This window comes from Cuculus canorus, chromosome 1 (assembly GCF_017976375.1).
Source record: "Cuculus canorus isolate bCucCan1 chromosome 1, bCucCan1.pri, whole genome shotgun sequence".
Taxonomy (NCBI): Eukaryota; Metazoa; Chordata; class Aves; order Cuculiformes; family Cuculidae; genus Cuculus; species Cuculus canorus.
This window is the reverse complement of record NC_071401.1, coordinates 3,389,722-3,678,079: the sequence shown is the minus strand read 5'-3', so window position 1 is coordinate 3,678,079 and position 288,358 is coordinate 3,389,722. Positions and strand designations below refer to the sequence as shown.

General features: G+C 39.7%; 3 protein-coding genes across 4 annotated transcripts in view; 2 read left to right on the top strand and 1 right to left on the bottom strand.

Annotated features, from left to right (window-relative positions):
- Nucleotides 1-62,428: 62,428 nt before the first annotated feature.
- On the bottom strand, nt 62,429-232,464 carry DYNC2H1 (dynein cytoplasmic 2 heavy chain 1). Its single transcript, XM_054088995.1, has 89 exons — nt 232,176-232,464; nt 230,927-231,097; nt 229,724-229,859; nt 229,052-229,170; nt 228,345-228,489; nt 226,756-226,988; nt 226,360-226,494; nt 226,149-226,262; nt 225,839-225,950; nt 225,538-225,662; nt 224,108-224,283; nt 222,068-222,263; nt 220,631-220,726; nt 218,695-218,847; nt 218,486-218,584; nt 216,342-216,481; nt 216,021-216,249; nt 213,941-214,068; nt 212,629-212,744; nt 211,132-211,259; nt 209,446-209,595; nt 208,093-208,298; nt 206,638-206,793; nt 206,434-206,548; nt 205,879-206,049; nt 205,316-205,698; nt 204,446-204,578; nt 204,234-204,351; nt 203,934-204,046; nt 203,717-203,836; nt 201,945-202,095; nt 198,940-199,142; nt 198,268-198,450; nt 196,819-197,001; nt 196,437-196,660; nt 195,567-195,682; nt 194,714-194,913; nt 193,760-194,024; nt 193,213-193,420; nt 192,264-192,393; nt 190,720-190,875; nt 188,076-188,335; nt 187,177-187,423; nt 186,019-186,170; nt 185,346-185,490; nt 183,324-183,426; nt 181,672-181,839; nt 179,991-180,115; nt 178,463-178,711; nt 176,876-176,984; nt 175,816-175,929; nt 174,849-174,991; nt 172,769-172,850; nt 170,449-170,603; nt 168,238-168,375; nt 164,113-164,226; nt 161,896-162,056; nt 161,605-161,728; nt 160,172-160,293; nt 159,410-159,496; nt 157,920-158,046; nt 155,085-155,226; nt 154,480-154,589; nt 153,428-153,526; nt 151,399-151,522; nt 148,086-148,249; nt 146,089-146,208; nt 143,589-143,723; nt 142,174-142,317; nt 141,092-141,181; nt 137,879-137,944; nt 135,751-135,801; nt 134,044-134,121; nt 132,265-132,396; nt 130,294-130,366; nt 126,855-127,015; nt 121,817-121,942; nt 116,890-117,000; nt 115,408-115,563; nt 114,540-114,615; nt 112,489-112,700; nt 109,825-109,929; nt 93,927-94,043; nt 85,913-86,122; nt 82,983-83,072; nt 72,805-72,914; nt 72,381-72,462; nt 70,416-70,532; nt 62,429-63,011 (listed from the first exon to the last, which is right to left on the bottom strand). The coding sequence occupies exons 1-89, from the start codon at nt 232,359-232,361 to the stop codon at nt 62,853-62,855; spliced, it is 12,906 nt and encodes a 4,301-aa protein (XP_053944970.1). The 5' UTR covers nt 232,362-232,464; the 3' UTR covers nt 62,429-62,852.
- Nucleotides 232,465-233,239: 775 nt separating this feature from the next.
- Nucleotides 233,240-251,057, top strand: DCUN1D5 (defective in cullin neddylation 1 domain containing 5). 2 transcript variants are annotated; one of them, XM_054083377.1, is made up of 9 exons: nt 233,240-233,369; nt 234,275-234,383; nt 235,264-235,355; nt 238,395-238,465; nt 238,852-238,943; nt 245,472-245,580; nt 245,669-245,773; nt 246,613-246,715; nt 247,421-251,057. In XM_054083377.1, the coding sequence occupies exons 2-9, from the start codon at nt 234,337-234,339 to the stop codon at nt 247,474-247,476; spliced, it is 675 nt and encodes a 224-aa protein (XP_053939352.1). In that variant the 5' UTR covers nt 233,240-233,369; nt 234,275-234,336; the 3' UTR covers nt 247,477-251,057. The 2 variants fall into 2 exon arrangements, with proteins under 2 accessions (XP_053939352.1, XP_053939343.1); XM_054083368.1 differs by lacking the exon at nt 234,275-234,383 and having other exon boundaries at nt 233,246-233,369.
- A 33,456-nt stretch (nt 251,058-284,513) lies between these two features.
- LOC104064702 (collagenase 3) overlaps nt 284,514-288,358 on the top strand; it is an 8,160-nt gene continuing 4,315 nt past the window's right edge. Inside the window, exons 1-6 of the mRNA XM_009567061.2 lie at nt 284,514-284,674; nt 284,774-285,015; nt 286,197-286,345; nt 286,438-286,563; nt 287,414-287,575; nt 288,186-288,303. Of these exons, the coding sequence (XP_009565356.2) occupies nt 284,552-284,674; nt 284,774-285,015; nt 286,197-286,345; nt 286,438-286,563; nt 287,414-287,575; nt 288,186-288,303 (920 nt within the window). The 5' untranslated portion in view covers nt 284,514-284,551. The remainder of the gene's footprint in view (nt 284,675-284,773; nt 285,016-286,196; nt 286,346-286,437; nt 286,564-287,413; nt 287,576-288,185; nt 288,304-288,358) is intronic.

Genomic DNA, 288,358 nt, shown 5'->3' with positions numbered 1-288,358 from the left:
ACAGAAGTATTTAATGATGCAGGCTATTTCTATCCTGTTCCCAGAGGGTAATAACTTTTAATTATGTCATTTCCTATATTGAAATATTTTAAGTAGTACAACTGTGGGTACACTCACCTTGAAATGCAGCCTGGTCTTCTCTCACAGCTTGAGCAGGACTATCATGGTAGTCGTGCAGCATGACACCCATAATGTATATAAGGTTGGAGTACCGCAGAATGTACTCTAAATATGTGTATTTGAAGTCCTGATAGTACATAAAAGTATATGGAGAAGACTGGCCTAGTTATTTTGAACACTATTTGTACTTGCAAGAGGTGCTATAAAAATTTACTGCCTCTAAAATCACAATGTCCATACAGAAAAAGCCGTCCCACCCGATACGGCGACTTTGAGACAGGCCAGTAGTGTGCATGAGAGGAGGCTGTTGGGGTACAACAACCCTAAGCAGGGCTACAGACTAGGGAAAGAGTGGCTAGAAAGCTGCCTGGAGGAGAAGGATCTGAGGGTGTTAGTTGACAGCCAACTGAACATGAGCCAGCAGTGTGCCCAGGGGGCCAAGAAGGCCAATGGCATCTTGGCTTGTATCAGAAATGGAGTGACCAGCAGGTCCAGGGAGGTGATTCTCCCTCTGTATTCGGCACTGGTGAGACCGCACCTTGAGTACTGTGTTCAGTTCTGGACCCCTCACCACAAGAAGGATGTTGAGGCTCTGGAGCGTGTCCAGAGAAGAGCAACGAAGCTGGTGAAGGAGCTGGAGAACAAGTCTTATGAGGAGCAGCTGAGGGAACTGGGGTTGTTTAGCCTGGAGCAAAGGAAGCTGAGGGGAGCACTTATTGCTCTTACTCAGAGGAGGGAGCTGACCTCTTCTCCCAAGTGATAGGTGATAGGATGAGGGGGAATGGCCTCAAGCTGCACCAGGGAAGGTTCAGATTGGATATCAGAAAAAAAATTATCACCAAAAGGGTCATTTGGCACTGGCAGAGGCTGCCCAGGAAGGTGGTTGAGTCACCATCCCTGAAGGTATTTAAAAGATGGGTAGATGAGGTGCTCAGGGACATGGTTTAGTGGCAAGTAGGAATGGTTGGACTCCATGATCCAAGAGGTCTTTTCCAACCTGGTGATTCTATGATTCTATGAATATAACAGGACAAATACCTAATTACTCTTACCCTAGCACATTCTCTCACTTCCATCAGACTCCAGTCTGGGGACTTCCTGAGACAAAGATTTCCTCTACTCCTTTGTGCCTCAGAGCAGTGAAGGGATCCACTTTTTTCATTCCTGTGGAGACTTTCAATTGAGTCCCAATTGCTTGCTGTTCTTTTTATGCCATTTATATTTTTGTGCATTCACACCAGTGGCCTCTTTTATAAACCAAAGATACCTTGCCAATTCGATCACTTTTTTTTAGCCATGATATTTTAAAGTCATTGCCACCCTTCTCTGATTAGCTTGCATTTTAATGTGTGGGGCATAATTATGCTTTTGATAATCTTCAGGTCAGCCCACTATGCTAAGGATGTCCACAACTGAGAAAACAATTGCCCCCATATCTCACAAACATGGCTTCTAGGCAGAAATTTACAGAGCCTGATATAAGAAAAACAGAAAGAAGTCCTTAATTTCATTCTTGCTAAATCCTTCCCTCCTCAGAAGACCTACCTAAAATTCTCAATTATGTCAAGTCCTTGACCCTTCCACTCATCCGAGATGTTGCAATATTGAAAATTTTTCACCTAATAGTCAGAATTGCCAAAACTATAAGGCCTAGGGAACAATCTTCTAAGATCAGCAGCGTGAGCAAAAGGCACTGCTGCAAGCTCTGCCTGGTGTCAGTTCTGCCAAGTAGTGCAGCATCCTGCTGGCAAGGTGCATTCTCTGTTTGTAAGCAGAGGTCAGTACTAATTTGTTGAATTTCAAAGACTCAATGCTATTTCTCTTCTTGTCAAAATGTACGTTTTTGTGCTTGTTCAGTCTACTCATATCTTAGATTATGTAAATAATGGGCAAATCTTGAAGTCCTCAGTTCGTGCAATTACCTTGATCCATTGTCCCATCCATGTGTCATGTCTCTGGAAAAAGAGACACCCTGGGCAAGTGTGACAGCATCCAATTCCCAAGGGCTCAGAAAATGGCAACAGTTTAAATAAATATAGCAACAGTGGTGACAATGCAATCTATTCCTACAGTGAATATAATTTAACATCCATGTTCAGGCACTTCCTGTTATCCATCAATTACTGGATCAGCAAGAAATAACATATTCAGACAGAGCCACATGGGAAATTGCACTGCAGACAGCAGTTATGGTTGTTTAAGGACTAGACGAGTTAGGTGGGTAAAAACTCAAAGGAAAGCAAAGAATTTCTGTTTGAAAAATCTCAGATTTCAGTCTTTTGCAGTGAGGACTAAATGATTAAAATTGAAACAAAATCATTGATGCATCGCAGTCAGGATTTCCACAGCATACTACAAGGGCGTGTAGTGGTAGGATGAGGGGAAATGGCTATAAATTGGAGACATTAGGAAGAAATTCTTCACAATCAGAGTGGTGAGACATTGGAACAGGCTTTCCAGTGAAGTTGTGGCTGTCCCAACCCTGGAGGTGTTCAAAGCCAAGTCGAATGGGGCCTTGGGCAACCTGATCCAGTGGGACGTGTCCTTGCCCATGCAAGGGGTTTGGAACTAGATGATCTTTAAGGTCCCTTCCAACCCAAACTATTCTATGATTCTATGAGTCTATGATTCTATGATATGCCTGGCAGCTGAATAGCAACAGGAAGCAGAAAGATCAGCTGGATCTGCTTTTTCAATGCCAATGTCGGGCTCTTATCGACAAACCTTTCAATGAAGCACACAACACTGAGTCATTGATAGCAAAGTGATGGGATTCCAGTCATTTCCTTTTTGCAGCTCTCCCTCGAGTGCTTTCTGATATTGTTTTGTCCTGTCATATTTTTTTTTAATTTTTTAATCACTTACTTTATCCAATTCCTTCAGAATCCTATTGTAGGAGAAGAACAAATACTCATTTCAACCATAGCCTTAAACAGAAAATAGTGCAATTCTGCAGTGTATTTAGCAACATTCACTAGCTGATGTGCTTGGCTGGATAAAGTTCCCAGTGGGAACTCGTAAGAGCTTTATTGAGCAGATTTCTTCTTCTCATTCAACATAAAGGTGAAAACATTAAGAGAAAAATCAGAGAGAACCAACATAAATGCAAGAAAGCAAAACTAAGAGACAATTATCAAACTCCCTTTAAATAACATGACTGTTACTGCAGCTAGAAGAGGAAGACATGAAGGGTTCTTGCTGCTCAGGTTACATAATCTAATACCTAGAGAAACTGGCATTATATCCGGACATCAAACGTCCTGCTGGCTCCTATGCAATCTTCAAGTGTGCTAACAATGATGTTATTGTCGAAGAAGTCAAAGAATGGCTACAAGACCCTACTTTCTAAAATACAACCTTCTCTGCCAGACCGCACATAACTGCAACTTTGACTTGTGGAATTTAATTTTGGCCTAATTTGTAACAAACTACAGTTTCAAATGAAGTCCTGCACTTATTTTGCTAATAACAATGCAGAACAGAGTCCTTCTCACCCTGAGGCAAACAAATAGCAGAGAGAAAAAGAGAGGAAATGGAAATGTTAAACCAAAATTCAAATAATAAGCAACAAAAGGGACATCCTTGGCCCCCAGCACATTCTCTGTCCTGTTTCTGCTGCTCATTACAAAAAACTAGTTACAAAACTTCTTACAAAATTTCTTATGGGTGTTTTAAAATAGGGGTTCTTAGGTAAGTTAAAGCAACCACTGTCAAACCTCCTTACATTAAAATAATAAAAATATTTTTATTACTTACAATTTAAATCTATTTTTACCTTTCTCAATCCTATTGATTATTTGGATTTCTGACTCTTTTCTCTAGTATGACTATTTTTCACAAGTTACTCACTTTTCTATTTCCTTCACTAATGTTTAGTTCTCTGTTTTCACTTGAGTTTTAAGAGCCATGCAGTCTATCAGCTCCTGGCTGTACATAGCAGCAAAAAAACTTAGTTAGACTCCCACAGTTCAAGCCAGGAAATGTCTTCTGTGCTTTTAGATCCTATTTGCATATTAGTGATGTTGCTATATATGTGGTTTGGTTTGTTATAGCTGTGTTTTTCTTTGCAGATATGAAATGAATGCTCAGAACTTCCCATGGTTTACCAGGTCTGAGGAATCCACTAATCCATCTTAATCACAAAGGGTATGCACAGAGCACACCACAGAGAAAGGACCTGGGGACCCTGACAATAACACTCTGTAGGGTACCTTCCCTAAGGGGATATAGGATGGCTTCAGTTACCAAAACTCCAACAGCTGCATGAGTATTCAAGATAATGCCCTGTATTATTTAATATCTTCATCAATGATATAGACAGCAAGCTTGAGTGCACTCTCAGCAAGTTTGTAGATGACGCCAACCTGAGTGGTGCAGCTGCCACACCAGGAGGACGGGATGTCATCCAAAGGGATCTGGACAAGCTGGAGAAGTGGACCTGTGAGAACCTTGTGAGGTTCAACAAGGCCAAGTGTAAGGTCCTACACCTGGGTAGGGGACATCCCCAATTTCAGTATAGGATGGGGGACAATGTGATTGAGAGTAGCCCTGCGGAGAAGGATGTGGGGGTGCTGATTGATGAGAAGCTTGACATGAGCCGGCAATGTGTGCTTACAGCCCTGAAGGCCAACTGTATCATGGGCTGCATCAAAAGAAGTGTGGCCAGCAGGGTGAGGGAGGAGATTCTGCCCCTCCATTCCTCTCTTGTGAGACCTCATCTGGAGTATTGTGTCCAGTTCTGGAATCCTCAATGTAAGAGGGAGATGGAACTGTCGGAACGGGTCCAAAGGTGGGCTACAAAGATGATCAGAGGGCTGGAGCACCTTCCCTATGAGGACAGGCTGAGAGGGTTGGGGTTGTTCAGCCTGGAGAAGAGAAGGCTCTGAGGAGACTGTATAGTGACTTTCTAGTCCCTGAAGGAAGCCAACAAGAAAGCTGGGGAGAGATTGTTTACAAAGGCTTATGGTGATAGGACTAGGGGCAATAGGTATAAACTGGAGAGGGATAGATTTAGACTAGACATAAGGAGGAATTTCTTCACCATGAGAGTGATGAGGCACTGGCACAGGTTGCCCAGGGAAGTTGTGGCTGCCCCATCCCTGGAGGTGTTCAAGGCCAGGTTGGATGGAGCCTTGAGCAGCCTGATCTAGTGGGAGGTGTCCCTGCCCATGGCAGAGGGGTTGGAACTGGATGATCTTTATGGTCCCTTCCAACTGTAACTATTCTATGATTCTATGATTCTATGATTCTATGATTCTATGATTCTATGATTCTATGATTCTATGACTGTTTAACCACAGCATACTTCTGCAATATTTAGTGGTGCTAAATAGTGAAAAAAGTGAGTAGAACATGTTTGAACTTTTTAAACCTGCTCACTTTGAAGTACACACTGGAATTACTTGTTCTAACCACGGACCGCCCTGTTACTCAGCAGACTCTATGTCTAACGCATCACTCCCTTCATGCACAACCCACATGGTAACAGCACCAGACAACAGCCACTCTGTTGTGGGCATGAAAATTTGAGACAAAGACAGACTTACTTGTTAAGAAAAATGAGTGTATCTTTCCTTCTGCTCCCAAATAGCAACTGAATGATTGGGATGGCTTGGGGGACTCCAGGGTACATGTTGTGAAGTGCAGACTTCAGCCTCTGAAACATCCAAACTCAATTACTGAGGGCTTTTTCCAGTCCATTTAGACCCACACAATAACCAGAGCGGAACAGATTCTGGCATAGAATCTCTGTAAGCAGTTTCTTACCTGAGCAGATCCAAAACTTGTTTGGAATTGTGCCCAAGACCCAAATGGCTTAAGCCACAATGCTGTAGGTGCTGATAATTGGTACCTGTGACTGAGAGCTCTGGTTTTCTGGACTGGGTTTCAGTTACGTTTTCATTTTTACTGTTCTGACACAGTCTCAGATGAATGGAAATACTTTAGCTTTGACCTACTCTCAAATAAGAAAGCATCCTCCAGAGTCTGGCAAGAAAATAAAGGACGATGACAGGCTTGAAGGCCATCAAAAGAAGGATGCAAAAGAGCTAGTTTGGGATTCCTGTCTCTGGGGAATCACAGCTAACCCAGCATTCCTTCATCATTAATTTTATTTTCTCAGCACTGAATTCTGCTACGGTTCATAAAAGAAAGGAAAGAGATGGAGAGTGTTTCTAGAATGAAACCCAGAATGGCTCCCATGCTGTCAGTTCAAGAGGGAACCTAAGAATCTTGTCTTGCTCAGGAAGAAGAAGGTATTTTTAGGATCTTAAGTAGGGAAGTATATGAAGGAGACAAGAATAGAAGGTAGGAAAGAAAGGACTTCAGCACAGACTGATCATGAGCAATTGTCTGTGGGAAACCTAGCAGCATATGTCTTTCTGGCCAAGGTCTGGAGGTCAAATCCACAGGGATACCCCATTGCACATGTTGGATATTCCATTGTACGTGTCTCAAAATGATTAATGATAAGAACATAAACCAGCAAATCTAAAATGTCTAAGCAGGTATATATGTGCCAGGAGGAAGAATCCCAAACCCTTCAATTGTTCTGCATGTATATATTTCAACTATTTCTATAATTGTAAATTAAATAATGTCAGAGAAGTCTACAGGCCTTGACAGTTGATAATTCACGCTATGGAATTGTATTACAGCACAGAGAACGTTTTTGTCTAGGTTGACTAGTGCTCTCCCAAAGAATTTGTAAGTGCAATTCAGGTGTTAGCACAGGCCAAGGACCATTCTCTCCAGGCAATTTAGATGTCCTCGTGGTGTAGGAAGGTATGAAATGTCATAAATCTACATGCAAGCTATTCCACAACATTTGGCCCTAGCGTCAAAGAATACCAGGCAAACTGCTTTGTCAGTGTAAATGTATCTTTTTTGTTCCTTTTTTCAGGTCTCTGCCTTACCTTGAGCCCACAGGTGAGCTCACACAGTTTATGAAGTCTGTTTGGTGTTCGCCTTTCCAAAAGAAAAGATTTGAAGATTTCTTCATCATTTCACATTCCTGTTTCTTATCCTCACGAGGCATTTGCCTTTTGAATTATTTCTTTTCTAATTATGTTATTTGTATATAAACCAAGTGCTCTTGTTCCCATGGTATAATAAAATATGACAATCCTTCCCCTAAATATAATGCATATTAATCAAGTTGTATTCTTCAAAGTCAGATAGAGGCATGAGCTAAAACTGCCTCGGGCAACTCTGGTTAAGAACTGAATACATACATTTGATTTTTTTTTCCAGTAATGGTGTTTTTTGGAAATAAAGAAAGCAGAACTGCCTGTTGCCATCCTGAAGATAGCCCCAGTGTTCTTTGCTTGCTGGGGGTGAGGGTGTGAAGAGATAGATGAAGCAGGCAGGAGAGTAAGACCCTGGTAACAATGATGTGAGCACAAAAACTCTCCTTGTTCCAGTACAAAGACCAGGATTTCACCTTTGGTATTGTGTGCACCAGGAGTGCCCCAGCCTCAAACACTGATGCTCTGATAGTTCAGAATCCCAGGTGCCATCAGTACAAGAATGGATCTGCTTGTGGAAATGATGTAGATGAGAGTAAATTAGAAACTCTCTTCTTTAAAGTCCACATTTTGGATAATTTGCCATGAGCTTTTACTTATGCTCCGCTTCCTGCTTCCCTAACCTCTCTTTTCTCACTCCACACTTAAATTGAGTGGTAACTTCTTGCATAACTACTTGCATGACTCTTTTTTTTTTTTCCTGGACCCTGGTCTGTTTTTCCCCTGAAAAGACACTTTAAAGTGAAGGTAATTTCATTACCAATTCTAAATGCTCCTGATCATCTGTTTTACCACAGAGTGCTAAGCACAAAGTGTGATCAACATGAAAGCCCAAACTCTAGTACTCAGTGAGTTAAAGTTTTATTCAACTTATCACAACAAAAATGTGACAAATTATTTGTAGTGATTAACAAGTTAACAATTAACAGCTTTAAAGACACTGTGTCTAATCATTGCTAGAAGAGAATAAGTATAGCAATTAAGAAAGATACATCACCAATTGCTCTGTCATGACCATCCAGAACCACAGTCACTGCAGTAGTCCATTTTGCAGTGAAGATTTGGAGACCCTCTCCTGGTAAATGGGCGGTCTTAGGCAGTGCATCTATTCATAGGTGGGGTCTCCAAAGATCTCTGCAAAGGGTCCAGGTTTTATACCATTAAATAAGGGATCTGAACAGGCTGGACCACTGGGCTGAGACCAATGGCATGAGGTTCAACAAGGCCAAGTGCTGGGTCCTGCACTTGGGGCAAAACAACCCTATGCAGTGCTACAGACTAGGAGAAGTCTGGCTAGAAAGATGTCTAGAGAAGAAGGTCCTGGGGGTATTGGTTGACAGCCAACTGAACATGAGCCAGCAGTGTGCCCAGGTGGCCAAGAAGGCCAATGGCATCTTGGCTTGTATCAGAAATGGCATGACCAGCAGGTCCAGGGAGGTGATTCTCCCTCTGTATTCGGCACTGGTGAGACTGCACCTTGAGTACTGTGTTCAGTTCTGGGCCCCTCACCACAAGAAGGATGTTGAGGCTTTGGAGCGTGTCCGGAGAAAAGCAACGAAGCTGTTGAGGGGGCTGGAGAACAAGTCTTACAAGGAGCAGCTGAGAGAGCTGGGATTGTTTAGCCTGGAGAAGAGGAGGCTGAGGGGAGACTTATTGGTCTCTACAACTACCTGAAAGGAGGTTGTGGAGAGGAGGGAGCTGATCCCTTCTCCCAAGTGACAAAGGCCAGGAGAAGAGGGAATGGCTGTATGCTCTGCCAGGGGAGGTTCAGACTGGACATCAGGAAAAAATTTTTCACGGAAAGAGTCATTGGGCACTGGAAGAGGCTGCCCAGAGAGGTGGTTGAGTCACCTTCCCTGGAGGTGTTTAAAGGACAGGTGGATGAGGTGCTAAGGGGCATGGTTTAGGGATTGTTAGGCATGGTTGGACTCGATGACAGACTGATCATGAGCATTGTCTGTGGGAAACCTAGCAGCATATGTCTTTCTGGCCAAGGTCTGGAGGTCAAATCTACAGGGATACCCCATTGCACATGTTGGATATTCCATTGTACGTGTCTCAAAATGATTAATGATAAGAACATAAACCAGCAAATCTAAAATGTCTAAGCAGGTATATATGTGCCAGGAGGAAGAATCCCAAACCGTTCAATTGTTCTGCTTTCCGAACTAGTGATTCTATGATTCTATAAACAACTTACATTATTCTAAAAATGAGGAGTCTCTGGTCTCAGCTGATCATTGCCCCCTTCTCCCGGAGTGTGACCAAGGCCCCAGCAGAGGCAATAAGGAGGCAGCTGGACATCTCTTATGTTCAAACCAAGGGGTCTGTTGAAGTGCAGCATCCCTGCACAGCTCCTCTCCTATCACACAACACTCATGCTTGTGTTGATTGGTCAGCCAGGGTGTTGATGGTCTTTCCCTCATCCTGTGTAAGCTGGAGAAGCTACAATTATGGTGGCACAGCCCAATTCTACTGATTATGCCCACTAGCATACATTATCTCACACTGTCTGTGTTAAGAATAACACAGCACAATTCTACTGATAATAGCAATGTGAGAAGTTACAGATTAAACAGTACACATAGCAATGCAAGACGAATCATCCATGCATCACCTATATTGTTTTAGGCCTGTCAATCAGGCCCTGTCACTTCACCTTCTCTCAGATGGGTGTAGAAAAAAGTATCTCAGTAGGTAAAAATCTGTCTCAGATCAAAATTCTCGCCCAAGCAAAGCCAGTGACAAAATCTATCACATTCAATCAGATACATTGCTCTATTCTGCACTTTAAACACATGTTAAATGGAAATTTAACTATACCTTTTTGCACTGTTACAATCCACTATTTATTTTGTCTGAACTATTTAGCTTCCCTTGCCACGTCAAGGTGCTGTTTGTTCAATTTAATCACCTACAGGCAAGTGACTCCAATGTGTTCCTCTTTGATGGTGCAAGTGTTGTTAATTGAGTGTAGACGATTAAAACACAAAGCAGGTTGCTGTGGGGGCTGGAAAACTCAGGGCAATATGTGAATCCTGGGGCTGATGAGCATCTTTAAATTTCTGAGGAATCAATGCAAGTTGAAAGGCATGGCTATGGTCAGAAAGTGGGTCGATACTCCTGGGTCACACTCGTGGAGGATGGCAAGGAGACATCCTTCATGTCCCCCCATCTTTTCCCCATAAAACCCTTTTCAGGGAGTGAAGAGATAGTGTTGTTTTCCTCAGAATGTTTGCCGTTATCGGCATACTCCTGAATTTCTCAGTTTTATCAGGTTACAAGTCATTACCATGTGTCACATCACCTGGAGTGCCATTATGCAAATTTGTGTACGACTTGAATGCTCTGCTTAGACAAATATTTATCATCCTTTAAAGCTTCTCTTGGAAGAAAATATTCTGTTCTCCCTTATCAGTTTGCATCTACCATGATTTAGCAGAATCCAGAGCTGAAGGGAAGGACGGTGGAAGAAATTTCTGGTGCCTGGAGAGAAATTCCTTTTAGAAGTCTATAAGAATAAGACAAAGGGGAAAATCATAAGTAACTACCACATGAAAATAAACATAGTTTAATAGTCCACCTTGTTCAGAAAGAATTTAACTATCTTCTCCCACCTTCCATTTTGTGTATTGTAGGGTTACTCCTGAGCCTAATCAAGAGGGTCTGGCAATCACTCTAGAAATGTTATTACAGAGAAGACTTCCATCAAGGTTGCTGCAATATTTGCTCCATCCAATAAATCTGAGGTGCCCCTACCAGTTTATGAACTCTCTCAGTGAATATTGATAGCCTGACTATGATCAGATGACTGGAACAGCTCTGCTATGAGGACAGGCTGAAAGAGTTTGGGTTGTTCAGCCTGGAGAAGAGAAGGCTCCAAGAAGATCTTATAGCGACATTCCAGTACCTGAAGAGGGTGCACAAGAAAGCTGCAGAGGGACTTTTCATAGAGACATGTAGTGATTAGATGAGGGGGAACGGCTAAAAATTGAGGAGAGGGAGATTTAGACTACACATTACAAAGAAATTCTTTACTATGAGGGTGGTGAGGAACTGGCACAGGTTGCCCAGGGAAGTTGTGGCTGCCCCATCCCTGGAGGTGTTCAAGGCCAGGTCGGATGGGGCCTTGGAAGGCTTGATCTAGTCAGAGGTGTCCCTGCCCATGGCAGGTGGATTGGAACTGGATGACCTTTACGGTCTCTTCCAACACAAACCGTTCTACGATTCTATGATTCTATGATTCTATGAATAATATACTAAAAAGTCCCTAAAAATAACAAGCAATAAAGATATGGTCCTAATCAAGTCTTCTTTGGGGTTTATGAGATTTATCTGCCTAAAGTGAACGATGACTAGCAATGATACTTCTGCCCCCAAACCATGCAGCTACTACACAGCTACCATCTTTAGGTTTCTGGAGCTCAACTTATTTAGAGATCCAGGCAAGCCACACATGGACAAATGCAATCCTGCTCTTGTTTTTGGTGGAAAGAGAAGAAGCAAAGAGAGAGAGTTGTCTTTTATTAAAACTTTGGGTTTACAAATTTTGCTTAAGATCCAGGCACGACTTGGAAGTGCAGTCATTTATAAATTCCTAGTCCTGGCATGGTCAGGCTGAGGAGGAGGCTGCACAGGGAGATGGCAGAGATGGCAGATAAGGCTATACCTGTTTGGCATGCCCCATCCATACATGGTGCTTGTGGGGTCTGCAGAGGGCGTCAGCAAAACACTCCATACTGCAGTGATGAGCTGCTACATCTGGAAATGGAGTCTTGAAAACATATCTGCTGATTGGGCAGAGAAGTACCAAAGGTCGATGAATGAAACAAACATTCACCACCTAGTTCCCTGAGCTAGAATATATTTCACCCATCCAGAAAAAAAACAAATTGCTGTGGGTGTTACCTACTGATGTTCTTGCTGGTCTCAGATCTCACAGAGTCTTAGAAGAAGGCAGCAGAGCACCATCACATCAGTTTAGAACTACCCCTCCCCTTGTCATTGGAGGATCTCACTCACATTCTGGAGCTTAAATCCCATCTTTGTTTACCTGCATGGACTCAATGTAAGTCAGGATAACAGACTTTCTTTTCTGCCTGCTTGCTTGCTCTTTCCTACACTGCACTGCCAAAGATATATGGTGCCTTCCCAAAGACAACATAAAACAGCTTCTAATTAATGCAGGATCAGCAGCCAAGAAAAAGTAGATTTTTCTGAATTATAACAAGGAACTAGCTTAATTTTATATAAGTCTGGTTGATCTGGTATAGACATAGGTAGATAAACCAGGGAAGGATATTTTATGTCTTAAGAAGGGAGCTTAAAATCACTTCCAGAGGCTATTGAGCTCGATTCTGTCAGCTGATCGCCAATTCCATCAGATATACGAAGACACACATACTTAGATAGCAGTCTGAGATGCCTTGAGTCTTTGGTCTAAAGGGTAGTGGTGATGAAATCTTTGCTAAGTAGACATTAGTAAAATAATGATTTGTTCGTTTTCTTACCTATTTTTCCTTAATTGTTCTCTTTGTCATGAGAAATTTACAACTCAAGTTGAACCAGAACACAGTACTATGCTGTTAATGGCTCACATAAATCAGGTAAATTAGGTATTTTTACCATTTTTTCTTCTTGAAAGCTTTAAGATCAATTTGTGCTGTCTGCCCAGTTGGAAGAAAAATGTTTGTGTCTTTGTGTGTGCAGCAACTGTTGTATTAACGCAGCTGTTTCTTAACATGATTTTCCTAAAACCACCACATTCAGCTGCTACAGAGCCATCTGACTCCACTTCCTTTTAGTGCTGGGATATGCTCAAAGCTACGGACTATTAGAAGAACTCCAAAACACTATCATTCTCTTAAGTCTCTAACTCCAGTCTCTAAGGAAATACTGAACAAGACATTCAAACATAGCAAATCATTCTTACTTCCTTTTGAAGGTGCCTTATTTCAGAAAACTTAAAAAGACCTTACTTTTCAGAGCAAAGATGCTGACCTCGCTATCATCTTGGACGCTGAGTTCCATTGTGGTTAGTTGCTAGGTGATCTGATTACAATCATACAAAGTAAATCCATATTTTGTTTCAAACTAGTGAATCAAGAACCGAACCCTGATTAGGGAACAACAAGAACAACATTTATTTTGCAATGAAATTTAGCTGTTCCACCTTTGTTAAACCAAGTCCTCCTCTGTGTTTTTTACTTCATGTACTTCATGTACTTCAACTTTAAAGCCTAATTGGTAAGCTATGTGCTGAGGAAGTATGTGTCCTTCTCTACTGCCTCCCACACCAGAAGTAGAGAGCGTGTAGTGATTTTCGGGTAAGTACTGTTGACTTCCACAAGTCCATAATGTGTGCAACACCTGAGCCCAGGCTTCTCTGTTATCACAAACTACCTGGTCCAGCCCATAACTAACATATATGTGTAGTATGGATCATCAGGGCATAGGATACTGGTGCATCATGAGAATGTATTTGCACTTGTGGGAGCAGTCTGAGTGTTCCTTCATCCAACAAACCCTGTCATGTAGATTTTCCCACTAATTTTTTCAGAGCATGTAACATTTTTCCTTTAGTAAACACTTCTGAAAGATCCAAACAATGTCAAAAGGATTTGACCAACAATGAGGAAGCCAGCAGAATCTTCCACTTTGCAGTAAAGACAATAGTGGTGTTTTCAAACACTGTTCACAGGGTCCATGTTCACTATGAGGGAGCTAGACTTCAGCCAACTGAATAACATTCCCTGCAGCCGAAGAGAAAACGTTCATGCTGAGGAGTCCCACCAGCCAGATTCATTGATAGGCTCTCCTTCCCCAGTATAAACTGCATGAATCACAGATTAATCATAGAATCATAGAGTCATAGAATCATAGAATCGTAGAATAGTTACAGTTGGAAGAGACCTTAAAGATCATCCAGTTCCAACCCCCTCGCCATGGGCAGGGACATCCCACTAAATCAGGCTGCCCAAGGCCCCATCCAACGTGGCCTTGAAGACCTCCAGGGATGGGGCATCCACAACCTCCCTGGGCAACATGTTCCAGTGCCTCACCACTCTCATGGTGAAGAAATTCTTCCTGATATCTAGTCTAAATCTACCCCTCTCCAGTTTATACCCATTCTCCCTCGTCCTGTCCCCACAAGCCTTTACGAATAGCCCCTCTCCAGCTTTCCTGTAGGCTCCCTTCAGATACTAGAAGGTCTCTATAAGATTTCCTCTGAGCCTTCTCTTCTCCAGGCTGAACAACCCCAACTCGCTCAGCCTGTCCTCATAGGGAAGGTGCTCCAGCCTTCCCATCATCTTTGTGGCCCTCCTCTGGACCCGTTCCAACAGCTTCATACTCTTTTTACATTGAGGATTCCAGAACTGGACACAGTATTCCAGATGAGTTCTCACAAGAGAGGAATAGAGGGGCAGAATCACTCCCCTCACCCTGCTGCTCATGCTTCTTTTGATGCAGCCCAGAATACGGTTGGCCTTCTGGGCTGCGAATGCACATTGCTGGCCCATGTCAAGCTTCTCATCAATCAACACCCGTAAGTCCTTCTCTGCAGGGCAGCTCTCAAGCACGTCATCCCCTATCGTGTACTGAAATTATTGAATTATTTCAAACCTTCTACTGAATTATTTCAAACCTTCATTTGACTCTAGACAATATTATCTTTTGATATTCTTTTGGGGTTTTTTAATGAAAATACGTATTTTCATTTCAAAATTAACAGAATAAATATTGTCTTTGACTCATAATCAGATTCATGCGATGAGACTTCATTGTGAATGGGTTCCTTTTTCCTTTTATTGTGTCCATGTTTGCATTTTTACATTTAGCAGAATGCCAGTGGTCATTTCTATTGGGACTAGATTACATAGCACAGACTTAATAACTAGTTTTCCATTAATCTAAATTCCTTGTTTCATTCCACCTTCTAACTTCATTTCTTCTGAATAATTTCTCTTGTTCACATGAGCAAAAACTGATGTAAAGACCACAGCATCTTTACAAGACTATGGAGAACATATTGCTGGATGGGATGCACTCAAGTCTATTGAGGGAGCTCGTGGAGGTTCTCACCAAATCTCTTTCCATCATCTAGAAGCAGTCCTGGCTGACTGGGAAAGTTCTACTTCACTGGAGGTTGGCAAATGTTGCATCTGTTTACAAGAAGGGCTTGAGGGATGATCCAGAGTACTACAGGCCTGTCAGGCTGACCTCGGTGCCAGAGAAGGTCATAGGGATCATCTTGATTGCTATAACACAGCATACACAGGACAATCAGGTGATCAGACCCAGTCAACATAGGTTTATGAAAGGCAAGTCCTGCCAAACTAACCTGATCTCCTTCTATGACAAGGTTATGCAGTGACTGGATGAGGGAAAAGCCTGTGCATTCAACGTACCTGGACTTTAGTGAAGCCTTTGACACTGTTTCTCACAGAGTTCTGCTTGAGTAACTGCCTCCCATTGGCCTGGACAGCTGTATCCTCTGCTAGGCTAAAGACTGGTTGGATGGTCAGGCCCAGAGAGTGGTGGTAAATGGAGATAAATCCAGCTGGTGGCAAGTCACGGGTGGTCCCCAGGGCTTAGTGTCTGGGCTGGTTCTGTTCAATATCTTTATTGATGATCTGGATGAAAGGACTGAGTGTATCTTCAATAAGTTTGTGGATGATACTAAGCTGGGTGTGTCAATCTGGTTGAGAGTACAAAGGCTCTACAGAGGGGTCTGAACAGGCTGGAACAATGAACTGAGACCAGTGGTGCAAGGTTCAACAAGGCCATGCGCCAGATGCTGCACCTGGGATGCAGCAACCCTATGCAGTGCTACAGACTTGGGGAAGAGTGGTTGGAAAACCGGCTGGCAGAGAAGGACCTGGGGGTGCTGGTTGACGGCCGACTGAATATGAGCCAGCAGTGTGTTCAAGTGGCCAAGAAGGCCAATGGCCAATGTGTCCCTAAGTGTCACAGCTGGAAATTTTTTAACTACCTACAAATTTTTTAACCACTTCCCTGGGTGGTCTGTTCCAATCCTTGACAACGTTTAAGTGAAGTAATATTTACTAATATCTAGCTTAATCCTTCCCTGGCACAACTTGAGGCCATTTCCTCTCATCCTGTTATTTGTTATTTGGAAGAAGAGACCAACACCCACCTCACCACATCCTCCTTTCAGGTAGTTGTAGGAAGCAACTGTCTCCCATCAGTCTCCTTTTCACCAGAATAACAGCCCCAGTTCCATCAGATGCTCCTCACGGGACTTGTGCTCACGATCCATCACCAGCTTTGTTGCCCTTCTTTGCACACACTCCAGGACCTCAACATCCTTCTTGTAAGGAGGAGTCCAAAACTGAACACAGGATTCGAGATGCAGCCTCATCTGCTCAAAATAAAGATGCACGATCACTTCCCTACTCCTGCTGGCTGCACTCTTTCTAATACAAGCCAGGATGCTGCTGGTCTTTTTGGCCACGTGGGCACACTGCTGGCTTATTGTACAGAACCCAGGAAAGATATTAGCACTGGAGATGGCTCAGAGAAATAAGATTTTCATTGTTTAAGAAATGGCAGCATTTTGAAATGAATTTCTGCCCTGAATTAAATTGTTTATAAATAAGGTTAAAATCTATGGAAAGAAGAATGCCTCTTTTAAAAATGGGAAATGCCTAAAGTGAAAATGCTGACATTTTCAATACAAGGTAGCTCATTTGCTGAAAGAAGATAAGTTTGAACCTGGCAAATAGATGGTGTGTTCTTGTGACCTACTAATTTTTGAAATGTTGGCTTCAATTTTTCCCTGATTTCAACATCAGCTTTTCTTTTAAAACAAAGGAAATCAAGACTTGATCAGAGAAATTATTGATCTACCTTACAAAATCATGTTTTCTGAAGAGAATTGGACTGTGTCAGGAGCTTCAAGAAGCCTTGACCACAGCAAGGGTCATATGCTCAGAGTGTAAATGCATGCCTCCACAAAGATGGACTCTACCCTTTCCTGGTGAATCCATATAATATCTTTGATTCTTAGAAAAACAGGCTCTAGCTTCCGTTGTGTCAGGCTCCCAGCAGGCTCTCTTCACCTCACTGCAGCAGATTTATTGCTTGTATTAAGCTCTGCTGCTCTGCAGTATGTATGCAATTGCAAAGTTAATTCTGGCTACTGAGATACTACTGCAGCCCCAATTTAAGCATGGGAAATACAGCTGGAATTGGAAATGCTTCTGAAACCACAGTGAACTCCTGAAGTGTGCCTACTGTTTCTGTAAATTACATCTGCCTGGGAGATGTAACACTATATGCTTTGGGATTTGTTTTATTTGGCTTTTTGTTTGTGTAAGGCTAAGACCATAAGCAAAATAAAACCTAAGTAACTGTAAAGTTCTACTGTGAAATAAAAAGCAAAGGAGAAACGTTTCTTTCTCTTAGTCTCCAGGTAGATGATTATAGCAATCAAGAAAATTATTTTCCTAACTTCTTGATTATTCTTTGGAGAAAGCTAGCAAACACAGATTCTCCAAGATAAAAGAAAGAAAGCCCCTTCCCTCTAAATCCAAAAGCTATACGAAGAACCTGGGTAACTATTCTACAATTCTATGATTCTATGATTTGAATTCTCTTCATGCCCCTCAATAGTTACCTTCTTCCTATTTGCACAAGATACCCACTCACCAATAGCATGATGTGAATATTTTTCAGATGTCATCCTTCACCCTGCGTCGTCGCGCTGCTGAAGCATCTTGACTGTGGCACTGGATGCAGAACACGGAGTGATTTGATTAGTTTCCCTTTGAAAAACCTGACATGGGCAACAGTTTTTATATTATCTCATAACGTGAAAACAAAATGAAAGCCTGAAATTAATAGGCTATGGAGAATTGCATCAGCTGCATGAGAGACAGGCTGGCATTGCAGTGTGCTATTTTTAACCTTCGGATTCTGGAAGCATAAGAGCATACTGACCACTTACTGCGGGGCTAACATAAGGAAGAAATTCTTCATAGTGAGGGTGGTGAGGCACTGGCACAGGTTGCCCAAGGAAGTTGTGGCTGCCCCATCCCTGGAAGTGTTGAAGGCCAGGTTGGATGGAGCCTTGAGCAGCCTGGTCTACTGGGAGGTGTCCCTGACCATTGCAGGGGGGTTGGAACTAGTTAGTCTTTAAGGTCCCTTTCAACTCAAACCATTCTATGATTCTGTGATTCTATGATTATTTTCAGGCTGGTCAACAAGGCTCACCGTGTTTCGGTACAATAGTTTATAATATATCAAAAGCCTAAGTTGCATGAATGGATTGGTGAACAAGGAAATAGGTGGGAATAGCCTGGAGTCCTGTGGCAAGACAGCAAAAGTGCTAAGTATATATCTGTTTTCTTCCTCTAGACTGACCAGCTGTTCTCCTGAGTAATGTTAGCTCCAAGATACAATATGGCTGAAATGCACATCCCAGAAGTGACAGAGGAACACGTGGCTTTTTTCAAATGCAGTGTCTCAGCAGAAAGTGATAGAGGTTTGTCAAAAGGCATGAGAAGGCACAACACCATAGAGGAGATTATATTGGTTATTGTCAATATGGTCCCAAGCCTATAAAGTGCTTCTCATCACTGAACAGGCACCACGTTGTGAAGCTAGAAGAACGAGAAAAACAACAGAGCCATCTTAGTCCCACAGAAATAATTCAATGTCATGATATACATACGATGGGTCTTGGAGGGGTGAGTGCAGTATGAAAAGTATCATTAACAAAACAGAACTAATTTAAGTTGTACTTAAAATTTAGGTTACATCAATAAGAGAGAGCATGTCAAAGATCACTGATGAAGCATATCACTTTATACAAGACCACTGCAAAAGTACATCAGTGTACCTTTGGCACAAATTACAAGGTGGATCCCATGAAATAAGTCCCTTGCCAATGTTGAGCACCAAAGTTAGTAAAGACTATTCATTCCTTCTTTATATTGCTTACATTTTCAGAACAAATCCATCTTTCTAGGGAATGTGCTGCTAAATTTATCAATTGAAGTTTTCTCATTCAACCTCCTGACATGATAAACAAGGTTTATTGGCTTGAAAATCATTTTAAGGAAAAACAAAACACTTAGCTTATACATTCCTCGACAGCAGGAGCCTCATATTGACAATCGACATCACAAGATCTTAAACCCACAGAATAGCACAATCTGAAAAAGAAGCCTGGAAGTCATCTGGTCCATCCTTCCTGTACAAAGCAGGGCTAACTCCAACACAGATTAGATTGCCTGTGGTCTTAGCCAGATAAGGTCTGAGTACCTCCACGGATGGAATTTCACAGCCTCTATGCCTTGTGCAAGTGCTTTACCACTATTACTGTAAAGATTTTTCTTTTTCCTTGATGTAATTCATCTGTTTTGCCTACCGTCTTTTATAGAGTCCCTCCACAAATAGTTGCAGGCAGCTTTTTCTTCAGGTTAAACAGTCCTAGCTCTCACAGCCTCTCCCCATGTGTAAGATGCTCCGGCCCCTTCATCATCTTCATGGCTGATCACGGGACTTGCTCCAGTATGCCACAGTCTCTCTTGTACCGGGGAGCCCAACACTGGACACAGCACCTCAGCTCTGTCTCATCAGGGCTGAGCAAAGGAGGAGGATGGCCTCTCTCAACCTGCTAGCAATGCTTTTGCCGATACAGCTTAGTATGTGGGAGCTGCCAGGGCACATTGCTGACTCCTGTTCTGTTTGTCCTCCCTCAAGTCCTCTGCAGAACTCTTTCCTACCTTGTCATCCTCAGCCTTTGCTGGTACATGGGCTTGTTCCTCCTCAGGGGTAGGACTTGGCATTTGTTCTTGCTGAGCTTCATAAAGTTTCTTTTGGTTCATTTCTCCAGCCTCTCCAGGTCCATCTGAATGGCAAACCTGCCTTTCAGCCTATCAACCACGTATTTACACTCACTCCCAGAAAAAAACCCAGTGTGAGATCAGGTCTTCAGGAAAAAAACAAAGCAAACAAACAACCCCACCACACATCTCCTGAGAAGACATTCCTGGGAAAAAAGTCTCTGTATGAAAGGGATACATCCAGAAATAACCCAATGTGAACAATGCTTCAAATCCAATGTCATCACCTGAAGATGACCTCAAGAAACTTCAACAGTCACCACTAGCAAAGAACGGGAAGATGTGCTGAAATACCACTCAGCACTGAGCACTGCCTTTGATGGTGTCATTCCCTGGTCTTCCAAGCATCAATTTTGCTGGGACAGGGAGCAGCTTCACCCATATGTGTACCCTGTGTCCCCTCCTTGCTGCCTCTGCTGTTTCTTAGTACTTCTATGCTAAGATACCCCTGCAGGCTCAACGTAAAAGACAGCTATTTCTATACGTCCAGAACAGCTGTAATTTGTGAATATTGATTTCTCTCTCATTTCATCTGTCTTTTCCTAAGATGTATCTGAGCAAATTCACTTTCCTGAGAAACTGCTATCAGCCATTCAGCATTTAAAGTGGTAGCTTTTAGGTGACAATCGATGTATTTTTCCAAATGAATTCAACAATCAAGATAATATAAAAAGAAAGTAATTTTTACTTACAGTACATTTTGTAGGCAAGGCAGGGGGTAGACATTAGAAATACCGAAGAGCATGAAGGTTAACACTATCTGATTTTGTACTGCTGGCAGAATATTTGTACTGAGGGGGGAAAAATGAACATTTCTCAGCAAAACCATACTGTGACTGTGATTCAATGAAACCAGGAAAGTCATGGAACAGGGAGATAGTGCTGGTTTAATCTATGACTAGCAGAGACTGATTTCCATTGAGAGTAAAGGCAGGAAAAATGCTAATGTAATTACTTTCCTTTGGAACAATACAGTTTAAGTGAAATAGCGTCTCTTTATTTTTTGTAGCAGTTTTGTGCACAACATTTAATAATGCAGAAAGGCAAAATATTTTGATGGTAGGAATATGCAGATTTTATTTTATGACACAAGAGAAACTCCTGCATAATGCAGAAACCTTTTTTTAATTTACTGTATTTCTGAAAGTAAGGTCTGACCACATGCAAAATAGGATTTTCTTGCCCTTTGCAATTTAAACACTGACTCGTGTAAGATATGTTATAATTCTGAAGCTCTTAATGATGTGCCCATCTCCTACAGAAGACACAGATTTATAAGAAGGACATATATTGTAGGCAGCAACAGCTTTAAAACCACGTCCCTGGGCAGCCTCTTCCAGGGCCCGGTGACCCTCTCTGTGAAAATATTTTTTCTGATGTCCAGCCTGAACCTTCCCTGGTGGAGCCTGAGGCCATTCCCTCTTGTCCTGTCCCCTGACACTTGGGAGAAGAGGCCAGCTCCCTCTTCTCTACAGCATCCTCTCAGGTAGTTGAAGAAAGCAATAAGGTCTCCCCTCAGCCTCCTCTTCTCTAGGCTAAACAACCCCAGATCTCTCAGCTGCTCCTCATAAGACTTGTTCTCCAGCCCCTTCAACAGCTTCGTTGCTCTTCTCTGGACACACTCCAGAGCCTCAACATCCTTCTTGTGGTGAGGGGCCCAAAACTGAACACAGTACTCAAGGTGCGGTCTCACCAGTGCTGAGTACAGAGGGAGAATCACCTCCCTGGATCTGCGGGTCACACCGTTTCTGATCCAAGCCAAGATGCCATTGGCCTTCTTGGCCCCCTGTGCACACTGCTGGCTCATGTTCAGTCGGCTGTCGACCAACACCCCCAGGTCCTTCTCCTCCAGGCAGCTTTCTAGCTGCTCTTCCCCCAGTCTGTAGCGCTGCATAGGGTTGTTGTGCCCCAAGTGCAGGACCCGGCATTCGGCCTTGTTAAACCTCATGCCATTGGTCTCAGCCCAGCATTCCAGCCTGTTCAGGTCCCTTTGCAGAGCCTCCCTACCCTCCAGCAGATCCACGCTTCCACCCAGCTTAGTGTCAACTGCAAACTTGCTAAGGGTACATTTAATGTTCAACAAACTCAAATGTTTTTTTTTTTCTGTGGAGGACTAAATTTCTTATCTTTGTTCAGTCAGTATGATTTGCTGAATAGCACAGGCCTCAGTTCACAACCTAAAATTGACTTACACACCATGGTTTTTTACACACCAAAATGAAAACTATCCTGGATTTCCACTGATGTGCTCACTTAAAAGACTCAGGGCTCCTTAGGAAAAAGAACTGACAAAATATCAAAATTAGGGAATTTGTTGAGCTTTGGTGCTCCATGGCAATGATATGATTGTAGCAGGTAAGTGATTGTGCCCATGTACTTGGCACCGGTGAGGCTTCATCTAGAATCCTGTGTTCAGTTTTGGGTCCCTCACTACAAGAAGGATATTGAGGGGCTGCAGCGTGTCCAGAGGAGGGCAACAAAGCTGGTGAAGGGGCTGGAAAACAAGCTATATGAGAAGCCTCTGAGGGAGCTGGGGTTGTTCAGCGTAGAGAAAAGGAGGCTGGGGGGAGACCTTATCAGTGTTTACAACCGTCTGAAAGGAGGTTGTAGCAAGGTAGGCGCTGGTCTCTTCTCCCAAGTGACAGGCAACAGGATAAGAAGAAATGGCCTCAAGTTGCATCAGGGCAGGTTCAGATTAGGCAACAAGAAAAATTTCTTCTCTGAAAGGGTTCTCATAGCGTGCAGAGTCTGCCCAGGGAGGTGGTCGATTCCCCAACTCTGGAGGTATTTGAAAGAGAGATAGATGAAGTATTGAGGGATATAATTTAGTAGTGGACAGGTATAGTTGGACTCAATGATCTCAAAGGTCTTTTTCAACCTAGGGATTCTATGATTCTAAGTACTGAAGCTTCCAGGGCCACCTGGCTCCATATCTCACCCCCATTTTTAGGCCTTTCAAAATTTTCAAGTATTTTCTCAGCAATGGCACTGCCCACTTTAGATGTAGCCTTCAACAATATAAAAATTTCAAGCTCCCACGCAGCCCTCCAAAGTGAAACAGGAATCCTAGTCATGGTTTCAACAATAACAAAAGCCAAAGTGAAATCAATTGTTCTTTGGAGCCCGCAATTTTCTACGTTTACAGTTTTGAGCAAACAAGATGAATGCACATGGGAATGTGAACAGACAAAACCAAATCATTTACATCCGAAAACTTCTTTTCAGCAGAAAAAATTCAAAGCACAGGTATTTTATCTTGGTGAGATCTTCATGAAAACAAACAGCGTAAGTCATCTGTAATTCTGCTGGGCTTGCAAGAAAATATTAACTGACTTTTCTAGGAGAGAACAGTTTTCTGGTACTAATAAGTTTCATGCAATCTGTTGACGTAGAAGGATGACACTTTACAAATTTAAGCATCTATAGTCACATGCTTTTTTCTTCCAACACAGCGAGAACAATGCCATGCTGCACATCAAAGGCTCATTTGCATGTACTGCCTCATTATTTTACACCTGCTGAGGCCTCCAAGGTTTTGCTTACAGTATGAAAGAAAGATTCAGTCCTTGAATCAGCTTTTACTAGAGGTCTGTAAAAAGAAGTATTCTCAGGCATATATTTTTTAGAAATAAAGGGAAAAGTGTACCGCGTGATCTGCCTCAGATAAAGGCAGATGAAGGTCTTAGTTAAATTTTCAAAGTGTTGATGGCAAGAAACTTATAGGAAAACACCTTTTTGTTTAAAACACTGTATGACATAGATTAAATAATGAAATACATGTTCTGTCAATCTTCCTCCTTGGTAAATTGTTCTAATTCTCAAAACAATGTTTTGTTCAAAAATAGTATTAATATAAGATTTCCAGGCCAATCAACCTTCAAACAATGTAACTGCATCAGTTAGTCTTGTAAGATGGAGTGAATCAGAAAAGCTAAGGCAACTCTTCTGTAGCAGGCTGCTATTTAAACAATTCATATCAAGTCATGCAAGTTCAGTCTGGTAGTGGTTCCTTATGGATCAACACTCAGAGCTAAATAATGCAACTGATTGATTTACGTGGAGTTATTGAGCAGGCTCAGGAGGTGAAGAAGCAGACGCATTGAGGGTCAAGTAAGAGGAAGACTGCAGCTAAGAATTGGAGAAGAGAAGGCTCCGAGGAGATCTTATAGGAATCTTCCAGTATCTGAAAGTGGCCTCCAAGAAAGGTGGGGAAGGACTGTTTACAAAGCCTTGTAGTGACTGGACCAGGGATATAAACTGGAGAGGGACAGATTTAGACTAGACATAAGGAAGAAATTCTACACCATAAGAGCGGTGAGACACTGGCACCTGTTGCCTAGAGAAGCTGAGGATGCCCCATCAGTGTAGGTGTTGAAGGCCATGCTGGGTGGGGCCTTGGGCAGCCTGATCCAGTGGGAGGTGTCCCTGCCCATTGCAGGGGGTTGGAATTAGACAATCTTTAAGGTCCCTTCCAACCCAAACTATTCTATGATTCTATAATTCTAATTAGGGAAGCACCTAACCACACAAAATTCAGGACTTGGCAAGGAGTCCTCAACTTAGACTTGCATTCTTATGAACTTTGTCTTGTGACTGCAAAATACAGTGAATACAGAGTTAGGCTCTTTCTCAAAAAGGTGAGTGGGCAGCACCAAGGGTAGATGTGGTGGAGGCACAGAAAGAGGACAGGCAGTGTCTTACAAAGGTCAGCAGCTGGGCTGGAGGCAGGGGCTTCCAAGCTTGCAGGGAGAGAAAGGTGATGGAGAGGGGAACAGTGGAGTACCTGCCCTGGAGACGTTTGCATGGCAGACACCCTCACACAGAAAATACTGTATTTCTAGGATCAATGGCCTTGTGTGATCCTTGAAGAAAAGCAACTGAGTTGTGTTCCTTCTCCCTTTCCTTTAAATTTTCAATGCTTTCTATATATTTCCTCTGACTGGTCTCCTCCCTGGAGAAAAAGAGTTCACTTCCCACACAAAAGCTTTTTAAAACACAAATGACTTCTCAATACAAAATAGAGGCCACAGACATGCTTCTCCAAGGCTTAACCCCTTGGAGCAAAAGGGACTGGTGTTTACCTCCCACACAAAGCTTTTCCTTGATTGATGCTTTCAATACTTCTGAGACTGTAAGGCTTATAGCATTTTTTAAGGTAAAACCCAATATTGTATTATAAAAGAAGGAAGTATTACCCACTCAAAAATGATGGCTTTAAATGTATTTAGGTTATTGCACTTTTCATTTACCAAAGTTCAAATTTTAGAAGTGGTATTTGACCATTTACATATTTTCTTGTACAACAAAATTCCTTCGCCACTCTATTTTTTCTTGTTGTAGGCAATTTGGAAAGAATGAAGTCATTAGCAGACCTGAATTCTGATTTTCTATGATACAAATAAGCACTTGAGTAAGATGCAAACATTTTAAGAATAATTAAAAAATACAATTATACTCCAAAGCTAACAGAAAGGAAATCAGAAGGAAGCATCCACAGCTTCTCAATTTAATCTGAAGCATCCACAGCTTCTCAATTTAATCTAACACCAAGCAGGAGGTAGGACTACAGACTGTCTGCTTTACCTTTTTACTTGCATGATTTGTGATTCTATAGTTACAGAAAAACAAACATGGCTTGAATATTGTCACAGAGTAATCTACAGGCTAAGATGATGGATGCATTGGCCAGGGGCAATTCGCAGCACACAAAGTGGTGGCTCACCACTGATACAATTTGCTGTTCCACTGCTTTTCTTAGTAGTTCATCTTTTCTAGCTGTATTCTGTCACATTCCTGCTACATTTGATGACGAACAGTCCAATCTGCCAGCAGTTTAGAAAACTCCTCTGGGTGATCATTGGGAACACAGGTCAGCTATGAAGTACATGTTCAAGCCAGCGTATCTCACTCAGATACTGTGTTCTGCTCAGCACATAGGACAGCCTCAGCCACTAGTGACAAGTCTCAGTTTTTGGCTATGCAAGATGATTTCTTCCTTCTGATGACCCCTGGGTAGTCTCCCTTTACAATGCCATGGCAAGCATCACCAGAATACACTTGGGCTGAAGTGTGATCTTACACATGGTGGGTCCATACATGCTCATTTTTCTGTTTTACATTGTGGAGGTCAGGCTTAAATCTCATCGGTGCAGTGTTTAGGAAGAGAAGCTGAGGAAGGCTTCACTGTGGTTTGCTTAGTGCAGATCTGATGCCCTGATGCACTAAAGAGTGCTGAAGCTTGAGCATCCTCTGGCAGGAGCCCTGGAGTTCTCCTACCCCTGCTCTGGGACATAGGAAAGCAGTGCGGGTAGTCTAGGCTTATGAAGATATTCAGCGACAGATTTAAATGACAGTGTAAGAATGAACAGGAATCCAAGTGACTCCTCACATGTTGTTCCTGTGATTTGCTTCCAGGGTGGTCCCTGCTTTTGGGGCTTGTGTCTGCACCACTATCAAATGCAGACCAACTGCACCATCCTGCAGCGCATCTGAGAGATGCTCAACTCGTCACACACAACACTGTATTGCAAGCCTGTGATGCTGTGAAAACCATTTCGCCATACATTTTACTTGATCAGGGAAGTTTCTCACATGAACAGTCCTTATTCCGAGTCAGGCAGCACAGTTTGAGGCTATGTTTGAACCTCTTTGTATGATGCCAACTGCTTGTGCCCCAAGATGGCCATGAGAGTCCCAGCCACTGTGAGTTCCTCCTTTCTCAAGCAGTAATTATGGATACATTTCACCTCTTTCGAGGCTCTTTGAGTCTTGTAATGTAGAATGCTTTTGGAGTTCATAGTACATTATGAAACAATGAGAAGACAGACTGTGTGGTAACGTGCCGTGTTTGTTACCCCTATAACATAGCAAGTGAGTGAAATGCAAACAGTGCTTGAAAGCGTGTGGAAAGGAAATAATTTCTGGAAGAGTCTTCAAGAATTACTCTAAGCCAAGGCATCAGGACGCAGCACAGTCCCATCCATATTGCCGGGTGGAGAAGACTATGCACATGTAGCTACCTTCCAGTACCTGAAGGAGGCCTCCAAGAAGGCTGGGGAGAGACTGTTTACAAAGGCTTGTAGTGATAGGATGAGGGGCAATTGGTATTAACTGGAGAGGGGCAGATTTAGACTAGACATAAGGGGGAATTTCTTCACCATGAGAGTGGTGAGGCACCCAGGTTGCCCAGGGAAATTGTGGCTGCCCCATCCCTAGAGGTGTTCAAGGCCAGGTTGGATGGGATTTAAGCAGCCTGATCTAGTGGGAGGTGTCCCTGCCCATGGCAGGGTGGTTGGAACTGGGTGATCTTTATGGTCCCTTCTAACCCAAACTATTCTATGATTCTATGTCCAAATACCAAATCACCCACAGTTTTTACCTACTTCTTTCTTTCATTTTCAAAGAAATTTCTGGGGGTAATACAGCATGCAGGTCATGGCCAATCAGGAAAAAAAAATCCTGACATGAGCTGAGGCGCAGTGCAATCCAAAAGTGTAAATTATTGCAATACAAATTTTACATTGAATTAAATAACTCACTTTGAAATTATGGAATATCTTTCTGAACATGAACTGTGACAAGACTGATGATCATTATGACTGTTTCAAGCATGATCAGGTTTCCTGGTTTCTGTCTTGCTGCTCAGACCAGCTCTCACGTGAAGAATCCTGACTCGTGCCCCAACCTGTGACTAACTAGACATAGATTATTTATTATAAAGCAGTAAATGCGAATTCCACAAAAATTCTAGGAGACCGTGGGCAATAGTCGATCCCCTCCTCCTCCCGTTTCCTCAGATGAAGCGTTAGTCTAAAGAGAAACAAATCTGCAAAATTACTCCTGGAGGAATTTAATTTCCCTCTTCACTAGTTTTACTTGTATTAATTAAAAGCAAATTCTCAGTCACATCTTTTTTGGCTGGGAAAAAAATATCTTAGCATACAAACCTTTCTGAATAAAATATCCTTTCTACTTTGAATAAGTTCCTCCTCCAAGAACTCCAGTTAAATCATCTAGCTATGCATATTTAATAAGGCCATCATATTAGTAAATAAGCATCAGTCAAAAATCTAAAAGCCAGAGTAAATATTGTTTTGTTTAGCTCATCATGAGTTTAGTGAGTTTCATACATATTCCAAGGAAATTTGATCATTCCTCCTGAAATTTGACCGCATGTGAATACTTAAGTGTAAGTGTATGCGCTGCCCCTTGTCTTAAAGGCACCTTTGAATTGCATTTTGATTTTTAATTGCAGAGCTTGACAATGTCATGGGGCACCTGGGACAGATGTCCTTCCTCCTGGTCACTCTCAAGAGTCATAACAGGGAAAGAGAGGATATTGCAGGGAATTCAGACCTGTAAGGGAAATCAGTGCAGGATTACAATAAATCCCAATTTTTGTGTTCTTTTCTGGGTTCTTCTTTCATGAGGAATTCTGTTTAATGAGAGAAATATGGCCATTTTAACATGATCTCCTCTTAAAACAAACACTGCTATAACCCAGGCAGGGTCAGCCAAATTATTTTCTACTAAAAAGTAGGTTTTACTAAATTTGACAGTAGGAGAATACATTTGTGTAATCGCAAATTGAATCTCTTCTTCTCAAACAGAACACAATACCCAAGAAGGAAAAAGCTGAAAAATTTATACAGTTTGTTCAGACTTTGCTAAACAGTTGCGAGCGTTACAGAAGAACTTAGTGGCAAGTGTGGAAATCACTTTTCATTGCAGGGCTTTCTTAATGCAAATCATGACCACTGGCATCTTTTCGGAAGCAAACTGGAAACTGATCAGAAAGTATACACCCCGGAGAAGCTTATTGAGCTTCTTATCATTAATATGGTCACAATGATTTTTTTCAGCTCATCTTTCTACCACAATAATATAATTTCACATATCTTGGCTCATGATGCAGCCGGGTTCATTGCCCTGGCTAGATTACCATTCTTAAACCTCTCCCATGTTGACAAAAATCAGTAGCTTTCATGTGTCCTTTCACTTCTATTTGTCTACTGCTGTAACAGTTAAATTTCCGCAATTGGTAACATGTCTTCCAACCTTTTACTGGAGACCCTTCTGGTCATCTGACTCTGGTGGGAAGCATCATGGGTTTAGTCCTCTTTGCTCCCTCCAGGGTTACTTCTTGGGCATTAAGAAGGGTTTTTATAAACTCAGTTCAGAGTTGTATGTTCAAGGTGTCAATGTCCTGAGCAGAGGGGACACTACTACATATTCCTGCAGAGAAGGACTTGGGGGTGGTCTTCGATAAGCTCGACACGAGCTGGCAATGTGCGCTCACAGCCCAGAAGGCCAACGGTATCCTGGGCTGCATCAAAAGAAGTGTGGCCAGCAGGTCGAGGGAGGGGATTCTGCCCCTCTATTCCTCTTTTGTGAGACCTCATCTGGAGAATTGTGTCCAGTTCTGGAATCCTCAACATAAGAAGGATATGGAGCTGTTGGAATGGGTCCAGAGGAGGGTCATGAAGATGATGCGAGGGCTGGAGCACCTCTGCTATGAGGACAGGCTGAAAGAGCTGGGGTTGTTCAGCCTGGAGAAGAGAAGGCTCCGAGGAGACCTTAGAGCGACCTTCTAGTACCTGAAGGGGTCCACCAAGAAAGCTGGTGAGGGACTTTTTACAATGGCTTGTAGTGATAGGATTAGGGCCGCTGTGTATAAACTGGAGAGGGGCAGATTTAGACTGGACATAAGGAGGAATTTCTTCACATTGAAGGTGGTGAGACACTGGCACAGGTTGCCCAGGGCCGTTGTGGCTGCCCCAAACCTGGAGGTGTTCAAGAACAGGTTGGATGGGGCTCTGGGCCGCCTGATATAGTGAGACACTTCCCTGCCCTTGGCAGGGTGGTTAGAACTAGGTGATCTTCAAAGTCGCTTCCAACCCGAACTATTCTATGATTCTATAATATTTTGTAGGAAGAAATTGCTCTCGGATTCTGTGGATTTGCAAATCCTGCTAAACAACTGTTACCATAAACTCGACATGGATGCTGAACTTTTATTATGGCAGAATGTTCAAGTCATAGAAAAGCTGCCTTTGTAGTTAAATAGCTGGGATGCTAGTTAAAGACGTGTCTTACTGTGAATGCCTTTCTTCCCTCCAAGACAATACTGCCAGATCCTTTGAATATTTATTATCCAATAAGTAAGTTATTATCATAAAATATTGTGAATACTATTGATGGAAGAAAATTAAATCTTTTTGATCGTATAATCAAGAGTTCAGTACAGCAAAAATAATTTAATAATTATGAATTGTCAGAAGAGATAATGTACATTATATCCATTCTCCAGCAGATACAGATCACAAAGGTCATCAGATTGAAATTCTCTTGTGTATATAATACACCAGAACTGCAGTAGTCTCTGAGACGAGTACAGCTGAATAATCCAAGCTGACATCTGTCTGGGTGCACTATCTGAACTCGTTCCTTAAATTCCTAGATGCTGGTCAAAGACGTTTATTCACATCTGCGAGCTCTGAATGAACAATTCCCTCACAAGACAGGTGTCCATTAGCAAAACGGCATGCCTCATTTGGCCTTAAGCACGGGTGTCAGCTAATAAAAGCATATGAACATGTGTTATGCATACATGCCGCAAGGCATAATCCTCTTTGCTGCATGCTGAAATATTTCTTATTGCCCTGATTATTGCGAGTGCTGGGAAGTATTTCAGCATGGACAATTATGTCCATAACATCTGTGTCCAGGCTGCAAACAAGCAGATATTGCAAAGTACTACTCACAAACATCCGTTCAGAGATTATTCAGTTCTTGCTGTCTATTGACAATACCAGCCATATAAAGACAATTCATTGACACGTTAATTTCCAGCCAGCTGTCGCGGTAGCTGCTTCTGGTCCCTGGCACTGAGCTAGGACCAATAAATGGCACAAACAGAGGCAGATGCCCCTTCCTGGTGCAAAGCTATAGTCCAGGAAAGAGAAATTGTTTCTCTGCTCAACTTTCTGAAGCAAATAACGAATGGAGCATGTATTCAGTAAACCATCAAGTAAGTTTCAGCATTTGTGTCCAATTTCTTTCCCAATGCCATAAAAAGAGATGTGCAAACACCTTCTAAGGTGCTATCTGATAGGAAAGATACTTTTCATTTTGAATCTTTCATGTGACAGTATGTTTCACCAAGGAGATCTTAGAAATTTAAATTACTTAAGAGAAGGAGAGAAGACATGCCAGTGCTAGGAAGCTTTCTGAGAGCTTGTACAAATGTGACTCTTCAGCAGATGTTTCACTTAGGCAATTGCTTTCTATCTCCCAAAGAAGAGTTCTTCTACCTCAGAAAGGCTCCAGTAGTGGACATCAAATTCAGCTGTATCTCTTCAATACAGCTAACAGTGATTAACATGTCAAAGCTGATATCCTCATTGTATCTGAAAGCAAACTGTCTCAAAGCAGCAACCGCAGAGTTCCTGCTAGATGAGTTTTCCATTACAAAGCAAGGAACTCTTGTTTATCTAAAGTGAGATAAACAAATATTATCTTCTCACCTGGTCAAACTAACAAGCTTATGGGAGTGTCTATCTTAGATATTTCGATACCAAAGAATTACTATTACTATAAGACATAAGCTCAGTAAGAAAAGCATAAGAGAGCATTCTTCCTGTCATTAAGTTGGTTTCTGCATCTGACAGCCCATGTTAACAGCCTCTGCCTCTTGGCTGTTAGATTTTCTAGCAATGACTTTCAAGCTTTCTCCAAATATGTCCTCAAATTACTAAGGTCCCCTTAACTCGTCATGAACACTCTGCGGCATTGACTTCTCACAAGCTCTCCATAGGTGAATGACTACAGAAAATAAATATATTGGCCATGCCTATTCAGTGTTTATTATGATATAATTTCACAACTTCATCATGTTCTTTATCTGTGTGCAACACTGTTGCGCATTACACTTTGGTCTTACACAAAGATTGCGATTTTATTCTGGCTTTGTGTACAGCACTTAGCAAAATGGTAAATGAACTCGCAAAGTCTTGCCAGATGAAGAACCGATAGCAGGGTGCTGCAGCTTGTATGGCTGTTGGAGACTCAAAGAGGCTACTGTTGACCAGTTCCTCCACTAGGGCTTGAAAACCATGTAGAGGTTGTTTCACAGGGCAGTGTTCTTGAGCATCTCGAAGACCTCATTCCTTCTGCTGTCTCAGCTGCAGTATTTTCCTCATTAGCTTAGTGTGCCTGTTATTTCACTCATTCTTCATTGCCATTTTGGTTTTCTGATCTCTGGCTTGGCTTCCAGCCATCTTTTTACCCTGCTGTGTGGGTCACTGCCTATTCTGATGCTCTGATCTCAGCCTACAATTTGGGAAAAGTTATTTGCTTTCACTTAGTAAGAGAGGAAGGGGAACATTTGAGAGGAGATCACAAGTCAGTATTCATAGATATGAGAACTAGCCATTAGCTTGGGAGCAGAGGCCACTCTGGTCATGATGACAACAGGGTGGTCACTGAAGGAGAGGAAGTGCCAAGAGGTGCTCTCAGGAAGCTCCTCTGTCTGCAGCCAAAATGTGCACAGGGGAGTGAGTTGTGGTGCCTGGACCAGACAAGGAGCTGGTGACTCTGGTCTCCCATGTCCTCACCAGCATTGAGGGCAGAGCCAAGCAAGGTCACCCAGACAGGTGGAGAGCCTATTGCACAAAAACTGCAGAACAGGCTCTCTCTTTCCAAGAGATCGTGCAGCTGTATTGCATACGTTTCTCTGAAACTGAGGCATAGACCAGGCCAGAAGCATGTTTGTTCAGAGCACAAAAGTATAAATACCAGCACTGTGATTTGGAAGGCTTTCAGAACCATTATTGTGACTGGAGGCAGATGCCACAAGCCACAGAGTTTAATAAAACATTTCTGACCCAAGGTTTACAGCACTAAACTGCACAGTTGAGGCCAGATTAGTAAAAACAGATGGGCAAAATACAAAGCTGCAGAGACTAATCGGATGCCCTGTTGGTGGACACTTCCTGTGATCAGGGGAGTTTTGAATGACATATGTTTATTTTTTTCCCCTTTCTTGGGACACTATTTCATTACACACAGTAATGAGACACCTGTCCTGGTGATTGCTGGGCTGAAAATCTTTTCAAGGATTTTCACCTGCTGTGTGCAAGCTTTTCTATTGGTAAAGCATGGATGCTTTACCCTGACCGATCCCTGGGTCTCAACAGAGGACAGGTGTCCGGAAATTACTGTGATTGGATATATTAGCATTTGGGAGGCATCTCTGCCTCAGCTTAGAAAGGCAGCTAGAGGTCAGGTTTTATCCAAGGAGGAAAGATAGAGTGGGAAAAAGAAGAAGTGAATTGGAAATAACTTCAGACACATCACAGGCAGTCTGGATAGAGGCACAGCAGCAGTGAACAATGGAGTTCATGAGATTTCAGTTACCACCTTTGTTCAAAGGTGAGAATCCAGCCTGATGCCCTACAGCCATTTGGGTCGCCCACCACTGCTAGAGGCAGCAACAGCATAGAGCCAAATCCCCATACAAATCCATGTACAAACAGCAGAGCATTTCATCCCAGAAGGCACTGAAGCCTTGGGGTGGAGGTTTTAGGTTTCTTAGTGATTTCCAGACCTTCCTGTTCAAAACCCTTTCTTCAAGCAATGACTCCGTGAGGGACATTTGCAAAAGTGAGTGCGCAACTTTCATTCCATCACACATCTGATGGTTTTGTATGGCTGGAAGAATGCAACAAGTCCATTTATGCCCCTGTCCAGTTCCTTCCACCTTTACATACATGTTCATTGCACCTAGTGGACACAATATCCTGCCACCTGCCTTGAGACCGGTGCCTAAGCTGGAGCAGGGTAGGTCTGTATTGGTTCCTCTCAGTACCCAAACACCAGCTTGACTGTAGGCAAAAGGTTCTGGAGAGAAGCACAAAAGCTAAATAAAATCAACTCTTACTGAGTTATTGAAGATGGTCACTGAGTAATCGTTTTCTTACCTGTATAAAGTAGAATCAAAAGTGAGTTATTCAGTTAGTGGAAATAAATGGATTTTTCCAGATGGTGTGGCTGACGTCTACTGTGTATATCACATTTATATATCTTCCTTCCACCAACTAGCTCCCCTTTCAATAATCAAGCTCTATAGCTGTAACAATTTCACTGACGGGAAAGAAATGTGTGTTCACAACACGCACCAAGAGATAAATCCTGATACAGCACTGGGAACACATTCCATGCATTACATGTGCCAAAGGAGTAGGATTTATTCAGGTCATTTATGCTCCACTGGAGTGGAAAAAAGGAGGGGGAGGGGGAAAGGCCTTGTTGTAATGAATTGGATTCTTTAAGCCCTGCAGACAATAAACCCAATGCATTGGCTAACAGAGATCACTATCTATCAAGGCAGCAAGGGGGCCTTTGTAGGACAGGTCTGTTCTGGACCCACAGCCACCTGCATATGTTGCCTCCTTGAGGTCCCAACTAGCACCTACACAGCTCCCTGCGCTGCTCATCCCTGAAGCAGCCCCTCATATGCCCACAGCCAGGACTCCTCCCAAGCTTCCACGCTTGATAGCACAAGAGGGAATGGTGTCAAGCTGCGTGAGGGGAAGTTTAGACTGGACATTAGGAAAAATTTCTTCACAGAAAGAGTTATCAAGTGATTGAGTCCCCATCCATGGTGTTTAAAAAGTAGGTAGATGAGGTGCCTGGTGACACGGACGGTTGGAGTTGATGACCTCAAAGGTCTTTTCTAAGCTAATGATTCTATGATTCCCAGGAGCCCCTACGATACTCTGTCAAGCCTGTCCCACATTCAAATCCTTCTTTCAGCTTTCTACCCTTTCTGGACAGGCCACTTGGAGAGAGTTTGATTTTGCATGAGTTATTGTTCAGCCAGCAAAAATTCCCAAAGCCTGCAGAGAGATCATTGTCCCATTCAGCAGTGCAGCCACAGAGCCACAAACTCTTGTGATCTCAATAGAACAACAGGGAGAGAAAAGGGCAGAGGAAGGGAAACTCAGCAGGCCAGAGCTGCAGCTGAGACCAGAGCTGGCTTCAAAGCCATCACCATCCCCTCCCACAAAGGAAGAAACATTATAAACTTCTTATTATAAGCTGGGAGTTGCTGCCTCCTCCTCTGTCTATCCCTAAGGCCCTGAGCTCTCGGAGCAGAAAACACTCCTTCCTCTGTGTTACAAAAACAGCAAGCACATTTCAGCTAATGCTACAACTTCAGGGTAACCTGATATAAATCTGCAGGCACCTGGTTGGTGTGTCACAACTGCTCTAAATAAATGGCCTGTCTACACTCTTATACACCAGCACTTAAAATTTATTGGCACTGGGTAGGGGAGGAGGAGGGAGAAGAACAAAACAGCAAAAAAAAAGGACAATGTTGTGTATTTGTTCTTCACCACCAAACAGAATAGACCTATCAGTAAGTCGCAGGCTGCCTGTCCCCACAGGGGAGAAGAGGCAGTAAGGTCATTTCATCTCTGGTAGGAACAGCATCAATGGTGCTTTTAACCCTCACTATCTTGCAAACCCCAGGAGAGAATGAATGAGGCTAAAACAGCAACAGATTATGGAATGTGGAAATGCAGCTGCGTAATTGTGTTCATGGAAAATTCTTACAGCTCTATAGTGTTTTAAAGTGAAAATTAAATGTATTTTTCTGGATTACTATCAGTGTAGTAATGTATGTGCAGATTCAAAATGATGTGATCTTTAGGCTTTCATTGTGAAGGTATTTTAGATAGGAAATACCACACTAGAGTATAGATGTTTCCAGTTTTTGTTTAAAAATGTGCAGACTTCAGGACCATGCATCTCAAAAAACTTCAAGCTACACAGGAAGTCATCAATTATGTATTTGCATTCCAGCTATCTACTCTACATTTGTATCAAAACAGGGAAGAAGGAATAAGAACTACCACACTGCGATTAAAACAGTCCACTCCTGGTAAGGGACAGAGCCTTTGAAAGAGAGAGGAAAGCAGTTGCACAGCTCCTGAGTGAAGATCAACACTAAGCTTCCTGTTTTTTCAAGGTTGCAGCACTTCTTACATGTCTACTTAGCACTGAGTTCCCATATTGTCATAACGTAAGAAGTCTTGGGGGAAAATGGTTGGATACATCCCATTCCTACTAAGCACAGAGAATGCTAAAACTCTGCAACACATGAGCCAACTCAGACCTTGTCTGGCTTGTTCTGCCATCATCCCATTAGCTTCAGGGGTCCTGCCAAAGAAATGAACAATACGTGATACACAGAAGTGAAGGGGATGGGGAACTGTAAAATAATTTCCTTTTCGCTGTAGTTTTCTCCAGAGAATAGAAGTGAGAAACTTATGTGAAAATGACACACTTTGAGAAGGTGTAGCGTAATATCCAGGCCACAGGATGGAGAAGAACAGTAGATGGCAGAGGATCAGCAAAGGAAGGTCGAAATATATGGCAGCACAGGCCTTGGTGTGATGTGGGTTACTGACTTTAGTTAGCAACTGTCCCTGGGGACTGTATCGTGTAATCCAAATATTTTTGTGATCACACTCCATTTGTTCTGTCTGATTTCATAACCAAGTAGGTTGCCATTTGGTCGTGCATGCTTTTGTTTGTCCTTTTTTCTTACTACCCTTAAGAAATATCAGTACTAAGCTTGTTTTCTGAAAAAAAAATCTTACTGTGACATGCTCTGTTACTGCAACTGGTGGTAAATGGAGTTGAATCTAGCTGGAGACCTATCACAAGTGGAGTCTCCAGGGCTCAGCACTGGGTTCTGTTCTGTTCAATATCTTTATCAACGACCTGGATGAGGGGATTGAGTACACCCTTAACAAGAGTGCAGATGACAATAAACTAGAAGGAAGCATCAATCTGCTGGAGGGTAGAGAGGCTCTACAGAGGGATCTAAACAGTCTGGATCAATGGGCTGAGGACAATAGGATGAGGTTTAACAAGGTGAAGTGCTGAGTCTTGCACTTGGGACACAACAATCCCATGCTCCGCTTCAGGCTTGGGGAAGAGTGGCTGGAAAGCTGCCTGGCAGAGAAGGAGCCGAGGGTGTTGGTTGACAGCTGACTGAACATGAGCCAACAGTGTGCCCAGGTGGCCAAGAAGGCCAATAGAGTCTTGGCTTATATGAGAAACAGTGTGGCCAGCAGGACCAGGGAAGTGATTCTCCCCCTGTACTCTGCACTGGTGAAGATGCACCTCAAATCCTGTGTTCAGTTCTGGGCCCCTCATTATAAGAAGGACATTGAGGTCCTGGAATGTGTCCAGAGAATAGCAATGAAGCTGTTGAAGGGGCTGGAGAACAAGTCTTATGGGGAGCAGCTGAGGAAATTGTGGCTGTTTAGACTGGAGAAGAGGAGGCTGAGGGTAGACCTTATTGCTCTTTACAACTACCTGAAAGGAGGTTGTAGAGATGGATGCTGGTCTCTTCTCCCAAGTGACAGGACTACAGGGAATGGCCTTAAGCAGTGTCAGGGGAAGTTTAGGTTGGGCATTAGGAAAAATTTCTTCACAGAAAGGGTTCTCAGGCACTGGCAGAGGCTGCCCAGGGAGGTGGCTTAATCTCCATCCCTGGAGGTATTTAAAAGGCAAGTTGATGAGGTGCTTGGGGATATGATTTAGTAATGGACAGGTACAGTTGAAGTTGATGATCTCAAAGGTCTTTTCCAGCCTTATGATCCTATGATTTTATGCTGTTTCATCCTTACCTCCATGTATTCAGTCTTCTCTGCAATCAAAAGTGGGTTCGTTTCTTTTTTATTTTGCATGCTACCAATGTGTAACCGATGGGATGTGGATGCTTAGGCTATGCTTTCCCTTTTTTCTTCAATGGAAATGCTGTGGGTTTTTACTATCTGGGAAGATGTTTGTAAGGAAAATATAGGAGGAAGAGAGAACACCACGCCATGCAGAGCTTTGGTGTGTGAAATGCAGTTGTGAGTGTTTTCACATGGAGGTCTGCATTGAACTGCATCTCAGGTTAAAATATGTATAACATCTATATGTTTACATGTATATTCACTCCATAACTCACAATTTTAGAGACACAATTAGGTAAACTGATTCATATTTTGTGGTGGCATGTTTATCCTTAAGATAGTCAACATATTACTTTAAACAATAAATGGTAAAATTAATTAAAGCAGATGTTCTGAATATTTGTGAATGTCCTGATACTTCTACCTTGCTGAAATCAATAGGGAAGACAGAGCATGAACCTGGAGCTGGGAAAGAGTGGTGGCTGCAGTACAGTTGGCAGAACCCAGTTGCACTGCTGGAGCAGATGGCTTGAAATAAATAAAAAGAGCTGTCAGCTTCTTCAGATAGATACATCTGACTAAGCAGTCACTGATTTTATTTTTTTTCACAACCCCCATCCAAACCATGTTAAAACTCATAAATATGCCACTGGTGAAGTAATTGCTCTGTTCTTTACTCAGTCCCAGGCACAACGACTTTTATAGGAGCCCAGATCCCTTCCCCAACACATTATGATGAATACAAAGATGAAAGAACATGCACAGGTTGGGACATCTCAGAAGCTTTCCATGAATAACTTCTATCCAGGGCTGTATCCCACTGCACAGTTCAAGGTCTGCACTTAGCATGGGTGCGTCCATGGGCTGGAGTTGCTAAGAAGCATCAATGTCATTAAGCAGAGCCCAAAAAAGAGTGATATGGCTACCATCACTCACTCTCTGAGTTCCTTCCATCAGAAAAGCAGGGTTTTCTCAGGTGAATTTGATAATAGGATCAATAGGGAAACCATGTAGTTTCTCTTGTCCCACATTCTCTATGCATATATTATCTAGAGAAATTACCCCAGAAGCAGGAGACTAATGCTGTTAATCAGGGAAGCATATTAAATATTCTTGATGCTTCTGTGGGGAAGGGAAAAAAGAAAAATGTAGTTGTCCTGACTAGAATATATTTCCATAACAATGAAATCTCAACATCATTCTCCTGTTCATTTCAGCAAAGGAAAAATTAGCATACCTCCAGATATTTTGGATCGGTGAGGATACCATTGTAACCTTCTGAATCTGCAAGAGCTGTTTCAAGCTCTATTGTTTTATGATGACTCTGTCACTGTGATGTGACAAAATGGCACAGTTTTTAGTTTAGACCAGTAGACGGGGATTAATCAAGCTGTTATTCTTGTTGTTGTATACCACCAGTGGAGGCTTTTAACTAACCAGCTGAGAGACTTACGAGAGTGGAAGTTGTTCTTTGCATATTCATGAAGAAGGAGAATTGCCCTCCCTTAGCAGAGCAATCTGCATGAGAGCAGAGGACCAAAACCTCCAGTGGAGTCAAGTAAACAGCCTGGTTACAGCTGAGCCGCGTCTCTGGCAGTGGGAATGAGAGTTTGAGCACCCTTGGAATCTGGACTGGTCTGTAAATAAAAGAGGATTTTCCTTGCAGACAAAATCACTGTAGATCTCAAAGGGACAGCAAGAAGCACTACTTTTTCTCCTGAAGTCATATAAAAATTGGGTAAAAATAGTACAATCTACGGTGTGTGCACTTTCCTCAGCTGATTCATAAGAGACCATTACCTCTGTATCTGCAGAGAATAGATTTGAAAGAAACACAAAACCCCCTATCATCTTTATCAATCTCCACGTTAAAACACTGACATTTACGGACAAAAGTTAAAGTTGCTGCTGAGAATTTATGATTGGGTCTGGGCGCAGAAGAAGGGGAGTCAGGTCTCTAAAGAAGATAACCTGGTAGACAGAAAGTCTGGACGTCTGAACCAGTTGCCTGAGATAGTTACCTTTATCATCAGCCAAAAAATACTCATCATCAAAGCACAGGTGAAGAACATCATGAAGTACATGTCTTGATACGTCAGACAAGATGTGTGCAAATGGGTTTGTGTCTCCACCACCCCTAACTCCCAAATGCTGCCTCGTAGCACTGGCTTGGGGAGCAGCTTTGTAGAGGTATAAAACTGGGTGACACAAACACCACTTTATCCTTAAGTCCAAAATTAAGCCTTGAGAAGCTCAGATAAATGGACTTCTTGTTGTCTGTTTGCAGCCTTCTCCAAAAGGTACACATGTCCGTAAGACATAATGTTTCTAGGGTGAGGTAAGGACAGGAATAGATGCCCTCGACTAAACTCTGCACAGTGTGTAGAAAATTGTTGAATTCAGAGATAGCTGATGATGAAGACAAGTTTAGTGCATTTGATAGGCTTATATTTTTATAAGTCACAGCTCAGACTGGGCCTTGAGAGCCTATTCTTCAACGTCAAATCCCCTAGGAGTGTAATTTCCAGAAATGTTTAATGAGTATTTAATAACAGCTGCATAAAATATCTCTGATCATATTTTAATATCCCCAATGACAGAATTGTTCAGCTTTGAAGTATTTTATAGTTATAAAACATATATCACGTCTTTTTCAGATGGCTGCCCTTAAAGCAAACCCTGGCCATGCAGCATGATCTTTTCCTCCTGCCTGAAAATGCAGCCTGTGTATGAGCTAGTGGTTTAACTCCAGCTGGCAACAAAGCAACACGCAGTCAGTTGCTCCCATCCACCCCTACCCTCCCTTCACCAGTGAGATGAGAAGGAGAATAAAAAAGTAAAACTCATATCTTGAGATAAAGACAGTTTAATAGGACAACAAAAGGGAGATGATGATGATGATGATGATGATGATGATGATGATACAAAAGAAGTTATGCACAATGAAATTGCTCACCAGCCAATGATCCAACCCCCAGCAGCCAACTTCCCAGTTTATACACTGAGCATGATACTACATGGTATGGAATATCCCTTTGTCCAGCTTGGATCATCTGTCCTCACTATGCTCCCTCCCAGCTTCTTGTGCATCTCCCCACTGGCAGACCATTGGAAGCTGAAAAGTTCTTGATAAAAGCTACGTAGCAACAACTGAAAACATCAATGTGTTATCAACATTATTCTCTTACTATATCCAAAACACAACATTATGCCAGCTACTAGGAAGAAAATTCACTCTATCTCAGACAGAGCTACACAAAGAGGATGGAGGGAGGGATCTTCCTTGTCTCTTAATAGCCAAAGAATCTCACTGAGGCAAAATCTGTGACTGGCTTTTTATAAAGGCTGGAAAAATATATCAATAAAGCATTTACAAGTGGGCAGATGAAGACAAGATATGAGTAACCAAATTCCTCACCTGAGGGCACCAGCTTAACACCTCTGGGGTGCAAGGAAAGAATGTACCTCTCCAACAGCTGCCTGAAGAGCCCAGAGCAGATGCTGACAGTGGATAACTGAAGTGCTTCTCTTTCCTTCAGTTATAAGTTGCTGCCCAAAGGTGGGATACAGGCTCTGCAGAAGGTTTCAACACCCTACCTACATCTGACTTCTCCCTCGTTAGCAACAAAGGCGAAGCAGGTACAGCAGATGCCACCAACATTTCTTGTTTGGTTTATCTGAGCCTGCCAGAGGTATATGGGCCTTCTTCTTGTGGCTGCTAGGGTTGCTGCTCTCCTCCTGGCTCAGCTTGGCTATCCTTTGCTTTGCTCTTGGTCAAGGACCAAAATCCCACTAGCACTTTCACCTGTGAGTTGATTTGTCTTGTGAGAGACGTATGTTAATTTCCCAAGAATCAAGCTGCGCGCTCATGGGTATGTGAGAATATGGTTATGTCTTCAGGGCAAGAACTATCTAAATTAGAAGTCTTTTTTGTTCTTTAGCCACATATCATCTGGAGACAGCTGATGGCAACTCCCTGCTCCTCGGCTCAGAAAGGTTTGTGTATCACAACTGGCCATGTACCCCACTTCGTGCAGTGAGCTGTTGGGGTCCACTTTTGCTCCTGGGCACAGCTGTAATAATCCTAAAGAGTCTCTGATCCTAAACAGGACTGCCTGCAGGTTGAGCATTTTAGGATGTTGGCAGCCTTCAGGTGGATGAAGGAAATTCATTACAGCAATTCCCTTGAGAGTAAAATGTGAATGTGTGGGTCTGTACATGTATGTGTGCATGACATAAAACATAAAGGAAGAGAAAATTCACATGAGTTTTGAGACCATTAAAAGCCATTTTCTGGTAATCGGATTATCAGCCCACTCATCTCAGATCCTTGGCTTCTGCAATTTATTGCTAGTTTTAACAGCTGCCGCTCTTCTTACGATCAGGTTCCTGTGAGCTGGGGAAGAAAAATGTGCTCTTAAATCCCTGCATCCCTAACAGGGATTGAAGTAATCCTAGACCTTGTTAGATTTCCATTTTTAACTGAATTAGGGAGACTGTTAATATGTGCAGCAATTAGACTTTTTCTTTCAAATAGAGATGGTTCTAGAAGAAATCTTTTAAAAGTATATCTAAGCTCATCACTATCAGGAAACCATTTTCTCTACATTAACTACCTGTGCACTGAAATTCAATTTTGAAAGGGCTTCTGTTGTGGATGGAGTGAGAGGAATATAATTCGCTCACAAGAGTGAAGCAGAAACATATTTATTGATATAAAACACTGAGCTAGCGAATTCAATCCTGAACATGATAGTGGTCTAACAAGATTTGATAGCAAGGTACACTTGATTATTTACTGCACAGAGCACAGGGTCAGACAGAACCGTGGGGTTCAGAGAGGTTCAGAGAGGTCATGAGGTTCAGAGAGGACTCCTTTGCTTTCTAAACTCCTAAGAAAGCAGTCTAGATGCTGCTGGATCCAGACTTAGCCCAAGAACTGGCCAACACATTATGTCTAAAAGATAATTTATGTACAATCAATCCTTCATATTACTTAGCTAGGATTTTCCAAGTTTAGCATGCTATTAGCCACTTACTGAGGATCTTTTGCAGCAATCTCTCACCCTTGAGGAGTAACCTTGAAAGGCATCCCTACTCAGGAGAACATCCTGGCGTATAGCACACTCTCGGTCAAGAGACCTCAATGGGTTCTGGACTGTTCACTATTTAAAGAGTGAGATGATTAATTTACAGTCATGCTTGCATACCAGCAAGATGTCTGGGCACTGTTCCAGACAGCCCTTGATTACCACGTTGCCATCAATCCCTCAAAGTCCAGGGTAGATTAGGTGCAGCCATCACAGTCCCCACTGGTGGTTATGGCTTAAGCAGAAGCTGGAGGGGAGTCATCATCAGTCTTCATCAGTCTGAGACTCAGAAAGCACAGCTATCTTGCAGGAGAAAACACCCATAAAATCTAATCAGTTTGTATTGGGAGGGAAGAAAATTCTGTTGAGATTCTTCAGGGTTTGAGCCTGTTCTTGCAAGAATTTTTATAGGATATTTATGTCCATTTGGAACTGATATTTTTTAAAGTTATCTATAAAAGAACATTCCATGGCAACCTGGAGGTTTCAGTTTATCTGCTGTGGCTGCTTTCTAAAAGGGAATCATGTCTCTTTATAATTCTAGCATTTAGAGCAAATCTGACTTCATGTAAAAAAACATTGCTACGTTCACTGATTATGTATTTATCATTTTGTTTTTACCAAAGGAAAATGCAGAACTCCCTGTATCTAAAATATTTCTTTGTGCACTGTGTTTTTAGTACAAGTTGTATATCAATTTTGATTGATACCGAACAACTTACTTGTACCATTCTTTTAAGTGAGGTGAATGATTGATGTAACTGATGTCTGTAATCCAGACATCTTCTTTGCTGTGTTGCAGGAAGCAACGGGGCATGGAAGTTTCTCCTTTTTGTATTTGGAGATGCTTGGTCAGTCAGATGCATAGGAATGTGAATGTTTTATAGATTCTCACAGTACGTTTTTCTATCATCCTCTTCTAATAACTGCCTGAAAGCTTACATTTAATGAGCCTTAAAAGGCAACACCAAAATGAGTATGGCTGCAGTCTTATCCTTTGAACAACATCCAAACAACTATGGATAAGTGCTGTAGTTTAATTCCAGGAGGCAGCTAAGCCCCAAGAAGCCACTCACACATTTTCCCCCCACTCAGTGGCACAGGGGAGAGAATTGGAAAGGTAAAAGTGAGAAAATTCATGGAGTGAGATGAAAATCTAATGGGTAAAGCAAAATCTGCACACACAAGCAAAGCAAAGTAAGTAATCAATTCAGTACTCCCCATCAACATGCAGATGTTCAACCATCTCCAGGAAAGCAGAGCTCCATCAAGTGTAATGCTATAACTCTGAGCATCCTTCCCTTCTTCCTTCTTCCCCAGCTTTTATGGCTAAGCATGGTTTCATAAGATATGGGATATCCTTTTGGTCAGTTGAGGTCAACTGTACCAGCTGTGCCTCCTCCCAGCTTTTTGTGTACCCCCAGGCTGCTTCCTAGGGGGGCACTGTGAGAAAAAAAGGCTTTAACTTTGTGTAAGCAATGCTCAGCAATAACTAAAACTGCATTATCAACTAAAACTGCCTTATCAACATTGCTTTCAGCACAAGTCTGAAACATAGCCCTGTACAAACTACTATGAAGAAAATTAAGTCTGCCCCAGCCAAACCCATCACAACAAGAAAATTCAAACACAATCATAAAGAACAATCATCACTGAATGGATGCACACTGGCTCTGCTGTTATAACTGGAGAGCAAAGCCTGCCTAAATTGACCTGGCTATTGTACCTGTCTGTGAGAGAGAAGATAAGACCAAGAGTCTGAGCACACTACTTGCTGTCTAAGATTCCCTTTTCTTCAACACAGTTTTTGAAAAGCTGAAGAAAATTGTTTATTTGGTTGTAAAACTAGTTAAGTAGAATTATGTGTTCCCAAAAGTGGAAATAAAAAGCCCAACAAGATCCCTAGAGAAACAAGGAGTTGGTTTTGGCACTCTACAGGTGCCAAAAATTCCCTTAAGCCTCAGAAAGTCACAGTGGTACTTTAATCTTGCTGTCTACTTAAGGAAAGCTGTTACATATCTTTTTGTTGGCAGAGTTAAAAATTCAGGGTGTCTGTTCACATATGGGAAGAGAAGAAACTCAGAGGGAAGCTTGAGATAGATCAGGATGCATGACCGAACAACTAAGCCGTGGTTAGTTAAAGACCAGAAAAGGGAGAGAAAAAACAGTCTGCAGTCACCGCCATAAACGCAAATGTTATCTTTCTTCTCTACTCAAAAAACATCTACAATGATTTTCAAAAAATTTGTGTAAATTTACTACCTTGGAACCATCTGTGAATTCCTGATGGAGACATCTTAGGATCACAGAACAGTTTGGGTTCAAAGGAACGTCTGAAGAGTATCTAGTGCAATCCTCCTGCTGTGGGCAGGGACATCTTTCACTAAATCACATTGCTTGTAGCCCCATCCAACCCGACCTCAAACATCTCCAATTATACGGCATCCACAACTTTCCTGGACAACCTGTCTCAGCCTCTCACCACCCTCATCATTAAAAATATTCAATCTAAATCTACCTTCTTTCAGCTTAAAGCTGTTGCCCCTTGTCCTGCAGCTATAGACCCTAGTAAAAAGTCTTTCCACCTTTCTTATAAGCCCCCTTTACATACTGAAATGTCTCAATAAGGTCTTCATGAAACCTTCTCTTTTCCAGGCTGAACAGCCCTAGAGATTGCAGCTCTTTGCCCGTGGAGCAGAGAAATGAGGAGTGATGATGTCTTTGAAAATGGAGGCTTTTGCCTAGGAAAGCAAAATTAATAGGCCTGTGGTTTTCTTATATAAAGAGCAAGACAGGCACACTTGCCTTTGGCTAGAGCCTAATTCTGAGATTTCTAGGTGGGGAATGTCCTTTCTTTCACCCCAGACCCTGGTCCTATGATGAAAAAGACTGCCTGACTGCAGATAAGACTGTGGGATTGTCTCAGGCAATGTGCTCCTCACAGGCTGGCTACAAATGTGGATTAAAAGATCTGCATCCATCCAGAAGATGCCCAGCATCATCTACATGAGGCACTCAAACCTATGGGGAGATGATTGCTCCACTGTTGCTTTCTTACAGTACTGAGAAGTGCACAGTGATTCCATTCAGAATACCTTGTGAGGACAGAAGGAGCATTTTTGGTTATTTCTGAGCGAGCCCTCTTTTGATCTGCTTGGATAGGGGAAACATCGCTGTTTTGAAAGGAGTCTGAATGGGATTTATTTATTCCTTTGGTCTCTGAGAGTATCATTAGGTATCTCCTGCGTCACGCCACTGAGGATTTGTCTTGTCACATTGCCTATATCAAAACACAGTTCCTAAACCTGCATGACTTCAATAACCTTAGTGGAGCCTTGTTGGCTTTGACGGAAGAAGTGGACGTGACATCAGATGCCAAGGATTTGCTTGTCATCTCCATTGTAGCTTCACTTTGGGATACTTGCTGGGCTACAGAAATCTGTCACAGACTAATCTGCTTGGGATGTCGGGGAAGCCAGAGATGCAGCCTTGATGTATGAATCTTCTGTGCTGATAACTCTCTGCTGGGCTTTGATGAATGCATAAAGAGTTGGCAGACGAGTGGAGTTTTTGATTAACTGTGCTAGTCTATGCACACTCAAGCTTCAGCGAGATTGTATATTGTCAGCCTGCTGTCTCCTGTGTGCTGAATTCTCATTTAAGCTTTTGTATTTAACTGGAAATTCTGATTTCTATTTCACTATGGAGTTTAAAATGAAGTTCAAATCAGACATAATTTACAGCATTATAAAGACTGTGTGATATTTTGTGTCTCTGTAAGTAGCTTTGAGATAGAATTACCTTTAATGTTTATAACGCCTTGTATTCACATTTGCATTATTGCATTTTCCTTAACAAGATAAAAATATTTCTTCACCAAGCACATCCATATGGAGTTATGCTCATGAATATTTTTGTCCCTGGTATCAAATTCCTCTGTTTCTGAAAAAAAAAAAAAGAAGTCAATTTCTGCTTTTTGAAGGGCAACCTGAATATAATTGAATCATCCAGACACAGATGAAGACTTAATGATTGCTAGAAAGATCAGAATTTACATCATAACAACATGAATAGATGCACCTTGAGCAGGAAAAACTAATACACAACAAATTATATATTCCCAAACCTTTAAGAGAAGAGAAACAGTGCATCCTGCTCTCCTTGCAATAATGCTGTTTACTAAAGCAGTGTTTAGAGAGCCACCAGGAAGGGAAACTATCCTAATCATGGATAAACATAACAGGTTATACAGCTTTTGTTCTGCTTTGCTTGTGTACTAAAAGCAAAGTGAGGCTGTAGAAAAGACGATGGGCGTGTAACATGGAAATAGTCAACATTTCAACGTGCAACTATGGTTCCAATGTGCCTTTCTGGATTTTATGCTTTCATTTTTTTGGTTTGTGGTTGTGTTATCCTAGATATCGGACCTGTTCTTACAGTCCTTAGTTTTCATCAAGTTTCCATTTCAGTCAATGTGTCACGCTATCCGCAGGTGAAAGCCATCCTAACTCAACAACTCTGTTTGCTTAATTCATACGAGATCGAGTACAGCTCAATCCACTGGACAGAAACTTCTCAGAATGAATATCAGGTCTCATTTTTGTGGCATAACTGTATTCAATATACGAGTCAATCCAGTTTACAACCATGCAGGTGAGATGGTACCCTGTCTCTCACCCATGAGCTTGTATCTATTTATACTTAACTTCTTGTCCCTATGATTGCAGGAAAGCATTTGCCTGATGAAAAACTATATGGCCTCATTTGCTGTATTCTTAGGTATTGCCTCCTTATCTACTATCCATTTTCTCCAATAAAATCACTATGGAGCATTAACCCAGCATTTTGTGTTATTTAATAATTATTGTGTGTTACAATTATTCAATAATTTTAATATATTGTCTCACTACTCCATCTTGAGACCTCTTTGATGGTGTCAGGGATATTCTATTTGTCAGAATGCCATCTCTTTCAATTATTATTTGTGTACAGGAACCCTCTAATCTATTATTTTAGTTCAGTTAAACTGAGCATAAAATCTAACTCAAAGCAACATAAAATATCACAAAAGAGCAATTTGTTAAGGCAAGTCGTCTTCACAGTATGATACTCCTGGAAAGGAAGGGACAAAGAGGAAATAGCATGCACTCAGCTTTACCCTCTATGTTTTGTTTTCCTCAGTGCACACATTTCAGAGAAGTTTCTCAGCCTCTTTTCACTCCTTTTCATCATGGTGGGTAATGGCAGCACTTATTGCCTCCACCATTTCCTGTACCCTTTGCTGTTTCTAAGCTGTTCAAGACTCCAGTCAAAACTTATGGTCTGGGTGCACTATGCAGGGTTGCTGCTACTGTAGTTCTGCAGCCTGAATTGATGCTTAAACGTGAGCATTCACAGCCTCTGTACATCCATCAGCTGTTCTTTTCAAAACAGATAATTCCTTGGAATTGAAGAATAAAATCTTTTATACGGTAGGTCTCTTTGAGGGGCACTAAAGTGTTAAGAAACATTTTTAAATCTTTCACTTAGGACAGGTTTCAATGTACTTTCCTTCTCAGGGTCATTTTAGTTCTAATGAATCATCATTTTCCAACGGGGGGAAAAAAAAAAGCAGCATAAATTTCTTAATCAGCTCCATGAATAAAACCTTCAACCAATAAGTTCTGCTGTTCCCACAGCCACAGCCCCCACTGCACAACGCTGTTTAAGGTCAAATTGATTCTGTGAGGCATTATGTCAGGTGGTGCGGACCACCACAGTTTCCCTGAAAACGAGAGATACACATTGATTTGCAGTTGCTGGGAGTGTCCATGTAGATTTTCCAAGGTATTTTATGGCATTTTACTGTATCAACCCATTCTGATTATTTGTGTGAGCGATGCTCCCCTAGACAGGTAGTCAGAATGGAACATAGCTAATAAATACTTTCTATGATATAAGATCTACTGTAAAATCTCACATGGATTAAACAACTCACACAATGGGTCAAGCCAAAGATCCACCTCCCAGTCCTCCCCTGTCTCTGACAACAACCAGTGGCAGATGCTTTGAGTGGAGAGCAAAGATGGTCCTTCAACATATGAATCTCTCCCTTCTTGGCCTTTGAAGAAAACCACCACAAGAGTGTTCCTATGCCTTGGAAATACCTCTCATTATGTTAAAAACAGATAAATCATAATATGCTAAGAAAACAGATAAAATGTTTTTGCAGTTCTGACAGGAAGTATATCTCCCACCTGATCTTATTCTCTTCTAATCCATCTCTGTTCTGTTAAAAGGTTGGAACCTGGCAGCAGTGGGAAAAGGTGTCTGCTCTGGGCAGCTGGAATGACTGAGAAATGGAGGGGACGTTCCACCTTGGAAACAATCAGATCTTTGAAGTTGAAGAAACATTCTGGAGAACAAGGTGGAGAAAGCAGACAGAGGTCAGAGGGCCTGCTACAGCACCAGGAACTGGGCAGCCTCTGTAAAGAGCAAAGAGAAAAGTCTAGGACTCCTGATTTGAAGGAAAGTTTATTTTCTTGAAAGGTCCAGAGGGGACTGTGCAGTCCTATTGCGAAATAATTAAGAATTTGAAGTTTCTTTTACATTCAGCATTTTATGCAGTGAAAATAAGAGTTTCTCTATAAAACATCTATCTGTGAAGCTGTTCCATCTGTAGGTGACAACAAAACGTGATCTATTTAAAAATAACTTTAAAATGAAAAGGTATTTTAAAGATCAATTTAAAGCCTGCGTTACTAGAAGTATAATTGCAAAAAATAGGGAAGTATTTGCTTAATAGAACATGCCCAACTCCCCTCATCTATTCAAAGGTGATGGGCAACCTCTTATGCTATTTGGCTTATTGTACAATATTTGGCTTATCTTGTCAATAAAGGAGCATTGGGATACTGCTGTTAACAGATTGTGAACCTTGTGGGGAAGAAATCTACTTGAGTATGTGGCCATAAAATCATAGAATCATAAAATCATAGAATGGTATGGATTGGAAGGGACCTTAAAGATCATCTAGTTCCAAATCCCCTGCCATGGGATGAGACATCTCCCACCAGATCAGGCTGCCCAAGGGCCCATCCAACCTGGCCTTGAACACCTCCAGGGATGGGGCAGCCTCAGCTTCCCTGGGCAACTTGTGCCAGGGCCTCAGCACCTTCAATGTGAAGAAATTCCTCCTTATACCTAGCCTAAATCTGCCCCTCTCCAGTTTATGACTATTGCCCCTAGTCCTACACTACAGGCCTTTGTAAACAGTCCCTCCACAGCTTTCTTGGAGGCCCCCTTCAGGTACTGGAAGGTCGCTCTAAAGTCTCCTCAGAGCCTTCTCTTCTCCACTTCTCTTCTTCTGCATAAACAACCCCAACGCTCTCAGCCTGTCAAAAAAACCCCAAAATGATGGCCACCTGTTCATCAAAAAAAAAGGGAAAAGATAGTTCAGAATTCCAAAAAACTTAGAAAAATGAATTCAGATGATTACATGGAAAATATTTTTGTTTTCTGTTAAGAGACTCTGAAAGACTGTGATTGTTTCATTCAGTTGGAAGTTATTAAAAAGGGATATCATAAAGCTGTATAAATTAAAGAACCTAGGAAGAAAAATCCAGTTTCTTACAGTTGTCTCTTGCACTCAGAATTTCAAACAACTCAAAGAAGATTTGTACATGCAAATATATGCATTACAGGAACATTCAGAGATATGCTGGTTATCATGCAGTCCCTGGAATGGGAATGAAATCTGTCCTTTGGAAAAACTAAGACAACCTTCAGTTTGTAGGAACGAGAAGGAAACTTAAAGAGCTTTACTCTACTGCTTTTACTTATTGCTGAGTACACTATTATCTTTTTTGCAATATTTGAGGACGGCCACTGGCCCCCAGTGGCAGAATGCTGGATCAGGTGGGACGTAGTCCTGATCCAAACCAGTAGTTTTCACCTTTCAGTCTGAAGGGATGTTTCCCAAATTTGACTCATCTTTGCATTATTCCACCTCACGAGTATTTTTGATATTGGAAGGCATACAATTCTTCATCAAGTTGTTATTTTTATACCATGGATTAAATTCTACTCTTTGTGGCAGCCGGCAAGATGCCAGTTGCTGACTGGATCTTCAGACTGCAGTTGCATTCAGATTCAAAGTGTGAAGCACTCTCTACGATTCCTCAGCAAGTATGACAGATTAATTATCTAGGATTTTTCAATTATTTTTTTTCCATTTCATTTTTAGCTTTCTTTTTTATTTAATTTTATTCTGTTTTACCATCAGCTCTTTATTGGTTTGTTAATTGCTGTGTTTCAATTGCTTTTTTGAAGTCTGCATCAGCTTTCTAGTACCTCAGTTTAGACTGTTTTGTCAATTCAGACCTCTTCATTTCCATCCAATGAAAGAGAATGAGTTTAATTAATAGTGGAATAAAATATATTTCTACCATCTAGTTTTAGCTATTTAAAAATGAGTTTTAGAAGGATTAATTCCATTGGCATCACAGACACATGACAGGGTAATTTTGATGTGCCTGTGGCAATACAGATTTCACATGTCATCAGCTCACTCCTAGAAGCAGCTTTGTCCTAGGAAGCTTGAAACCTTCAGGTCTGTTACATCAGGAGACCATCAGGAAGTGCAGTCAGGGTACTTTTATTTGTATTAATTCCTATGATTATTTTGTCACAGCTCCAGGCAATCTCTAGAAGCAGGTGTGATACAGTCTATTATTTCATATGAACTGGGTCATATCTACCAAGAATAAGATTCTTCATTCTCTCCTAACACTTATTTCAGTTTTTCAATTAAGTTTTTCCTCATTTTAACTTACCTTAATGGTCAACCGGATATCAGATGAGCTAGTGAGAGGAAGGAAGGAAGGAAGGAAGGGAGGAAGGAAGGGAGGAAGGAAGGAAGGAAGGAAGGAAGGAAGGAAGGAAGGAAGGAAGGAAGGAAGGAAGGAAGGAAGGAAGGAAGGAAGGAAGGAAGGAAGGAAGGAAGGAAGGAAGGAAGGATCACCTTCTGTGGAGGTGTTTAAGGAACGGGTGGATGAAGTGCTTAGGGACATGGTTTAAGGGAGTGTTAGGAATGGTTGGACTCAATGATCCAGTGGGTCCTTTCCAACCTGGTGATTCTATGATTCTATGGAGAACATACAGATCTCCCTTCTTATTGTTAATATGTCTTTGAACAAATTATTTGACAAAGTAGCAGTATCTGCAAAGTAAAAATTGATTGTTTACCTCTGCCACCCTTCAGGACGATCAGCATCTGAGAGAGAGGCTCAGAGGGCACATGAGCTGAGATCTAACCTGCCCTTTGGGACAGCATGCTTGAATGTAGTAAAAGAAGTAAGATTAAAGCAGAATTCTCCTTGAAGAAGTATGTCGTTGTACTGAAGAGTGACAACAAATCCCCTGGCCTGAGATTCCTGCTCTGGTAAAGATCAAGTAGGAAATCGAGATTCTCAGCTGTTGCAAATGTCACAATGCTACTACTCTCTCCCTCCACCTCTTTCTCTCAAGCTTTTTGTTGTACAGTGTGGTTCCGTTTTCCCAAGTTGTGCAAATCCCCATACACTGTCAAAATCAAATAATTTTCCTGTTTTCATCAATAAATGTAAAGTTTTTTTTAAAAGTTAGCAAATGGTTCCTTTAAAATATGGCTTAAAGATCACGATGACCTTTCTTGATTTTGAAATAGCTAAATATCAAATTTTACTGGTTTATAATTTCAGTCAATTTTGCAAACCTAGAAAAAAGTCTTTTTGAAGGACTGTTAAAGAATGTGAACCTTTCATTCCCCTAGAACCACAACCCACTTAAATGATGGGTTAGACATCATGTTGAGTACTGAGGCAACATTATACTTGAATTCCTTGAGTTCCTTTAAGACTCTTGGATCAGGACCATCTGGCCCTGAGAAATTGTTACTTGCAAGTTAGTTCCTCAGTTTCTTATAATACTTCTTTCTTTGACAGGTCAGTTTAAGATAATCCCTAAGGCTTCTCTCTTATTTTTTTTTTTTAAAAGAGAGAGAAGTCAGTGTGGGAACCTCCCTCAGCTTTTTGAAACTAATACTAATGTAAAGAATTTAAGGTTGTGTTGAGGTCTTATCTTCCCCAAGTACTCCTTTTACACTTCAGTCATCTAATAACCCAATACTCTCCTTGGCAGGCATCTGGCTTCTGATGTGTTCAGAACATTTATTTTTGGTTTTATGCCTTAAGTGAGGTTCTGTAAATTGGTTTTGGCCTGCCCTGTTACGGGTTTACATTTCATTCACCCGTTTATTCTGTGATTCTGTTATTTTCCATTGACTTACCCCTGAACTTATTGACGGTTTATGAGGCAGCAGTAAAACTGAAGGACTTGGAGGTCATTTCTGTATGGAGCACAAAGTAGTAATTTATACACTTTGTTTGGAATGATTAATGTGTAAATAAACTGTCATTCTGTTGTTCAGATATAGAAGCATAATATAATTCAGGTTGGAGGGGACCCCGGGAGATGCCAACTAGCAGGGTCGTCTCTGAGGTCAGAATGGATTGCTCAGGGTTTATCCAGTCAAGTTTTCAAAACCCCCAAACATCGTGACTGTGCAACTCCAAACATGGTCTCTTGAAACTTGTGTCGCTGCCTGGCTGTTCTCATGGTGAAAATGTCCTCCTGCCATGGAAACTTATAAGTTCCTTGTAGGCAAAGGCAAACTGTTAAGTTGTCCCTCCCAGTAAAGCTGTCTCTTCTCCACGTTGAACAAATCTATTTCCCGACATCTCTCCCCATAAGGTATGTGCCCCAGTCCTTTGAGCATCTTGGTGGCCTTCACTGAACTGTCTCAAGTTTTCCAGTGTCTTTCTTGTATTGAAAGACTCAAAACTGATGAGTCATTCTTGATCCAAACATTCATAAAATCATAGAATCATAGAATAGTTTGTGTTGGAAGGGACCTTAAAAATCATCTAGTACCAATCCCCCTGCCATGGGCAGGGACACCTCCCACTAGACCAGGCTGCCCAAGGTCCCATCCAACCTGGCCTTGAACACCTTCAGGGATGGACCAGCCACAACTTCCCTGGGCAACCTGTGCCAGTGCCAGTTCTCTATTGCCTCTGCAAACTGCTGGCTAGTGCCACTCTCTCTCGACCATCAAACACACTTACGGTGGCTGAATGCCGTTCATTTTCTCCTGATGCAGCTTCCAAGTACTCCACTATCTTAGCTAAAACCAGCCATGGAATCTATGGCTATGTCTAAACTAGGGGAGGTAGGACTCTGCTCAAGTGATCTTGTCAACGTTCCCTTGCAATGAGAGAGATGGGTTGTGCATCAGGCACTCTCTTGCATTCTGATTTCTGTGGAAAACAGGAAGGAACGTGGACAGCAGGTTGCCCTATGATATTGCTTGGTGAGTAGGTAATACCCATATAATGTGAAAGCGAGTGGAAATTGTTATCCCCTCTGGGTGTAGCTGCAGAAAGTAGAACTCCAAAAGGTCTGATGAAGAAGACTAATCAGGACATTAGCTTCTTGCTAATAACCTTGGCATGCTTTGAGAGGCAGTTGTGGCATTGCTTCCTGGCTTTATTTGATTTTTTTAATCATACCTTTAGGGTGTGACCCCCAAAGTGAAGTGCCTTCCTTAGACAACTCTACTGATATTTGTTTCCCTTTTATCCAGAAAAACACAAAAGCAATTATCACCTTTACTTAGGGGCTCACTTGTTCGTACTGCTGATTCTTCATGGAACTCTGATTACAAGAGGAATTACGTGTGTAAGAGGATTTTTTTTCAATGCAAATGCCATTTTCAACAACAAATCATAGAATCATAGAATCACCAGGTTGGAAAGGACCCACTGGATCATCAAGTCCAACCATTCCTAATACTCCCTTAAACCATGTCCCTTAGCACTTCATCCACCCGTTCCTTAAACACCTCCAGAGAAGGCGACTCGACCACCTCCCTGGGCAGTCTGTTCCAGTGCCCGATGACTCTTTCCATGAAAAATTAATATTTAACCTCAGATGCCAAAAGGAAAAGTATAACCTCTCATTCCCATGGAGACCCTGTGAGGATGGCATTTCAGAAGTCCAGTAAAGCTACTTGTAGAGAAAGGGCTTAAAGAAAAAGTTTCTTGATCCTCTACACAGAAGATCAAGAAAAACTGGTAACAAAAGGTTAGAAAATAATAAGAAGTGGTTGTAGCTAGATGATACTTGAGCACAATTGGCCAGAGTAGTTTTAATTTAAACTCCATTGAAACAGTAACATATCACAGTGCTCTTTATGACTTTTACTCCTTCATGTCTCTTTGCCTCCCACCCCCTCCTCACCTTATCAGAAGAATTCTTCCCAGCATTGATGTAACCATGAGTGGAACTCCTATCTCAGGTGACATATTCCAGTGTGTTGCACTGTATTCAAAATATTGATCAAAACCTGTTTCTGGGTAGATTAAAATCCAGTATGCTCTTACAAGAGTCATTTTATGTTTTGTAGATGTCTGACAGTTTCTTCCAATGAAGAAAGTTCACACTGAAGAAACATCAACTACAAACAATTTTTTCTTGAGTATACTTTGAAACTACTGAAATTAGAGTAAAAATAGGCTGAGTCTTTAATTGCAGATTTCTGGCTTTTTTCTCTGACATAGTCTTCTCTATGATTTGCAGAAGTTATTATTATAGATCATGGAATCATAAAATCAAAGAATAGTTTGGGTTGAAAGAGACCTTAATGATCATCCAGTTCCAACCTCACTGCCATGGGCAGAGACATGTCCCATCAGACCAGGCTGCTCAGGGCCCCATCCAACCTGGCCTTCAAACATCTCCAGGGATGGGGCAGCCACAGCTTCCCCGGGTAACCTGTGCTTGTGATCACTTCAGAGATCCATCTACAATGAACTGAAGGGCCTGAAACTTACTGGACACTTGCCTTACCTAAAAGGACCTTTCTGTTCTCATGTCACAGTGTTCCTGATACTGGTAGCTTAGGTGGCTCCTCTTCATTTCCAGCTATTCTACATGATTATAAAATCTCAGAACATCTGAGGCTGGAGAGCACCTCTAGAGATCATCTTGTCCTACACCCCTTCTCAAGGCATGGTCATTTAGAGCAGATTGCTAACAACTGTGTCCGTCTAGGCTTTGAATATCTCCAAGGACAAGATTTCACTATTTCTCTGTGCAACCTATGCCAGTGCTTTGTCACACTGAAGAGTAAAGGTTTGTTACATTGAAATGAAATTTCGTGCATTTCAACTTGTGCCCACTGCCTATTTTCTTTCACTGGGCAACACTAAGAAGAGTCTATCTCTGTCTTCTTTACTCCCCCATCAGATATTTATACAGACTGACAGAACTCCCCAAGTCTTCTCATCTCCAGGCTGAAAGCTCCCAGCTCTTGCAGCCTCGCCTTTAATGTCAGATGCTCCAGTCCGTTAATCACCTTCATGGTCCTTCTCTGGATTTGGTCCAGCATGTCCATGTTTCTCTTGTACTGAGCAGCCCAGCACTGGCCCCAGAGCTCCATATGCATCTCACCAATAGCGAGCAAAGAAAGATCACCTCCTTTGATCTGCTGTCCACGCTCTGCCTGATGCAGCTCAGGAAGTTTTTGACCTTCCACACTGTAAGAACATGCTTCTCACTATTTCTTCCCATTCAGATATCAAAGACATACAGAAATAGCTCCAAAAAGGATGGAGCGGTCAGTCAGTGCCTCATCCACTTCCACAACTAAAGTATCTCTATGTACTGAGAATTTCACTTTGTGATTCACTTCTTTCTAAAAAGAACTACATCGCAGCGAAATGCAAGCAATTTTTTTAAGACATAGCTGCTTATTCAGCGCAGCTGATAAGAAAATTTCATTCGAAACTGGCTGTTGATGCAAAGTTATATATACTATAAATTGTCTTTACCTCCCAACACCCCCTAATTTTTCTGTGCCTGTCTCTCACGAGGGTCTAGTCCACAGTACCATCTAGTGGGAGGAACTGATATGACCATGGCCATCACAACAACACTCTTAACCACTGATTTCTCAGCAATCTCAGTAGAGAGAAAAATGTGTATGAAAAACTCTTTTATGCTTGGAAATACTATCATGCGGGACAGCATGAGAAGAACTCACCTTGTCGGGGACTGAAAGGATTTAGACAGCTGTGACAATTGCATCACCTATCTGGTACGCTTCATAAGCAAAGTCCATAGAATCATAGAATGTTTGGGTTGGAATGGACCTTAAGGATTATCCAGTTCCCCTGGATCAGGTCCCATCCAACCTGACCTTGAACACTTGCAGGGATGGGGCATCCACAGCTTCCCTGGGCAACCTGTGTCTGCTCTTTCCCACTCTCACTGTGAAGAATTTCTTCCTAAAATCTAATCTAAATCTTCACCCCCTCAAATTTAAAGCCATGTCCCCTCATCCTCTCACTACATGTCCTTGTGAAAAGTCCCTCTGCAGGGAAGAAGATTCTTTTTTATTGTTCTGCAAAAAAAGTGAATCTAACACTGGCTGAAGGTCTGGAGAATATCTCTGAGACATCTTTTGAACACGACTGAGGGAGCTTGCTTTCCCCTGAGATGCAAACCCAATAACAATTCTGACATTCTTCTTTAGAAAAATGCTTCCATTTAGTGCACACATACATGGCATTCATTTGCGGCACCTGGTTACTGCTGTTTACTTAGCTTCCTTTAAAGGATCAAGCTAGAGTGAGCACTGGGGAGTGCATTTACACTGTAGTCAAATTCTAGTGCTTTCAGTTAATCTGTGTATTGAACAAGAACATAGTAATGCAGAAGGATGCAACCTGGGTCGGGGCAATCCCCGGTCTCAATACAGGATGGGGGATGATGTGATTGAGAGCAGCCCTGCAGAGAAGGAATTAGGGGGTTCTGATTGATGAGAGGCTTTACATGAGCCAGCAATGTGTGCTCACAGCCCAGAAGGCCAACCGTATCCTGGGCTGCATCAAAAGAAGCGTGGCCAGCAAGTCCAGGGAAGTGATTCTGCCTCTCTATTCCTCTCTTGTGAGACCTCATCTGGAGTATTGTGTCCAGTTCTGGAATCCTCAACATAAGGAGGATATGGAGCTGTTGGAAGGGGTCCAGAGGAGGGCTATGAAGATGATCACAGGGCTGGAGCACTTTCCCTATGAGGACAGGCTGAGAGAGTTGGGTTTGTTCATCCTAGAGAAGAAAAGGCTCCAAGGAGACCTTAAAGGAACCTTCCAGAACCTGAAGGGGCTACAGGAAAGCTTGGGAGAGGCTGTTTACAAAGGCTTGTTGTGATAGGACAAGGGGCAATGGCTATAAACTGGAGAGGGGCAGATTTAGACTAGACATTAGGAAGAACTTCACAATAAGAATGTTGAGTTACTGGAGCAGGTTGCCCATGGAAGTTGTGGCTGTCCCATCCTTGGAGGTATTCAAGGCCAGGTTGGATGAGGACTTGGGCAGCCTGATCTAGTGGGAGGTGTCCCTGCCCATAGAACGAGTGTTGGAACTGGATAATTTTTAAGGTCCCTTCCAACCCAAACTATTCTGTGATACCATGATTCTATGATTCTAAGGAGAAAGGACTGCAATGTAATGTAATACAGCATGAGCACTCCAACTCTTGCATTGACCAGTCTGTCATACCTACAACATCATTCTAGAATCAGCCTGTGCAAAGCTTTCTTGATGTTCTGATGATATTCTTTATGCACTACAAAATGTTCAAATAAATTAAACAAAGTGAGTTTAATTTTTAAAAAAAGGAAAAGGAAAGAAATAACTTCCCAATTCTGTAAACATTATATTCAAAAGAATATGGTCAATTCACTACAGTTTCAGCAAAGTTCATATCCTAAGAACTATTTCCTCAAACTGCAGTCTATACTAACAGTAATTATTGTTATGGAGACATTAAATAAATAGTGCCGACTTTGTCCTTTGATTTTTCTAAAACACATTAGTGAAAAGTCTTTTTGTTTGTAGCAAACCTACTGAAAGCTGGAAAAAAAACCCTTATGTAAGATGCTTTTTAGGTATCTTGTTACGTAAAGGTCATGTGAACTGGAAATAAGAAATCTAGACCTAAAAAAGGTTCCTGTTCTGGAACTTTTTATCTGGGAATTCAGTGGCAGATGTTAAGACTAATAAGCTTTGAAAATAATGAGAAATACAATGTATTTGTCATCTTTTGTAAACAACAGAGCATCTGAGAATAACTTGTTTCTGAAAGGTAGTTTATCTCAAATAACAATGAAAAAAGACTACAGTGGGTTTGACTCCTCGACAACTTCTTCTGTTTGGGAACATATCATGCTCTGTGACATCAGACTTGCTGTGAACTTGCTAAAAATCACCAAACTGCATGTCTTCCAACAGATGACAGCACCAATACTTGACAAATACCTGATTGCTATAAATTGTAAAAGGAAGAAAGTCTCTTCTTTTAAGTATAAGGTACTAAAACTAAGAAACTAAAACCAAAACAACACTTTTTTGTATTTTAAGCACTCAGATATGACTGCACAATCTTCATTATTTTCAAAGGTTTTGTTATTCTTTAAAGGTTTTTGTCACTTTGCCTTTTGCCATTACTTTTAACAAGAATTTGCACTTAATCAAGATATGCTTCTTTCTTCAATCTTCAAAACATAGTGTTTGAAGACTATTAATCAGGGTTTTTTTTTATCGCTATATATTTTAGTCTTACAAGTTGTGATAAAATCATAGAACGTCCTGAGATGGAAAGGACCCACAAGGATCATCAAGTCTAACTCCTGTCCTTGCATAGGACAACCCCAAAATCCACAACATGTGTCTGAGGGTGTTGTTCAAATGCTTCTTGAATATTTTCAGGCTCGGTTCCAGTGCTCCAACACCCTCTGGGTGAAGAATCTTCTCCTAATATCCAACCTAAACCTCTCCTGGCACATCTTCCTACCATTCCCTCAGGTCCTGTCATTGGTCATCAGAGAGAAGAGATCAGCGCCTGCTCCTCCTCTTCCCTCTATGAGGAAGCTGAAGACCACAATGAGGTCTCCCATCAATCTCCATGTCTCCAGGCTGAAGAGATCAAGTGAATAGCTGCTCTTCATCCCTCTTCCCTTCTAAACACTTCACCAGTTTTGTGGCTCTGTACTCTTGAAACTGAAGAGCAGAACAGACTCATTTTAAAAACAGTCATTGAGGCATTTCTGATGTTATTATTTCTCATGTTTCCTGATTCATCCTTCTGATTGGCTTATGGTTGTGATACAGCTGCATGTTGATGGTAATAAACACTCCACAATTCTGCCTTTTACTACCAAAAATATCATTCCTATGATATAGAGTAGCAGTTACCTATAGTATCTTTCATTTAGATTACCATATCGTCTAGAAAGAAGACACATCATACAATGCATACAGACAATAAATATCAAGGAACACAAGATAAGTAATCTCTTTTTCCTCTTCAGGTCACCTAGGAGCCCTCCATTCATCAGGGTTACAATTAGAGTAATGAAAAGGAAAGATTAGTCAATCACTTAGTCAAAACCATCATCAAATCTACTGCTTAATACACCGGGAACATAATATACAGCTCTGATTTTTTTTTTGTGATGATAACATTACTTCATTAAAAATCTACTATATTTCAAGCTGACAGACTCATTTGAGATTTACTTGAATTAGTTTTTTGTCCTGTGCTAAAAAATAAATACTTTAAAGAGACTGAGAAAGAGAACGCCTTTTACATTTGTGATGTAGATCAGCCTAGATGAGCTCTCAAAGGACTTACACCCAAACACAAACATAATTCAATTCTGTACTTATAGCTATGAAAAGGTTTGGGTTTTTTTTTCAGATAATTCATGGAAGGACTCAGAAAAAGAAGCAAGTATACAATTTGGGTAATGAGGAAGGGCTCTGAACCAAGAGGTGAACCAACCAACAGGGAATTTAATCAAGCTCTGAGTGAGGACCTTACTGTAGTACTCAAAGGGGGCCTAAAAAAAAGATGAACGCAAACTTTTTAGGAGGGCCTGATGCAATAGGACAAGGGATAATGGATTTAAACTAAAAGAAGGTAGATTTAGACTAGATACAAGGAAGACATTTTTTACAATGATGGTGGTGAAACACTGGAACAAGTTGCCCAGAGAGGTGGTAGATGCCCCTTCACTGGAAACATTCAAGGTCAGGTTGGATGGGGCTCTGAGCAACCTGATCTGGTTGAAGATGTCCCTGCAGGAGTGTTGGTCTGGATGACCTTTAAAGGTCCCTTCCAATGCAAACTATTCTACAGCTGTAATTCTAAATCCTCAAAGACCTTGTGAAAATATTTATAGGTGTGTTTTCTATTCTGTTGGAAACTTAGCAACTTTCTTCCAAAATTTTCTTCACAGACCAACCCTTTTCCAAATTTGTTACATTATTACTCACCAGTGAATTAGAGTCAAATGTTTAAAGGAATATGAGACAATTACCTGAAAAGTATTGAGTAAATCTACTCTGTTGTTAAGAGAGGGCTCAATTTTACAAATGTATGTGCACTTGTAAAAAAAAATTTTAGCACATATTTTTATTAGAACACAAACTAAAATGTGAAACTTTCCAAATAGAAGAAAGACCAAGTTTAAGGGAAGAACAACAGGGTAGAACAGAGAAAAAGACTTTCTTCAGGAAGTTAATCTGGAGATGTGGTCAATCCTTTCACTGCTTTCCTTCTCCCCCTCTCAAATCAACAATGAAAAATATCAAGCAAATGAAATATAGTCTTAATTTAAATACTACTTTAAAATAAATACAAAATCTCTCAGAGATACCAGAACTGAGACATCTATTTCGTTTTCAATGCAAAACAAGAAAATGTTTTTAAGCTTTGGCTTTGAAACACTTCTTCGTGAGGTGACTATAAGTCTGTAACTGCAGTTAAAAATCAGGCAGTTTCAAGCCTTACGTTGAGATTTCATCATTCTTCAATAATGCTACTTGCTACTGGATTTTGGATTTCCAGCTTCTTTAGGGATTTTGCCTAACTGCATACTAAAGCTATGGCAGCATCCTAACGTGACACACCATGAACACGTGAAACCAAAGTTGAGTATCCTGGGCAGCCTGATCTAGTAGGAGGTGTCCCTGCCCATGGCAGGGGGGCTGGAACTGGATAATCTTTATGGTCTCTTTGAACCTAAACTATTCTATGATTCTATGATCCTACAATAAGGACAAGACTTCACAGGTCTCACATCACAGACCAAAAAACATTATTATATTCCCTCTCCTAATCACCTCACAACTGGATCAAAACTTCTTTTGTTTGTCTATGGGATTGTTTGCCTATCTTGGGCATTTATGTGCAAATTCTTATTGGAATTATACTTTAATGAAAAGGGTTTTTTTCTCATAAACTTCTAGGTAACCCCCATGATGGTAGTCTAACTGGATTTGTAACTCCACATTAAGTTCATGACGCTCCTATTATTTACTACCTATATAAAGAAATATGATTATAAGTAAAACAACTTTAACACAGACCGAAACATCTATTCTGATTTTTATGTTCAAGTAGAACACACAATTACAACAGGTAAGTTTTATAACTTCCTTTTATTAAATAACAAAGGATTAACAATAACAGTTCAAAGAGGATAATGAAAAAGAACAAAGAAAACACACTGGCTTTGAATTTATATTTCATATTTATGGGCAAAACTTAAGAGATTTCAGCAAGTCTGAGAAAAAGACACAAAGCATTACAATCTAGAGCAACAATTGAAATGAATACTTTGCTGAACCATGCCTTGTTAACTTTTACAGCATTCCGCAAAGATAAAATGAAATTCTATTCAAGTAGCATTAATTTTGTATGCCTTAGAAAAATAAACAAGGGAATTTATAAACCATTGCTTTAAAAATGTATAAGGAATGAATCTAAAGTTTCCTTTTAATAAGAAACAACTGAGATATTTAAATTACTCTTACCCTCAAGAGTTAAATGAACGCAGCTTCAGGTTACTGATTTTTTAAAAATAAAGCAGCACCACACTGAATCCACTGGTCTTGGTTTCCTCCACAAGGTACGTCAATATTTGTCACCACACGATCTCTCTCCATGCTCGTGTAGACAGGTAAAGATATGCATTCCTCTGGAGAATATGGACCATATGAATCCTGTCAACAAAAAATGCACTGAGTTATCACTTAAGCAGACAACCAAACATGATAACAGAGTAATTTCCAATTATACGGTAACCAAAGTTGGATCCTGAGATACAGTTTGGACATTGCAGCTTTAGATAAGCAACACTTGGTTCAGGCTACAAAGAAGGATTACCAACAAAACAGAGAATTTAGAAAATCCACTAGGTTGCTCCATAACTAAACCTCCAGTTTTTCTCTCTAGTTTGTTTAAACTTAAAAAACAAAGAAAGCCTGAAACATGGGTGATGCTATAAGTGACACAGCATTGGTTGGCCACACCTCAAATCCTGTGTTCAGTTTGGGGCCCCTCACTACAAGGACATTGAGGGTCTGGAGCACATCTAGAGAAGGACAACAAAGCTGGAGAAAGGGCTGGAGAACAAGTCTTATGAGAGGTGGCTGAGGGAACAGGGGCTGTTTAGGCTGGAGAAGAGCAGGCTGAGGGGAGACCCTATCGCTGTCTGCAACTGCCTGAAAGGAGGCTCTAGCGAGGTGGATGTTGGTCTCTTTATCCAAGTGACAGGTGATAGGATGAGAGGGAATGGTCTCAAGTTGCAGCAGAGGAGGTTTAGATTAGACATCAGGAAAAAATTCTTCACTGAAAGGGTTCTTGGGCACTGGCAGAGGCTGCCCAGGGAGGTGGTTGAGTCCCCATCCCTGGAGGTATTTAAAAGACAGGTGGATTAAGCGCTCACGGATATGGTTCAGTAGTGGACTGGTACAGTTGGACTTGATGATCTTCAGTCTTTTCCAAACTATGATTCTATGATATCAAAATCTTCATTGAGATAAACCCTAAAAATTAGATGTCAAAGGCTTCTGCAAACCAGGGACAAGGGAAGTGTTGAACAATCCCCAGAGGAAAGAAGGCCCCTTGGGAGCACCAGTGCTGTTCTGCAGGGAGCTGCTAATCCAGGCAGGCTTGAGTCTGGCGGCAGACAATACTCTCGTCAAACTCTGCTGCCTCACCTCCATCATTACTACAGCAAAATCCTGCTGCCCTTGCTGTAGTGCAGCCCCAGTTGTGATCTGCCTCTGAGACACTTGCAAGTGGGATATTTCAGGAGCTGCATAAATAAAAATAATCTTACCCTACACTTTGCAGGTGACTTTATGGATTTCAACAAAGATTTCCAGCATTAGCGAATCCACGTATAAAAACTGTTCTGTGACACATGAAGAGTGACTATATCTACCATTATAGCCTCACAGGGTCCTCACTTAACACAGGATATTAAAAGGAATACAGAAATATTAACCACAACTTAGTTAGACCAGACAGCCTAAAACAGACATAAAACCAGACAGCCTTAGTTAGACCAGACATAAAACAGACAGCCTAAATTCCCTAGTCCGTTCCACATACTCCTAAGCAGTTCAAGATATGTAAGCATATAGAAAAGGTATATTATTAGGGTTTTTATTTTTTTAAAAGCGGGTTTGATGACTTTTTGATGTTTGTTTTAAATGCTTTTCATATGAGTACTGATCACAGCCCCAGTTGGAGTTCTTTGGCACTTCTGGAGAACACGAGGCCATTTCTATGGAGTGCCTAACTAGGAGATTATCAAGTTAACTTTAAGTATGCAGATTTAAACTGAATGATTTGAACTTCTGGCTGAATTAATTTATAATTTGCATTCTCCTATACATGTACTTTCCTACTGCACAGCATTAGCAGTACTACTGGTAGAAAAATTACAATCATAATGTAAACAATACTTAGGCAAGGACCTTGACTGGAATCATGGCTTTACTGATCAGCCGGTGTCCTGATGAGCAAGCAATGCCCTACGCTGAGAATAGTAAAAGGGGCGATGGCTATAAACTGGAGAGGGGCAGATTTAAACTAGACATAAGGAAGAATTCTTCACTATGAGTGTAGTGAGGCACTGGAACAGATTGTGAAGGGAAGTTGTGGCTGCCCCATCCCTGGAGGTGTTCAAGCCAGGTTGGATGGGGTTTTGAGCAGCCTGGTCTAGTGGGAGGTGTCCCTGCCCACGGCAGGGGGGGTTGGAACTGGATGATTTTAAAGACCCTTCCAACCCAAACTATTCTATGATTCTATGATTCTTTCCGCTTTCTGTACTACAAAGTGTGTGTATCTTGGATGCAGTTTCCTCCTAGGGCTTCACACAAGGCATGTCTCCATGCATTGACTATAGAACTGAGCTCAAAGACTCAGTCTAGACTTCCTACAGCATGTAATTTAGGTTTCAATTGATGGTGCATTTATTAAGTGTAAGTAACTATGCATGTTTTCAATCACACTCAAAATCTCCCCTCCTGTCAAAAGGAAAACATCAGAAGATTTTCAAGAATCAAATAACAAAGTAGCACACTTGTCAGAAAGGAATTTGAAACAGAAATGAGTGTCTTTCATGCAAATCAAATCATACGTGAATTACTGAAGCTCCAATATTAGAAAATAACTAAAAACAGGAAAAAGGAAACATGCAAACAATAACTGTTTCAAGCACTTTGCCTCGCTTGTCAACTGTAAGCCATTTCTGAAGAATTTTGTTGTTTCCTTTGAAAATCAACTTCCCACGTCTTTTGAACATCAGTGTAGAAATCCTTACAGAAGGTCTGTACACTGCATGCGTTGTACAGAAAAGCTTAATAATCAGAAGTTTGTCAAGAAAACTTGGCTGTTCTCAGAAGGATAATGATTACCGTGTTTATCCCTTGGTTAACACACCCGAGAAGACAAAAAGCTGGCCAGTCTGCGAGTAAAAAGCAGAGAATTTAAGTTTTGCCAAAGCTAGGATGCCAAAAGTTGGCCAGTTTGCCTTCAAAGACCTCTTTTTACACCTTTTTTCGGTCAAAATAGCTTTTCTCTCACCTTTCCGAGTCCTACTGATGTTTTAAGGAATCACATTATTTGAGGGTTAAAACCATTCTGTGTAAGTCTTTGTGAGCCACAAATCCTTATGTCCTTGGCTTATGCACAGTCCTAAATTTCTCTCACACATGGTTCCATCCCCCTTGGTGACGCCCTTCACAGCTTGGGATCTGTCAGTGAACTAAAACTGGTAAGGACCAGTTTAATGAGAATAAGCATGATGTTAGTAGCTCAAAACAGTCCACTTTGAGCATCAAAGCATTTTGAGGGGTGTTTTCTGAGAGAAATACTGTAGGCTATGTTTTTTTTTTGACCCCATGAGTTCACTATATTTTAGTTGGTTTGAAAATTACCTCAAAGCACTGCATTATAAATACACAGATTTTTGCTCACTAGGGTTCATAAGATATTTATGGGGAAAAGAAAACAAATTCAAAACCTAAGAATCCTACGATAATATCAGGGGGGTCGGAACTAGATGATCTTTAAGGTCATCATTTCAACTTACATTTAATATAATCACTCTATTGCTGTCATCAAATAAACGTTTAAATCTAACGTTTAAAGGCATGTAGTGATAGGACTATAGGGGCAATGGGCATAACCTGGAGAGGGGCAGATTTAGACTAGACATGAGGAGAAATATCTTCACAATGAGAGTGGTGAGGCACTGGCGCAGGTTGCCATGGGAAGGTTGCCTGTGGCTGCTCCATCCCTGGAGGTGTTCAAGACCAGGTTGGATGGGGCCTTGGGCAGCCTGATCCAGTGGGAGGTGTCCCTGCCCATGACAGGAGGTTTGGAACTGGATAATCTTTAAGGTCCCTTCCAATCCAAACTATTCTATGAGTCTGTACTGAGATAATAAGAAGTGCATAATGACCTGATTCTGCCTTGGTTTCTGAGCACAGTGATTGTGGCCAATTTTTACAGTGAAGCTCATGACAAAACAACTTAAGGGCAGATCAGTTCAGAAATAACCTCCTTAGAGATACTTGATATTTAAAATGTAGGTAGTTGACGAGTTTTGGCACGTGTTTTAAAAGAATTGCATTGTTTTCTGACACAAAGGCTTCAGCTGCTATTCATTTCAAATATGAAGCACTTCAGAAGTAGTTTAATTCACTGATTATTGAACTACCTTGCTTCTATGTTTTACAGAAAAAGCACTCTGCTTATGTCTAATATAACTTCTGGGGCTTATCTTTGACATTTAAAGAATATAGGCTGTTACTCAGAAAAGCACTTAAGAATCTGTTTCCTCTCTAACATAAGATGAATATATTTCAGAAAAAAGAGTTACTTATAATCCTCATTTCCAGTGTACATAAGATAAACATTCTGTGTTACCACACAAAACCGTGTACTTTACCATCCTTCCTCACCCACCACTGAGTCTATATATAAAGATGTCTGCAATTCCATATTTATCCTATGCTGCGCCTTTCAAGTAAATTAGAAATCTGTTTACTTCTCTTAACAAAAAAAAAACTTATAAAGTACTTAAGGACCGAAAAATCTTTCATGTCAACTAGTAATAGGTTTTTTGGTGGTTTGGTTGTTTTTTTGTATGTTTGTTTGTGTTTTTTTTTAAATTTTCAGTATTTTTTTCCCATCAAAGCTGGGAGCAGTAGAGCAGATGGTGGTTAGTATTTATTTGTGTGTTGAAAGTCCAAATCTTGATCGTTACACTTGCAATCATAAAACCAGAGAATACCTTGGGTTGGAAGGGACCTTAAAGATCATCCAGTTCCAACACCTCTGCCATGGGCAGGACACCTCCCACTAGATCAGGTGGCCCAAGGCCAAATCCAGCCTGGCCTTGAATACCTCCAGGGATGGGGCAGTCACAATTTCCCTGGGCAACCTGTGCCAGTGCCTCAACAGTCTCACCATTAAGAAATCCCTCCTTATATCTAGTCTAAATCTGCCCCTCTCCAGTTTATACCCATTGCCCCTCATTCTATCACTACAAGCCCTTGTAAACAGTCCCTCCCCAGCTTTCTTGTAGCCCCTTCATGTATTGGAAGGTCATTCTAAGGTCTCCCTGGAGCCTTCTCTTCTTCAGGCTGAACAATCCCAACTCTCTCAGCCTGTCCTAATAGCAGAGGTGCTCCAGCCTTCTGCTCATCCTTGTAGCCCTCCTCTGGACCCATTCCAACAGCTCCCTACCATTCTTATGTTGAGGATTCCAGAATTAGACACAATACTCCAGACAAGATCTCACAAGAGAGGAATAGAGGGGCAGTATCACCTCCCTCGATCTGCTGGCCACACTTCTTTTGATGCAGCCCAGGATATGGCTGCGAGCACACACTGGGCGGCTCATGTCGAGCTTCTCATCAACGAACTGTTCTAATGCTGTTCTATATTATATTGCTATGTTGGGATACAGTAGTATGTTAACAATGGAGCTCCTTGTGCAATATCTACCACAATATACCATAAATCTCATCACTGCTATAATATATGATAATTAATAAACTCAATTCTAACGGAGATTTTAATTATTTCAGCCCAGTGAACTTCTCTGTTTAATGTTCTTCTAATCAAACCTAGCCTTCTCAAGAGAGAACTTGGCAGAGTTCTCCACGTTGCCAAAGAACAAACTCCTGCAGTTTATAAATTCATTTGATTGATGAATTAATGTCTACAGGATAGGATAAAACGTGACATTTACTCTTCCATTTTTTTACATACTGCTAATTTTATTTATTGTTATAAATTTTTGGTTTATTTAGTGTTATATTGTTATATATTGTTTTATTGATTGTTATAAAGAAGCAGGAAAAAATGCATATGTCCCTATTTCTCACTTCCTACGTTTACACTTGATTTTGTATGTAAAAGTGTTAATGTATTTTCTTTTAGATCTGTACCTGGGATTCTTTCCACCTGTCTATCCCAGAGTTGGAGGTCTAGGCTGTCTCTAGAGTCACATCTAGACAAAGATTTATCCAAATTAACTTATGATGAGATGAAGATGCCAAAGAAGGAGCTAAGGTACACTGGGCAATTAAGTTTTAGATGGGATGAATTCTACAGAAAGCTTTCTTTTAGTTTTAATCACAGAATCATACAATCACTAGGTTTGAAAAGACCTTTGAGATCATCAAGCCCAAGCGAAGCTGTCCACTACTAAATCATATAACTAAGCACTTCATCTACTCATCTTTTAAACACTTCTAGGGATGGGGACTTGACCACCTCCCTGGGCAGCCTCTGCCAGTGCCTGAGAACCCTTTTGTTGAAGAAATTTTTCTGATGTCTAACCTGAATCTCCCCTGGTGCAACTTCAGGCCATTTCCTCTTGCCCTATCACCTATCACTTGAGAGAAGAGACCAACACCCACCTTGTTACAACCTCCTTCCAGGCAGTTGTAGATACTGATAAAGATTCCCTTCAGCCTCCTCTTCTCCAGGCTGAACAACCCCAAGGTCCCTTCAGTCACTCCTTATAAGACTTCTTCTCCAGCCCCTTCACCAGCTGTGTCACTCTTCTCTGGACACACTCCAGCACCTCAATGTCCTTCTTGTAGTGAGGTGCCCAAAACTAAACACAGTATTCAAGGTGTGACCTCACCAGTGCTGAGTACAGGGGTGCAGTCACCTCCTTGGTCCTGCTGGTCACGCTGTTCTGATAAAGGCCAAGAAGCCATTGGCCTTCTTGGACACCTGGGCCACTGCTGGCTCATACTGAGATGGCTGTCAACCAACCCCCCCAGGTCCTTCTCCTCCAGGCAGCTTTCCAGTCACTCTTCCCTGAGCCTGTAGTGCTGCACGGGCTTGTTGTGTCCCAAGTGCACAACTCGGCACTTGGCCTTGTTGAACTTAATACCATTGCCCTCAGCCCATCGATCCAGCCTGTTCAGACCCCTCTGTAGAGCCTGACTCTAAGAATATCAATTTGTAATTCCTACATATCTTTTAATAACTTTCATATAACTTTTTGCTTTATTTACCAGAGATTGCTATTATAATCAGAAAGGAGGAACAGTAACAATTTTTTACTGTTTGGGTTACTTCACTTTCATCTGACACCGTCCTGCCAGCATTGGCATTTTTTAAAATCAGTGTAAGTAGCGGAAAGGCTTTCTTTGCTGACAGATCCCATTATGCTCTCTGTCCTTTTATTGCTGTTGCATTTTAATTTCATGTTTAAAATGCATAGAAAATATATTCAAGCAATGAACTCCCAAACTCCTGTATTCATTTCTAAATACACTTCTGAGAATATATTAATGTTTTCTAAAAGACAAAGGAAAAACAAAGTATGACTGAAATAAAGCCATTGTCTTAATCTGAACAACAGAAGCTAAAAACTATTGACAACATTACAATAAACACTTGTTGACAACATTACAATAAATACTTGTTTATATAAAAGAAATAATGTCTCTTTCTATTAAAAACAGGGATTTTAACTTTGAAATGAGTGGAAAAACAGGTCAGCAATGTCATACTTAAAAGCTGCTACACAGAAAAAACAAATTATGGGTCTTGAAAGTTTAGTGATTTTAAAAATTTAGTACCTGTGGAATCCAGGCCATGTAACAAGGGAGAACAGATGACACACTGGGAGAATCATGCAGATTTTCTGAAAGTCGATTTCCATCAAAACTGCAGCCTTCCAGTTGTAAGCCACTGATCTGCGTGGGAATATAAAATATTCAAACATATAATACACATGAAATTTCAGTAATAATTGCAATCACACTTTAATAGATGATCTTTTTTACCGTGACAAAATTCTTAAATAACAGGAAACTAATTATTGTAATGTTCTGTGTGAGAATAGGAAACACAATTTAAAAGTAAGATCTGGATCACGCTTCAGCGTGAACTTCCTCTGATTTGGATCCACATTCTTTGAAACGCTAAAGAAAAATACCTGTAAATGTCATCATTTATGTAACTGCAGTTGCCTGACTTTAGATTAATGGAAATACGAGAGCAACAGCCAAGTACACAATCATTGTAATGTCAAGAAGAAGAGAACAATCGCTGAAATAAGCATGACTTCCTGCTTGGAAGTCTGACCACAGCTTTCAAAGAATGGAATGCACGATTACACAGCTTCTGCAGAGGGAAACAAAATACCTGGAGAAAAGGAGGCTGAGGGAAACCTTACTGCTCTCTACAACTACCTAAAAGGAGGTTGCAGAGAGGTGGGTGTTGGACTTTTCCCCCAAGTGATAGGTGATAGACAAGAGGGAACGGCATCAAGCTGAGTCAGGGGAAGTTTAGATTGGATATTAGGAAAAATTTCTTCACAGAAAAGGCTATCATATCAAGCACTGGGAGAGGCTGCTCAGGGAGGTGGTTGATTGTCCACCCCCGGAGGTGTTTAAAAGGCAGGTAGATGAGCTGCTTGGGGACATGATTTGGTAGCAGACAGGCACGGTTTGAGTTGATGATCTCAAAGGTCTTTTCCAACCCAATGATTCTATCATTCTATGATGAATAGGAGAGTAAATTTTATTTAACATAACTTGAGATTTCTCAGACACACTATTGTTCAGAAAAATTAAATAAGAATCCCATATACTTCTATAGGTACGCAATGCTTTGTATGTAACATGTTTTAAGAGCCTTCTTTTAATTAGTAATTACTTTCTGACTTTGAACTAAATATTCTCCTTTTTTCTTCACTGAAGCCCAGCATAAATTAATGACAGTTGTATCTATTCCGGATGTCTTCCAAATAAAATTTAAAATATCCATTGATGGTTTTATTTTCCCAATACAAATAATAATAATTTGACCAATAGTCATCATTATCATCATTATCATCATCATCATCATCAATTCGGCTTGCTGAAATAACTTCAATTTTAGAAATAATAAATTTTAATTCAGTAATAATTTTCATGCATCTTTGAGAAAGGCTAAATCTTAAGCTGGAACAGATGCCTAATAGAAGCTACAGTCTGAAAACCACTTGTCTGTTATATTCTCATACTAAAGCCCTGAATTAAATACATAAGACTGAGATAGGGTTTCTTTAAACACAACCTTCAGAAAGTGGTACTGGAACTAGGAAATGCACTGCTGTTGGAAATGTCGTGAGTGACTACATAACCAAAATAGGGAAAAGTATAATATTCTAAACCATTTTCTCCTGCAAGACATTTAAAAAGGATATGAAATTTTAAGAATTGGACAACTTCTTATGTTACAGTGGAGATCTGTATCATAGAAGACATAATTTCATCAATGGATGAAGAGAATGGAGCAAGAATAATTTTGAATTTTTAATTTTAAATTGCAAGCACTGTGACTATAGATACGTGGAATGATAACTGATTTCTTTCTCCCATCTCTGCAGAATTTTGCCACTACCATTTTTGTAGCTGTATACCATTAACCAGCCTTTGTTTCTCAGTTACACCAATGGATTTATATCTCAGTTTTCCAGCAAGTTTATGGACAGATGACTTGGATTATGCTAATAAAACATTCTTGTAAAATTGTAGTAAAACATCCTAGTAAAATACCTTAACTTGGAGTTTGCCTTCCTGTATTCGCCCTTTCCATGATGCTGTAAATTTAAGGCTGTCCACTGAACAGCTCATTACTCTGCAAGGGAAACATATATTCAGTAAATATGAGAGACAAATAGCACCAGGAAACGAAATACAAACCCAAACCCAATGCATTTTCAATGTGTAACATATCATACTAAATTTCACTTAGAAGAAAAATACATTTTTAATTTAATCAAAAATTATAAAAAATACATTCAGTATTTATACAAGTAATTCACAACAATTCTGCTTCAGTGCAAATAATAAAAGTGAGATGACTAATGACAGCATTTGACATAATTTGTTGGATCTGTGTCCTGAAAATAATCATCTTCACGCATAGGGAACAATGGCATATTAGCACACTAAACAGGTAGATTATTTTTCTCCTCACCTTGCAGTCTCCTGGCGTAAGGCATTGAGAAATGTGTCTGGATGGAACAACTCTGAAAGGTCAAGGGTGTCTGACAGTAGTTTCTGTTTCTCTGCTTTTTCTACCCAATTCTAAAAAAAGACAAAAAAACAGGAAAACAAAGTATCCTTAAGTTATTGCCTGATTTTTCAACATTTTGAGTAAATATGGGTTTGCCAACTATTACAATTACTGAAAAATTTTTACGTAAATATACAGTAACCTCAAAGATTAATAACTTCAATTATTTCAAATTAGTAGACATAAAATTAACTTTAAAGTATAAAGAAAACCACCTGTTTATATGCAATGTGACTCATCCATTCTAAATAAACATCTGTTCCATTCTTTGTACAGTGCAGCTCGCTTTGTACAATGAAATTTCTATCAAGTTTCTAAGTCTGTTGAAACCCTGCTTCACCTCTTCTAACGCAGGAGTTTATGTTTTCCATCAAAATGGTTGTCACTACCCTCTTTGCTTACTAAGTTAAGGAAAATCACTGCATTCCTTTCGAGTTTTATGCTTTAAGATAATTCTTTTGTGCAAACTGTATCTCTACAAAACACATGCCTTGACTTCTTCCACCTTTACATGCAGTGATGACGGCTGTTAGGAGGAGCAGCAAGCCTGGAACTTCCCATCAGCACAACGCATTATGTGCCAACACAAGAAGATAGACACACACTGCACATTGCAAACTTAACAAATCATGTCTTGAGTTTGATCCTCAAAATATTAACAGTTTCAGACTAGGATCTGTTGTCTTCAGGTTAGTTACTTGGGTACCTGAGTGCTTATGCAAGAATCCACACTTAAAATCCTACGCTTTGAAACTTTTATACTTCGTGTACATCTTTGATACAATTCCTTTACATGCTGTAGTGAAAGTTCTATGCTACCCGACTATGGTACTGTAGTATAAACATTAAGTTATGGTATCAACTACTCTATAAGTAGTTGTAAGCCATATAGAATCATTGAATCACTAGATTGGAAAAGACCTTTTTGATCATCAAGCCCAACCATATCTGTTCACTACTAAACCATACTCCTAAGCGCTTCATCTGCTTGTCTTTTAAGTGCCTCCAGGGATGGGGACTCAACCACCTCCCTGGGCAGCCTCTGCCAGTGCCTGAGAACACTTCTGGTGAAAAAATTTTTCCTAGTGTCCAATCTGAACCCCCTGATACAACTTCAGGCCATCCTCTCTCATCCTATCACCTACTGCTTGGGAGAAAAGACCAACACCAACCTCTCTACAACCTTCTGTCAGGCAGTTGTAGAGAGTGATAAGGTTTCCTCTCAGCCTTCTTTTCTCCAGACTGAACCACCCTAGTTCCTTCAGATGCTCCTCATAAAACTTGTTCTCCAGTCCCTTCAGCAGCTTCATTGCTCTTCTCTGGACATGCTCCAGCATCTCAATATCTTTCTGGTAATGAAGAGCCCAAAACTGAACACAGTGTTGGAGGTGCGGCCTCACCAATGCCGAACACAGGAGCAGAATCATTGCCCTGGTCCTCCTGGCCACGCTGTTTCTGATACAGGCCAAGATGCTATTCGCCTTCTTGGCCACCTGGGCTTCTGCATAGAAAGATTAATGTTTAATACTAACCCCAAAAATAATCAGAAACTAAGATTCCACACGTTATCACTAAACAGAGGAAGACAGACCACGGTCCTTTCTAAATACTAACTACTGGAAGAATACAAAATTTCTCTAGTCATTGAATAAAAAAATCTTGCAATCTACACTCTCATTATACAATGCACCTACCAGGCACCTAGCTTGTTTAAAAAGTACTTTATAGTATTCTTTTAACTGCTGACAGATAAATAATTCCATAGAAGCATCCTGAAAGTGACCAAATCATCCAAAATACAAGCAAATATCACAAAATTTTATTTTGTCAATCAGACAGATCTCCATAATGTCTCCACCATGTTTTCAAAGATTAATCAGTGATCTTTTTATCTGTCACATCACCCTCAAGTCAAATGATTATGAATCACTTAGGAGATTTTTGCTTTCCATTTTCATTAGCTAAATGTAGACAGTTAATGACTTGTCTGCATGATTCTTTTAACGACATGACTTTACGTCACAATCTCTTTTATCATATAACAGTGACTCTGCATTCTGGTTAGGACAGGTTTCATAAATTGTTATCTATAGTAAAAGCAGACACAATCATTTCAACGTACATTTAATATAAATACCCTATTGTTGTCATCAAATAAACTTCTAATCTAACTGCTTTTTTTACAAAGGCATGTAGTGATAGGACTAGGGGCAATTGCTATAAACCGGAAAGGGGCAGATTTAGGCTAGACATAAGGAGGAATTTCTTCACGATGTTCCAGTGGTGAGGCACTGGCACAGGTTGCCCAGGGAAGCTGTGGCTGCCCCATCCCTGAAGGTGTTCAAGACCAGGTTGGATGGGGCCTTGGGCAGCCTGATCTAGTGGAAGATGTCCCTGCCCATGGCAGTGGGGTTGGAACTGGATGATCTTTAAGGTCCCTTCCAACCCTAACTATTCTGTGATCCTACAATTCAAAGAAACGTCACTGTCTTCTCCTTTTGAAAGAGATCATGGTACTACTTCCCATCTCCACTTGTAAGAAGTTGCAGGACAGGGAAACCAGTGACACATAATATTCATTTGCAGATAACAGACAAGACTGAACTACCACAATCCTTGGACAAAGTCAGGACTACCTCGAATATAATTCCTTTGCAGAGTGCGGGAGGAGTGATTCTGAAATCTATGTTGTGCTCGTGCTGATGTGACTAAACAGGGACACAGAGTACTCATTATATTAGGCACTAGTAATGATGGGATGCACTGCAGTAATTTGTTTTATAGTACCAGCTTGAAGGCTACGTTACAATAAAAGAATTGCTTGCTTTGCCATGGTTCATTTTCCCTGGTCAACATCCCATGAGATACAGGTTTTCCATTAAGTATGTCCCTCACAGTCCTTGTTCCTCTTCTGAAACAATGACCCCTCGGACTGCAGTCATCAGTCTCTTTCTTTTTTTCCTTTTTTACTGTTTACCAGTCATTTATTTTCTCTTAAAACCCTCTCCAGAGGCTGTCAAAATTCAGAGGAAGTCTCTCAGCCATGCCTGTGCCATAGAACACTATTAGCAACTACTAAGGCTTGTCCTAACTCTCAAGATTTTACCAAACAGACTAAAGCAATCTAATCAGAAATTCATAGAATCATAGAACAGTTAGGGTTGGAAGGGACCTTAAAGATCATCTAGTTCCAACCCCCCTGCCATGGGCAGGGACATTCCACTAGATCAGGCTGCCCAAGGCTCCATCCAACCTGGCCTTGACACCTCCAGGGATGGGGCAGCCACAACTTACCCTGACAACCTGCTCCAGTGTTGCACCACTCCCATGGTGAAGAAATTCTTCCCAATGTCCAGTCCAAATCTGCCCCCTTCCGGTCCATGCCCATGCCCTCCCGTCCTATCTCCACAAGCTCATATGAACAGTCCCTCTCCAGCTTTCTTGTAGCCCCTTCAGGTACTGGAAGGTGGCTGTAAGATCTCCTCAGAGCCTTCTCTTCTCCAGGCTGAACAACCCAAACTCTCTCAGCCTGTCCTCATAGCAGAGGTGCTCCAGCCTTCTGCTCATCCTTGTAGCCCTCCTCTGGACCCGTTCCAACAGCTCCATATCCTTCCCACGTTGAAGACTCTGGAACCGGACACAGCAGTCCAGATGAGGTCCCACAAGAGAGGAATAGAGGGGCAGAACCAGAACTCTGTGGGGTACATATCCCAGGATACAACACAATGGAAAGGCAAAGAAGGAAATCTGGTTTTCAATAAGGAAAACCAGACCACAGAATGGAAACAGTGGCTGATGAGACATCAGTTCAATCAAAGCCACTATGTGACTGTGTGGCTGTTCCGTGACATGTGAACCTAGGACACACTCTGCTGGCTCATATTAAAGCTACTTACACTCCACTGAACAGAACACTGCAACACGGGATTATTGCTCAGACCATCAAAAGGTTTGTTCAGCCAAGCATAATTTTGTGTAGCCACAGAAATTAGGATTTTTTTTTTTAATTGATGCAATAAACTGGTGTGGATTGTTGTTTGTTCCTACACAGTAAAGCCAAGGCATTTAGCGTGAAGGCACCTCAAGTACACTATATGAATTATTTGTACCCCATAAAGCCTTTCATTACATCAGAAAGGGAAATTTTATTGTGGCAAGCCCCACAGAAGAGTTTATCATCTAGGCTGCAGGTCTCTTTCAGTTGTCTTGTCACACTTGAGGGTTAAGATCAAATTCATCATATGGGGTCATGAAATGACACTGAAAATGGTAAATGCTGAGAATCTGTAAGAAAATACATTTGTGTGTGTAAGGAAAAGCACATGCAACAGTACAAATCTGATGGGAACTTTGAAACTCAAGTTCAGCTGTAGCAAACAGATTCCTCACTGGATCACAACTCTGTTAGTTCAGAGTGACTATGTGGAATTAACAGTCTGCCCTATCCTTCTCTTAAGCTGTACTTTCAGTTATCTATTTGTGAGTATGTTCTCTGCATGGGGGAAAGGAATCCACGAGCAAACTTCTAGCAGTACCATCCAATCAGGATGAGAGGTCTGGGAGGTGCCTGCTGCAGACCGAGCGATTGGAAGCAAAACAGTGGAAAGACCAAAAATCAGCCAGACTTGAACAGTGACCCACCAAAATAGGAAAGGTCTATTCGTGCTCTCTATGTTTACGCAGCTGCCTGTACAGGTACTGTTCTGCTCTCCCTGTTAGTCTGTGCGTGGCTGGCTGTGTCTGTACAGAGTATGTGAGCGTGTCTGTTTTGGGATGCACGATCTGTTTCTCAGATTTTATGTGCAGTGTTGCATTAAGACTGATTTATAGGCTGGTCTTCAGAGTTCTTTAACTCAGTGGAAACTGAAAGGACTTGACTTCTTTGTCAAGTGGCTGCCCCATCCCTGAAGGTGTTCAAGGCCAGACTGGATGGGCCTTTGGGCAACCTGATGTAGTGGGACATGTCCCTGCTCATCACAGGGAGGTTGGGAGTGGATGGGCGTTAAGGGTCCCTTCCAACCCAAACTATTCTATGATTCTATGATTCTTTGGCTTTCTAAAAGCAGTCTTTTTGCCTGTTATTGGTGAATGACTAGATAAGTGTGAGTCTTGTCCCCTGTTTTCTCGTACCTTCAGCACGTAATTTCCAAGAGTTCAAACCTCATGTACCTTGGGTGTTCAGTCTACCTTTCTGGGCACCTAATTGCTGAAACAGAGCAATGGTAAGGCTTCATTCTACCTCAAATATTAAAAGACTAGTAAAATAGCAGAAATCTGATACTAAGAGATCAAACTGGAATTGAAATCAAATATCAATACCCTGGACTTCACTCAGGAAGGGGGCGGATGGGGACAAGAGATAACAACATCCCAGAGAGATATATACAAGTCTCTTGATAAAATATGAAATATAACCTTTTCATATGATATGAGTATTTTATGGGTATACACATATTTTCAATAAAAACCCTTTCAACACTTACGCAAATAAAAACATACAACAGTCATAAACATATCCTTGATTAGAACTCTGGAAGTAGTGTTAATGATTCTGAGGTCCAACAGTATTAATATTCAGTGCATGCTGTAAACATTTTAGCAGCTGTGACCAAACAGCCATCCAAATGAAGAAGTGCTTTTATAGATTCCTTAAAAGCAGCTCAGTACAAAAGAGTAAAATAAATATTTTCATTTAAAATATGAGGTCTTCTTGGAATAAGAGGGTTTGGGTTTTTTTGGTTGAAGATGTGAAATTAAAGTCTTTATTTAGTTCTTGTGAAAACAAAAAGTTCCAGTTTATTGACCTGAAACATTTTTTTCAGTGCTGATATCCATCTGACACTTGCCTGGGCTGCAGTTTTTCCTCTTAATAGCTGCGGTTCTGGGTCTTTTCTCTCTCTCTTTTTTGCCAGTATCCATAGCCGTAAGAAGATACTTATCTACAGACTGAGATGGACGTAAACTCCTCTATACACTGATGCATATTATTGCTGACCTATAACCATGTACCATGAGAGAGGGAAACCACAGAATATATATACAATGCCTCGATGAGGGAACTGGGAATGTAAGAACCAAAAATCACAACACAAAGATCCATGATGATTCATATCTTAACGTTGACAGCAAATAAATCACCGTACACAGACAAGCTGAAATATGATTTTGTAAAGCTCAATGTCAGCATTGCTAACTGGAAATATTCAGAATTCTTCATCTGAATGACTGACCTTCCACTTGGGAAGAAATCATATATTTCTATTGGCTCTATCACCATAACATATTACACAGCAGAAGATGGCTCTATTGCATTTTGCCTAAAGTGATTTATTCACACTTTAAGAAGGCAGATTTCTTTTTTTTTTTTATTTTGCTTTTTCTGAGTGAAATCAGACCTGAGAAAATGAAACACCTGTTGTTTTTATATCTGTTGTTGTCTAATGCTTGCAGAACATGTTCTCACTTCTATAAATTCTGCTACAATTGTTCTACCATCTGGCCTATAGATTGGGTTCCTCCCCAACTCCATTAAATATTTGTAACAAAGCAGTTGCTTTTATTATTTTCTGCACTTGCAGCAAACCTCTTGACAAGGCAGCTTTAACTAAAAACATAAGCAGAGACTTACTGCACCCTTCCTTAGTCGATGCAATCTTTCAGTATAATTTTGATGTTTCAACAGCTCCTATTTGGCTTTTTGAATAATACTTTAACATCTGAAGCAGTGAAGGTAGAATTCAGTATCTTACAGTGAATGAAACAGAGGAGGAGGTAAGAGTAACTCAAAAAAATATGATCATAGAATCATAGAATTATAGAATCAGAGAATGGTTTGGGTTGGAAGGGACCTTAAAGATCATCTGTTCCAACCCCCCTACCATGGCCAGGGACACCTCCCACTAGATCAGGCTGCCCATGGCCCCATCCAACCCGGCCCTGAACACCTCCAGGGATGGGGCAGCCACAGCTTCCCTGGGCAACCTGTGCCAGTGCCTCACTATCCTCTTGGTGAAGAAATTCCTCCTTCTGTCTAGTCTAAATCTGCCCCTCTCCAGTTTATAGCCATTGCCTCTAGTCCTATCCCTACAAGTCTTTGTAAACAGTCCGTCTCCAGCTTTTTTGTAGCCCCTTCAGATACCAGAAGGTTGCTATAAGGTCTCCTTAGAGCCTTCTCTTCTCCAGGCTGAATGGAGTTGGTCCAATCCAAAATATGGCTTTTATTGAAATATAAATCTGAAGATAATATTCAGAGTTATGAGAAAATCTTTATTGAAGCCTTTATTAAATTTCTGAATACTAAACTTATAATTAACTAATGGTAAACTACAGGTATAAATTTAATAATGAAAAGTTTTAAAAATGAAAATCTAATTAAATATAATCAAGAAGAATAAAAATTTTGGTGCAAAATGCATAAACAGGAAGTGGTATCACATTTAAGGAAAAAGATTATTCAACTGAAATTCATAATTAAAAACAATCAAGATCTTCTGGTGATACGCATTCAAAATAAAACCAGAAATTGTATTTCTAGAAGCATCAGAAGGAAAACAGATTCATAATGTATTATTAAGAATTGCTTCAAATACAACTGTATTACATATTTAACCACAAAAAAAATAATGTAGAAATAGAATAACCACCTGTCACTATTTTCTATTGTGACTAACAAAACATTAACACAACTTCATGCTTGTGGATACAGTTAAATATCTACCATAAAGTTCTGCCTTAATAATTTGTCCCTCTTACAGTAACAAAGTGTTCAAAATTGTAAATTATATTAAAAATGAGTAATTCAAATGTACAATGCTGTCAGCATTTCAAACAATGAAAAAGGAAGATTGCTATCATGGCAATATAATGCAGTACATTTGTCAAAAGTTGACAGTAATATATGGGAATAAAAACTTTCTTCAATATGCCTGATTGAAAACCATCTACTGTTAATGGTAATTTCATCCCGTTACGCTCTGCTACATTATCTCCACTTTGTGTGGGAGGTGTACTCCATACAGAAGCTTGAACTTTAATCTCAGGCTTCCATTTAAACAATTTCATATAAGTAAGGAAAATCACATGCAGTTTAGTCGCAAAGAAATAAAGGTAGAAGTCACAAACGGCAAGGTGTACCCTAAGGCTATGAGCACTGCTGACTCAGCCACAAGTGGTGCCTTTTCAGTAATAATAATGACTATAATAGTTAGTCTGAGCGATAGTGACTGAGTTCAATCTCTGCTATGAGGAAAGGCTGAGAGAGTTGGGGTTGTTCAGCCCGGAGCAGAGAAGGCTCTGGGGAGACCACAGAGCCACTTTCCAGACCTGAAGGGGGCCTCCCAGAAAGCTAGAAAGGGACTTTTTACAAGAGCATGGAGTGATAGGACAAGGGGGAATGGCTTTAAACTGCAAGGCAGAAGATTTAGATTAGTCATTATGAAGAAATTCTTCAGGATGAGGGTGGTGAGACACTGGAACAGCTTGCCCAGGGAAGCTGTGGATGCTCCTTCTGTGCAAGTGTTGAAGGCCAGGTTAGATGGGGCCTTGGGCAGCCCAATCTGGTGGGAGGTGTCCCTGCCCATGGCAGGAGGGTTGGAACTGGGTGATCTTTAAGGTTCCTTCTGACCCAAACCATTCTATGAACCCTAGTTACATGACCAAAATAAGAGCAGAACACGCATTATCACTTGTTACTATATATTTTTACAGTTTATCGTTTATAATTTGAGCTTTTTTGTGAAGGAAAAGAGAAACAAAAATTAAGCATTAGCAAAAAAAAAAAAAAATGGTTTGCATAACAAGAATCTTAGAAACACTTCAGAAAGGTCTATTTGATAATTCCTTTAGAAAAAGTAATGCCTAGAAAGCATGTTCCCCACAAATCTTCTGAATCTGACAGTCAACCACTAACGTTCACAGAAATTTTCAAATCCCACTGGACAAGACTGTGTTAATGAAGGTCAAAACCAGCAGCTTTCTATTTCTTGCCTGGAAGTAACTGAAGATCTATCCTTCCTAAAGAAAACTTCCTTCCTGGAAAGTTCTTGCAGTTTCCTCTCCATGTATCCAGCACGAAGAAATCATAGAATCATTGAATAATTCGGGCTGGAAGGGACCTTAAAGATTATACAGTTCCAACCCCCCTGCTAGACCATCCAGTTCCAACGTCCCACTGGATCAGGCTGCCCAAGGCCCCATCCAACCTGGCCTTGAACACCTCCAGGGATGGAGCAGCCACAACTCCCCTGGGCAACCTGTGCCAGTGCCTCAACACTCTCATAATGAAGAAATTCCTTCTTCTTTCTAGTCTAAATCTGCCCCTCTCCAATCTACAGCCACTGCCCCTAGTCCTATCACTAAAAGCCTTTGTAAAAATTCGCTTCACAACTTTCTTGGACACCCCTTCAGGTACTGAAAGATCACGCTAAGGTCTCCTCGGAGCCTTCTCTTCTCCAGGCTGAACAAGCTCAACTCCCTCAGCCTGTCCTCGTATTGGAGGTGCTCCAGCCCTCTGATCACCTTTTTCCTTAAATACTATCTCCTTAAATACTAATTAATATAGAGAAACATCTTTTTCGTTTGTCTACCTATGATCTTAGTTATTCCTCTTCTTTCAATGAAAGTATAGATTTACCTTGACTAACATTTTTCTTCTTCACTTCCAGGCTGTAGATTGACAGAACCGTGTCAGACCGAGCACCTTCTATTACAGCCCTTTGTAAACTTGGAGAATGCATATGTTTTCTTTGTTTTCTTCAAATACTGGTCTTCTATTATTCTCTGTATCACCCCTATGAGAATTGCTTCACTGTAACTCTTTATACATGTGTCTCTACCAGATTAAAGAGTGTGTTCACTTAGCTGTAAAGATTCATCTGAGCAAACAAACCTCTCTTTCCCCTCCTACTTCATCAGAAAGACTGCCTAAAATTTAAGATAGAAATCTAACAACTTCACTGTATTCAAAACTATTTCTAAAACTCTTCAGGACTTGAGTTTGAATGGCCTGCTGTGGTGGAAATCACGTAACATACTGTGTCACTGAACACCAGTGTGCTGACGTAGAACGACTTTAAAATTACCTGTATAGCAAGCGCTCGAGCTACAAGGCTTCTAAGATATTGTAAAGGATCCTCTGGACCTTCCCACTTGCTTTGCCATGCGAGGGGACACTGAAAAAAAAAATAAGTACTGGAAGTATCTATTTCAAAACCAACATCATTAACTTTTATGCAAGTAATTTGAATGAATCTAGAGAAGAAACACTTCTCTAAAAAAGGGCAATACGAGCAATATAATGATCAAAACATACAAGCTCTAATAGGAAGGTCATATTGCTAATACTTTATGTATCTCACAGAGACACAGTGCTGATGGAGAACTTGCAAAAACCTCTGCTATTCAATAAGGAAACATCAGTTTCCATAAACATTTCAGAAAGGCCTCAGTTGATCCTTTCTCTGGAAGCCACAATGCCATTTTTTCAACTGCAGCCAAAGGTTTCCACTCCTTTGCTGCTGCCTCCTGAGACTTGAACATACAGTTGTGTTGCTCTGTGGTGAAGTGAATCTGGTACAATTCCTCCACATTATTATTTTCTCATCTTAAGGGGTTTGCAGAACAATATCTGCGAATAAAATCCTGCGAGACCTCCCCACACAAATTTCTCATTGACTTCAAAAAAGAATGGCTTGAATGATCCTTCTGCTAGAATTGCTGCTTTTATAATAAGGATAAAAACATTAATCGTACCTACTCCATGGGAATCTGTAAAGCACACAAACTAACTCGGCAAGATTCTCCTGCTTAAGTGAAAGAGAATTGATGTAACTCATCACCTGGGGAATACTGCACAACACTGAAGATGCTGAGTAGAATAAACAGTTTATACTGTTTGACATTTACAGTTGCATTTTCAAGGAGGTTCACAATCTAACAGCATATGTGCTGAACAGATTTCAAACTCGGATGACACAAGTTTGTAAGAAGTATTTTTCGAAGTAAATACTCCATGTGTACCTTTTATAGATAAAGCCCCAAAAATATCTGGATCTGTGGACACTAATAAAGAATTGAATAAACTAGAACACATACAAAATAATTAATAAAGCACATTTAACTGCATGCTTTTTTGCCTAATTATAATTCTTTGAAGATTTTTTGTATTTGAAACTACTACTACCCTTGCACTACTGCAAATTCTTTTGCTAGGTATGCATTTACAGGCAGCTCAGCAATCTATCATTTAGAAGGCATTCACCTAATGTTGCTAATATATCACTCTAAACTACTCTAAGCTTAAATTAAGAGCTTAACTAATTAGTTATAGAACTATATTTCAGTTGTACACTAACACATCAGTTTTGCACAAACAAAGCCTATTGCTGAAACTGTTAGGAGTCATACATTTATTGAGTTTCACGTTTCTATTGGTGACCTATAGGTGCAGTAACCTTAACAGAACTACAGCCGTGGTGCTTTTTAACTGTATGTTTTTAAAAATAGCCCTTTGTTACATAATGCATGACCACACCAAACTGAACAAGAACACTGTTTAGAAAATACACAAAACAAAGCACTTAAGATGATAAATATGCTGAGGTTTAGCTGACATGAGCGTGTCATGCCAAGAGCGTAGTGTTAGCCTCTCTGAAGGACTGCTGAAGAGATTGCTTTACGGTCACAATCCAATAAAGTCATCTAAGTCTAGCTAAGTGGGTAAGTAAGCAGATGAAATGCCAGGAATGCTTTGTCCAATGTATCCGGAAGCACTGAGCTGACGTTCTAAGAGATGAAAAGGCATGGAATCTTTGTACAGTTCTACGACAGTGATCAGCTTCACAGCTCCTGCTATTTCCAATCTAAGTGTGCAGCTTAAGCATATGAGCAAGCCGTGCTTTCTCACCCAGTGACAAGAAATGTAACTACAAGTACTAAAAAATGGCCGTTACATGTACCATTTCCATTCACTATGACTCGTACTTAGCAGCAGTTTCTATCATGCAGACAAAATGTGTTTAAAAAGGCAATAAGACTGCTAACATAAAAATGTTAATTTATTCTAATCACACTACAATTTTGCTAACAAATGCTGTCTTGTGAATCTGAGAAGACAAAGAATTTAATTATGGTTTTAATTAGAAATTTGATAGATCAATAAATGTACAACAATCGTCTTTACAGTATTTGTTCCTCGCATGAAGACAAACAAGATGTTAACAGGAATTCTCATTCACTGTAGGACCTGTCTCAATATCTATGCATTAGTATCAACACTATCAATTGCTGCAGATGAAACAAAACAAATGGAGTTTCATGTCAATATTTGACTACCCTTGGAATCCAATTATCTAGCTATTAATGACGGGACATGTAAATTTACAGCCACTAATTGTACCAGTTTGATGCCAGAAAACAAGGATAAAGTACATGTAAAAGTTCTGGTTGCTTTTCTGGTATATCTAAAATATAGGGTGACATGATAGGTTGATATGACAGGTAGAGGTAGAGCTTATCTGTGTGATATGGCAATAATCCATAATGAATAAACACAGAGAACAAATTGTGATTACAACTGCAGGAAAATTTAAATTTCAAGAAACTATAAAAAAATTAAAAAAGGGACAGATTTATATGTTTTATTGGCCAATATATTTGACTTCTCTAGGCCAATATATTTGACTTCTCTAGCATGATTTGATATTTGAAATGGAAATACTGTTCCACTACTTCTAATCTTAGTGGATATGCTGTTAAAAGAAAGCTTGATGAAAGTATAATATCCTCAGAATCTTCTGCAAGTACTCAAACAGCAACATTTTTCTGAGTTTTCATTCCAGAAAAAACATGGTCCTGTTTTACATTCACTATTAATAAAGAACGTTTAGGATCTCTATCAATAACAAGAACTTAGAGTGAATGGTGACATGAATATATGTATCAGAATTTTGGTTCAGTTTCCCTGGGGTTTTCTTCATTGCTTATAATGTAAATTCATGACAAAATTATATACCTTCTGATTTAGCAAAGCACTTGCTAGTCGTTGTACTTCAGAACTCAGTAAAGAGGTACCTCTGATGACTTTACTTAAAGAAGCAAGTGACTGATGTACATTTTGCACAAGGCGGATGGCATTGAATTGTTCCAGAGTAATGAATGATAAGATTGGAGATCCTTGTTGCTCCACCGGAGGAGACACCTTCTGATGAATTAGATTAGAATTCTAAAAAAGAACATATGATGTCTAGTTAATAAACTCAGGGAAATTATTATGTTATACAAAGTATATTCAATTTGAAGTATTTTATATCACCTTGTTAGCTTTGAAGTAATTCAGATCACAGAATCATAGAATCATAGAATGGTTTGGGTTGGAAGGGACCTTAAAGATCACCCAGTTCCAACCCCCCTGCCATGGGCAGGGACACCTCCCACTAGATCAGGCTGCCCAAGGCTCCATCCAACCTGTCCTTGAACACCTCCAGGGATGGGGCAGCCACAACTTCCCTGGGCAACCTGTGCCAGTGCCTCAACACTCTCATGCAAAGAAATTCCTCCTTATGTCTAGCCTAAATATGCCCCTCTCCAGTTTATACACATTGCCCCTAGTCCTATCACTACAAGCCATTGTAAAAATTCCCTCCCCAGCTTTCTTGGAGGCCCCTTCAGGTACTCGAAGGTCGCTATAAAATCTCTTCGGAGCCCTCTCTTCTCTAGGCTGAACAACCCCAATTCTCTCAGCCTGTCCTCATATGAGAGGTGATGATCCAGCCCTCTGATCATCTTTGTAGCCTCCTCTGGACCCGTTCCAACAGCTCCATATCCTTTTTATGCTGATGATTCCAGAACTGGACAAAATACTCAAAGCGAGGTCTCACAAAAGAGGAATAGACAGGAAGAATCCCCTCCCTCAACATGCTGGCCACGCTTCTTTTAATGCAGCCCCGAATACCGTTGGCCTCCTCGGCTGCGAATGCACATTGACAGCTCATGTTGAGCTTCTCATCAATCAGCACGCCCAATTCCTTCTCTGCAGGGCTGCTCTCAATCACATCATCCCCCATCCTATATTGAAACCAGGGATTGCCGCGACCCAGGTGTAGGACCTTGCACTTGGCCTTGTTGAACCACATGAGGTTGTCATAAGCACAATTCTCCAGCCTGTCCAGGTCCCTCTGGTTGACATCCCATCCCCAAATACCCCTCCTTTGCATAATACTGGATTAGAACTATAATGATACCTTCTGTATTGTCCATGAGATGTTCAATAAGGGCACCACTCTTTTCAGACAAAACTGTCTACCCAATTACTTTAAAAGTACTGGAATTTCTTCTCCTGGAGAAGAGGAGCTGAGGGGACACCTTACCACTGCCTACAACTACCTGAAAGCAGGTTGTATGGGGGTGGTGCTGGTCTCTTCTCCCAAGTGACAGGTGATAGGATAAGGGGGAACAGCCTCAAGCTGCTCAGGGGAGGTTCAGGTTGGACATTAGGACATTAGGAAGAAATATTTCACTGAAAGGGTCATCAGGAACTGGCAGAGGCTGCCCAGGGAGGTGGTTGAGTCCACATCCCATATTTAAAATATGGGTAGATGAGGTACTTATGGCTAAGGTTTAGTGGTAGATAGGTATGGTTGGACTCAATGACCTCAGAGGTCTTTTCCAACGTGGTGATTATATGATTCTGAAAAACCTTCATTTAGCTGAATCACTGCTTTTAGTGTTTTTGTTAATATGTAAATATAAATAGCAGTAGTGTACTGTACATAACAAGACTGTATTGAGTACTATAAACCAGATACAGCTCTTGCTTTTATAACACTAAATGCTTCCACTCAATGTGGAAGCAAATTAAATACAAATAAATAATAAATAAAAAATAAATATAATATTATGTATAAATCCTGAGTGACTCAGACTCTGAGACATACTGCTGCTCTCACATTGATATTTTTATTACTTACTTTCATTCCGTTACAGCCACTGCAAATCCAAATTTATTCAATATTTTCAAGAGATGGTATCATTTTGCAAATCTTAATTCACATGCAGCTTCTAACAAATACATTTTAGCATGTGTTCTGAAACAGCCAACCTAACAAACGACAAGATTCTGCACTGAATTAAAGTTGTGGAAATTAAATCTTTATTAAAAAATTCTACAAGGGTAAAATGCAAAAAGAAAACTCTACCCTTTGGGGAAAGAATTGTTTTGCTATATCAATTTCTAGTAATTTATTAATGGTAAAATCAGATCTTACTTTCTCTGAGGTAACTCTTCTTGAAATAATAAGTCGTTTTGACTTTTTTTTTCAGATTAAATAAACTTTTGAATTGTCAAATGGCATCTTGCTTTCCAGAACGCACAGGCTGTTTCATAACCATTCCTAGCAATGTAAGCTTGCCAGAACTTTCACCTGTTTTTCATCTGAAGCTCATACTTGGACTCAGATACCAAGCAAAAATATAGAATCATAGAATGGTTTGGGTTGGAACAGACCTTAAAGATCATCCAGTTCCAACCCCTCTGCCATGGGCAGAGACACCTCCCACTAGATCAGGCTGCCCAAGGCTCCATCCAACCTGTCCCTGAACACCTCCAGGGATGGGGCAGACACAGCTTCCCTGGGCAACCTGTGCCAGTGCCTCACCACTCTCATGGAGAAGAAATTCTTCCTTATGTCCAGTCTAAATCTGCCCCTCTCCAGTTTATACCCATTTCCCCTATTCCTGTCACTACAAGTCTTCATAAACAGTCCCTCTCCAGCTTCCCTGTAGCCCCTTCAGGTTATGGAAGGTCACTATAAGGTCTCCTTGGAGCCCTCTCTTCTCCAGGCTGAACAACCCCAACTCTCTCAGCCTGTCCTCCTGGTATGGGAGGTGTCCCAGCCCTCTGATCATCTTTGTAGCCCTCCTCTGGACCCATTCCAACAGTGCTTAGACTAGACTATGTCTAGTCTAAGAGACAGGCTAAGTAAAAGAATAATAAGATACTTCGGTTTATGTCTGACAGAAAAGTAAGGATAAGTTCTTGCCTTCCACATCATCAAAACAGTATTCAACAAAGTTACTCACTGTTCAAAGTGTAAGAAACACAGTATTTAGAAACTTTGTGCTTTGTATTTTGCCTTTGTACACATCCTGGAAGGTATAGCAACCTTCCAGTACTTGAAGGGGCTACAAGAAAGCTGGAGAGGGACTGTTCATATGGGCTTGTGGAGATAGGACAGGAGGGCACAGGTGTGGACTGGAGGGGGGCAGATTTGGACTGGACATTGGAAGGAATATCTTCACCATGGGAGTGGTGCAACACTGGAGCAGGTTGTCCAGGGAAGTTGTGGCTGCTCCATCTCTGGAGGTGTTCAAGACCAGGTTGGATGGGGCCTTGGGCAGCCTGATCCAGTGGGATGTCCCTGCCCATGGCAGGGGGTTGGAACTGGATGATCTTTAAGGTCCCTTCCAACTCAAACTATACTATGATTATGATATTATGATACTTTCCCACAATCGCAGCACCATTTTCACCTCAGTTTTTCTGAGGCCATAGTTTGTTGAGTGTATATAAAATGTAACGTAAAACCAGCACAAGCTGTCTGATGATTTCTTATTGGAGTATTTAATTGCACAAAAAAGAAGAACAAAAACATTGCAACTTGCAGGCTTTTCTCAGTCTTTCGTATATGCAGTATTAACTCACAAAAAGCTTACTGAAAGAGAAGGCTTCTAATTTCTTCAGCACTGCCCTTTACATAACAGGCTCCTATGAATTGCATATACATTTCATCATTCTTTCTATGCTTTCACCTGAGAATTTGTTAAAACAGCCCATCTGTCATTTTTATAGGAAAATTAAACATGAACACCAATAACAGCTTATACGTTTAAGACTCTATTACATTCCCTTAAAATCCATTATATATATAACTCACATCAGCTTTAAAAATATCCTCATGACCTGCTTGGGAATTAAAATGAAGAACTGCTGAAGTACTGAGTGCTTTTCCTAATCGTGAGAAACTGAACAGTTTCTAATCTTTAACATTAAATACCATATTATTCAACTGATACTAAATTAGGTGTATTTTGAGACTTTGATCATTTTCCTTCTTTCACTTCTGTACTTGTTACTATGTCAGTACAATATAAGACTTCACATACTCTCACTTAAGCTACTTCAGAGCTTTTCTTCATTACCTTCCAAAACTCAAGCTTTTTGAAACTCCAATATGATCTGAAAATCCACCCTCCAGAAATATAACAAATGCAACGAAAATAAACTCATACACCTCCACCAGTTCTGCATTTGACTAAAAATTCAATTTTGGTGGTGGTTGTGGGTTTTAGAAATATTCATTGGCCTTTTTATGTACCTATTCTGCCTCCCTCCTCGAGTCTCTCCGCCTATTCTTTTAGATATTAGCTTCTCACCCTTTATTACACAAATTTTTCATTGTTGAAAATGCAAGAAAGAATGACTCTACATTTCTGCTTCACTGTTTTCCTTTAGTGCAAAAAGACACTGTTGTTTTGTTAAAACTGAGGTTCTAATGTTTGGAGAGCAACAACCCATTAATTTTCAAAATTACTCTTACAATTGCCTTGCATTATTTTACAACTTTATGAAAATAATTATCAAGTATTAATAATACTAATTATTAATAATTATTAATAGCTAGCCTTAAATTTACAAACACAACAAAAGATAAGGCAGAGTACATCATGCTTTTTAAGGAAGAATACATCATCACCGCTTAGGATCACATATTCAGCAGAGTCATAAAATCATTAGGTTGGAAAAGACCTTTGAGATCATCAACTCCAACCGCATCTGTCTACCACTAACTCATGTCTCCGAGCACCTCATCTACCTGCTTTTTAAACACCTCCAGGAGTGGTGGCTCAACCACCTCCCTGGGCAGCCTCTGACAGTGCCTGAGAACCCTTTTGGTGAAGAAATTTTTCTGATGTCTAATCTGAATCTCCCCTGGTGCAACTTCAGGCCATTTCCTCTTGCCCTATCACCTATCACTTGGGAGGAGAGACCAACACCCACCTCTCTGCAACCTCCTTTTAGGTAGTTCAAGAAAGCGATAAGGTCTCCCTTCAGCCTCCTCTTCTCCAGGCTAAACAACCCCTGTTCCCTCAGCTGCTGCTCCTAAGATTTGTTTTCCAGCCCCTTCACCAGTTTCGTCACTCTTCTCTGGACACACTCCAGGACCTCACTTTCCTTTAGTGAGGGACCCAAAACTAAACACAGTACTGAAAGTGCGGCCTCACAAGTGATGAGTACAGGGGGAGAGTCACTTCCCGGGTCCTGCTGGCCACACCGTTTTTGATACGAGCCAAAATGCTGTTGGCTTTCTTGGCCACCTGAGCACACTGCTGACTCATGTTCAGTCGACCAACACCCCCAGGTCTTCTCTGCCAGGCAGCTTTCCAGCAACTCTTTCCCAAGCCTGTAGCGCTGCATGGGGTTGTTATGTCCCAAGTGCAGGACTCTCATCAAAAAGCAGTTGCTTCCAAATTTTTACTATGAGTGAGACTTCTAACTTCCACGGAGATACTAAAGGTTTTCCTGAAAGAAGGCTGAGAATGCACCCATCTTGCAACAAATCATAGCACTGGTTCCTGTCTCTCTCTACTCACGACAGAGCCGTTTGGACATGATGAAACACTTATGCAGCCCCGTAGCGTCCTAATATTTTTGTGCTTCTCTGAAAACTATCATATGGTGGACAACACCTGAGTTCCTTTGGACGGTGATTTCCAGTCACTCCAGTTACGTGACAATGAAGTGCTTATACAGGTCCTGATCTGCATTCTGTCAAGACAGAAGGCTACATGCAAAAAGAACGGACACCAGGACACAGGCTGGTTGAATTATTCTGATGGCTCAGCCCTGGCCAACAGGCTGTAGAGGGACATCCTTCCACATTAAGGAAGACTTTCTTTTTTAAATCTGTGCAAGACTTGTTTGACAAGTTATTAATTGATTTTTTTCAGTACACAGTCTTTCACGAGAGCTTATACCAAGTATCTGAGTATCTGGGCTTTTTTTTTTAAACTTAATGAGTTCATGAGAGTTTAATTTATTTGATTAGTCTTACGCTGTTACTAAATCATGCTGAAAGACACTGCAGAAGCAGTTTTAGGACAGTAGTCATTACAAAGGGCAAGAAATAAAATGTATGTTTTCAAATGAAGTTAATAAGAGTTTAAAATGTCAAGACATTCTGTATTAATCCTGAACAGCTAAATAGAAAGAAGTGACACAGAGGACTCTATCATTGTAGAATAAAGAATCATAGAATCATAGAATAGTTTGGGTTGGAATGGACCTTAAAGATCACCCAGTTCCAAATCCCCTGACATGGGCAGGGACACCTCCCACTCGATCAGGCTGCCCAAGGCCCCATCCAACCTGGCCTTGAACACCTCCAGGGATGGGACAGCCACAGCTTCCCTGGGCAACCTGTGCCAGTGCCTCATCACTCTCACAGTGAAGGAATTCCTCCATATATCTAATCTAAATCTTCCCCTCTCCAGTTTATACCCATTATCCTTAGTCCTATCACTTACAAGCCTTGTAAACAGTCCCTTCCCAGCTTTCTTGTAGTCCCCTTCGGGTACTGGAAGGTTGCTTTAAGGGCTCCTTGGAGCCTTCTCTTCTCCCAGCTGAAGAGTTTGCAGCTGAATGTAAGTGCTTCCAAACTTGACAGGAAAAAATTTTTACAGACCTCAAGGTTAGTTTAATAATTAAAATAATCATTAACAGTGACAAAGAACTGGCCATCAGCAATGTGTGCTTTTAATGAGTATTAATGTAGTACAGTTTTGTTTTACTGTTTAAAACTGCCCTCATTTATCAGTCTTCTAAACACTACAATCAAAATCTCTAATTTTCTGATTGTATATGTATACAGAAATGCAACACCTCCATCTGAGCTCTTACAAGTAAGGTTTGGGTTTGCAGGCCTAAAGGTATATTTAACTCTAGCCAGTAAGATATTATGGAAGGTGTCACACTGGAATACATTGATTTTTTCTTATAGGATCACAGACCTGGTTAACAGCAGTTCTTGTTCAGAGGCCATAGATCTCAATATCAAATTATTTAGTAGCGAAAGATGATGTATCTTATCCACTTAGCATGGATTTAATGAGAATTTAATGAGAGATTTTCAAAACGCAATGCCAAATTCTAATGTGCACCTCATACCGCTTTTTTGTATGCAGTTATTTGAGTAAGGGAAAAGTTTTACTAATTCCAATGGTGTTGTCTACAAGACTTACCACTGAGGAGAAAAATAATGGCTAAATGTCCAGGTAGGCTCCCAGCATGAGGTGAGGGGGATCCTTCCCAACTATGCATAATATCAGCATTTCAAAGAGAATTTGCTCCTCTGGAGCTGTTGGAATGGGTCCAGAGTGGGGCTACAAAGATGATCAGAGGGCTGGAAGACCACCCATACAAGGACAAAGGGACATTTAAAGTCCTTTTCAACCCAAACTATTCTATGATTCTACGATTCTATATCACAGCTAAATGGACACCCACAACAAGAATTTGATGGAAATAATCTAACATGGAATATTAGATACTGCAAGCATTGTAGAAAGGATTTTAATGAACTTCAGTTTCAAGCTATTCCTATATTTCAATATTTAATATATAAAATCATTGAACATTGCAAAAAATACTAGAGAAATGAAGAGACTAAATTCAACGTCAAAATATATTAGTGTTCTTCTTGGAAACATATACAAGATGTTAGTTTTGTGTTGCGAGTGTGCTCTCACTTCCATATCCAGCAAAAAGTGATAGCCTGTTACCCCACAGACAGACTTTCTACCTAATTACATAGATGGAACATTGCCCTTTCTACCTCAAATGCGTTGCATTTCATACCTCATTTACATTTTCATTTCTTATCTTTCAATATTCAAATAATTCCTTAGACCTTACTTTTAAAGTAGGTACCAAGGGAAAAAAAAAAGTCTTTTCAAATTAGTTGCTTTCCTACCTGATTGAGTTTCTTCCAAAGGCTGAGAACGGGAGAAAGCTCAGTAGACCATATTTCTCTGTCAAATTTGCAGCCAGAAGTTACTGACCTGCTCAGGATCCGAAGCTGTGAAATGACCTGAGTGATAAGAATACAAATGCAAGTCTTGAAGAAGGATAAATGCCTTTTAGTACAAAAACGTGATAGCAAATACTCTCCAATTTATCTATGGAATATACTTTTCTGCATACTCAATTACTAGGCATGATCTATTCACAACACAAACAATACTCATATGAATACTCATTTATATCTAAATATAGAACATTTTTAGGCCTCATTCATTTTAAGCCCAAACCAAACAAATAAATAAACCCTTATTTATCTTATCAGACTCATTGTGTTTCTTCGACTATAATTTAAAAACTAATGAGGTGTATAATTAATTAAAAAGCTTCTTTCCCACAAAATCTACAGACAAAACTCAAGCTCTGCCTTTAACTAGGTGCCATCTGTAATTAAGAAAAGAGAAACAAAAACATCAGAGTATGTTACTAAATACATATAACACCTATCACACATCAAAACTCCAAGACAGTTATATTTAATTCATTCTGATTTCCGACAGTTCTCTTACTTATTTAGATATTTATGCTACCTCACATTTTTAAAAGCATGTTTATCAGTTGAAAGCAAGCAAGCAATTAAAAGAATAACTGCAAAATTTTCAGAAGGAAGGGGAGTTTCCAGCTCATTGGGTCCAACTGCATATTATTGTTGGCATCCCTGGTAATTCCAAACTGATCAAATACACATATAAAGTTATAAAGAAAGAATACTAGGGCTTTTTACAAAGGCTTGTAGTGATAGGACTAGGGGCAATGGGTACAAAATAGAGAGGGGCAGATTTAGACTAGACATTAAGAAGAACTTCTTCACAATGAGAGTGGTGAGGCACTGGAACAGGTTTCCCAGGAAAGCCATGGCTGCTCCATCCCTGGAGGTGTTCAAGGCCAGGTTGGATATCTGATCTAGTGAGAGGTGTTCCTGCCCATGGCAGAGGGGTTGGATCTATATGATCTTCAAGGTCCCTTCCAACCCAAACCATTCTATGATTCTATGATTCTACTGAAATGCAAATCCTTCAGTGATATTGCAGTCTGTCTCTTAAACATGTTAGAGAACAACTTACTAATTCTCTCCTATTTTACTTTACTTCAAAGAATTAAACTTGAAAATAAAGAAAATGTATTAGTTCTGAACTCTAATTGTTAAACAGAATGAGGCAGAAAGCCAAGATGTTTCTGCTGGGTTCTGACTGATTTTCTATTCTCGAAAGATGTGCAATGATGCGATGTTTTGGTTTCTTTTATTTATCATTTTCTTTGGCTGAACAAAACAGCAGCTTCTTATTTATCAGCTTTGCTATGAACTATGAAGCACTACAAGTTGACAGTACACTGAAACATTATTTTAACCTCTATAAAACTTACTATAATTTTATTCTTATATTAAATACGTTACAAGACATTAAAAAAGATAAATATACATAAATTATAAATGTATAAAATATATCCATATAACACATAAACCTATATTTGGAAAAAACAAGTTTAAAAATACTTTTAATAAGCTAAAATATTATTCTTTTTCATGAAAAGCTCATTTCTTAATATAATGTTAACTCTGAAAACAACTTTTTTAGTTTCCGCAGAAATTACAACATAATCTGATGTCCTAGAGAATTATGTGTACTCTGTGATTCCAGATCGCAGAAATGATGAAAACAGGATTTTTATTTATCTGTTAGATTTAAAGAATTAAAACCGAAATCAAATCAAGTGCAAAAAAATACTATTAGTTGGTGGAATTCCAAGTCTTATTATAATAAAGTTCTTCAGTTGCAACTCTGCAACTTGGTTTGCCCAAAGGAACTACATGCATACCTAATGAATATCTGAAGAATCACCTTTCTGTACTAAACTCTTACTTTTGCCTAGTCCGAGTCAAACTGCCAGAAAGGAAAGCAAGGAGAACTTTCAGTCAAGGCAAAGGAGCAGCTGGAGTGAACAGAGCTGTGCCTAGGAACACTTTAGGAGCCAGCTGTCTAGTTCTCCAGCCCCTTCAGCAGCTTCTTTGCCCTTCTCTGGACGTGCTCCAGGACCTCAGGACCTCAATGTCTTTCTTGGAGTGAAAACTGAACATAGTATCTGAGGTGCAGCCCACAAGTGTTGAGTCCAGGGGCACAATCACTTCCCTGGTCCTGCTGGCTACGCTGTTTCTGACACAGGCCAAGATGTCAACGACTTTCTTGGCCACCTTGGGCCACTGCAGGCTCATATTCAGTCAGATGTCAACCAACAGCCTAGGTCCATCTCTGACAGAAAGTTTCCAGCCACTCTCCTCCAAGCCTGCAGCGCTGCATGGGGTTGTTGCGTCCCAAGTGCAGGAGTAGTCACTTGGACTTGTTGAACTTCATCCCGCTGGTCTCAGCCCATCGACCCAGCCTGTTCAGATCCCTTTTGTAAAGCCTCCTTACCCACAAGTAGATCAACGCTTCCGCCCAGCTTAGTGTCATCCATGAACTTACTAAGGATACACTCAATCCCCTCCTCCAGATCATTGATAAAGATACTGAACAGAACTGGACCCAGCACTGAGCCCTGAGGAACGCCACTCATGAGAGGCATCCAACTGGATTTAGCTCTATTCACCATGCCTACAGCTTTAAGAAGTCCAACCATCGCAGGCTTTCATACTCATGGTTGACTTCAATCATGACAGTATGTGCCATGAGACCAATACAACATGGTTTGTTGAAGAAAATTTCTTTATGCAAGCAATCAAGTAGCCAACCAGGGGAGATGCTCTACTGAAGCTATTGCTAATAAACAATGAAGAACTGGTAGGAGATGTGAAGGGTAAGGGCAGCCTTGGCTGCACCAAGCATGAGATTGTGGAGTTTAAAATCTGGAGAGAAGAGAGGAAGGAAAATAGTAGAATCACAACCCTGGACCTCAACAGAGCAGATTTTAGCTTAGTTAGGATCTTCTTAGCAGGATCCAACAGGCAGCTGCCTTGGAGGGCAAAGAGGGCCATGAAGGTTGGCTAACCTTCAAGAACAAATTCCTCAAACACAAGAACAGTGCTTTTGATGTGTGGGAAGCAAGCATGATAAGGAAACCAAAGATCAAACATGGCAGAAGATCAACACGGACGAAAAGGAAGCTGGTGAACTCAAAAGTAAAAAGACAATCCACACAAGATGGGAGCAGGAACGGACTACCCAGCAGGCTATACAGACAATATAACAGTGTTAAGATGGAGTGAGGAAAGCCAAATCTCAGCAGGGCTTGAAACTAGCAATGGATGTGATGGCCTAGAAGAAGGGCCTCTGCAAGTATTCCGGTAGCTAAAGGGTTGAAAAGAAAATACAAGCCACAGCTTGGTATGGCTTCTATCATGGAAAATACCATTTCACCCTCTCATTCACATAACTTAATTTTAAACGTTAATATTTCCTTTTGTGCTCCAGCTATTGTTTATAGAAGAAAAGATCTTTGTTTAAATTGGCAAAAAATTATATTCTCTGATGAATGTTTTGATCATAGTATCTTTAACACCCCTGTTATTCTACCTCCTTTTCACTCTGCGCACATGCAAACATTCTGACAAGCAATACAGACAATAAACACACATTTGTGCCTTGCAGATACCACTCGTTTAGCTATAGTTCTAGCTCTTATAATTTGTTTTTGGATAGTTGCCTGCCATCATTTGCAAAGAAATAAAACATTTATATCAAATATACTTTAACTGGTATTTCAGTCTGAAGTACCTCACATAAACTTGCATATTTATACTATAAAGCTGCAAAAAGTTTCTATGATTGTTTTGCGAATATGAGGGACTGAAAATATTAAGTATTGTATTATTCTTTTTCAAATGCCTTCATAGGTATAAACACTTAGCTTCACATAGCTGAGATAAATTAGAGAAGCAGAGACTGCAAGATCAAGTAATTAAAGTATTTTTTAGCTCTAATGTTTAGGGTTAGCTGTCTATTTCTAATTTTCTGATTACAGAATTTGTCAACATAATTTAAATAGGAAATACACTGTCTATCCATTATTTCAATCTTTGTTCTTCAGTGCACCTATATGTGTTCGGACTTTGTATATTTTATCAAAGTAGCTTAAAAATATTGGGATGTGATTATCAAAAGCTAAGCACTAAAATTAAATGCATTGAATAAAAAAGAAATCTAGTTTTAAATCTCAGTGTTCTGGAGTACTATAGCATCTTTATCAAACATTCATGGAAATCTTTTAATTCCTCCCAGTTCATACCATTTCTTCTCTGAAGTATAACAGGTATGATGGTAGAACTGTAGAATCATAGAAGGGTTTGGGTTGGAAGTGAACTCAAAGATCATTCAGTTCCAACGCCCCTGCCATGGGCAGGGACATCCCATCAGACCAGGTTGCTCAAGGCTTCATCCAACCTGGCCTTCAAAATCTCCAGGGAGAGGACAGCCACAAACTTTCCTGGGCAACCTGTGCCAGTGTCTCACCACCCTCATAGTGAAGAATTTCTTCCTAAAGGCTAATCTAAATCTTGTCCTTTTCAATTTAAAGCTATCCCCCTCATCCTATCACTACAGGCCCTGTAAAAAGTCCCTCCCCAGCTTTCTTGTAGGATCCCTTTAGGTACTGGAAGCTGCTCTAAGGTCTCCCTCCACAGCCTTCTCTTCTCCAGGTTGAACAACTCCAACTCTCTGAGCCTGTCCTGACAGCATAATTTAACTACTACCGTTTCCAAGACAGCAAACTGTTCCCACTTACTGTAATTTGTTTAAATTAATGGATAGGGTTGAATCTTTATATAGTGGTGGCCTGAATACTTTTGGAAAATTTTAGCCTACAATAGTCATCCACCATTAAGAAATAGAGGAAAAAAACTTTGATCATGTCAAAATACTCATGGCGACCTCATCTTTCAATGGCTTCAACATTCCAAACGTCGGCTAAAGGACTGATAATTTGATGGACATTGCTTTGTGTGCCATTTTTTACTTCCATGAAATCTGCCCAAATTTATGAAAGAACTAGAGATTGTATAATAATAACTCATATTACTGCACAAGTATGACACCAAGTTTGGGTTTAGAACCTGAATGGCATAAGCATTTTATTCTTACAAATCACAGTGAAGTTTCTTACAGTGCTGACCAGTCTAAACTACTTCAAATCAGCCAAAGCCTGAGTAAAGGTTTACTGAGTAGGCTAAAATCATAGAATCATAGAATAGTTTGGGTTGGAAGGGACCTTTAAGATCATGCAGCTCCAACCTCCCTACCATGGGCAGGTAGGCCAGGCTGCCCAACGCCCCATCCAACCTGGCCTTGAACACCTCCAGGGATGGAGGTATGTCCTGTAAAAATAAGAGAGTCAAACAGATGGATTGGGACAAATAACTTGTTAAGGCTGGGAATGACGTGAATAAAATACTGAGTGGGATGCGTTTCCTTATTCAAATTATCATGGGTATCATACATTTTCCCAGGTTATGTGATATGTTTTCTGTTATTCCACAGACTGTCTTCACCTCCAGGCAAGAGAAACAAGTTTGGTGTTGGATGGGAAACTGGCTTTAAAAGAAAGAGAAGTATCAGGAATACATTCCTGGGGGCCACAGGAAAGACAAAAAAGACTCTATAAAGCGGCAGGCCATGAATGAGAACACAGATTGGATGAGTACTAGAGACCTTGATTCAAATGACAAAGGGAATATGATTAGGAATCTGTATTTAAGGAGACAAAACAACTCTTGGGTTGAGAGCAGGCATTGCACATCATCACTTAAATCAAGCTTAAAACAACACAAGCACAAATTCACCCCATCTAACCTTAGGCATTTACTTAACGCTTACTTAAAAGTTACTTAAATTACAAAGATTAACACCTTAGCCTCATTACATAATCAACAGACAGATGTTCAGTGGGCTAATTTGTCATTTGTAAGGCACTCCTACTGAGTACACAGGAAAACTAAGTTACTTACATAGGTATCTCAGATATATGGGGCTATGTCCTAGAAACTGGAATGAGGTATTTCATTTCCTGGAAATCTAACTTTAAAATTCAAGAAGAATTCAGCTTCTCTGACTGCACTTTATATATGTTATCATCAGGTCAACAGTAACTGCAGAGGACCTTCAGTACCTGACGGGGCTACAAGAAAGCTACAAGAAGGGGCTACAAGGCGTTCAAAACCAGGTTGGATGGGGCCTTGGGCAGCCTGATCTAGTGGGAGGTGTCCCTGCTCATGGCAGGGGGATTAGAACTGGATGATCTTTAAGGTCCCTTCCAACCCAAACTATTCCATGTTTCTATGATTTTGAATAACTGTAAGAGGGAAAAAATCTACTGCAAAGCAGAAAAACAGCACTATCACTGACAATGTGAAAGGGATGTAAAGAACGGCAATCAAAATACAAAAGCAATCCGCAATAATGGTCTGTTTAAAGAGGGGTGAGAAGATTATTCAGAACCATGAGTCTTTGTAGAAGCTGCATGGTTTAACTAAGGTCAACTAATCATAACAGTATTTGAACAAAAAAATTTAGTTGGGTAATTTATTTGGGAACAGTGCATCTAATAACTTTGCAAAACATAGAGGAGCTGCTACTGAATATGTTCTCCATTCATAGTGGGAAATTTATAAACTGAATGGGGGTTTTTGTGTTGTCAGCAGAGAAAAAAATAAATTGCATACATTAATAAAGGTGGAGTAGCCAAATTTAAAAAGTCAATATACATTTACCTAACTATTAAATTAATTGTGCATCTCAGCTTTTTAATCTTTTGCACATTTTATGGGTTTCTGTGGATATAAGCTGCTACAATATTGACCAACACATTATAGTAAAACCTCCACACATTTAGAGAAATTGAGAGAGATAATGAACAGAATGGAAAGCAATAAAGACAAACAGTGCTTCCAGAAGGCTTCATATGGAACTACTAGAAAGTAATGTTTGACTTGAAAATTAGAATAAAAATGCACCCAAGAATAAAAATGCACCCAAAAATAAAAACAAAGGAATTTCAAGATTTTATCTTTTCCTTCCCTGGAACTTAGATGAAAAACAGATTTCTAGGAACACAAAACCTACTTCTATTCTTTACTCATGCACAACATGAGGAAAAAGCCTTGCCTTCAGTAAGTTACAGCTACTATAAAACTGCTACTCACAAATACAACAGATCATAGGATCATAGAATGGTTTGGGTTGGAAAAGAACTTAAAGATCATCCAGTTCCAACCGCCCTGCCATAAGCAGGGACATGTCCCACCAGACCAGGCTGCTCATGGCTCCATCCAACCTGGCCTTCTACACCTCCAGGATGGAGCAGCCACAATTTCCCTGGGCAACCTGTGCCAGTGTCTCATCACCCCCATGGTGAAGAAATTCCTCCTTCTGTCTAGTCTAAATCTGCCCCTCTCCAGTTTATACCCATTCCCCCACGTCCTATCACTACAAGCCTTTGTGAAAAGTCCCTCCCTAAATATAAGATATAAGCTTGTGTTTACGATATACGCTTTTTATTTATTCCATAAGCAATCTACCCTACAAGTCATACAAGACCAGGTTGGATGGGGTCTTGGGCAGCCTGTTCTAGCAGGAGGTATCCCTGCCCATGTCAGGGGGGTTGGAACTGGATGATCTTTAAGGTCCCTTCCAACCCAAACTATTCTATGATTCTATAATTCATACAACAAAATAAGATTTTACACAGAGTATTACAATATGAAAAAGAGGAAAGTAATAAAGTCAAAAATACATTGTGAAATTCTGTCTCACTGCATTAAAAAAAAGAAAAAAATCTAGGATCAATCATTTCTGAACTAAATATTACTGTTCTAAGAATACAAACCAGAAAAGATTTGCTAGTCAGATAACTGCTGCTTTATCAAGACTATAGAATGCATAAAAAGATTTTTATTTTTGTACAAAAAGCTAACAAACTCCTCTCAGTAAATTTACAGACGATGCTATAGCAGGTGCTCTACTGCCATCTACCAGTTTTAAAAGGATGTAGTCGTAACATAAACCACTTCTCTGTTTCATGTCTCTGAACAACACAATATATCCCTTTCCACAGCTGTTCAAGGAGATATTTCTGGTTTTATAAGACTTCACAGCTCAAACTAAAATACAAAGTTATAACATAGTCACTTCAGTAAATATCGGGAAAGTAGTATCTTGGTGCAATGCAACTATGTCTTTATTGTGTTAAGAAAAGAAAGGGCTTTCAGTTCACACATCCCTTCTGACAGAGCTACATGCTTCCATACTGTTCCTTGTAGTTCGGCTGCAGTTACTGACATGGCTGTGAAAGTAATCTAAGAGAGAGCTACCAAAGAAATCTCTCTGCAAGAACAGGGTCCATGGAGGTTGTTAAGACAAGGGAACTTTGACGGTATTCACAACCAGCTTGGGGTTTTTCAGCCTGAAGAAGAGAAGGCTCCGAGGAGACCTTAGAGCAGCCTTCCAGTACCTGAAGGGGGCTACAAGAAAGCTGGAGAGGGACTTTTTACAAGAGCATGGAGTGACAGGACAAGGGGGAAGGGCTTTAAATTGGAAGGGGGAAGATTTAGATTAGACATAAGGAAGAAATTCTTCACAATGAGGGTGGTGAGGCACTGGCACAGGTTAGGTATTGTAGAATGACCTTCCAATACATGAAGGGGCTACAAGAAAGCTGGGGAGGGACTGTTTACAAGGGCTTGTAGTGATAGGACGAGGGGCAATGGGTATAAACTGGAGAGGGGCAGATTTAGACTAGCTATAAGGAGGGATTTCTTAATGGTGAGAGTGTTGAGGCACTGGCACAGGTTGCCCAGGGAAGTTGTGGCTGCCCCATCCCTGGAGGTGGTTCAAGGCCAGGTTGGATGGGACCTTGGGCAGCCTGATCTAGTGGGACGTGTCGCTGCCCATGGCAGGGGGGTTGGAACTGGGTGATCTTTAAGGTCTCTTCCAATCCAAACTATTCTATGCTTCTATGATTCCATGATTCTATGATTCTAAGTATATGCTCATTACAGCAAAATGATTTATGTACATCCTGACATGTAACATATGTCAGATGCAGCAATAACATAACAAGCTCAAGAATAATTTCAATGGCATGCTTTGCAATACTTTTACCCATATTACCCTACGTGGCATGATTAGTATTATGGAGGAGAAGAAGGTATAAAATTATGCACCAGTGCTCAGCCTTGTTGAGCTAAATTTTGAAAGAGGAAACTTAGTCTGCTGGCAAATACACAAGAAGCTACAGCTACCATTACATTACAAATGCACCTTTTTAACTTTCAACATCTCAAGTTGCACCAGGGGAGGTTCAGATTAGACATCAAGAAAAATTTCTTCACTGAAAGAGTTGAGTCTCCATCCCTGGAGGTATTTAAAAGATGGGTGGGTGACATGCTCAGCGATATGGTTTAGTAGTGGACAGGTACGGTTGGACTTGATGATCTCAAAGGTCTTTTCCAACCAAACAATTCTATGATTCTGTGCTCTGTTGCTGTAAAACACAGCACTGGAACTGTAGTACATTCATATATCCGACTACAGTCCTAGGAAGACATTTAATCTAAGTAAACTAGATATGCAAGGAACGGTGGGAGGCGGCACATAATCAGCCAGTGACTTACTGAAAATAAGAGTGGGTTGTCAACTAAGTTAAAAAAAATACAAAACAAACAAGGATAAAATGCTGGTTTACTAAAGTCAATGAGATCACTGCAATTACATTTAATGAGGAAAAATTCAACTCACGTTTCCTGACACTGGTTCTTACCTTGTTTGCCTTACTAGATTGCCATCCACTGTTTTCCATTATTAGCTTACTATTAACTCCACAAGCATTCATCACAAAATATAAAACAGCTATAAAAAGATAATTGTTTTTTTTTTACAAAATTTTTAACTTTCAATCAGACATAGGAATAACAGTAATTTTTTTAACTGAGTACTATATTTAGCAGCTCCTCTAAGGTAGGATGAGCTATTCCTTTTGACTTCGAATGGATTTAATTTAGGAATTTGCTGTTTCACTTTAAACAATCAAATCTATAAAAAGAATGCGTTCAGGGTGTGTTTTCTGCGCTAGTATGATTTTTGTGAAGTATACAGTTGGGCAACATGCTTTTTTGCCTGATTTTATAAACATGGCTTTGTTTAGACATCTTAATTTACTGAAGTCATCTTGATGTAATGTGGGGATATTATTTCTGCATGCTGAGTTTCTGCTAGAATACACCCTTTTTCAAATATTTTCAAAGGATTCAGCTCCCATTCATGATGAGTATGAAATGTCTCAGTGTGAGGACATGAAAATAAGTATGAATGCAGACACAGGTCATTTCTACACACTTCTAAATACTCTCTATACCAATGTGCATTCTAATGCTGTACAGATCCAAATTGATATTCATAGCAGTGATCTGTAAAGATGGGATTTCCACTGAGTAGAAGAAATAAAACACACAGGCTTTCTGTTATGCCAAAGTACTGCATCAACAATTTTTTCATGGGAATTATATCTTAAAAACCTCGAGTAAAATTCATGGGGGACTTGCCAGCTTATAAAATTTTAACCCAAATTAAGAGTTAGCTTTAAGTCACAGAAGCCCTTTTAATATACCATTATTTGTAACTATACAGGTTTATATTTCAAAATCACATAATCATAGGATGGTTTGGGTTGGAAGGAACCTTAACCATCACCCAGTTCCAACCCCCCTGCCATGGGCAGGGACATGTCCCACTGGATCAGGCTGCTGAAGGCCCCATCCAACCTGGCCTTCAACACTTCCAGGGATCAGGTAGCCACAGCTTCCCTGGTCAGTGTCTCATCACCTCAGCATGAAGAAGTTCTTCCTAATGGAAGTTATGACAATTTCCTTTCACCTCTTAAAGGCTCATTAAAGTGTTCATTATACAATTTTTAGAAATGCTGTTGATATTACAGAGCTTGATCCCAAGTTCAATGGAAAGAAATTGGAACCCAGTTATTTTCAAGTTACAAGTATTCACAGCTCAACACTTCTAACTGGTATATAAACTCTACAATCAAACAATTTTATACTATTTCATTGAAAAACTGGTAAGAAGCTACAGTCTGTGGGCTCAGCAATCTGAAGCTCAAAGGATTGTTTTACATTTGTGGTGCCCTTAAACACTTTGAGGATGTGGTGGATGCCTGGTGCCATCATTTGCTCCATCACTCCTCAGCCGGACAGAGACGGCAGAAAATATAACGAAAAGTTCATGGGTTTAGATAAGGACACGGAGATCACTCAGCATTAACTATCATGGGTAAACCAGACGATGTCAGGAAATGAATTTACTTTCAACCTTGTTGTTTCAGTCTGTAAAAATTCTCTTTATCACATATGATAAATGTTATTTTGACTAAGATGCTTTATGTATGGTTCTATTAAAAATCATAATAAAAAATCGAATTGGTTCATAGGAATTAATAAAAGAACAGAAATGTGATCCCAAGAAAAAGAGACCAATATACTGGAACCAAAAGCCCACACTCACCCACAGGAAACCTAAAGTAAAACTTGACATACTCTGACTGCTCTAATCATTGGCTATAAGAGAAACTGGGAGACTAAAACACCCGTCTAGAGGCCAGCATGCAGGCAAAAATACAATTTTTATCGGATCAGAAGAAAGGAGCACAACTGCAACTGAGTGGTGAGGAGTTCTGCTGAGCTTGAGGAAACTTGAGCTGCAGCCATACAGAAAACCTCTACCTGATGTAACACAGACAGGATAGGATGAGCTATGCTGACTGCTGCAGCTGCACTGTCAGCTGAGCTCTTTGCTATTTTAACTGCACTGTTCTGCAGGGAGATCGTAGCAAGAGATGTGAGATTATTCCTCACCATATTCGACTGAAGAGATGTTGTGTCAAAGGCTTGTTGGAACAGTAGGTAAGGCAGAACCAAAGACCCACAGTGAATTCTAGAAATCCAGCCTCTAAAAATTTACCCAGCACTATCTACATAAAGCAAAGACGAAACCCAGACAAACTGTATGTCATGTTGCTGAAAAGATCAGGTCTATTTAAGCCAAATCTTTTCCTACATACAAAATGGTTCTTCCTAGTACACATAGAGTATTAATTTTCTCTGAATTACACTGCAGACCGTCATAAGACATAATTTCTAACAATGCATTTAATAATTACCAACATTAAAATAATACAGCTAGCAATGTGTAGCTCTTAAATTAGAACTGCAAAGATACTGAAAAAAGACTATTTCTTTTTAGTGCCGTTTTAGGTTTACCTAAACATTAGCGATGCAGTAGGTTACAGAAGAGATCTCTGCATGACTGCAAAACACTGCACTGTGCTGCAGCAAATTTCCACTACAGCCAAATGCATTGCTGCAGCAATACAAACTACCTGAAAAATAAATATTCATAGAAAGTATATATGAAAATCTACATTTCCATTATCTAAGTTTTCCACCTTGTACATTAAAACCATTTCAAATAATGAGATCAGATTTCTTGTAATAATTACGTTAGTTTAGCTTCATGGTTAATAGATTAGATCATAGTATTGCCTGTTTTAACAATTATTTTCAAAGATTTTGAACTGGTAAAAGATTGCTAATTAGAATTTACTTCAATTCAATATATATCTGAAAGATTTATTTAAAGCCCTGAGGCTAAACATATGACTAAGGTCAAAACTGCTCTCAGTTGATTTAAACAAGCAACTCGTTAAAAGTATACGTGTTGCAAAAAAACCCTCCTTCCCTAATCCTGAGTTCAGTGGTTTAGGCAACGCAATTCTAAGAATCTCTGCATAAATAAGATGCTGTTAGTGAAAATACAGGCTGAGAAATTATAATGGCTAGTAGATGAGAGCAGCCTTGCACAGAAGGATTCGGGGCATTGATGAGCCGACATGAGCCGGCAATGTGCACTCGCAGCCCAGAAGGTCAACTGTGTCCTGGGCTGCATCAAAAGAAGCATGGCCAGCAGGGCGAGGGAGGGGATTCTGCCCCTCTATTCCTCTTTTGTGAGACCTCATCCGGGGTATTGTGTCCAGTTCTGGAATCCTCAACATAAGAAGGATATGGAGCTGTTGGAATGGGTCCAGAGGAGGGTCATAAAGATGATGCGAGGGCTGGAGCACCTCTGCTATGAGGACAGGCTGAGAGAGCTGAGGTTGTTCAGCCTGGAGAGGAGAAGGCCCCCGCAAGCCCTTAGAATAGCTTACAGTACCTGAAGGGGGCCCAAGAAAGCTGGGGAGGGACTTCTTACCCTTGCATGGAGTGATAGGACAAGGGAGAATTGCTTGAAATTGGAAAGGGGAAGATTTAGATTAGACATTAGGAAGAAACTGAGGGTGTCGAGGCACTGGCACAGGTTGCCCAGGGCCGTTGTGGCTGCCCCATCCCTGAAGGTGTTGAAGGCCAGGTTGGATGGGGCCTTGGGCAGCCTGACCTAGTGGGAGCTGTTGGAACCATTGTATGATTCTATAAGAAACTATATGGAATAGAAGACAGAAATTACAAGAGAATATACCATCTAGCCCATAATCAGTGAAATAGTGGACACAATATCGTCACCCTTCTGGTCCTCATGACACAGTGACTGAACCAAGAGCAACTTATTTCTTACGACCTTATTCATTGAGCTTTTTTCTGCTTTAGCTTGGTAAGGGATTTACAAGGCACACTCCTTTTAGAAGACAATCATTTAATTTGTGATTGAGAACCATGTGATCACCTATGGATCTAAGACAGCTGCCAAACTGTCAGAAAATGAATGGGAGTAGGATTCATAACTAGGTAGAAACATAATTTAAGAAAAATCTCCCGTTTCTGTTATTTAAATTGGCTAAGACCTAAAGAGGTACCACAAATTACTATTGGAAGGACGAGGAAATCTCTCATGTGACAAAGAAGCATCTCACAGAATTTTAAGCAGAAGTCTCAAGATTATAACGCATAGTTTATACATTAAAATCAATGTTATAACAGACCAGTTCAATAGAGACTGAACCTGCATGTAAATGCATTCATTACCCATTTCCCTTCTCAATGGAATTCTATCTGAATGAATCTATCCTGATTTCACAGGGGGTTAAAAAAGGGCTCATTTTCAAATACTAGCATTTTTAACAGCTGCAGTTCTTAACAGGTTAGGTCAGCATAGCTGAAATAAATAAAATCATCAACAGTCTGCAGTGTATCTGAGAGAAACAGAAGCGTATGAAGTTGATGTTTATGCAAAAGATTTTAAGACAAAAACAAATGCTGCTACATTAAGTGTTGGTGCATTTTTTGGCTTTGTAACAAAGCTTTGTTGTTGAGCTCAGTGTATTACCCCATGCACCCTCATCTTACTGACTGGTCTTTAAATAGCTTTATAGTTTCATTTGCTAATATTAAAAGTAATAAATTGACAACACAGTTATGGATTTAAATGAACAGATATATTTAAACAAATTTACCAGTACTATATTTGATATTCAACAAATGCAATACTGGAGACGATTGTGGGTTTTTTTAACAAATCAGAGGTCAATAAAAAATTTCTGCACTGAACTGTTTTTAGGTGAGTGTGAGCAAACGAGCAGACACTTTTAAAATTTCTGTAATTCTAAGTCTTGAAATTATCATGAACTACAATTATAAGGAACTCCCAATTGGTTTTGCCTAGAAAGGTTGGACCAGATCCTATGACTCAATCATTTTTTTTTTTCCCCTATAACTTGTCCTTATGTAAGACAGCACGTGGGGGCCGTGCGGAAAATTAAAGTGAGCCTTGATAATAGACCAGTTCACTTCACAGCTCTGATATAAGATTCTTAGTTCCATCAACTTTCATATTAATTAATTTACCAAATAAAATATGCTAATCACTGGTTGAAGATTTGTGCTGTTCAGAAACGTATTTATTTGGATTCTGTGTCATATTTGGCAGCTCCTTGCAAATGTGTTAAAGACACTAGGGCATCTTAAAGACACACGGGTCCAGAGGAGGGTTACAAAGATGATCAGAAGGAGCACCTCCCATATGAGGACAGGCTGAGAGAGTTGCGGTTGTTCAGCCTGGAGAAGAGAAGGCTCTGGGGAGGCCTTGTAGCGACCTTCCAGTCCTGAAGGGGGCTACAGGGAAGCTGGAGAGGGACTGGTCACAAAAGCTTGTAGTGATAGGACTAGGAGGAATGGGTATAAACTGGAGAGGGGCAGATTTAGACTAGACATAAGGAGGAATTTCTTCACAATGAGAGCGGTGAGGCACTGGCACAGGCTGCCCAGGGAAGCTGTCGCTGCCCCATTCCTGGAGGTGTTCAAGGCCAGGTTGGATGGGGCCTTGGGCAGCCTGATCTAGTGGGAGGTGTCCCTGCCCATGGCAGGAAGATTGTACTGGATGATCTTTAAGGTCCCTTCCAATCCAAACTGTTCTACAATTCTATGATTCTAATTCTGACTACTGTGAGAATTCTTCAGAATTTCTCTTTCAGAAAAAGCTCAAAACGTTATCCACTTTTTATCCGTCAAACTATTATAAATAGGACTACTGAAAGTACTTACATAGATATATACTCTTCAACATGAACTGAGTTATAATAATGCAAACTTTCTCAATAATTCCTTGTTTATTTAAGTCCTAAAGTAATATCTTTGTAACTAAAGATAATAGTTATTCCATTAAAATATTCTGCAGGTAAAAGTGAACATATTCCAAAAAGCCCTCCATTTACTCTTTCTTACGAAAATCCATATTTAAGTACAGGTGGTTGGGTTCCTTACCTTATACTGGACGTGTAAAAGATTAGGAAGTCAAGAGAAAATGTAACTCTACCTGTGAACTGATCATTCGTTGTGATGAACGAGCGATATTAGCAGGCAAGCCAAAGAAGTCAGGTTTATCATCTTCTGGAAGGTTTTCAATAATATGACGATAATCCTGCATTAGAAGAAAATAATAAACATAAATGAGGGAACTTTTTGTTCAGGTTGGGAAATGAACAGTGTATGCTGAAATGAATTTCACTAAGAGGACTGCATAACACAAAGATTAAAATAAATATATAATGCATGACGTGTCTTGGTAATCTTGTTTATAAATTTCTTAATTTTACTTATAAAAAATTCTTCTTTTCAGTGTTTTTACTGTAAAAGAACAAAAAGCAGTTCTGATTTACAGTGATGCTATCAACTGAAAAGAAAAATATGCTAAGCCTGTCTCTAAAAAGCAGTTAGAAAACCTCTGTTGAAAACTTAAAAATAAGCTTAATGTCAATATTAAAAAAAAAATATTTTGGCATCTGGAATTCAAATAATCAAGTATAACACACATAAAATGAAGAACACTCATTTCTTTTAAATCTATGAAGATATCACTCAAAGAAAGTGAAATCGTTAGCCAAAAAGGGTTTGCATGACCCTTGGAGATGCAGAATAGGATAAATAGTGGTTATAGTGCAATAGTGATGCTGCTTTTGTACAAAACTGGAAGAAGCCTTGCAGGGTAAGGTAAATTAATGGTGCCGGATGTTTCTTTTACTGTGGCTTTAAAGGCAAAGCTATTTATTATTTGAAAGCGTGGTTGCACCCTATTGCATTACACCATGTGCATTTTGTCCTTTACTTGCAGGGCCATGTCCTTAGTACGCACAATTTACTTTGACATGGAATCTCACTTCAGAGGTAACAACAGTAGCAGACCTTTACTCTAAACACGAGGGAACACTATGCAGTAACAGATATTATTCCAATTAACTTAAACAATCAAAGGTAGCTTTATTAGTAGTATTCCACTAATCAAAACTACTTGCAGAAATATATTTAAGACGTAAAAGTATAAACTCACACAAATAATCATGTAACTGTAAGAAATTGAGAGATATTAAATGCAGAGCAGGGAAGAAGAAAGGTTCACCCATTCGACTGTATCATCTAAAGGAACAGATTTCTTGGTTTTCATAGAATCACAGAATTGCTAGGTTGGAAAACACCTTTGAGATCATTGAGTCCAACCATCCTGTCCACTGCTAAACCATATCCCTACACACTTCATCTACCTGTCTCTTAAATACCTCCAGGGATGGTGATTTAACCACACCCCTGGACAGCCTGTTCCTTCCCTCTTTATGATATTAGCTCAGCAGATCTACAGAAAATAAACACCATCTTTAAAGTAAAACAAATAAACAAACTCCAAAAGTAAACAGTTAGAATCCAGGTGGAGGATGCCAAACAAAAACAAGTTATTTTAACTGGCATAAGTCCATTTACACCAACTTACATTAGAGGTCTAGTATGGAGTCCAGCATTAAAATGCAAATGAAGCTTAATAATATTAACGACAACAATAGTATGTGAAAAGACAGGGAGAGATTAGTTCCTTGCACTCTGTTCAATTCCCTCTCATTTACACTAAAGAAATACTAAAGGAGAATCAGAATTCACATTCTCCAAATAAATTCCATGGTGCATTAGCAGATTATACAGAATGTTGATGTAGTTTGTAATGAAGGAGATATTGGCAATGTGCGCTCACAGCCCAGAAGGCCAAGCGTATACTGGGCTGCATCAAAAGAATTGTGGCCAAGCAGGTTGAGAGAGGGGATTCTTCCCCTTTTACTCTGCTCTTGTGAGACCCCACCTGGAGTACTGTGTATAGTTCTGGAATCCCCAAGAGAAGAACGACATGGAACTGTTGGAACGGGTCCAGAGGAGGGCCATGAAGATGATGTGAGGGCTGGAGCACCTCTGCTATGAGTTCAGATGGAGAGAGTTGGGGTTGTTCAGCCTGGAGAGGAGAAGGCTCCAGGGAGACCTTAGAGCAGCCTTCCAGTACCCAAAGGGGCCTTCAAGAAAGCTGGGGAGGGACTTTATACGAGGACATGGAGTGACAGGACAAGGGTGAATGGCTTTAAATTGGAAGGGGGAGGATTTAGATTAGACATTAGGAAGAAACTGAGGGTGGTGAGGCACTGGCACAGGTTGCCCAGGGAAGTTGTGGCTGCCCCATCCCTGGAGGTGTTCAAGGCCAGGCTGGATGGAGCCTTGAGCAGCCTGATCTAGTAGGAGATGTCCATGTTCACGTCAGGAGGGTTGGAACTGGATGATCTTTAAGGTCCCTTCCAACCCAAACCATTCTATGATTTCGATTTTCCTATTTCATCCAGACATTATAAGAATGTTCAGCAGTGTGTACAGAATTGCTATTATGTTAATATATTGTTATATCCAAATGTAATAATACTCTTCTTTACTCAGTTCTTCATAGCTATGTGGCTCTCTATCACAGTCCAATCAGACAGCACAATAAAGGAGAATGAACAGACTAGCAGAATAGCTGTGCCAAATGAAGAATTAGTGCTCCACACAAAAGATCTCTGAAATGGAGGTATGCTCTGGATGGTAACCCTGATTTTCTTTGTGCAATTATTTCTAGGAGTAATTCTTGAAAATAACTTATTTTAGTTTCTATATGAGATGACAGAAGATCTATACTTACCAAAATACTGCAGGAATTGGGTAAGTTGATTGAATATGGGAAACTAGTCATCTTCTTCCCTCTAGCATTTAAATTGCCAATGACTTGTGAGTTGAAAAGCTGCTCCAAGTAGGATCGAAGAACTCTCATATCGAAGTAATTATCTACACGGCCTCCATAAATTGCATTTTCAAACAAGCCATGGACAAATTCCCACTGAAAATCTTTGGAACCTATAAATCAATTAATATTAGTTTTGCATCAATGGACATCATTGCATTATACGCATTTCATCATTGCAGATCTTCAGTGAAATAAAATAATGCAAGCACAAAAAAATTAATTTCTAATTGTTTTTCTTCTATGTTACTTAACAATAAAAATTGGAGAACAATGAGATTGCAAATAGTTGTCACTGATAAAATTAACACTTACTGTGTTTCAAAATAAACCAGAAATATTATTGACTAGAAACATTATTTAAATGCTTTTTATTGTAGATAAACTGATACGTCATATGCATTTAAGAAATGACGCTATTAAATCTTCAAAATTTTATATGCTCTTTCATATCACAATACCATCTGATATTATAAAATAAACTGGTTGACTGAACCAAAACCAGATCATGCTCAAAATGGCTAATATTACTAGAAACGTCATCCCTCAGACACAAAGAGTACCAGGATAGGTACTCTGTAAATCATTATAAATCACACAACACAGCGTGTTACTATTAGTTTCCTGGCCAGACTGATGTTGTAATTAGAGCACTCTGCTGAGCTACACCCAAGGAGTTCAAAATAACTTATTTCCTCCCCTTCTATCACAGCTGTCCAAAATAACTTCATGGGACACTGATCTACTTATACCCTAGAGCTTTCAAGTGCAAGTAAAAGCTTGATCAGAAAGGTGTTTCTTAAAGTCCCTCTAAAAAAGGAAGCAGCAATTATTTCAAGGACAGGTTTATTGGTGGTAACTGTTGTTTCCAAATACTTCTATCATTCCTTCATAAGAAAAGTTATCTTCACAGCAATAGTTAATGATTAGATTAATGATTATCATTCATAGTTAATGACGCAACCTATTTACATCACCATACATTTCAAGTCTTTATAACTAAAGTCCAACTCCATCAGTACAAATCATCCAGAAAACTCACTGAAGTCAACAATCATAAATTATCTCTAAATATCAGTTCCTAACTTTACTTTATAATCATATAAAATACAAAGACTTTCACCAAAATTATCTTTTCTGCATTAACTAATATTAAGAAATTACTGTGCTACTTAATAGAACAATCAAGTGGGTTCTATCTAACAGTGAGTTTTCATATGAAGAATTCATTCATATTCAATTCATATTGAGTTAATTTATTCAACATATGGGGGACCTCACAGTGGGAAAGAATGGAGACTGAAGACTTCATCTTCCAGACACTCCTGTATTTCTTAGTGAGACCAGAAAGCTTGAAGAAGCTGAGCAGAAGAGTTCTTAGCACAAAGATATTATTTGTTTACCCAGCCTCCCAAAAATAGAATTATGATTCATCCTGTGCTTCTGGTTTTGCTTACTGGTGATGAGCCTTGCAGCACAGAATCATAGAATGGGATGGGTAGGAAGGGACCTTAAAGATCATCCAGTTCCAACACTCCTATAACGGACAGGGACACCACCTCCCACTAGATCAGGCTGCCCAAGGCCCCATCCAACCTGGCCTTGAACATCTCCAGGGATGCGGCAGCCACAACTTCCCTGGGAAACCTGTGCCAGTGCCTCACCACTCTCATAGTGAAGGAGTTCCCCCTTATGTCTAGTCTAAATCTGCCCCTCTCCAGTTTATCTGACCTTCCCCTTCTCCAGTGGAAGGTCACTATAAGCCATACGATATTTAAATAATATTTAAATACCTTCAAAGCAGCTTTTGATCAGAACGGCCCCACTCCAAACAAAACAATCATGCAAAGCAATCTATTTATTAAAATTACCATGAAAGTTTCTTATACTAATTTTAAACGAGAGCCATTACGCTACAGAGCGTGAGAATCTTTCCCTAAGAAGCGACTTACCCTCAAAAAGTTGATCAATGATGTCAAAACCAGCACGGAGATCAGATAAAGAAAATTCATAAAACTTGGTCCAACCCTACCATTAAAAGAAATCCGAATAATTTAATCAGTTAGACAATGATGACCATGAATTAAAATAGAAACACATGGTTACTGAATACTGTATGATGCTTTATACTGAATAAGAAAAGTGACAACCTACGTTCTCTAAAGTGCATCTTTAGAAACATTCAGTAGACGTAGTATAAAAAATATCATTTCTAGCAGCACATTAAATTTTACATACACAAACTAGAATCCATTGAGCATGAAGAATGTAAACTCCAGGTTATTTCACGTCCTAACAGCAATCACTTCAGGTAAAACTTGCTGCAATCTATGACTAGATCCAGCATTGAATAACGATTTTATTTCTGAGAGCTTTGCTGTATTTCAGTTCCCTTTGGAGTTTCATAAATAGATCTGATTCACCAGTTTACGCTTTTTCATTTTACTCAATTCATGTGACATTCCTATTGACTGAAAAATTTATGAGAAAAGCAGCTATTGCTACTATTCTAGTGAAAACGCTGACTGCTATAAGCACATTTAATCACTCTCCGTTTGCACCTCCTTTCTGTTCTTGGTGGCATTATTCTTTATATAACACTAATGTGTAACATGTACGTAATCATAACAAAAAACTTTAGATGTAACAGGATAATTGTAAATAAATATTACTACCTGATACAGAAATCTGGACATTCAGACATCAAAAGTACCTCCTGTCTCTGTACCTTCTATGGCGGCACCTTTGCAAATGGTTCACATCATACATTTCCAAGTATAAACACTAATAAATAGGTTATTTTTTTTAAAAGGTTATTACCTGAGGAATATAATTTCTTCTTTCTTGGCACACAGCATGAAACCATGCTAAACAAAAGAGAGAATGTGCTCGAGATAAATTTCCCTTCTTACTAATTTGCTCTGGTGTCCAAGATTCATAGGTTCGCAAAAGATTCTTTTTAAGGCCTGGAGGTGCCTGCATTGAAAGGAAAAACACTGTTCTAGACAGAAAAGCTGAAACTTTTAGGTACTGTTTTCTTAAATTCCAACTTATGATCTATAATTTAATGAAATGAGAAACGGCATTTAATAAAAACAAAATTTAGCATGAAAAAAACCCTGCTTATAATAAACATCCTAACAACAGAATGATCTTACATCAAAAATAACTTAAAAAAATGAAGGAATTTGTAACCAGGGCGAACCCAGAAGAGGGCTGAACTACACTAAAAGAATTTAGTGAACGAATAGTACTCTGTCAAAACATGTAAGCATAAGAGTAAATCTGTTTTTTTCCAAAACAAGAATCTTGCTTTGGGTTTTACAAGCTCAACTACTGATTATCATTTCTGTGATCAGAGTCAACTCCCCTTATGCCATCATCAGAATCTGTTGGCTAGCACATAGACATGGTATAGAATCATGGAATCACAGAACACTTTGGGTTGGAAGGGACCTTAAAGATCATCCAGTTCCAACCCCCCTGACATGGGCAGGGACACCTCCCACTAGATCAGGCTGCCCAAGGCCCCATCCAACCTGGCCTTCAACTTCTCCAATGATGGGGCAGCCACAACTTTCCCAGGCAACCCGTGGCAGTGCCTCACCACTCGCATCGTGAGGAAATTCTTCTTTATGTCTAGTCTAAATCTGCCCCTCTCTAGTTTATACCGACTGCCCTTTGTCCTATCACTACAAGCCTTTGCGAACAGTCCCTCCCCAGCTTTCTTGTAGCCCCTCCAGGACTGGAAAGTCACTATAAGACCTCCTCATAGCCTTCTCTTCTCCAGGCTGAACAACCCCAACTCTCAGCCTGTCCTCGTATGGGAGGTGCTCCAGCCCTCTGATCATCTTTGCAGTCCTCCTCTGGACCCATCCCCACAGCTCCATATCCTTCTTATGTTGAGGATTCCAGAACTGGACACAATAACATACATGAGGTCTCAAAATATATATGTATGATAAAATGTCAGGTCTCTGATTTAGTGATAGGGAATGTTCACAACCATCAGAAATAACTGCAGTTAAAGTTACAGTGTCAAGAAATAAAATGACCTTATAATAGATACCCAGCCATTCTCAAATTATTTGCAAGTGTGAAGGTAAACATAAATTTTAAAGATATTTAAATCAGATTTTCATAGTTAGAAGAATGCTCTTCCTCAAAAAAAATACAAGGCAGAACCCATTATGGAAATAATCTGTATTATCTTAACTTCATTCTGTCTACACATACAGTTTTCTTTACATCCAAAATCATTCATTGTAAACATGTAATAAAAGCTTTGCAAACAGATCTTACTTCGTAAGTTATTTTCAGACTTGATTGAAGCAAAATCGGAGTGAATTTTGGATGAACTTCTGTAGTAAGCCAAAGGCGAAAGTTTGGTTGTGGCTGTAACATATTCAGTTCCTGGTGAAGAGATGTTATAAAATGAGGTGGGTTTTGTGGTTTTTCATTTGTTTTTTTTTTTTAACATAGAACAGTAGTTACAAAATTATATTATCCTAATTAGAAAATTGGGCTTGTCTAAAAGATCTTTAGTTGTTTTTACAAGTAAGGATATTCCAAGGTTCAAGATGTGTTGTCTTCACACATTCTATATGCTTGCTGTGATCAAGTTCAAAGTTCATCCTAGTGGAGGAAGGCTCTGCAGAAGTATATGGACAAGGTGTGGTGGTGGGCCAAGGACAACTGCATGGGGTTCAACAAGGCTAAATATCGGGTCCTACACTTGGGCCACAACCCCATTCAACACTACAGGCTTAGGGATGAATGGCTGGAAAGCTGCCTGGTGGAAAAGGACCTGGAGCTGTCAGTCAACAGCTGGCTGACCATAAGCCAGCAGCGTGCTCAGGTGGCCAAGAAGGCCACTGGTGTCTTGGCCTGTATCAGAGACAGCGTAGCCAGCAGGACCAGGGAAGTGATTGTGCCGTTGTACTCAGCACTGGTGAGGATGCACCTTGAATCTTGTGTTCAGTTTTGGGTCCCTTACTACAAGAAGGACGTTGAGGTGCTGGAGTGCATGCAGAGAAGGGCAATGAAGCTGGGAAGGGTCTGGAGCAGAAGTCTTATGAGAGGCAGCTGAGGGACCTGGGGTTGTTTACTCTAGAGGAGAGGAGGCTGAGAAGAGACCTTATCACTGTTTACAACTACAACTGAAGAGAGGTCATAGTGAAGGGGGCATTGGTCACTTTTGCCAATTAACATGTGATAGGACTAGAGGAAAAGGCCTCAAGCTGCTCCAGGAGAGGTTTACATTGGGTATTAGGAAAAATTTCTTCATCAAAAGGGCTATTAAGCACAGGAACAGGCTCCCCAGGGAAGTGGTTGAGTCACCATCCCTGGAGATATTTAAAAGACAGTAGGTGTGGCACTTAGGGACATGGTTTAGTGACAAACTTAGCAGTGTCAGGTTTACAGTTGGACTCGATGATCTTAAAGGTCTGTTCCAATCTATAGATTCTATGACTCTAGCACCTCCTTTCCAGATCCTAAATTCAGAGCATAAAAATATATAGTAGTTCTTTACTATAGTAGTTCTTTACTACTACTTTTGTTTTTTCAGTGAAAAAACACTGGAAGGCTACACCTCAAAAGAAAAAGACTTGGAATATTGGCTGAATATCAACACCAGATCTCAATGATTTTCAAGAATCATATAGTTACATTAATTTCTTATTCTTCTAGTATTTGTTGTACACATACTTTATGCATCACAGTTCATAGAAAACTGAAGATAGGAAAATGGAGTTCTGAGAAAAGAAATATTGTGAAGTGTCAAATACAAAGGCTTCACAAAAAATATTTAATTACTGAATGTATGAAAACATACTGCAGGTGCTTTATGTGCATCTGAAAGAGACATATTTTCCACTGAAGATTTCAAAGTTGTTTGATGATTGACTTGAGAACGTCAACAGTTTTCTGTATGCTTCTTGTCATAAACATAGCTCAAAAAGAATCTTAACAGTTTTTCGAGCAATCCCTTCATTTTGATAATCTCTAAAACGTAATCACAGTCATTTTGGTTTCAGTGTTTTTAGTAAAGAAGAAAATTCTGCCAACCCAATAGTTCTGCTCTTCAGGGAAAATGACAACTATATTTGGTACTTAAAATGACAGAATTGGTGAGGATGGAAGGAACCTCTGGAGATTGCCTAGTCCAACCCTTGGCTCAAAGCTACAGCAGGTTGCCCAGAACTGTACCCTATCGCGTCTTCAGTATCTCCAAAGATGGAGATGCCACAGCATCTCTAAACAACCTGTTCCACTGTTTGATGAAACTCAGAGTAAAAACATTTTGGTTTATGTTTAAATAGGACTTCATACATTTCCGTTTGTGCCCACAGCCTCTTGTCCTGTCATAGAACACCACTGAGAAGAGTCTGGTGCTGTCTCCTTTGCTCCTTCAGTCCCAGTTCTCTTGGTCTCCCCTGACATAACACATACTACAGTCCCTTCATCACCTTTGTGGCCCTTTACTGGTCTGGCTCCAGTATGCCTCTATCTCTCTTGCATACTGGGTAACCCAGGAATGGATACATCAAAACGTGTCTCAGCAGGGCCGACCAGAGGAGAAGCATTGCATTCCTTGACCTGTTGGCAATGCTCTCCCTAAAGGAGCCCATGAAGCCAGTGGCCTTCTTCGCCACAGGGGCACATTGCCGGCTCATTGTCAGCTTCTTCAGGACTCCCAAGTCTTTTCCACCAAGCAGCCTTTCAGCGAGTTAGCTCCCTGGAATTATTCCTTCCCATGGGAAGCAGTTGGCATTTCCCTTTGCCAAGTTTCACAAGGTTCTTGTCAGCCTACTTCCCAGCCTATCCAAGTCCCTCTGAATGGAAGCACATCCATCTGTCCTATCAGTCATACCCATCTGTCCTATCAGTCATTTCTCCAAGTTTTTTATCATCTATACTTGCTAAGAATGCACTCTGTCCCATTATTCACATAATTAATTAAGATGTTAAACAATGCTGGTCAGAGTATCAATGCCTCGAACACACCACTGATGACTGGCCTCCACCTGGATTCTTTGCTGCCAACAACAACTATTTGAGCCATGCAATTAGGCCAGTTTTCAATCTATCTCACCATGGCACAATCAATCAGGTCTGTATTTCCTCAGCTTATATATGAGGATGGTATAGGGGACAAACTAAGACAATAAAATGACCCACAGCCTTGGAAGCAGGAGATGTAAGTTCATCTTCTCAAATGGAAAGATTGTGAGAACTAAATGAATGTGCCTGGATGGAACTGAACTATAAATGGGCAGATCTCTCTTAAGAGGTGGTCCAAACAGATTAAGAGGTTGTCTAGAACTACACAGCCACACACTTGCTAATAGGATGCAAAACAGACAAGGTGATGTGTTGAGTCAAATGCCAATAAATCTCAGTTTATATTAAACTCAGCAGGAAGTTTAACACATTCAATATTATGTTTTTCTGGAAAGACTATGACAATTTGGATACATTTACATATTTGAATACCTACAAGATCTGAAACGTTATAAATAGTAAAAGGCTTACAAACACTTCCCAATGCTCACTATCATATTCAGACTTGATGACACACGTTAGTGATACCTCACTTTCCCTTCCATTTTTTTCAAAACCAGTTCTAAGAACGTTAAAGGTGCATGCATATGGTCATTGTTATGTCATATGCAATGCATGGTCATTGTTAGACTGCAGACAGACTTCCAGCTCACATACATGGAGCACACTTTATAGACAATCATTAGAAACTGAAAAATTAAGACTGTAGTATCATAGAATCATAGAATCATAGAATCATAGAATCACTAGGTTGGAAAATACCTTTGAGATCATCGAGACAAACCATACCTGTCCACTGCTAAACCATATCCCTAAGCACTTCATCTGCCCATCTTTTAGATACCTCCAGGGATGAGGACTCAACCACCTCCCTGGGCAGCCTCTGCCAGTGCCTGAGAACCCTTACGGTGAAGAAATTTTTCATGATGTTCAATTCGAATGCCTCCTGGTTCAACTTCAGAGCATTTCCTCTCATCTTATTGCCTGTCACTTGGGAGAAGAGAAAAACATCTCTCTACAATCTCCTTTCAGGCAGCTGTAGAGACTGATAAGGTCTCCCCTCAGCCACCTTTTCTCCAGGCTAAACAACCCCAGGCCCTTCAGGTGCCTCTCATAAAGCTTGTTCTCCAGTCCCTTCACCAGCTTCGTCGCCTTTCTCTGGATGTGCTCCAGCACCTCAATGTCCTCCTTGTAGTGAGGGACCCAAAACTGAACACAGTAATTGAGGTGCAGCCTCATCAGTGCTGCATACAGGGGCACAATCATTTCTCTGTTCTTGCTGGCCACACTGTTTCTGATACTGGCCAAGATGCCACTAGTCTTCTTGGTGACCTGGGCCACTGCTGGCCCATGTTTAGTCTGCTGTCAACCAACACTCCCAGGTCCTTTTCCTCCAGACAGCCTTCCAGCCACTCGTCCCCATGCCTGGAGCTGCACGGGATTGTTGTGTCCCAAGTGCAGGACTCAGCACATGGCCTTGTTGAACCTCATCCTGTTGGTCTCAGCCCATGGATCCAGCCTGTTCAGATCCTTCTGTAGAGCATCTTTGCACTTGAGCAGATTGACACTTCTGCCCAGCTTCCTGTCATCCATGAACTCACTGTAACTATTGATAGACATTGCCCACTTTTCTTTTGTTTGAGTTAGTTCATTTTGTGGATTTCCCAGCGATACACATGCAAAGCCACTTTCATTAAGTTAGTAACTTAATGATTTTTCATGCCATAAAAGTGTATTTCTAGAAAACACTAGACAATTTAATTTCAAATTAGCAAAAACCTCTTAATGATATAGACACAAGCTATAATTAACAAAAAACTACTAAAAGAAAAGTCCTAGAACTGGGGAATAAGCATAAGCATACATAGATTCAGAGTCAAGGTTAGAAAACACAGTATCCCATAAAGTACCAGAAGTCCTAACAGGAGCATTTGTTCACTCATTGTGACAGAAATGTTGTATGAAAATTCAAGTGCTCACACAAAGGAAGGACTAGCTTAGATCTGAAGCTTTTAACCTTATTCATGACTGAGAAAACTGCAAAGGTTTATTTTTAAATAGTGGGAATTTTAAACATCATCATGGAATTGTATAAAATGCTCCAGAAACGTTGCATGCTAATTTTATCTGGTTTCCAATACATTCTTTTTTCTGTTACCCTCACCTTTTCTAACACAGGAAGCCAAGATGTAACAAGATGCAGGTTCTTTAAACATAGCCATTCTCCATTCCTTGCACATTCTTTTAATGTTTGAATAGCCAGGTCAGCTTGGCCTTGGCCCATTGCAATCTGAAATGACAAACAGTTGTATCAGGAACTGATCAATATACGTCATTTAACAGCTAAATACATAATTGCATTTCCAAGTTGGAGTGCACATGTAGAAAAGAAAGTGCTAAAGATAACCTGAATTTTCTCTAATATGACAGGCTACTGATGCAGGGAAAAGATTAATGAAAACATAGTTTTTTCTTTGTGACATATCTAACCAGAGTTTCTTAATAGATAAGAGTACCTACTCTATATAAGGAAAAAAACATCACTTGGTCACGGTGATGGCATTCCTAGGGAACTCAAAAAGTAATTTAAATAACAGTGAATAAACTGTATTACTGCAGAATACAATATAATAAAATACAATACAATAAAACCAAGACATAGATGAGAACAAATTTTCTTTTGACTGTAAGTTAGAAGTACTTCCTTTGAAGAGAAACACGAAATTTCATATTAAAATGAGTGAAAATCTAAGACTGCTCTTTTTCCAACTGAGAAAAATGAATAGCTTAACAATGTTTTCATTTTTTATAGTACCATGTTGCTGCTACAATAAATCATAGAATCATAGGATCATAGAATCAATAGAATGGTTTTGGTTGGAAGGGACCTTAAAGACCATCCAGTTGGACCTAGTTGGATCTCCAAATGGAAACACAAAGATCCGAAACTGAATATTCATATAAATTAGTGAAAACTGAAAATAAATAAATGACTTGTTCTATGGCACAATTACTGCAACAACTGGTGTTTTACTATCTGTTGAGTACAGTCACCTTAGTTCTCTCTTAGAATCTGATTGGAAGCTCTACATAAACAAAACCCTTGAGCAAAACAAGTTGGAAAGAAAGTGGTCTTAGCTGTTCTGAAAAGTCTTGCCTTGGCATTGATGCTACAGCAAAATGAAACTATTGTGAATATTATGACTCCATCAAATATCCCTTAAGAGGAAATCCATCCTGATTTTTTATCCTAAAGCTGTACCGAAGCAAAGAAACTCAGCCTTAGCTTTATATGATGATATAGAGATATTTCTGCCTAAATAAAACTATGTATAATAACTTGAAATAATGTAAAATAGCCAGAAGAAGGTAACTGGAAGTCACCAAACCACATGGTAGTACATCACACTGTTCTTTATCCCACAGGAGAAATTATTCAACAGAGAAGAAAAATCTGATCTTCTATGTTTTATTCAAATTGCATGAGAAAGTGCAGGAAAAAAATAACAATAAAATATTCTTATGAGAAGGAAAACTTTCAGACGATTTAGCTTTGAGTCCCCGAAGGGGGCCTACGAGAAAGCTGGGGAGGGACTGTTCACAAAGGTTTTCTAGTGATAGGACTAGGGGGAATGGGTATAAACTGGAGAGGGGCAGCTTTAGACTAGAAATAAGGAGGAATTTCTTCACGATGAGAGCGGTAAGGCACTGGAACAGGTTGTCCAGAAAAGTTGTGGCTGCCCCATCTCTGAAGGTGTTCAAGGCCAAGTTGGATGGGGCCTTGGGCAGTCTGATCTAGTGGGACACGTCCCTGCCCATGGCAGGAGTGCTGGAACTAGATGACCTTTAAGGTCCCTTCCAACCTGAACTATTCTATGATTCTTAACCATATACCATACCATGATACATTTTTAAAGTCCAGCATGGAAAGGCTACTTAGAGATAAACACAAAAAGCCATGGTGCAGAATAAGAAATAAGCATTCTGAAATGTTCACAGCCAGATAAGCTGGAACTAGGATCTAAATCTTTACAATTTGATGTGAAAAATGGATTACAGCAGAGCACATTCCAGGAAAGGAACAATTGCAAGGACTACTTAAAAGCAACATTAAATTTGACATCTTCCATTTATATAATAAGCAGTGATCAGCCAGATAACAAAGTTCCTCCCCTGAATATTTCAAATAACAGTAAGAAATAATGATTTACAGAAAAGTATAAAGCATATTGGTAGAATGTATTAGTGAACCATTTGTATCATAGAATAATTTAAGTCCGAATGAATCCAGGAACGGAGAACTTTGTCCAGGAAACTCGTGGGAACTTCCAAGGATGGGAAGTGCACCAGGAAATCTGTCTGATTGTTCTCATGGTGAAAAAGTCTCTCTTTACATCCAGTCGCCACCTATCTTGTTATCATTTACACCCACTGATTCTTTCCACCACACCTGATTGCAAAGACTCTGGATCAATTTTCTCTGTGACTTTCTTGTAGGTATTGAAAAGCTGTTATGAGGTCATCACAAAGACTTCTCCGCTGGCAGAGCACAGTGCTGGATCACATCCAGCTTCTTGCCTACAAAAACTCTCTAGTCCTTTTCAGCAGAGGTCCTTCCCAGCCTGTCAAACTATTGCCTGTATCATTGCAAGGGTTTCTTCTTTCGCAGGGGCAGGACTTTGCAGTTCTTGAGTTCTGGAAGGTTCCTGTCAGCCAAGGAGAGTTCTGAACACACTGCTTGGTGGGGCAAGGCATGCAGTGACAGGGCACATGGAAAAGGTTAAAATACTCAATGCCCTTTTAGTCTAAAGATTTACAACTGAGACTTGTTCTCAGGCCTCCCAAACCTACAAGCAGGAGTGAAGCAATATCCACAGTAGAGACGGAGAGATTTAGGAATCATTTAACACACTTCAAAACACAAAAGTCTACAGGATGAAATGGGATGCATCCAGAAGTGCGGAGAGACCAGCTAATGTCATTCCTTGCTCTCATCTTCAGAAGGTTATGTTGATCAGAAGTGTGTGCTGATGAAAACCTAATATGCCACTTTTATCTTCAAGAAGGGCAAGGAGGAGAAAGATCTAGGTAATTAGAAGCTGGTGAGCCTCCACTCAGTCCCTGGGAAGGTTATGGAGCAAGCCCTCTTAGAAGCACATAAACACATGAAGAACACAGAGGTGATAAGGAACAAAGTAGATTTAGTGGTGGCAACTCTTGCGTGATTGACTTCATTGTTTTCTGTGATAGGGTGACTGCCACTGTGGACAAGGTGGGTGCCAGAGAATGTTGTACACCTTGACATCAGTAAGGTTTTCTTTCGACAGTGTCTCCCATATTGTCCTTATCACCAAATTGGAGAAATATGGGCTGGAGAAGTGAAAATTAAGATAGGCAGAAAACCAGGTGGACTGCTGGCCTCACAGGATGGTCAGGGGTGCGAAGTCCAGCTGTCAGCCAGTAACTAGTGGTATCCCTCAGAGATCAGTACTAAGACAAGTACTGTTTAATGTCTTCATCAATGACCTGGGTTACACAACTGGGTGCACTCTTAGCGAGATAATAGATAACAACAAAGGAGGCTGGGGGAAAGGGTAAGCAACTCAGGTTTGCTACTTAGGTGGACCTAAACAAGCTGGAGAAATAGGCTGGCAGTTCAAGAAGTTCAACAAGGCAAATGCAAAGTCCTATAACTGGGACAGAATTGCTACATGCAACAGTACAGTTGGGGTCTACCTAGGAAGCAGCTTGGGAGAAAAGGAGGCACTAGGGGACAACAAGTTGAATACAAGTCAACAGTGGGCCCTTATAAGAAAGGCCAAACCCATACCAGGCTGTATTATTAAAAGCTTTCAGCAAGTCCAAAGAAGTGATCCTTCCCTTCCCTTTGGAATTTATGAGAAATCTGGAATACTGTGTCCAGTTTTGGACTCCCTAGTACAAGACAGACATGGTCATACTGAAGTGACTCCAGAGCAGACCACCAACATGGTCAGGGCACTCTAAGCAGGGTTTGTTTAGCCAAGCAATCAGGAGACCTTCCTGCTGTCTACAACTACCTGACTGAAGAATGCAGATTAGATAGAGTCAGACTCTTTCAGAGGCATTTGGTGATTTGGTAAGTCGATACACACAAGTTGGAACATGGGAAATACTGTTTTGCTATTAGGAAAAACATTCTCCTGTGAGAGTGGTCAAATACTGGAACAAGTAGCCCAGAGATGTTGTGGTATTTCTGTCCTTGGAAGGGAGACTTCCTCTCTTTAAGCAGGTGGCTGAAAAAGTAGATAACCCCTCCAACAACAGATTATTCTTTTAATTTAACAACTACAGTAATTTTCCTCTTAAAAAGAGAAAGGTGTTGCTTTCAACACCCCTACATAAATCCAATTTTGAAACAGACCAAGAAAACATAAAGTGAATTCTTAACAGTACAATTCCTGATTAAAGTTTAGAAAAGCGGAATCATCTTAATCCAGTTCAGTTTTGTGTTGAATGCAGAACAGGGAAGAAGCTGTATACCGTACCAAAACAACTGTTATATCGGCTCGGCAAATAATTTCAGTGTTGTACTCCTATTCCTGAAATTTGAGGGCTTTCTCGCATGGTCAGTCTTAAACACTTCTTTACAAAGACTTGGAATACAAAAGTTCCGTTCAGGAAATCGCATCAACAATTAATTGGTTAACATTTACTTGTAAAATTTCTCAAAATATTTTACAGAATTTCACAAAATACTGAAGTATTCATAAGCAATGAACATCCAATTTATTTCTTCTGCTGAAGAAAGAAATGAGCAAGTATTATAAGCAGAAGAAATCATGAAGTATAGTTTTCAGTGGGTTTTGTGCATATTTTGATTATTGCACACTAAAAAAGACATGGTTTCAGTGTGCCTAACACTTGTCAATCTCATTTGTTCTCTTCCATCTATCTCCTCATTTTTCCTTCTCCAGGCTCGAGGAATGCCTCTTGTGTGGATTCTGCTTCTGTGAGGATCACTAATTGTGTCTCTCTCCTCCAACCCATTTTGTCAATGGAATCAGAAGTTAGTGGTGAGATAGGTGGGAAAAACAAATGCACAAGATACCAAACTATGCTTTTACATACTATCTTCCTTAATTACCAAGGTAAAACAGATATTACTACTGTAAAAATTTACACATAGTTGTTTTTAATCAGTATTCTTATCTAAGACTGACCTGATGGTAACACTCAGTATTCCTTTCAATACCGGCGAGTTCTTGCAGCTCTTGAGAAGGATCAGCACCAGGAGAAATAATTATCAAGATGGGTTCAATTTCCAGAGTCTCTTTATACAGGCGTTTCAAACTCAAAGGTGATGGTGATAATTCTTTTATTCCTATAATTAGAATTAGAATTATTATGGCAATAAAGTGACTAAAAAGGACAGAGTGCTTCATCAACAACTTCAGAGGTTCTCTGGCTGTCAAAGTTCTGCTCAATGAAGACCATAAAACCGGTCCTACAATCAGAAAAGAACCATCATAATATGCTGGTAGAAGGCACCCCATATTGATAAGTAAAAAATACCAATATGATGCTTGGACTTCCAGCCTGAAAAACAGAATTTGTGGACTATTTAGAGTGCAGTCTTCAAGGAAGCATAAAAAAAGAGTTGGAACGTGCGCTCACAGCAAAGAAGGCCAAGGGTACCACGGGCTGCATCAAAAGAAGCGTGGCCAGCAGGTCGAGGGAGGGGATTCTGTCTCTCTACTCCTCTCTTGTGAGACCTCATCTGGAGTATTGTGTCCGGTTCCGGAATCTTCAATATAAGAAGGATATGGAGCTGTTGGAATGTGTCCAGAGGAGGGCTACAAAGATGATCAGAGGGCTGGAGCACCTCTGCTATGAGGACAGGCTGAGAGTTGGACTTGTTCAGCCTGAAGAAGAGAAGGCTCTGCAGAGACCTTATAGTGACCTTCCAGTACCTGAATGGGGTCTACAAGAAAGCTAGGGATGGACTTTTTACAAAGACATGGAGTGTTAGGACTAGGGGCAATGGGTACAAATTGGAGAGGGGCAGATTTAGACTAGATATAAGGAGGAATTTCTTCACGCTGAGGGTGGTGAAGCACTGGCACAGGTTGCCCAGGGAAGTTGTGGCTGCCCCATCCTTGGAGGTGTTCAGTGCCAGGTAGGATGGACATTGAGCAGCCTGGTCTGGCGGAATGTGTCCCTGCCCATGGCAGCGGTGTTGGAACTGGATGATTTTTAAGGTCCCTTCCAACCCAAACCATTTTACGATATTTCTTTGAGAGCAAAGTCTGTTTTCAGATTTGAGCTATTAGCACCACATAGAAGAATACCATATAATTTTAATATAACAAGTCAGTTTGGCAAAGGTTAGTATGAGGTGTGGGTTCTCTGCATGCACCTGAGACTCTAACGGATGTGACTGAACAGATAAAATCACTACTAATCAAAATGCTTCAAAAAAATTAATTGAACAAAACTAATATTGGAAAATGTTTTCATTTACATTCATTACACATGCAGAGGTAATACAAGCAGAGATGAATATATAAACTGAGGCCATAAGGTATAATTGATATGGGCAGCTCCCTTGATGAGTTTTGCTGCTCATTGCCAATAAGCCCTAAATCCTAGAAGATCCATAAAAAGACACTGAAATTAAAGCAGGGCTGTTCATTGCTGGACTGAAGCACGCTCTGTGAGGGAGACTCTTCAGGGACTTTTAACTGTCAGCATCTCAGAAATGTCTGACAAACATCTGCAAGTTGTTTCTCAATGAATCCTGCTAAGAGGACAGGCTGAGAGAGCTGAGGTTGTTCAGACTGGAGAAGAGACGGCTCAGGGGGAGGCCTTAGAGTGGCCTTCCAGTACGTGAAGGGGGCTACAAGAAGTCTGGGGAGGGGCTTTTTACAAGGGCATGGAGCAGAAGGACGAGGGGGAATGGCTTTAAATTGGAAGGGGGAAGATTTAGACTAGACATTAGGAAGAATTTCTTCACGCTGAGGGTGGTGAGGCACTGGCACAGGTTGCCCAGAGAAGCTGCCCCATCCCTGGAGGTATTGAAGGCCAGGTTGGATGGGCCTCGGGCAGCCTGATCTACTGGGAGGTGTCCCTGCCCATGGCAGAGGGGTTGGAACTGGATGGTCTTTAAGGTCCCTTCCAATCCAAACCATTCTACGATTAGCCGAATGTGGATGCATTTTCAGAATGCCTGAAAAAAGTTTACACTTCGAATGAAAGCTATGCAGCATACTGCCTTTCTAGTTATTCCTCCAATACGATTTTATACAGTAACATTTTTCACAAATACAACCTTTTCCAGATTTAATATTCACTTCACTGACATAATAAGTGGAAAGAGCTATTGGTGGAGAGACAAGAAATAAGAAAAGAAAACAGCCAAATTAAAACAGAAAAAAATGAAACTTGATCAACAACCAGAGGCTGGTTTGCGTTTGGTTTTTTTTTTTTTCAACTACAGTCATAATTCATGGTATTTGAGTCAATCTAAGCAATAAAAGAAATACTTTAGGATGTAGAACAAGACAGCATTCTCTACGGTAAGAATGTTTAGTTTTGTTAGTTTTTATAAAAGAGTATTTACAAAGCTTATGCTTATAACAAGGAAATCATAGAATCACCAGGTTGCAAAAGACCTCTAAGATCATTGAGTTCAACCATACCTATCTGTCACTAAACCACATCATTGAGTACCTCATCCACCTGTCTTTTAAATACCTCTAGGCACGGTGACTCAATCACCTCTCCGGGCAGCCTCTGCCAGTGCCTGAGAACCCTTTCAGTGAAGAAATATAATAACAATACAGACGTACATCTGTATTCACTGTAACCGTATTTCACAGTTGAAATATCAAAATATTTCCATATAAATTTAATACAAATACTAAAACATTACATAAAGCATTTTTAGAACTTAATCACTAGTCACATATGCAACAAAGACATATTGTGAATCTTAACACCAAATTTTAGATAAAAATTTGATTAAAAATAAGGTTTGGGAAAGGTTAATTTTGAGTTTCATTAACTTTTATTTCAGTGAAGAATATAATTTTGAAAATCTTCAGTACTGTTTCAAATCCTACAAAAGATACAGGACTAAAAATATCTGTTGAAGTCAATAGGCAACAAGAATATAAAAGCCAAGCAGAGATCCTTCTATCTCCACTAATTAACATCATCGGATGGGCATCATGCAATGCTGTGGATATTTGTTACTACATGGAAATGCAGAACAGATGTACCAGGTCATATAAGGCAAATCCACTGGGTCTTTTAAGTGTTGTGTTATTATTTCCACTTGAGAAACCCTTGAGACATAAATCACTGGTCACTGCAGAAGGTTTCACTATACGCTTGAGATGTTCTTCTACTCCCGTCTTGATATTTACTGTCACTGACAAAGACAGCAACATTTTAGGCAGAATTCTCTTCACCTACTCAACCATTGTGAAGTTTCTGTTCTTAAGACTGCTTTGCTGCTACAAACAGGCGCATAGAATGCAACTACAACCAAGATAAATCAGATACTGTTGGCTGTATGGTTTTTAGCAGAGCGAGCAGAAGGCACACACACACAAATATTTAATTGTATGGAAACACTCTGGAGAAAAATAAACTTACCTAGAGTTTTACACGCAAAAAGAGCCATGGCACTCTGCAGCCTGTCTGGTCGGACAGCCTGGACCACAAGTACCTTAAAATAAAGTATATGCAGGGAATGTGAGTTTATAAAAGTATACAGTGATAATTTACAAAGCAAGACTCTTCTAATAAGGGTGAATTCTTCAGAACAAAGTTGCTGAATTTCTCTTCAGAACAAAGTTGTTTGCCCTGAATTTATATAACTACCTGATCATTCCTTTCCAAGATAAACTACTGTAATTGTTCTTTTCTAAGCCGCTTGTTCTGTTCACAGAATCACAAGACTGATCCACATCTCATATCCATTTGTAAGCTGGAACATTTTTCTAGTCTGTTTTAGGAAAAGAAGTAGCTATGTGTGTAGCAGGAATGACCGAAAGCAAACTTAGCTTTATACTAGGAGACAAAATTCTACACAAGTATTTTAGGTAGTAACCTAATTGGAATACTAATATTTCTGATTTCAGTGGAGCAATACAGTAAAACAATCAGTTTTGAAAGAGTTCCTTTGTTTAAGCGCACCTTTACAGTTTTATATTTAACTACTTCTTCTGACTTCCAAATCTCCTACTTCTCCAGATGCTTTTACTCTTCTTCAAAAGACTACAGAACATGAACAGCTAATCAATTCACGTACAAATGAAACTAGTAGCTTCCCTACCAGCTGCCTCTTTTTCAGTTAACTTCCTGAAAATGTTCAATGCAGGCAACTAATGCAACTTCAGCAGAAATTATTTGTTAAAATCACCACCCCTTCTTCTACCCCCTTACTTGCAGAGCTGTAAACCCCAATTCTGAACTTAATATCCCATTCCAGTTTCCAAGTCTGGAATATCTCTGTAGTTTTGGAGGAAAAAAATAATTTCATTAATTTTTTTATTAAATTTTTAGAAAATACTGCTTTTAAAGCTTGAGATGACACTACATGCTACTGTACTATTTTTACATTTAACATACAGTGGGGCAAATTAATCTAACCAGGTAGTTTCAGTATATTTAATTAACAGAAATGTTCTTAGCACTTTCTACGCAAGGAATTAGATATGAAATATGCTGATCATTCCAGATTTATTTCCCTATAAATGTCGGGTTTTTATGACAACACATTGCAGGTAAGAATTGCTGTTTTGAATTTCATCAAATCAAACGTGACCCAGACAAATTCCTTTCTAAAATGGTTTATTCTCAAATTCCATGCATGCTATTTTAGAAGCTCTCCTCCTCCACAAAAACTCCAAATACAGAACTCCCAAAAGACAACCATCATGAAACTACACTGTCTTATACCCCATCTCTTCTTTAATAAGTCTTCATTTTATTTGAAGTGACTTCAAATGAAAAATCATTGCATCATTTGAAAACAAATAATGACACCCTTTCTTCCATTAAAAAAATGACATTTTTCACTTCCAGAAGAGAAAGATCTCCAGGTGGAGGAAGGAACTCATCTCTCCAACATTCTTAGTGAGTTCTGTAATCACCAACCTTTCAGAAAGAGGAGTATTTCATGACTACTATCCTAAAAAGCAGTGGCTGCTACTGTGATATGTGGCTTTTCAGTTAGAAGTATAACACCTTTAATGACGAACTAAATTAATGACATTCAACAAGCTGACAAGTCTCACAGTAACAAAGTAACCATGACAGAATTTGAATACCTATTCATAAAATTAATTCAGTGACTACAAATAGAGTTTGCTACCTCACAGGGTATGCTCAGTTGCAGTCAATACACCAACACAAAAAAAACTCAGGTAAGAGGTAACTAAATATGGATCACAGAAAAAAAAATCCTCGGACTAAATAAACTAGTTAAGCTGTAAAACAATGTAGATACTGTCTCCACTTATAACACGACCAGGCCTGAAGCCTAAATTTCCAAGATGTAAAACTTATTTCCAATGCTGAACTCATATTTTTTTTTTAAATAACTTAATATGAAAGGATTACCTGCTGAAATAAGGAAATCCTTTTTACAATAGTAGATGGGAAGTCTTGTTCACACACGGAACTCCGAGAAAAAGTGCGCCACAGACTTTCATCTTCAAAGCAAAGTGTCTGATAGAGACCTGGGAGAGAAATCTACAAAACAAATAACACATATTTAATTAAAAAAAAAAAGAAGAGCCATTTGGACATTATATATTTTAATTAATTCCCAAATACCCCTATGACTCTAAACTGGTAAATACTTGTGCTATCACATAACTCAGTTCCACTTTATCCTCAGAGTTCAACAAGAAAAGAGTAGGTTTTAAAATTAACCATTTGCTTACCTATTCCCAGTAAATGTTAAATCTGCCCTATGTTCGCTCTATGTTTTTATTTTTAAACTTGCAGGTTGTCTTTAAGCTTTGGGCTCAACCCAGTTGTAGTTCTTTCTTTTAATCATGACCAGGTTCTTTTTAGAATTAGAGAATAGTTTGGGTTGGAAGGGACCTTAAAGATCATCCAGCACCAACCCCTCTGCCATGGGCAGGGACACCTCCCTCTGGATCAGGCTGCCCAACGGCCCATCCAACCTGGGCTTGAACACCTCCAGGGATGGGGAATCCACAGCTTCCCTAGGCAACCTGTGCCAGTGCCTCACCACTCTCATCGTGAAGAAATTCCTCCGTATGTCTCGTCAGTACATGCTACTGAGTCATCCAGTTACTCACTTTCTGTTTATTTGTGTGTTTATTTGTTTAAACCCTTAACAATCATGATTTCCACACCATTATTGCAATTGTTGCTGAGCCATGGTGAAAAGAAACAAAAAATAATGAACTCTGGATATAGTTGCAAAAGGCCTTGATCAAGGTCTTCCTTCTTGCTGCTGAGATACACGCACGAGAAGAGCCTACGACAGATTTTTAAAGTCTAGTATTTTCATTTAGTTCCCTTCAGGATCACAGGATTTCAACATTGACTTTGCAGAATGAATCAAAACAAGAAGGTGGTTTTGTTTCAGTTTGAAATTTCTTGATCTGAGCGAAACAAACTCTGAAATACCTTCGAAGTTAAGCATGGAAATCTAGTAAGTAGACTAAACATAAGGAGAAATTTCATCATGATGAGAGTGGTGAGACACTGGCACAGGTTGTCCAGGGAAGCTGTGGCTGCCCCATCCCTGGAGGTGTTGAAGGCCAGGTTGGATGGGGCCTTGGGCAGCCTGGTCTGGTGGGAGGCGTCCCTGCCCATGGCAGGGGGGTTGCAACTGCATGATCTTTAAAGTTCCTTCCAACCCAAACTATTCTATGATTCTATGATTCTATGTAGAAAACTAGCTTCCCAGTTAACAGTTTGTGTTTTTTAATACCATATGAAGTGGTTTGTGCAAGTCCCTACATAAGGGAAAAGTTCAACTTAAATATTCTTTGCAATTTTTCCTCAGTATATTTTACTGTCTGTAGAAATTGTAGCACCTTGGGTAGGCCTACAGTGTTTTCTGATCCCAGTAAGATCATAGGTTCATTCATATGCACTGAAATTCATCATTAGATGGGGCAGAGATGTACAGGAAAAGGCTCAGAAAAATGAGATGAAATTTAAGGACGAAAAAACAGTTTTGTTTTCAAGTGCTTATGTATGAAGACAGTTTCTGGAAGAGAGAATAGACAGTTTAAAATAATAAAAAAAAAAAGAAGTCCATCTGAAAAACATATATTTGAGTATTTAAGTCCAAATTACTATTTGCAAAAAATGAAGGCTTTTATAGTTAAATTCAACCCACCACATAGTGTATACCTTCAAAGATGCTACTGCCCAGGCTCGGTCTTGTTCTATCCAAGAGGGAATCTGGTCACGAATACTTCTTTGCGAATCCTTTTTGAAGCAAGTAACATTAGACACACAAGGTACATATTTTTTTGTGAAATACTGTGTTCAGTAAGAAGATTGTGAAACTCATACTTTAAATCAAAACAGCACTCACAGCAGGAAACTTTCTGTGGTCTTTTGCTAAGTTCATCAACAACATAACAAAACAAAAGCTACCAACAATGACCTAAATTTCAGATCTACTGTTTGCATTACCATTTGCTTTACGACTTGAGCCTAAAAATGTTTTATCAGTTAGAGTATCTCTATAATGCATTCAACTCTAAGTAGTTTTCTTTTCCATTACAAACAAGTGACCCAAAGGAGTGAGTATCTGCATATGTACTCTGAGCAACTGACTTCAAACAAATAACTCCATTGCACGTATTCACAGTCATGAAAAAGATGGTTCTTCACACAGAGGGAAATTCTGGGGTAATTCACTAGGCAAAACATCACTTCTGGACATCCCTGCACTGGTAAAAGTTTGACAATAGCTCTATTTATCTGCTTCTTAGATGCTGCGGGTGGAGTAAACTAACTTTGAACACCATAGCTTAAGCTTCAGTGCAGTCTCTGTATTCACTATATCATTTTGTATAAAAATCTTAAAGTAGCCATTAACCACCTGACAGTCTCTGTCTGGAAATCCACTTGGATCTCTAAACCACTGAATAACTTCAAGAGTCATCTGAAGCATTCAGCAGAAAAAAGGAAAGCTTTCTTGTGAAAGCATTTCTCAGCCATGAGTTATGAACTCTGCGAATGAATAAAAGCAGAAAACTCATGGATATTCTAAAAACAAGGTACTTAACAATGGTCATTTTCTTGTACCACTGGACGAATGGGATACCCTGATTGATATCTAAACAAAGCTAAAAGTAAAGTAGTTTTGTATTATGAAAACTAAGGTTAAGCCTGACAGAAATGAGCTACCCTGACCCTGATCAAAAGAGAGGAGGAGATTAGCAAAAGAAGAGGCAAAGACTGAGATCATGTTTCCTAAAAACACCTTTCAAAACCTTCCTCAAAATATTTGGTTCAAAGAAGGGTGATAATGGGGAAGAATATGGAAAGCTTAGCTTTTTTGTCTACCTTCTTCTACTGGGAGGTTATTTTGAAAGTGTGAAGACTCAATAGAATTGAGGGCACTCGTTAAACTATATTATGATCAGTCAGGCATGCAACAAAAGCTTCTTAAGCTAGCTCTGTCACCTAGGAAAATATATAAACACATCTCCAGGTGTGGAACTCTGAGGCTTGGGGAAAAAGCACATCAAAATTAGCCAAGTATGTGGTCAATTCCATCAATCCATACAAAAACTAGACCTCATTTATGATACCAGGAAAAAGAGCAATTCTGAGACACCGATTTTCCTTCTCATACCTTCTCATACAATGAAAAAAACAAATGGCAATCCTGGTAACAGAAAAAAGATTTAAAAAGGCAACAAAGGCAAAAAGTTATGCAAATTAGAAAATGCCACGTTAAAGTTCAATTTATATAAAGAAGTTATTTGTTCCTTGAATTCATGAATGCAATTAATTAAACAATATAGTAAGAATACAACTTTAACTTTTCAGGATTTAAGTAAACATTCCTTATTTCCAAATACAAAAGTAAATGCAGCTTACTGATTTTCTTATGGTATCTCCAATGATCACACCTGTAAAAGTCTCCCATTCCTACAGGGAATAAATGAACAACACAGATAAGTCACGAGACTTCTTTAAGAATAAAGATTAATATACAGTAGCATGGAGGCAAAACAGGAAGATTAATTTAATTAAAGCCCAGATTCTGAAAGAGTTGCAAGATATACTCTAGAAAATACTACCAGTATGTAGGTCCTTTTGCAGAATCCAAACTAACAGTGTCCTATAAGAAAAAGAAACGAAAGGAGAAGCCCTGTCCTTTCTCAACACTCACAGCTCCCACTCAACTTGCCTAACTAGAGACTAGCAAGAAGTAACATTCATGGCTGGAAAGGACCCACATACTGCCTGAAAGGGCATCAGCATCTAACACAGAACCAATAAGCACAGAATCCATGTTTCAGCAGATTTTCATGTTATAGTATTCCAAAGATGCAGTTATTAGACCAGCAGGAATACTTAAGATAATGGATTTGTGTTCTGAATATTTTGGTTGCATTAAGAAATGGAAACATAAAGTGAATTTATGTAGGCCTAAAGCTTCTAGACTTGGTATTTGTATCCAGGAAGACAACCTTTAATCATTTTAAAACAGATCAAGTAAGCATTTTAAAACATACTAGAACTGACAACTGAGAGAATCCTATATTTGGAGGTAGGAAGAAAAACATCTTCAAAAGTATTGGAATTTTACATAGTCACTATCTATGATTCTATGATAAAGGGTTTTTTTAATTGTTCAAGTAACAGTCAAATGAAAAAGTCTGAAAGAGAGCCCAGCATAGCTTTTTGCACCCATTAACCTACTTGAATCTTGAAACAACTCTCTCTTTCAACTGCAAATTGATGCTCTTCTCCCAATTACAAAGAAAATGTTTGTGCAGAAAAACACACAAAGGCACTCTGGTTTTAAAATCAGGAATCATGTAATACTTCTATGAGGAAAAGCAGAAGTATAATGTATAGATACAAGTAAATCTACCTCAGAAAAAAATCTACACATATTGATACAGGAAGAGCATATCTCTGCTAAGAGCCAAGACATTTTATAGAATAATCTTGAAGTTGTACTATAAATTTCTCATCACCATAGAAAAAATTCATAAGTGTAGAAGCTTGAACTCTTTTGGGACAAGGACTTCAAACACTAAATTCTCTAGTATTATAATAAGCACCTTCTAGTCTCATCACATTAAAAGCTTTAATAGAAATAACTTTACAAGAATAAGTACTTCAGCTTCGTTTTCCTCAATAAATATTTTGCACCAGCACTCTTCTCTCAACAATTTAATTAAAATAACTTGTACCTTTCAGAGAAGTAAGAAAATCATTGATATTATTTGCCTGTTTTCATTCTTGAGGACTCGGATACTACGGGAATGGGCATTATATATAATCCAGATGAAGTTGGTTATGAGCTCTAATAACTGATGGAAACGCATGCTAAAAAATAGCAACCATGAAGCTGTACTCACACGAAGCCTCGGCAGTCAGGTTTAATTAAGCTAGAAAACTATTTGAAAATTGCTGCCTTGAAGACTTTACAAACTCAAGGACTAGAAAGATAAAGCAAGATATTTGCTGAAGCTGAAATGATTAATTAGGTAAGTTCTAATAAATTGGAGTTAGCCAGGGTATGCCACAAGATTAATTCAGGTTCTTTTTATAAGGCAGCTTCATTGCTGAAAGACTGTGGGATTTCACTTGATACAACGCACAAATAACCCTTGCTCACAGGAGGGTATCCATCACTTGACTTATAAAGGAATATCTGTACCTAACCGGAAGGGTGGATAAATGTCTTGCCACATGGAGGCTGGAAACACCGATACGGTGCCTGCAAAAAACTGTGAGAACTCTCCATAAACATCGCTTTTCAGACTCCTTCAAAAGGCAATCACGTACCTAACTTTTCAAATGGTAATCTTCACTTCAAACCTAATAAATATTATGTTGACATCCAAAAGTAACTATCATAGAAATATAGTGGCATGTAAATCTAAAATCCCAAGTCCTACACTTACTGATGAAAACTTTTTAACTACTTAATTACTCTTCATATTAATTTTAAGTAAATCACTTGGGGATATTCTCTTCTAGTACTCACATTCTCTTGAAAAAGTTCAGGGTGCATTCCTCGTACAAAATGTAGAGTGAACATTAGCTGATCAGCCTGAAATAAAAGTGGTAAAAATATAAATATATGTTCATCAAAAGTCACCTTTCTGCCTTTATTATGAGGAACAAAATTTCATTAATAAACCTCCTCTTATTCTATAGCAATGACTTAATGACACATTTTCTAATTCAAAAGTGCTCCATACCTCTGCAACTTAAAGACAAACACTAACCCAAGCCTTGCGTGTAAATACTTCTGAATTCAAATGAAGAAGAAAAAACACTTATTTTTAATACAGTAAACATACTAAACAGAATCCATTTTTTTAACTGTGCATTGGAAATCCTTGAAATCTTCTTAGAGATATTTGTTGAAATAGAATTTTGAAAAAAAACCCCCAATTGTAACCTGTATTTTTCCTAGGAATGTTGCATCACTTGGATTTCAGCCATTTTCTGAGCACTGGAGAATTTATTGGAGCCATAGAATAAACCATGCAAACATTCAAGACAATACTTTTTAGAAGAATATTGCCTTGTTAAAACTATGATTCCTTTGTCCACACACAGAAACGTTCATAGATGTGTTTTACCATAGCTATGCTGGAAAGCACAGATGGTAATGAAGTCAATGTGAAAAAAAGGGAGTTGATCCTCTGGAAAATCAGGATCATTTAGAAACAGAGAATGTGGTCTCCAGTCTTCAAGGTCTGACTGTTATCTGGAGGATGTATTTTACCAAACAATAGAAGTTATACACACATTTTCTCCCATTAAAATTTTAAGTAAACATAAGGAAGGTGATACCTCTTGTTTTCCTTTGAAGAAAGTAAAATTTAACAACAAAACATAAAGCACAGGTCAGAGGGAAGAAGAGAATAAAAAACAGTGATGCATGGGATTGGCTTAAGTCTGCAAAGCATAGGCATCTCAGCCAGCTGATAAACACAACACACTTGCACTCCTACACAAATCAATTCCACTCTTGACAATGTCATTTGAATTTTTCACGGTGTGGTTTCACACTTATATGCCTTATGTGTACCTCAAACTGACAGCCTGGTTCTCCTTAGCTTCACAGAATTATCACTCTGAAGAATATTAGATTACCAAGAATACCACTGAAGAAGTAATTGCATGGGACTTTTCAAAAGACACAGTACCTGTTGGGATCTGAACAGGATGCATCCAGTGGGATGAGGTTTAATAAGGCCAAGTGCTGAGTCCTGCACTTGGGACACAACAACCCTCTACAGTCCTGGGGAAGAGTGGCTGGAAAGCTGTCTGGAGAAGAAGGACCTGGGGCGACCAGTTGACAGAGGCTGAATATAAGCCATTAGTGGCCCAGGTGGCCCAGGAGGCCAAGAATAGCATCTTGGCTTGTATCAGAAACGGCGTGGCCAGCAGGACCAAAGAAGTGATTGTGCCCCTATACACAGCATTGATGAGGCTGCACCTCAATTACCACATTCAGTTTTGGGCCCTTCACTACAAGAAGGAAATTGAGGGGCTGGAGCGCATCCAGAGAAGAACAACAAAGCTGGTGAAGGGGCTGGAGAACAAATCTTATGAGGATTGACAGAGGGACCTGGGGCTGTTTAGCCTGGAGTAAAGGAGGCTGAGAGGAGACCTTATCACTGTCTACAACTGCCTGAAAGGAGGTTGCAGAGAGGTAGGTGCTGGTCTCTTCTCCCAGGTAATAGCTAATAGGATGAGAGGAAATGGCCTCACGTTGCACCAGCGGAGGTTGCACCAGCTCCAGTGCTCAGGAAAATTTCTTAGCACAACTCCACTTAGTAGTATACATGAAGTCCATGTACACACAAACAAAATAACATCATGTTCCCAATTCTAACGTTTAAAATAGTATAAACTTGAATAAGCTATACCATTTATGAAGTGCCTAGGAAAGCCTTCATGTCATCTCTAAAAATTTGTGTGGGAAAAAAGGTAGAAATAGCAGTGGATTGCTGATGGCATGAGGAGCTTACTTGTTCTCTCCACTATCAGAACTTGATACTAATTTGGAAAGACCATTAGTCTGAAGCCACATAGTAACACACTTTCAGTATTTTCTAAACTCTAATCAGATCATTTGCAGTGAAAGCCTTCCCCAGAAATCTCCTCTCTGTGCCTTGCTTTTGAAATCTTTAATCTTTTCTGACACATAAAAATAGCTGCCTTCCAATATTCAAAAGATGCAATGACTTATTGGAAGGCTTCTCATACTCCTGACTTCAAACACACACATTAAATTATGAGAAGCCATCTGGACTTTTAAACCAAAATCCTTAGAAATAACTGCTAACTCTGTATCCTCAATATAGCGCTGCTAGACTGGGGGGCAGGGAGGAGGTGGTGCAAGATTTTCTGAGTTCTCCCCATTCTAACTGATCAAACACCAGCCTTGCACCACGATTCATGCTACCGCTCAAATCATCTATGCAGATCTAATTATGCATTCATTCTTCAGCCTGGTGCTAAGAGACAAATACTGTTATTTATGACTTTTCCATGAGAAAGGAAAACTTAGAATTCAAAGGGAAAAGCATATTTATCCTAGGTTTTCACCAGGAAAGCAAGAAGAAAAAAGCCACTTGATGGGTTCTGATTAATGAGAAGCTCGACATGAGCCGGCAATGTGTGCTCGCAGCCCAGAAGGCCAACTGTATCTTGGGCTGCATCAAAAGAAGTGTGGCCAGCAGGGCAAGGGAGGTGATTCTGTCCCTCTATTCCTCTTTTGGGAGACCTCATCTGGAGTACTGTGTCCAGTTCTGGAATTCTCTACATAAGAAGGAGATGGAGCTGTTGGAATGGGTGCAGCAGAGGCAACAAAGATGATCAGAGGGCTGGAGCACCTTCCCTACGAGAACAGGCTGAGAGAGTTGGGGTTCTTCAGCCTGGAGAAGAGAAGGCTCCAAGGAGATTTTATAATGACCTTCCAGTATCTGAGGGGCACCTGAGGACAGCCTTGTCGATTACAAAACTGCTCTGTGGAGAACTGTGCAGAGCAATCTTAATTCTGTTACATCCTAATCTTAAATCCTCCTCATTTTGCATGTTAAATACTGCAAGCGTGATTTTTGCATGTATTACATATGTATAGACACAACACGGCTTATTTGAGGCAGATCGAGCGTTGGTTACTGGAAAAATACTTTCAAACCCAGTGCACTGTATACAAGGAAAAATGCAATCTTACCTTAAACAAACAACGGCAAACATATTCATATACTGTGTGTTTCAATGAGCCAATAAGCGACTTGATTCTGTCCTCAGTATTGCTTGAAACCTAAAAAGAAAGTTTGGATTTGAAAAATCCATGTGGAAATAAAAATCTTTTCCATGTACCCTGCAAATTTCAGTAGCCTAACACAAATAATCCAGATTGTATGTGACACTTACTAGTTCTAAACACATATTATTGAATTCAGCTGCAGTTTTCAATGAGTAGATGACATAATGAGAAGTTCATGCCGAGGCATTAAGAAATGAATATTTCGGCCTTGAATATCTTGACTACAAACATTATACAACTTGAGAAAAATGAAGAATTGGATAGAGGGGCAGGAAAAAAAGAAGAAAACAAAGGTGACACCAGAAGTTGAGCTTTAAATGGGTAACATAACAGGCAGGAAGAAAAGAAACTATGAAAGAGTGTGAAAGTAAGAACAAGAAGTTGGAAGCCCATGTTGTGGAAAAGAAGTAATACGCAATGAATTTCAAGGAGGGCAAGTTTGCAGAGTCAGAACCATGTTCTGGTAATGACTGAAAAAAAGTTGTAAGCACAGATGCTGGAATAAAGGAGAATCCAAAAGTGACATGACTGAAGGCTGCTAGACTTGTTAGAATGGAAACAAATAGAAATAAGACAAATTTTAGAGATGCTGAATAAAGAGAAAATGCATCGATACTCAGTGTTGGTTTTCGGATCTAAAGAGTGAGGTCATTTGGAACATAGAATCATAGAATCACTAGGTTGGAAAGGACCCACTGGATCATCGAGTCCAACCATTCCTAAAAACCCCTAAACCATGCCTCTCAGAAGATAAGCACCTTTATTTTCAGATAGCACAGCAATTTTCTGAGGTATATTTGATGTATGATTCCACATGCATGTATTCTGAATATCTAAAGCGCAACTGTTCAGAGTGACTACTGATACATTTCATCATCTGTTACTATTATTTTCTAAAAATGTCCAGAGAAAATAAGAAATTCAAAGGATCAAAGCAAATTGATTCTTCTGCAGCATTAACAGCTTCAGGGAAAAAGAGGAAATACCTGCTCACTTAGCAGAGCCCTTTGGAAAAGCCGCAGGAAAGCTGCCAAACTAAAACGGTACATATTGTTTATTTTGGACAAGTCAGAGATAATAAAGTACATCTTGCTAGCACTCTCTGCCAAAGGGAGATAGGCATCCCTCTCCTGTGGATAAAAAGAAAAACATACACATAAAAACCAGTACCTTGCTGCCATCTAATGGTTATTGCATAAACATCTAATCATCCCACTGAAAAAACATTCAGCTAACTGCCTCTGCTTTGGAAAACAGAATCCTTTCTACGACTTCAAAGTGAGGGACATGCACTCAAGACTTCAGCACTGTCTTTAGATTTCAAAATTGGAAGAAAGCATTTTTAGCAAAAAAATATTTCTATTTTTAATAACATTTTGAAAAAAAATTAATCCCTAGGCCACTGAGGCCTCCTCCCACCACAGAACATATGCCAAAACTCAACAGAAAATCTTAAACTAAACAAATAAGAACACAGAGGAAGACTCTGCAATGTGTTATATAAACAGCACGACAGACAAATAGCATCGCCAATGACTACAGAATCATAGAATGGTTTGGTTTGGAAGCGACCTCAAAGATGATCCAGTTCCAACCCCCCTGCCATAGGCAGGGACACCTCCCACTAGATCAGGCTGCGCAAGGCGCCATCCAACCTGGCCTTGAACCACTCCAGGGATGGGGCAGCCACAACTTCCCTGGGCAACCTGTGCCAGTGCCTCACCACTCTCATAGTGAAAAATTCTTCCTTATGTATAGTCTAAATCTTCCCCCTTCCAATTTAAAGCCCTTCCCCCTTGTCCTATCTCTCCATGCCCTTATCAAAGTCCCTCCCCAGCTTTCCTGGAGCCCCCTCAGGCACTGAAAGCTGCTCTAAGGTCTCCTCAGAGCCTTCTCTTCTCCAGGCTGAACAACGCCAACTCTCAGCCTGTCCACATATGGGAGGTGCTCCAGCCTTCAGATCACCTCGAGGTCTCCTCTTGACCTGTTCCAACAGTTCTATATCCTTCTTATGATGAGGATTCCAGAATTGAACACAATACTCCAGGTGAGTTTTCATGCGAGCGGAGTAAGTTATTGCAATAGCAAGGGATGTATTAAGGTAAAAACATTCACATGAGCCACGCTGTTTGCAATAACAGATGGCAAAAATAAAGAAAAATCCCATCACCTGCCAATAAGTCACTGGGGAAAATTCCTTTAATTCAAACTGTTAGACTTTAAATTGTTTAACTTAATTACTGAAAATACTTTCAGTACTTGCATATCGCAAGTATCTTTCATTCCAAAAAGTAATTTAGTATTGTAACCCCGTGGATGTGTATATCCTATATTTATAGACGCTAACTATTTTTAGCAGGAAAAAACCCAACAGTAATAACACATTAAAATATTATTCTACCTTATCAAGGAAACTCTGAAGTCTGTGAGATTCAGCAAGTGATTCTTGGATGACAGCACTACTTGCTTTAGTCTGATTCAAAGATTCAATCAGATCCTTATTTTCTAGTATATTGCCTTGTGATGTTGCAAGTGTCTGTAAAAAAAAGAAAATTAATCAATATAACATTAAAAAAAAAGCCTTTAAAGTAACCATTTTGGAAGCTGTCCTTCTTTATGACCTGTACATATTTCTGAATCATTAAATGTACATTAAATTGTACTAGAAAGCAAGTGGTTCCTCCAAAAACTGAGATGTTGTTTTAAAGAACCATTGAGGATAAAACCCAAGAACAAACTCCAGAAACCCAGATTTTCAGATTCTGAAACTTAAACCGTCAGCAAGCTTTTGAGAAAGATTTCTATGATCAGAGTCTTACACACTAATATCTCCACAGTAAATACAAATTAAGGTTTTTTCCTTCTAAAATTGGCTATTTGTAGTAGCTACCTGTACCCACTAATTCAGAAATTAACATTCCAATATCCCCTACGGAATTCTCCTTTCCAGCTGAGATGAAGATTCATGATTATAACAATTTCAGAGATCCTTGAGATTATCCCACATTTCAGCATATCTGGAGGCAGAGATTAACCAGGTAGAATACTAGAAGGTACTTAGTTCCTTAGTTGAAGAGAGTTTAGGACAAGATCATCTGCTGTCTCAAGGAGGCCGGTTTTGCTATGAGGAATCATAGTATGAACTATGAGACAACCACAGCATGTGGTTATCTTAACCCTAACTCCAAATCTTTCAGAAGAAAACCAGTACAATACTTCAGATGGAATGCTAATGTTGCTTTAGGATTAACTTGAATTTAGCAACATCACCTCCAGCACTTGCTTCTTTGTTGACGAAGTCCATGTAGCACTCACCAGTTTCCCCTGAGCGTTAGGTTTCTTTCTTCAGGGTCAAAGAGTGCTCACAAGAATGACAAAGTTGAAACCAACCTCAGTGTTAATACTTGGCCACTTGTTGCAGACGCCTTCAGCATTAATTACTTGAAATTTTGCACTTGACTCCTCAGCTGAGACAAATGTGAAAAATTTTGGAGTCCCAAGATGACACAAAAAGCCTGTTCTAAAAAGTGGACATTTTTCTGTTGCATCTCTGAACTCTCAGCTTTCAGTAGCCCCGTGAGAGTCTGGAAACAACTCAGAGATTAGTATCTGAGTCTTAATGGGAACAGTATATGTGGAAATTCAAATCTGATAGATAATTAAGTGCAAAACTCTAAAAGTGAGCTATTAATCGCCACTTTAATAAAGTTCTATTTATTACTTTTTGAGGAATCTGTAAAAACTATTAGGCTCATGCTCAGCTCCATTGTTTTGGATACTGGAAAGGTCTATGACTTGCCTACAAGCTAAGGGTTTTCAGGCAGCAGGTCAATCTCCTAATGTCATGTCCTTATGTCATCTATGACATTAGAAGGAAGGAAGATTTGAGGATCCATTCCTATGGGCATGAAGTATAGTTTCAGTGAAATCCATGACAAAATGCAAACAAAAAAAAGAAAACAGTCCTCTTCCCAGGTAGGTACCTTTTCTTACGGGGTATAAAACTGTTTCTGAGCATAATTAGACTGGACATTAGGAATTTAGATTGGACATTACGAAGAATTTCTTCACCACAAGAGCGGTGAGACACTGGAACAGGTTGCCCAGGGAGGTTGTGGATGCTCCATCCCTGTAGGTGTTGAAGGCCAGGTTGGATGGGGCCTTAGGCAGCCTGATCTACTGGGAGGTGTCCCTGCCTATGGCAGGGGGGTTGGAACTGGATGATTTTTAAGGTCCCTTCCAACCACTAACTATACTATGATACCATGACACTATGATAATATGATAATTACTTTCATTAATATTAAAGACAAACTGAAAATTTAGAATATTAGTTTTAAATACTAAAAAGGAAAATGTTAACTATAAAGAACATTAGAGTTAATTCTTCATAAGACAATTGTGGAGGTTTAAATTTTTCAATGCCTCTCAACAAATCTTTACATTTTCTACCAGGATTGTTTCTTTCAGGTGTTTTTCCTTTTGCAACATAAAATCATTTCTCAATTTGAGGAATTATCATTTGACATGATTCATAATTTTTAAAACATGGCTCATAATTTGAAATAGAATCATTTTGAACACAGTTTTCTCTTTTTTAATGCATTAAAATTAATGACATTTCAAATCAGTCTAAACCAGTCTATATCTAACCCCACAATTCACACACTTAGCTCTGACATGGCTTAATGTTTTGAAATACTACACTGTCATGGCAGATGCATGCATTTTATCTACTTTACTCTCCCAACACCCCCCAGGGAAAATAATACTGTTATTTTCTCACATGAAAAATTCTGAGGGTTCATTATTCCAACACTCGCCATCTTCCTTCAAACACATGACAATGTGAACACTACCTCATTGATCAAGCAGATTTAAAAGAGGTAAATTTATTTTACCTCTAAAAGAGATTCCTCAAGCTTAGCTAACTGTATCTTCTTCTCCTCTTCTTGTTGTAACAGTTTTGTCTTCTGCTCTTCCAAATCAGGCTTTTCATGCTGAATTGTTAAAGCCAAAAGCTAGAAAGAAAGAAGATTATTCAACAGGATAAAACCCACTCTAATATTTCATAATATATACATACATTAATTATCTAGCATAATCATAGAATGGTTTAGGTTGGAAGGGACCTTAAAGATCATCCAACCCCACTAGATCAGGCTGCTCAAGGCCCCATCCAACCTGGCACTCAACACCTCCAGGGATGGGGCAGCCACAGCTTTCCTGGACAACCTGTTCCAGTGCCTCACCACCCTCATCGTGAGGAAGTTCCTCCTTATGTCTAGTCTAAATCTGCCCCTCTCCAGCTTATACCCATTGCCCCTAGTCCCATCACTACAAGCCTTTGTCCCTGCCCAGCTTCTATGTAGCCCCGTCAGATATTGGAAGATTGCTATCAGGTCTCCTTGGAGACTTCTCCTGGCTGAACAACCCCAACTCTCTCAGCTGTCCTCGTATATAATATATATTCATTAATCATACAGCTGTACTGTCTATATTTTTGAAAGCAGACTTCTGAGGGTTTACTCAGTTGCATCCAACAGCTTTAAATCTATGTAGACATCCAGAATATCCTGCAGTGGCAAACATAACCCAGGAACTACTGTGAACCTCGCTATCGTGCGTGATAGCAGATAAAAACCCGGTGACATACTCAAGGACATCTCACGTTAATAAGGACATCCTTTTGTGCTGAGACCTAAACCTTTGCACCTCACTCTGAATCGTATCTGTGTTTAAATGATTGTCAGGCTTTGTCACTGCATATATTGTGATCAGATATAAAAAGAAGTAGGCGATAGAAAGCAGAAATTGGAAAGAATCGCAGCGTATTTCTTTCCAGCAAGTCTATCAAAAGTCAAACCCCTCTCCTGCCAAAAAAGAGAGAAAACAAAAAGAAAGCTTTTTTCTATGTTTCCACTTTTCTTATTTCGACTTAAAGAGGGGGACAATTCAGTTGGTTACATACTGTGTTTAGACTAGACATAAGGAAGAATTTCTTCACCATGAAAGTGGTGAGGCACTGAAACAGTTTGCCCAGGGAAGTTGTGGCTGCCCCATCCCTGGAGGTGTTGAAGGCCAGGTTGGATGGGGCCTTGGGCAGCCTGATCTGCTGAGAGGTGTCACTGCCCATGACAGGGGGGTTGGAACTGTATGCCCTTTAAGGTCCTCTCCAACCAAAACTATTCTTTGATTCTATGATTCTGTGATTTTACGATGTAGATTCCCTCCCTCCAGTGGAGTGAAGAAATTCATATGGTTATTATGCTTCAGGTTTTTAATTATATCTTATTTATCAAGATCTTATTTACAGCCCATTCTACACCTCTTGTTGGTTTGGAAGAACATGCTTCATACCAAATATGAAGGCGTTTTTCTTCCCTTAATTTATCACTTTCTTTTTTGTCTCTTCCATTTGTACTTTACATTTTACTTCCTAAACAATATAGAAAAAAAATTAAAATCTACCAGCAATTTGGAGGAAGTGAAATACATATTATTTTGGTTTCATTACATTTTTCCTGTGCAATAAGTATCTTGATGCTAGCATTAGTCTCTAATTAGGACACTGGAGAACAATAACAGAAATATTTCCATGGTACCATAAATGCACTTTAAACAGAAATCAGAAGCTGAGCAATTATTCTGTTGCTGCTGAAGTCAACGAGACAGTTTCCATTTTCTCTACTGGACTCATAATTTGGTTCCCAAGTGTATAAAACCAAGATTTTAAAATAGAAATTTAGTTACAGCATCAATTTTATCATTTATATTTCTATACTAGAAAACATCTCCGTGACTATTAATGCAAACTGTACCATAGGGCTTCTTCCAGAAGGTGGGTGTAGCTATGAAGGTCCGCTATGAATATATTGCTTTTATTGTAAATGCTTACCTGTCCTCTTAAACCACTCCCTGTTGTGGTAAAGTTTACTTCTGTAACAATAGAAGAGGCATCAGGTGGAATGAAGGGATTCGGGTTCCTTGTCGATAGAAAAAGACAGAACTCTTCATTATAATCTATCGTTTTTTCACCTATTTGTACAGCATAACGGGGTCCTGTAAATAATAAAGAGATGTTATGCTCGCTCTGGTTGGAACGTTCTAGAATGGTCTGAAAATAATGGTATGTGTGTAACACTTTAAGACCAATATATTTTATAAATTGTTCAGAATGAAAAATCAACTTAAAAATGAAGGAATATAACCTATCCTGCTTTGTTAGACAGGAAAATGCAATAACATAGCACTAGTATAAGAATATTTAGTACATGTGGGTAGTTTAATTATCTTTACCCAGTACAAATCACAGAAAAGGAAAAAAGGGCACTTGAAGTAAAAGTAATACTAATGAAACTGAAATTTTCAAACGATGAATGAGAGACAAAACTCCACAGAAGATGCACTAGAGAACATTCCTTTTGTGTAAGAATCCTGTCAAGGCCAGTTTGGATGGGGCTTTGGGCAGCTTGATCTAGTAGGAGGTGTCCCCACCCACGTCAGGGAGGTTGGAACTTCCAACATCCAATCCAGACTATTCTATGATTCTATAACACTCTATCAAAACACACTATGATTAATTACATATTGGCCAACTAAGATGGTTCAACATTCCCTGAATGTGATCCAAACCCACTAGATTTCATCTCTGCATGTGTTACATTTACTTCTAGAAGGTTGATGTTGCTGTAAAATTATAATTCTATTAAAATATTACTTTTTATGAATGCTGTTATAAAGAAATTCTAAGAAACTAAAGATGCCGGACTATCTAGTCATTAGTTTGAAATAAAAATATTCCATTAAGAAATCTCCCATAAATTTAGCATATTAAAAACACATTTAATTTAATCACGGTACAAAAGAAATAATTAATTCCTTGAATTTCTGCCATCATGGTTTCAATCTCTGTTTATACTCCTAATATTCTAATACTTCTCAATATGCTCATCACAGAAGGAACCATGTGTACGGCTTCTCACCACACTCCTTCTACCACAGGTTTCCATTTGAGCATGGAAAAAAAGAAGGGACTCAAAGAATGACTGTACTATAATAAGATTCTGCCTCCTGATGTGAAAAAAGAAGGAAGAACACAATTATAAGATCATAGAATCATATCATCATAGAATCATAGAAGAGTTAGGGTTGGAAAGGATGAAAAGATGAAAAGTTTCAAAGTGTAAATATCCTTTCCAGTTAAATTTCTGAGTTGGCATAGTTAGGTGCTTCTCTCCCTTTAGCACTAAGAGCAGATCAGAAATATTATAAGTATAAATCTCTTGCTAAAACACTGATAGAGATGAAAATCACATACCAGTTTTGCTTATGTGGCAAGGATCAGAATAAATTTTAGGTCTACACTGTAAAAACGTCAAACAGAAAATGGAAGCTGTACGAAGACAAATTTATTGCGGCATATATATTCGATTGTTCTTAACATTCCATTCCAAGTAATGAAAGGATGTACAGCCACCACAAGCAAAATAATGCAGACAGGCCCCCGTCTCCACATTTTAATAGAGACAAGGAGTACGTGTTTCCTTGTGAAGTGACTTAGAAGACTCAAATAGCGACTTCTTCAGAAACAGCTCCCTAGTCTGGACCTGCACAGACGTGGCATTAACATTGATCACTAACAAGCAAAAGAGGATGCCTGAGAGTTAAGAGAAGGCTCCAGGGAGACTTTAGAGCAGCTTCCAGTACCCGAAGGGGCCTCCAAGAAAGCTGGGGAGGAACATTTTACAAGGGCATGAATTGAAAGGTTGAGGGGGAAATGCTTTAAATTGGAAGGGGGAAGATTTAGACTAGACATAAGGAAGAATTTCTTCACTATGAGAGTGGTGAAGCACTGGAACAGGTTGCCCAGGGAAGTCGTGGCTGCCCCATCCCTGGAGGCGTTCAAAGCCAGGTTGGATGGGGCCTTGGGCAGCCTGGTCTGGTGGGAGGTGTCCCTGCCCAGGGGGTTGGAACTGGATGATCTTTAAGGTCCTTTCCAACCCAAACCATTCTATGATTTTATGACTCTATGTTCCTATGATCCTATGAACTGATTTCTTGAGTAAAATCATTTAAGACACCTGTAATACTGCATCTCCATTTTCCAAAGTTCAGCAGAAGTTAGTGCAAAAAAATAGTTCTGAAGATGTTCTGCCTGGCCTCCTACAGATCCACTTTGGTGGTGCTCTCAGCTTTTACCAAGAACAAGCAAGCAAGCACATCTGCATTGGAAGAAATGATTTAAACTAAAATTTTATTTTCTCTAAACAGATTTCCAATATAGCAGATAGATGTATCTAAGAGCTCTACAGCATTACATTTATTTTTACCAAGTATTTACATTTAAAGAATTACTGCTACCTGACCCAATACTAGATCTCAATATCAGATGAAATGACAGCAAAAAGGAGTCTTGAGCCCAAAGCTCATCCTGAAAATTACACGCACAAGCTGTGGGACATGATGAGGAATTAACGCTTTAGGCAGAAATATAATTACTAAGGATAAAGCAAGTTACTTCAACTACAATAATTTAGAGAATATTTAAATTATACATCAGTGTATTTCTTAATCCAGTCGGTACTTTTGATAGAATTTCAAAATATGCAACATAATTCAACATAATTCATGCTATGATATTTATATCATTACTATTTATCTTTGCTAAACTTTTAACACAATTTTCTTACCAGCCTTTTTAAAGTAACTAAGTCCAAAGCAGTTATATAGAGAGTTATATCAAGCACATTATCTCTCCAAAGCAGAGATATCGTAAAATGTAAATGTTCTTTATTTTCCTTTCATTGAATCAGTTAGGGAGACTCCTTTCACCAACTTCCAGCATTTTGCTGATGTGTGTGAACCCCCGGTTCCCCGTTCACATCACAGACAGACCTGGGTGACACCTTTAGTTTCAGACAAAGGAAAGAGAAACAGCAACACCAACATTCTAGAACTGATTTCTAATTGCACAATCAGTTGCTTAATTTCCAGTCTATTTAAGGATCAGGTTCCTAAGTAAAACTATGTGTTTGAAATTATCACTGGAAATTAGCTTAAAATTTAAATTTTGGACAGTTAATAAAAACATTTTATTTGAATTCCAGTCAAAAAATCAAAGAATCAGAAAATAGTTTGGGTTGGAACTATCGATCAATCCAACCTACAAAACCTTTGAGCAACCATTTATAAAGATCTTGGTCTTTTACCTTGAGCAATAAGATCTTTTCTTAGCAATGGGTAAAGTACAGGCTCCACTCCGTCCATTTCCTGTATAATAAGCGTTTTCCCAAATCTCACTGCCAGCTCAAGAGCTGTTAGGAAGTTGGTGTCCTGGAGTAAATAAAAATAAATTCATTTGATTCATGTTATTTTTTTTTTAAATAGTGAGACTTCAGAATTAATAGGAAGGTATTATTCAAGGAGTCTTAATCTAAAAATCAGTAGTATAGCTGGAAACTACCACAAGCACTATATGAGATTTCAGATTTAGCCACAAGCATTTAAATTAAAGAAGTTTGACCTATTCAGCTACAACCTTCTTAAAATCCCTAGCTCTTCAAGTGCTGCACCAGAAGAGAGCAGGTCCACCATAGGTCTTCTGCCACATTTGTCAGGAGCACCTGGAAGTCTGGGCTTGTTAATGTATCTCAAATGCTTTTACATGTCTCAAAACTGAATCAAGACCTAAAGACAGGATTCACATTGATATTAAGACACCTAAATGCAGGCTTTTGCATGTAGGTGTCTAAGTATGCACATGGTGTTTAAGATTTGATTACAGTTGACGGAGTTCCTTGATAATGAGGAAAACAAAGCCTAAAAGGTAATCAAGCCAATCATGGGAACCATTTGTTTACCCAAAGATATACAGAATCATAGAATAGTCTGTGTTGGAAGGGACCTTAAAGATGATCCAGCCCCAACCCACCTGCCATGGGCAGGGACACCTCCCACTAGAACAGGCCGCCCAGGGCCCCATCCAACCTGGCCTTGAATGCTTCCAGGGAGGGGGCAGCCACAACTTCCTGGGCAACCTGTGCCAGCACCTCACCACCATCATTGTGAAGAATTTCTTCCTTATGACTAATCTAAATCTTCCCCTCTCCAATTTATAGTCATTCCCAGTGGTCCTATGACTACAAGCCTATATAAACAATCCCTCCCCAGCTTTCTTGGAGTCCCCCTCAGCATCTGGAAGGTCACTATAAAATCTCTTCAGAGTCTTCTCTTCTCCAGGCTGAACAAGCCCAACTCTCTCAGCCTGTCCTCGTAGGGAAGGTGCTCCAGCCCTCTGATCATCTTCATGGCCCTCCTCTGGACCTATTCCAACAGCTCCATCTCCTTGTTATGTTAAGGATTCCAGAACTGGACACAATAACTCAGATGAGGTGTCAGAAGAGAGGAACAGAGGGACAGAATCCCCTCCCTCAACCTGCTGGCCACGCTTCTTTTGATGCAGCCCAGGACACAGTTGGTCTTTAGGGCTGTGAGCTCACATTGTTGGCTCACGTCGAGATTCTCATCAATGAGCACTCCCAGGTCCTTATTCACAGGACTGCTCTCAGTCATATTATCCTCCATTCTGTATTGAAACATATCTAGTACCATCAGAGGGTATGTAGAAGGCCTGCAAAGAGCTGGCAGGGATCTGTGGAAGACCTGCATTTTGTTCAATCGATATCTTGAGGCCATGTGGGGTTGGATAAGGGACTTTAAAATGGCACTAGATGCCAACTTATGTGTGTGTAACTGAGCCAAGTCTCCCCAATCCCCCACCACGTAAACAGTGCCACACAGACAATTAGGCTTAGGTACTTTGACATCAAATCCAACCTACTCATTCCAGTGTAGATAATACAACACAAAAATCATAGAGAAGAAGCGTATACCTACTCCTGAAATCCAGTGAACTGCAACTAAGAACACAAAAGGCCTCTCTGTTTATAAATCTTTTACTATCTCCTGATATTCTTGAGAGGGCAGCACAAAGAGGCAAACTTGTAGAACCAATACCAGGTGTTGATCCTCTTATTTTAAACATTCTGATCTCCTTGATTAAACAAATTTTCAATACCACATAAGAATCATTGTGACCTAGAACTCTTGTGAGAAATTATAGGCTTCTTGAAATACAATCCCATTTTTAGTGTCTGCTATCAAAAACTGCTCTCCAAACCCTGGAAAAGAGCGAGCTCAAGTAGAACATAATTGTAAGAACAAGAGTAAATACTGTACCTGTTGGTTAATAACCTCCAACCGTGATTCCTTCAAATGTGTCTTCAACCATTCAGTAGCCCGGAAAGAAGGGTCTATCAAAAATGGGCAAACTTTACTCTAGGGGAAGAAAAAAATTATATATATACTTACTGAAACATATTTTGTTTAAGATTAAAATCGGAGTCCATTTTTTTCTCTCAAACTATTGGTTTCATAATTTTAAAATTGTTTTCATAAATAAACTATTTAAAGAAACAGTAACAGCCTAATAAAAAATGACCACAAAAAACAGTAGAAGGAATTTTATGCCTTTTATTTTAAAACCAAAATTCTCAGGTGTTTGTCCTGCTAATGTTAGGCAGCTCTTCACTTTCTCTTAAAAACAGGAGTCTATTCAATGAGAATTATCCACAGCTTTTGTTATTCACAACTGCTTTGGAACTTAGAAGAGGTATTATTTTTCCTTTCTCTTCCTGCAGCGGACAAAGTTACAGCCCTTCTGGTTTTGGACTTTAATGCATTTTAGAAAGAATAATGAATAGAAGTACTTTGCATGAATCAAGATACAAATAGCACTTTACTTATCATCACAAACAAACCCAGGTCTCAAATTTAAAAACACATCAATTTAGAATATTTTGGTGATACGACCCAGTAACACATATACTGACGAGACAACAGGTTTTCATTTTAATAAAACCTTTTTTAATGCATGCTTTCCACACCAGTACTATGCAAAGCTTTACTATTATATTATATAAAGCTATGTTATGCTAAGCATTTTGCTTTCTAAAGGTCAAGACTTTAACCACTGATATACTAATTACGTAAGTGCTCAGAACTTACACAATGGTCACACTTGCATCCGGGTGCATCTATTTTCTTTAAGTCTTTTTTCCCTTTTGCTACCCAATACCCAGTGTTATGTAAGTATTTATTCCTCTGCATATTTTCTGTGATGCTAATAAAACAACACAAATTAAATCCTTCAAAATTTCAGGAGATGCCATGTCATTGAAATTTGTTGAAATTGAAATACTTCCAAAATAAGGAAAAGAAAATAAATTTACCTGCAAGATGACAAGAGCATTTTCTATTGAAAGGTCATCTGAAGGTAAACCTTCACTTTTCCAAACTAACTCCTCACTTTCGGTACACAGGAACCGCCGTAAATCAAACTCTGATAAACGAAAGAGTGTAAGTTCATGCTCGTATTTACAGTCTGTATAATTTTTAAGCATTTATCACTCTATATACAGTGAAGACTATCTAACACAGTGTAAGTGTGTATTTCCTTCAAATTTATCATTTTATTGCTTGAACATAATACTATTAACTAAGTGATGTTATAAAATACCAATGGTATTATTAACACACATAAAAATGATGAATATAAAAAAGCAGAAGCATTCAGAATGCACTGACAAATTTACAACAGTTAAGGTGAATACATTCATTCACACAAACTCTTCTTTTTAAGCAAGGACTATGGAGCTAAATCTTCAGAATTTTTAAGTATTTATTATCTTAATAATTGGTCGAATAATCCTAAAAAGTAGTCTGTCTGTATACACAACTATTTACTGAGTAAGAAAATGTTGTTGCTTTTCATTTGAGAACACCAAGACAATGGAGACTGCTCATTAGAACTCACGCGCACACACACAAAAATTACTTTCAAGGCCTGCTGATTTGGTCCATTCTTCCAAGCTGTTTTTCCTCTGATCCTCAGGAGCAGCAGAAAGATAGGTAATAAATGCAGCTGCTAACTGAGCTCTTTTAGGTAGCGTAGCCAGTTCTTCTGTTATCTCTGACACCTTCAAAAGAAAAGTACAGAACATACAGGTGTACTGCAAATAAAACCTAGGTAAATATTCCTCATCAGTTACTAGTTGGAATTAAATTTTCTGCCATTGAGAATACAGTTGAAACAGTCTCCTTGCATTTCAGGCATCTTTACCTGGATAAACCATAGAAACACACATATGAAAACAAGTTGAAAGCTCTTTTTAGCTCTGGGCTAGAGCATAGACAGATGTTTCTGAGAATTCAGCTACTAAAAACCTACAAATCTGATGTACAGTTCACCTTTTGACTTATAAGCAAATGGGTAAACAGCATTATAGTAAGGAAAATAAGAAATATGTGACCTTACTCGCAGTGACAGTCTGCTAGTGAGTCTCGCTTACTACATACATACAGATACTAAATACTATATGTACCTACTACACTTAAAAATACAATTCACTGCAGGCTTATATAATAAAATACATTTATTGTATATCTTCAAACAATTTCCCTGCTGCATATAGGCAGCCTGATCTATCAGGAGGTGTCCCTGCCCATGGCAGGAGCGTTGGAACTGGATGATCTTTAAGGTCCCTTCCAACCCAAACCATTCTATGATACTATACCACCTCTGCTTTGAAATGTTTCGCTATCAATATAAGACTACCTTAACTGGTTTGAAAGTACTGTCACTTTTTTACTGTAATGAAACTGACACTAAAAAGAGGCTGATACACAAACAAAAAAAAAGCAACGTTTTATTTCTCCTCACTTTAAAGGGAGATGAACACTGGTTTTTCATCATTCTCAGTATAGAATCATAGAATCATAGAATCACTTGGTTAGAAAAGATCTCTTAGATCATCAAGTCCAGCCATTCCTATCAAGGAATATGAGGAATATTTCGTATCTCAACATGAGATGAATTCCTGACTAATATATCTGCCAGTTTGGTCAACAGCATAACACTAACAATCTGGACTTTCTACACATACGGGTAATGTACCAAAGTGAAAAACCAGGAGGAATGGCTTATCTAAGCGTTTAAACTCCAGGGTTCAAATACACCCAATCCTGACTACAGCAGATGTAATAGCTGTAAAGCCTCTTTCAGAGGAAAACTTTTCCATTTCCTTCCATTATGCTGGTCAGCCTACAAGAAGGATTCATCTAATCCTAACTTTGGTTCTTCAAAATGCAGGCATTTAGTCTAATTCTTTAGGCTTTTTTAAGTCAATGCAAAGACAGGACCATGTCTCTCAGCAGGGATGGTTTTTCCATTTTAAGATACTCAAGAAAGCTTGGTGTTGCTTTCTAGAGTCAATAGTTATTTTCAGTTTATACATATCTTGACATTTTCTTTTCTGTTTCAGACTGAAGAAGGGCCTGTGTATTCAAAGGCTTGCCAGTTTCTCTCACATATGAGGTCCAACACAAAAAAAAACCAAGACTGTGCCTGTGGCTCTTTTTATTTAACAAATCAAGAAAATCAACCACAATCACTTTCAAAACAGTTCCCTTCTCAGTTGACACACAGCTGTATACAATGCTGTCAATATTCAAAGCAACTCTGCAGATCATTTTCTGAAAGGCTGCTGAAGATCTCCATTGTTTTTGTCTTCACATTTTCTACTATCAAAAAATCAGTTCCTTTGAGCATTGACATGATTTTTGGGAAGAGATCGCCAGGTCTGGCAAATAGGTGGGATGTAGACATAAGGAAGAATAGACATAAGGAAGAATTTCTTCACCATGAGAGTGGTGAGGCACTGGCACAGGTTGCCCAGGGAAGTCGTGGCTGCCCTATCCCTGCAGGTGTTCAAGGCCAGGTTGGTCGGGGCCTTGGGCAGCCTGATCTAGTGGGAGGTGTCCCTGCCCACTGCAGGAAGGTTGGAACTGGACGATCTTTAAGGTCCCTTCCAACCCAAACTATTTTATGATTCTATGATTCTACATTCAAGCAAAGCAATGTTGTTATTAGCTAAAAACTGCTTCACAGCCCAGGAGTTGTGGGCTGGCGCGTTGTCTTGATGTTAACTCGCTGTTCGCTCTTGCACACTGACATCTTCTGACCAAAGCTAAGAAAATGTCAGTATTTTTATACTCGTATTGAGTGAAGCGATCCAATAGAGCCTTGTCTCACTGTGAGAGGTTAGAACATGTTCTACAACCATCTCTTTGTCTCTCGCCTCCTGGTCGTGGTTCCTGAGCTCTTGGACCTCTATCATTTGAACAACTCAGATCTGCTCACTTTCCCTACTTTAGAAGCAGAGAAGTTTCAAACACTTAAGTGAAAACTCCAAAACCAACCCAGCATTTTGAGTCAGTCTAAATTTGCATTCCTAACGTCAATGCTATAAAGGAGACCATGACTGTTTAACGCTTTCCCAATTTGATTGTATCTCATCTTGGAGGTTTCAACTGCTGACATGTTCAGCTATCATAATAATTACGTTATAATAGTGATTGGAAAACATCAAAGAACATCATATATTCTATATTAGATACTGGTGGGGTTTTCACACATTCTATAGGTATCTGATATACATAAGGCAACATGTACAGTGACTTTCAGAAGAAAAAAAAAGCTTTTCTTTCTAATCAAATAAATAAAATAAATATACACTTGGCAGAAATACAGAATGGCAATAACTCCCATTCTCCAAACAATGCAAAAATTGTATTTTCAAATTATCAGCTAATTATGAAAATTTTCACTTACCTGTGTGCTCCATCTTTTGTGTTCCCTATCGAGCTGATTTATCAGTACTTCTGCGGCTTTCAGTGTTTTCTGAGCTTTACTTAGTTCTGCTTCAAGTTTTGCTGCTTCTGTTGTTCTACTCTGGAATCTGTAAAACAACTCGTGTTTGTAACTGCTACCATGAAATACTAAACTTGCACACCATTATTTTCAAGGCAGTTTAAATGACTGATTTAGTAATGAATTCCTCCCTTACTGTTCATGAATAACACAAGTAAAGCTCTTTTTTATCCCTTTACGCTTAGCAGATGAGCTTGCTAGACTTTCAATGAACAACATTAGACCTAGGTAAGACTGAAAAATACATTTGCAATACGGGCCTTGGGCAGCCTGATCTAGTAGGAGGTGTCTCTGCCCATGGCAAGGGGGTTAGAACTGGATGATCTTTAAGGTCCCTTCCAACCCAAACCATTTTGTGATTCTATGATATTTCTTTTTTGCAGACTACAAAAAATGACTTTTAGTAATATGTGCATATGTCACGTTGTAAAGTAAGAATCATAGAATCATAGAATAGTTCGGGTAGGAAAGGACCTTAAAGATCATCCAGTTCCAACCCCCGGCCATGGGCAGGGTCACATCCCACCACATCAGGCTGCTCAAGGCCCCATCCAACCTGGCCTTGAAAACCTGTCGGGATGACTTCCCTGGGCAACCTGTGCCAGTGCCTCACCACCCTCATAGTGATAAAATTCTTTCTTATGTCTAGTCTAAATCTGCCCCTCTCCAGTTTACAACCATTGCCCCTTGTTGTATCACTACATGCCTTTGTACAAAGTCCCTCTCCAGCTTTCTTGTAGCCCTTTTCAGGTACTGGAAGGTTGCTCTAAGGTCTCCTCGGAGCCTTCTCTTCTCCAGGCTGAACAATCCCAGCCACAACAGAAATATCGAACTATGGATTAAATTATTAAATTAAATTAAATTAATTAAATTAAATATGGATTAAACTAAATTTGGAGAAAGTAAAAAGGTGCATTAAAGCAATTATTATGCCATTGTGTGTCGCGTACTTGATGAGAGGCTCAGGACAAAGGAGACAGCTAACTAGCTAACTGTCAGAAAAGCAGGCCATCCTAAAAGAAATAAACTGCTTTAATTCAGGCAGCACAGGATGTTTCCAAAGTCCTAAGGAGACATTAAAGTGTAGAGGACTTTATGTGAGATATATTCGGCTTATCTTTGACATCTACAATGTCTACACTGAAGGCTTCCAACAGCCAGTAGTGAGATGCAGCTATTTAAAGAAGTATTTCATCTGATGGATGAGATGAACTTAGAATAAACAGTATTTATTTATCTCCACTGAGTTTATATATAGCCTAACTATCACTACTTCTGATGTAATTATCTTGCAGTGCAGGGAGTCGTGCTTAGAGAGAGAAGTTTCATTATCATACCACAAAATCTTCAATGTTTTTATTTATATCTTGAAAAAAATAAATCCATCTTACTTCTCTTTCAGTTCTGATACTTTTTGACCGACAGAGTTCAGAAGATCTTCTAACTTCCTTTTTCGGCCTTCAGTTTTCTTGAGATTACTACAAAAATGAAACATTTTAAGACTATGGATCCAAACAAAAGAGTAAGTGTAATAGGAAAGTAATTTACACAGAGAGAGTTGAGAGACAATTCTTTCTCATGATTTCTATTAACAAAAACGTGTTTTCAGGCAGGAAAGTTTTGAGTACTTTTTATCACAGAGCTTTAAAAAGGGAAACCAAACACTCCATTCAAACACAGTCTCAAAGATCAGAATAAATTCTTCCAATAAAGAATTTTAAGACCTGTCAAAAGAATCAGTATAGATTCCTTAGGTCATAGGACTATGTCCTACTTCTTTGATTCCAGGAGAGAATTACTGTGCTTGGTATATGACTGAGCAAGGAGGAAGAACCCATCTCATAGAACAGCATGAGCTGCAGTGACAGAATGCATTTTAAGCATCTCCGTGAAATGAATTTCTCTCTGACACATCGTGGCTGAGCCAGGTAACTTCTGATTGGTCAAAAACTACCCAAGGCATAGTCTCCAGGTTAAAAAAAGCATCACACACTTACTTGAGTGAAACACGTGAGTGTTTTATTACTTACAGATGAGATACGGGGTTTTATATCTTTTGTTTTTAAAGAATTTCAATTCCTCCTTGGCAGCTTTAGTTTCAACCACCAGCAATGGAATTTAGAACATTTATTTTGTAACAGTGTCTAACTTACGCTTCCAAGCCAGCCTTTTCTTTTTCCAAGGGCTGAATTCGTTCTAGGACATGAGAATACTGAACATTTGCATTCACCCAAGCTGCTAACGGAGCAGCTGCAGCACTGGCTCGTTTAGCATTCTGAAAAAAAACAGTAAGAGTTACAAGAAAGACCTTTTAAGTATAGTGTAGATGAGATAAACAGAGGATAAATAACTGCAAGAGATGTATGAGTGATCAAATTAGATATGCCAACTAGCCAGCTCCTCTACTGAATTAACCTTTTAAATTAAATTACTAGGAGATTATACCGTAGGCCATCGATCTGTGTAAAAAAATGTGTATCTTTACGAAGATTCACTGAAGTTAAGAAGTTTTAAAAGAATGAATAGTTTATCAGTGCTTTCCTTCTCAGGAAACTACAACTTTCCTTTTTAAAAAAAGGAACTAGTATTTAAGAATGCAGATGACACCAAGCTGAGTGGTGCAATTGCCACACTGGAAGGACACGATGTCCTCCAAAGGGACCTGGACAAGCTGGAGAAGTGGGGCTATGTGAACCTCATGAGGTTCAACAAGGCCAAGTGCAAGGTCCTACACCTGGGTCAGGGCAATCCCATTTCAATACAGAAATACAGGAGAAGGCTCTGAGGAGACCTTACAGTGATCTTACAGTGCCTGAAGTGGACCTACAAGAAAGCTGAGGAGGGACTTTTTACAAAGGCATGTAGTGATAGAACTAGGGGTTATGGCTATAAACTGGAGAGGGGCAGATTTAGACTACACATAAGGAGGAATTTCTTCACTATGAGAGGGATGAGGCACTGGAACAGGTTGCCCAGGGAGTTGTGGTTCCCCATCCCCACAGGTGTTCAAGGCCAGGTTGGATGGGGCCTTGGGCAGCCTGATCTAGTGGGAGGTGTCCCTGCCCATGGCAGGAGGGTTGGAACTGGATGATCTTTTAAGGTCCCTTCCAACCCAAGTTATTCTATGATTCCATGAATTCCTTTTTGTAGCTATCATCGAATCAATTCTTAAAGATCACCCATATATTTAATTATCATTAGACTTCTCTTTTTTTCATTAAGTATGCTGTTAAGACTCTAACTGCTACAAGGAGACTTGAAAGAGCCATTTACAATTCCTTGATCTGAATTCTAATTTATGCCAGTGGCAAAAATCTCTGAAGACTTGTCTCCAGAACGATTTCTTATACCACCGCTCCTCAATCACCAACAAGACTCTCAGCGAGAGGCAGTACACAACAGAGTAATCTCTTACTACAGTTTTATCTCTTCAAACTGATGAATTGTGTAAAGAGAATTCATCCTTACAGTCTAAAATTTCAGTCTAAAATTTACATTGGCAATGCAGACAATGATGTCTTTTCTTATCCTTTTTTATTATGTCTTTTGGTCTTTTTTCATTTTATGCAATGCAATCAGGAATTACCTTTGGATCAAAAGATGTTCTATTTCTAGAAAGAAGTTCTTCAACACTCTCTCGTATTTCTTTTGGAATATTACGGGCATCAAAGGTTGCTATGTCCTCCCTCACACCTCTTTTGGCCAAAAAACTGTAAAGAGAATTAAATAATTAAATTAAGAAGAAACAAATGTTAAAGAGGTTATTTCGCTATGAAATAAAGCTTTTTTTTTGCACACACTTTATTCCTGAATATAACAGAAAGAATTTAGTATTGTAAATAAGTGCGTAAGTTTAAAGCTTAAATAAAGCCCTCACCTCTTCATGCTCACCCACGATGTATCAAAAATCCCCATCAGTCGTAAAACTCCTTCCAGTATGTCTCTGATTATGTCAGGGGGCATCCGTAGTGACCGGATTTCTGACAAAGACTCAGGCTTTATATTTCCAACTGCTAGCTTTGCTTCATTAACCAGTGGCTTAATACATAAAAACATGTTAAAAAAAGAGACGAAGATATGAGAAACTGAGCATTTGCCATTTCAGTTTTCATGCATTTTTTTGTTCTTTTTAAGTATCTTTTTACCTTACCCACTGCTACTGAGGCATATTTATGTGCACAAGTTATTTAAAAAACCTCTGTGCTTGTTAAATGATAATAAATATATTTTCATATAAACCAGCATATTATTATCCTGATGTTCCCTAACTTTGCATTCAGCACTCCATCAACATTATATAGATATTTGCATCAATCATGCATGTTTGCTCTTTCGTTGCTTAGAAGTTCATTATGATACAGTGAATTTTTAATAATGATGCTAATTACTACTTATACCCATGCCTGAGAATAACTTTGTAAAGATACTTAGAAGCAGAGGTCACAAAATCTTTCTATTTTCAGTAGCTAAACAAATCCAGACAGGCCTTGCCCTTATCAACAAAGCAACAAAACTATAAGAAAACAGAAGAAAGTTGATTACCATTAAATACTGCACACACCTTCCACATCTTCCACATTCATCAAAGACCTCAGAAACGGTTTTACCCTAATCCTGTAGTTCTATGTCACTTCCAATACAAGGATATAATTCCTTGGAATCTCTGATATTTACAAGAAAAAAAGTTGCTGTACCTTTCCCTTATTCTTTAGTACAAAGTGTGAACCTCATGAGGTTGAACAAGGCAAAGTGCAAGGTGGTACACGTGGGACATGGCAATCCCCAACCTCAATACAGGATGGGGGATGATGCAATTGAGAGCAGCCCTGCAGAGAGGGACTTGGGGGTGCTGTTTGATGAGAAGGTTGACATGAGCCAGCAATGTGAGCTCACAGCCCAGAAGGCCAACTGTATCCTGGGCTGCATCAAAAGAAGCGTGGCCAGCAGGTTGAGGGAAGTGATTCTGCCCCTCTATTCCTCTCTTGTGACATCTCATCTGGAGTATTGTGTCCAGTTCTGGAATTCTCAACTTAAGAAGGATATGGAGCTGTTGGAATGGGTCAAGAGGAGGTGTACAAAGATGATCAGAGGGCAGGAGTGCCCTCCATGCAAGGACAGGCTGAGAGAGTTGGGGTTGTTCAGCCTGAAGAAGAGAAGGCTCCGAGGAGATCTTATAATGACCTTTCAGTACCTGAAGGGGCTACAAGAAAGCTGGGGAGGGACTGTTCACAAAGATTTGTAGTGATAGGATGAGGGGCAATGGGTATAAACTGGAGAAGGGCAGATTTAGACTAGACATGAGGGAGAATTTCTTCACCATGAGAGCGGTGAGGCACTGGCACAGGCTGCCCAGGGAAGCTGTGGCTGCCCCATCCCTGGAGGTGTTCAAGGCCAGGTTGGATGCGGCCTTGAGCAGCCTGATCTAGTGGGAGGTGTCCCTGCCCAGAGCAGGTGGGTTGGAACTGGATGATCTTTAAGGTCCCTTCCAACCCAAACTACTGTATGATTCTATGATTTTAAAATTGAAGGGATGAAAAACAGACTGAAAGAAATGACTGAATGTGCATACCTCCCCAAAAACTTGATGCTTAATGGCTGTAAGGTCTCTTGAACAAGAAGTTTGCTATAGTGCCATTAGGATACGTAATTTTCACAATTCAGTAATAACTGGAAATCATCTCTCATTAAACTACTTTCATTCAGCTGATTGTATCAAGCCCTATGACACCACCAGCTTGATCGGGGGAGTAATGTAATCAGCTTATGTAAGACATCAGTAATTGGAAAACATTCCATAAAATCTGCAGAACTCAGTTTTAGGCCATGGCAGCACAGAAATAGCAACTAGTGGTAAGATTTGGCCTAAAAAAAAATCTGCAATTAACATCTAATAGAACACAAACAGCAAAATGACAACCTAAATCTAGCAAACAGAATAACATCCTTGTAGCATCAAAGTTTTAATACCAAAATAATTCAGAGAAAACGTAAGAAATGCAAGGATAAATTCCGCAGAAGCATTTTGCATGGCAGGACTAGAGGAAGTGCAATAAAATCAGACCGCAAAATTTTACTTTTCTTCATCAGCTCTTACCTGAACCTCTTTTAGTTCATCTTCAATTTTTCTTTTTCTTTCTTCTATTTCTGCGGCCTCTTCTGCTATCCGGTGTTTTAGTTTTTCCATTTCTGTTTTTTGATCACTAGCATTCTATAAAATATAAAAAAGAATACCTTTAGATTTCAAATTTACATAGATTTTATTTCCTTAGGTCTCTTAATTATTTTGGCCTCTTATTTATTTTAGTCCTGACATAATATAATTTACACAATACCGATTACAGCAAAAATCTGAGACTATTTGATACTAGATAGGTTGATTAGGAAACTAAGTTATATGGAATAAGACCTTTTGCTTTTACTTTGTCTCCTCCCCCCTCTTTACCACAGACAAGATCTACTCTTGTGGCTCATTAAGACCCTTTTCATCCTTGCCTCTCATTTTCCATTCCTTATCAAGACATCAGTCCCTCTCTAGAAGTATAAGACTGACAGTCTATAATATTCTTACTACATTTGAAGGTAATACCCTCCTGCTGTTCTTTGTAGCTGCTTCCATTTCTATTTCTTTCATGACACTATTAAAATTCTCCTTTTCCATAAAGTTCATGAAAGCAGCAGTTGTGTTGGAATTACAGCCTATTAGTTTAAAAACCCTAATATATTATTTACTTCTAAATTTGCACCCATCTATCTGTAAGGATACCTGTCATAGAATCATAGAATCACAGAATCATAGAATCACAGAATCATAGAATCACCAGGTTGGAAAGGACCCACTGGATCATCAAGTCCAACCATTCCTAACACTCCCTAAACCATGCCCCTAAGCACTTCATCCACCCGTTCCTTAAATGCCTCCAGGGAAGGTGACTCAACCACCTCCCTGGGCAGCCTCTTCCAGTGCCCAGTGACTCTTTCCACGAAAATTTTTTTTCTGATATCCAGCCTGAACCTCCCCTGGCAGAGCTTCAGGCCATTCCCCCTTGTCCTGTCCTCTGCCACTTGAGAGAAAAGGCCGGCTCCCTCCTCTCCATAACCTCCTTTCAGGTAATTGTAGAGACCAATAAGGTCTCCACTCAGCCTCCTCTTCTCAAGGCTAAACAATCCCAGCTCTCTCAGCCGCTCCTCGTAAGACTTGTTCTCCAGCCCCCTCAACAGCTTCGTTGCTCTTCTCTGGACACGCTCCAGAGCCTCAACATCCTTCTTGTGGTGAGGGGCCCCGAACTGAACACAGTATTCAGGGTGTGGTCTTACCAGTGCCGAGTACAGAGGGAGAATAACCTCCCTGGACCTGCTGGTCACACCGTTTCTGATACAAGCCAAGATGCCTTTGGCCTTCTTGGCCACCTGGGCACACCGCTGGCTCATGTTCAGTCGGCTGTCAACCAGCACCCCCAGGTCCTTCTCCTCTAGGTAGCTTTCTAGCCAGACTTCTCCTAGTCTGTAGCACTGCATAGAGCTGTTATGCCCCAAGTGCAGGACCCGGCATTTGGCCTTGTTGAACCTCATGCCATTGGTCTCAGCCCAGCGGTCCAGCCTGTTCAGATCCCTTTGCAGAGCCTCCCTACCCTCCAGCAGATCCATGCTTCCACCCAGCTTAGTGTCATCTGCAAACTTGCTAAGGGTGCACTCAATGCCTTCATCCAGGTCATTGATAAAGACATTGAACAGGGCTGGACCCAGTACCGAGCCCTGAGGAACCCCACTTGTAACTGGCCTCCAGCTGGAGTTTACTCCATTGACCACCACACTCTGGGCCCGGCCATCCAACCAGTTTTGAACCCAGGAGAGTGTGCGCCTGTCCAGGCCAGAGGCTGACAGTTTCTGAAGCAGAATGCTGTGAGAAATGCCATATGTCCTACACATGTACTGTAAGGTTTTTGGGTTTATATCTCTCTTTTTTTCCTAGATTTGTATTGTGCCTACCATACAGCAGACAGTAGCTACAAGCCATCCCCAGGGCTCCTAAGCACTTCAGTACAATAATAAATGCCTCGTATATAATACAATATTAATACAATACTAATACAATATTAATACAATAAAAAGAGCCTCACACACAGTGGCCAGCAGGTTGAGGGAGGGGATTCTCCCCCTCTACTCCGCTTTTGTTAGACCCCACTTGGAGTTCTCTGTCCAGTTCTGGAATCCCCAACAGAAGGAGGATGTGGAAGTGTTGGAATGGGTCCAGAGGAGGCTACAAGGATAATCAGAGGGCTGGAGCCCCTTTGCTGTGAGAACAGGCTGAGGGAGTTGAGGTGGTTCAGCCTAGAGAAGAGAAGGCTCTGGGGAGACCTTAGAGCAGCCTTCCAGTACGTGAAGGGGGCCACTAGAAAAGCTGGGGAGGGACTTTTTCAAAGGCATGGAGTGACAGGACAAGGAGGAATGGCTTTAAATTGGAAGGGGGAAGATTTAGATTAGACATTAGGAAGAAATTCTTCATGTATTCTTCAATGAGGGTCATGAGACACTGGCACAGGGTGCCCAGAGAAGGTGCCCTCCCTGGAAGCCTTGGATGGGGCCTTGAGCAGCCTGGTCCGCTGGGAAGGGGATTGGAACTGAATGATCTTTAAGGTCTCTTCCAACCCAAACCATTCTTTGATTCTACGATTCTATATCTTGAAGTTAAGAAAAAAAATCCACAAAACAGGGAGTACTAATACCAGTCACAAAACAAAAAACTGAGATTAAAAGTATAAAAGACTAATATTGTAGGCTCAGTTCCACCTAAAGATATGAGACAACAAAGTCCAGAATTTACATTCTTCCAGTATATAACACATTATTATAACCAGCAATTGCGAGCTGAGTCGAACTGGTAGCATGATGTAACAGATGTACATAAGTAGAGAATACTTTGAGTTTCATAATAATCTTTCTGAGCGCTTAACCCAAGCTATAGACCAGTCTGTCACTGAAGATTACATTCAAACCCACAAAGCACCATCAACATAAAACTACATTAGACACTTCCCAGACATTTTGTGCAAATGTACAAGTACTGAATGATAGAGCTGAGTAAGAAAACCTTAAAATTTAGTTGGGTCAAAAGCCTTGCTCTGAAAGAAGATTAAAAGAGTCTGTAAGCATTACAGCCCCTCCCTCTTACATAAACTACAACATTTGAAGTGACATTGAAGTGTTAGAGGGCACCTATACTTTATGCTTATCTAAATAATCAGAATTCTACTTCAATTTTCCTGATGCCGGTGCGCCAATCACGTTTCATTGCTTTTAGCCTCTTCTTGGATTTTGTCTTAGAATGTAATACGTGCTACTCAGACATACAGAAGGCAGATAGAGCTTAAAAGTATTAAAAACTGCCAACAGAAGTAGACATCAAAATAGCAAGTAATGCACCTTTAAAACACTGTGTACAAAACAGTTTAAAAGAACAAGCATCTACTTTACTGCACACAGAGAATGTTTTGAAATTGAGCTTCATTATTAAGTTTGCTTCAAATCAATCAGACTAAACCTGTGATAAAACAAACCAGGCAGCAACAGCAGATTAGTTACAGATTATCCTACATCTATAATTTCTGGAAGTATCAATGTAGACATTTATTTTATGCACAATTATTTTACTTAACTGAAAAAATACTACTACAGAAAAATATCTCATCAAAGAACAGAAGGTCTACCTCTCAGCTGAAGAAGCAATATTCAAGGAGCCATGAACACAGAGCTATTATTTAACCTTCTCTGAGGTTAACTTCAAAGGACCTTACGAAACACATACCTTCTAATAGTTCACCAATTTAATTATTGGTATTAGTTACTTAAAATAGTGCTACTTGTCAGTATTTTGTTTAAAGTATCTATTTGTAACAAACATTATAAAAAGAATCAGTTTGGATTTATAAAGATCTAGGAAAACTTTCAGACCAAACTCCAGCAGTAAACACTACGCAGGTGCAAAACCTGCACTAATGTTTTCCTACTCGATCAGTTCAAATATGATTTAAATCACATAATCCTCCGTACGGCTGCAAGTTTACTCAAGCTTCAGGGCTCATGCATTGCCTTAAGCATATTCTTGTAAAAGCATCAGGTTTTGTGACCCTTGAAAAGAGTTCAAAGCACAAGCAGTTACGAAGACCAAAAAGAGAAAAGCATCTCTTATTTTTTCCACTTTTGATGTGATTGTATATAATACCTGCATAGATACTGTAATTTCTTGAAGGGCAGCATCAGCCTCATCCTGCTTTGTTTTGAGTAAAATGCTTTGTTCTCCAGCTTTTCTGTTCAGTTCATCTACCAGGACTTTAGCTTCATTCAGCTTTGAAACACCTGCCTATAGAAAAAGTAGTTACTTAGCAATGCATTTTAAACAGAATTAAATGAAGGTTGGTTACAAACAGCATGCACAAATTAAGAGTGATGTAGACTAATATTCTTAATTTTAAAATTTAATATTCTACGTTTTCTCAACATTTTCCTCGCATTATTTAACCAAAAACTGAGATTTGACACTTTCGGATATGTCCCTGTAAGATCTAATACTATATTAAAAAGCTGAAAAAGAAACTTCTCAAAATAAAAAACTTATAATGGGACAGCAACTAGTACATAGTCTTTTTCTGATTTCAGTTAACTGATATTAACTCCGTATAATTATACCTCCTTTAAAAGTAGAACTGCATCATTTTCAAACAAATCGAAACAAATTAGATCATCCTATTTCTACATATTTGTACATTCTCTAAAGAACATAGATAAACATAGAACAAAGCCTCAATTATGCTTAAGGCATCCAGTTCTGGAATCTCCAAAATAAGAAGGAGATGGAACTGCTGGAACGGGTCTAGAGGAGGGCTATGACAATGAGCAGAGGGCTGGAGCACCTCTGCTATGAGAACAGGCTGAGAGCTAAGGTGGTTCAGTCTGGAGAAAAGAAGACTCCAAGGAGACCTTACAGAAGCTTCCAGTACCTGAAGGGGCTACAAGAAAGCTGGGGAGGGACTTTTTAAAAGAAAGTGATAGGAAGAAGGGGAATGGCTTTAAATTGGAAGGGAGAAGATTAGGATTAGACATTAGGAAGAAATTCTTCATGCTGAGGGTGCTGAGACACTGGCACAGGTTGCCCAGGGAAGTCGTGGATGCTTCCTCCCAGGAGGTGTTCAAGGCCAGGTTGGATGGGGCCTTGAGCAGCCTAGTTTGATGGGGGTGTCCCTGCCACTGGCGGGGGGGTGGAACGGGATGATCTTTGAGGTCTCTTCCATCCCAAACCATTCTGTGATTCTAAAATTAACTATTTTCTTTAGACACACTTTCTAAATTACTTGAACTAAGGTAATAAGATACTAGAACTATTTCAAACTACTACTTAGAAGATACTTTGATTTAGGATACACAGCTCTAACTTTTATCTAAATGATGAATTTTATTTAACCAGAGCAATTAGCAAGTAAATGAGTGCCACAAACAAACCACAGTTACTTTCTAAATTAAAGATAAACATAAATCTTCTTAAATTGCTTACTACAGCGATGGAAAAATATTGGCAAGCAGAATAAAACAAGGAAGACAAGGAAGTTATCTAGTTTTGACTGATGCATTAAGAACAAATACAGCTTTGCAAATGTGGTTTCAGAAGAGAAATAAGCGTCACAAGAAAAGAAGCTGAAAGGGAAGGGACAAGGGTAAAGACAGAAGTTACATGTCCTAAAGGATCAAACAGATCATTCCAGAACTGAGGGGAGGGAAGGACATATGACTGGAAAGGTAACAAATGGGTTTCAAATATAAAATACATTTTGCACACAGAACAGAGTAAAGCAACATCTGTGCGATGAACTGCATTTGGTCCAGAACTGTGTAAAGGTCTGATGGGTGGAAAAGGAATCTGAAATCAATTCCAAAACATAAAATGAGAGAAAGGGAATCTTGGATAAAGCTACACAAGGGCACTATGAGGCTGCAGCTTGTTGAACTAGAAGGACACCATCACACAAAGCAGAAAGTTCCTGTAGAGATACAAAGAAAGGGATGGAATATGCATCTACACAGGGAAAATTTATTCAAGCAGAGGCAGGACTTAAAGTGATGGAAAAATGATGGGTTGCTCGAAAAACAATTCCAACATACATAGGTGAAGAAAATTAAAGTGCTTTCAAGTACTTTTTACTCTTCCAAGAAAACATACCCCGTCTAATCCTTCCACAAGGAAAAATATTAACAAAACCAAAAAAACACTCTTTAATCTTTTAGGCATTTGAACAGAGCATTAATATTCATACTATTCCTCTCCTGAAACCACAGCAACCCACAACCACGTTAGCAGGTACAGCTACATGAATACACATGACATTTCCAAATATGACAGTACTTTGAAAAGCCATATGTTAAAAATGTATTAAATACATACCTGCAAGTGGTTCTGCCTTTTTATCAGCTCTTGTCTTTTACTGTTGTTGATGGTACTGTATATACGAAGGAATGTCATATACCTGCTAGGCGTTGCTCCGTACATTTTACATGATTCATGGATTGTCAGAAATGACTTCAGAAAATCAGAATCACCTGTAAAACATAATTTGTTACACAGACAAAAATATACTCATTCTTATCTCACATTAAAGACTAAGGAAGAGCAACAGAACATGTTTTTTGAGACATAAATTAAGAGTATTCAAAATATCACAAAGAATATACTTTTTTTCAAAGTACCCTCAGGGAAACAACATGTAGTTACATTTGAAATACATTTTCCTTACAATGAAATATACCGAAATGTTTTTAAAGCTGTAAAATATTACTTTGATGTTTGGAAAAGAAGCCAAAATTATTTGCAGATTTCTGAGGGCTAATCTTAAAACTCATTCCCACAGAAACTGAATTAGAGAACTGTTAGACTTTTGTAGAAAGGAAGCCCATGTGTTCTTGCCTTCTCCCTTGTCTCTGAAGACAGGTGGACTAAAAGGTTTTTCTGAACATTCCAGCTCTTTCAGTTTGTTGAACAGTTTCTCTAAAGAAGCCCATAGATACAATAAAAAAAAATTTGTATTACCCTACAAATCAAAAAAATTGCTAAAACATACCTACATATAAAAGAAGGCTTTCAATAAGCAATGAGGCACAGAATAAGTACCATCATCTAGGATAAAGATGGATAGAGACATGAACACTAAATCCTAAGTTTGGCCACTATTCTGATGGGCTAGAATGCCTATTAAAATGCAACAAATAAGAAACCCCAAGTGAACCATTTAACATTTTATAATCTCTTGGCTCCATAATTTCTAAATGCTACTTAGACAAATGCTTTTATAAAAAGTGGCTAAAAGAACTTTTATGCAAATAAGTACTAGCATTGGTCTCCTAGATTATGCTTGACATTCGATTTTTAAAGTGGTTAAAGCTGATGCTTTATTATAAAAGCAAATTATTCTGAAAAAATAAATAAATAAATAAGCTACTAGAGATAAATTTTAAGTAAAATGAGCAGGTCTAGAACAAGAATAACAGAAACATATACACTGAGAAGTTCTCAAAACATCAGATTTTGAAGCTGGGAAATAATCCATACAGAAGGAAGAACAAAAAACAAGATGCAGTTTAATCAGTTTATAAAATGGAAAATACATAGTGATTGCTTGTGACAGAAGAGATTGGGTTTGATCAGCCACCATGTATGTTCCAGACTAATGTTCTTCTGCACAAAATGCCTGCACGCGAACAAAACTGAAGTCTACGAATATGCTGGCAAAAAAATCCACAAAATATGTCTGCTGTTACCTGTGCCAAACACAGCATAATCACAGAAACACTTGGTTGTAAAAGACCTTTGAGATAGAGTCCAACCACACCTGTCCACTATTAAACCATATCTCCAAGCACAACAACTACCCATCTTTTAAACACCTCCAGGAATAGGGACTCAGCCACCTCACTGGGCAGCCTCTGCCAGTCCCGAATAACCCTTTCAGTGAAGAAATTTTTCATCATGTTTCATCATGTTTCAGGTTTCAGTTCAGAAATTTTGTCATTTGGGAGAAGAGACCACTTCACTACAGCCTCCTTTCAGGCAGTTGTAGACAGTGATAAGGTCTCCCATCAGCCTCCTCTTCTTCACACTAAACAACCTCAGTTCACTCAGCAGCCTCTCATAACACTTGTCCTCCAGCCTTGTTCCCCTTCTCTGGATGCGCTCCAGCATCTCAATGTCCTTCTTGTAGTGAGAGGCCCAAAATCGAACACAGCATTCAAGGTGTGGTCTCACCAACGCCAAGTACAGGGGCACAATCACCTCCCTGGTCCTGCTGACCACGCTCTTTCTGATACAGGCCAAGATGCCATTGGCCTTCTTGGCCATTTGGGCCACTGCTGGCTCATATTCAGTCAACTCTCAACCAACACCCCCAGGTCCTTCTCTGCCAGGCAGCTTTCCAGCCACTCTTCCCCAAGCCTGTAGTGCTGCCCAGGGTTGTTGTGGCCCAAGTGCAGAACTCAGCACTTGGCCTTGTTGAACCTCATATCGTTGGTTGCAGCCCACTGGCCCAGCCTGTTCAGATCCCTCTGTAGAGCCTCCGCATCCTCAAGTAGATCGACATTTCTGCCCAGCTCAGAGTCACCCGCAAACTTACGAAGGGTATATTCAATCCCTGCATCCAGATCATCAATAGAGATATCAAACAGAATTGATTAATAATAAGTAATAATAACTAGTGGGTCCACCTAAATGTTACCTGAATGTTTTTGCTTATGTGCCTTATTTGTTTTTCCAGTCTTTTCTTGTTCATCTGAATCACACAGAAGCATTTCAGGTATCTAAAAAATAGCAACATAAAAATTACGAGCCATGAAATTTGAGTTAAAATAAAAAAAACCAAATCTTCAATCTAGTTTCTCATTTGAAAAGACTGAACGTAACAGCTTTATTCAGTATAACGCATTTACAGAATATTTATAGCATTAAAAAGACCACTTCTGCCTTTCCCTGTCATAGAAAACTTCCTGTTCTCTAAATCAGAGGAGCCTTTGCTCTTTGTAAGAAAGAGGCACAAGAAGTATATGGAACCATTGGAACAGGTCTAGAGGATAGCCACAAAGATGATCAGAGGGCTGAAGCACCTCTGCTATGAGGACAGGCTGAGTGAGTTGGGGGTTTTCAGTCTGGAGAAAAGAAGGCTCCAGGGAGACCTTAGAGCAGTCTTTGAGTACCTAAAGGGGTCTAGAAGAAAGCTGTGTAGGGACTTTTTACAAGGGCATGGAGTGATAGGATGAAGGGGAATGGCTTTAAATTGGAGGGGGAAGATTTAGATTAGACATTAGGAAGAAATTCTTCACACTGAGGGCGGTGAGGGACTGCCACAGGTTGCTCACGGGAGGTGTGGATGCCCCATCCCTGGAAATGTTCAAGGCCAGGTTGGATGGGGCCTTGAGCAGCCTGGTCTGGTGGGAGGTATCCCTGCCCATGGGCAGGGGGGTTCAAACTGGATGATCTTTAAGGTCCCTTCCAACTCAAACCATCCCATGATTCCTTTTCAAAGACGTAAAATGATACACAACTCAATAGGAAACCAGACAGTCTGGAGTACAAGTGTTGCAGATATAATAGTGGGATGCCTAAAATGCCTAAAACAATGCCTAAATCTACGATTTGAAGTCTTTTTCATGGCCTAAGAGTGGGGTTACCTTCACACATTAGCAACTACATAACGTGCAATGGTAAAAACAAACAAAGGTTCTGGCATACAACTAAATTCATAGAATCATAGAATGGTTTGGGTTGGAGGGGACTTTTGCGATCAACGGTTCAGTGTCCAAGTGGAGACCACCGATGAGCGGTGTTCCTCAGAGGGCAGCATTGGGACTGGCGTTGTTTAACATCTTTGTCAGCAGGACGGACAATGCATTCTCAGCAAGTTTGCTAACGACACCAAGCTGTGTGGTGCAGTCAATAGACTTGAGGGAAAGGACGCCATCCAGAGGGACATTGGCAGGCTTGAGAGGCCTGTGCAAATCTCATGAAGTTCAACAAGGCCAAGTACAAGGCCCCGCACCGGGGTCGGGGAAATCCCAAGCGCAATCATAGACTGGGTGGAGAATGCATTAAGAGCAGTCCTGAGGAAAAGGATTTGGGTGTGTTGGTGGATGAGAAGCTAAACACAACCCAGTAAGGTGTGTTTGCAGCTCAGAAAGACAACGTAATCCTGATTGCATCTAAAGAAGTGTGACCAGCATGTCAAGGAAGGTGATTCTCCCCCTCTATTCTGCTCCCTGGCTCACCTCTCCTATGAAAAAAATGCTGAGAGGTGATGCTGTTCAGCCTGGAAAAGAAAAGACTGTGGCAAGACCTTCTAGCAGCCTTTCAGTACTTAAAAGGGGCCTACAAGAAAGCTGGAGAGGGACTTTTTACAAGGCCATGTAGCGATAGCACAAAGGGCAATGGCTTTAAGTTGAAAGAGGGTAGACTTAGATTAGATAAAAGGAAGGAATTCTTCATGACGAGGGCAGTGAGGCACTGGAACAGGTTGCCAAGAGAGGTTGTAGATATCTCACCCCTGGAAGTGTTCAAGGCCAGGCTGGATGGGGCTTACAGCAACCTGATCTAGTTGAAGATGTCCGTTCCAACACACTATTCTATGAATATTACTTAACTGTTTGGTAGAATTTCCTGTCTTTGTAGGACTGCACAAATTATTGTATTAAAATAAGCATAGTAACAATTATTCCTTCAAAACTTTAAATATTCTGATCTTATTCACCAAACTTTTTGGAGATGCTATTATAAAAAAGCCACACTTTTTAATTAATGCAATTTACCTTTCTCATACTGTTTTCTGACCAGGTTTCCATCCACAAAACTTGACATTTCTTGTACAGTGCTGGATTACTTTCACAGTTTATTGTGAAATTTATATTGGTAGAATCCATGATCAAGACAACATGCAGATTTTGCTGGATCCCTAAGACAATACAACATATTAAATATTGAGTACATAACAATCTGACTATATTATGATAGATTCATTGCAAATACAACATAATTTACTGTCCTTCATATATTGATCACAAGATAATTTTGGATAAAAAACCCACTATTAGACTAGGGCAGGAAGGTTTATAAACAGAACTTAAATTATTTTAATATCATGGATTCTCATTATGAATAACACAGTGCAGCTTTTAATTTAGAAAAGCTGAGGAATATTTAGATACCACTGGTTTTAATTCCAGTCAATAAAGACCACGAGAACCAATTAGAAATAGTACCAGAACCCTTGAGAACAACTGTCAACACTTGTATTCTTTCAGTCACATTCTTCTATTTATTTGTAAACTACTTAATCTTCTTGTTGATCCATGGAAGAAACACAAAACATTAAGAAACATATCTGTAAACTCGCATACGATTACTCGCAACCCAAAACTATTTGTAGGTATAATTGACAAATAGAAGAAAATACTGTTACTAGATATGTAAGCTGAACAAACCAGAAAACGATGGGGACAAAAGCTTTCTTTGTTCTAATTACTTTCACCGGCAGATTTCATAACAGCTTTCTAGAACATTCATGGACACAAAATTTCATGGTGAAGAACAAATTTCAAGCAGAGAGTTCTGTGCCGTCAGCTATCACCCTATAATCATTATTCCTGCCTGGATTTTAATAACTAACAAAGTTAAAAAAGCACACAAACAAAGGACTTCATTAGAAATTACTTGTTCATTATTATACTATTTTTGTAACTTGGTAATAAATTATAAATTATAATCCTGTTCACATACGGTATGTGAAATAGTTGAAAATTGGTCCTGTAAATCCATCTTGTGAAGCTTGATCCTTCAGAGGAGATAACAATGGTTCTAATTCTTCTACTTTGTATAGCCCGGGAACTTCTCCTGTTTCAAGAATGAATTTAAAGTGTCAGATCAAATACACTATGATTCTTCAATATCCTTTAAAGGATTCCCTTGAATCCTCTCTATGGAGAATTTGAATATGGCAGTGTTCACCTTCGTACTTTTCATGAATATCATTCCATGTACTTATTCATCCTTTTCATGATATCACGAAAACAACAAACCAAATTATAGTGTTCCTATTTAACAGCTACTCTGTTAATATTACCGAAATATACTTCAGAAACTCATTCAAATCTACCCAAACATAGAGATCCAATAGCGCATACAGGAACAAATCAAACCAGACTTTGTCATACACCAGAAAACAGAGGCATGAAAGAGAGTATCTAGGTCCTCAGACACGGAGGTTTAACACAGGATGACAAGAATCTGATAACAATAGGGTACTTGGTTTTGCACCTGGGAGAAAGGAAAATCTGGTACTCTTATCAGCAGTTAAACTACTGCAGTTCCAAAAAATATTTCATAAGTTAATCCTTCAATGATCTCTCTGATCAAGGAACAAAGCTAGATACCAAAATAAAATCACTGCTGTTACTTATTATTACTTATCATCTCATTACTTAGAGAAAAATGGGCTTTGCTAGTCGTCATTTAAGTAAAGGATGCAGTCTACACAATCTAGTAAAAAACAGAAACACCTCTCAATTTTGAATTTTATTAGAAAAGGGACCCTGTAGAGTAGACCATATTATCATTCTGTTGTTACACTATTGTAAAGAATTCCCCTGAAATAAGTTACTTAATTTGCAGCCTTGAGGAAGCTTCAAGTTAATTTTCCATGTACAAGAACTCTAGCAAAAAACAGTGTAGAAAGACAGCTAATGTTTCTGGTAAGGATATAAAGTTAGAAAACATCATCTAAATCTGCCTCATTGAGCTAACTCTGTGTGGTGAAAGTATCAACTTGGATTTGTCTCACCTGAAGACAGTAAACTGTTGATCATCTCAAGGAACGTGGAATGAACAATCTGATAGTCTTCAAGCAGTAATACCACCTGCTGTGCTTCGATGCCCGCAAGCTCCATCACCTAGAAGCAGGTCAGACATTTGAAACTCAGAACATGGGATCTATGTGTTGTTCGTAAGAGAATTCTAATCTAGATTATATATTTTAAATACATATTTTCTCCGGAGCATCTACAGTATTATACAATTACAAAAGATTACCAGGTGATTCAGTTATGTGGGATATCAAATATAAAGAACATCCTACCTAGAAGTGCAGTTCAGTAATTAAAAAATAACTAAAACACTCTCTTTCACAGAGTATATCTATGCTGTAAATATGATTCAATTATAGAGTTGCACGGCTCTTTTGTGTAGGCTTAGCTCTAGAATTTTCTTTAGCACTGTTGAAGGTACTGAGAAACTCTTGATTCAAGGTTTGCATTTGTTTTCAAATAATATGTACACTTTCAGAGAAGGACTTGGAGGTGCTGGTTGATGAGAAGCTCAATGTGAGCCAGCGATGTGTGCTTACAGCCCAGAACGCCAACTGTATTCTGGGCTGCATCAAAAGAACCATGGCCAGCAGGTCGAGGGAGGGCATTCTGCCCCCTCTATTCCTCTCTTGTGAGACCTCATCTGGGGTATTGTATCCAGTTCAGGCATTCTCAACATAAGAAGGATATGGAGCTGTTGGAATGGGGGCAGCGGAAGGCTACAAAGATGATCGGAGGGCTGGAGCACCTTCCCTACAAGGACAGGCTGAGAGAGTTGGGCTTGTTCAGCCTGGAGAAGAGAAGACTCCAAGGAGATCTTATAATGATGTTCCAGTACCTGAAAGGGGCTACATGAAAGGTGGGGAGGGACTGTTTACAAAGGCTTGTAGTGATAGGATGAGGGGGAATGGCTATAAACTGGAGAGGGGCAGATTTAGTCTAGATATAAGGATGAATTTCTTCACCATAAGAGTGGTGAGGCACTGGCACAGGTTGCCCAGGGAAGTTGTGGCTGCCCCATCCCTGGAGGTGTTGAAGGCCAGGTTGGATGGGGCCTTGGGCAGCCTGATCTAGTGGGTGGTGTCCCTGCCCAGGGCAGGCGGGTCAGAACTGGACGATCTTTAAGGTCCCTTTCAACTCAAACTATTCTATGATTCTATGACTTTATGATTCATCAATCACTAAAATTTTACTTGAACTCAGCCACTATTCTATTAAGTGGCAGATCACAGTAGAGACAGAAAATAAACAGATATACAAACACGAAAATACACACATGAGAATAAAACCCTTTCCAATATTCACATAAACTTAAAATTTATGAAGTCCACAACACTCATAAGAACAACTCTGCTATTCAAAAATGTGGAGTTTCAGGTAATTACAATGAAGAGCTCTCTAGACACTGAGAACTTCTAAAAATCTATTTGGTTAATTTTAACTGCTTAATTTTGGTCTTCCTAAAATATCTCACCACACAACAATTAAAAATTCGCATATTCTTTTTTTTTGTTTAATACACACCTACAACATTAGAACAAAATGGAAGATATTGAATAACTTACATATTTAAGATCATTTCTGAACTGCTTCAGCTCATAGCCTCTGGAAATTTTGGGAGTAATCAGAACAGCTCCATGCATATGACTGACTAAAGAGGTTACTGTTCGACGGCCTACACCACTCCGTCCTGCCAAAAGAAGTGATCCTCCAGGAAAACTTAGCACTCGGTCCACTTTAGACATATAACTGAGGACTTCATGAAACAGTAAAATCTCTATCTCTTTTTTGTCTCGCCCATAATGAATAATACCCTATTGAAAGAAAAAATGAAAAAAAAAGAAATCATTTCACTAATAATAAATAAAACAGTAAGATATGAAAGCATCAAACATTTAAAAGGCTAGAAAATAAGAACTTGAAAGCTTAAGAGACACACTAATATTCACAATGAATGTGACAGAATTTAGGTACCTCGCATACCCTTTACCAGTAACGAAAAGATCATATTATCTCTAGTACCAGGATAACCTGGAAGTCTTTGATACATTGAAACAGAAACCTAGCACTGAATTAATGAAAACTAAATAGTGGAACAGAAGAAAGTCTGAGCTGTGTCTCTGACTACAGATTAATTTAATTAAAGGAGTGTTTTAGGCAGCTAATTGCTGCATAATTGCAGATTATGGAACTTCCTAGTGGAACACACATAATAACAGAACCTAAGACTAAATTCTGGCCTTTTTCCACTTAATAAAACTTCATCTTTGAAGCCCAATGTAACTGTGTAGTCAGAACAAAAAAAAAAAACTAACTCTGATTACTGAGCTATTGAACTAGGAAGAAATTCTTCACAGGTTGCCCACAGAAATTGTGGCTGCCCCATGCCTGGAAGTGTTCAAGGCCAAGTTGTATGGGGCCTTGAGCAGCCTGGTCTGGTGGGAGGTGTCCCTGCCCATAGCAGGGAGGTCAGAACTGGACAATCTTTAAGGTCCCTTTGAACTCAAACCATTCTATCATTCTATGAACTTCATCATTTCCCATACAGTCTATTGGTTACAGGTTGGCAGTTAAAGAGAGGGAGTAGCTTCCCATCTACAAGATCCGTCCATCAAACACTACTACTAAGGGTAGACAATCTCAAAGCACTCATCCTGAAAAAGAGTCCGCGTAGCAGTCTTAACACATTTGCACTTCCTCATCAAGCTCATTTTTTCTACGTCCCTGTTTAAAAGTATGTCAAGTCTCCAATCAATCTATTTGTATTTCTTCAAATAAAAATTGCTTTAGCAAATTACAAACTCAGAAAGTAAACATTTGATAATCACTGCTTCTCAAAATGGTGTTCATCAAAATTTTATAAACTGCCAACAAGAGCAACTGATGCCCTTCCACTAAATTATAACCTTGCTACATGATACTTCCTACTGCCTGCCAGCCACTATCACAAACTTTCCTTCACTTGACCAAGTGCAAGATGATTGAACAAACAGAAGACCCTAAATCTGGTGTTGGCATGTTACTTCCTGCAAAGAAAAGTCAAGAACAATTGTTGTGAATCCTTGCTGCTTGTGTTTTTTCATCTTGTCTCACTTTTTGAATAATATCTTTCAGGTCTGTTGAATTTAGTCTGCCAAGCGGCCTCCCGTGTGGTGGCAGTCCCTGTCCTGGTGTGACGAATGCCTCTTGACAAGCTCCCCAAGTTACATAGAAGACATCTGTGAATATAAAGGGAAACAATCAAAAGTTTAGGTGTTTAGGCACTTGGCTTTTATGCTATCTGACTTGATCAGACTGATTTGATTAGGCAGTTCCTAATTGGCAGTTCCTAATTGGGCAGTTGTTGTGCCCATCTACAAGAAGGCTTGCAGGGAGGATCCAGGGAACTACAGGCCTGTCCGTCTGACCTCAGTGCCGGGGAAAGTCATGGAACAGGTGATCCTGAGTGCTATCATGAAGCACATGCAAGAGAACCGGATGATCAGGCCCAGTCAACACGGGTTCACGAAAGGCAGATCTTGCCAAACTAACCTGATCACCTTCTATGACAAAGTGACTCAACTACTGGATGAGGGAAAGGCTGTGGATGTAGTCTTCTTCGACTTCAGTAAAGCCTTTGACACAGTTTCTCACAGCATTCTGCTTCAGAAACTGTCTGCCTCTGGCCTGGACAGGCGCACACTCTCCTGGGTTCAAAACTGGTTGGATGGCCAGGCCCAGAAAGTGGTGGTCGATGGAGTTAACTCCAGCTGGAGTCACAAGTGGGGTTCCCCAGGGCTCGGTACTGGGTCCAGCCCTGTTCAATGTCTTTATCAATGACCTGGATGAAGGCATTGAGTGCACCCTTAGCAAGTTTGCAGTTGCCACTAAGCTGGGTGGAAGTGTGCATCTGCTGGAGAGTAGGGAGGCTCTGCAAAGGGATCTGAACAGGCTGGACCGCTGGACGGAGACCAATGGCATGAGGTTCAACAAGACCAAATGCCGGGGCCTGCACTTGGGGCACAACTCTATGCAGTGCTACAGACTAGAAGAAGTCTGGCTAGAAAGCTGCCTAGAGGAGAAGGACCTAGGGGTGTTGATTGACAGCCGACTGAACATGAGCCAGCAGTGTGCCCAGGGGGCCAAGAGAGCCAATGGCATCTTGGCTTGGATCAGAAATGGCGTGACCAGCAGGTCCAGGGAGGTTATTCTCCCTCTGTACTCGGCACTGGTAAGACCACACCTTGAATACTGTGTTCAGTTCGGGGCCCCTCACCACAAGAAGGATGTTGAGGCTCTGAAGCGTGTCCAGAGAACAGCAATGAAGCTGTTGAGGGGGCTGGAGAACAAGTCTTACGAGGAGCGGCTGAGAGAGCTGGGGTTGCTTAGCCTGGAGAAGAGGAGGCTGAAGGGAGACCTTATTGCTCTCTACAATTACCTGAAAGGAGATTGTGGAGAGGAGGGAGCTGGCCTCTTCTCCCAAGTGACGGGGGACAGGACAAGGGGGAATAGCATCAAGTTCCATTAGGGGAGTTTCAGGCAAAAATTTCAGGAAAAAATTTTTCAAGGAAACGGTCATTGGGCACTGGAATAGGCTGCCCAGGGAGGTGGTTGAGTCACCTTCTCTGGAGGTGTTTAAGGGATGGATGGACAAGGTGCTGAGGGGTATGGTTTAGGGGTGTTAGGAATGGTTGGACTCGATGATCCAGTGGGTCCCTTCCAACCTAGTGATTCTATGATTCTATGATTCCAACATATACAGTTTGAGTTTTTGTAGTACACACAAAAGGTTTACCTGCCGTGTTGTCGAGAACATCTGAGCCCCAATCATCTTGAAACACTTTCATCAAAACATTATCAAATACATGAAGTTCCTTCATACCAACAATTTTGTCACGGAACAAACGACGTGCTTCATAAGCAACAATTTCCAATACATAGTCTGCAGTTTGCGTCAATGATCCTATAAAATTTAAGGAGAGATTTAACTTTAGGCATTTATAACAAATTCTATAATTCTCAGATTTTCCATTTCAAAATATGAGATTGAAAATGAATAAAGTGAATTTACATACCAGCAGGAGAGCATCAGTAACGAAGAAGTAAGAGGAAAAAAAAGTAAACATTAAGAAGTGCTTTTTAATAACTTCATGAATCATTAAAAGATAAAATGAAACATATTTTACTAAAACAAATTCTCCAGTTTAGTACCATCTTTCTAATGAAAATGAACAAGGTGTTGCACACAAAGTAAAAATTACAAGACAAAGTTCCAGGCAATGAAAACAAGAAAATCCAGAAGGCTGCTTTCAAGGCAAAGATAAAGACTAATAACAAATACTAAAATAACAATAAATACTCAAACCGGTCTGTATTGTAAAATGCTAGTAGAGAACACAAAGCTTCAATATTCTTCACAAAAGCAAGAAGGAAGGAAGATGAGATGAGTAAAGGACAATGCTGTACTGTTCAGTGCTGAAAAAGTACATGCATATGCAGGAGTAATTGCTCATGATCTAATAAAAATAGCAATTTCAGAGACAAAAACATAATCAGAAAGAAGCCTATGCTTCCTATTTAAAAAAGCACACAAAATTGAACACCTTTACGAATTTCACTATTTCCAAAGTTACAGAAAGACTAACTTCCAGACTAGACTGTAATTATCAAGCATTCCCAAATTGTGGGCATCTTTTATACAGATTTTTGTAAGCTTTTACACAGATGAGGGAGTTTTCTAGATATTTTCTATATGTTTATGGGTGGTTATATTCTTCTTTTCTTATATACATCATGGATGATGTGTTTCAGTTGCAGTTCCACAGTCATCTCACCAGGTTTATACAACCAGGTACAAATAGACAAGCATGAGACGCAAGTTGCTGCGAATTCAGAAGACAAGACACATACTCAAAATAAACCACAACGTAAAATCCTTCCAAAAAAAACCCAATAAAAAATGGTCAGGAGTAGGGAGTAAACGTCAAATTCCAACGGTCCCAACAAACTAACTCCCCTTATCACAGAATCATAGAATGGTTTGGGTTGGAAGGGACCTTAAAGATCATCTAGTTCCAACACCCCTGCCATGGGCAGGGATATCCCACTAGATCAGGCTGACCAAGACCCCATCCAACCTGGCCTCCAACACTTCCAGGAATGGGGCAGCCACAACTTCCCTGGGCAACCTGTGCCAGTGCCTAATCTATAAATAACTCCCACACATATTTTAAAACATCACTGAAGTTTTTTTGAACTTGTTTACTCTTGTGTTATAGAATGAACTGTTGGGCATTTCTCCCTCTACTGATTTACAGACAATTCACGGTTAGAAAGAGTATCAATGGTTTACAAGTTGCATGTGGAGTCATCAGTAAGACTGACATCAATAACAATTTAGGCCATTTTAGAACTCCTTTACCCATGAAAATCAAGTAAGTGACTTACCACCTGCTAAATCGTATCTAAATAAACCAAGAACCCACTGAGTAAGAATGCATGGCGTAAACAGGTAATGACTGTGGTCATCAACTGTGAATTTCGCTCGGACCTAGAATTGGAAGATAACAGAGGGAAAAAAGTGGTGTTTTAAAATGTAAAGCACTTGGAAATGTAGCTTTAGATTTTTCTAAAATACCAGATAAATTCATTCTATATATAAATTTCTATATGTAGAAATCTACATATTTACATATTTTATAACTATATATTAAATATATTCATATATATATTACATATATTTTATTAATGCATACTTTAGCTTTTTTGAAAAGTGCAGAGATTAACTGTTTAAAACTTTTTTCTGACCACGAAAGATTTTCTCATAATTAGAATGTCTTCTGTACCGTTTTTGACGCAAACAACTGCACAAGTCACCTAGAACTGTTAGTACAGTATTATTAGACAAAACACATGATTTTTTTAAAGCAATACCAAATATAAAATAGAAAGGAATATAAAAGTGTAATAAAAGCTATGTAAATGAGTAACTATTAGTCTCTATAAAAGACTTCTTACAGAAATAGGAAGGAACTGTTTACAAAGGCATGGAGTGATAAGATGAGGGGGAATGTCTATAAACTGGAGAGGGGCAGATTTAGACTGGACATAAGGAGGAATTTCTTCACCATGAGAGTGGTGAGGCACTGGCACAGGTTGCCCAGGGAAATTGTGGCTGACCCATCCCTGGAGGTGTTCAAGGCCAGGCTGGAGGGGGCCTTGGGCAGCCTGATCTAGTGGGAGGTGTCTCTGCCCACAGCAGGGGGGTTGGAATTGGATGATCGTTAATGTCCCTTCCGACCCAAACTATTCTATGATTCTATGAAATACTAACTCTTCCTCATTAAAGGACATTTGAATTTACAACTGTATCTTTAATTCAAAGAACAACTGCCTTCATCAATCATTTGGTCCTAGTGCCATCAGATTTAAACTTCGATTTCCTAATAAGAATACATTGATAATATCATATTAAATTCCTGCTAACTGGTGCATGCTACCAGTGACTATACCCACATTCCAGTCATAAGGATTGTTTTCATATCATAGAATCATACAATCACAGAACGCTTTGGGTTGGAAGGGGCCTTAACGATCATCTAATTCCAACCCTCCTGCCATGGGCAGGGACACCTCCCACTAGATCAGGCTGCGCAAGGACCCATCCAACATAGCCTTGAACACTTCCAGGGATGGGGCAGCCACAACTTCCCCGGGCAACCTGTGCCAGTGCCTCAACACCCTCATTGTGAAGAAATTCCTCCTCATGTCTAAATCTTCCCCTCCCCAATTTATAGCCATGGTTCAGTCTAGGTCGGGACAAAAATACATTCTTGAAACACACAGTAAGAACTTGCATCCCCACAGTAGCTATCCCAGTAAGACCATGTACATGAATAAGAAAAGCAAGTACTTCAGTATTTTGCTAGATAGTAGTCCATAAAATTTAAAGTGGGAGGATAAAATGAGCTTGTGTGTCTCAACACACATTCTTAAGAGTGTAGCATTTTAAGAGGTAGTCCTTGATGTGTGCAAATCACTCCACCCTCACTTCTCTCCTTTTGATTCATAACAGCATCCACAACACCTGAGCACATAACAGTCTTTGAAGTCCAGGGTTCAAAGACCTTATCCATTAAGTAGGAAAGGTCCTTATCCATTAAGTAGGAAAACACTACTATTCACATTTTATATATCAGGCACAGATGGGTTAAGATGATTGCCAAAATCATATAGTAAATCTGTGAGAAAGCAAGAGCACTTACCACGTGCTCCGTTTGCCTCTAATATCTAGGATTCTCTGCAAATAAGTAGCTCTAAAATTGACATTAACATTATGAAAAAGATATAAACTTGGATTTTAATACTGATAAATCTTTTTATTCTCTATTTAATATTGAAAGTTAATTATATTTAAAAAAAAAATCTGAATTCTCCATATCCTTGAGAAAAGAAATCAGCTTTCCATACCTGTTCATATACTTGCACCATAGACCCTGCAAGCTGATGTATGTTTGGTAAAGAACCCCAAACACGGTGATTTGTTAGGTTTTTCTGTAGTACAGGTTCCAAGTAGGCACTATAAATAGCTTGCAGTTGGTCTCTTTCTGGATAGCTACAAAGGAAAAGAAAGTAATCATTATGGACTATCCCTGTTAATTTTTTAATTAAAAAGATTCAAAGTTTTATACACAATTAGTAAGAAATATCAATTAATAGCATCTCCATCCAATAGCTAAGTCAAAGAATTATTTTATTGCACTATGGCACCATCGGAAATGTTCTAAATATATCTGCAAATGTGTTCAAACTTAAAAAGAAACAAACAAACTTCTTTTGAACCTCTAACTTGATAACTAAACATTTCTTAATATAAAGCTGCAGAAAACAGTTTACTGAAGCAAAATCATCCAATAGGAAACATATTTCAAACACTTCACTATCAACAAGAAGCTACAGATTGCTCCTAAACTGGTTTCTAGTGCCAAGAGGCATCAAACAGCACAGATTCGAAGATCCCAACTGTTAGAAAACATGAATGACTGGAACAGTCATGTCTTCATAAAGACTAAATCGAGCAAGGGCCTCATAAACAGAGGCTCAATCTGAGTTCTGACAGTCAAACTAATTTCCACATACTTACTCAATTGCACAGAGACGAACAATAGAAGTAAATCTGGAGGTAAGTTTATGTCTTCCTAATGTTCCTCCAGCAGACATGGAAGCCACAATTTGGATATTTTCTAAACCAACCCATTCCAGATTTTCATCATAAAATCCTTGATAAGTAAGAACCTTTCACAATTAAACAAATATTTCATTAGAAGGAAGCCAACAGAGTATCATACAAAAAAAATTAAGAAAAAATAGTAAGCATTATACCATTATTACTGTTTTCTTAATTGCCAGAGGTAAACTATTCCTCCCAGCTTGGTGTCAGCTGCAAACTTGCTGAGGATACAGTTTTGCCTCATTGCCCAGATCATTAATGAAGATCCTAAACAGGTACCAGCTTACAACTAGGCTTAGTGCTGCTGAATACCACCCTCTAGGCCTGGCTGTTCAGCCAGGCTTCAACTCACCTATCTGCTTATCCAGCCCACAAATCAACAGCTTTTCTGTGAGGATCTTATAGGAAATGGCATAAATGGCCTTAGTAAAGTCCCCATAGCCTACACCCACTGCTTTCCCCTCATCTACCAGGTCTCTCAATTCATCACAGAAGCTTATCAAGTTGTTCAAGCATGACTTGCCCTTAGCAGATAAATGCTGACTGCTCCTGATGATTTTCTTGTCATTCACATTCCCATTGCATTATAACTCATTGAGGCAACTACTGTCTTTATTTAATTATGTATATAAGCTTAATTAAAATGGTATCTTACTTCTGGTTGACACCAATATATTCCGTTATAAAAACAAAACAAATCATAAAATCATAGAACCATAGAATAGTTTGCATTGGAAGGGACCTTAATATCATTCAGTTCCAACTCCCCTGCCATGGGCAGGGACACCTCCCACTAGATCAGGCTGTCCAAGGCCCCATCCAACCTGGCCTTGAACACCTCCAGAGATGGAGCAACTTCCCTGGGCAACCTGTGCCAGGGTCTCACTGCTCTCATAGTGAAGAACTTCCTCCTTATGTCTAGTCTAAATCTGCCCTTCTCCAGTTTATACCCGTTAATGTCAATACAGGTTGTTAAGTATGAAAATAATCAATGTAGGTATTTACTACACATGCTAAACTATATCCAATTATACTTAAGAGTCTTTATAAAGAGCAGACGTAAGTGTTCACCTGCTGCAGAAAAGCCACGAGAGTGCTTGTTCCCCATTTATCAGGTTTGGGTAGATTGATATCTTTTAAGTACAAAACAAGCCTTTCACAGTCCTTTGGTCTATAGACTCGCCCAGTGTTTGTACTGATTACAATGCAAGTTTGACTTAATTTTTGTAGGAGATGCTGAGAAGTAGTTTGTGCACTGCAGTGAATGGTAGCAATCTGAGTAGATCGGAGTTGAGAAAAAGCATAATGCAGCAGCATCCTAAAAAAAGCAAACAAGTACATATATATAAGTAATACATAAATGCATTAAAATACTGTGTATCCAAAGATATTGCATAGTTTTTTTAAATAAAATGCATATTTTAAATAAAATGCCTGTATTAAGAGGCAAAGTATGAGGTTTGCTGAATTAAACATTCTTACCTTCATAAATGCAATATTTCCTACTCAATAAATTCAATAAGTGTAGTATATACCTACACAAAACAAATACATAGTCTAAATACCCTGTATATAGTGATTCAACTCATCTAAATAAGGAAGTTAAGATAGGAAACTGGATGACCTAAATACAGTTGACTGCACAGAGGTACCCAATGCCTCTTGAGATGATATCGGGTACCTCGTGTGCCTTTCAGCTGTTGCTCCACGACATTACAGGTTTTCCAAAGGTCCTGTTTCATATCAAACAACCTCATTCAGATATCTTAGATGCATAGTAACAGCCTGAATTTCACCTGTAGATCTTCCTAAGAATTCACCTATTTGCCACTACAGAAATTTTGTTCCCTTAGTAAACTAAACAAATTCTGTTGCAGTAGAAAAGCATAGAAAACCATTATAGCAAAACATTACAAAATTTGTCAAATAGCTAGAAGTGTATTTTGCTTAAAAAAAGAAATATTTTTTACCCCTTTCCACATCCTTCAGGACCCACAAGAAGAAAAGGCTGCTTATAGTTAAAGTCTAGCCAAGGTCTAAAGTAATCTAAACCTCTTTGCATGTCAGGGGTTTGGATGACAGGAAGTGTTTGGGGATTACTAAAGTCATCAGCTGTTAGTTTTTCAGGTTTTTTCAGGTGATATAGCATTAGATGTCCGGTGTCGGTGTCATAATATGTGTCCAGGGGCTTTGTTGGATCTGGTGGAGATTCTCGCGCCCAACTGAAGATCTTTTGACAACAAAAAAAAAAAAAAAAAATAAAGCTTCTGTTAAATCCATACCAGTAATGCCAAGCCCCACAATTTCAAGCTAATGTAAAGAATGTTCAAAGAATAATTCTGTGAAATCAAAATTTAATTCTTTGATGTGATAGTTTTAAGGCTGCCTTTGAAAATTTAGTCAACTTACGCATATGCTTATGATTAAATCCTAACTAAACAGTAAAATAATAGTCTTCTACACAGTACTTTTCCATAATATAAAGAATATAAAATAAACTATATTTAGCAAAGCTTTAAATAATTTTTTCTCCACATTAGGCAACATACTTTATAATAATCATATGAACAAGACAACTCCTTCATATGCACCAACAGCTAATTCCAGAAGCTGAGCCTAAACCTTTCTAATCTGCCCTGTGTAAAGGTTACAGCTCCAGGATGTCTTTTGGAAGGAAGAAGAGGCTGAGGGTAGACCTTATTGCTCTCTACAACTACCTAAAAGGAGGTTGCAGAGAGATGGGTGCTTATCTCTTCTCCCAAGAGATAGGTGATAGTACAAGGGGGAATGTCAAGCTGCGTCAGAAGTTTAGACTGCACATTAGGAAACGTTTATTCACAGAAAGGGTTATCAAGCATTGGCAGAGGCTGCCCAGGGTGGTGGCTGAGTCCCCATCCCTGGAGGTGTTTAAAAAGCGGGTAGATGACATGCTTGGGGAGATGATTTAGTAGTAGACAGGTATGGTGGGAGCTGATGATCTCCAAGGTCTTTTCCAACTTAATGATTCTATGATTCTCTCCAATACAAACCCCAGATATTACCATGAAGATAACTACCTCCAGAGACAGCCTTCTGTAGATAGAATCATAGAATCATAGAATAGTTACGGTTAGAAGGGACCTTAAAGATCATCTGGTTCCAAATCCCCTGCCATGGGCAGGGACATCCCACTAAATCAAGCTGCCCAAGGCCCCATCCAACCTGGCCTTGAACACCTCCAGGGATGGGGCAGTCACAACTGCCCTTTGCAACCTGTTCCAGTGTCTCACCACTCTTATGGTGAAGAAATTCTTCCTAATGTCTAGTCTAAATCTGTCCCTCTCCAGTTTGCACCTGTTCCCCCTCGTCCTATCACCATAAGCCTTTATGAATTGCCCCTCTCCAGCTTTCCTGTAGGCCCCCTTCAGGTAATGGAAAGTTACTATAAGATCTCCTCGGAGCCTTCTCTCTTCCAGGCTGAACAAGCCCAGCTCTCTCAGCCTGTCCTCGTAAGGAAGGTGCTCCAGCCCTCCAATCATCTTTGTACACCCCTCTGGACCTGTTCCAACAGCTCCATATCCTTCTTACATTAAGGATTCCAGAACTGGACACAATACCCCAGATGAGGTCTCACAAGAGAGGAATAGAGGGGCAGAATCACTTCCCTCGACCTGCTGGCCACACTTCTTTTGATGCAGCCCAGGACACAGTTGGCCTTCTGGGCTGCGAGCACACACTGCCAGCTCATGTTGAGCTTCTCATCAACCAGCACCCCCACATCCTTCTCTGCAGGGCTGCTCTCGAAGATACTATGGACCACTATGTCCACATTGTTTTCCAACACTATTTGGTAATCCTTATCCTTATTTGCTTATCCTAAATCCCTCAAGAACCTACACAAAGACAGAACCGCATCCCAGCACACAAAATACATCACCTCAAAACAACACTGTATGAACACCTCCCTGGTGAGGTGCAACAAAGTCCTCACATTATTATTATTTCAGCATTCTGAACAGAAAAAAAACCCCACAAAATAAATCTGTATTACATATACACAATACATAAACACACACAGACTGCTATAGTGGGTCCTTGCACAACAGTATGGACAGAGGCCATTCTGTATCTCTTAGTGAAACACCAAAGGATTACTATTTGGGCTGGATGCACTTAGCAGCTATCAGTGACACATCAAACATTCCTTTACTACTCAGCTATTTCCCTACAGACAAAAGAGACTGCAAACAAATCAGAGCACAGATCATAGAACCATAGAATGGTTTGGGTTGGAAGGGGCCTTCAGGATCATCCAGTTCCAACCCCCCTGCCATGGGCAGGGACACCTCCCACTAGATCAGGCCGCTCAAGACCCCATCCATCCTGGCCTTGAACACCTCCAGGGATGGGGCAGTTACAACTTCCCTGGGCAACCTGTGCCACTGCCTCATCACCACCTTCAGCATGAAGAATTTCTTCATAATGTCTAATCTAAATCTTCCTCCTTCCAATTTAAAGCCAGATATTCTATTACTATAAATTTGCGTTGTTAGAAGACAGAAAATAATTTAAATAATATTTTTTTCTACTACTTATACTAAGAATTTTTTAATAAACTTGCCAAAAAAAGATTACCTCTTCTGCAAATTCTTGTCGTGATTTCATGTTGAGATTGCCACCAAGACCACGTAACAGATTAATAATAAACTGTCCACGATCAGTACACCCATGAAGATGAGACAGTCCATTCATCACAGTTCCAACTAAACTTGTTTCTACCACGGAGTCATTCTGTAAATTGAAAGTAGTAGTAGATTCAAATATATTCCTAAAAATGAATGTGATGTATTGCTACCAGACTGTTATTAGTTGCTCTTTGACACTTCCACAAAGGATGAAAGATCTCAAGACTTGCTGTTGTTCCAGAAAATTCACTTGACATGAAATTATTCTTAAGCATTGATTTAGAAATTTTAATTCCAGACTACATATTGATGTAGTTTAGGATAAGCAATCAGAACTTTCCTTACAGATTTTTTAAATCTATAAAAGAAAGCAACAATTAACCAGTGCAATTATTAAAGAAAGCAACATAACCGTACAGCAATCTCCCCAGAGAATGGAATCTGCATGGATTTTGCTCATTAGCACCAACAGGGATTTCCAGCATCGGGATCAATGTCATGTTTTTTCCTCTGTATCCACCTGAAGATGCTTTAAAAGTCTAGAAATCTCCATGAGTGAAAGAACCAAGACAGGAAATAATAGTAAAAACATAATAGGACCATACGTATTCCCCACAGGGAGGCAGCGCAGGTGTCCCAAACACTGGCCTACTGGCCACAGCAGTGGGGATTTCTCCTAAATAATGTTTTGTACAACATAAGCCACTTGTTCAAAGCAAATGCAACTCCTTCAGAAGGAGGGGAGTCAGGAAAGCACCGAGAAACATTAAGAAAATCTAGCATATGCAGAACAATTATCTTGATGTACAACCCAGCATCACATAAAACAGATAATATATAAAGTTTTGGACTATCTTTTCTTAATATTGTAATTACAGATTACCTTTCATTTAGTGAAAAAAGTCTTTCAGATGAGGATTTTATTAGAATCCTAAAGAGCTAAAGTTGTATATTTAAATCCAGGACAGATTACTGGGAGCTGTTAACAATCAGATAACTTTTATAGATAAGAGTCTATCAGTGTTTTTAGGTGGCATTACATTTCTTTCCAGCCTATTATAAGTTTCATTCTACATTGTGCAATTCTTCAAATTCTACCTGTTTTCTTGTTATAAACAATAACTTAAATCTGGAAAAACAATTTCTTCACTTCTCCATTTTTTAGTTTAGAAATTCAGATCAGTCAGATCTTTCAAAAAATAGAGAAAAATACCCAGTACAGGATATTAAAGACAGACATTAAGTTTCATAGAAATATAGGTATTTCATTAGCTAAAACTGTACTGCATTTTTAAAAACTTTAAGTACAGCAATCTGGTTTTGGAAACTGATTAGAATAGTTCCTGTATTAAATTTATTATGAAAACAGCTATCAAAAAAAAAGATTTTTTTTTGTTATATAAAAGTTAATATGAATGATCTCTTCAGTGTTACACTAGTAAAGTAGATCATTCTTAACACAAGCTGAAATGTGATTAGATATCAGTTACTAACCTTCTTCACAACCCAGTTTAAAGCCTTTTCAAAATAGTCCCCAATCCAATTTTCTAAGTTGTATCTGCATTCTTCAGGCTGACTTCTTAGCCAAGACTTTATTAGAGAATTAAGATCTGTATCTTCATCACTAGGTCAAAATAAAACAAGATTCAGACAAATACAAGGCATTCACATCTTCACATGGACAGGTTCAAAGGAACAACAGAAATACTTTTACAAGAATCTCTAAGCAATATTGCAGCTCTCTAAGGATCACACACAAAGAATCATAGAATCATAGAATGTTTTGGGTTGGAACGGACCTCAAAGATCATCCAGTTCCAACCCCCCTGCAATGGGCAGGGACACCTCCCACTAGATCAGGCTGCCCAAGGCCACATCCAACCTGGCCTTCAACACCTCCAGGGACAGGGAAGCCACAGCTTCCCTGGGCAACCTGTGCCAGTGCCTCACTACTCTCATGGTGGAGAAATTCCTCCTTATGTCCAGTTTAAATATGCCTCTCTCCAGTTTATATCCATTGCCCTTACTCCTATCACTACAAGCCTTTGTAGACAGTCCCTCTCCAGCTTTCTTGTAACCCCTTTCAGGTAGTGGAAGGTTGCTATAATGTCTCCTCAGAGCCTTCTCTTCTCCAGGCTGAACAACTCCAACTCTCTCAGCCTGTCCTCATATGGGAGGTGCTCCAAGTCCTCTGACATCCTTGTAGCCCTCCTCTGGACCTGTTCCAACAGTTCCACTCATCTCTTTCAAGAAGTATGAGATATATTAGCCAAAAGATGATACCATAACAGCATAGTAGCAGATGGAATCTAAAGTCAATCCCAGTGATTTGCTTCATAAAACTAAGCACGTAATTAAATTGCTCCATCCACTTTAGACTACCTTTCAAGAAAGGGAGGTATCTTTGCTTACCTTAAAAATAAGGAATACTCCTGTGACTTACCTCAGAAAGATCATTCCCATTCGTGATATCGTAGCAGGAGAGGCACAGCTAAGGTCATGAGTTTCAAATATAAAATTGACATTTGAGCCAAACTGAATTCTTTCTCCGCTGGGCATAGTCAACAATCTGTTGTCATCCAAAACAGAATTCAACGATTCAATCCACTCAGGATCGATATCACCATCACAAATTATCCATGAAGTAATATCTATTTCCAGACACAAAAATAAAATATCAAACACAAGAAAAACATTTGAGGGACATCACTCCTTGTTATTTTAATACTATTTAATACTCCTCCTTCATTATAACTTAAATATAAGCTCTATGGAGATATTCAATATATGTTTTTCTTTTTGCTGTCTATTTTAGCTTTCCTATCACAAAATTTGGAACATATATAACAGTGTTCTTGACTATGATTGTCACCAAAAGCTTTTCTTTCTTTATGCTATCCACAAACAATACCACGATATAAAAACATAACTAAAACCAAACAATTTCAGTAATTTAAGCATTATGATATAGAACACCTTCGCAAACATACCTCGGGGTTCTCGTACCACTTGTCGCGCACTATTTGTAAGCACACCATCAGACCACTCTCTGGTATCCATGTCAATATGGCCTAGGAACTGATGTCGAGGCATAGCTTTGGGATTCATAGTATACTGTTTCACTACTTTGCCAGTTTTACCAAGTGCTGCCTTTAACATCCGCCAAAGTGTTGATTTACCAGCACCACTTGGACCTACAATAACGACACCCATTCGCTGACGTAGTTGTTCATATAATTCCAAAGCCTTCTTGATCTAGATAACAAAAGAGATAATGGCTATGTGAAGTTGTAAAGCTAAATCAATCCTGTCCTTTTTTAATGTTTCTCCAAATTACTTTGCATGTAATCACTTTGTTTCTATAATTTTACTGTTTGAACATTTTTTTTGAAACAAACTTTTAGAAGTATTTAAAATCATGATACTAAAGAATATCAAGAAACTTATTTTGAATGACTCTATGTTAGAAGCATTTCAATAAATTTCCAATATAAAAATTCCAATTAAAAAAATCAGCCCTCTTTAGGCATATTTTTAACTGAGAAATTAACAAACATTTAGTCACAAAAATTCACCCAGTTCTGCAATAAAGAAATATAAATGAGACACAGAACTGCATGGTAAAATCAAATATTCATGTATTTAACTCTTTCACTCCAAAACATTCACTGGCTTTTGTACCTTGCTTGAACGTAACTGTATCACATGTTTACATCTTAATTTTCCTTGCAGTATTTTTCCTTCAATTACACAATTACCGCGGTTCAAACACAGAAATCTACTTTTTTCATAAAGATGTAATTAAAATTTAACTGTTAGTTATTCTCACATTTTTAGAAAAGATTTCTTTCAAAACTGAGCAGAAACGAGTCAAATGAATGCAATATTAATCAGTTCTAATTCAGAATAACTCTTATTGTTTTGTTGCCATAGTTGATGTTTACCTGAGCGCTTATAATTTCCAGGTTTGCTTCTTCAAAGACTTGTTGTAAAGCTGTAGTTAACTCTGCATACTCCACATCTTTAAAGTCAATGCCAGGAAACACATCTTTAACCAGTGCATCAAAACGTGCACAGTCTGCAAACGTAAGCTTTGACATAGTATTAAGCCGCAGAGCTTGAACCACCATGTGACTTTCTTTAACTGGAAATAAAAGCAAAGAAGCCAGATTGATTTAAGATATTTGTTCAGTTCTTTTCCTTGCAACATATCAACACTTGAGCTCATAGTGCTAAGACACAGCAGGTGGAATCACAGCACAGACTACTCCAGTTCACGCACCACTCAGCTTGGAAGTTTGAAGAGCAACTTACTGTACCATATATGCTCACCAATGCGCTCTGTACAGACTTGAGATGATTTATGGGGGCACCTAGAGGATGGCTGCAAAGATCATCAGAGGGCTGGAGCACCTCCCACACAAAAACAGGCTGAGAGAGTTGGGGTTGTTCAGGCTGGAGAAGAAAAGGCTCTGAGAAGACCTTACAGCGACCTTCCAGTACCTGAAGGGGCTGCAAGAAAGCTGGGGAGGGACTTTTTACAAAGGCTTGTAGTGATAAGATGAGGGGCAATGGCTATAAACTGGAAAGGGGCAGATTTAGACTCAATCATGAATATGACAACAATCTTTTGTGATCTCCTAATGAAGGAGGGCTATCACAGACATTTTTTCTTTTCTGAATTCCCTCCAGATCCAAGCCATGGCTTCTCAAACCTCCAGCCAAAAAAGAAAGCTGTAGTGAATGATATCAGTACAATATCCTAAATAATCAAAAGATTGGCACGGTCCAACTTACTTTCTTGCTTTGCTTCACTTTTCTTCATCTGATGAAGAAGACTGCCACAGCCTCTCAAAACAGTCTTCAATGCTCGTAAACCCCAATCATAGTGCTGCTGTGGTGTCAGAAACTCCCTAAATTTAAAAGCAGCAATATTGTAATAAGCTTTAAGTGACAGTACCTTAAACTTTTATTTTGTCGAATGAATATGCCCATAAAACAGTCTTGGCCAAAAGAGAAAGTTATTAGTATTTGTAGCGCCATCTGAAATGCATAAGCAATGACAGTACAGAGGGAGCATTTAATTAGAACCTTTAAACTTTGTTCTCTCTACTATGCATACTTATAACTAAGTAATCATTTGCATTTCAACAACTTCAAGACTAAATTCAACCCAATGCTTGCAAGAATTTATAAGCTTCCATCCATTTTTACTGAGAATAGCAGGGGAACAGTGCTTTGTCATCTTGAGATTCTAACTGCATTCCAGGTATTGTCACACCTGAACCTCTCGAAATATTGCAATATTTGTATTTTATAAGCTGAATTAGTATCTACAGAGATTTCCATGGTACACCACTCAGATTTAAGAGCTGTACTGAATGTAAATCTTCAGATGACTCCAACCTGCAGTTTTAAGTCTCGTTTTGTTTCTGATATAGCGCTTTCTGCAATATCCAAGTCATAAAACAGTACAGGAAATTACCAGAAAGTATGTGCAGATTGTATCCCTACATTCATGCTTTGGTATGGACTAGACAGAGAAGAAACAAGATGGCAGTGAGATAACCAAAAATGATCCATGATAAAATAAAAATGAGAGGGAAGAGAATTACAAAGGTAACTATGGAAGTTACTAAGGAAAAAAAAAATAATAAAAAAGCTTACCTTGCCAGATTAAAAATAGCCACTAATTTTCTACCAAGTATTTTAGCATCTTTAAAGCCTTCTGAATACAAAATCACTTCTGCAATGAGTTCATTGTCTGGATGAGTCATAGCAACCGGCCTGAAAAGTTGTTTGAGGTTATCAGGCAGTTTTTGTCTTCCTCCATAACCTTTTCCAGCAGGATTCAGAGTGATAAAAATTCCAGAATTATGATCCATTTCAACCTAGCATTAGAAGCACATTGTAATAGCATATTGTCATACAAAATAGTATTAAGAAATTTTGAGTGGACTATTTTTAGTTACAGCAGTCAGGTTTTAAGTTTGACCCAGCTGGTCATAGACTATTTTTATAAGAAGAAAATAAGTAAGTTTTGCTGTACCTTTTTTCCAAGCATCTCACAAACAGGACTATGTTTCTTCAATGCATGTTGAATTGTCTGAATCTGCATGGATACTGCAGACAATACCGCTTCCTCAAGTCTATTGAATTCATCAAAACAGCCCCAGGCACCACACTTCACTAAGCCCACAAATATGCGCCCCATCGACTTCACATCAATGCCCTTAAAATTAAAAAGAATACTATCAAATTTCAAATAACAAGAAAATAACGAAAGACTACTAAAAAAGCATGTGTTGTGGTTTTCGTTAAAAGTACAACAGCTTCTAACTTCGGCTCAGTCTCATCTAATTAACTTCATTTTCTGAAAGCTAACTGCATGGTTTTGAGACAGGGTTCTTCTCTAGAAGTGATAACATGGGGCATTGGTCTGCAAAAAGGCCAATGCTTAGACTTATTCCTACAGTAACCAATGCCATCCTTGAGTTGGCAAAAGAAAAGGTTGGACCTGCAGGGAAGGGTGGACAGGACAGGAGACTCCAAATTGACCAACAGAGCATTCCATCCCATATATGTCATACTCAGTATAAAACTGAGAGATCACAAGGGTCTCATGTTTTCTTCTGTGACAGCCAATGTCCAAGCAGCACGTCATTGGTCTGATTGTTCCTGATCCTGGATCTGAGCGTTCTTGAATCCACTTCCAGAGCTCAGCTCCCTCGTAACCATGGATCCATTCCCTCGTGTCTGCTCTGATGCATTTGTGGTGATGTAGAGTCATCGAGGGGTGGGGGCGTGATCTCAGATATTTGTATATATGTTATTACTTTCTATTATTTTCATCATCATCATCTTCATCGTTATTTTTATTATTTCATTAAAGCCACAGTTTTAGTTTCCAACCTGCAAGTCCTCTTCCTTTCCCTTTTCCCTGAGGATTAGGCGGAGGGATTTGGGAGCCCAACTGCTTGGTTTTAGCTGCCAAAATTGGCCAAGCCAGGGCTAAACCATGACACTATGTCATTGGAAATATCTACAAATTTCTAATGGAAACTGATGAATTATCAAAAGTATTTCTAAAACTGCTTTATGAAGTATAAGCATACATATTACATACATATTACAGATAGATATTATAGATATATACTTGGGGAGTGGCTTTTTACAAAGGCTTGTAGCAAAAGGGCTAGGGGCAATGGGTATAAACTGGAGACGGGTAGATTTAGACTGGACATGAGGAGGAATTACTTCAGTATGAGAGCGGTGAGGCACTGACACAGATTGCCCAGGGAAGTTGTGGCTGCCCCTTTCCTGCAGGTGTTCAAGGTCAGGTTGAATGGGCCTTGCGCAGCCTGATCTAGTGGGAGGTTTCCCTGCCCATGGCAGGTGGGTTGGAAGTAGATAATCTTTAAGGTCCCTTCCAGTCCAAACTATTCTATGATTCTATGATTCTATATCCATTTCGTAAATTATACAGAACCATATTCACCTCATCACAATTGAAGACTAATACTTGTCTTCCAAGAAGTCCACCTAAGGCCTTTACTGATTCTGTCTTTCCAGTTCCAGCTGGACCATACGGATTTCCTCCAAGGCCCATCTTCATAGCCTGAGTAAGAGTTAGGTAGCACTTATCTGTCAAAGGTGTATAAACAAGTTTAGGGGAGTTACCCTGCAGAAACAAAACAAATTATATTAATTGGTGGACAGAAATTATTGACAATGTAATTACATTAATTTCATTTGTATGTAATTAATTTGAAAATATAACATCACTGTCAAGACTACTGTCACATTAATGAATTTGCTTACCACTAGGAAGTTTTCCTGATTTTATATCAAATGTTAAAGCACTGTGCAAATTTGTTTAGAATTACAGACAAATTACAACACAAATGAAACTGCACTCTGATATGTAAATGCAGCAAGCATATTAGAAAATATTTATATAACAAGGTAGCTGCTTTAAATACATTTACTCCATCAATATCAGGAATGAAAATTATTACCCTATCTTTTAGTATTTTCTGTAAAACAGCATGCTAAAGACACAATAAAGTTGAAAAAAATGGCAACAATTGGGAGGCAACCATCAGTAGGTGTGAAACGAGTGTTTGACACATCTATGAATTCCACCAGGTAAAAATTAAAAATACCCCACCTGATATTCATAAGTGTATTGGAGTTCAGCATCTACCATCTGAACGTAACATTTTTGGTCTTTCATATAAAATCTCAGCTGCTTCTTCCAAGCCCAGTCTTGAACACTGTGAACCCGAGCTTGATTCAGCTGCTTCACCACATCAATGTTATGAACAATATCAAGAATCAGAGCTTTAAGCTTGAGCTCAAGGATTCCCGACTCTGCAAATAACCACAAAACACCCAAAACAGTGTAGAAAGGAAAACACACATTACCCATTCTCAAGTTCATTGTGCTGCTATTGGCACTTTCTATTCAATTATACACAGAAATATTATTTACTATCTAAAGCAAGCAGCATAAAATGAGATCCTGAAAGAGAATGTGAATTATGTGACTTAGGTCATTTAGAAGTGATTTTCTCTGCCTCTACACTCAAAAGAGAGAGGTAAAGCCTTTTCTGGAAAGTAATTTATTCCAAGTGGTTTTGCAGCTATGTCCAATCCAGTGATCAGTGTGGCACTATCTGTTAATTGATCTGCTGAGGATCTGAAAACCATATTACATGCACTCTGGAGATTTTACCCAAATTAATTAGGGCGATGTGGAGTGTCTGTTGACAGATCAGGTTCATTAAGCATATTCTGAGAATGTGTTGTTTATTTTACCTTCATTTAAAAGAAATCCAGTTTCTGTGCTCCTGTACCATCCCATGATGGGAATTAAACTAAATTAAGTGTGGATCATCAACTCACTTCAAAATCACACCTGTTATCCAAACTAACAAGTTACTGTAAACGTATTACACAATAGATGGAATGAAGACTCTTCTATAACTGATAACATTTCTCCAATGGCTACAGAAAAAGCACAAAAAGGGAGCTTAGATAAAGAACCACATTTAGACTGCCGAAGGTATGTGGTATGTATCCTATTCCTAATTAATATAAAAGATGTAAACAGTTCATAAGTTCTAAACTAGAATTAAAGAATCATAGAATCACTAGGATGGAAAAGACCTCTTAGATCTTTGAATCCAACCATTCCTATCTGCCACTAAACCATGTCCTTGAGTACCTTGTCTACCCATCTTTTAAATACCTCCAGGGATGGGGACTCAACCACCTCCCTGGGCAGCCTCTACCAGTGCCCCATGACTCTTTCAGTGAAAAATTTTTTCCTGATGTCCAGTCTGAACCTTCCTGGCACAGCTTGACACCATTCCCCCTTGTCCTATCACCTCTCACTTGGGAGAAGAGGCCAGCACTCACCTCTCTGCAACCTCCTTTCAGGTAGTTGTAAAGAGTAATAAGGTCTCCCCTCAGTCTCATCTTCTCCAGGCTAAACAACCCCAGTTCCCTCAGCCACTCCTAAGACTTGTTCTCCAGCCCCCTCACCAGCTTCGTTGCTCTTCTCTGGACACGCTCCAGAGCCTCAACATTCTTGTGGTGAGGGGCCCAGTACTGAACACAGTGTTCGAGGTGCAGCCTCACCAGTGCCGAGCCCAGTGACAGAATCACCTCCATGGACCTGCTGGCCACACCGTTTCTGATACAAGCCATTGGCCTTCTTGGCCACCTGTGCACATTGCTGGCTCATGTTCAGAATTTAATACAGTAAGTCAGCTATATAATCTGGTGGAAGATTGTCAACTACATGTCAAATTGAGTCTTTCTATACACATAGGTAAGAGCCATCTGACCTAATCTGCACTACATTACTTTGCATCTGAGGTAGTAGTCATTCAAAGCACCACTTCTAGTCAAAAGAAAGGAATGAGCACTCAAAGACATAATTATTCTGGCCCATTTGGACTCTAAGAACAATCTCTAAGAAGCTGGTGAAGGGGCTAGAGAACAAGTCTTAGGAGGAGCAGCTGAGGGAACTGAAGTTGTTTAGCCTTAAGAAGACAAGGCTGAGGGGAGACCTTACCATTCTCTACAACTACCTAAAATCAAGTTGTAGAGAGGTGGATGTTGGTCTCTTCTCCCATGTGACAGGTGATAGGACAAGAGGGAATGACTTAAGCTGCATCAGGGGAAGTTTAGATTGGACATTAGGAAAAATTTCTTCACAGAAAGGGTCATTGAGCAGTAGCAGAGGCTGCCCAGGGGTGTGGTTGAGATCCCATCCCTGACAGTATTTAAAAGGACAGTAGATAAAGTGCTCAGGGATGTGATTTAGTAGTGGACAGGTACGGTTGGAGTTGATGATCTTAAAGGCCATTTCCAACCTAATGATTCTATGATTCTATGTATCATCTCTTGTTTCGTGGTTTTGCTGCAGAAGTACTCAAGAATTATTAGTTCAGATGCAGGCTTACAAATTTAAGAGAGAAAAAGAGAATCACAGTTGTACAGAATATATTGGCATGACATTACCTAACTCAGGTGCTGTTTGGTCAGTTCCTTTGAAACATAATACTAGAGGCACAGCTCAGTAGGTCAGGCCAAATATACAAATATCAGTAAATATACAAACTAAAAAGCATCACAAGTTATTTGAAGATTAAAAAGTCCAAAATATAAATGTTCCAAGATCATTTTTAATCTACATAAAAAATCTATTGTTCACTTTGTAACAGTAAATGCCCTAATCTTGGCAGTAATAGAATCATAGAATCATAGAATCATAGAATCATAGAATAGGTTGGGTTGGAAGGGACCTTAAAGATCATCTATTTCCAACCCCTCTGCCATGGGCAGGGACACATCCCACTAGATCAGGCTGCTCAAGGCCCCATCCAACCTGGCCTTCAGCACCTCCAGGGGTGGGGCAGCCACAGCTTCCCTGGGAAACCTGTGCCAGTCCCTCATCATTCTCATCGTGAAGAAATTCCTCCTTATGTCCAGTCTAAATCTGCCCTTCTCCAGTTTACAGGTGGGCAACTTTACGTAACTCAACTTTATGAACTCAAGTTGAAACAGATTTATATAATTTCCTGTTTAAATAAACAGAATGTTAAATACTATACAACTACATAGTCATTATGAACAATTACATATTATTTATCATTTTTATACCTGTACTGCCAGTATCTTCTATACTAGTATCAATACTAGTATAATGTTCCAGCTTAGCCATGAGTTCTAATTCTAATTGTTGCAGATTATGGTCTTTGATAGCACTTTCAACATCTTCAGTGAACTGAATTTGTTCTGCCAAGGAAAGAATCTTTGGAAGAGAAAGTTCAAATTACATTTTATAAATACAGGAAACATAAAGAAAAAATGTTTTTCAATTCATTTGCAATTGTTTATTACATCTGACATTTAAAGCATTTTACTGTATCATTTTTAAACAAAGCCACATATTTGCTATGCTCCTATGAATAAAACCAGCCATCTTAAAACCTGACAAAATATAGCCAAAACTTGCGATGTAATCTAATCCAGCAGGACCCTTAGGTGTCCTACAGCATGTGGTAGCAAATTCTTTAAAGCACCTTTTCCAATTAATAAGTCAGATGGAAATTACCATACTGTAGGCGTATACTGTGTGCTGAGCCCACATTCAACCGGCTCAGGAGTACCTCTGGCTTTTTGAGTCACTGATCTCACAGAATTTCAGAATGACCTGAGTTGGCAGGGACCCACAAAGATCATCACTCCTACTCCTATCCCTGCATAGGACAACCCCAACTTTCACACCATGCATCTGAAGGCATTGCCCAAATATTTCTTCAATATTGTCAGGCTTGGTGCCATGACTGTCCCCATGGGGAGCTCTTCCAGTGCTCCCACTCTCTGAATGAAGAACCTGTTCCTAATACCCAACGTAAACCTCTTCTGGCACATCTTCCTGCCATTCCCTCAGGTCCTATCATTGGTTACTAGTCTGCTAATACAGTATTTTGCTTCCCAGTTACTAATACTCAACTTATGTTGCAATTACTTCAGATTTCCTAGAAAAGCCCTGTTTGAGCTATGAAGGTTTAGTCAAACGTGGAACTGGAAAGATCTGCAACAAAAACTTCCATGAATGATGCCAACCCAAAGATTTGTAACAATACCTACTTTCTGGGAGAGAGAGAGTAACCAGTGGTCCTGTGAGGGAGTGGCAGACCAGTCACCGAGCACAGGACATGGGGTGATGTGACAGGAAAACAAAACAAGGCTTAAGTGGGGTCACCTCCTGACCATCTGAACACGGTCCTGGGCGAACCACTGAAAAGGGCCCTGCTTGAGCAGGGGGGTTGGACCAGATGACTGGCAGCCTGGTCTAGTGGATATCTAGTGGGATATGTCCCTGACCATGGCAGGGGGGTTGGAACTGGATGATCTTTAAGGTCCCTTCCAATCCAAACTATTCTATGATTCTATGATTTCTAGAGGTCCCTTCCCACCACGACCATTCTGTGATTCTGTGTGATTCTCTGTGCTACTGGTCAAAATTGCATAAAAGAATTTCACGTTCATGACTATTTGTTTATACAGCTAAGCTTTAGAAATGATACTTTCATCAGATTCAAAAAGGGCTTTTTTATGTTACTAGGTCTTAGCAGTCCTGCACATAACATTCACTGCCAACTAAGATCATGATTTACATCAAATTTAATAAATAGATGGATCTTAGATCAGGTGTCATGTAAGAGACTTCAGTGTTTCAAATGTTAACAAAAGAACTATAAGAACACATATTTTTAAGAATTTCTCTATACTATAAATGAATAAAATTCATTTGTTTGGGGTTGTTTTCTTCAAAATCGATATGTATGCTTCTTTATGAGACTTCAAAAAATAACTTATTAAGTAAATCTAAAACTACAGAGTGGCATTACTGGATCAACTACTACCTGAGAAGGAAAGAGTGATGGATCAATTGAACCTTGTGATTTTTTTCCAGCATCAACACAGTCAATTAACATCACTTTCAGGGTCTCCTTCATCTCCAAAGCCAAACTGTTTAGCCACACCTGACAAAGAGATGGAAAAAGCTCAAAAGTTACATAACAAACTTACTTTCTCAAAATACTTTCTCAAAGACGCTATATTTGGATGCAATTTTCTTACCTCCACATCATTTGACAGAAGAACTTTATTTCTAAGTGGCACAGTTTCTCCTTCTACAGACTTCATGGCAATGATATATTTAAATTCTTCATCAAAGCTCACACTATTAATGCCTATTAAATAGGAAATGACAATGAAGATATATATCGTTAAAGTCAAGCATTAATATTGTTAAAGTCAAACATTAATTCCACAGTGTCTAGTAGGGGAGATAGAGAAAAAACATCTGCAACATTACTTCACTTTGAAGAATCTTTTTTCTAAATAAGTACATTTTACAAATGAAGATTAATGCCTTACCAGCAAAAAGTTTCTTAAGATGAGACTGAATAACCAGAGGATTTGTGGACTGTCCTAAAATTTCTAATAAGTCGTCATCTCCAATGAAATAGAATCTTGGAAATGCTGAGCGCTTTTCCTATATAAAAAAAACCAAAATGCATCAGTTTTGTTGATTTAAATTCAAACTTTATGACTTTTTGTATAGACAAATATATTCATGTCAGTTTTACCTCCAAAAACTCATTCAAAGATCTCTGACATCTCTGAAGCTGGTCAAGTAGGGTAATTAAGGTATTTCTTATTCCTGTTCGGGCATTCAGTGATGTAATCCTGTTGTCATTCTTGATATCTGACATAATGGATCTTGATGGAAAAAAAAAGGAATAATTCATAAAACAACCATTACAACTAACCCAAATACAATATACAAGTAGTTACATAAATAAAAATGTTTATAGTAATTAGGTAAGTTATCTGATCTATGTCTTCCAGTTTTCAGTATTAATGATTAAACACTTCAGAATTTACATGAATGCTTCTTCAATGTATTTTGCAAACAACTATTGCTAAAATTTCTTTACTCCAAACCAAGAACATTCAATTCTTGTTTTTTATTTCCTTCTAAGAAGCCATATTAAATCTAATCAAAACAGACAATGGTATACCTTTCAACATTTCTAAAACCTCCTCCCTTTTTATCTCCTTGACTTGTTTGGAACAAATAAACCACCCGTTTCTCCCAAAAGTCCATCTGTGTACTTCCTTAGTGAACAAAGTGCTTGTTTTCAACAAGAAATTACTCTTGAATAAAGAATACATCATCTCTGCTCCTGTTGAATAGATTTATCTTGTGTTTGTCTGACTTGTTCATAATGTTTGACGTTTTGTGTGATGTCATTTTTCACACGTACCCATTAAATGAAACTTACATTATCACCTTTATCAGTCACTGCCACACATCTATATCTACTGAATTCCTGTTGCTTCACCTTTATCTCCATAAATATTCCAACTGCTCCAAATATTATCACCATGAAGAATGTTCTAGCCTACACATATCAAAGATATTATAAAAATAAGTTGCATTCCATAACACTAACCTGAAGTCTTCATCAACTCTGTTAAAACGAGCCTGTTCCTTGGGCAGAGATCCACGACCAAAGATTGGTTCCAAATAGACCCATTTTCTTTGAATTTGGTTTAAATTCTGCAGGTACTCATCTAACTCAGCCAGTTTTTTTTCCCAGATGGACACTTTATCTTCAAAACCTTTGTAATATGGAGAGTCCTTGAGGGACTGTAGAAGGCAGCGATGATCTCCAACTTGGTTGACTATGTCCTTCCAGTCCTTAATAAGCCTAATAGTCCTGCCTTGGCTATCTTCATAATCTGTTAATGTAAAGACAGCCCCAACTCCCCAGAGTTCAAGCTCACGTAATGCTTCTCTGATTGTGACTTCACCTTGGGCTCGACAATTCAAATCCTATTTAAAAGCATAAACAGATTTCCTTTGAAACTACAATGCTTGCAATAAATTTTCCATCCAAAAATACAACATAAATTCTACAGTAATAAAAATATAAATATGCATACAGAGCAAGATATACTGCATAAAATAAATAATAAAATAAAATATAGTACCTTTACTTGTAATTATTCATACCTTAAGTTCCATCGCTTTATCTATAATAGTATCCGTCACTTTTAGCAAATCTCCAAATAACAAACCCTCAAGTGTAGTGCCTCGGGGAAGACCCAGAATACGAAAGAGATCCAGCCAATGGTCTGGAGAAAGATGTTCTCCTCTTACATATTTTAGGAGTGGAATGACCATCTATAGGAAAAAAGCCTATGTTAATCCATCTAGTCTTTATGAAAACTGCATCTCACTACAGTGACACCTTATTCAAATAAACAAAAATTTACACCCTTAAATGGAATTGTATTTTTTGTCCAATTCCCAGATTTAATGTTTAGAAGTATAACTGAGGAAAAGTCATTGCTAAATGTGTTTGTATAAACTGTAATGACCCCTGTTCACTGTCAGGAACTAAAAGGTTCACAAAAATAACTGTTCAAAACAGTTATCAGAAGACATTTTGTTAAACTGTAATTGATTTTATTATAAGAACAACTGAACGATGACCTACAGAATGAAGTCTATTACCAGTAATCGTAAAACATTTTTCAATATCCATTTTTGTAATTAGCATCTTACTTTATACTTATCCACTTCTTTCTGCAACTTTGCTGTCATTACAGTATGCTCTCCCATCTTCCTCATTTTGTCATGCCAGTTAAACAAAAACTCTTCAAACAGGTACGTTTTACTCCTGTGTGAAAACCAAATAGAAAAAGATCAATGACACAGTACTACAACCATGCAGACACTTCCACGGAAAATAACGTAACAAAATCATACCTAAAAGTAATCCAGTCTTCTTTGGCTTTTTCCTGAAAACCTTGATAAAACTCTTCATACAAGGCCCAGACTTCTGCACAATTCTTAATATCTTGACATACAACTTCTGACAATGAGAAATCAGGCTCATCCAATTTAAAATGATGACACTCTTCACTGAATAAAAGATCATTGTAATACAGATCACATTATTCTGTTAACATTTATGGTTTAAGAGATGGTATCATATCAGAACAATATTTTTTTAAGAAAAGCCATTGGCTTCATTGAAGAACATTGCTGTCTACTGCAATTCTTTAGTCTTCTTCTTGAATAGAAATAATAAAGGAATACAAGGAACAACTCCTACACAGCAATCTCCTCCCATATTCACAATTATTTTCCACAAATTTTCATTTCTTTCTCATTTTTGAAAAAAAGTGAATTACTTTTTGCCCCCCCCAAACAAGCTTGAAAGAAAATTTTTAACCAATTGTTTCTTCCTGTTAAACAGAAAGAATATGTTACTTTTATTTCCTATCAGATTTAGATGCCAAGCTAAGAAATCAAATAGAAAACTTTGCCCGCTCAAGATTTGCAATCATGAGCTTACTGAGAGCAGGCACCCAGAGCAACAGTCTACCAGATAAGACACTTGAGAAATGTGAGAGGTGAGCTCTTGTCCACTTAAGTTGCAAGAAGACTTAAGTAATATCTCCCCCTTCTTGAACTAATATCCTAAACGTTTTCTTAGTGAAAATTTCAGAAGTCAGAATCATAGAATCATAGAATAGTCAGGGTTGGAAGGGACCTTAAAGATGATCTAGTTCCAACCCCCTGCCATGGGCAGTGACATCCCACTAGATCAGGCTGCCCAAGGCCCCATTCAACCTGGCCTTGAACACCTCCAGGGATGGGGCAAGCCTTTAATCAAGCCTTTAGTGCATGGACTCACGTGCGTGAAAACCTTAGAGACTTTTCAAATTTTTCACTCCAAAACTCTTGCAAAATTTAGCTTGAGACAGTCACATTACACAAAATCAAGAAATAGGACGCAGAAATTTAACGACAAAGATGTAATAGAATAGAATCATAGAGTCATAGAATAGTTTCGTTTGGAAGGGACCTTAAAGATCACCCAGTTCCAACGCCCTGCCATGGGCAGGGACACCTCTCACTAGATCAGGCTGCCCAAGGCCCCATTCAACCTGGCCTTCAACACCTCCAGGGATAGGGCAGCCACAGCTTCCCAGGGCAACTATGACAGCGCCTCCAGTGTCAGCATGAAGAAACACCTCCTTCTGTCTAGTCTAAATCTGCCCCTCTCCAGTTCATAACCATTGCCCCTACTCATATCATTACAAGCCTTTGTGAACTACTAAAATATATTATCTGTTGTGATAAAAATTAGTTAATGTTTCTACAAACGATCCATACATTAACCAATAAGGTATATTGGGAAATAAACATACATACATGAGCTTTTCTTTAACGGTTTCAAGTTCATCGAATTCTTTTTTTTTTTCCTTTATGATCTGAGCACTTTTCTCAAGCACATCCTGGTCACCTGTTTCAATGACATCATCACCTGGCTTTAGCTGATCCCAACGGGCTTTAAACTTTTCCAGGTCTTGAAGATAAACATTAATATGTGAAATCACATTTCCTTTCATCATTTCAATCTGTAAAGCAAGTGTTTAAATGAAATACCTTCAATGGTTCTTCATCACAAGTGTAATCAGAATCAAAATATCAGCTTCAAAGCCCAATAACTACAACTTGATCAAAATCAAGCTCAAAAAACTACTTGTACAATAATCTAAGAATTTGTTCATCTTCATTCTTCTCTGTTTTTCTTTGGGTTTTTTTTTGGTAAAGGGAGCACTAATTTTTAATGCTGGTATTGGGACTTATTCATTCAGCCTATTAGCCTGCAACTTAGAGCGCACAGAAAAATTGCTATATTCATATGGCATATTGATATCTTCAGCGGCACTCCAAACAAGTTCAGTGGTTTACCTATGGACTGGAATTACAGGACTGCACACAGTTTAGCAAAGTTGTACGAAAAGAAAGTCATAGAATGGGTTGGGTTGGAAGGGACCTTAAAGATCATCCAGTTCCAACCCCCCGGCCATGGGCAGGGACACCTCCCGCTAGCCCAGGCTGCTCAATGTCCCATCCAACTTGCCCTTGTACACCTCCAGGGATGGGGCAGCTACAGCTTCCCTGGGGAACCTGTGCCAGTGCCTCACAACCTTCAGCATCCCGAAGAATTTCTTCCTAATGTCTAATCTAAATCTTCCTCCTCCCAATTTAAAGTCATTCTGTCTTGTCCTGTCACTACAGGAACCTGTCAAAAGTCCCTCCCCAGCTTTCTCGTAGGCTCCCTTCAGGTATTGGAAGGCCACTCTAAGTTCTCTCCAGAGTCTTCTCTTCTCCAGGCTGAGCAACCCCAACTTTCTCAGCCTGTCCTCATAACAGCAGTACTAAAAACACAATAAAGTATTAAAAATGCTATCTCTTAACTGTTATCTCACTTTCCTCAGCTAACCTTTGCATGCATTAAGTTATCTCTGTCACCAGAAAGTGTTTGAGACAGAAGTACAACAATGTACCATTAATTTTTGCATCAGTTCAACAGAAACTGCACCTAGTTATTGTCTGAATAAGTATTCTTCCTTTAAAGGCTCTCCCTCAATTCAGTAATGTTGGCATTAATGCTGAACTGAGAACATTTATGGATTTAATCTAAGCAAAAATTATTTCTCTACAGTTATTCAAAGTAATTTCAGCATTTAAGGTAAAGTATCAATATTTCATTGTTACCTGTTCTGTAATCATAAGCTGGTGGCTTTCCATCATTAACTCAAATTTATCCCATGTAGCTCTTAAGTTACTGAGTGTGTCCAATCCTGCACCAGCCACAGTTCGCAAAAGTTTGTTTTTGTCTTCAGCTTCTTGGAACAGGAGAAAAACCTAAATTCAAATGGATTAAAAAAATGTAATTACCTAAAAATTTAGCAAATCCTCTTTAGCCGAACTATAAGAAAATACAAAAGAATCATCAATTGCGTAGGCACAGATTATATGTTTATAAACAGCATACAGGGTAAGGGCCTCTTTAGATATTTCAGAGATCCACTCAATCAGATTTGAAAACAGCAGCAAAGCAACAAAATTCAGTTAGAGTGAGTGAGTGAGTGAGTGAGTGAGTGAGTGTACACGCGCACTGAGTCTGGCTAGGATGGAGGTCATTTTCTCCACAGCAGCTCATATGGTGCTACATTTTGTTTCTATGATGAAAACAATATTTACAATGCACCTGATGTTTCACCTATTGCTTAACAGTGTTTGGAGAGCATCAAGACCTTCTTCGTTTCTTTTTCTACCCCCAGGGAACAGATTGGGGGCGCACAAGAGGTTGGGATGGAGCACAGCCAGGCAAAGTCATTCCATGCCATATAATGTCATGTTCTGCAATTAAGTGGGGTAGAGTGGGCTTCAGGTAGGTTAAACTGAATGCTTTTGTGAATAAATATTGTCTGGTTGGGATGAGTTAATGCAGCTTTCATAGAATTCCACAATTTCATAGATATTTTGTAGGTCTTTAAAGGCATCAGTAAGGGTGTGAATGAAGGAAATTAGAATTATATAACATGAAGCTTAAAACACAGATCTTCACCAAATGCATTTAAGGAAACCCGGTAACCTTGACATAAAAACAAAGGTCCTTGCATCGTTAATTATTTGGGTAAAAGATAGAAACAGAGATAGGAGGAAAGGGATAGTTCCTGCAATAGAGAACGGCCACCCATAGAGTTCTGTAAGTATGTGACCTTCTCAAGGTGTCCATAAAAGACTTGGAGAAAGACTAATCTGTGAGATGGTAAAGTTCATTGATGATACTATGTTATTGCAGGCATTAAAATAGTTCAGCTGTGAAGAACTGCAGAATGAACTTAGAATAAGGAGTGACTGACAATACTGGTGACAAAAAAAAACTCAGGTAGGTAAGCACGACATAGGAGTGAAAAAATAAATTGCACATGTACAAGTTGAGTTTTGAGCTAGTGACTGCAATTCAGGATTGGTATCTCGGCGTTACGACAGCCAGTTTTACAAAAATGCCAGATTAATCTGAGCAGTAGGAAGCAAATCAAATGTTAGGAGTCACAAAGATCAAAATGAGAATAAAAGAGATGACTGAAAAGAGTGGAAATCCACTGAGTGTTACTGTATGTTCAGGAACCACATAAAACTCAAAAGGTTTTTGGTTGGAGGCTAGAAGTGTGGAAAAGCATTAAATATGCTACCCCAATTTATAGTTTTCCCCTAGGCATCCACTTTATTCTACTGCTGGAGACAAAATCCTGTGCTACATGGACCAAGGTCCTGACCCTATATGGCCACTCCCTGTTCTCAACTAGTTTTACTAAATATAAGTTTTCATACTAGAAACCAATTACATTTTTTGACAGCTGTTGTGCTGGATACAATAAAATAGCATCTTACCCCTTCTTTTTGTTCACGTAGGTTTAAATATTTTGCATTGTCTTCTGCTATTTCCTCTACAGTCTGAGGCCTAATCACTAATGTTTCCATTGCATCAGTGAGAAATGAAGAAACATCACACAGGTGAGCTATATAAAAGTGGAAAACAAAGTTAACATGGTGTGAACATTTGTTGTAAGAAATATCCAACTCAGACCAATGTACAACATTGTCATTTGATATGATAATGTACACATGGCTAAATCATGACACAGTGTATGATTGAGACCATAATAATCGAGAGTATCTTCTGACAATAAAACATAAATACACAAAGTATTTATTTATACACTTCCAAAATCTGTATAAGTCTTTTTGGGTAAATGGAGAAAAACATGTTAAAATTGCTTTGGGGGTTTTCATGGTATTTTTTTGATTTAGTTTTTAAAGAAACTAACAAACTAAATCCAAATTGCTTTAAGTACTGAAAAGATTCACAAACAAAAACCTGATTGAGGTATAATATATTTTCCTACCAAGGTAGATCTTCTTGGTACTGAGAAAAGAGCTGTACAATTCCGTGGAATAATACATCTTCCAGGAAACAATTCACCTTTCAGGCTACAGAAATAATAATTCACAACCCCTGTTTTCTGCATTTCCTGTGCTGATCGTTGCATTTAAAACAAAAAGCACTGGTATTTCTCATCATCTACACTTTATTCCAGTTTTTCTACCTGTTCCAGATACAGACAGACCAGTCAAAAATAGGGATACGTTTTACACTCTGCATTTTGAAAATCTAAGTGACAAGTAACTCTCTGGAATAAAGTGAGATTATTTAAGACTCTTCATGAAGTATTCCAATTTGTGAAAGAAAAACCTAATAATATTCTTCAATTACAGCATTTCATGATGCCTTTTAATTATACTGAAACACCGAAGAAATTTTCCTCCCTCAAACATCAAAAAAATAAAATCCCTGAAATAAATCCCTGAAATAAAAAAGACATTTTGCTTCAGACAAAAGAAACACACAAACCCATAGAATCATAGAATAGTTAGGGTTGGAAGGGACCTTAAAGATCATCCAGTTCCAACCCCCCTTACTGGCCCCATCCAATCTTGCCTTCAACACCTCCGGGATGGGGCAACCACAACTTCCCTGGGCAACCTGTGCCACTGCCTCACCACTCTCATTGGCAAGAAATTCTTCCTTATGCCTAGTCTAAATCTGCCCCTCTCCAGTTTATACCCATAAATAATGTTTTTTTAACATATCCTTTTACTCCCAGAACAGATATGGCCAAGCGAGTCAATGGGAAAGATGTACATGGACATCAAGGGTTCTTAGGTGAGGCATGTAGTGAAAAGTTAGTAACAGACTACTTTCTCTGCACAGCGATTTCTGCAGCTCACTGTTCCCGAGAACAAAACATTTCTTTAAAAGTGTATTTACATTAACACAGATGTCCACAAGTCCAACAGAAACAAAAAAATATCATTAAAGTTACTTACCTTGAATAGATTTTCTTAAAGAAATGACAAGAACATCATACAACTTCTGGATGAAATCATCAATGACAGTTTTCACAGGGTTGCAATTCACAGTTAAACAATCTATCCTGATGGTGCTTCAAGATAAAAGATTGAAAAATAGCTAGTAGCATACTTACACATCTCTTAACATCTATGCACATCTACAGTTCACCCTGATTTTGTAGCCTAAGAAGAAAAGATTTCCTTCACAATTCTACAAATAAAAGCCATAGCTTATTTGGAAAATTGCTCATAATATCGAAATATTTATAACTGTTATGTATATATATGTAATTTCATGGGCACTAAGGTCTAATGCTCCTCCAAATAGTTGGAAAATTGCTCGATTTTATATAACTGATGTCACTAAATTCAGAAAGACATTTTGTACTCAAAAAGAACTATATTTTAATTGCTTGTACAGTCAGGTCTTTTCACCTCTAACTTCCAGGAGAATTTACTAACTTAGGCCTCGGTAGTTCTAAGAACAAAGGAAAAGCCATAGTCATTTCAAGGCCCCATATCTAATATCTCACAGGAACCGTAAGTAAATGTCTTCATAACACGAAGAAAGTGTTTCCTTATTTCATACCTTTCTGAGTAACCTCCTTTAACACCAATCATTTTCAGCTCACAGTACTTCATAACCACCTGTGGTTTCTGGCTATAAGACATGCAAGCCAATTTCTCTTCTATTCACCCCAGTCTGTTCTTGAATTCATGAAAATCAATGCTGCTCAGAGTATCACTTCGCCAACAAGTTCTACCAGGCCACTGTCCTGCATGAAATGTCACCTCTTTTTCCTTGCTCTGAGCATGGTTCCCACCAATTTCATTTGAGAACCCTAACCATGCAATACACTAAATTCCACATGAATATATGGAAGAATAAAAGCCTACACTAGCATGCCTTAAACTGTACGTTGTAAGACGTCACCAGGTGTGAAATTATTTCCTGTATAAACATTTACTAAGTCTGTTCCTAACTGCCATATACACTCCATGTGTACAGGACTTTTAGCTAAAAGATTTGTTAAAATATCACTGTGTTTTGTATCATTCAGAACCACCTCTGAATTTTGAGGCGCTTTCCCATTATATCAAAGGAAGACATTACAGTTTTTCAGAGAAAGCTGTGCAAATAAAAGGGAATAAGTGTTTAAAGTACATCAACATTCGAAAGACACTTCAAATTCTATCTATATTTCCATGTAAAAAGAATATTTCTGTTTTACTATTAAAGCATCTAGAGAATTCATTATTCAAACAAAAGAATAGAGTTACATTGTACCTTGGAAGACGTTCTGCTTCTTTCCCTCTCACTTTTAACGCTTTGAAATTTTTTTCCCAGTCCTGTTTGCTAGAAAGATGCGTCTTCACCAGAGTTTCCATATCTACTTGGCCAATTACGATCCATTCCTTTTCAACATTATTTTTTATTTCATGGAAAAGAAATAATTTTCCAGGCTAAAAAAACTTTGCTTCTCAATAATATTAAAACACTTTAACAATGCTTTCAAGCTCTTTAACATTTGTGCTCCTTCAATTACCTACAGATTCTCTGAAAAAATCAGGAGGTACAAAATGGATTGACATATTAACAAGTTAAAGGATAATCAAAACAGATCCTGAACAAGAGGATGGATTTGGCCTTGGGCAGCCTGATCTAGTGGGAGGTGTCCCTGCCCATGGCAGAGGGGTTGGAACTGGATGGTCTTTAAGGTCCCTTCCAACCCAAACCACGCTATGACTCTAAGAGTAAAAAGCAGGAATACTGAGGTTTCAATGGTAACTGCACATAAGCTCCAAGCTAGGTAGTGGTTAAGTGGCTGGCTTAAACTGGATGGACTTCCTAAGCTTTTGCTAATCTGCCTTGCAGAAAAGGACAAAAATGCAAAAATGTCATTGATCAGTGTTAAGGGAAATGAGAAAATATGATAAATATATCCATGTACGGCTCAGATATTATTGATAGTTGACAGTGATAAATAGAGTATTGTATTAAGAATAGAATCATAGAATCATAGAAACATAGAATGGTTAGGGTTGGAAGACACCTTAAAGATCATCTAGTTCCAACCCCCCTGCCATAGGCAGGGACACCTCCCACTGGATCAGGCTGCCCAAGGCCCCATCCAACCTGGCCTTGAACACCTCTAGGGATGGAGCAGCCACAACTGCCCTGGGCAACCTGTGCCAGGGTCCCACCGCTCTCATAGCGAAGAAATTCCTCCTCACATCTAGTCTAAATCTGCCCCTCTCCAGTTTATACCCATTGCCCCTGGTCCTATCACTACAAGCCTTTGTCCCTCCTGAGCTATCTTGTAGCCCCTTCAGGTACTGTAAGGTCACTCTAAGGTGTCCTCTGAGCCTTCTCTTCTCCAGGCTGAACAACGCCAACTCTCTCAGCCTGTCCTTATAGGAAAGGTGCTCCAGCCCTCCGATAATCTTTGTACACCTCCTCTGGACTCATTCCAACAGCTCCATATCCTTCTTACATCGAGGATTCCAGAACTGGACACAATACTCCTGATGAGGTCTCACAAGTGAGGAATAGAGTGGCAGAATCCCCTCCCTCAACCTGCTGGCCATGCTTCTTTTGATGCAGCCCAGGATACAGTTGGCCTTCTGGGCTGCGAGCACACATTGCCAGCTCATGTCGAGCTTCTCATCAATCAACACCCCCAAGTCCTTCTCTGCAGGGCTGCTCTCAATCACATCATCTTTGTGACAACTACAAGATTACTGTTTAATTGTCCCATGTACAGCCCCAGTCCAACCAAATCAACAGATTGTGTAAGAAGTGTCAGATTTAGAACATAGGGATTAGATATGATGATAATTGATGACTAAAAGGTCAACGTATTTTTTAGTATAGGAGTACACTAGATATAGCTATAAGTCAATGGAGCAGCTTGAGGTTTTTCTTTAAGTTTCAAAGTGAATAAATGCATCTTAAGAAAGAAGATACGTGACTTTTATGACTGGAGGAGGAACATGACCTGTTGAAACATGACTTCTGAGGGAGAACCGAACCAAGACAGCGAAGATAAATTATCAGGTGGACTTTTGTGGACTTCCAAGTTAATGAAGAATACTATGAGCACACGGAAAAACACCAAGAAATTTTCAAAGGCAATACCTATTGTATAATGCTATGTTAAAATATATAAATATTGGATGATTTTGTGTGGGCCTTTGCCACTAACTGAGGTGATGGCCCAACTCTGAGTTGTAAATAAAACAAACGTAGAGTTACCCACTGTCTGATGAAAATCGTTTAACACTCAGTTACTTCTAGAATGTCTGAAGCCTAAACCAATACAAAGCTAAAAAAAAAAAAGCTTTAGTCAGTCAAATATTGAAAATACCTTGAATTGATTAGAAACGTCTGTCAGCCTTCTGAACAAATCCTCTGCTTTACCGAAAGCAGTCAGAAATCCATTTGCATTTCTTTCGGTCATAACAGTGAATATAGACTCTTCTTCTGCTTCACTTACTCCCCTAAACTGATTTGGAATGGAGATGAATCTCTTCATTTCTCTATAATATCTGGCTCGTACTTCTTCAAAAGGAGGTCTGAATTGCAACCGGCCTTGCCTAAAAAGGGAAACAAGTCATACAAAAGCTAACATTTGAATATAATCTGAGCCAAAATACTTTCTTAATAGGAAAAAAAGAAAATAACTTACTTGAATGTTAGATCAATATTTATTTCTGGTAAATTCTCATTGAGTGCTTCTAAGCCCATTTGATACTGATGCTCCAGAGCTTTGTAAAGTTGATGATTCCAGTGCTGTCTCCAAGCTCTCATATCACATGATTTGAAACCCTAAAATTTAATAACGTTTATTTTTATTTTCATTTTATTCCTCAAATCATAAAAAGGTGACTAAATACAGTTTAGTTAATTTTGCATATAAAATAATCTGTTATACCAAAAGCTGTTTTAGTTTTAGTTTGTAATCCACAAGACTTTTTCCCTCTTTCCCTTTCCCTGTGGGTGGGAGGAAGGGGAACTGCAACTAATCAAGCTGGGCTGGGGCTGAATTGTGATAACAGTACACTAAAGTTTTTAGTTGTTGCTAAGAAATCAGTTTCCCATGCTCTGCTGGTGAGCAGCTGTACAAGAAGTACAAGAAGGTGGTAGGGATCATAGCGAGGCAGCTGACACAAGTTGCTGAAGCATCTTCCATACAAGGGCAGGCTGAGAGAGTTGGGCTTGTTCAGTCTGGAGAAGAGAAGGCTCCGAGGAGACCTTACAGTGACCTTCCAGTACCTGTAGGGGGCCTACAAGAAACTGGGGAGGGACTCTTCACAAAAGGTTGTAGTGATAGGACTAAGGGCAATGGGTATAAACTGGGGAGGGACAGATTTAGTCTAGACATAAGGAGGAACTTCTTCACGCTGACACTGGTGAGGCACTGGCAAAGGTTGCCAGGGCATTTGTGGTTGCCCCATCCCTGGAGGTGTTCAAGGCCCGGTTAGATGGGGCCTTGGGCAGCCTGATCTAGTGGGGAGTGTCCCTGCCCAGGGCAGAGGGGTTGGAAGTGGATGATCTTTAAGGTCGCTTCAAACTCAAACTATTTTATGATTCTATGATTCTGAAGTGGCCAAAGAGATATTCTGTACCATATAATGTCATGCTCAATAAATAAATGGGAAGTTGGCTGGGGGCCAGGATTCACTGCTCAGGGATTGCTGATCAGGAATGGGCTGAGTATTAGTCTCTGCAGATGGTGAGCAATTGTATCGTACAGAACTTGTTTTTGTATATATGATTACTATTATCATCGAACCATAAAGGTTGCAAAAGACCTCTAAGATCATCAAGTCCAACTGTCAGCCCAACATATCATGCCTACTAAACCATGTCCCAAAGTGCAACATCTACACATTTGTTGAATATTTCCAGGGATGGTGACTCAACCACTTCCCAGGGAAGTCTCTTCCAATGACGCACCACTCTTGCAGGAAAGGAATTTTTCATAATATTCGATCTAAACCTTCCCTGGCACAATTTGAGGCCATCTCCTCTCGTCCTATCGCTAGTTATTTGGGAGAAGAGACCAACACCCACCTTACTACAACCTCCTTTTAGGTAGTTGTAGAGACCAATAAGGTCTCCCCTCAGCCTCTTCTTCTCTAGACTATACAATCCCAGTTCCCTCAGTTGCTGCTCATAACAGCTGTGCTCCAGACCCTTCACCAACTTCATCGCTCTTCTCTAGACATGCTCCAGCACCTCAACGTTCTTCTTGTACTGAGGGACTCAAAACTGAACACAGCATTCGAGGCACAGCCTCACTATCACCAAGCACAAGGGCACAATCACTTCCCTGGTCCTGCCAGCCATTCTATTTCTGATACAAGCCAGGATTCTATTGGCCTTCTTGGCAAACTGGGCACACTGCTGGCTCATATGAATCTGTCTGTCAACGAGCACTCACAGGAGCAGGGGATGATAATGAAATGCATCATCGTTCTCTCTTTTGCTGATCTATTAAACTGTCTTTATCTCAACCCAAGAGTTCTCCTCACTTTTACTCTTCTGATTCTCTCCTCCATCACACTGTTAGGGAGTGAGTTAGAAGCTGTGTGGCTTAGTTGTCAGCTAAGGTTAAACCATGACATGTAAGAAAGATTACCCTCATCATCCTTATCTGAAATTTCACCTGTTATACCTGTTACCAACTAGTACATAATCAGTTTTCCTGAGCTAGCTAGTAACTTCTTAATCAAAACTAATTCAATCATAATATGCTTGAATCTTAGATCTTGATTACTGCTGAAAAGTCAAATGTTCACAGTTTGCAATACGATAATGAAACCCTGCCTGTGACTGGAGGCTGGTAAAAGCAGTTCTGAGCTCCTGGAGTCCATCTTTCCAACGCTGCTGCTGCCGAAGTAGATCAACATTCATAAGCAATATAACCTGTTAAAAGAATTTTAAAGGATAATAAACACATTCATCACCACATAAATGAAAGAAATGGTAAAGTAAGCTATAAGAGACATGATTTCAATTTCACCTGGAAGATATACCTTTTCAATGAAGTTTGTGTGCCACTTCCTTAGTTTTCTATTTTCAGTGGAAAGTCGTTCAGCAGCAGCTTGAAGTTTTTGGATATAAACTTCCAGTTCTCTAGGATTATCCCATGTTATTTGAGCTTTTCCTCCAGGACCAGATTTTGAATGCTTGAAAAACGTACAAACTTTGTAAGATTTAATGACAAATACAGTCTACCAGCTAGCATAGAGGAAATAATAATATAAGAAAGACAATTTTAATCCTAGTAAAGGCTAGAGGCCCTCCTCTCACTACTGCACTAGAGACAAACTAATGTAGCAAATCACAGACACATGGGTATATCACAATAGCTACATCAACACACCAGGGAAGGATTAATGCCAGACTCTTAATAGAGCCGGAAATAAATTCATTGATGTTGAGACTCCTGTCCCACACACATAAGCAGACATCTTCATCTGAGGGGCAACTCGTTTCCTCTTTGATCTTTGCAGACTGCAAACCCAAAAGTGACATTAATAATTGCTATCTAACTTTCTTTATTATGAACTAGATTGGTTTTAATTTCCCTGTAAATTCCACTGATTCATAAGCAGCATTGGGGAGTGCCGTTTCTCTGGCTTTTTGTCAAGATTCTGGGTGTTTTATGCACTTTGCTAAGTTTACAGCAGAAAATCAGAGATAAAAGCATGCACAACTTGACCTATTCCTAAAAGATACAGGGCAGAAATCATGTTGGATAGGAGAATACATTATAGCTTTGAACAATTCTGCACCACCACTGTCTTAATGTCTCCACATTAAAGGAACCTGCAGCATAATCTACAGCCAACCAAAGGAAAATTAAAGAGGTAGATTGGGAAGTTTTTCCAGGACACTTCTGAACCTACAGTTTGGTCTAGGCTCTCCATTTGTATGAACTAATCCCAACCCCAAACAACCCCTCTAATTTCAGTCCCACTTTTTATACTTTGTCTTGCAAAATGGTCCTCAGGAGCAACTTTTCAATCATTCCTGTAATGCTTACTCTGGACTCACTATTCCCTCGCCCCATACAGAGTTTATTGGCATGTTATAATTCTCCAGGCATTCTCATATTGTAAGACTGTTGGAAGAAGGTAGAGTGCTGATCAAAACCAGTAAACAGAAATTCATGACACATAATGTGTTTCTCCAGACATAAAATAGAGACATAGTGTTAAAGATGTAGATTGCAGTATGATTTTTAAGTTCACATTGTCCCTTGCAGGCAGAAAAAATGAAAATAAATAAATAAAGTCCTCCAAATTGCCCCAAACTCCTTAGAAGAATTTAAAACTTCTTAAAATATAACAAACTTCCCTGTAAAAAAACCCAAACAACTCTTCGCAGAGCAACTATTTTATGTGTGAACACCAACCCACCCTAACAAACTGCACACCTAAGTCAATAATCAGGTAAATACAAAATGTCTTTGTTCCTAATCTAAACCAGAAACTATCTGCTTTCAACTTGCCCGAAACACAAATTAGAAATATTTGAGAGGATTACAAAATCCACAGAGATTTAATAACAGTTAAAACAGCAAAACCATTCCTTAATACTACTTAATCTCCAGAATAAGGTATACACCACTTCTACTAAAATAGACCAAAACAGTATTATTTAGAACTGTTAAAACAGGAGTTACATTCCCAGCTCTTAAGGAATAAACCCCATGGTGGTTCATGTGCAAATTCAAACAATAAAAACAATTCCTAAGAGAGCACATTACACTAATATCCAAATACAAAGAGGAGTAAGCAGTTGTTTAAATGACAATATAAAAAAACTATTCAACAAATGCTAATTAAACACATGGTGTTGCTTGTATCGGAAGGCTGCAGTTAAAAAGTTCTGCAAGAAACACAGAAAAAGCAGTACAGAATATGCACAGCACTTAAAAATGCAAAGAGAGGAGAATTATTTCACCTTAATTATCTGTTCAAATGCTAGAGCAGATTGTAACATCATTGGCTTCTGGCTCTCAATCATTTGTTGATCAATAGAATTATAAAAATGCGCCACCTGTAAAAATGCAGAGTTTGAATTTACAAGAACAGATAAAAATATTTATACGCCAAGAAATATAATGCAGGACCTTTCTGTAAGTATCGTCAAATCAATATCATTAAGAAATGAGAATTAAGTACACAAGTAAAATGTTTACAAAAAGAAAGTACATATGCAATGCTAATCTGATTCCATCTTCTTCTAGTGATGAAGTCTAATATCAAAAAAGACCACTATTTCATAGAATCATAGAAGGATAGAATAGTTTGGGTTAGAAGGGACCTTAAAGATCACCCAGTTCCAACCCCGTGCCATTGGCAGGGACAGGTCCCACTAGATCAGGCTGCCGAAGGCCTCATCCAACCCAGCTTTGACATACTTACGTATGTCTGAGGTGATTAGACTTCACCTGAAGTGAAATAGGTTCAATCACTGATTTATTATAAGTAGAAAAATTCCTACAGTTCCTACACTATGCAAATAAAGGCATCTAGTGCCATTTCAGAGGCTTTCAAGTATCTCTGACATCCACCAGAATATGACACAAGACCTAAAGAACATCTATATACTTCCAGATTGGCCACTGGACTAAGAGGGATACCTTATAACTCAGTTTAATTGTCCACACAAAGACATCTAGAGCCTTTTGAAACAATTAAGGCTTCCACTAACGAAGCCTTACTGATTCAGTTGCATAAGTATCTTGGAGGTCTTGTGCCATCTTTGCCTTCGCTGTGCAGGTATCTCAGAAACCAATGACACCTCATGTGAAACTGAGTTTAGCCTATGTATCTATATAAGACTTTTTACCAATATATACATATTTTTTCTTGCACCTTACAGTAACAGAAGAAAACTTGACATGGTCTTTCAACTGAAATACAAGGCAAATAAAAACTTATGTAGTAATGAGCCCAATAAAAACTTAACCTCCCAAAAAAAACACTAATTTCTATTAAAATACTTCTTAGTATACTTTCACTTGAAAACTAGTAATGATGAGAACAAGCTGGTCCATTTTATGACATTTTCCTTCAGTTATAATAATCAGGAATTCAGACTAAAACTAGTAGATCAATGAATTATTTGTCTTTCATATATCCATACAGTAACTTCACATGGCTTTAACACTATAATGCAGATGGTTTCAAAAGAAGACACAACCTGAAATTGGAAAGCTTTTCTTTGTTTTTGTTTCTTTTAAGGACTTAGCTAATTTGTGCAAGAAACAAGTCACTTCCCTACAAACACAGCAAAAAGCTTAACCAGCGTCACAAAAGACAATAGTCAAGAAAAATTCTGCAGCTATAGACAGGAAGTCAGAACATGAGGTTATTAAGACAATTGATCTCCTACCTGCTTGAGGATGACTGCCTGCTTACAGAACTTCTGTGCAGTGTTTGCAACACGCTGTATGTTAGCTGGAATAGCAAACCCAAGCGCTGCTAGCTGACGTACTTCTCTTAGGAGAGTCACCAAACGATCAGAATAAAGTATGCTTAATGTTCCAGAAACGTGGTCCAACTCCATTATAGGACTATTAGCCTGGATGCTAAACCAAAATCAAAGTAAACATATCATTGAATATCATTTTTTATTCATCCTTTCTTGGGTGCATTTTATAATAACATAATTCAGAAAAGCTTGATGTTCTATTATATTTTTCTAAGTTTATTAACATTTTAATTTAGAATCATAGAGTTATATAGTCACAGAATAGTTTGGGTTGGAAGGGACCCTAAAGATCATCCAGTTCCACTCCTCCTGCCACGGGCAGGGACATCTCCCACTAGATCAGGTAGCCCAAGGCCCCATCCAACCTGCCCTTGAACACCTCCAGGGATGGGGCAGCCACACCTTTACTCAAAAATTATTCCAGTAATCTTTCTCTTAATACAAAGCTAGCAAAGACAAGAAGAAATGAACAATACCTATTAGATTTGCTTCAAAGTTTGGCTTCCTACAAAAGTCTCCATGCAACCATGTAGTTTACAGCTTTATTTTATTTCTCAAACACACTCTCTCAAGCAGGCACTGAACAGTCCCAAGCCTTCAGTGCTGCAATGGGGAAGAAACTCTCTGAGGGAATCCTGGACTCAGATCAGTGGAATATTTGGTACACGCAATCAGATGCTGATGCATCCCTCCAGCTCTACTCTAATCTCATCTGTTTCTAGACATTGTCACTATACGGATTACAACAGATAACCAGTAATAACAACAAGCAAATCAAACATGACTTTCATTCTAGATGTTAACAGAAACTGCAAGTCCTGTTATTAACATTATCCTGTATACATCATCTCACCAACCAAGCCTGGTATGATAATTGGGTCGAGTTCTGCTCAGTATCTTTATCCATGATCTGGATGAGGGGATTGAGCGTATCCTTAGTAAGTTTACAGGTTATACTAAACTGGGTAGAAGTGTCGACCTGCTTGAGGGCAGGGAGCTTCTACAGAGGGATCTAAACAGGCTGGATCAATGGGCTGCGACCAACGGGATGAGGTTCAACAAGACCAAGTGCCGAGTCCTGCACTTGCAACACAACAACCCCATGCAGCGCTAGTCTTGGGGAAGAGTGGCTGGAAAGCTGCCTGGCAGAAAGGGACCTGGGAGTGTTGGCTGACAGCAGGTGAATATGAGCCAGCAGTGGCTCAAGTGGCCAAGAAAGCCAATGGCATCTCGACCTGTATCAGAAACAATGAGGCCAACAGGACCAAGTAAGTGATTGTTCCCCTATACTTGGCATTGGTGAGGCCACACCTCAAACGCTGTGTTCGATTTTGTGCCCCTCACTACAAGAAGGACACGGAGGTGCTGAAGCATGTCCAGAGAATGGCAATGAAGCTGGTGAAAGAACTGGAGAACAAACCTTATGAGAGGCTGCTGGGGTTGTTTAGCCTAGAGAAAAGGCAGCTGATGGGAGACCTTATCACCGTCTACAACTACCTGAAAGGAGGTTGTAGAGGCAGGTGTTGGTCTCTTCTCCAAAGTGACAGGTGACAGGATGAAAGGAAATGGCCTCAAATTGCCCCAGGGAGGTTTAGATTAGACATCAGGAAAAATTTCTTCACTGAAAGGGTTATTTGGGACTGGTAGAGGCTGCCCAGGGAGCCAGTCGGGTTCCCATACCTGCAGGTATTTAAAACACGGGTAGATAAAGTGCTTAGGGATATAGTTTAGTAGTGGACAGGTATGGTTGGACTCAATGATCTCAAAGGTCTTTTCTAACCAAGAGACTCTATGATTCTGTGGTATGACAATAAATTCTTCCATTTTGTTCTTCCACTCATTTTCAGTTCTGTAAAATTTTATTTCCTTCATGGAGTTCTATTGAATTGCATCGCGTTATAGAATTTAACATAAACATCATTTAAACAAGACTCTATTTACCAAAGTCCTGACTTGGGATTTGATAATTCTGATTGGATATTCCTAGACCAATCATCAAATTGTTCTTGTTCATATGCTTTTAACTGTTCCAGAAAAGAATCTGCACTCCGATGAAATGCTTGACATCCAGGTAAGTCAGACAGAAGAGCCTCTGCCAGCTTGGTAGCATCATCCACCTTAAACACCACCACAAAGAAAAGAAACTTCACATCACAGCATTCAATCATAAAAGAAAAAACATCACAATAAAACTAAGCTGGATTAAAAAAAAAATATTAAAAAAACAAACAAAAATCCAATATGTATCTTTAATTGTGCCCTACATGTCCAAATTCCCATTCCAGTACAATGTGTCTGAATAAGTTGTTCATCACAGGTGTCTACCACTATTAAGATACCCCATAGTATCTCGTCTGGTCTTCAGTTAACTCTCCATAAAGGTAAAAATCTCACGTGTCCTTTGTTTTATCTGTCATACCTGTGCCAATATTCAAAGGTATTTCAAATGGGATTTCACATCTATATGTAGACAAATTAATCAAAATTCGAGTCAATACAATCAGAGGAAATTTGAGAGCAATTAAAAAATTGTGCACAGCCTAACGCACACACACAACTGCCACACAGCACCTGAACTGCTCTCTAGGTTTTCAGCAGACCAAGCAGAAGAAATAAGTGTGAAACCTGAGCTGCTGCTGTTCTTTCTGCAGGACACATTAAGATAGTAACACCTCCACTCTTTGTGACATTTGTCTTAAATGGACCTTTGAGAATTCTGCAAATCACAGATGAATGTAAAAAAAATGCGCTAATAATTATTCTGGGATAAGTAATTTCTATTATGATTCAAATTTCTCATTATTGTAAAGGACACTTAATCTTTACAGAAAATACTTTGCTTTTAACCAGTCAATACTTTCCAAAAAAAGTTCCAGAGTTTCCAACTAAAGTACAAATACAAACTAACAAAAATAATGTAATTCAAAAAAGAACCAAATATATTTTCAAGTCATTCTGTTGCCACAGAACACAGAATCATTTGATGTTTGCTTTTATCACAGTCTCTGCAGTAAATTCCCTGACTCAAATAAGTACTACCAAGAAATACCTTTCATTTCAAGGAGACGCTGTACAGGATAGTATGAGAATTGGCATGTCAGAGTCTATATTAACAAAAATGCTTCCTCTCAGAATTCTGGTCTTTTTTTTTGCCACAAAAAATAGGTCATAAAAGCACCTACTTCAGTGTATTACAAAAAGACCATCTTCTGGATCAGTAAATAAAATTCAATTTAGCAAGCAGTGCATCTGATTATATAACTCTCAGGAAGTCCACAATTTTTCTGTGGAGAATCCCCCACAGAAATCTCAAATAACATTCTTTATGTGCTATGATAATATTGTGCTTAAACAATAATAGAAACTGTTACCTTCAGCTCCAGCTGCTGCACCCATACGATATTATTGACAACTTCAGAAAGGTTTTTGCCCGACAATGGTCCAGAAACATCACCAGGAACACCATGGCATCGAGTTTCAAAGTCTGTCTGGTAGTCTAACACAAGCAAAGGATTCGTGTTAGCCCAGAAGCCTAATAGAACAAGCTTAAAATTATTACTGTAGTTGTAAAAATATCCTAGGGATACTGACATAATTCTAAAGTGCATAAAGAATTCTAGTATTTGCAAAAAAGAAATTAAGGCAATTAAATACTTCTAAACATATATTTACCTTTGACATAATCTTGAAGTCTTGCAAGCAATGTTTCCCTTTCAAAAAGCAATTCTTTGCTTATATTTGGATGCTTTATAAGCTCCTTGTATTTCTGAAATGTTTGAAGAAGCTGAAATATGAAATTTAAAGAAGTCATCTCTTTCTCTCGAAAAAAAGAATTCAACATACCTGACACAACTCATTTTTAGAGCTGTTCTGAAGTACTGTCTTTGGCTCTAAGTACTTATCTTTCTGCTCTAAACTGATTACTTGAGAATTCAATAACTTCATCTTTAGGAAAGTTTTCAGACTACAAAGATACCCATACCTGCTGAGGACTGTCTTGAATTTCTGCAATAAATTTCTTCAATTTGCTCGCTATTTTTTGTTCTGCTGGTGCAATAATTCTTTCATACTGAGAGACCGCTGCTTTCCATAATGGCTAAAGATAATGATTTCAGATGTTAGTTTAGGACTATTCACATACATCAGAAAAAGTCACAGAAAGAATGTGAATAAATTATAAACAAGCATTGTACCTCTGTGTAAGGATTATAGTGCACTGGATTCAGGCCAGCAAAGGGTTCAAATGCTTGGGCAAGATGTAAAGCATTTTGCTCTCCAGCTGGCAAAAAGAATGTAAGTTTTTCATGCAGTGTTCTAACAGTTAGCACCTATAAAGGAAAAAAGATATTTGATATATCAAACATATTTTTACACAAAACTTACATTTAGAAGCAAGAAGCACAAGCAGCACCACCCCATCCCTCTAGTTTTTACAAGAACCTTTAGAAAGGCTCAGGGAAATACAGATTAAGGAATGCTATCCGATCATGAAAAGGATAGAGAAGAATTTTAATTCCCTCTTTTAACTTAAGCCAATATTGATTAATTCTGTGTCTAGTGAAATAAATGTGTGTAATTCAAAGCTCTACCTCATCAAGACGTTTGCCAAGTTTGGCTAATGATTCAGGGAAATATTTCTCATTTTGCCAGGGATGTAGAGTATAGCGTTGCCACAGCTGTCCCGTGAGGTAATCACAAGCTGACACCCACTGCTCACAAATCAAGATGCCAGCCTTTAGATTTTCTTTAATGCTGTAAAAAGCATCCTCCCACAGATTCAAAGCTGCTAATTTTCTCTGAACGTATCTACCTAGCGAGCCACCTGGAACACAAAAAAAAGTGTACAAAAACAAGATGTTATAGTTGTTTAAAGTAGCCCCTTTAAACACTACAGCGCCTTCCAATCACGTTTTTATGAAAACTAGTGAAATGTCTTGATTTTAAGCCACACAAATGTATCAGTAACTGATGAAGTAGTTTGAGCTAAAGTAGAATCATTTTCTAGCTTCAGCTCAGTCTCATCTAAGTAATTTCATTTTCTGAAAGTTAACTGCATGTTTTTTAGGCATGGCTTCTCTCTAGAAGTGATCACACAGGGCACTGTTATGCACAAAGGCCAATGCTTAGGCTTATTCCTACAGAAACCAAGGCCATCCTTGAGCTGACGGAGCCATAAATTAGAGGTGAAAAAGGTCGCACCTGCAGGGAGGGGTGTACAGGACGTGTGACCCCAAATCGACCAACAGAGCATTCCATTCCATATGCATCACACTCAGGATAAACCTGAGAGATCACAAGGATCCCTCTCTCTTCTTCAATGGCCAACATCCAGTGAGGACCTCTTCTGTCTGTTTGTCCCTGATCCCAGATCCATGTGTTCATGAACCCAGTTGCTGAGTCCAGCTCCCTCCTAGCCACGGACCCTTTCCAGTGTCTGCTGCAGCATTTGTGGTGACACAGAGTCATCAAGGGGTGGGGTGAGGACATTATTTCATATATTTGTACATATTTTACATTATTAGTGTTATTGTTGTTATTATCATTATTATTTAATTAAAGCTGCAGTTTTAGTTTTCTAACCCACAAGACTTTTCTTCCCATTTCCCTTTCCCATTTCCTTTTCCCATTTCCTTGGGGGTTGGAGGAAGGGAACTGGGAGTCCAACTGCTCTGTTTTAGCTGCCAAAACCAGCCAGGCCGAGGCGGAAACATGACAACTAATTATTTTGTTTCGGATTCACTAAGTCTCTTAAACATCTCCAGGTTAAACAGTGTGGTCCAACATCAGAAGCTGATGTTGGATTCTGGAACCCACACACAAGCATCTGTCTTTATCGGCAGTAACGGCGTTAACTGGCTCCCCCCATGAAACCCTTCCCCTCATGCCCACACATCTGACAGCAGACAAACTCACTGTCTTACAGCCTATCCCAGAAACAGGACTGCTTTCAAGAGACTGAGAGAAGCAACCTCTCTGCGCTTCCTAATCTCACCTCCACATAGACTGAATCAACCTTCAAAAGGGGATTTATGTAGACAAATTCCCTCCTCTGCGAGAAAGTCAAGGAGTCACAGGGTGACAAACTATCACTGGTGCCTTTAGAAGGAGGAAGGTCTCTGCTTAGGGATTCATTTTACTTTTTGTCAACTCGTCACTTAAAGACTGCATAAAGCCTTACCTATTACATCCAAGAGATTATGCATGCGTGGCTGCGGATAAGGATCATGTTCTGTTTGTCTCCACACACCATCAACAGTATCCTTGGTAGTCTCCACCAAATCCACAACTTCAAATAACGAGAGACTATCCAAGTTGTAATAATCCTAGAAAAAAATAACCTTAATACGGTCACTTTGCATCTAGTATGGTAGGAACAATTACACTTTCCTGAAGCTGGCAATTGCTGTAGTTTCCCGAATTTTATTGCTTAACAGAACATGGAATAATTCTCCCAAAAACCGAGTATTTGTATAAGTTTATTCATGTGAAGAATGCATTGATATCTGAAGCACAATTCAAGTAAGCACTTCAAGGGGGCCAAAAAGTATGCAAAGAGAGTTCAGTTACCACGGTCCACATTTTCAGTTTTACTTCTTGTGATTTCATGAGTCAATTTCTAGCAATATTGTTGTAGTTCTACAGCAGCTCTTAATGGTCAGCAGTCAAATGGACTCCCAATTAAATGCTGGCATTCTCCTGCACCACTGTCACTACAAACTACATGAATGCCACTTAAAGTAAAATTTTGCCTAAGAAAAAAATAACTTGATAGTAATATATTCATATATTTACAAAGAGTATACATATGCAGACATATATTTCATAAGAAAAGTGGGTTTTACTACATCTACAAATACATCACTGATCACACAAAAGAAAACATACTTTTGCAATGTCCTCAAATAGGTCTTTAAAATGAGAAGCTCTCTCCTTACTACACCATTTACTTCCATGACGAGCACATTCTACCCAGAACTGAAATTCATCTGTTGGTGTAAGTATAGCTGCAAATAAGAAAGGTAAATGTTTAAAAATGAAATACATGAACGGTCACCCCAACCCAGGTGTAGGACCTTGCACTTGGCCTTGTTGAACCTCATAAGGTTCACACAGGCCCACTTCTCCAGCTTGTCCAGGTCCCTCTAGGTGACATCCCATCTGTCTTGTGTGCACCCACAGGACCAGGCTGCACCACTCAGCTTGGTGTCACCGACAAACTTGCTGAGGTTGCACTTGATCTTACTATCTATATCATCTATGAAAACATTAAACAGCACTGGTCCCAGTACGGACCTGTGAGGGACGCCACTTATCACAAGTTGCTATCTGGACATTGACTCATTGACCACTACTCTCTGAATACGATCATCCAACCAATTCCTTACCCACCAAACAGTCCACCGATTAAATCCATATCTTTCCACCCTACCCACCACAATCTTTTGCATTTTGCACTCTGCAGTCACTGAGATAACAAAGACTAAAAACTCAACCTGTAAATAAATTATTTACCCCTAATTTAAAATTAACAATAAAGGACGTAACCACAAAACAAACCTCGCACATCATCTTCACTGAATTTTGTTCCTGTATAATTAGGATCTGATCTTCTGAGAACAGTACTCAAGCCAGCTTCAAGCTCACTTAAAAGTTTCTGAAGTTTGGGATCAAATGTTTTACTCCATCTTTCATCCTGCAAAGAAAATTTCAAATATTGTGACTCACATAATAGAGCAAATATTATTTTCCTCCTGTTAATCTTAAAAACAAATATTCAGATCAATAGCAGTAACCAACCACATGACCTGACAATGTCATAATTTATTTTTCTTAAAGTCAAGGAAAAGGATCTCAGTCTTATCAATTATCAATTCAGAACAATACTGTAAAAGAAAAAATTATCACAAAATCAAAAGTCAGCTGTTGGATTTATAAAGGCACTCTGAAAATGTGGTCAGTATCAGTAAGGGTGAGACAGTCAGGTACTGGTTTTAACTTAGAAATTAGAACTATCACTCATTATTTAAGCTCTTAAGATATTTTACTTTTAAAACATAAAATGTTTATCTCGGAACAGTTAACACGCTATGGAATGTCCACATTTCAATGTTGCCAGCTGTATCCTGGGCTGCATCAAAAGAAGTGTGGCCAGCAGGATGAGGGAAGGGATTCTCCCCCTCTACTCCACTCTTGAGAGATCCCACCTGGAGTGTGGACTGTGGTCCAGAACTGTGTCCAGTTCTGGAACTCTCATGATAAGAAGGATATGGAACTGTTGGAGCAGGTCCAAAGGAGGACCAAGATTATCCGAGGGCTGGAACACCTCTTCTATGAGGACAGACTGACAGATTTGGGGTTGTTCAGCCTGGAGAAGAGAGGGCCGTAGGAAGACCTTAGAGCAGCCTTCCAGTACCTGAAGGGGGCCTACAAGAAAGCTGGGGAGGGACTTTTTACAACGGCATGTAGTGACAGGATGAGGGGGAATGACTTTAAATTGGAAAGGGGAAGATTTAAATTAGACATTAGGAAGAAATTCTTCACAATGAGGGTGGTGAGACACTGGCACACGTTGCCCAAGGAAGCTGTGGATGCCTCCTCCCTGGAAGTGTTCGAGGCCAAGCTGGATGGGGCTTCGAGCAGCCGGGTCTAGTGGGAGGGGAAGTTGGAACTAGAAGGTCTTTAAGGTCCCTTCAAACCCAAACCATTCTAAGATTCTATGATTCTAAATCCTCAGAACACTTAAATCCATATATTGCTTACCTTCAGTAACACTGGTGCAAAAACTTGTCGTACAGCTTGATAAAGGGTGTTAATTGGTGAATCTAGCATAGATGACACAAGAATATTACTATGAAGATTATCTTCTGTAATTACATCAGGTCGCAGCTTAAAGAACACCAACACATTATTCTTTGAATCAGTAGCTTCAATCTGCAATAATCAAGGAGACAGGATTTGTTTAGAGAAGTGTCATTGACAGCATATTATACTAAATTACAAACACCACTTACACAAAGCTTCTACACGTTTTCTTACTCCCTATGGGTTCTGACAACAGTCTGGTAGTGTCTAATTTATCAGAAAATCCAAACTTGTATTATACTCATGCCTGAGTTGAGAGAGGGACCTGAAATATGAATTCCAACATCAAATACCTAACGCCTTTCTCATTATAAAAGATATGTAAATACAATTACTTATGCACGTTTAATTTTGAAAACTCCACTTATCACTTTCTGAAGGCAAAACAGAAACTCCGTCTTGTGCCTAAAAAAAACTAAGCATAAGTAGGTCTTTTTTTTCCAGCGTTTTTATGCTCCATAACTTTGGGAATACGTTCCTAAATGTTCAGTACTACCATCCTGAGTCTGTAGTTAACTCTACTAGAATTCATAGATTTCTCAAGGACAGAGATGTGCTCATTCATCAGTAAAATCTTACATTGTAATATGACTTTTGTTCGCTTCACAGTCCAATTTATGGGCAAGGTTCCAAAAACTGTTAAGCTTAAGTGAAAAATTTCAGTGAAAGACTGAAGCAAAAGATTCGAGCGAAAGATTTAAAGACTTCAATTAAAGAATAATGTTAAAGTTGTACGTTAAAGTTGTAAGTTAAAGTTGTAAGTTAAAGTTTTAAGCTAAAGTTTTAAGATGTAAGCTTACTTTAGCTTAAATCAAAACGATTCCCCTGTCTGTAATAGTAACCGTATCTTGTATCAATCAGACACCAGGTTTTTAGGACCTGTAGTAAACCACATTTTATTAATTTCCAAGGATTAATCTCAATAAGAACTTCACAACAATCAAATCCAGTGGGAGATGTTCCTGCCCATGGCAGAGGGGGTGGAACTAGATGATCTTTAAGGTCGCTTCCAAGCCAAACTGTTGTATGATTCTCTGCTGCTGTGGAATCAGTCGGAGCCAGCCTTTCTACCCTGACTCAGGGGGTACCTTGACATCAAGCTCCGGTCTCTCAGCCGTGTCCCAGCCCTGCATTCCCGGCTCCGTACCTGGTTGGAGGCGCTGAGGCTGCCGCCTGAGCGCCGCACCACGAGCAGGAACTCGTTGCCGTCATCGAGGAAGGCGCTGAGGCGCGGGCAGGAACGCAGCCCCACGGCCTGGGCTGGCTCCAGCCCGAAGAAGTTGGCGGCCGTGGCTGAAATAAAGCGCTTCCTCCGGTCTCCCTCCTCGGCCATGGGGACAGCACAGGGAGAGGCGGCCGTCGCTATGGTGACTGGCAATGGCGCCCGCAGCGAGCGAGCGAGGAGCGGAGCCAAACAGCGTGCATGGCCAGGCAGGGGGCGGGGCTGGGGGCGGGACGAAGGGAAGGAGGCGGGGCGAGAGGAAGGAAGGAGAAAGGGAGTGGGCGGGGGTGAAGCTGAAGGGTGGGCGGGGGCTAAGTGGGAGATATTGATAGAGTGGGCGGGGCTTAACTGGAGTAAGAGAATAAAGCAGGAGGGGGCGTGGCTTCAGCAGGAGAGTGGGCGGAGTTTAACGGGGTAAGTGAGTCTGGAGCAGGCGGGTGAGCGGGGCTTAAGTAGAAAAGCGGGCGGGACTAAACAGGGGTAAGGGAGGCTGAAGAGGGCAGGGGGCAGGGCTTAACCGGGAAAGTGGAGCTGAAGGGGGCGGGTGGGCGGGGCTTAAGTAGGGGAGTGAGCGGGGCTTAACCGGTTCAGGGGGACTGAAGCGCCCAAGTGTGGCTTGCTGCTACGGGGTGGGAGTGGCTTCAGCGGCGGGTGGGTGGGGTGAGTAAATCCAATGGGCGGAGCGGACGCGGGTGGGCGGGGCTTTTCAACATCGAGTGGGCGGGGCGGAGGCCGGAGCGTGGGCGGGGCGAAGCGGGTGGGCGGGGCCTCGCTTCCTCTCTCGCCGTGGGCCCGGCTCCGTTCTCTCGGCCCCGCCCCATCGCCGCTGTCACTTCCTGCTCCGCCGCGTCTGTGTCCGGGTCGCTCGCCGTTCCCTGAGCAGCCGCTACCGCCCCGGGCGCAGGAGGGAGGGGCGGGGGGGGCAGGGCCGTCCGGGGCTCCTCTCATCCCCTCAGCGCCGGGTTCGGACGGGGGGGTGGGGTGGGGGCGGCGAGGCCTGAGCTGCAGCCCCCGCCCCGGGGCAGGGACGATGCCGGTGAAGAAGAAGAGGAAATCCTCAGGGCCGGCGGCTGCAACGGCGACGGACGACACCGGCCTCAAGAGATGTAAACTCAGCAGGTACCGGCTGGTGGCGCGGAGGGCCGTTTCCAGGGGGGTCTCTTCCTTTCAGGTTGCCTTCCCCCCTTTTCCAGGTCGTCCTCCTCTCCTCCCTTTTCAGGTTGCCTCTCTCCCTTGTTTTTTTTCAGGTTTCCTCCTCCCACCCCTCTTTTCAGGTTGCCTTCCCCCTCCTCTTTTATTCCCCCGCCCCCCTTTTTTTTTGAGGTTGCCTCTCCCCCCCCCCCACCCCTCTTTTTTTTAGGCTGTCTTCTCCTTCACCTTGTCTTGAGACTGCCTTCCCTCTCAGCCCCCCTTTTTTTCAGGCTGCCCTCCTCCTCCCCATCTCCCCTCTTTGAGGCTTCCCTCCCCCTTCCCCCTTTCTCAGGCTGCCCTCCCTCCTTTACACACACACGTACACACACATACACTCTTTTTCAGGCTGCTCCCCCCTTTTGTCAGGCTGCCCTTCTCCTTTCCCCCCTTTTTTTCAGGCTGCCCTCCCTCCCCTTTTCAGGCCGTCAATACACAGTGTGTACACTAAGCCATCTCTTTTTTCCAATGCAGTGGTGGAGAGATCAGCGCACTCCAAAAACAAGTCAGGACAGATTTTTCTTTATTAATACAGGAGTCTGAAGCATCATGTTCATTAATTACTGTAAAAAAAACGTCTTCTGCCATGATACCCCAAAATTGCACCAGTAGAATGATAAATCATTATTGTGGTATAGCAGGAGCTTCTAGTATGGCTTCCGTAAAGTAACTGTATGCCTTCCTCATCTGTTACATCCTGAGGACGTAAGAATACAAAGGACTTACAAAATCAACGCTACGGGAATGGCTGTTGCAAGAACGTGTGGCATGCAGCCTTTCTCTTAGGTTGACCCGGCTTGAGCTTAGAAGTACTCAGGCTTTTCTTTTGTTCATAGAATCATAGAATGGTTTGTGGTGGAAGGGACCTTAAAGATCATCCCGTTGCAACCCCCCTGCCATGGGCAGGGACACCTCCCCACTAGACCAGGCTGCCCAAAGCTCCAGGTGGGACGACTGTTTTTTCTCACTGTTCATTTTGGGTATTTGTTCCAGAGCTCACTTTCTGTGGTCATTAACAATCTTTTAGTTTCAGTCTAAATGTATTCATAGCCAGTTAATTAGCCGTAACCCGTTCTTGTGTCTGCATAATACTTTATGTAATGCTCTTACCTCATGATTCTGCCTCAGACTGTATTTGGAGCGAGCGCTTGTGTTTTCTTATATATGATCTTTCTAAATTGAACAAGCTGAATTCTCCTGCTTTGTAACACAGATTTTCAGTTTTAGTATTACCATAGATTGCTTTGATATGTGTACTAAACATCTGTAGTATTTACAGATATTTAGTTGCATGTTTAATGTAAACAAATTGACCGAGTTTTCTTCCCAGATTTGGATGCTTAACTATAAATAGCCTGACTTTTAAATATGTCCAACTCCGCAGCTCCTGTTGACCTAAATGAGATCTGTGCATATTCAGCACTCTTGAAGATCATGCTGCTTATTAGAGACCTGTGTGTATAAATCTAAGTAGATAAGAAGGCATTTGAGTTACTGAATAGCGATATTTTGACCATCTGTGTGTGGTTTTTTTTGGTTTAATAGCTACAGGATAAAAGTACTTTTGCATTTCAGAGAAAGTAATAGTTGCAATAAACTGGGCTGCGAGAGGGTTATATTTCAAGGTAGTTTTAGGTTCCAACAAGTGTTGAAATGGAATGACAGACAGTTGCCCTTTAAGAAATTCAGCTTCATTGTTGATACGTGTCAACTTCATGAAACAGCTTACGTAGTTTGAACTAAAAATAAGCAATTTGGAAGTTAATTTTAAATGATTTCCTGGTGCTCAGATTAAAATAACTCTTGTCATCTTCATTTCTATAAGCTGTTGCAGATCACAAGCCTCCGGTAAAGTAGTGAGTGGAGAGGAACATTTTTCAAGCAAAAAGTGCCTGGCTTGGTTTTACGAATATGCAGGTAATATAGAATGGATTCACATTTAAAACTGTATAGTTTTGTTTCAAGCAAACATATACATGAAATATTATTTGCATTTTGCCTATTTTATGCTGATGCAAATATAAAAAGTATGTCCCTATTCGCTTCCTTATAACACACACTTGAATTAGTATAACTTTTGTTGTTGCCTTTTCGGTACTAGTTCTTTTTGAATTTTTCTTTTTTAGTCTATGCTTTATAATTTACCGTCGCCTTCTTTAAAATTAAAGATGTTGGACATACTGAACCAGGATATACTGAATGATTCTACTTCTTGATTTAGCTAACTGGATCTTGTTTATAATCACGTGGAAAGGATAATGAAATGGTTGATGAGCTAAGCCTCTTAGTTTTCTAATTTTCAAAATAAAATAATAAATGCTTATACTGTTTTTTTAATGTGAGAAACTGTCCTAACACTTTTGATATTCTACATAACAAATGTTTCATTCACAAGGGTCACAAGTAGCCTCTTTCAAATAAATCAGAATTGCTATCCAAGTGATAGTTTTTCAGTGAGTACGCACTGTATTTTGCAGAATTTATGGGACTGTTATTACCGTTTATTTACCATTTATATGGTCAGAAATTCAGAATCTGTAAACTGTTAATGATTTCTTTCCTTCTTTACTCACTTCTTGGCGTTCATCATTACTAGTCAGTGATACAAACTTATTAATGTCCAGTTCTCAATATGAAATGAGTTGGTGATTTCTCTGCCTGCAATGGGTTTGAGTGTATCAGAACAGATATTTTCCTTGCAGTCTTTCCACAGTAATGAACTACTCCTGCTTCTAGTAATATGCTTTCTAATTTAGTTTTGAGGCTTATTCTTTTGGAGTAGAGAGTCTTTTCTGAGGAAAATAGTAGTTCTTGGTTAATTTTCTTTTGATAAATGTACCTACACATGGTTTTAATTTTAAGGCATGTAAATTTTGGTTTGGTTGTTGAGTGAAGAACTGAATGAAGGAGGTTATAACTTGTTAGTTAACCAATAATCAAAATATGTCATGTTTCTAGCATGAAATAGAATTCTAGTGAAATTCTATACGAGAGGAGATTAAATGTTTACATTGAAAGAGAAAATTAGACACACACACATGAATTGTACCTATGATTTCTGGGCAAAAAACACTGATTCACATTTGTACTTGTCATTACCAGTGAACCCTTGTAAGTGTTTCTCTTCATAACTTTTACATTTTTAACACATTATACACAAGATGCATCAGGGGAGGTTCAGATTAGACATCAGGAACAATTTCTTCACTGAAAGGCACTCAGGCACTGGCAGAGGCTGCCCAGGGAGGTGGCTGAGTCCCCATCTCTGGAGGTATTTAAAAGACAGGTAGATTAAGAGCTTAGGGATATGATTTAGTAGTGGACAGGTACAGTTGGACTCAATCTCAAAGATTTTTTCCAACCTAGTGATTTTATAGTTCTATGATTTTATGTAAGAGCTTCTCAAAACCAGATGGTGCTGGTTTGTCTTGTTTACAGAGGCAAAGTGTTCTTTCCAGCATTTTTCAAGAAGTAGGGGTTCATGATCTTAAATGCCAGTTGCGTTTTAGTGAGAATGACTACTTTTACTGGAAAATAGTTTGTATTGACTAAGCTCTTATCTCACAGTGGGTAATTATTCAAAGTATGTTATCCAAACTCCTAAAAATAGTTCTCCTTACAATAACAACAGCGGATACAGATGAAATGAGGATGGGTATCATCATGGAAGGAAGAAAAGACGTTCTGTCTATGTATAAATAGCAAAATTGTAAAATGGTGTGTTGTTTTGGAAGACATAGCCTTTGCCTTTTAAGTTGGTTCATATTCAGTAAACCAATCTTAACATAATAGTCCAAGACACATCAAAATAGCGTGTCAGCAGGCCTTCTAGCAGTGTTTTGGTTGTCTAGTAGGAGTAATTTTTGGAACAGGTTTAAGCAGAAATAACTGAAACCAAAGAGAGATTCATAGAAGCAGTGTTGTGAAGTCTGTGCTCTTTAAAAATAGAATCATAGAATGGTTTGGGTTGGAAGGGACCTTACACACCATCCAGTTGCATGCCCCCAACACAGGCACAGACACCTTCCACTAGATCAGGTTGCTCAAAGCCCCATCCAGCCTGGCCTTGACCGCTTCTAGGGAAGGAGTATCTGTAGCTTCTCTGGGCAACTTGTGCCAATGCCTCATGGTCCTCGTGATGAAGAGTAACTTGCTTATATCTAATCCAACTCTACCCCCTTTCAGTTTAAAGCCGTTACTCCTTGTCTGCTGTTTTGCTGCTTTTTAGAGGCTTTCTTCATATTAAAATTGAAAAGTGACAGCATAATGCTAGCTGTTGCAGTCCTAATCAAGTTATTTTCATTGCACTCATAAACCTTTTTCTGCTTTGTACATGGCTAATATGCTCAGCATTTTTCTGATTTATTGTTCTCTCTCCTCTTATTACTGACATCGTAAGACTAACCTTACATCATGTGAAGGTTCATCCTCTCCTGTCTTAGCACAAACCTTCAATGTTAACACCATTGAAGAAGTAATATATGTAATAATAGTTTAGGCGGAATCTTTTTTTTTTTTCTTGTTAATAAAATAACTCTTTGAAGAGCATCACTCATGGAATAACTTCAGCATAGATCAGCAGTACTAAAGTGCTCCTAAGAGCACTTGGCCACCACAGTTATTGGAGTTGCGGCATGTCAGTGGGAAACTCGGTGCAGTCTTTTGAGAACTCACATACACAAACTAAAATAGCTTACCAGCTGCCGTGGGGAGGCAGTGTACAACATGAAAGTTCTAGTGCAGTTTTACTTTTAGTTTGTAGTGTTATTTCATATGTAATACATATGACTCAACATTGCAGTTGTTAGAATGGTTCCAACATAAAAGCTACTTAATAGTGTAATTCAATGAATTTAAAGAGAGCTTGTATCCAGTATAGTCTAATTATTGTTTTCTAACTCTTGTGAGCAGTGACTGTTACATAGATTTCAGTCTGTTTTTTTTCTCATTTTGAAGGCCCTGATGAAGTTGTGGGGCCTGAAGGAATGGAAAAGTTCTGTGAAGACATCGGTGTCGAGCCTGAAAATGTAAGTTCTGTGCACTATACTAATAACATTTTAAAAGGGGGTGTTAAATGAGATTAAGTTCTGTGTAAAACTCTTAACTTTGGTAAGCAGAGTTGTTAATTTCTCTGCTTTTAGGAGCTAGTCTAAGATATTTCAGCTGAATACATCAATTTTGCATGGCTGCTGGGTGAGGTTTTTTGTTTATTTATAGTAATACATCATTTTCCAAAATTGAAATTAAGGGAAAGATTGCACAGAGGTGAATTATTAAAGGGTAACAAATATAGAGTGCCAGCGTGTATGCCTCTTAGTCGAATGTTTCAATGCTTAGAGTTCTTGTCTTGGACGTCTAGAAATCAGCCTTTTCTTACATACTGACTCCTTTTTCTCCCGTTGTTCCCCCCCAGATTATTATGTTAGTTTTAGCCTGGAAACTAGAGGCTGAGAGTATGGGATTTTTTACCAAGGAAGAATGGTTAAAAGGAATGACCTCATTACAGTAAGTGTTTTTACATATATAACACACTGTTATAATTTTATGTTTGTGCCGGTAGCTTCATTATTCTTGCCCTCAATTTCTTATGTGTTGTCAATAAGATACAGAAACTCTTGCTTTTAGGTCTGGTCTCTGTCAACAACTGTTGTTCATGAAGCTGTGAATCTGATGAGTTTACTCAAAGTTTTGTCTAATCCTAATAACCCAGGTATTGGTGGCTGCTTTTTCTTACCAAAAAATAAGTTAAAATATCATTCTAGTTAGCAGACACAAATAAGTAGATTTGGAGTTACCATAAGCTGTGGTATTCCAACTTCTAAGCTTTCTATTCTTTCTATTCTGATTTCTAAGTTTTATAGATGAGGACTGCATTGGTAATAATTTTGGTTATTAGTGTTATTAAGATGCATGTAAGATGCATGCTTAATGCTTAGGTTAAATAACTTCTTTTCCATTTATAAAGAAACTAACTTTCTCTATTTGTAAGAATTTTTTCTGACGTAATCCCTAAAGAGGTTGTTTCTTTCATTAAACGAATCAGCTATTTCTGAGGCTTAGTTCAGTTGTCACTTTTTGTTTGTTCTTCATGAAACTGCTTATAGCACAGGAATATTTTAAGGGTGACTTGTTATGACACTGCATTCGATATTAAAAATGTCAGGGAGCTACTGCTGCAACTACAGCATAGTGGGAAAGAGGAGCTGATCCGACCCTCGGAGTTGGCATAATTGCCCTATCAGTTGTGAAGTGGTTTGGGAAATTGTGTTAGGCAGATACTGTTTGGTTATTCAAGGCTATGGAGTGACTGACTATGGCCTGTTGCTTTTGTGCGAATCTTATATAATTTGGAATCGGGCATCCAAGAGGCACCTTGATTGTTTTATGAATGTCAGTAATTTAGTAAGAGCTGAAATAATTAGATTTCCTGAAATTCAGGATATTGGACGTTAAATTCTGGGCACATAGATTTTTAGATGTGATAAATGGGTATAATTTGGTCACTTTTGAAGGACTACATTTTTATGCCCAAATGGAAGCTCTCAAGAGTTAGCCGGTCTAGCAGAATGCAAGCACAAAGATGTATGAGAACAGGCCCCTCTTTGGAGCCAGGCTTTGTTTCTAATAATCTGCTGTGATTAGGAATCTTCTGGTTCTTTTAAGAACGGAGCTGGTTGTGCTGTATTTCTGTGTTTAAGACAGAAAACATGTTACTACTGTGTATTTTATATAAACAGACTTGTGATTGGAGCACTTGCCTAAGCCTAAACTGGTTAACCTGTATGTTTTCCTTCCCCTGGGTGTGCTTTAATAGCAGACTGTAGACTAAGCAGCTGGATGAAGCAGTTACACTCACATAATGGAATTCAAGATTCCTTGGCTTAAAAAAGAGAATATAAATCTGTAGACTTGTGCTGTTTTGCATTTGCTGGGAAGAGAGGATCATATTATGGGATTTTATGTGGAATAGAATAGTTTTTCTTGAAAGGTTTGAAGGAGGATTTTATGCTTTTAAAGGAATAGAGTATTATTACATCCTTGCACAGAATTTTGTCTTATTTTTGCATGAAGAAATAGAATTAAAATGCATTAAAAGCTAGAGCATATTCGAAGTCAGAGTTATATTATGGAATCCTTATTTCAAAATATGTGAAATGTCACATAAGGTAATTGCATGAACATAGTTGGGTGGAATTCAGCTCGGCAGTAAGACACCTCAGTGCGTGGGTTTTATGCAAGAACTGGATTTCTTAACCTCTTACTGCAGTCTTTACAGTCTATTGAACGTAGAGGAGCCCAGGCAGGTATTCATTTTGTCCTAAGACCTAATAATTGGCCATATGAGTCGCATTTAGGGGTTGGTTGGCTAGACTTCTATGAATGGCAACACCTAAAGCTTAGACTCCTAAATCTATTGTACAGATGCCAACATTTGGATGCCGGAATCTTGAAGTGACATTCTTCTTGTGTGTGGTTTTATGATGCAATGATGACGTTTGTCCTTTAGAAAGGAGAAAAGCAATAACTATGAGATAAGGTATACACTGTCAAAATTAAGGTGGATCAAACACTAAGTAGCAGCTTATGAGATATAAACGACTAAAGCTAAAAAAGTGAAGCTGTTCATGTATCATGTTTGGTAGGGTGAACTCTGTCCTTGGTGTGTGTGGGTATGTGAAAGCTGGGTGTCTGAATCTAAATTAATCACCTTAAGCTCTTTTCATAGTCAGCAGAGAGAAACAAGTATCTCTTGGCAATTTATTTCAGTTTAATTTTCATTAAATATCTCCTTAGGATGAATAAATAGCCTTCAGGAAATGACTGTTTAGCTACATTTGCTTTAAAGCCATTGGAGAGTGAGTAGCTTAGAGTTGAGCATTTGACTATAAGTATCTGAGTTAAAAGCGAAGCATACTTGCATATTTGTCCATTGTAAGCTTTACAGACCTACAAAGGAAAACAAAGTCTGGTTAGAAAATGAAGGTGAAGGAAAGAGGTTATGATTCATGGTTTTATTAGACTCCACTGAAATCATTCTTTGAACTAGGTAAATTCAAAGAATTTTGTGTGTAAGGAAGAGAGGCGTAAGCAGCTGTATTGTCTGTGTACTTCCCTCTGGCTATTGTTTTTGCCTTAGAATTTGAGCTAAATTTTATATTAAAATTGAGCATTTGAAAATGAGTAGCCAGGTAGAGGGGAGAGACCCAAATTGGATCCACCTGAGGGAAACACACGGTTGTGATCTCAAGTTTTTAGGCACAAGAGAAGCCACATGAGAGAGAGCAAGGGAGAGGGAGGGAGAGACAGGAAAGTCAGGTTTTTATTGTATTGCTGTTTGCAGAAGAATTCGTAAAAACAACTTATTTGGGTTGGTTTTAATGATAGCCTAATGCTGTTTGGGGGTGCTGGTTGATGAGAACCTCGAACATGAGCCGGCAATGTGTCCTTGCAGCCCAGGAAGCCAACCATATCCTGGGCTGCATCAAAAGAAGTGTGGCCAGCAGGGCTGGGGAGGGGATTCTGCCCCTCTCTTCCTCTCTTGTGCAACCTCATCTGGAGTATTGTGTCCAGTTCTGGAAGCCTCAACATAAGAAGTATGTGGAACTGTTGGAACGGGTCCAGAGGAAGGCCAAAAAGATGATCAGAGGGCTGGAGCACCTCCCATAGGAGGACAGGCTGAGAGCGTTGGGGTTCTTCAGCCTGGAGAAGAGAAGGCTCTGAAGAGACCTTATAGTGACCTACCTGAAGGCGGCCTCCAAGAAAGCTGGAGAGGGACTGTTTACAAAGGCTTGTAGTGATAGGACCAGGGGCAATGGGTGTAAACTGGAGAGGGGCAGATCTAGACTAGACATAAGGAGGAATTTCTTCACTATGAGAGTGGTGAGACACTGGCACAGCTTGCCATGGGAAGTTGTGGCTGCTCCATCCCTATAAGTGTTCAAGGCCAGGTTGGATGTGGCCTTGGGCAGCCTGATCTAGTGGGAGGTGTCCCTGCCCGTGACAGGGGGGTTGGAACTATATGATCTTTAAGGTCCCTGCCAAACGAAACTATTCTGTGATTCTAATATGAGCTGTTTTTCCAATGAGCTTTTTGCCTGTAACTGCCTTTTTTTCTGTTAACGTTTTTGAGGCTAACACAAAGCATAGTGTAAATAATTTTTTTTTTATGCCAGCATAGCATTCAGTGTATACAAGAATCTAAACAAATTCTGGTCTTCAGTCCTATAAATCAATTAACATATTGAAACAATAGCATCATCAGGGCATGGAAAAGATGTCCCTTTGCTGTCTTAAACCATTACTTCCTTGCACCTCTGTATGCTCCAGTTATAACACGGAAGCTAAATTTCAGAAAATCCTGTTTCAATGCTTGAAGAGTGGATGAGTGAGATGGATATAATTTCATTTTTTTCACTTGGAGGGCTGGATAATAGCTGGGGAATTTGTCTGTGGATTAAAAGACTTTCAAATGACTTAATATATTACCATTAAATGCTTTTGGTTTAATGTTTGTATACATCTTGCTCCTTTAATCTTTTCAGTGAAAGATGAGCATGAGTGAATAGTTATGCAATATGAAACATTGAGATATCTGAGTAGGAGTTATTGAATCATCACTGTCCGTGCTAACGATGCCTGAAATGTACTCTCTGTCTCAATAGAAATCAAAATATGACTGCTTAGTGATGCTAATTTAAGTTTTGCTATAAATACGATGTAGGGATGTGAAGAGAATGTAGCAAGCTAGTTCCAGTATTGTCCATTATTGATTTTTGAGGTAACCTTATTTAATGCTACCTTTCAGTAAAGGCAGTTCAAGAAATCATGTATTTTTCTAGGGTTTTGGTATTAATTCACTTGTTCTAATTAAAAGGTTCTTCTGAGTCCTCCCCGAAAAAAAAAAATACTCTTAGGAAGATTTTCCTCATTGATGAGAAGCTCAACATGAGCCGGCAATATGCGCTTGCAGCACAGAAGGCCATCCATGTCCTGGGCTGCATCAAAATAAGCGTGGCCAGCAGGACAAGGGAAGGGATTCTCCCCGTCTACTCTGCTCTTATGAGAGTCTAGGTGGAGTCCTTTGTCCAGTCCTGGGATCCCCAACAGAAGAAGGATATGGAACTGTTGAAACAGGTCCAGAGGAAGGAAGGCCATGAAGATGATCAGAGGGCTGGAGCACCTCCTATGTGAGGACAGGCTGAGAGAGTTGAGGTTGTTCAGCCTGGAGAAGAGAAGGCTCTAAGGACACCTTAGAGCAACCTTCCAGTACCTGAAGGGGGCCTCCAAGAAAGCTGGGGAGGGACATTTTACAAAGGCTTGTAGTGATAGGACTAGGGACAATGGGTATAAACTGGAGAGGAGCAGATTTAGACTAGGCTTAAGGAGGAAATTCTTCACACTGGAGGCTGTGAGGCACTGGCACAGGTTGCCCAGGGAAGTAGTGGCTGCCCCATTCCTGGAAGTGTTCAAGACCAGGTTGGATGGGGCCTTGGGCAGCCTGATCTAGTGGGTGATGTCCCTGCCCATGGCAGAGAGGTTGAAACTAGATGATCTTCAAGGTTTCTTCCAACCCAAACCATTCTATGATTTTTCTAAGTGTGGGCTACCTCAGCCATCTTCTTTATGGTGCAGCCACACAAGCAGCTCTATCACTATGAAAGAGGAGTTTGGCAAAACTTAAATTTGTGTTTATCCCTTGTATGATAAATAATCTCAGTCAAATTATATTTGACAAAGTGTATGATAAACCCACTTTAAGTAGTTTATTTATGTCATTAGTGCACTGACAACCTGAGCATTTATTTAGGTCTTAAATAGGTAGATCTCTCCTCAAATGTAGAGAACAGTATTGCAGTATGAAAGCTCCGTGTGCTGCAGTGTTGTGGCAGCCTGAGATGGGCAGATGGACAGATTTGCATGGGCAGGCCAGGAGACCTGAGGAACACAAAGTACAGGTTGTGGGCGAGGTACAACGTCAAAATACAGCCCCACAGCAACCTGCTGTGGTCCTCCCAAAGGGGCCTTGCTGTGTGCTGCTTTGACAAGTCAGTGAGGAGCCCTTAAAGATGCAGATATATTCTCTGAGAGGCAGCCAGCCAGAAGGGGGACATGTAACCAAAGGAATTATTTATGTACACCTGCATTTCTAAAGTGATGCTTCTACCATGCAAAGATACACAGTAAAGCAGAATTATTTTATTTTTTTTTAATCACAGCAACTATTATTTCATACAAATAAATTGTGATATAGCAACTGTTCCTTTGAGTGGGTATTTCCTGGAGGATTAGCATGAGTAAATTATGTTTTCCTCTGCCATTATTGGTGAATCGAACCCATTTTCAGTTTGGAAACAAAATTCCCTGCTAAGTTAAATACATGGAGATCATCTTTTCTGCCAAAGGGTTATTTCTGCTGAAGCGTTATCCTGTCACCTGTCAGACCTATACACTCTCATACAGCCTGTGAGTTTTCAGTTGAGTAGCTGACTAATCCAGGGGCTACACTTATCAGAGCTTCTGTTTGTCAGTCATAAAACTCAGGCAGACTAGTATGCTTTGCAAAGTGCCTGTTCAATCCTGTTCCTTGTAAATGGGTAGCCTTGAAATGTATGTCTATGGTTTGGGGTTTTTTTCCCAGGGAAATATGACATAAAGCCCTTATTTACAGCTGGATTTTAGCACCTTAATGCACAGTGAATACTGCTTTCTCCAAACTTCCGTGGTGATTGAAAGATCAGATAATGCTGGGTATAAATATAAATCAGAGACAATGACATGAAGGCTACTATTTGAGAAGAAGAGCAGGGACTTTTTATTATGTTGCTCATGAGTTTTTAACAAATTTAGTTAGAAACCAGGCATCCATCTTTTCAGTAAGCTGCAAGTGTTGAGCAGGTTTAGTGTTCTTTAAGTCCTGTACATCTAATTATTGCCTTTTGGGGATTTTAACTTTTTTGGCTTGCTGGCTTTTTTTTCATTATCCAAATGTGGTGTTTTGAACTTCTAACATCATTTGTTTTTCTTTATTTTAAGGTGTGACTGTACAGAAAAATTACAAAGTAAATTTGACTTCTTACGGTCACAATTGAATGACATTTCATCCTTTAAGAATATCTACAGATATGCCTTTGATTTTGCAAGGGTAAGACTACTAGAATGCTAGAGAAGTTCTTACTTTTTTAACGAGCTTGTACTTGAGTGGGTTTTGTGCTTTCTTCATTCAACCTTAGGATAAAGACCAGCGAAGTCTTGATATTGATACTGCAAAATCCATGTTAGCTCTTCTGCTTGGAAGAACTTGGCCGCTGTTTTCAGTATTTTATCAATACCTGGAGGTACAAGTTTCCTTGACTTTCTGAATTACGGCATGGTGTTTTGGCTGTTTTGTGAAAAGATTTAGGGGTTTAGGTTGTTCTGCTTAAAAACATGCATGTATTGCTCCTCTCCCCATGCTTGATGTGTTCATGACAGTGATGTTCTCATATGCATCACGGATCTTTTCTCTTTCCTTGTGCCCCGCCTTATCAAACACCACTAAAACTGTATCTTAATTAGATTATAAAGGTAAATTTTAAATTCAGTAATGGCCCAGCAGTTTCTTCAGCTGCATCTGTGATTAATTTCAAGTTTTCTTTGTGTAGATACAGTACAGTAGGAACTTTGAGCTCTGTCTGGCTCTGAAAATTTTGGTCAGTTCAGCTCAGAGTGGCTTAGTAATATGGACTTGTACAGGCTGTGGAGCACGCTAGGCGTGAGACGACTCCCTGGCTTCAAATCACTACTTTTTCCAAAGTAGATGTCCTTACATTCCTACTGTATTACACCTTGTAGAAAAGATTTTTGTCATTGATCATTCTTGAAATAGATCTGAGCTAAGTATGTCCCAGTTAGAGGCAAGATGAAAATTTACCAGTTTTTAAAGCTTAAAGGTGGTGACTTCCTGGTTCGCTGTTGTTTTGATTTTACTCTCGTCTTTCCAGAAACCATTTTATGTGGGTTCAGAACTATGTACCTGTGCAGCACTTTAAAAAATGGAAAACCAAGGAAATAGTAGCCATTGTTACCCCCTTAAATTGTTTGTTAGGAACTGATTGAAGATAAAAATAAAAGAAATGAGATGCAGCATTGCTAAATGTCACTTGACATCTTAATGTTCTGAAATTATTTTCCCCAGCAATCGAAGTATAGAGTTATGAACAAGGATCAGTGGTACAACGTGCTAGAGTTCAGCAGAACTGTCCATGCAGATCTTAGCAACTACGATGAAGATGGCGCATGTAAGTATCCATAATATTTTGCTTATTCAGCCATTATTTCAGTATTTTCAAGCTGAATAAACCAAATTTTCATAATGGAAACAATGCTGTAAGGTAAAAATACTACTTCTCCAGCAAAACATAGAAAAACTGTCCTGATAACAGTCTATATTCAAACTGCAGATATTAATTATAGTAGTGTGTCAGGGTTATAATGGTGTACTTGAGCCAGCTTAGATTCAGTTGAGGATCTAATAAAACTGCTTGCTACACAAAGCTATAGACTTATAAGTAGAATTATAAACAGCAAGCTCTCATTTTGTTCTAATATATAATAAAGTAGCCTCACTGCTTGGGGCTGAACTCCACACCTGTCTGAGAGTCGATCATACTATGACTGAATTGCATTAATCATCCTGATTTGATCTGTGTTCTAATTACGTCTTGTAAAAAGGGAATTACTTGTGCTGAGAGCCTTATTTTTATGTTTTCCATTCAGTTCAGTGGGCCTGGCTGATATCAAGAACAGTTTATTCATAGTTCAGTGTAGTGTTATTTGTCCACTTTCTGCCACTGTTGAATGAAATAATTATAGTCATCTTTGAGCCTTACTGTTTGACCATAGGGTTGACATGGATGTTGCTTAGACCACATGTTTTAACCTTCATGCTTTGAGATGTTTGAAAGCTGTTGGCCAATGTAACTCCAAGTTTCATTCGTTTGCAGGGCCTGTACTTCTGGATGAATTTGTTGAATGGCAAAAAGTGCGTCAAGCGTCATAGCAAGAATTGAAAAGAAAATGCAAAAGGTTTTTTTGGTGCCTGCCTGTACACAAGCTAATGAGACAAACAAAGGATTGCATTTTCATTTTTAAGAAAGACTTTACAGTAATTTTCTTCCTTTTTTAAGGAGGTTTTCTTGTTACACGTGATATGGGCATTGAACCACACCTCTTCCAAGACTGAAAGTTGGAGTTCTTGTTTTGAGTCTTATGTTGATAGCATTTATTTCAGAACAATAAAGATTCAGATTTGTGACAAAGGCCTAAAAGTGAAGAATGTCCCTTGAATGTGAGTGTGGTGTCTATTTTTAAAACCAAATCTTTACAATTATCTTTCTCAAAAGTGCCCTTTGCTGTGAATTTTTGAAGACCTTAAAAATGCTTACCTGGCACTGTTGCTTGCTGATGGTATGATTGTCTTGTGTGACAAACATTAGAAGGAATGACTGATTTTTTTTTTCTTGGAGCCCTAGGTGGGAGTGTGCTGACTTGTGTATTAAGTGTTGGTCATGGGTTGTGCCACAATTTTCAGCTCCTTGTGGAGGAAAAAGCCTTAACTCTTTCTTTTTTGTTTGGTACCCACCCAGTGGTGTGGCATTTAATGGCAGGCCCTTTAAAAACAGGAAGGTGGAGAGCATATGGCTCTGTGTGCAGAACAGCTGAGAACTATTGCCTGTACTACAGATGGTGAACACAAATATGCTTTGGTACAGTAAGGCAGCTTCAAATTTTTTTTTACTATGATTTAGACTTTGAATTGCTTTGTATAAAAAGTGCAATTTGTATTTTAAAAGGGAAAGCTGGAAAGACTTGGTTTCAGGCCTTGCTTCTTAAGTGTTTTCGACTGGAAGCATTCACAATGTGACTTTTTTTATCTCCATATATGCTTTTCATAGTGTCAGTCAAGAAGAGACTATTAAATCACCTAGCATTGACCTGTATATAACAGGGTATTAATTTTTACCGTGTTACTCTATGCTTTGAGTCCAATGACTACTGTGATTGCCCTTTTAGGTGCTTAGTATTTGTGGCAAACTTTAAATACAGTAGATTTTTGTCACTTTGCCTTCCTGCCCAGGAAGGCCCAGTGCCAACCTTGAGAAGGAAAGGGATTTTAATGAGTAAATGTGAGAAACCAAAACAGAATGAGAGAATAAAGCATTTGTAACTTCATTTATTTTATAAATGTATTATGTAGACTGTGACAATGCCATGAAACTCAGTCAGTGATGAAGGCCTCATTGTGCCAAATATTTCAACAGCTTGAAACAAGAAGAGACCATTTAAACTAGGCATGACTTGAAGATCTTTGCCTCAGGGAAATGACTTCTGTTTTGCACATCCCTATTCAAACTAACAAGCGTGAGCTTTCCTATCCTTAAAGAAAGCTTTATTCCCAAGATGAATTTTTTTTACAAGGGAGGGGTAGGGGGAAGGTGTGAAGAGAAATACTGAGTAGTCAAACTAGTAGTGTGTGCCTGTGCTCTTGTTCTACTGGAGAGGACCACTCTTTCAACTCACTCTGCAGACCTCCTTGCTGTGGGCTGCAGGACGCGATGCAGTGGTGGTTTGTGGGCTGTTCTGTGAGTGACCTGATAGTACAGTTGAACCTTAGAAGCTTGCTTCTGCCTAAGCAGGAAAAAAGCGGTGAGAATCGGGGGGGAGACGACCAACAGCTGAGATACTTGGAAGATCTCTTCTTCTAATGTGGCTAGTGTCTGTGTGCATGCAAGCAGATGCACTTCAGCTGCTCTAAATATTTTTGCAGCTTTTTCAAGGGAAGTACTTAAGTTTAGAGCTCCTGTAGGTTCCAGCACTTCTCATCAATATGTTACAAGTTGTCCACTTGCATCGCTGGTAATTCTGATTTCACTCATAGCAGAGTGCCTTTCATTTGGAAGTTGCCCTACCCCGCAGAAAGTTAGTGCCAGAATGAGATTAAATTCCAGAGTCCCAAGATCTACTGGTACAGTCAGGTCCTAAGATGAACAAATAAGCGTGCACCAATCAACTCAACGTCGTGGGAAGTACTGCTGTATCCTAAATCTCCGCAGGGGCACTGATTCTGAAAAGACTTTCTCAAATTCACTACAAGGGCTTTCCTTGCTTAGTATGTTTAGTCCCTGTTATAACTGGGAAATTCTCTTCCCTGAAATAACAGTTAGAAGGTGAATGTTTTATAGTGTGGTTGAGAAAAGAAATAATGATCTTTTTTAGGTAACTACAAACTGCTGTGAATTCAACTTAAACCAGTTGGTCCTAGAGGATGATATTAGTCTAACAGTAGAAGTGATGCATCTACCATTCCCAGTTGGTCAAGTACTTACTGTTAAAGTGTAAGACATGATATGATGTATCATTTGTATCTCTGTTAAGGTTTTATCAGTGTTCCTATAATAAATCCATGTTTCAGGGATTTATGACTTGGTTGTGTGTGTGATGGAAAATCGTCAGTTACTGTAAAACTTTGACTGAGAATGAATGTATTTGAACTACTTAATATAGTTTTACAAATTGGAATAAAATAGGATTTTAAGTTATGTTCTTGTGCTCAAAACTGCAATCAGATTTATTGTTTAAATGTGAACTAATGGCTTGTACAGTTTCATTGCAGGCTGATCACTTTCATTAGCTGTCTTCTAGTAAATCAGCTTACAGCTTACTGTGGATAAGAGCCAAAAGCTGTTTGTTTATTTCAATTTTCTTAACTTTGCGCACTTCCACAATCCAAAACTGAGTTCAGCCGAGTACTTTCTTTAGTCTTTGTACTTTTAATTTCGCTTTGCTCAGGTGTATTTCACTCTATTGAATTAAGAAAAAGTGACACCTTATTTCTCAGCACTCTAAGCTGAAAGCTCGCAGGTGAAATATTCTGCCACGGTTATGAGAAAAAATAAAATTGAAGGTGAAATGTCTTCCAAAACTAAATCGTAGTGGTGTCTATCTTGGTGTTATAAACTTCACTTTAATCTGACTTTCATTTCTCAACACTTATTCTTCCTAACGTAACTAAATTTTTCCAGTTTTCTTAGACAACTGACAATTTTGGGTTTAAAATCCAAAAATGCCCATGTGTTCATGAAAAAAGCCATCCATACTGGTAGATTGGAATGTAATATTTCTCCTATGTAAAAATGTGATCATGTATTAAACAGTCATGTATATTTACCTCTGTCTTTTAACTATATGTGTAGTTTTGATCGGATTTATCTTTGCTGTTTAAACGCCTCATTCCTTACCAATGGCTGTAATTTCACATTTCTATATAGTGGCGTTTGAGTTTGGCATTGGAGATCTCTGCAGGATCCTGGGACCCGTGCAGGCACCCCAGCAGGGGACACTGTGGGCTGCAGTTCCATTCCTACGATTTATCCATCGTTCAAAAGCCTTGAGCTGATCTGTTAGTATTGACTGCACAAAAACTGAAAAAGGGACCATAAATTTAACATTTCTGATGTTTTATTAATCTTTTAAGCTAGTGAACAGTTCTTTCAATGCGATGTGTACAAACCTGTACAGGTTTAGCTTTAAATATGATGAATAAATATGATGGTATATAATAGGGCAGAAATCTTATTTTTCGTCATGCTGCCTCTTTCAGTTTTGTCTTTTGTGTATTTATAATTGTTTTTTAAATCACCAAGAGATTTAATTCCAACAAAACAGGTCTAATTTCTAGCTTAGCCTTACTGAGTAATTTCTTTGCTCCTGTGTATGCATATAGAATGTGATCTCGTCTGGGGGCAACAGCAAGCACTATTCCTGATTGTATGCTATGTTATTAAGTACCAATAGAACATCATGGTCCTGGTAATTAATTGTCATGAGTTATATTGGATGAGCATTGTTCCAACAAACTGCTGCAATGCATGTGAATGAAAAAAAGGTTTTCTTTCTCCCCTACTCTCCACCCTGCCAAATCTCTTGCGTCACTTTTCAGGAGTGGACTTGGTGTTTTCTATCGCACTCTTCCCTAAGGTCTCTTGGAGCCTGTTACAGAAAGGATGAAAGCCAGCTTCCGTCATATATTTGAGTTAGGGACACTGCTTTCCTTGCAGATACAGCCTGTTCCGCTAGACACTTTCTGGTTGTTGAGGTCCTATGCCATACCTGCCTTACCTGCCTCAGGGCAGTCTTCCAAAGATCATCAGCCTCTTTCAGACTGAATGCAATGCTCATTTGTCATCTCCATAGTTCTGCTTGGTCTTCTTTTGATAATATAGTTCCCTGTGCCTTCTGAAGTCAGTTGGATGTTTAGATGTATGCAAACCACATCTATACATACAAGCAATGGCATCGGTTGTGCTACTTCTCATGGCAGGGTGTTGGAACTGGATGATCTTTAAGGTTCATTCCAACCCAAACTGTTCTTTGATTCTATCATTCCCTTCATCCTCATCTTCTGTATCATCATTATGTATTTCTCTCAGATGAGGGGGGTGAGAGGAGGACACTGCAGTGTTAAGTAGGCATATTAAACATATGATGTTGCCTGATGTTGCCTAGTATTATCTTAATTTTTAATTTCAAACTGCTGCCAGGCTTGTAACCAAAATGAATTTAGTTGATCAGATTTGTATAGTTCTTCATCCAGGCTCTAAACTTTAATTTTTCTCCTGTTTTTATCTTGGCTTATCAGAGTATGGCATTCCCAATGTATTAGGGTTTCCTTGAATAGGAGCTGACCGTAATAACAATGACAGAAGATGTAAGTTACTGCATTTGTCTGTTTTTTAGGCTTTATGGTGGACAGATTTTGATCTTGATGAGCTAAATGCTGTTTCTTAATCCATGTTGGATGCACCATATTTCTGTTATGATTTAAAATAATAGAATCACTTGGTTGGAAAAGACCTTTGAAACAGAGTCCAAACATGCCTGTCCACTACTAAGCCATACACCTGAGCACTTCATCTGCCCATCTTCTAAATCCCTCCTAGGATAAGGACTCAACCACCTCCCTGGGCAGCCACTGCCAGTGCCCAAGAACCCTCTCGGTGAAGAAATTTTTCCTGATGTCCAATTTGAACCTTCCCTGGTGCAACTTAAGGCCATTCCCTTTCGTCCTATCACCTGTCACTTGGGAGAAGAGACCAACACCCACCTCTCTACAACCTCCTCTCAGGCAGTTGTAGACAGTGATCAGATCTCCCCATATCTTCTCTAGCCTAAACAACCCCAGTTCTCTCAGCCAACTCTCACAAGACTTGTTCTCCAGCCCTTTCACCTGCTTCATTGCCCTTCTCTGGACATGCACCAGTCCCTCACTCAATGTCCTCTTTGTAGTGAGGGGCCCAAAACCAAACACAGGATTTGAGGTGTGGCCTCACTAATGCCAAGTCCAGAGACACAGTCTTTTCCCTGATCCTGCTGGCTGCGCTTTTCTGATACACTTATACAGCAGTAAGTTGTTGAAGTATAGTGGTTGCATCTTGTTCTTCTAGAAGCTATGCCTGTTGGTCATTATGCTCTAAATGCGCACACTTTTCCAGCTTCTTAAGTTAAACATCTTCCTTAATTTTGACAATCAAGAAAACAAAAAAGCACTCTGTGTTCCAGGAGGTTGCTCATGTGTGTATTATTTTTCAGCCATGAATTAGTGCTTCTGACAAAATAATCAAAAGTTTTTTTGCTGCTGATTTAAATTCTAGCTTATATACAAGTTAGTTTTGTTCCTTATCGTGTTCAGAATTACCTAATTTTTATTTTCATTGTTTATTTTATTACAATGGATCAAAGGACTAGGACATAGTATTGTCAGATAGTTTAAAGGGGTTTTTTTCTGATAATAGCACTGTGGTGTTATGGATTCTTTAGTTCTTTAAATATTAAAATATTTCAGGAAAGTTTACAATGATTATTGCAGTAGTTTAAATCACAATAAAATTAAACGGTAGATGTGACATGTAACCTGCTAACTATTATAGGCTTCATGTGAAATTATTTTTTGCATTCCAAATCAGTTACCTCTGAATCATTATTTTTGTAATGAAAGAGGAAATATCCCATGATGTAATGCCTCTCAATTAAACCTTATAAAGATACCTGATAGAATTCAAGAGCTAGTATTACATTTTCATCTAAAGGCTCAATATACTTCATTTTGAACATGGAAAAAATATGTTAATCAGGACCCCTGAATACAGAACACATCTGAAATCAATTATTGTTAATCCATGAGAAATATAATGACTTTAATTTTTCGTAGATTACATCAACAATAGAAGAGGAACATTGGTTCTAAAACAAGTAGGTGCTTTGCATACTCAGTGCTTGCTTCTGAGTTACATTTTTGCGTGTTGTTTCTACCTCCATGGATCTACAAAACTAAGGAAACATCCTGAGGTGCATCAAAAGAAGTGTGGCCAGCAAGTTGAGGGAAGTGATTCTGCCCCTCTATTCCTCTCTTGTGAGACCTCATCTGGAATATTGTGTCCGGTTCTGGAAGCTTCAAGATAAGAAGGATATGGAGCTGTTGGGACAGGTCCAGAGGAGGACTGGAAAGATGATCAGAGGGCTGGAGCACCTCCCATAGGAGGACAGGCTGAGAGAGTTGGGGTTCTTCAGTCTAGAAAAGGCTCCAAGGAGATCGTATAGTGACCTTCCAGTACCTGAAGGGGCTACAAAAAAGCTGGGGAGGGACTGTTTACAAAGACTTGTAGTGATAGGACTAGGTGCAACGGGTATAAACTGGAGAGGAGCAGATTTAGACTAGGCATAAGGAGAAATTTCTTCATGATGAGAGTGGTGAGGCACTGGCACAAGTTGCCCATGGAAGCTGTGGTTGCCACATCCCTGGACGTGTTGAAGGCCAGGTTGGATGGAGCTTTGAGCAGTCTCATCGAGTGGGAGGTGTCCCTGCCCACGGCAGGGAGGTTAGAATTAGGTGATCTTTACATTCTCTTCCAACCCAAACTATTCTATGATTTTATTCCCCCATTTGTATTTGATCTTTGCATCAGGGCTGAATAATAATGCAAAGCAATGACCAGTGCTGGAGTTCCAAGGCCTGGGCATGGTTTGTGCAACTGATTTTGCCATGATGCGAAACAGAAATATTCATGACACACAGGGGAAAGAATAGGAAAGATATCAGAAAATGAAATGCAACCATATCCTACTATTTTCCCCCCTTTATTTCCATGCTTATTTTTCAAACCAGGGGAATGTTCTGATGATCTGTCCCTATTTCAGACTTGTAGTTTGCTTGTATACATGCACTCACATTTCTGTATATATTAATAAATACATAAATGTTTCCCATCTAGCATTCAAACTAGTGGAAACTGGCTATAAAGAGCTTGAAGGAGAAAGGAGAATTAGAAAGGAGGCTCAGTTCTCCTTACTTTTCTGTAGCACGTGTACATTTTGAGAGCTGTCAAGGTAGCTGGCACCTTCTGTCCTGCATAAACATCCCTCACTGTTGGGTTTTTGGTTCTGTCCTAGGAGTCAGTTTATAGTTTTGGTAGTGAAATGCTCTTCCTCTCCTGAATCTTCAGTAGGTTTATTCAAGACTCGTTGACTTATAATTATACCTTTTGAGTTGGTTTGAGGTCTGTTTTCCCTTGGGATTACAATTACTGGTTTACAGAATGAATACTCTTCCACTGAAAAATGTCCTTGTTCATCAGAAGACAATAATTGTTGCTGACACTTGGGTGAAGCACCAGGTTATTTATGTGTCAAGACCTACCCTTTTCCAGTGTTTCTGACTTTTTAATTGTTTATGGAACTGTGATTTTAGTTTGGGTATTGGATCACTCAAAGATGTTACTGTGCCTGTGCTGTATAACTGAGTATCAGCTGGACTGAAGATCATTACCATGTATCATTCTTATATGAAATGTTTATGACTTTAACTATGCAAGGTGTTAAACGTTTGTGGAGCTTCATATATTTTTTCCAGCACAGTAACTGTGATGCACAACACAATGGAAAAAAATCAGTGGTTTCTGAATCATAGAATCATAGAATAGTTTGGGTTGGAAGGGACCTTAAAGTTCCAACGCCCCTGCCATGGGCGGGATCATATCCCACCAGATCAGGCTGCCCAAGGCCCCATCCAACCTGCCCTTCAACACCTCCAGGGATGGGGCATCCACAACTTCCTTGGGCAACCTGTTCCAGCACCTTACCACTCTCATCATAAAGAAATCCCTCCTTATGTCTAGTGCAAATCTGCCCCTCTCCAGTTTATACCCATTCACCTTCATCCTATCACTGCAAGCCTTTGTAAACAGTCCCTCTCCAACTTTCTTGTAGCCCCTTCAGGTAGTGGAAGATCACTGTAAGGTCTCCTCGGAGCCTTCTCTTCTCCAGGCTGAACAAGCACAACTCTCTCAGCCTGTCCTCGTACGGGAGGTGCTCCAGCCCTCTGATCATCTTTGTAGCCCTCCTCTGGACCTGTTCCAACAGCTCCATATCCTTCTTCTGTTGAGAATTCCAGAACTGAGCACAATACTCCAGATGAGGTCTTATAAGTGAGGAATAGAAGGGCATAATCTCCTCTCTAGCCCTGCTGGCCATGCTTCTTTTGATGCAGGCCAGGACACGGCTGGCTTTCTGGGCTGTGATATGTGTTGCCGGCTCATGTCAAGCTTCTAATCAATCAGCACCCCAAGCCCCTCTCTGCAGGGCTGCTCTCAATCACATTGTCCCCCATCCTATATTGAAACAGCGGATTGCCTCAATCTGGGTGTAGGACCTTGCACTTGGCCTCGCTGAACTCCAAGGAATTCAGAAATTGGTGAATAATGAATAATTGGTAAGTAAGAAATAAGGAATTGGTTAGTGATGCAATCAGCAAAAGTTTCCTGAACATCTGTATGTTATGGAAAAGTGACACATCAATGCTTGGCAGCTAATTTGAGAGGAAAACCAACAGCCATTTCAACTCAAATGGAGCAAAGCAGGACTAGATTTAACCTACTTTAATAGATTTAATTTGTGGGCTGAAATTGCCTTTTTGCATGGAGAAAGCCCCAATTCACTTTAGTTTTGCTGACTTAGCTCTATGGGGTTTTAACTGGAAATATTTCCATGCAATATACAACACATTTTGTAAACAAGGAAGTGATTGTGGTTTTTACATACCAATGTAATGCCAGTAAAATATAGCTGTTGGGAACAGATACAGTTTCTGGATGTAGAAACATATCTTTTGTTAGGAGAGAGTGGTTTACCTCTTTGCTTTATTTAACATTGCTAATCTGCCTTTAGAAGACTTTTTACATCACCGCATTGAATTCAGTTATGCAAATACTCATCAACATGAGCAAGATTTACACACATGTTCTTTGAAAACCATGAGTTGATGCTCCGTGTCCCACCAGAACAGAAGGCTGGAGAACAAGTCTTACAAACAGTGGCTGAGGGAACTGGAGTTGTTTAGCCTTGAGAGGAGGAGGCTGAGGGATGACCTTATCACTGTCTACAACTGCCTGAAAGGAGGTTGTAGTGAGGTGGGTGTTCTTCTCCTAAGTGACAGGCGATATGTTGAGAGGGAATGAGCTCAAGTTTCACCAGGGAAGGTTTAGATCAGACATTAGGAAAAATTTCTCCACCGAAAGGGTTATCAGGCACTGGCAGAGGCTGCCCAGGGAGGTGGTTGAGTCCCTATCCCTGAAGGTATTTAAAAGATGGGCAGACGAAGTGCTTAGGGATATGATTTAGCAGTGGACAGGTATAGTTCGTCTTGATGATCTCAAAGGTGTTTTCCAACGTAGTGATTCTATGATTCTAAGGTGGGCAACTGATATCAACTGAAATTTTAGAGCAGCAGTGTAAAAAATGGACATAGGAATTCCCATATAACTATTTTCTTCTCTTCCACTGCTTATGGTGGAGCTAGCAGTTCATTGACAGCAGTAGAAGCACTGCTCTAGGAGTGTACCAGTGGAAAGCTTTCTGTTGGCTAAGCTCTAGCACTGTTCTAACCTCTTACACAGGCTTTGCAGTATGGCCAGAGATGCAGACCATCACTACCACACAACTGGAGGTCTCTGAGCTGCGTCAGAGAAGATAATTTCTCCGCCCTATATCTCAGCTATAGCACATGCAGCTCAGAGATACCGTAGTGGTTCTGGGAACAGCTCTGCAGTGCACGTAGTTTGTATGTCATAAGGAAATGAAGAAAAGAGAAATTGTGATTAGAGGCAAGAGAATTTTATTTGAATTATCATTTTATAAAATGACTTGATTGGAAATTTAAGCGGTTGGAAGCTAAGCTTTAGTAACAAAGTACAATGAACTAAAGCTCCAGTGTTGCAGTGTACAGTGTTAATGAGCTTTGTAAACACTGGAGAAGTCATGCTTTTCCTCCTAGTTTCAATAAAAGACCTAAGAGGATCAATCGTCTTGCAAGAAAATATTTGAATTCAACTCCTAACTAAGTTAAATGTTTCTGCTGCATCGGAATTAGACATTGGATCTAATTTTCCTCTGCATCAAGAATCCAATGGAAAAAATGTTGTATGAAGCAAGAACGAAGTGATGGTTTCGCAGCTACGTAGCATGATTAAATGTACCTGTGAAAATCAGCCAGATGTACTTGAAGCAAAGTTGAGTGATGCAAGAGAGTGAGAGTAGAGAGAGTATTAACAAATCAGTATCTGGAAGAATCATCGAATGGTTTGGGTTGGAAGGGACCTTAAAATCCTCCATTTCCACACCCCTTCCATGGCCAGGGACACCTCCCACTAGATCAGGCTGCTCAAGGCCCCATCCAACCTGGCCTTGAACGCCTCCGGGGATGGGGCAGCCACAACTTCCCTGGGCAGCCTGTGCCACTGTCTCACCACCCTCAGCATGAACAATTTCTTCCTAATGTCTAAGCTAAATATTCCGCCTTCAATTTCCCCCTGGTCCTATCACTTCAGGCCGTGGTCAAAAGTCCCTCTCCACCTTTCTTGAACACCTCCTTCAGGTACTGGAAGCTGCTCCAAGTTCTCCCTGCAGCCTGCTTTTCTCCAGACTGAACAACCTCAACTCTCTCAGCTTGTCCTCACCGCAGAGGTGCTCCAGCCCTCAGATCATCTCCATGTTCCTGCTCTGGACCCATTCCAACAGTTCCACATCCTTCTTCTGTTGGGGATGCAAAAAAGGACTTTGCATTTAGCAAACATCTTGCACATGCTGTGGTACAGCAGTACAATTTGCCTGTTAGTTTAAAACCAACAGAATTGTAGAATCATAGAATCGTAGAATCGTAGGATCGTAGAATCGTAGAATCATAGAACCGTAGAATTGTAGAATCGTAGGATCATAGAATCGTAGGATCGTAGAATCGTAGGATCATAGAATCATAGAATAGTTTGGGTTGGAAGGGACCTTAAAGATCAGCTAGTTCCAACCCTCTTGTGATGGGCAGGGACACCTCCCACTAGATCAGGCGTACTCTGAACATTTTCAATAAATTAACTTTTCCATTGTAAAAACAAGAAAATTCTAATAACAATGGAAAGAAACAGAAGCAACCTCCTTCCTCCCAAAACTAACAAGTAGCAGAGTGGAAGGAGCCCAGACATGACAACTGGCTTTGTCCACTAACAGTTTAACACAGATGGTGGGCAGCAGCTTTGCCAGGGAGAATCTTTGCCACAAGAGGTCTCCTTGGTCTCGAAGTTGGGACTCAGCGCTGCAGAATCATCCAGGTTCGACTCCACGGTAACCCAGTGGAAGCTGAGCTCTCTCAGTGCCTGGAGAGGGCATCATTGAGACCAGCTAACCTCATCCTCCTTTCTTTGCAAACCACTATTTTTTCCCCTTTTTGTTCTAGTCTAAACAGGAAACAATCATAAGAAAACCAAGCATAGCAAGACTCTGTGTCTATCTACTTCTGTCTGTATTTGTTGTGATATTTCTTTCAGCACAAGGACAAAAGGAATGAAAACAGTCTTTTAAACAATGTTTGCGCAGGACAAGCATCACTAAAACATTTAAATGAGTTACTAAATTAAGTGTCATTTTGAAATGTGATCTAGATACGTGGAATTTAGAACCATATGAAAGCATCTGATTCTGATTAATCTCATTAGATAAGCCAGCTTTATCACTTCTTTGAGTTACTGAAGGATATGGATAAGATGGACCTCTATCATTTTTGCTGTTTCAAGGGAACAGCCTTGACTGAAAGCCAACAGAAAGTAGTCTCCTGTGACCTAAAGTAGTTTTCTGTGACCTAAAGTATTTAGGACAAAAGAACACAGAACTGGAGGTTTCTCAAAGCTTCTCAGTGCCTTAATTCTTACACAGTTACACATCTGGGCCTAAGACAAAAATTCCCCAGATGTTGAAAATAAGATTTAGAGTGGAAGCCAATATCCATTTTTACCTATAGGTGAATGATGACCACAAAAGAAGGAATAAAATCTATATTCTTTTATCTGGAGACAAACAGTAGGATCTTGTCCCACTGAACTGGGAATTGCTTTGTAGCAGTACTTGGAAATGTTGAGAATTGAAAAAAAAATTTATTACTCTTCCACTTTTTTTTTTTTTTCCAAATAAAATATCAATGTGCAGTAGGATTTTATAAAAAAACACCAAGATTCCCATACTCAATGATTTTAAATATCTAACATGAAGGTCTTATGATTCTTGTAGAACTCTGCCACAGGTGCTAAAATAAAATCATAATTTAAAACAATCTGGGAATTTGAACACTCATACATACTCATTGTTTACTTATTTATAGTAGGTGGACTGTGCCACTGCACTGTTGGCATTGAAATAAGCCATAAAACCAGTTTGACAGGCAGTTAAACTACCCTTTTGTTCCTGTCCATATAACCAAATTTTCTCTCTTGCCTTTCATCCTAAAGTTTGGAATATGGCATGGTTGTTGCAAGAATATCATCAAAATATAATCAGCAGTCTGGGTACTTTAAAATTCTAGTACTTCTACAAACTTCCTAGTGGAATTGGGATGTCATTTAAGGATTTTATTGTTTCATAAAACATTCTATAATATACTGACTTGTGAACTGATTTAAGTGGTCGATCCATGCTGCAATAGACAGAAACTCAAAAGAACCCAAATGATTCTGTGATTTTATGATTCTGTTTTTCTATGTCACTGCTCAGTTATCCTTATCATGTCTGTATCTTGAGGCCTTGAGCATCCAACCAAGACCTCAAGTTTGGGCCAGAGGTGGATAATCAGCTTATTTCCATGCATTGAGAAGAACGAGGATATTTGGACATTTTAGAAGTGGTGGGTGTGAGTGTAATTGATAGTAACATTACACAGTTAAAAATTTAAGCTCAAAAGGAAATAAATGTGATATTTTTCCAGAGAAAATTCTACAATTGTCAGAATTCCTAAAAACTACTTGGAACAAAAATCTCATTTGGGCGCAGTAAGTAAGGATGACCAGATGACTCACGACAATAGTCCTCCCCACGTCTTATTTTTCTGATTTCTATTATCATTCTAGCAGAGGACTACCTTTTTATTGGCAGAAAAGAGCATTGACTCAAGTGCAGAGTAGCACAACCAAGTTTCTTTCTCTTCAGGTATTCTTTATTAACAGAACAAATCTGCAAAAGCAACGTAAAGTAAAACCACTTGCCCACTCTTGGCAGGCAACTGGGCTGGGCTCTGAATTGGAGCCAGGGAGTTTCTGTCTCACCCTGTGTTTACTATTCACATTCACTCAACCAAGAGCTCTCCTAAACTGCAACCACTTCTGTTCATGATTTCTTTCTGCTTTTAAAGCCAGAGAGCTCTAAATCAAAGCACAAATCAGAGCAATACAAAAAAACCAAAGTAGCTCTACACTGTAAAAAGACTGGGTATGTCACTCTGTTACATTCCTGTGTTAAGTAATGGGCACTAATAAATGCTTTAGGTTAAAATAACACCTGTTTTGTATCGTTCAAGTCGGCACAAAGCCATATGACAACCCCTCCAGTCTCAATGTCTGTTGGTACTTGGCAGCCTGGTCCAGAACATTTACAGCAGTATTTAATGACTGGTTTGGCTTTCAATCTATAATTGGAAAAATACTTCTGAATTCCAAGAAATGACAAAGGCACAGCTCTCTGTTTAGGGATAAACAGTCAATATTCAAGATTTACTGCTGATTTTGCTCCTCATTCCCTTTTTCTTTTTTTTTTTTTTTTTTTTTTTTTTGTGGGAAGTAACATTATTTTTCTTGTTACCTGAATTGACCATATAAAATAACTAATTCTCTTACCATTTTTACTACATTGTATTAAAACCTATCTCCTCCTGCTTTATCTGTTTGCCCTTGTAGGACCTGGAACTGCAAATTCTATCAATGTGGATACACCAAATACCATGAAGGACAGGATCAGACTTTGAATTTGTGAAGTTCATAGGTAGGGATCCCACACTCTTCCATGACTTTGTAGCCATGATGACACTCAAATTGCTCCTAGAAACATATTCATAGTGTGTATAAATTGGAGAGAGGCAGATTTAGGCTAGACATAAGGAAGAATTTCTTCACCATGAGGGCGGTGAGGCACTGGCACAGGGTGCCCAGGGAAGCTGTGGCTGCCCCATTCCTGGAGGTGTTCAAGGCCAGGTTGGATGGGGCCTTGGGCAGCCTGATCTAGTGGGAGGTGTCCCTGCCCATCCCAGGGGGGTTGGAACTGGATGACCTTCAAGGTCCCTTCCAATTCAAACTATTCTATGATTCTATGATTCTAAGTTCAGGCATTTTGTTAAAAAACAGTCACTAAATCTGATCTAAGGATAATCGTAAAAACTGTGTGTTTACCAATGTCTTTTACCACATTGTCCTGTGATTCTACTATTAATTATGTCTACTTTGCTTTGGGAAACAATCAATGGGAGCCCAGAAGAATCGGATCTACCTCTTTGGCTGTCGTACTTTTAGATAGAAAAAAATGGACACAGTTTTGGTTTCAAATGTTCCCAGAATTAGTCTGTTTTGGGCAAGGCTGGTAGTGGTTGTCACAATGCCAGCATCTGAAAAATAATAAACATTGTCCCTCGTCCTATCACTACAAGCCTTTGTAACCAGTCCTTCCTGAGCTATCTTGTAGCCCCTTCAGGTACTGGAAGGTCACTCTAAGGTGTCCTCTGAGCCTTCTCTTCTCCAGACCGAACAACACCAACTCTCTCAGCCTGTTCTTGTATAATAACTCGTATATAACTTGCTTCAAAGGTAAGTGTGTAATGAGAAAGGATTCCAGGGGAAGTGCAGAAGCATGGAAGCTGCCAGCTCAGATGAGCTAAAGCTAAGGTAAAATCTATTTGCAATATCCACTGACAAGAAATTAAGTGTTCAGTATGATTCTTATTTATTGAATAATGCTATAGGTTGATAATAGAGGAGAAAAAAATTCCCTCTTGTACTTCTGCCCTTTGTATTAATTATATTGAATCACAGTGCATTTAAGAAGATGAATTAAGGATTGATCATTGAACCCACATTATATCCAATATGCAGTGTTCGTTGTAAAATACACCATAAGGATTAAAGGCAAAGCGCACAAAACTGTGTGCCTTAGTGATCAGCTTCTTTATCTCACTTACATCTCTGAAGCAGCATCTATGTATCATCAGGAGCAAATTATGTGAAAAACTAGGAAGACAAAAGATTTATTTTTTTTATTACTGATACATTTTTGACCCAAAACGATTCACAAGATCAGATTGTTAGCATTACTAGTTTGATTCATATAAATATTTGCATTTTCTGTGCCACCTAGACAAAGAAATTGATCCTTAAATGAAGTATCACTATTTCTTGCTGCTATATTAGCTAGAATGTAGGACCTACGTAACTAAAAAAGAAAACTAAGCATCTTCCATAGCACAGTGAAAATGCTGAAAGCATCGTTAAACAGAGCTGACTTGCAAGTACTACTCAGCATGACAGAAAAAAGAAGCCAATAGCTGTTTTTACAAAGGCCCTGGATCCGAAATGGCTTCATTTTACTATGACTGGGAGTTTCTGAGGGCAATCATTTCATGCAATCATTAGCTTATTCTGGCACAATGCATAACCACATGTTCCTGAGTGAAGGCAGCACTTGTGGTCCTAGAGGTAGTGTACAGCAATCTGGGCTGGAAAAGATGGTAAGAAATCCAATAAATCATGGTCCTACTGTACATTATTTCATAAGATCCTCTTTAAAATACTCATGAATTGCAAAATAATGGAATTTTCACCGTCTGTAGCATAAAGAAGACAGGAAGAAGCAGCCACTCACAAGTTAAACAAAAGTCCTCCCAGCAAGAAGACAGAGCAGGTCTCTCCTTTGCCTCTGACTCCAACTTGGACTTAAGACCTGTGATGGGAGCAGTGTCCAAAGGCCTGTGGTCACCCTTCCAGTATTCCAATATTTTCACTGATACGGGTCACCTCTTATCACAGAATCATAGAATAGTTTGGGTTGGAAGGGACCTTAAAGATCATCCAGTTCCAACTCCCCTGCCATGGGCAGGGACACCTCCCACTAGATCAGGCTGCTCAAAGCTCCATCCAACCTGGCCTTCAACACCTCCAGGGATGAGGCAGCCACAGCCTCCCCAGGCAACATGTTCCAGCTCCTCACCACTCTCATCGTGAAGAAATTCCTTATGTCTAGTCTAAATCTTACCCTCTTCAGTTTATACCCATTGCCCCTAGGCCTATCACTAGAAGCCTTTGTAAAAAGTCCCACCTCTGCTTTCTTGTAGCCCCTCTCAGATGCTGGAAGGTCACTATAACGACTCGTCAAAGCCTTCTCTTCTCCAGGCTGAACAAGCCCAACTCTCTCAGCCTGTCCTAGCAGCAGAGGTGCTCCAGCCCTCTAATCACCTTTGCAGCCTACCTCTGGGCCTGTTCCAACAGCTTTCCAGAACTGGAGACAATGTACCAGATGAGGTATCACAAGAGAGGAATAGAGGGGATCCCCTCCCTTGTCCTGCTGGCCATGATTCTTTTTGGTGCAGCCCAGGATACGATTGGCCTTCTAGGCTGCAATGCCCATTGCCAGCTAATGTCACGCTTCCCATCAACCAGCACCCCCAAGTCCTTCTCTGCAGGGCTGCTCTCAATCACATTCATTTTCAATTATATATAAGTGGGTGCAACAGAGGTGTGTGAGACCTCATCTGGAGTACTGTGTCCAGTTCTGGAATCTTCAAAATAAGGGTATGGACCTGTTGGAACATGTCCAGAGTAGGGCTACAAGGATAATCAGAGGACTGGAGCATCTCTGCTATGAGGACAGGCTGTGAGAGATGAGGTTGTTCAGCCTGGAGAAGAGAAGGCTCTTGGGGAGACCTTGTAGCAACCTTCCAGTACCTGAAAGGGCTACAAGAAAGCTGGAGAGGGACTTTTTACAAGGGCATGGAGTGATAGGATGAGGGGGAATGGCTTTAAACTGGAGAAGGGGAAGATTTAGATTAGAAATTAGGAAGAAATTCTTCACAATTAGGGTGGTGAGACACTGGCACAGGCTGCCCAGAGAAGTCATGGCTATCCCCTTTATGGAGGTGTTGAAGGCCATGTTGGATGGGGCCTTGGGCAGCCTGATCTAGTGGGAGGTGTCTCTGCCCATGGCAGAAGGGTGGAACTAAATGATCTTTAAAGTCCCTTCCAACTCAAGTTATTCTGTGATTCTGTGATCTTAAACAGGACAGAAAATGATCCAAATTTGAAGAAATATTTAGAAGCATGCGCTGGTTCCTCAGCTTTTAATGCATTCTGTATTGGCAAGCCTTTCCTCTTTCCCACAGAGATAATTTCGTTCTTATTGGTTCAGTTTACAGTCAGTAGCTTCTGTGCGTTCTGCTGTTTATGATCACTATGATGCTCAAACTGGGTGAAGTTTATTTGGAGGAGGGAGGCATATTTTTCAATAAAGCTTTCATGTGTAGCAACAAAAGAAGGCCAAGAAAAGCTGTGTTTTGTGGTCCTCTGAACTTCTTACTGGCAGCAGCCAAACCACTGCTAGTGTCATGTTCCTCGCGGTGGGTTCTTCCCACGCGAGCTCAGATGGCCGATCACCTCCCTGCTAAGGTAACCCAGGACCTCAAGCTTCTTTTCTCTATCCTGACAAGAGAGAGACTTGCTGTCTGTGCCCTCTGAAATTGTGATGCAAACAGCAATTTTTGTGGTTAGCATTCTTGGCAAAAGTGATGCTTCCAGGAACAAAAACCCTTTTGCCTGGAAAACAGGAAAAAGCAGTGAGAGCCGCACAGAAGTCTGTCTTGCAGCACCCGTACAATACGGACTTGAAACCAGTGAATAACTGCCTTTACACAAAAATCTGCTGACGACTTACACAGCTTAAGCTGATGCTTAAAAATGAGAAAAAGATTTACAAGATCTAGTGTCAGGTCTTTGCTCCATCTCTTTCTGCCAGCTCAGCATGCAAACTGAGTTTTTCACTAAATTGCACATATTAAGAACTGATCTTGCAGTGCGCTATAGCACCACACTCGGTGTCAGCTGAGTCCTGCACTTGGGACACAACAACCCCTTGCGGATCCAGGCTTGGGGCTGGAAAGCTGCCTGGCAGAGAAGGATCTGGAGTTGTTCATTGACAGATGACTGAATATGAGCCAGCAGTGGCCCAGTTGGCCAAGAAAGCCAATGGCATCTTGGCCTGTATCAGAAACAGTGTGGCCAGCAGGAACAAGGAAGAGATTGTGCCCCTGGACTCGGCATCAGTGAGGCCACTCCTCTAATCCTGTGTTCAGTGTTGGGCCCCTCGTTACAAGAAGGTCATTGAATGAGGGGCTGGTGCACATCCAGAGAAGGGCAATGAATCTGGTGAAGGGTCTGCAGCACAAATGTTACAAGGAATGGCTGAGGGAACTGGGATTGTCTAGGCTAGAGAAAAGGAGGCTGAGAGGAAACCTTATCACTGTTTACAAATGCCTGAAAGGAGGTTGTAGAGAGGTGGATGTTGGTCTCTTCTCCCAAGTGATAGGTGATAGGACAAGAGGGAATGGCCTGAAGTTGCACCAGGGAAGGTTCAGATTAGACATTGGGGAAAAAAATTTCTTCATGTGCTCCAGTATCTTCACTTCGTTTTACTTCATTTCAAGGGAGGACTATGTTTCTCTCACCTGTAATTGTAAGAAAGCTGACTTTTCTAGTCTTGTTGTGTTTTCTTCTTATGTTGTGGGCTGGGGAGAAACAGGGCTGGGGAGGGGAGCCACTACAGGCTGGCCTTTAGACCAGCAAAGAAAACGGAAAATCAAGATAAAAATATTAAGAAGTGCTTCTTGGAAATGAACCTAGAGCTGAGGTAGGGAGGTATGTTTATGTGTTGGGATGTTGCAAGAAGTAGGTCACAGATACCCACACAGGCTGGCCGGGAAGCCACTGAAATAGTTGTGGTTTGGCTCAGGTTGGCAGATGCCCTGTGATGCACCTTGGTGCCTGCAGTGCCTTATAGAAGCTTCCGTCAGCATGTGCTGGGCCTGACAGGGGCTGAGCCACCTGACCCTCTTTGCTGTGGGGCTGAGCCACCCCATCTCTCCTCATCGTAGAGCCCAAGCCACCTTGACTCTCCTTGCCATAGATCTCAAATGACCCCAACCTTCCTTGTCACAGAACTGCATTTACCTCCATCTACCTTGTTTTCTGCTAAGATTACATAGGTGCCAAATTGTCTCCCTACTGTCACAAGATAAATATATTTTATTTAACTGGCTGAATTATTTTGAGGGAAATATTTTATTTACAACTGAGTTTGTAAAACTTCTATGATTTCAAGCTCCCGCAGATAATATCAGCATTCCTCTCTTGTGAGACCTCATCTGGAGTATTGTGTCCAGTTCTGGAATCCTCAAAGTAAGAAGGAGATGAAGCTGTTGGAACAGATCCAGAGGCAGGCTACAAGGTCGATCAGAGGGCTGGAGCACCTCCCATACGAGGACAGGCTGAGACGGTTGGGATTTTTCATCCTGGAGAGGAGAAGATTCCAAGACCTTGTAGTGACCTTCCAGTACCTGAAAGGGCTACAAGAAAGCTGGAGAGGGACTGTTCACAAAGCTTGTAGTGATAGGACTAAGGGCAACAGATATAAACTGAAGAGCAGCAGATTTAGACTAGACATAAGGAAGAATTTCTTCACCATGAAAGTGGTGAGGCACTGGCCCAGGTTGCCCAGGGAAGCTGTGGTTGCCACATCCCTGGAGGTGCTGAAGGCCAGGTTGGACGGGGCCTTGGGCAGCCTGATCTAGTGGGAGGTGTCCCTGCCTGTGGCAGGGAGATTGGAATGATGATCTTTGAGGTCCCTTCCAACCCAAACTATTCAGTGTTTCTATGATTCTATGAAAACATCCAGGACCTTGCCCTGTATCTCATGGGTACAGAGGTATCAGTTTTAACACGGGATGTCTTAAATTCTTTATGGTCTTCTCTTCATGACTAATTTAAAACAACACAATTATCAGTAATAGTACTGTGCAAGTATTATCTTTTGCAGAAAAGAAATATCACCTCTGATATCTAGAACAATTAAATGTCCTCTATACCCATCATTAATTAAGCCCAACATATAACTATATTTTTAAAATAATCTGATAATCGAATAGAAAAAAAAAATCCTTGAAATCACTATTATTGCTAGCACCTGTAGTTCTAAAGCAGTGTCAAAGTTATTCGTATTCAATACAGTTTTTCAATTCCATCACATTTCATCTTCTGCATTACAGAGAAGATGTTTGAGGCATCGTTCCCCTCATCTAGTGAATGGCCATGAGGATCCATCCTGGAACATTTGTAACTTCTGGCAAGAACTTCTGATTTAGCTAAAATGTTCCTTTCTATAAGCCACAGCTGCGGGATGATAAACTGTGTTTTTGGCCCAGGTACCTCAGCCTGAGGACAGCATACCACCCTGACTCAGTAGTTTTATATTCCCTTTGGCCACAAAAAGCTCATCCTTGATGTCAGCATTTACGCTACTCAAATCCCTATATTTAAGGGTAATTTTTTTTTTAACAAGCATTTAATCTTGCACACTTGGATTTTAACTAAAGGCTCTATAAAGTAAACTCAAATCCACACTTCTGAAGTTTTTCAAGCTTCTTCATAAGCTGTATACGTCAAGAGAGCTCTTCGTGCACTTGCAGCCTTCATAACACATGCTCCAGTAAGTAGATCTCCAGCTTATCAGCACAGCAGCTGCCATGTAGGGTTTAACAGCTGCTGTGCTGCTTTAAACTTGGCTGTTACACTTCCTTTCCTTATCATTAATTTGTGTATGGGAGATATGGGGGATTTATATCCAATGCTTTTAAATATCTTTGTTTTGTAATAGCCAGTGAATATTTCCTCTTTGGAATGCAGAAACTCATTTCAATGGAGGACAAAACAAAGCAAGGTCAAGGTACCTCAGAAATCAAATTCTGCACTTTCATTAAATATTTTTATTTATTGTACTTATTTCTAGATGTTTTCAGTTCAGTTCCAGGCTATGAATCGTGGGTTGTATTTACCAAACTTTTTATGTTGTTTTGTGACATAATACAGACCATCAGCTCCAGGACACCTGAGATTACAGATTATTTCACCTTTCCAAACTTTGGGCTGTAGTTTCCATCCCCGTTCACTTTGGTTCCTCTTTAAATATAATAGCTTCACACTAACAAGATTATGAATTGATCTTGACAGAGGCTTCAGATAAAGAACAAAATTACACTGTATTTTGTTATGACACTTTTATTTATGTCTATTTCGTAGGGTGTTTTTGTTTTGTTTTGCTCTGTTTTTACCAAGAATGGGTAAATTATGAAGTCATTCCATATATGTAACTAAGCAAAGCTTCTTGAGCCATATCCTTCTTAAAGAAATTCTTGTTTTTAACACGCATCTCCATAGTGAATTATAACTACAATGTACATCGTTCCATATAACTAGAGCTAGTCCTTCAAGAGAAATGGAGAGGGAAAAATATGAATATGTGATGAGAAACTTTCAACCATAAATGAGCTTTTCTTCTATGTTTCTTTTTCACAGGAGAAATAAATACAGATGCTAGCAAGACTGCTGCTTGGTTAAACCTACTTGAGTCTGAGACTGTACTTGGGACAAACTGTAGTATCTTTCATGAGAAGGATAAAGAAGTAATTCTATCAAATATTTTCCCCTCAGTCTCATGACAACCATCATCCCAAATGAATTAGTCTGATCCCTCTATGAATAGTGTACATTGTTATCCTACCATTTTTTTCAGCTTTGTCTAAGTGCCCTGTGCTCCTAATACCTAAATTATAGGATATTTTCTAGTTCGCTGACACAATCTCTCTTATTCCACTTGTATACATTTTTCAGACCCCAGACCTGTACAGAATCCAAATTTATGTAAAATGGGGTAATCTTTTATTTTGCGTTAGAGGGTTTTATATAGAATCATAGAATAGTTCGAGTTGGAAGGGACCTTAAAGATCACCCAGTTCCAACTTCTCTGCCATGGTCAGGGACACCTCCCACCAGATAAGGCTGCTCAAGGCCCCATCCAACCTGGCCTTCAACACCTCCAGGGATGGGGCAGCCAGAACTTCCCTGAGCAACCTGTTGCAGTGCCTCACCACTCTCATAGTGAAGAAATACTTTCTTATGTCTGCTGCAGGAAGTAGGTGAACATATATTAGAAACGTTCCTTGTTCCCTCAGCTAATCATTTAATCAGGTGTTACAGTGAAAGGACTGCAGTCACAGTTTTGTTTGCAACTGTTGGGTTATTGGCTTTTGTTAAGAAGAATGCGTGACTGACCTTTCTTTCTGATTCTGCTGTTAAAATGTCATTAACTCAGTCCGAGTAGGAGTAAATAATTTCAGCGTGTATTGCGCACTCTCCTCTGTGCCATGCCCATTTTATAGTACATGGATCTCTTCTGGCATCTTACATTTGGGATTTAGCCTAGAACTGAAGAGGTTCACCATCTTACCACCTATGTATGACCCTTATTAATCAAGATAAGGGTCATTACATTGGAATTTAACCTCTTACTCTCTATATAAAGATGACTGCCAAGTGAGGTTATCCTTTGTGCCAACTTTGTTTGGTTTGGTTTCAGTCTGAGTCAGACAATACTCAAAACGTTTTTAACACAGAGGCCCTGATACTTAGCAGCTACTCAGAGAAATCTTCAGCTTCACTGCTATCAGGAAAGAATGTCCAGATAAAAGTATTCTGCCGCTTCTGTGATCAGTACTGTGAGGGCTGAATCACTAGATTCTGTTGTAGAAACAGAAAAAGCTTACTTTAAACAGAATGGTTACTTTAAACAAAAGGTATCTGGGGCAAACTGAGCAAGATTTTCCCCATGACACATTTTCAATGTCTGCATAGCTTCGCCCAGTGACATGAAGGGATATCCAAGTTCTTAACAAGACTGTTCTGAATAGATATCTGAATAAACATCACATTAGTATTACTGTCCACATAGTACTATATTTTAAAACACATCTTCAATTCAATCAGAAAAATCTTTGATTTATAAAAGATTCCTGGCACTCTGGAACAGTTCTGATAAATATTGAGAAAGTTGGTTGCATTTTACCACATAATTTCCATACAGATTTCTGAAAATACTAGTGTGAATACATTAACTATATCTTTTAGACATTTTTAATACAGTTATTTGACTCTTTTCAAAAAGACTTAGAAGTTTTTTGTAACAGTGTCTACCTACAGCCAGGCTTGTAAAAAGAAGACTCTGACCTGAGGGACCTGGACAAGCTGGAGAAGTGGACCTCTGTGAACATCATGAGGTTCAACAAGGCCAAGTGCAAGTTTCTGCACCTGGGTTGGGGCAATCCCCAGTTTCAAAACAGGATGGCGGGTGATGTGATTGAGAGCAGCCCTGAGGAGAAGAACTTGGGCGTGTTGATTGATGAGAAGCTTGATATGAACCGGCAATGTGTGCTCGCAGCCCAGAAACCAACCATATCCTGTGCTGCGTGAAAAGAAGCATGGCCAGCAGGTCGAGGGAGGGGATTCTGCTCCTCTATTCCTCTCTTTTGAGATCTCATCTGGAATATTGTGTCTAGTTCTGGAATCCACAACATAAGAAGGATATGGAGTTGTTGGAACGGATTCGGAGGAGGGCTAAGAAAATAATCAGAGGGGTGGAGCACCTCTGCTGTTAGGACAGGCTGAGAGAGTTGGGCTTGTTCAGCCTGGAGAAGAGAAGGCTTTGACGAGTCATTATAGTGACCTTCCAGTACCTGAGAGGGGCTACAAGAAAGCAGAGGTGGGACTTTTTACAAAGGCTTCTAGTGATAGGCCTAGGGGCAATGGGTATAAACTGGAGAGGGGCAGATTTAGACTAGACATAAGGAAGAATTTCTTCACTATGAGAGTGGTGAGACACTGGAACAGGTTTTCCAGGGCAGTTGTGGCTGCCTCATCCCTGGAGGTGTTGATGGGTTGGGTGGATGGGGCTTTGGGCAGCCTGATCTGGTGAGAGGTATCCCTGTCCATGTCAGGGGAGTTGGAACTGGATGATCTTTAAGGTCCCTTCCAACACAAACTATTCTATGATTCTATGATCTAAAATAATATCATGTCAAATGGATCACTTGGCTAAATGATTTAAGATAATGACAGTACAGTATTGTACCTGGGAAAAGTTTAGCTCTGTATTTCTTCAAACAGAAAGTCTAGTTATTTCAAAGACATTAATGTGAGCCTTCTTTAACATGTAGCTCATGTAAGAACCATCTTCTAGTTATTACTTAATAGCTGTTGTGGAAAATCCACTAGTGACTCACCAAAAAGACCTTTGCTTTCAAATGTCTGTGAAATACCTTACTCTTCATACCTTAGGTAAACAAGACAGAGGAGTTCCCTGCTTCAATCGTTTCTTCTTTTTTTTAATAATCTAAAAATACTGTCTGACTTTCAGGCTCAAACTTGAGTCATAGTTTTGTGTGACTCAAATAACCACCAACCATGTCTTATCAAATCACTGGAGAATAGTTTCAATCCTCAGGTTAACAGTGGGCACAATAATCATAGAATCACTTGGTTGGAAAAGACCTTTGAGATTATCTCATCCAACCGTACCTGTTGACTACTAAACCGTACCCCTGAGCAGTTCAGGATAACAATTCTGCATTACTGCATTTTAATTTTGGCAACCTAACTACTTACTTGATGTTCTCAGGCATTTTATAACTCTGAGATACACAATACATCTAAATGTGTGATAATGAAAGAATTAAGAACAACTCATTTAAAACACTTCATCCTCTTACAAAGCCTTTGTAGATGGCATTTTCAAGAGATTTTTAGCCAGTCACTTTGTCATTTTTTTTCTCAGATGTGTTATATGTATGTGTCAATACAGTGCCTGTGAACTTGATATTTATTTGGAGTTCGAATAGCAACACACTGTACTGCATACAGATTAGATTGGGAAACCGTTAGCAGTGGATACTTTTTTATCAGATTTATTGATTGAAGAATTTATTTGCAGATATAAGTTTACCATCACACACTGGAATCTGGATTTTCCAATCTGTGACCATCTTTATTACTGTTTGATATTACTGTTCATTGACAATTTTACCAATATTTTTAGGATCTTCCTCTACCTACTTACCATTGAATTTTCATTGACCTGGATTTGAGGAGCATACTGAGGTGCTTAACAAACTGCCAGAGAAGAATGCATTGAAATTGAAAGAAAACTGTTAAATTTGGAACCAATCTTTCTCAATTTTGCTTCATACCCTGCTTAGTTACATAATAGATAGAGATGAGAATTAATCTCTTAATGCTTGTGAAACACTTTGAAGACAGAATACTAATTGTTAGAATTTTATTTTTGACTCACCACTGCGAAATCTGAGGAAATCGAGAGCTAAAAGAAAAAAAAATCATTTTAGACAAATATTTTGATCACCCAAACCCATAATTTTTATGTACTTGAAAATGCTCACAAAGCTGAACTGGGCAGTAGGAACATAACTCAGACTACACTCACAATAATCAGCAAACCAAGAGCCACAGAGTACTATTTCTCAGCAACTCAGATCTTGAGATGCTTAGGTTCTTTCTGACTAAACTTCCAATGACCTACTGGATCAATAACGGTCATTTTTCAAAGAATTGCAGAAATATAAGTTAATTTAGGTTTGGGGGACTTCCAGAGGTCATATGGGCAACCCCTTGCTCTAAACAGGTTTAATTAGACCGTGTTGCTTAGGGATTTGTCTATCTGAATTTTGAACATGTCCAAGGATGGAAGACCCAAGACCTCTCTGCACAGCTCTTTCAAATATTTTTCCTCCCTCACTATAAAGGCAATTTTCCTAATATAGAAGTAGAATTTCATAGATTCATATTGTTGGGGTTGGAAGAGACCTTAAAAATCACCCAGTTCCAGCCCCTCTGCCATGGGCAGGGACACCCCCTAATAGACCAGGCTGCTCAAGGTCCCACCCAACCTGGCCTTCAACACTTCCAGGGATGATGCAGCCACAACTTTCATGGGCAACCTGTGCCAGTGCCTCACCACTCCCATCATGAAGAACAATAGAACTTCCCGTGTTCTAATTTGTGTTCATTGCCTCTTGCCCTTTCTCTACGCACACCCAAGAAGAGTTTGTCTCTATCTTCTCTGCATTTTTCTTGTCAGGTATTTGTAGATAACAATAAGGTTTCCCTTTGCCTTCTCTTCTCCAGGATGAATAAATTCAGCTTTTTCAGCATCTCTTTTGTTCTGTGCTCCAGCCCCTGACCATCTTGGTAGCCTCTTCTGTGTATCAGGGAATCTAAATCTGGACACACCTTCTCTGGAGTTGTCTTCACAAGTGCCAAAGGGTGATCTTTTCCCTGGATTTGGTGGCTGTACTTGATACAATTCATAGGTTTTGAAGTTATTTTACCGATGTCCTAGCTCTCATTAAAGGCATAGGAACAGGGTTCATTTTCTTCTAAGAAAAAAGACAAACACAAAAAAACCTCCAGACCATGTTTTTTTCTTGTTCTGATTGAACAAAAATATCAGTTGTTCACACAGATTTAGAAAAAAAAACAAATTTATCTGGTGCACAGTACATCTTACATCCTATAATTTAGCTTAGAGTTTGTTTAGCTATATGGGTTTTACATCATGTCAACTTTGAATGGAAGTTGATCTTTTCTTCCTGTTCTTTATTCTTTTCCTGTAAATGATAATGAAGCAAAACAACTAAAATTGCACAATAAGGTAAAACAATCCTTATGTTTTGATAATGTTAGAGGACAGTGTGCATTTCTAGAGATGAGTTGTGGGGTTTTTGCTACCACTAACACAGTAGCTGCAAAAATCTACAATCATGTTAACTTTGATTCTGTTAATTCTCATTGTCATTCTTTCTTTCTGCTTTCTGGATTTGGAAGGTGAACAGCCTGTTGTATAAAAGTAAGACTTTACTCCACAAGTATAAGTCTTCACTTGGAAACCAGTGACTCAATGTGCTGTAGCAACCAAAAAAAGTCAATAAAGTTCAGGGCATCATTGAAATAAGTGCTGAGAACATGAATGAAGCATAATTTTGCCACTATATAAAACCCTTCTATGTCAAATTCTTGAGCCCTTTGTGCAGTTTTGTTCTCCAAATCTCAGAAAGGATATAATGATAGTGAAGGAAGCACTCAGAGAGACAATTAAAATTATTAAGTAAACGGACCATCTACCAAACTAGGAGAGGAAGGAGACCGATAACTTGATTTAACGAGGATTTGATCATGAAGGTGAATCATAAGCTGAATATGAAGCTGTTATGTACCAAATCCTGCAGTATTTGAGCTAGGAAGGATTGAGTAAGGCTTGCAGGAGTCTGAATAAAACATCTTTTAAAGAGTGGTAAGTGAATATTTAGAACTTGCTAGTGCAGAAGATAGTGAAAGCAGCCAGCATCAGTCAAAAATGCATCACATTCATGTTCTCCCTGGTATCAGCTCTTATTACCATTGCTAAGAGACAGAATACTGAGCTAGATGGATCATTGAGTCAATTGTATGTGAAATGGAGAAACTGAAACAATTCAGCAAAACTGAACGAAAGTGTTTTTGCTTAATGATACAATCAGAGTTTTGTGCTCTTGGTACTGCATGAGACAGGATTAAAAGCTGGATTGTTCTATTCTCACAAAAAGGCAGGAGGAACTGATTCAGCCCTTTAGCACAGCAGCAAGGGTATTCCTCTGGGATGTGTGTGAACCTCAAGATCCTACTTTGCTAGCAGCATGGATGTGAAATTTTGTCTCCAGTCAAATTCCCTAAAACCCCAAATCAGATCTATCGTGTCGTAACATCCTCTTTACTCTGAAGACTCCCAATTTCTGGAAGTCAGCCGGATTAATGCTATGTAGAAACACATTCATTTTACCCAGATAGAAGTCAGAAGTTGATGCATATGATAAAGAGGAGTGGTAAAAAAAGTTTCATTCATGGTTACTTGGATAGTTTCAAGTAATTCTTCATAGAAAAGCAACCTTCAGAGAAAATCTTAATGGTTCATACAGCTTGCTAAGTTTTTAGACAAAGTTAAAATATATTTCTTCAATGTTCCTCTTTCCTCAACCAGGTGGTGGCAGATGTCCCATCCCTGGAAACATTCAAGGTCAAGTTGGATGAGGCTCTGATCCATCTGATCTGGTTGAAGATGTCCCTGCTCATTGTGAGGCGGTTAGAATAAAATAGCTTTAAAGGACCTTTCCAACCCAAACTATTCTATGATTCTATAAAACTTTACACATCAGACATCTAGATCCACGTGTGCACACACACGCCCTGGTCCTTATTCTCAAGAGCTTTTGCAATAGAGTTGAGAAACTGCTTTGTAAAAAGCCCAGCTGTATAAACAACGTGAATATGGTTGGCAAGCAAAAATTGGGGCTTTAAAAATCATACTTCCCTTCCTAAATGTTTTTAAAATGTATGGTTTTACTCCTAAATCTCCTTACAAATCAAAAAAAAAAATACAGTAAGCTTCACACAGAGTCTCTCTTTGAGGCATTTCAGTGAAGAACAAGCACCTGTCTTTAGGTTCTGTGATACTGTCTCTTTTGGGTAATTTCAATGAAATTTGGTATTATTCTGAACTATTTATGTGCACATATGGGAGTCTTTGACCCTGAAAAGAAATTTGAGGTAGATATCCAGGTGAGAACTCCAGTAAGTAATGACTTGGAAAAACAAAAGACATCAGGAATACAGTTCACTTAGGCTGTACTTTTAATGATTTATGCATCTGGAAAGTGTCTGGTAATACCTTATCCAGTATAGAACCTTATCTTGTAAAGCGTGGCCACAACTGTCATGTTTTTCATTGGTGCTGAATAGAAGATTTCTCTCCCTTCCTCAAAATCAACATCATCAATGCACCTTTTTTTTATTGCTTGCATTTCTTGTCACAATACCTAAGATGACAAAGGCTTTCATGGAGTTTGGTACTGAAGGCAGCACTGTTTTGAAACGTCTAGGTTCAGTAATAATAGTACTTGTTCTGGTTTATTATTGCTTAGAAGGTATAGAATACATAGTGTTCTTAAGCGGTGATCGATAGAAAGCTGAGTCAGAAATTATGAGGTGTCTTCATTACTAATAGTAAATGTATTAATGTACAACAGAGAAAGAGCTTGTGGAGGCAGGAGAAGGATGTGTTTCTCTTAGATTCCTAGCTCTACTTTTCATAAATAATAACTCTGAACAAAAACATTTACTTTGCTCTCTATTTCACAGCCCTAAGGGGGCCATTTGTTCTTCCTGAGGGTGTAGAATCCACAAATTTGAAGATCGAACATTGCCTTTAACATTTCTGTTTCATCCATATAATTTATTTAAATCCTTGAGTATCCAAACCTCTAGAAAGAAAGTTTGAATCTCTATATAAATTGTTCCTAATGTAGATTTTTATGATATCTGCAATTAACTCTGTCTTTCTATGAACAATGGCTGTGTTTTCATAGCAGAGGTCTTATGATTTGAGAATAAAGCTGTTATAGAATATTATAAAACCAGTAAATTGACCAACAGGGAACATATTTTGCCATGACGGAAGAACTAATATTGAAACGTTTCAAAGATATTATATGTATTTCTGGGTTGACACAAGAAACACAATAAGTCAAAACATACCAAGACCTAATTATGAGTGTCAGAGACCCACAGTGCTACTGAGGTAGTATATTTAAAGAAATATATTTTTGTGAGTTTTTTCAAATGTAAACATTAGGATTTAAAAATAGAAATGCAAAGTAGTGGATGTCTCAAAAAACAGATATAGAAAAATAAGTTTTTACTTTGAACTGGATTTGTGGGATTTCATTTCTATTTTTTTGTAGCTAAACAGCTCTGTCACATTAGGAGCAAAATTATGGTGGCTAGACACAAACTCATTGTTTGCCTACAGTTTGCTGGCAATAGAAACAAGTGGATATTTTGTATGTGATGTGGACAATCAATGAACCATTTCAACGGAAAAAGGTTCTGAGGAGACAGGTCAGGGTGATGCAGTCATGAAACTCAGGGAAGAATTTAAGGAGCGACTGGCCATGTGTGTTGCAAAGAAAGTTGAACTTGTCTCAACACAGATGGGACCAGAAGCAACATCTGCTGAGCTGATCAGCCAGCTGTGTAGAAGTTCATCTCTGAGTTAATCGAGAGTGCCAATGTGTTCCTGAGTTAGCCAGAGCAGCATGGGGTGTGTACGCGGGGGGCAGCATATGTGTGGGTCAGCCCCACAGTGGGTATAAAAACCAAAGAACTTTGAAGACAGAAAGAGTTTTGAGCTGAGTTCAACCCAGGTGTTGCTTTCCAGGGACTGTGGACTCCCCACTGTCATTACAGTGGGTGTGTAATAGAGACTGACAATCACATTTGTATTGTGATTCAGATTTATGTTACAATTGCTGTACTCTTCTAGATGTAATTTCTACTTTTATTGTGATGTAAGTACATTGTTGTATCATGGTGCTAAATCAAAATGCCATGTAACTTCAAATAACTTCAAGTAAGTAAGTAAACTTTGTATGAAGAATTAAACCTGCATAGAATCATGTGCATAGAATGCATGTGTGGAATATCTGAAAATGCCCAATTGGAGACTATTGGACCTTATTTTACAATAGTACCATATTTTACAAAGTGATAAAGTAACCATAATAAAAGAATGAAATACTTCTACAACCTTGTAACATAATGGCCAGAGTAATTCTTCAAATAATTATCTATTTTTTTTTTCACAGCTTCCATCTATTTATTCCAAGAATCAATAAAATTCAATTACAGTAACTGCTATAATCACAGAATCATATAATGGTTTGCGTTGCAAGAGACCTTAAGGATTGTGTTGTTCCAATCCCCTGACATGGGCAAGAACTTCTTCCAATAGATCAGATTGCTCAAAGACTCATCCAACCTGACCTTGAACATTTCTAGGGATGTGGCATCCACAACTTCTCTCAGCAACCTGTGCCAGCCCCTCGCCACCCTCATAATATCATAAATATCTTCCTCAAATAGTTATCCCAACCTGGATGCAGGAGCACTGCCCTGATTGCAGTAAGAAGCACAACAAATAAGCCAGGCCTTGAGTAGATCAGTGTCTAGTGACCAATGTGTATGCAGAAAACCTGCCATTAAAAATATGATTACTGCCAGTTGTAGCAGAGAGTTTAGCATCCTACAGTTATCCTGAAGTGGAAAAAGTTGTGGATAGGATATACAATGTTTAGATCAGAACTGAAAGCCTGTTCTAGTCCTGAGGAATATTCAGAGTGATAAGAAGAAGCAGAGTACGGTCGGACCTCCATGGGAGTTCATATCTGCTGCCTTGCACGGAGCAGTTGTCTGGGGCATCCTCACTTCTCTATGATAGTTTTCTGAATCCATTGCGTTTATACTATTTCAAGAGTTATATGGACAGAGAGAACTTGGATTCTTACACCTCCTCAAGGCATTTTCTCTCTTTTAGATTGTCTGTCGTCATGAGGTAGGAGCTCCCGTTCCTTCAAGGCCAAATGCAGCTGTAAGCAGGAACACTGTCCTGGTAAAGGCGGTGAAGAGCTGCCATTCTGCAGAGCAACACAAAAAAACCTCTGCGACATGATGGCTCCTGGTTTGTTCAGGTATCAGCAGCAAACAGGCCTGGAGTTCAGCTCTAGAACAGATCCCCTGAATTGAAGCATCTCTGTGTGCACCAGATGGTGGGGCTTCACTACTGTCAGCTCCATTACAGTCAGCAGAATCCATCTGTGAGGGGCTCAGTGCAACAGTCTAAAAAGAAGCATCTTGTGCCTCTTGAGATGCAGGAGGGTACCCAAGATATTTGCATGAGGTCGTCCGATATGACATAGGACTGATGAGAGCTCTCTGGCCATCAAAACACTTTACGTATATATTATACGGGCAAGTGAAAATCTCAAGGTGTCTGCCTCAGTGTAAGTGGAACTGTTGTCTAGAGGACATGGTGAGTGTGTCGACTCCATTGTTTTATACTGAAAGTTTAGACACACAACACCCAGGACGATGCTCAGATTTAGTTCTTTTGATCTACAGCTGAGCTCAATGAATACAGAAGAAAGGTACTGCTGATCAGCAGGTCCCAGACTGGCAGCAGCACCCAGGTCCTGCCAAGCTCATGCAGGGGCTGTGCTGCAAACTGTCTTGTGCTGTAGGCAGACAGAAAGACAGCCCACCCACGGTGTCCTTTGCCTCTTTATGACCTAGTGGTCCACAGGGACTTACTCAAACAGGAGCCATTGCTTCTTGGAAACACCTTTTAGTGTCTCTTGCCTCTGGTATCAGACCATTTTGAACACCTCTGGACACCCCAGTTGCATGTTTTTGCCAGCAAATGACACAGGGATGTTGGTGTTTAATATGAAGAGGAGTCAGGTTGCTATAACATGCCCTGGAGGTGTTCAAGGCCAAGTTGGATGGGGCCTTGGGCAGGCTGATATAGTGGGACGTGTCCCTGCCCATCTCGGCGAGGGGGGGGTGGAACTAGATGATCCTTAAGATCCCTTCCAACCCAAACTATTCTACGAACATCCCTTGCCGTCCTAGCTGAAGAGCTGCTTGTGAGAACCACTCTCAATTGTTGTCCCCTGTCTTGTAACGGGTTCCACAGATGGAGTCCCACATGGAGAAGAAGAGCCAAAACCTGTGTTTTTAACTACTCTAGGACCCCGTTTACCCAGCTGCATAATGGCCCTCCGAATACACTTCTTCCCAGAGGAAGCTGATGTAAATGTGATGGTGTAGCCCTAGGCACTGGAGACTTCCACTTGAAATACCACTTGCAGTAAAAAAACATTAACAAATGGAGCCATTGACTTCTGTTTATTTGTCTTAAGTGGAGTGTCTGCTGTTTCACAGAGCATTCACCACACTCACTCTATGGTGCTATTTTGGGCACCAACCACAGAGTGTGAATCAAAACATGACACCTTTCATTTATTTGCAGTAGCAAAATGTATGTTGAAACCATATAGTTGACGTGATTCTTGTTTTCAAATAATGGGTACCTATATGTTGCTTTAAAGCACTTTTTTTTTTTTTTTTTCCCCACATCTCCCACCCCTCTTCATCCCTTTTTCCTTGGAGGAAAACTGGTGTGATTTCTCCAGCCTCTGCCGTGCCTGTGAAAATTACCATCAGTCCAGCTAACTTTATCCACTCCCACAAGATGCCAGAACTGCAGAAATTTTGCAGTGCTTGTTGAAATCTTACTATTCAGCAGTTTTGTGGGTTTCAATGCTTTTAAAATATTTCCACGCTTGCTTGTTTGCGCTGGGGTCAGCACAAGGTCTATGAACCACTGCTGACTGGTTTTACCTTCATTCACATCTCTCTTCACAGTTATTGAACTCCTTTTTTAAAACTCAGACAGTGGCACCACTTGAGTCTGAACCATAGGTTTTACATCTTACGTTGCCCAACACTGGCAGTCTTTGAAGTTGTCGTTTATCACTGCCAACTCTAAAAACTTCACTTGCTTGAGGCTTTAAAGTGTTAATGCGTTAAGGTAATAGGCAGCAACTTCAGACATCTGTACGTAGCTCCCAGCTCTGTCAAGACTTTTTGTCTCCCCTTAAAATAAAAAATCACACACTATGTTTGCAATACTGTTTTGGAGAAAGAAGGAATACTGCTTATTTTCATTGACCCTTTAATATGCTTCTTTGCACAGTCTTTCACCAGTGCTGCTTCAGTTTGTGTACAGAGGACATAAAAATTCATGCCTCGATATAGGCTTCAAGCCCCTGGAGTAATATAAATAAAAATGAAATGTGTAAGAAAACATATTGGGTCAGGTATACTTACGTGGCCAGGACTCCCAAAGGGATCAACTGAACGTGCAGAAAACATGATTCAACCCTAGTCCACTCTCAGATGGCTCAATACATTCAGGCTTTTGGAAATCAATTTTTGGGTTAGCATTTTGCTTTACACCCTGTGACAAAATAATTGCAGACTCTCTGCTTCTTTTCTCGTTGTGTATTTTTCTACTGACTTGAAGAGTCTGTTCAGAATAGTGGACTGCCTTCTCACGTGTTCGTTTCCTTGTCTTATAACAGCAAAACACTCAGTTTTATGTATCTCTTCTTACACAAATCTAATACAAAAAGTTGTTTTCAGGAAAGCTGCATGGTTTAGGTTTTGCTATAATTACTTTTGTCCAGTTTTTCAAATATTCCTTGGAAATGCCTCAGGACAGCTCTGTAAAATGTAGCAAAGGGAAATTTTTTGACAGAGTTTTCATTATGAACTTCAAAGGACTTCAGAGAATCTGTGTAAAAAAAATTAAAGATAATAGAAAGTGAAAAATAATCATCCATCCCTACCTAATCAATCATTCTTTTAATGCAAGACAATTCTGTTTACTGTTACTTTGACTGCTGTAGATTAAATGTTTTGGAGAACAAAGGGCCCCATCTCCTTGGAGCATCATTCCATAGATTAACACTGTTCTGTGATTTTACTTTTGTGCCCAGCTAAATAATTATTTCTGTTCTACATTTATATCATTCAAATATTGTCCCTGAATACTTGGTCTTTAACACCAGTTAGGTGACCCATACCCACTGAGGCAACCTTGAAACTGCTTAGAAATAATTAGAGATCGTTCTCTCATAAAGTCTGATGCACTGATCACTCTTTTTGCAGTAACAGTTGGCTAGGAAATAAAATTCTCCTGTTTCAGAGGTAAAGATTTCAACATCTGAGGAGAAAGACTAGTGGTTTAAGGGCCCAACACACAATAAAAAACAGTTAGTTATATCTGGTAAAGGGCAATGGTATACAAATAACAATGGTATATAAGTGTTCTTCCTTTGGTACGAGAAAGATAATTTGAGAGAATCTGGAATTCACAGGAATCATAGAATCATAGAACAATTAGGGTTGGAAGGGGCATTAAAGATCATCCAGTTCCAACCCCCCTGCCCTGGGCAGGGACATCCCACTAGATCAGGCTGCCCAAGACCCCATCCAACCTGACCTTGAACACCACCAGGCATGGGGCAGCCACAACTTCCCTGGGCAACCTGTGCCAGTGCCTCACCACTCTTGTGGTGAAGAGATTCCTCCTTATGTCTGGTCTAGATTTGCTCCTCTCCAGTTTGTAGCCATTCCCGCTCATCCTGTCACTACAATCCTTTGTATGCAGTCCCTCCCCATTGCTGAATAAAAAAGCTTCAGCGCTGGTGATGGACAATGTAAAGAAGAATATGCAAACTGTCGAACATGTTGTCTATGCTTAATTGGTGTAACTGTATTTAGCACTGGCTGAGGTGGGCAGTAAGGTAGAAATAGCTTACATAACAAATTCCTCTCAGCTTTATTTGCTTTTGCTGTTTGTCATCGTAATACAGAAGTCTAAAATCATTTAAGTAACTAATTGAGCTTTTACAAGTTCAGCTTCATTGATTTTTGTCCTTTTCCTGTTTTGTCAACAAGGAAACATCCATGGCAGGGTAATTTATTCCAGAAAGTGTGTGCCAGTTTCTACCAGGAAACTGCCTGAGGTTTTCCATACAAGAATAGCCTCCATAAAACGGGAGGTAGACTCAGCCAAAACAGCACCAGGCTTGTGGACACACAATATGATACGAGTCTTAGCAGCAGCTGAGATTGGAGCCACCCAAAGGAGACAGAAATCTTCTTTAAGCTTTGAAGTGTAGTAGTGCATGTCTGCCACAATGCCTGATTTCTCCTATTATCCAGCTTGTAAGTCAAAATCACATCTGTCTGTCATTCTAGACACACAGATTCATTGCCTATCTGTAGCTGGCAGCTTGCCTCTCTCAGGCTGGTATCTCTCTCATTGATCGGTGGCTGTATTCCACTGATAAAGTAAATTAAGGAACATAAATTGTATGAACCGGTCACTTTACATGACCTGCTTTACTACTGATGAAAAAAAGATGTAAATATTCAAAACTATTTCCTGATATTTAACATTTCTGTGTTTGAGTACATCTCAAGCAGCAAATAATTCTGGAGGATAGATAGGAAGTCAATTTAAGAATTTCAGAAGGAAAATTTGTGTTAGTGTTCTAAAATTATACTTCTTTACAGAAACAAGGAATTGTAATGTCCTATTGTGTACTTTATAATGCTCTTTCTTATCAGCCAAGGCAATAATTATTAACAATTGAACTGTTAATGATCTATTCCAACCATTAAAAATTGCTGTTAAACTAGGGTAACTACTGAAATGTTGCAGAATTTATGTTAAAAATCATCAAGCTTATTAGATATTTTTATTGTCTGCTGAGCAGCAGAAAGGCAATTTTTCTAGCAGACAAAAGTAAGTTATTGCCAGTCTAAGTTATTGCAAAATAATCCAAAAGAGTGGTTTGCTTCTGCCCATTTCTTCCCACAACCTCTGTCAATATTCAGAGACTGCGTTTATACAACGATACAGTTTCAGAGCCCGCAGTAGGACAACAGATACCTAAACCACAGTGTTGGGGAGGAGAAAAAAAGTAGCCGTCTAAGCATGTTTACTTTCAGGGACAAGGAAGTTCTAACTTGTCTCTAAGTGGTGACTCACTAAGTTGGGACTATAAAAGTAAAGGTAACTGTTCTCTAAAACATCAGGGCTTCAGACTTCACAAATCCAACATGACACAATCAAGATTTTCAACTGCCTTCTTTTTCTTACTGGGTTTGTCATTTTGCCTGACAATCCCTATTCCCGTTGAAGATAGCCATGAATTCACAGAGAAAGACCTTCAGTTTGCAGAGGTACAGTAGAAAATAATTTATTTGCCTGCTTTATAAACAGTAAGTTGTGGAGTTAAACTGTTTGGAAACTAGGCTTATTACTTCTTTTCCCCTTCCTAGCGCTATCTCAGGACTCACTATGATCTCCGTCCAAATCCTGCTGGCATTATGAGGAAAAGTGCCAACACAGTGGCATCTAAACTTCGAGAAATGCAAGCTTTTTTTGGCTTGGAGGTGACAGGAAAATTAGATGAAGAAACGTATGAGTTGATGCAAAAACCAAGATGTGGTGTTCCAGATGTGGGGGAATATAACTTTTTTCCTAGAAAACTCAAATGGTCAAAAACTAATTTGACGTACAGGTAAATGGATGGCATTTTCCATGTTATTGTTCCTTCTTTCCAGGTATTTTGTCCAATAGTTTCCTCAGTATATGAGGCTGATGGGAGAAGCGTGCATTTGAGTCTGAAAAAAATAGTATTGTGGTTTAAAATCCTTACAGCTCCACTTTCAGAAAGGTCTCCAGGCCCACCTTACAGCCCAAGGAAGCAAATATGACTTTTTTACATTGCACTTGGTCATGTAGGAAAGTTGGTGTGGTGTAAGCTCCTTACTCCTCATCTGGCCTCCATGTAGCCACTCCAGGCACATCCATGGTGCCAAATGAAAGAGCAATAAGGACTATGATCATGCACCTCACCACTGATCCACACAGTTTTTAATCTTTAGGTTATTCCTTAGCTCTGTGTTGAACCTGGTTTGGTGTCTGCTTCACCTAGGTCTTGTCCTGGGCAAATCTGCTGGAAAGGGGATTATCCCAAAGCAGTCTAGATGCAAACCAACCTGTGCAATGTGGCCATAGAACAGGGACTGATCCTTGTCCCTCTTCCATTTCACAGTCCAGATTTAGATATCTGTGCCTGGTCAGACACGAAAGCACCATGACCTCGGGGAGTTTTCCTTGGGAAACTATGGTGATGAAAAGTCACATGGTAGCTCCTTGTCCCTTAATAACACAAGGTTATGAACAGATGTTTTGACCAACTGAAACGTGAGTCTCTTTAACAGGTTCCAAAAATGAAATCACTAGACTATTTCCAAGATATCAGTTCAGTATCTGGTGATAAATATTACTGTAATGTGGATAATTCTAGGCTACAAAATGCTCTTTGGATCATGTTTTTCTCCACGAGGAAGTGAGGGTCATGATATATTTCATATGGCATTACAAATTTTAAGTTACTGATATGATTTACCTTAGTAGAGAATATATCTGTCATTTGCTAAATCTTCCAGAGTATAAAAAAAATTACAGAAAGCTGTTGGATCATGTCAGATGCCTCTGAATGACTTAAATCAGAATGGAAATGGCTCTTTTTATGTTTTTAAATACTATATGCAGCTACCCATCTATCTAAAAAGATAAGAACATAAGGAGGAAACAAGCAAAATCCTTTTAATGAGATGTACAGTCAGATGAAATTATATTACATATTTTCTTCAAGTCACACAATTTAAATGGAGCTATTAATCTGTTTAATAGAATTATGAACTACACTTCAGATCTGAGACGTGCTGAAGTAGACAGAGCTTTCAAAAAAGCATTCAAAGTTTGGTCTGACGTGACACCACTGAACTTCACAAGAATACGAAGTGGCATAGCTGATATCATGATTTCCTTTGGAACTAAAGGTAATTCAGAACCAATCATTTTTATGTTTCAGCTACATTGCCACTAATAAAATGGGATAATTGATTTCATTATTTTTAATATTGTTTTCTAGAGCATGGTGACTTTTACCCCTTTGATGGACCCTCTGGATTACTGGCTCATGCTTTCCCTCCTGGTCCAGACTACGGAGGAGATGCCCATTTCGACGATGATGAAGCTTGGTCAGATGATTCTAGAGGTAACAGTAGTTTCTGAGATTATTTGAAATTATGGCAGACGGATAATTTCATCGTGGTTGATATCAGTTTTCTTTGACTGTTGGATGTTTATGAGTCATTATGTTTACTGTCTACTCATAGGAAGCTGAGTTTACTCTCCAGTCATAAGTGGAAGTATAGCATACACCTAGCATAAGTTTTCAGATAGGCACCTCCTAAGTGCAATGATTTAAAAATGCAACAAACAAGGTATTTTGTGAGCTTGGCATTCCACTGAGCTGAAGGGCAGCAAGTTCCGATCATGGACTGATGGGAATTACCTTACTGAAGCCTATAGAAAATACATACAATTAACTCAGCTGCAAATCAGCCACTTCAATCTAATTTGGAAATTCTTCGTTTTGCCTGTTCAGGACAGAGCTTTAATAGAACAAAACACCATTTTTTTTCAACACTGTGTTACTTCATACTCCTGGCATTCAAGTTAGTCTCTGCAATACTGTACACAGTATGCATTCTTTACCAGAAGTGAATTCCCAACAAAAATGTTCTTGGCTTCAGTAGGACTAAGACTTTACGCTAGAGCTTTGCAGTGTTACTAAATCTAAATCTAAATCTAAATCTGCCTTCAGAACAACACTGTTAAATATGATTTACATTAAGCATCAGCTATGAGATACTTAATCATTAGGCTCTCATTAAAACAAAACTCTTGGTGGTTTGAAAAAGACAAGCAATTATACATAATTTTACTGTTAATCCATTTGTCTTCTTCATCATTCTGTGTGTTAAAGCACAATGTTAAGGTTAGCAAGTCCACTTTAGTGATACGAGGAGCTATATACTCATTTTCACTGTGGTTTGTTATAGGATATAACTTGTTTCTTGTTGCTGCCCATGAATTTGGTCATTCACTGGGACTTGAACACTCTAGAGACCCTGGAGCTCTGATGTTTCCAATTTACACATACACTGGAAAAACTGGTTTTGTGCTTCCTGATGATGATGTGCAAGGGATCCAAGAGCTTTATGGTAAGACTGTATACTACATGATATAGATTTCCTGTGTCATTGTAACCTGTTACAGGTGCACCACAGAGTTACTAAAGACCTGCAGGAGCAATAGTCATGACTGATTAAGACCAATTCACTGGATCCTTGGCAACCAGATTTCAGGAAGAGAAGATGCTTAGATATAATAGTTCAGAGGAAAACCAAAAAGGAATTAACACTGCAGAGGACAGTTGGTCACTGTGCTATCTCCTTTAGTGGTGGGGGTGGGCAGGAGAATCTTTATAATATTGACGTGCCTCAAAAGAGATGGTAAAAGAGAGTGTCTACCGGGAGAAACAGAAGTATCTGTGTTTCATCATAGAAAAAATAAAAGTTTTGAGGGAACTTCAACATTTGGGATGAAGAAATAACTGCATTTAACATCTTTGCAGCTGAGCTGAACTGCAGAGTCCGTGAATGTATTTGGGTAAAGGACAGAAAGAGAGAACAAATTTTCCCCAGTATTAGTTTGCCCATTATGCTTGTATTCATCATGCTGTTTGGGAACTCTTTCATGTCTTATTCAATATCACGATTCACAGAAAAGAAATGAACATTGTCAAATTCAGATCACATGATATGATTCCAGGTGCTGGAGACAAAGATCCAAACCCGAAACATCCCAAAACGCCGGAAAAATGTGATCCAGAATTATCACTTGATGCAATAACAGAACTTCGTGGAGAGATGCTGGTCTTCAAGGACAGGTAATGAAAATGCCATATTATGGATGGTGGGTACCAGATAAAATTTAAGCAAGCA

What these genes read in the sequence shown, in the direction of transcription:
- DYNC2H1 (XM_054088995.1), bottom strand. Translation starts at nt 232,361, where the DNA reads ATGGCCGAGGAGGGAGACCGGAGGAAGCGCTTTATTTCAGCCACGGCC. An exon ending in TTCAGAGTTTCCTTGATAAG is followed by an intron (nt 142,318 to 143,588) that starts GTAGAATAATAT and finishes TTTTATCCACAG; the next exon opens with GAGAGGGATGCCTATCTCCC. An exon ending in TTTGGAAGAAACTCAATCAG is followed by an intron (nt 86,123 to 93,926) that starts GTAGGAAAGCAA and finishes GTTCTTTTTTAG; the next exon opens with AATTCTAATCTAATTCATCA.
- DCUN1D5 (XM_054083368.1), top strand. Translation starts at nt 233,281, where the DNA reads ATGCCGGTGAAGAAGAAGAGGAAATCCTCAGGGCCGGCGGCTGCAACG. An exon ending in AAGAGATGTAAACTCAGCAG is followed by an intron (nt 233,370 to 235,263) that starts GTACCGGCTGGT and finishes CATTTCTATAAG; the next exon opens with CTGTTGCAGATCACAAGCCT. An exon ending in TATTTTATCAATACCTGGAG is followed by an intron (nt 245,774 to 246,612) that starts GTACAAGTTTCC and finishes TATTTTCCCCAG; the next exon opens with CAATCGAAGTATAGAGTTAT.